Source organism: Nerophis ophidion, linkage group LG12 (genome assembly GCF_033978795.1).
Source record: "Nerophis ophidion isolate RoL-2023_Sa linkage group LG12, RoL_Noph_v1.0, whole genome shotgun sequence".
NCBI lineage: Eukaryota > Metazoa > Chordata > Actinopteri > Syngnathiformes > Syngnathidae > Nerophis > Nerophis ophidion.
This window is the reverse complement of record NC_084622.1, coordinates 10,210,985-10,438,484: the sequence shown is the minus strand read 5'-3', so window position 1 is coordinate 10,438,484 and position 227,500 is coordinate 10,210,985. Positions and strand designations below refer to the sequence as shown.

Sequence of the window (227,500 nt, the reverse complement as noted above, 5' to 3'; positions counted from 1 at the left end):
TGTAAATGTATATCTATATATATGTATATATATATATATATATATATATATATATATATATATATATATATATATATATATATATATATATATATATATATATATATATATATATATATATATATATATATGTATATATATATTTATATTGGCCGGGGGGCTAGTGGGTTGCCGAGCATGGAGCCGGCTCTCTTGGTTGCTTTTTGTGGAAAATGTATTATTTATTGCTATTTTTTTTTGTGTGTGTGTTTTACTTTGTAGTTGTATGTAGAAATGGCGCTGCTGGTTGCATCATATCTGTGCTCTTTTATTGTATTGTTTCCCTCTCGTTATCATGTGTGTTTTTTTACTCCATTTTTTGTTGACTTTTTGGTTATCTGCACATCATTGTGGGGTGGATGTAGTCCGTCGTAATTCAGCACATACTTCAAGCGGCCACAACAAGAGCCAAGTGTGTGCATCACGGCGTCAGGCTGCCGAGAGAGAACCTTGCTGGTGAATATTTGATGAGAGAATGGATCTCATGCAGGTTGCGTTCAGTCCGCAATCACACACAGATAACACACACATGTGCGTGCACACACACACACACACACACACACACACACACACACACACACACACACACACACACACACACGGCACAGTATCTCAGGGTCTCTTATATGCTACGCAGCTGCCATGCAAACCAGAGGCACACCTGTTAATTGTGGCTCATTCTCATGCATCTTCATTTTGACTTCAAATGTGTGTAAAGCACCCGTGTTTTTAAAACAAAACAGCTTCTCTTGCACTTTTTTTAAAAAACCCAAAACCATTGAAGGTGGCACGTTCTGTAAATCGTAAAAAAAAAAACAGAATACAATGATATGCAAATCCTTTTCAACCCATATTCAATTGAATAGACTCCAAAGACAAGATATTTAAAGTTCGAACTGGAAAATACATAAATATTTTTTGCAAGTGTTAACTCATTTGGACTTTGAGGCCTGCAACATGTTTCAAAAAAGCTGGCACTAGTGACAAAAAAGACTGACAAACATGATGAATACTCATCAAACACTTATTTGGAACATCTCACAGGTGAACAGGCTAATTGGGAACAGGTGGGTGCCATGATTGGGTATAAAAGCAGCTTCCATAAAATGCTCAGTCATTCGCAAACAAGGATGGGGCGAGGGTCACATCTTTGTCAACAGATGTGTGAGCAAAGTGATTACGAACAACATTTCTCAACCAGCTATTGCCAGGAATTTATGGTCCGTAATATCATCAAAAAGTTCACAGAATCTGGAGAAATCACTGCACGTAAGCGGCTAAACCTATGACCTTGGATCCCTCAGGCGGTACTGCATCCAAAAAACGACATCAGTGTGTAAAGGATTTCACCACATGGGCTCAAGAAAACTTCGGAAAAGTACTGTCAGTAACTACAGTTGGTCGCTACATCTGTAAGTGCGAGTTAAAACTCTACTATGCAAAGCTAAGGCCAATTATCAACAACACTCAGAATTGCCACCGGCTTCGCTGGGCCCGAGATCATCTAAGATGGACTGATACAAAGTGGAAAAGTGTTCTGTGGTCTGACGAGTCCACATTTCAAATTGTTTTTGGAAACTGTGGATGACGTGTCCTCCGGAACAAAGAGGACAATAACCACTCGGATTGTTCGAGGCGCAAAGTTGAAAAGCCAGCATCTGCGATATTATGGGGGTGTATTAGTGCCCAAGGCATGGGTAACTTACACATCTGTGAAGGCACCATTAATGCTGAATGGTACATACAGTTATCATGGACAGGGCAGAGGGGTTAGTGCGTCTGCCTCACAATACGAAGGTCCTGCAGTCCTGGGTTCAAATCCAGGCTCGGGATCTTTCTGTGTGGAGTTTGCATGTTCTCCCCGTGAATGCGTGGGCTCCCTCCGGGTACTCCGGCTTCCTCCCACTTCCAAAGACCTGCACCTGGGGATAGGTTGACTGGCAACACTAAATTGGCCCTAGTGTGTGAATGTGAGTGTGTTGGCCTTGCGATGAGGTGGCGACTTGTCCAGGGTGTACTCCGCCTTCCGCCCGATTGTAGCTGAGATAGGTGCCAGCACCCCCCGCGACCCCGAAAGGGAATAAGCGGTAGGAAATGGATGGATGGATATATATATATATATATATATATATATATATATATATATATATATATATATATATATATTCCTTTTACATTATATATAACTTTACAAAAAATATTTTAGTTACAGATAGGAATGGGTACCAATACAGTACTTTTATAGACACTGACCGGATCCCACCAGTAAACACTTGGCGAGGAAACAAGCACCCAGCAAACTCAGCCAAACTGCCTCTCGGTATCATTGCAATCATCAATGCCGACAAAGAAAGTATGCTCAATAAAAAAAAAGTTTAAATACTAAGTAAGGCTCCATTTTGCCTCAAATGCGGTAGCTTGATGCTAATTTTCATCGGCTTTGCCATGTACAGTGTATGCCAGCAATTTTACGTACGGGTTTCAAATTTGATGATGGAAACTAAAACAACGATACAATCAAATATAAAAAGTACAATACTTGGATTCAATTATTGAGGGTAATGATTTGTGTTAAAATTGATTCTAGATTCAAAATCCATACGTTTTAAAGACAGTTTTATGATTAACTACATTCCTCCATAAAATGGATAAACAATCAGTGATAAACTTTTATATTACTTAAAGGAAAACTGGTTTTGTTTATTACAATTGTACCTAAATATTTAATAGAGTCTAATACAATTAAGGCAACAAGAGAAGTATCCCACATTCCTCTTTTTTAATTATAAATAATAAATGAATACAAATGTTTTCATAGATTTTTGATTTTTTTAAAAATTGATTAAGAATCGTTAAATTTAAATAAAAACACAATTAATTTTCTTACACCCTGGAACTAGACTGGTACATTTAGCTTAATGGCGAAGACTACTTTCTGACTAAGCAACACAATGGCAAAGACTCTTTCTGACTCGTCAACAAAATGGCAAAGACTACTTTCTGATTATATAACACACCAGCAAAGACTACTTTCTGAACTCAGCAACACAATGGCAAAGACTACTATCTGACTAGGCAACACAATGGCAAAAACTATTTTCTGACTAGGCAACACAATGGCGAAGACTACTTTCTGACTCTGCAACACAATGGCAAAGACTATTATCTGACTAGGCAACACACTGGCAAAGACTATTTTCTGACTCAGCAACACACTGGCAAAGACTATTATCTGACTAGGCAACACACTGGCAAAGACTATTTTCTGACTCAGCAACACACTGACAAAGACTACTTTCTGACTCAGCAACACACTGGCAAAGACTACTTTCTGACTAGGCAACACAATGGCAAAAACTATTTTCTGACTAGGCAACACAATGGCAAAGACTACTTTCTGACTAGGCAACACAATGGCAAAGACTATTTTCTGACTCGGCAACACACTGTCAAAGACTACTTTCTGACTCTGCAACACACCGGCAAAGACTGCTTATTGACTGGGCAACACACTGGCAAAGACTACTTTCTGACTCGGCAACACACTAGCGAAGACTATTTTCTGACTCGTCAACACAATGGCAAAGACTATTTTCTGAATAGGCAACACAATGGCAAAGACTACTTTCTGACTCGGCAACACACTGGCAAAGACTACTTTCTGACAAGTCAACACAATGGCAAAGACTACTTTCTGACTCGTCAACACAATGGCAAAGACTACTTTCTGACTCGTCAACACAATGGCAAAGACTATTTTCTGAAAGGGCAACATAATGGCAAAGACTATTTTCTGAAAGGGCAACATAATGGCAAAGACTACTTTCTGACTCTGCAACACACTGGCAAAGACTACTTTCTGACCAGGCAACACACTAGCAAAGACTACTTTTGACTAGGCAACTCAATGGCAAAGACTATTTTCTGACTCAGCAACAAACTGGCAAACACTACTATCTGACTAGGCAACATGATGGCAAAGACTATTTTCAGACTAAGCAACACGATGGCAAATATTATTTTCTGACTAGGCAACACAATGCCAAAGACTACTTTCTGACTAGGCAACACAATGGCAAAGACTATTTTCTGACCAGGCAACACAATGGCAAAGACTACTTTCTGACACAGCAACACACTAGCACAGACTATTTTCAGACTAGGCCACACAAAAGCAGACTACTTTGTGACTAGACCACACAACAGCAAAGACTGCTTTATGACTAGTCAACACAATGGCAAAGACTACTTTCTGACTCGGCAAAACTATGGCAAAGACTACTTTCTGACTAGGCAACACACTTGCAAAGACTACTTTGCAAAGACCCGATCTCTGTCTCACCACTTCGCCCTCAGCTAGCTAGCTGCTAAGCTAACGAGGCTAGCGGAGAAAGGCAGCGCCGGTCTGAAGGAAGCTTCTCCCCCGCCACCGTGACCACCACTTCCCGAAGACAGCTGGCACTCCACTCGGCGACGGAAAGTTTCTGTGAGTATGGCTTCCTGCGCTTCGTGCACTTTACTCATGGATAGGTTGGCTTTGCTAGAGAGCCGTGTCCGCCAGTTAGAGCAGTGTAATTTCGTAACTTTAGATGTTGCGGACACATCTGCTAGCGTTAGCTGTAGCGAGCTAACTAGCCCAGCTTGTAGCAGCCCTAATCGGCCTACAAGCTACGGTGTACCGGTTGAGACGCATAATAGATTTAGCCCTTTAGCTAGTCCTACACCCCAGTCTACCGGGCACCACACTTTAGTTATAGGGGACTCCATCACCCGAAACATAAAGCTTAGCAAACCAGCCACAATTAAGTGTATTCCCGGGGGCAGAGCACCTGACATTGAAGCTAATCTTAGGGAGCTAACTCGCAACAGGTCTAGTAAGCACGTACGGCAGGCTAACCGCACCACTAGTTATGCGAATATAGTAATACACGTTGGCTCCAATGACGTTAGGATGAGACAATCAGAGATTACAAAGAGAAACATAGCCAGGGCTTGTAATCTCGCCAGAAAGATGTCCAGGCATCGAGTAATTGTCTCTGGCCCCCTGCCTGGGAGAGGCAATGATGAGAGATATAGCAGATTAGTCTCTCTTAACAGGTGGCTGGATAGCTTCTGCAGACAACAGGGATTTACGTTTATTGATAATTGGCCCTCTTTCTGGGGCAAACCTGGCTTGCTGAGGAGAGACGGCCTTCACCCTAACCAGGAAGGCGCTATCCTCTTGTCTCGGAACATAGACTTCGCATTGAGCCACATTTGACTAACTGCACTAGAGCAAGCCCGGTCACAGGCAATTACAGAGCCTGCTAGCCTGGGTATGGAGTCAGTTAAGTTAGAGCTAGCCAGCGCCAGGCTGGATGATCCCTGTACACATAGCAATTTTCGTAGAATAATACACAACTCACAAAATGTTTTTTCTACTGTGTCTATGACTTCGTCAGAGTTGGACATGCGTTCTACTGAGGTGGCAAATTATGATGCGTTCAGTTTATCGCAGCGCCAAGTAGACAATCTGAAAATTCCCGTCATATCAATTCCTAGATATGGTCGTAATTATTTTAAGTACACTGCGCATAATAAATGCAACATTATTAATATTGCTACTACGGATAATTTTATCAACAACTCCTTAAAACAGCCCACTACCTATAATATGGGCTTTCTAAACATCAGATCTTTGTCTCCCAAAACGTTATTAGTCAATGAGGTCATTAGAGACAACAACCTTAACGTCATCGGTCTTAGCGAAACCTGGCTTAAACCAGACGACTTTTTTGCGATAAATGAGGCATCCCCTCCTAACTATACGAATGCGCATATTGCCCGTCACCTCAAAAGGGGAGGGGGTGTCGCACTAATATACAACGAAAACTTTAACTTTAGTCCTAACTTAAATAATAAATATAAATCGTTTGAGGTGCTTTCTATGAAGTCTGCCACACCTCTGCCTCTGTGCCTGGCCGTTATCTACCGCCCCCCAGGGCCCTATTCGGACTTTATTAGTGAATTCTCAGAGTTTGTTGCTGATCTAGTGACGCACGCCGATAATATAATTATAATGGGGGACTTTAATATCCATATGAATACCCCATTGGACCCACCGTGCGTGGCGCTCCAGATTATAATTGATAGCTGTGGTCTTACACAAATAATAAATGAACCGACGCATCGCAGCGGTAATACGATAGACCTAGTGCTTGTCAGAGGTATCACCGTCTCCAAAGTTATGATACTCCCGTATACTAAAGTAATGTCCGATCATTACCTTATAAAATTCGAAGTTCAGACTCATGTTCGGCAAGCTAATAATAATAATAACTGCTATAGCAGCCGCAACATTAATGCTGCCACAACGACGACTCTTGCGGACCTACTGCCCTCGGTAATGGCACCGTTCCCAAAGTATGTGGGCTCTATTGATAACCTCACTAACAACTTTAACAACGCCCTGCGCGAAACCATTGATAGTATAGCACCGCTGAAGTTAAAAAAGGCTCCAAAAAGGCGTACGCCATGGTTTACTGAAGAAACTAGAGCTCAGAAATTATTATGTAGAAAGCTGGAACGCAAATGGCGCACGACTAAACTTGAGGTGCACCATCAAGCATGGAGTGATAGTTTAATAACTTATAAACGCATGCTTACCTTAGCTAAAACTAATTATTACTCAAATCTCATCCGCATTAATAAAAACGATCCAAAATTTTTGTTTAGTACAGTAGCATCGCTAACCCAACAAGGGACTCCTTCCAGTAGCTCCACCCATTCGGCAGATGACTTTATGAAGTTCTTTAATAAGAAAATTGAACTTATTAGAAAGGAGATTAAAGACAATGCGTCCCAGCTACAACGGGGTTATAGTAACACAGATACGATTGTATATACGGCGGATACTGCAAATATCCAAAATAGTTTCTCTCGTTTTGATGAAATAACATTAGAAGGATTGTTACAACGTGTAAATGGAATAAAACAAACAACATGTTTACTTGACCCACTTCCTGGGAAACTTATCAAGGAGCTTTTTGTATTATTAGGTCCATCAGTGCTAAATATTATAAACTTATCACTTTCCTCGGGCACTGTTCCCGTTGCATTCAAAAAAGCGGTTATTCATCCTCTCCTTAAAAGACCTAACCTCGATCCAGACCTCATGGTAAACTACCGACCGGTGTCTCACCTTCCCTTTATTTCGAAAATCCTCGAAAAAATTGTTGCAGAGCAGCTAAATGAGCACTTAGCGTTTAACAATCTATGTGAAACCTTTCAATCCGGTTTCAGGGCAAATCACTCGACTGAGACAGCCCTCGCAAAACTGACTAATGATCTATTGCTAACGATGGACTCTGATGCGTCATCTATGTTGCTGCTCCTCGATCTTAGCGCTGCTTTCGATACCGTCGATCATAATATTTTATTAGAGCGTATCAAAATACGAATTGGTATTTCAGACTCAGCCCTGTCATGGTTTAACTCTTATCTTACTGATAGGATGCAGTGCGTCTCCTATAACAGTGTGACCTCGGACTATGTTAAGGTAACGTGTGGAGTTCCCCAGGGTTCGGTCCTTGGCCCTGTACTCTTCAGCATCTACATGCTGCCGCTAGGTGACGTCATACGCAAATACGGTATTAGCTTTCACTGTTATGCTGATGACACCCAACTTTACATGCCCCTAAAGCTGACCAACACGCCGGACTGTAGTCAGTTGGAAGCGTGTCTTAATGAAATTAAACAATGGATGTCCGCTAACTTTTTGCAACTTAATGCCAAAAAAACGGAAATGCTGATTATCGGTCCTGCTAGACACCGACCTCTATTTAATAATACAACTTTAACATTTGACAACCAAATAATAAAACAAGGTGACTCTGTAAAAAATCTGGGTATTATCTTCGACCCAACTCTCTCCTTTGAGTCACACATTAAAAGCGTTACTAAAACGGCCTTCTTTCATCTCCGTAATATCGCTAAAATTCGCTCCATTTTGTCCACTAAAGACGCCGAGATCATTATCCATGCGTTTGTTACGTCTCGTCTCGATTACTGTAACGTATTATTTTCGGGTCTCCCAATGTCTAGCATTAAAAGATTACAGTTGGTACAAAATGCGGCTGCTAGACTTTTGACAAGAACAAGAAAGTTTGATCATATTACGCCTGTACTGGCTCACCTGCACTGGCTTCCTGTGCACTTAAGATGTGACTTTAAGGTTTTACTACTTACGTATAAAATACTACACGGTCTAGCTCCAGCCTATCTTGCCGATTGTATTGTACCGTATGTCCCGGCAAGAAATCTGCGTTCAAAAGACTCCGGCTTATTAGTGATTCCTAGAGCTCAAAAAAAGTCTGCGGGCTATAGAGCGTTTTCCGTTCGGGCTCCAGTACTCTGGAACGCCCTCCCGGTAACAGTTCGAGATGCTACCTCAGTAGAAGCATTTAAGTCTCATCTTAAAACTCATCTGTATACTCTAGCCTTTAAATAGACCTCCTTTTTAGACCAGTTGATCTGCCGCTTCTTTTCTTTCTCCTATGTCCCCCCCTCCCTTGTGGAGGGGGTCCGGTCCGATGACCATGGATGAAGTACTGACTGTCCAGAGTCGAGACCCAGGATGGACCGCTCGTCGGGACCCAGGATGGACCGCTCGCCTGTATCGGTTGGGGACATCTCTACGCTGCTGATCCGCTTGAGATGGTTTCCTGTGGACGGGACTCTCACTGCTGTCTTGGAGCCACTATGGATTGAACTTTCACAGTATCATGTTGGACCCGCTCGACATCCATTGCTTTCGGTCCCCTAGAGGGGGGGGGTTGCCCACATCTGAGGTCCTCTCCAAGGTTTCTCATAGTCAGCATTGTCGCTGGCGTCCCACTGAATGTGATTTCTCCCTGCCCACTGGGTGTGAGTTTTCCTTGCCCTTTTGTGGGTTCTTCCGAGGATGTTGTAGTCGTAATGATTTGTGCAGTCCTTTGAGACATTTGTGATTTGGGGCTATATAAATAAACATTGATTGACATTGATTGATTGACTTTCTGACTCAGCAACACACTGGCAAAGACTACTTTCTGACTCGGCAACACAATGGCAAAGACTAATCTCTGACTCTGCAATACAATGGCAAAGACTATTTTCTGACTCAGCAACACACTGGCAAAGACTACTATCTGACTAGGCAACAGACTCGCAAAGACTATTTTCTGACTCAGCAACACACTGGCAAAGACTACTATCTGACTAGGCAACACAATGGCAAAGACTACTGTCTGACTAGGCAACACAATGGCAAAGACTATTTTCTGACTAGGCAACACAATGGCAAAGACTACTTTCTGACTAGGCAACACACTTGCAAAGACTACTTTCTGACTCAGCAACACACTGGCAAAGACTACTTTCTGACTCGGCAACACAATGGCAAAGACTATTTTCTGACTCTGCAACACAATGGCAAAGACTACTATCTGACTAGGCAACACAATGGCAAAAACTATTTTCTGACTCGTCAACAAACTGGCAAAGACTACTTTCTGGCTCTGCAACACAATGGCAAAAATTGCTTTCTGACTGAGCAACACACTGGCAAAGACTACTATCTGACTAGGCAACAGACGGGCAAAGACTATTTTCTGACTAGGCAACACAATGGCAAAAACTATTTTCTGACTAGGCAACACAAAGGCAAAGACAATTTTCTGACTCGGCAAAACTATGGCAAATACTACTTTCGGACTCTGCAACACACAGGCAAAGACTACTTTCTGACTAGGCAACACAATGGCAAAAACTACTTTCTGACTCTGCAACACACTGGCAAAGACTATTATCTGACTAGGCAACACACTGACAAAGACTACTATCTGACTAGGCAACACAATGGCAAAAACTATTTTCTGACTAGGCAACACAATTGCAAAGACTACTTTCTGACTAGGCAACACAATGGCAAAGACTATTTTCTGACTCGGCAACACACTGGCAAAGACTACTTTGAGACGAGGCAACACAATGGCAAAGCCTATTTTCTGACTAGGCAACACAATGGCAAAGACTATTTTCTGACTAGGCAACACAATGGCAAAGACTACTTTCTGACTCAGCAACACAATGGCAAAGACTACTATCTGACTCGGCAACACACTGGCAAAGACTACTATCTGACTAGGCAACATAATGGCAAAGACTACTTTCTGACTAGTCAACACAATGGCAAAGACTACTTTCTGACTCGGCAAGACAATAGCAAAGACTACTTTCTGACTAGGCAACACAATGGCAAAGACTACTTTCTGACTAGGCAACACAAAGGCAAAGAATACTTTCTGACTCGGCAACACAATAGCAAAGACTACTTTCTGACTAGGCAACACAATGGCAAAGACTACTTTCTGACTAGGCAACACAATGGCAAAGAATACTTTCTGACTCGGCAACACAATAGCAAAGACTACTTTCTGACTAGGCAACACAATGGCAAAGACTACTTTCTGACTAGGCAACACAAAGGCAAAGACTACTTTCTGACTAGGCAACACGCTGGCAAAGACTACTTTCTGACTCAGCAACACACTGGCAAAGACTACTATCTGACTAGGCAACATAATGGCAAAGACTACTTTCTGACTAGGCAACACAATGGCAAAGACTATTCTCTGACTAGGCAACACAATGGCAAAGACTACTTTCTGATTCAGCAACACACTGGCAAAGACTACTTTCTTACTAGGCAACACACTGGCAAAGACTACTTTCTGACTAAGCAACACAATGGCAAAGACTACTTTCTGACTAAGCAACACAATGGCAAAGACTTCTATCCGACTCGGCAACACACTGGCAAAGACTACTTTCTGACTAGGCAACACACTGGCAAAGACTACTTTCTGACCAGGCAACACACTGGCAAAGACTATTTTCTGACTCGGCAACACACTGGCAAAGACTATTTTCTGACTCGTCAACACAATAGCAAAGACTACTATCTGACTCGTCAACACAATGGCAAAGACTACTTTCTGACTCTGCAACAGACTGGCAAAGACTACTTTATGACTAAGCAACACAATGGCAAAGACTACTTTCTGACTAAGCAACACAACAGCAAAGACTACTTTCTGACTAAGCAACACAATGGCAAAGACTGATTTCTGACTCGACAACACACTGGCAAAGACTACTCTCTGACTAGGCAACACACTGGCAACGACTACTTTCTGACTAGGCAACACACTGGCAAAGACTACTTTATGACTAAACAACACAATGGCAAAGACTACTTTCTGACTAAGCAACACACTGGCAAAGACTACTATCTGACTCGGCAACACACTGGCAACGACTACTTTCTGACTAGTCAACACAATGGCAAAGACTACTTTCTGACTCGGCAACACAATGGCAAAGACTACTCTCTGACTCGGCAACACATTGGCAAAGACTACTTTCTGACTAGTCAACACAATGGCAAAGACTACTTTCTGACTAGGCAACACAATGGCAAAGACTATTTTCTGACTCGGCAACACAATTGCAAAGACTACTATCTGACTCGTCAACACAATCAATGTTTACTTATATAGCCCTAAATCACTAGTGTCTCAAAGGGCTGCACAAACCACTACGACATCCTCGGTAGGCCCACATAAAGGCAAGGAAAACTCACACCCAGTGGGACGTCGGTAACAATGATGATTATGAGAACTTTGGAGAGGAGGAAAGCAATGGATGTCGAGCGGGTCTAACATGATACTGTGAAAGTTCAATCCATAATGGTTCCAACACAGTCGCAAGAGTCCACTCCAAAGCGGATCCAACACAGCAGCGAGAGTCCCGTTCACAGCGGAGCCAGCAGGAAAACATCCCAAGCGGAGGCGGATCAGCAGCGCAGAGATGTCCCCAGCCGATACACAGGCGAGCAGTACATGGCCACCGGGTCGGACCGGACCCCCTCCACAAGGGAGAGTGGGACATAGAAGAAAAAGAAAAGAAACGGCGGATCAACTGGTCTAAAAAGGGAGGCTATTTAAAGGCTAGAGTATACAAATGAGTTTTAAGGTGAAACTTAAATGCTTCTACTGAGGTGGCATCTCGAACTTTTACCGGGAGGGCATTCCAGAGTACTGGAGCCCGAAATGAAAAGGCTCTATAGCCCGCAGACTTTTTTTGGGCTCTGGGAATCACTAATAAGCCGGAGTCCTTTGAACGCAGATTTCTTGCCGGGACATATGGTACAATACAATCGGCAAGATAGGATGGAGCTAGACCGTGTAGTATTTTATACATAAGTAGTAAAACCTTAAAGTCACATCTTAAGTGCACAGGAAGCCAGTGCAGGTGAGCCAGTACAGGCGTAATGTGATCAAACTTTCTTGTTCTCGTCAAAAGTCTAGCAGCCGCATTTTGTACCAACTGTAATCTTTTAATGCTAGACATGGGGAGACCCGAAAATAATACGTTACAGTAGTCGAGGCGAGACGTAACAAACGCATGGATAATGATCTCAGCGTCTTTAGTGGACAGAATGGAGCGAATTTTAGCGATATTACGGAGATGAAAGAAGGCCATTTTAGTAATGCTTTTAATGTGTGACTCAAAGGAGAGAGTTGGGTCGAAGATAACACCCAGATTCTTTACCGTGTCGCCTTGTTTAATTGTTTGGTTGTCAAATGTTAGAGTTGTATTATTAAATAGAGGTCGGTGTCTAGCAGGACCGATAATCAGCATTTCCGTTTTTTTGGCGTTGAGTTGCAAAAAGTTAGCGGACATCCATTGTTTAATTTCATTAAGACACGCCTCCAGCTGACTACAATCCAGTGTGTTGGTCAGCTTTAGGGGCATGTAGAGTTGGGTGTCATCAGCATAACAGTGTAAGCTAACACCGTATTTGCGTATGATGTCACCTAGCGGCAGCATGTAGATGCTGAAGAGTGCAGGGCCAAGGACCGAACCCTGGGGAACTCCACACGTTACCTTAACATAGTCCGAGGTCACATTGTTATGGGAGACGTACTGCATCCTATCAGTAAGATAAGAGTTAAACCAAGACAGGGCTAAGTCTGACATACCAATTCGTGTTTTGATACGTTCTAATAAAATATTATGATCGACGGTATCGAAAGCAGCGCTAAGATCGAGGAGCAGCAACATAGATGACGCATCAGAATCCATCGTTAGCAATAGATCATTAGTCATTTTTGCGAGGGCTGTCTCCGTGGAGTGATTTGCCCTGAAACCGGATTGAAAGGTTTCACATAGATTGTTAGACGCTAAGTGTTCATTTAACTGCTCCGCAACAATTTTTTCGAGGATTTTTGAAATAAAGGGAAGGTGAGACACCGGTCGGTAGTTGACCATGAGGTCAGGATCGAGGTTAGGTCTTTTAAGAAGAGGATGAATAACCGCTTTTTTGAATGCTAAGGGAACAGTGCCCGAGGAAAGTGATAAGTTTATAATATTTAGCACTGATGGACCTAATAATACAAAGAGCTCCTTGATCAGTTTCCCAGGAAGTGGGTCAAGTAAACATGTTGTTTGTTTTATTCCATTTACACGTTGTAACAATTCCTCTAATGTTATTTCCTCAAAACGAGAGAAACTATTTTGGAGGGCAGTATCCGCCGTATATACAATCGTGTCAGTGTTAATAGAACCCCGTTGTAGCTGGGACGCATTGTCTTTAATCTCCTTTCTAATGACTTCAATTTTCTTACTAAAGAATTGCATAAAGTCATCTGCCAAATGGGTGGAGCTACTGGAAGGAGTCCCTTGTTGGGTAAGCGATGCTACCGTACTAAACAAAAATTTAGGATCGTTTTTATTACGGTGGATGAGATTTGAGTAATATTTAGCTTTAGCTAAGGTAAGCATGCATTTATAAGTTATTAAACTATCACTCCATGCTTGATGGTGCACCTCAAGTTTAGTCGTGCGCCATTTGCGTTCCAGCTTTCTACATAATAATTTCTGAGCTCTAGTTTCTTCTGTAAACCACGGGGTACACTTTTTTGGAGCCTTTTTTAACTTTAGCGGTGCTATGTTATCAATGGTTTCGCGCAGGGCGTCGTTAAAGTTGTTAGTGAGGTTATCAATAGAGCCCACATACTTTGAGAATGGTGCCATTACCAAGGACAGTAGGTCAGCAAGAGTTGTCGTTGTGGCCGTATTAATGTTGCGGCTGCTATAGCAGTTATTATTATTATTAGTTTGCCGAACATGCGACTGAACCTCGAATTTTATAAGGTAATGATCGGACAATACTTTGGTATACGGGAGTATCTTAACTTTGGAAACGGTGATACCCCTGACAAGCACTAGGTCTATCGTATTACCGTTGTGATGCGTGGGTTCATTTATTATTTGTGTGAGACCACAGCTATCAATTATAGTCTGGAGCGCTACGCACGGTGGGTCCGATGGGGTATTCATATGGATATTAAAGTCCCCCATTATGATTATATTATCGGCGTGTGTCACTAGATCAGCAACAAACTCTGAGAATTCATTGATAAAGTCCGAATAGGGCCCTGGGGGGCGGTAGATAACAGCCAGGTGTAGAGGCAGCGGTGTGACAGACCTCATAGTAAGCACCTCAAACGATTTATATTTATTATTTATGTTAGGACTAAGGTTAAAGTTTTCATTGTATATTAGTGCGACCCCCCCCCACCCCTTTTAAGAGGAAGGGCAATATGCGCATGTGTAAAGTTAGGAGGACATGCCTCGTTTAGCGCAAAAAAGTCGTTTGGTTTAAGCCAGGTTTCGCTGAGACCGATGACGTTAAGATTGTTGTCTCTGATGATATCATTAACTAACAAAGTTTTGGGAGACAATGATCTTATGTTTAAAAAACCTATATTATAGGTAGTGGGCTGTTTTAGGGAATTTTTGATCAAATTATCCGTAGTAGCAATATTAATAATGTTGTGTTTATTATGCCCAGTGCATTTAGTATAATTACGAGCATATCTAGGAATTGATACGACGGGAATTTTCCGATTGTTTGTTTGTTGCTTTGATAAACTGCACGCACAATAGTTAGCCAACTCAGTAAAACACATGTCCAACTCTGAAACACTCAAAGCAGAAAAAACTTCTTCTAATTTAACTGACTCCTCACCCAGACCAGTAGTCTCACATCTTCCATTTAAATCCGGCTTCAGGATGGAGGGAAGTGGTGTTCTGTGGGGATTCGCCTTCTGCTTTGTTTTTAGCCCCGCTCGGCATCCGCGTTTCCGATCACACCGCTGGCGTCTGCTCCGTAGACGGCCCCCGCTGCTACTATACTCCCCTGCTTCACAGGCCACTGGATGTAGCCGTTGAAATATTCCCGTGCTAGTTAGCAGGTCTAGCAAGCACGCGTCTATCAGTCCAAAACGGCCCGATATGTCCACATCCAGAAGTGTCTGGCGGTCGTACGTGATCACGGAGTGACCACGATGTGAGCCAGCCATAAAGTTTGTAATGGCAAAGACTACTTTCTGACTCGGCAACACAATGGCAAAGACTACTTTCTGACTCGTCAACACAATGGCAAAGACTATTTTCTGACTGGGCGACATAATGGCAAAGACTACTTTCTGACTAGGCAATATAATGGCAAAGACTACTTTCTGACTCTGCAACACACTGGCAAAGACTACTTTCTGACTAGGCAACACACTGGCAAAGACTACTTTCTGACTCGGCAACACGCTTGCAAAGACTACTTTCTGACCCGGCAACAACCTGGAAAAAGACTACTTTCTGACTCGGCAACACAATGGCAAAGACTACTTTCTGACTCAGCCACACACTGGCAAAGACTACTATCTGACTAGGCAATATAATGGCAAACACTATTTTCTGACTAGGCAACACAATGGCAAAGACTCACTTTCTGACAAGGCAAAACACTGGCAAAGACTACTTTCTGACTCGTCAACACACTGGCAAAGACTACTTTCAGACGAGGCAACACAATAGCACAGACTACTTTCTGACTCGGCAACACACTTGCAAAGACTACTTTCTGACCCGGCAACACACTGGCAAAGACTACTTTCTGACTAGGCAACATAATGGCAAAGACTATTTTCTGACTAGGCAACACAATGGCAAAGACTCACTTTCTGACTAGGCAACACAATGGCAAAGACTACTTTCTGACTCAGCAACACACTGGTAAACACTACTTTCTGACTCGGATTATCACTGGCAAAGACTACTTTCTTACTAGGCAACACAATGCCAAAGACTACTTTCTGACTAGGCAACATGATGGCAAAGACTACTTTCTGACTAAGCAACACAATGGCAAAGACTACTTTCTGACTAGGCAACACGATGGCAAAGACTACTTTCTGACTAAGCAACACAATGCCAAAGACTACTTTCTGACTAGGTAACACAATGGCAAGGACTACTTTCTGATTATATAACACACTGGCAAAGAATACTTTCTGACTAGGCAACACACTGGCAAAGACTACTATCTGACTAGGCAACACGCTGGCAAAGACTACTTTCTGACTAGGCAACACACTGGCAAAGACTACTTTCTTACTAGGCAACACACTGGCAAAGACTACTTTCTGACTCAACAACACACTGGCAAAGACTACTTTTCTGACTAAGTAACACAATGGCAAAGACTACTATCTGACTAGGCAACACAATGGCAAAGACTACTTTCTGACTAGGCAACACACCAGCAAAGACTACTTTCTGACTCAGCAACACACTGGCAAAGACTACTTTCTGACTAGGCAACACACTGGCAAAGACTACTTTCTGACTAGGCAACACACTGGCAAAGACTACTTTCTGACTAGGCAACACAATGGCAAAGACTACTTTCTGACTAGGCAACACACTGGCAAAGACTACTTTCTGACTAGGCAACACACTGGCAAAGACTACTTTCTGACTAGGCAACACACTGGCAAATACTACTTTCTGACTAGGCAACACACTGGCAAAGACTACTTTCTGACTAGGCAACACACTGGCAAAGACTACTTTCTGACTAGGCAACACACTGGCAAAGACTACTTTCTGACTAGGCAACACAATGGCAAAGACTACTTTCTGACTAGGCAACACAATGGCAAATTCTACTTTCTGACTCTGCAACACACCGGCAAAGAATGCTCATTGACTCGGCAACACAAGGGCAAAGACTATGTTCTGACTCGGCAACACACTTGCAAAGACTACTTTCTGACCCGGCAACAAACTGGAAAAAGACCACTTTCTGACTAAGTAACACACTGGAAAAGATTACTTTCTGACACAGCAACACACTGGCAAAGACTACTTTCTGACTCGGCAACACACAGGCAAAGACTATTTTCTGATTAGGCAAAACAATGGCAAAGACTACTTTCTGACTCTACAACACACCGGCAAAGACTGCTTATTGACTCGGCAACACAAGGGCAAAGACTACTTTCTGACTCGGCAACACACTGGAAAAGATTACTTTCTGACACAGCAACACACTGGCAAAGACTACTTTCTGACTCGGCAACACACAGGCAAAGACTATTTTCTGATTAGGCAAAACAATGGCAAAGACTACTTTCTGACTCTACAACACACCGGCAAAGACTGCTTATTGACTCGGCAACACAAGGGCAAAGACTACTTTCTGACTCGGCAACACACTTGCAAAGACTACTTTCTGACCCGGCAACAAACTGGAAAAAGACTACTTTCTGACTAAGTAACACACTGGCAAAGACTACTTTCAGACCAGGCAACACACTGGCAAAGACTACTTTCTGACTAGGCAACACACTGGCAAAGACTACTTTCTGACCCGGCAACAAACTGGAAAAAGACTACTTTCTGACTAGGCAACACAATGGCAAAGACTACTATCTGACTAGGCAACATAATGGCAAAGACTATTTTCTGACTAGGCAACACACTGGCAAAGACTACTTTCTGACTAGGCAAAACACTGGCAAAGACTACTTTCTGACTAGGCAACACACTGGCAAAGACTACTTTCTGACTAGGCAACACACTAGCAAAGACTACTTTCTGACAAGGCAACACACTTGCAAAGACTACTTTCTGACCCGGCAACAAACTGGAAAAAGACTACTTTCTGACTAGGCAACACAATGGCAAAGACTACTATCTGACTAGGCAACATAATGGCAAGGACTATTTTCTGACTAGGCAACACACTGGCAAAGACTACTTTCTGACTAGGCAACACAATGGCAAAGACTACTTTCTGACTAGGCAACATAATGGCAAAGACTATTTTCTGACTAGGCAACACACTGGCAAAGACTACTTTCTGACTAGGCAACACACTGGCAAAGACTACTTTCTGACTAGGCAACATGCTGGCAAAGACTACTTTCTGACTAGGCAACACACTGGCAAAGACTACTTTCAGACCAGGCAATACACCAGCAAAGACTACTTTCTGACTCAGCAACACACTGGCAAAGACTACTTTCTGACTCGGCAACACACTTGCAAAGACTACTTTCTGACTAGGCAACACACTGGCAAAGACTACTTTCTGACTCAGCGACACACTGGCAAAGACTACTTTCTGACCCGGCAACAAACTGGAAAAAGACTACTTTCTGACTAGCCAACACAATGACAAAGACTACGATCTGACTAGGCAACATAATGGCAAAGACTATTTTCTGACTAGGCAACACACTGGCAAAGACTACTTTCTGACTAGGCAACACAATGGCAAAGACTACTTTCTGACTAGGCAACATAATGGCAAAGACTATTTTCTGACTAGGCAACACACTGGCAAAGACTACTTTCTGACTAGGCAACACACTGGCAAAGACTACTTTCTGACTAGGCAACATGCTGGCAAAGACTACTTTCTGACTAGGCAACACACTGGCAAAGACTACTTTCAGACCAGGCAATACACCAGGAAAGACTACTTTCTGACTCAGCAACACACTGGCAAAGACTACTTTCTGACTCGGCAACACACTTGCAAAGACTACTTTCTGACCCGGCAACAAACTGGAAAAAGACTACTTTCTGACTAGGCAACACAATGGCAAAGACTACTATTTGACTAGGCAACATAATGGCAAAGACTATTTTCTGACTAGGCAACACACTGGCAAAGACTACTTTCTGACTAGGCAACACACTGGCAAAGACTACTTTCTGACTAGGCAACACACTGGCAAAGACTACTTTCTGACTAGGCAACACACTGGCAAAGACTACTTTCTGACAAGGCAACACAATGGCAAAGCCTTCTTTCTGACCCGGCAACGCACTGGCAAAGAATACTTTCTGACTAGGCAACACACTGGCAAAGACTACTTTCTGACTAGGCAAAACACTGGCAAAGTCCACTTTCAGACCAGGCAACACACTGGCAAAGACTACTTTCTGACTAGGCAACACACTGGCATAGACTACTTTCTGACCCGGCAACAAACTGGAAAAAGACTAGTTTCTGACTAGGCAACACAATGGCAAAGACTACTTTCTGACTCAGCCACACACTGGCAAAGACTACTATCTGACTAGGCAACATAATGGCAAAGACTATTTTCTGAATAGGCAACACACTGGCAAAGACTACTTTCTGACTAGGCAACACACTGGCAAAGACTACTTTCTGACCAGGCAACACACTGGGAAAGACTACTTTCTGACTAGGTAACACACTGGCAAAGACTACTATCTGACTAGGCAACACACTGGCAAAGACTACTTTCACACCAGGCAACACACTGGCAAAGACTACTTTCTGACTCGGTAACACACTGGCAAAGACTACTTTCAGACCAGGCAACACACTGTCAAAGACTACTTTCTGACTCGGTAACACACTGGCAAAGACTACTTTCAGACCAGGCAACACACTGGCAAAGACTACTTTCTGACTAGGCAACACACTGGCAAAGACTACTTTCTGACTAGGCAACACACTGGCAAAGACTACTTTCTGACTCAGCAACACACTGGCAAAGACTACTTTCTGACTCGGCAACACACTTGCAAAGACTACTTTCTGACCCGGCAACAAACTGGAAAAAGACTACTTCTGACTAGGAAACACAATGGCAAAGACTACTTTCTGACTCAGCCACACACTGGCAAAGACTACTATCTGACTAGGCAACATAATGGCAAAGACTACTTTCTGACAAGGCAACACACTGGCAAAGACTACTTTCTGACAAGGCAACACAATGGCAAAGCTTTCTTTCTGACTAGGCAACACACTGGCAAAGACTATTTTCCGACTAGGCAACACAAAGGCAAAGACTATTTTCTGACTAGGCAACACACTGGCAAAGACTACTTTCTGACACAGCAACACACTGGCAAAGACTACTTTCTGACTCGGTAACACACTGGCAAAGACTACTTTCTGATTAGGCAACACAATGGCAAAGACTACTTTTTGACTCTGCAACACACCGGCAAAGATTGCTCATTGACTCGGCAACACAAGGGCAAAGACTACGTTCTGACTCGGCAACACACTTGCAAAGACTACTTTCTGACCCGGCATCAAACTGGAAAAAGACTACTTTCTGACTAAGTAACACACTGGCAAAGATTACTTTCTGACTAGGCAACACACTGGCAAAGACTACTTTCTGACTAGGCAACACACTGGCAAAGACTACTTTCTGACTAGGCAACACACTGGCAAAGACTACTTTCTGACTAGGCAAGACACTGGCAAAGACTACTTTCTGACTAGGCAACACACTGGCAAAGACTATTTTCTGACTAGGCAACACACTGGCAAAGAATATTTTCTGACTAGGCAACACACTGGCAAAGATTACTTTCTGACTAGGCAACACACTGGCAAATCCTACTTTCTGACCCGGCAACACACTGGCAAAGACTACTTTTTGACTAAGCAACACAATGGCAAATACTATTTTCCGACTAGGCAACACAATGGCAAAGACTACTTTCTGACTAAGCAACACAATGGCAAAGACTATTTTCCGACTAGGCAACACAATAGCAAAGACTACTTTCTGACTAAGCAACACAATGGCAAAGACTATTTTCCGACTAGGCAACACAATGGCAAAGACTACTTTCTGACTAAGCAACACAATGGCAAAGACTATTTTCCGACTAGGCAACACAATAGCAAAGACTACTTTCTGACTAAGCAACACAATGGCAAAGACTATTTTCCGACTAGGCAACACAATGGCAAAGACTACCTTCTGACTCAATAACACACTGGCAAAGACTACTTTCTGACTAGGCAACACACTGGCAAAGACTACCCTTTGACTCAGCAACACAATGGCAAAGACTATTTTCCGATTAGGCAACACAATAGCAAAGACTACTTTCTGACTAGGCAACACAATGGCAAAGACTACTTTCTGACTAAGCAACACAATGGCAAAGACTACTTTCCGACTAGGCAACACAATGGCAAAGCCTACTTTCTGACCCGGCAACACACTGGCAAAGACTACCTTCTGACTCAGCAACACACTGACAAAGATTACTTTCTGACTAAGCGACACAATGGCAAAGACTACCTTCTGACTCATTAACACACTGGCAAAGACTACTTTCTGACTAGGCAACACACTGGCAAAGACTACCTTCTGACTCAGCAACACACTGGCAAAGATTACTTTCTGACTAAGCAACACAATGGCAAAGACTACTTTCTGACTCGGCAACACACTGGCAAAGACTACTTTCTGTTTAGGCAACACACCGGCAAAGACTACTTTCTGACTCGGCAACACACTGGCAAAGACTATTTTCTGACTAGGCAACACACTGGCAAAGACTACTTTCTGACTAGACAACACAATGGCAAAGACTACTTTCTGACTAGGCAACACAATGGCAAAGACTACTTTCTGACTCAGCAACACACTGGCAAAGACTATTTTATGTTTAGGCAACACACTGGCAAAGACTACTTTCTGACTCGGCAACACACTGGCAAAGACTACTTTCTGACTCAACAACACACTGGCAAAGACTACTTTCTGACTAGGTAACACAATGGCAAAGACTATTTTCTGACTCAGCAACACACTGGCAAAGACTACTTTCTGACTCAGCAACACACTGGCAAAGACTACTTTCTGACTAGGCAACACACTGGCAAAGACTACTTTCTGACTCAGCAACACACTGGCAAAGACCACTTTCTGACTAGGCCACACAATGACAAAGACTACTTTCTGACTCAGCAACACACTGGCAAAGACTACTTTCTGACTCAGCAACACACTGGCAAAGACTACTTTCTGACTAGGCAACACACTGGCAAAGACTACTTTCTGACTCAGCAACACAATGGCAAAGACTACTTTCTGACTCAGCAACACACTGGCAAAGACTACTTTCTGACTAGGCAACACACTGGCAAAGACTACTTTCTGACTCAGCAACACACTGGCAAAGACTACTTTCTGACTAGGCCACACAATGGCAAAGACTACTTTCTGACTCAGCAACACACTGGCAAAGACTACTTTCTGACTAGGCAACACACTGGCAAAGACTACTTTCTGACTCGGCAACACACTTGCAAAGACTACTTTATGACCCGGCAACAAACTGGAAAAAGACTACTTCTGACTAGGCAACAAAATGGCAAAGACTACTTTCTGACTCAGCCACACACTGGCAAAGACCACTATCTGACTAGGCAACATAATGGCAAAGACTACTTTCTGACAAGGCAACACAATGGCAAAGCCTTCTTTCTGACTATACAACACACTGGCAAAGAATACTTTCTGACTAGGCAACACACTGGCAAAGACTACTATCTGACTAGGCAACACGCTGGCAAAGACTACTTTCTGACTAGGCAACACACTGGCAAAGATTACTTTCTGACTAGGCAACACAATGGCAAAGACTATTTTCCGACTAGGCAACACAATGGCAAAGACTATTTTCTGACTAGGCAACACACTGGCAAAGACTACTTTCTGACACAGCAACACACTGGCAAAGACTACTTTCTGACTCGGTAACACACTGGCAAAGACTACTTTCTGATTAGGCAACACAATGGCAAAGACTACTTTTTGACTCTGCAACACACCGGCAAAGACTGCTCATTGACTCGGCAACACAAGGACAAAGACTATGTTCTGACTCGGCAACACACTTGCAAAGACTACTTTCTGACCCGGCAACACACTGGCAAAGACTACTTTCTGACTAGGCAACACACTGGCAAAGACTACTTTCTGACTAGGCAACACACTGGCAAAGACTACTTTCTGACTAGGCAAGACACTGGCAAAGACTACTTTCTGATTAGGCAACACACTGGTAAAGACTATTTTCTGACTAGGCAACATACTGGCAAAGACTATTTTCTGACTAGGCAACACACTGGCAAAGATTACTTTCTGACTAGGCAACATACTGGCAAATCCTACTTTCTGACCCGGCAACACACTGGCAAAGACTACTTTCTGATTAAGCAACACAATGGCAAAGACTACTTTCTGACCCGGCAACACACTGGCAAAGACTACTTTCTGACTCAGCAACACACTGGCAAAGACTACTTTCTGACTAAGCAACACAATGGCAAAGACTACTTTCTGACTAAGCAACACAATGGCAAAGACTATTTTCCGACTAGGCAACACAAATGCAAAGACTACTTTCTGACTAAGCAACACAATGGCAAAGACTATTTTCCGACTAGGCAACACAATAGCAAAGACTACTTTCTGACTAAGCAACACAATGGCAAAGACTATTTTCCGACTAGGCAACAAAATGGCAAAGACTACTTTCTGACTAAGCAACACAATGGCAAAGACTACTTTCTGACTAAGCAACACAATGGCAAAGCCTACTTTCTGACCCGGCAACACACTGGCAAAGACTACCTTCTGACTCATTAACACACTGGCAAAGACTACTTTCTGACTCGGCAACACACTGGCAAAGACTACCCTCTGACTCAGCAACACAATGGCAAAGATTATTTTCCGACTAGGCAACACAATAGCAAAGACTACTTTCTGACTAAGTAACACAATGGCAAAGACTACTTTCTGACTAAGTAACACAATGGCAAAGACTACTTTCCGACTAGGCAACACACTGGCAAAGATTACTTTCTGACTAAGCAACACACTGGCAAAGACTACCTTCTGACTCATTAACACACTGGCAAAGACTACTTTCTGACTAGGCAACACACTGGCAAAGATTACTTTCTGACTCAGCAACACACTCGCAAAGATTACTTTCTGACTAAGCAACACAATGGCAAAGACTACTTTCTGACTCGGCAACACACTGGCAAAGACTACTTTCTGTTTAGGCAACACACTGGCAAAGACTACCTTCTGACTCATTAAAACACTGGCAAAGACTACTTTCTGACTAGGCAACACACTGGCAAAGACTACCTTCTGACTCAGCAACACACTGGCAAAGATTACTTTCTGACTAAGCAACACAATGGAAAAGACTACTTTCTGACTCGGCAACACACTGGCAAAGACTACTTTCTGTTTAGGCAACACACTGGCAAAGACTACCTTCTGACTCATTAACACACTGGCAAAGACTACTTTCTGACTAGGCAACACACTGGCAAAGACTACCTTCTGACTCAGCAACACACTGGCAAAGATTACTTTCTGACTAAGCAACACAATGGCAAAGACTACTTTCTGACACGGCAACACACTGGCAAAGACTACTTTCTGTTTAGGCAACACACTGGCAAAGACTACTTTCTGACTCGGCAACACACTGGCAAAGACTATTTTCTGACTAGGCAACACACTGGCAAAGACTACTTTCTGACTAGGCAACACAATGGCAAAGACTACTTTCTGACTAGGCAACACAATGGCAAAGACTACTTTCTGACTCGGCAACACACTGGCAAAGACTATTTTCTGTTTAGGCAACACACTGGCAAAGACTACTTTCTGACTCGGCAACACACTGGCAAAGACTCTTTTCTGACTAGGCAACACACTGGCAAAGACTACTTTCTAACTAGGCAACACAATGGCAAAGACTACTTTCTGACTCAGCAACACAATGGCAAAGACTACTTTCTGACTCAGCAACACAATGGCAAAGACTATTTTCTGACTCAGCAACACACTGGCAAAGACTACTTTCTGACTCAGCAACACACTGGCAAAGACTACTTTCTGACTAGGCAACACACTGGCAAAGACTACTTTCTGACTCAGCAACACACTGGCAAAGACTACTTTCTGACTAGGCCACACAATGCCAAAGACTACTTTCTGACTCAGCAACACACTGGCAAAGACTACTTTCTGACTCAGCAACACACTGGCAAAGACTACTTTCTGACTAGGCAACACACTGGCGAAGACTACTTTCTGACTCAGCAACACAATGGCAAAGACTACTTTCTGACTCAGCAACACACTGGCAAATACTATTTTCTGACTAGGCAACACACTGGCAAAGACTACTTTCTAACTAGGCAACACAATGGCAAAGACTACTTTCTGACTCAGCAACACAATGGCAAAGACTACTTTCTGACTCAGCAACACACTGGCAAAGACTACTTTCTGACTAGGTAACACAATGGCAAAGACTATTTTCTGACCCAGCAACACACTGGCAAAGACTACTTTCTGACTCAGCAACACACTGGCAAAGACTACTTTCTGACTAGGCAACACACTGGCAAAGACTACTTTCTGACTCAGCAACACACTGGCAAAGACTACTTTCTGACTAGGCCACACAATGGCAAAGACTACTTTCTGACTCAGCAACACACTGGCAAAGACTACTTTCTGATTCAGCAACACACTGGCAAAGACTACTTTCTGACTAGGCAACACACTGGCAAAGACTACTTTCTGACTCAGCAACACAATGGCAAAGACAACTTTCTGACTCAGCAACACACTGGCAAAGACTACTTTCTGACTAGGCAACACACTGGCAAAGACTACTTTCTGACTCAGCAACACACTGGCAAAGACTACTTTCTGACTAGGCCACACAATGCCAAAGACTACTTTCTGGCTAGGCCACACAATGGCAAAGACTACTTTCTGGCTAGGTAACACAATGGCAAAGACTATTTTCTGACTAGGCCACACAATGGCAAAGACTACTTTCTGGCTAGGTAACACAATGGCAAAGACTATTTTCCGACTAGGCAACACAAATGCAAAGACTACTTTCTGACTAAGCAACACAATGGCAAAGACTATTTTCCGACTAGGCAACACAATAGCAAAGACTACTTTCTGACTAAGCAACACAATGGCAAAGACTATTTTCCGACTAGGCAACAAAATGGCAAAGACTACTTTCTGACTAAGCAACACAATGGCAAAGACTACTTTCTGACTAAGCAACACAATGGCAAAGCCTACTTTCTGACCCGGCAACACACTGGCAAAGACTACCTTCTGACTCATTAACACACTGGCAAAGACTACTTTCTGACTCGGCAACACACTGGCAAAGACTACCCTCTGACTCAGCAACACAATGGCAAAGATTATTTTCCGACTAGGCAACACAATAGCAAAGACTACTTTCTGACTAAGTAACACAATGGCAAAGACTACTTTCTGACTAAGCAACACAATGGCAAAGACTACTTTCCGACTAGGCAACACAATGGCAAAGCCTACTTTCTGACTAGGCAACACACTGGCAAAGATTACTTTCTGACTAAGCAACACACTGGCAAAGACTACCTTCTGACTCATTAACACACTGGCAAAGACTACTTTCTGACTAGGCAACACACTGGCAAAGATTACTTTCTGACTCAGCAACACACTGGCAAAGATTACTTTCTGACTAAGCAACACAATGGCAAAGACTACTTTCTGACTCGGCAACACACTGGCAAAGACTACTTTCTGTTTAGGCAACACACTGGCAAAGACTACCTTCTGACTCTTTAACACACTGGCAAAGACTACTTTCTGACTAGGCAACACACTGGCAAAGACTACCTTCTGACTCAGCAACACACTGGCAAAGATTACTTTCTGACTAAGCAACACAATGGAAAAGACTACTTTCTGACTCGGCAACACACTGGCAAAGACTACTTTCTGTTTAGGCAACACACTGGCAAAGACTACCTTCTGACTCATTAACACACTGGCAAAGACTACTTTCTGACTAGGCAACACACTGGCAAAGACTACCTTCTGACTCAGCAACACACTGGCAAAGATTACTTTCTGACTAAGCAACACAATGGCAAAGACTACTTTCTGACTCGGCAACACACTGGCAAAGACTACTTTCTGTTTAGGCAACACACTGGCAAAGACTACTTTCTGACTCGGCAACACACTGGCAAAGACTATTTTCTGACTAGGCAACACACTGGCAATGACTACTTTCTGACTAGGCAACACAATGGCAAAGACTACTTTCTGACTCGGCAACACACTGGCAAAGACTATTTTCTGTTTAGGCAACACACTGGCAAAGACTACTTTCTGACTCGGCAACACACTGGCAAAGACTATTTTCTGACTAGGCAACACACTGGCAAAGACTACTTTCTAACTAGGCAACACAATGGCAAAGACTACTTTCTGACTCAGCAACACAATGGCAAAGACTACTTTCTGACTCAGCAACACAATGGCAAAGACTGTTTTCTGACTCAGCAACACACTGGCAAAGACTACTTTCTGACTCAGCAACACACTGGCAAAGACTACTTTCTGACTAGGCAACACACTGGCAAAGACTACTTTCTGACTCAGCAACACACTGGCAAAGACTACTTTCTGACTAGGCCACACAATGCCAAAGACTACTTTCTGACTCAGCAACACACTGGCAAAGACTACTTTCTGACTCAGCAACACACTGGCAAAGACTACTTTCTGACTAGGCAACACACTGGCGAAGACTACTTTCTTACTCAGCAACACAATGGCAAAGACTACTTTCTGACTCAGCAACACACTGGCAAAGACTATTTTCTGATTAGGCAACACACTGGCAAAGACTACTTTCTAACTAGAAAACACAATGGCAAAGACTACTTTCTGACTCAGCAACACAATGGCAAAGACTACTTTCTGACTCAGCAACACACTGGCAAAGACTACTTTCTGACTAGGTAACACAATGGCAAAGACTATTTTCTGACCCAGCAACACACTGGCAAAGACTACTTTCTGACTCAGCAACACACTGGCAAAGACTACTTTCTGACTAGGCAACACACTGGCAAAGACTACTTTCTGACTCAGCAACACACTGGCAAAGACTACTTTCTGACTAGGCCACACAATGGCAAAGACTACTTTCTGACTCAGCAACACACTGGCAAAGACTACTTTCTGACTCAGCAACACACTGGCAAAGACTACTTTCTGACTAGGCAACACACTGGCAAAGACTACTTTCTGACTCAGCAACACAATGGCAAAGACTACTTTCTGACTCAGCAACACACTGGCAAAGACTACTTTCTGACTAGGCAACACACTGGCAAAGACTACTTTCTGACTAGGCCACACAATGCCAAAGACTACTTTCTGGCTAGGCCACACAATGGCAAAGACTACTTTCTGACTAGGCCACACAATGGCAAAGACTACTTTCTGACTCAGCAACACACTGGCAAAGACTACTTTCTGACTCAGCAACACACTGGCAAAGACTACTTTTTGACTAGGCAACACACTGGCAAAGACTACTTTCTGACTCAGCAACACAATGGCAAAGACTACTTTCTGACTCAGCAACACACTGGCAAAGACTACTTTCTGACTAGGCAACACACTGGCAAAGACTACTTTCTGACTCAGCAACACACTGGCAAAGACTACTTTCTGACTAGGCCACACAATGCCAAAGACTACTTTCTGGCTAGGCCACACAATGGCAAAGACTACTTTCTGGCTAGGTAACACAATGGCAAAGACTATTTTCTGACTAGGCCACACAATGGCAAAGACTACTTTCTGGCTAGGTAACACAATGGCAAAGACTATTTTCTGACTAGGCAACACACTGTAGTCTATTCACGACTGCCATCGAACATTTTGGAATTGCAACTGCATGCAGTTTACTATGAAATACTTGCAAATGAGATAGATAATAATAAGAAGAAATCTAAATACAAACTAACTGGACAACACATTAACATAATCAGCTCATTTTTAACAGAAACGCACAAACCGGTAAATTGGTTGTACTTGTACAGCCCTTTTTTTCCTTCAAGATACTCAAAGCGCTTTGACACAATTTCCACATTCACCCATTCACACCCACATTCACACACTGATGATGGGAGCTCCCACAGAACTTTCCTCCAGAAGGTCTTATCTTTGTCCATGTGATGTCAGATGAAACAAAAATTGAGCTGTTTAGCCACAATACCCAGCAATATGTTTGGAGGAGAAAAGGTGAGGCCTTTAATCCCAGGAACACTATTCCCATTGCCAAGCATGGTGGTGGTAGTATTACACTCTGGACCTGTTTTGCTTTCAATGGAACTGGTGCTTTACAGAGCGTAAATGTCACTGCGCGGACTCGAACCCGTTGCTGGCAGCACGGTCGAACACGCCCCTGCTCGCGCTGAGCGCAGCATGCCCACGCAGCGACAAGCCGACAGACAATCAGTAATCTGCACACCTGGGACTGATGAGGGCAAGCGGTATAAGGACCAGTGGACTCTAGGATTTTTGGGGGAACTTAGTTTCTCGACGGTGAACCATAAGCGTCAAGCTTTGTGCTCTCTCCGTGTTTCTTCTCCCTTGTGCCCGCAGTGTTTTCCTTCCATTGCCCTGGATATCGGCTGCCTCCCTCGATCCTTGACCCCCGCCTGGACACGGACTTTGTCGCCTCTCTCTCTACCCCACGGACCTCACTTGGATCACGGACCCCTCTGGCCTAGACCCTTTGGTTTTGTCTGCTTCCTCCTCCAACATAACAGAAATACACAACAGTTAATTACATACACCACACACACTCTTGGATTTTGGTCACACAACCCATTCCTGAGTTCAAGTATAGTTAGTTAGTATTGTTTATTATATACAAACGTATATTGATATATATAATAAATTATTGAGCATTACTGCCCCTTAGTGTCTGAGATGTCAACTCCCTTTCTACAAACATAACAGTAAATGGGACAATGAAAAAGGTGAATTACCTCCAAATTCTTCAGGACAAGCTACTATCATCAGCCCTGAGGTTGGGTCTTGGGTGCAGTTGGGTTTTCCAACAGGACAATGACCCCAAGCACACGTCAAAAGTGGTAAAGGAATGGCTAAATCCGGCTAGAATTAAAGTTTGAGAATTGCCTTCCAAAAGTCCTGAATTAAACATGTGGACAATGCTGAAGAAACAAGTCCATTTCAGAAAACCAACAAATTTAGCTGAACTGCACCAATTTTGTCAAGAGGAGTGGACAAAAATTCAAACAGCAACTTGTGGATGGCTACCAAAAGTGCCTTATTGCAGTGAAACTCGCCAATGGACATGTAAGCAAATATTTCTGTATGTATACTTTTTTGCGACGGCGTGGTGCAGTTGGGAGAGTGGTAGTGCCAACAACCTGAGGGTCCCTGCTTCTATCCCCACCTTCTACCAACCTAGTCACGTCCGTCGTGTCCTTGAGCAAGACACTTCACCCTTGTTCCTGATGGGTGGTGGTTATCTCGCCATCAGTGTGTGAATGTATGTGTGAATGGGTGTCACTGGCCAGCCCTTGTGGTGTGTAAGTCTTCTCCTGCCAGTACACAGCCTCTCCTTTCCAAAAGACTCATGTCAGGCCTCCATGTGGCCACACACGGTAACTAGGGTCCCGCGGTCCAAAGCAAACGTGGCAGGGGATCTCGGAGCTGCAGTGGTTCCCAGAGGCGTGATGCACAGGCTCCTTTTGTGGACATCACCCAACCACTGCCCAGCTGCCTTGTGGGTTAGTCTGGGAAGACAAAAGGCTTGGGGAGCACACCCTGAGAGAAAAGCAAGTGCTGGTAGGCGCACCATAGGCGGTCCTCCGACAGACCGGAGCTCCGGCAGCCTCCTGCAGTTGTGAGGAGGTGCCGGTCGTCCTGGGTCTCGCTTGCCACAGGATACAGCTCCCCACAGTGAGGAAGTGACGTTGGAATCTGCGTCGCCCTCTCGAAAAGGACCTCAACAGCGGAGTGGGCGGATGATGGTTGCAAGAAGCTCCACAACGGTCACGAAGGCGGAAGAAGACTGCAGCAACGATGGGCCCCCAATTGTCCTGGTCTCCATGCCATTGGACCCTGGCCTTCTCTTTGCTAAGGGCAGTGTGTAAATGTGTGTGTGAATGGCTGCCACTGGCTAGCCCTTGTGGTGAACGGAGAAGCAACATTGTGCGTCAGTCTTCTCCTGGCAGTACACAGCCTCTCCTTCACCAAGACTACTGTCAGGCTTCCACGTGGCCACACACGGTAACTAGGGCCTCTCGGCCTAAGGCATACGTGGCAGGGGATCTCAGAGTTGCAGTGATCCCCAGAGTCTGGTAAGACAAAAGGCTGGGGGAGCACACCCTGAAAGAAAAGCAAGAGCTGGTAGGCGCACCATAGGCAGTCCTCCGACAGACCTGAGCTCCGGCAGCCTCCTACAGCTGTGAGGAGGTGCCGGTTGTCCTGGGTTTCGCTTGCCACAGGATACAGCTCCCCACAGCGAGGAAGGGACGATGGAATCTGCGCGTCTCCGTCATCGAAAGAGACCTCAACGGCGGAGTGGGGGATGATGGTTGCATAGAAGCTCTACCACGGTCACAAAGGCGGAGGAAGGCTGCAGCAAAGATGGGCCCCCAATTGTCTTGGTCTCCATGCCATTGGAACCTGGCCTTCTCTTTGCCAAGGACAGTGTGGTGGCTGTCTGTGCACCAGTCTCCCTACTTTGAAAAATTCTACGCACAGGCGATATCCTGAAGGGAATCCCACCAACATCATACTTGTTTCGAGTGATCGTCGACGATGCTGATGATGAATGGGTGAATGTGGAAATAGTGTCAAAGTAGAGTACCTTGTAGGTAGAAAAGCGCTATTGTTAGAATAGTCATTTATATATTATCACTTAAAGTCTGTTGCTATAGTTATTAGCTATTGTGCTCGAATTAGAGTTTTGAATCTATGCAAGGACGAAACTTCTTGTCTGAGGGATGGCCTCAGCCGCAGAAGTTATCGTTGTTTTAGCCCACCAAGGACTTCAAGGACCTCAACGCAGATAAGACGACAGCACGCAGACGAAGCGGAGACAAGGCGAAATCACAAGGCCCCCAGCACATTCCGTCACGTACTGTGTGTACTGGACCTGCTTTGCATAATATATGTGACCACTCCTTTTAGAGGCGGCCTCAGTGATGTTGACTATGAAACTCCTGAAAAAATAGAGTGACGCGGGAGCTGAACCTTAGAGCGTAGGGCGAGACTGTGACAAAGTGTGCAGCTCCATGCGTTCTCCTCATGAGCTAAATTGAACTCTGTCTCTGCATGGTTCCTTGCTGCTGGTCTGTTTAATAGATGTCATCAGTGTTTGAACCTGACAGCTATACACGTATAACCCATTCACCATTTTGTACATGTCTTTAATAATATAGAGCTGCTCTGAAAATACTACGCCATTTTCTGTCGAATGTGTGACTATTAAAAGCCATTTCATCCAAGAGACGCGTCACAAGATGGCATTTTTTTTTTCTTTTTTAACGATGAGTTTAATTTTGGATTCAACTCCAGCCATTTTTTTTCTCTCTCTCTCGGCCCATTTCAGGGCCAGATGCATAATCTCCCCTTTATCTCTTCTCTCTACTCGCCAGTCTGGTCATGCACATCAGTGATTGCTCTCTGCCTCTTATTATAACTGGCTTACTGATTTGCAAGCTTGTGCAACACCAAGGCAGTGATGGGGGTAAAGGAGGGGGGGGGGGGGGGGCATGCACCAAGAACCTAATTGGAGATTAGGACGTGCCGATGTCCCTTTAAGGGTATTTTTAGCCACGGTGGTGGTCACCGGGTGACATGAGAGGCTGGCGGTGTGTTCTGGTGAGACGGTGCTGAGGGAGGGCAGCAAATGCTCATTTCTCTGGAGACCGGAGGACGGTGTCAAGGCGCTCGCATGGGGAAGCAGACTAACTCGTCGGATTTTGCAATGACACAATATCGAATAAGTATCCCCCCTTTTCATTTTCTTCCCTTTGTTTGAATAATTTATATATAAGTAATCACACAACTCTTATGCTGTAGAGGCCGTTGCTATAGTTATCTTCAATTCTGCTGAAGTTGAACTTTTCGATCTGTGCAAAGGGACAACCCGCAATCTTGGATTTGATTGCTGACTGCCAAGGGCGAACATCAGTACCGCGAAATCGCCGATATCATGAGTGTCAGCACATTTGAATTTCTGAATGATCGTATATTGTGTCCAACTGGAGCTGCTGAAAATACCCCCCTCCTTCAGAAGCAGCCTCAGTGATGTAACCAGGGACCTCCCAAATAAATAGAGGAGCATGTGGCACTGTACCTTAGAGCAGTGGTCCCCAATCACTCGATTGGTACCGGGCCACAGAACAATTTTTTATTATTATTATAACTTTTTTTTTTTTTTTTCATTAAATCAACATAAAAAAAACACAAAGTACACTTACAATTAGTGCACCAACCCAAAAATACACTTACAATTAGTGCACAAACCCAAAAAACCTCCCTTTTTTGTGACGAAAAAATATAAATAAAACAAGAAACACCTCCAACCGTCAACAAACTTCCACCACCCCTAACCCACCACCCCCTCCCCCCGCACCCCGTCCCGCCCCGCGGGACAAATTATCAAGGGTTGACCGGTCCCCAGCTACAAAAAGGTTGGGGACCACTGCCTTAGAGCGTAGGTTAGAACTGTAACTAAGTGTACAACCCAGAAAGGTCTCTCCTTATTGAGCAAATTTTAACTCTGTCTCTGCATGATTCCTTGCTTCTTGTCTGTTTAATAGATACCATGAATTGATTAACGTGGACCCCGACTTAAACAAGTTGAAAAACTTATTCGGGTGTTACCATTTAGTGGTCAATTGTACGGAATATGTACTGTACTGTGCAATCTACTAATAAAAGTATCAATCAATCAATCAATCAATGTCATCAGTGTTTGAACCGGACACCCTTACACAAAAAGCTGAAGTGTACAGGAAGTTTGCAAACTATCAGGAATTGCTGCGACTAGGGTTGTACGGTATACCAGGACTAGTATAATATCGTGGTACTAATGAATCAAAAACGGTACTATACTCTGTTTAATAAAGTACCATTTTTTTTTATTTTTTTTTTACAGACATGACGATGCGCCGTCACGTCATGACATTGCTGGTTTTGGGAGCAGAGGAGCATGTTCGGCAGCGCACAATCACAGAGTGCTTAGAAGCAGATACAGTGTGCAGACAGAAAAGGGAAAACGGACGCTATTTGGCTTAAAAACTAAAAATAAAGGTGAAGTAAATTCCTTGTCCCCATGGCGACAAATAAAGTAAGTTTCTTCCATGTAGCATTATCACTGGAAGACGAGGAATAGCATAACATGCTTCGCTACACACCGTAGGAGGATACAATAGCTCACCGGCGTCACCGCTAACAAATGCTAGCACCCCAGAAGGTAAACAAATGCCATGGGTGGATCTACACATGACATCCACTGTAATGATACCAAGTGCAATATCGTATCTAGTCAAAACTACCATGATAACATTATATATTTTTTTCCTTTTTTAAATTCATATTATGTTTAGAAACTCCGGAAATACGTCCCTGTGCACATGAGGACTTTGAGCATGACCAATGTATGATCCCTTATCTACTTGGTATCGAATCGATACCTAAATATGTGGTATCATCCAAAACTAATGTTAAGTACCAAGCAAAATAATAATAAATGATTGTTACATTTTAACAGAAGTGTAGATAGAACATGTTGAAACACAAAATAACTAGACATTAACAGTAGATTATTTTTTACAGTTTGTCCCTCATAATGTGTAAAAATAAATTACAATAAATAAATGACATAATATGTTACTGCGGCCACCAGAAATCAGATTTAAGGTCCAAGCTATTGAATACCGGTATTCTAATTAATATACCTGTGGAGCCGAAGGTCCGATAGACAGGCAGGGCACGCTGGAGCCCGGCCCAAGATGGCGGCGACGGCGAGCGAGCGGAGAGGAGGAGCGGAAGAGCGACCTGGACTGAGGTTGTATTGAAAAATAAACAAAGTCAAACTGCTCAAGCCATGTCCTTCCCTGGTGGTCCTGGGAACCTGCAAGATGACGGTTTGAGACCGTCACAATACCGTAGCTGCGTCCGTCAAATATGAGTCATTAAATGACTCCCGTCTCCTGGTGGTGGAGGGCGCTAGTGTTCCTTGTTGCGACTACTCGGCTGCAGAAGAAGTGAAATGAGTGACGTGATATGTGCTGGAGGAGGTCATAAAGGAAGATCTCCATCGAGACAGAGACTTTTAAAACTGAAAAAAGATAAGGAAGACTTTCTATAAACAAGTTATCGATGCTTTTGATCAGAAGGAGCTGGCATGGACTATATTTATAGGTAAAAGTAAGACCATAATAAAGTTTTTTTTATTTATTAAATGTGCTTTTCATGATGGTATCCTTACATAACACTCAAATTTTTACTGCATGCCTTTGGTAAGTGCCGGAGTGAGAAGAGGTTTTAAAATAATTAGCGCATGCTTACTTTTACCGCATGCCTTTGGTAAGCGTGGGGGGGAAGAGGTTTTAATTTAATTATGTATATATATTATTATATATTATGTATATATATATATATATATATATATATATATGTATATATATATATATATATTTATATATATATATATATATATATATATATATATATATATATATATGTATATATATATATATATATATATATATATATATATATATATATGCATATGTATGTATGTGTGGGAAAATCACAAGACTACTTCATCTCCACAGAACTGTTTCATGAGGGGTTCCATCAATCATCAGCAGATTTTAATGGACGGATTCACATTCAATGGTTTATATAGGACACAGAGTGGGTGGGTACAGGTAGGCGTAGGGTGTGGTGATTGGCTCATGTGTTACCTAGGAGGTGTTTCCGTCTCTGACGTCATGTTGAAATGATTTCACTGCGCTTGTTGAGGGATGACAGGTCTGGGTGATATATAATAAACAGTTTCTCTTTTTTTTATTAAATGTGCTTTTCATGATGGTATCCCTACATAACACTCAAATTTTTACTGCATGCCTTTGGTACGTGCCGGAGTAAAAAGAGGTTTTAAAATAATTAGCGCATGCTTACTTTTACCAAATGCCTTTGGTAAGCGTGGGGGGGCAATTAATTAGCGCCGTAGGGGCAATTCAAGGAAATACAGTATATATATATATATATATATATATGTATATATATATATATATATGTGTGTGTGTGTCTGTTGCTGTCACCTCCCCTGTTAAACCATAACAGGAACGGGTCAAAATATGCATTATTTAATAATAACACAGTACACCTAACCTGATCTTGAATGTCAATAAAGCATTTTGTTTACTTTACGTTCACTCCATCGTTTCTTTTTTTTTCCAGGCAGAGGAGTAGAGTTGAGACTTCCCCCTCTTACAGGGTAGATATGTAAATTTAATGACACCGGCAAAGTGTGCATGATCATGTTACGGTATAGATTACACGGTGACCCCCCCCACCTTACAAACACAGGCACACAGACCTTGAGACATTCACAGAGCTGGCTGCAAAAACAACAACAACAAAAAAAACATGCCGGGAAAAAACTGCTTTGCCTTCCTGAAGGGTCGACAGAGGTAAGTAGAAAATAATGATTGAGCCCACCAAATAAATCACGCTTTAAAAAAAAAAAGTTATTGGAGGCGACTGCAGCCTCCATGCGATATGAGAATTGCGTCCGGAAAAGGAAACTGCCATGCTGCATTACGCTCGGCTGTGTCGGCCTAATTAAAACGAGAGCGATAAGTAGTGCTCGTAAGCTGTGTTGGTTTGAGCGGGAGCCAGAGAGAAGGGACGCGTGGGTGCTGGCATGGAGGCTGGGCCGTGCGGTGCGGAATACCAATGCGGTGCCAACGTGTGAGCGAAGACTGATGTATCAGCAACATGGATGAATTTATTAGTTCTTGTGTTTTTTTTTGTTTGTTTCGGATTTGATTTGATCCTGCCTTGTCAAAACATAGGTACACACAATGTGGAGTAGAAAAAATCTCTAGTACTGTACACTAAGGTTGTCCCCATACCAATATTTTGGTACCGGAACCTAAATGTATTTCAATACTTTTCAAAATAAATTGGACCACCAATTTAACACCTTTGCCTTATTTGTAATGAATACTTAGGCCTACTATGCTATTGTATGTTAATGTTGTCATTATGGTGGTACTTAATGAATACTTAGGTCTACTACACTACTGTGTTTTAATGTTGGTCATTATGGTGGTACTTAATGAATAGTTAGGTCTACTACATTACTGTGTTTTAATGGTGCCATTATGGTGGTACTTAATGAATACACAGGCATACTACACTCTTGTATTTTAATGGTGCCATTATGGTGGTACTTAATGAATACTTAGGTCTACTACATTACTGTATTTTAAACTTGTCATTATGGTGGGACTTAATGAATACTTAAACCTACTACGCTACTGTATTTTAATGTTGGTCATTTTGGTGGTACTTAATGAATACGTAGGTCTACTACGCAACTGTATTTTATTTTTGTCATTATGGTGTTACTTAATGAATACTTAGACCTACTATGCTAATGTATGTTAATGTTTTCATTATGGTGGTACTTAATGAATCCTTAGGTCTACTACACTTCTGTATTTTAATGTTGGTCATTATACTGGTACTTAATGAATACTTAGGTCTACTACATTACTGTATTTATTGTTGTCATTTTGGTGGTTCCTAATGAATAATTAAGTCTACTACACTACTGTATTTTAATGTCATTACGGTGGTACTTAATGAATACTTAGATCTACTGCACTACTGTATTTCAATGTTGGTCATAATGGTGGTACTTAATGAATACTTAGGTCTACTACGCAACTGTATGTTATTGTTGTCATTAAGGTGGTATTTAATAAGTGCGTAGGTCTACTATTAATCAATCAATCAATCAATCAATCAAGGATTATTTATATAGCCCTAAATCAAAAGTGTCTCAAAGGGCTGCACAAACCACAACACAAACCACAACAACATCCTCGGTAGAGCCCACATTTCAAGATGCTACCTCAGTAGAAGCATTTAAGTCTCACCTTAAAACTCCTTTGTATACTCTAGCCTTTAAATAGACTCCCTTTTTAGACCAGTTGATCTGCCGTTTCTTTTTTTTCTCCTCTGTCCCACTGGAGGGGGTCCGGTCTTACACTTCTGTATTTTAATGGTGTCATTATGGTTGTACTTAATGAAGACTTAAGTCTACTACGCTACTGTATTTTAATGTTGGTCATTATGGTGGTACTTAATGAATACTTAAGTGTACTTCACTACTGTACTTTAATCTTGGCCATTATGGTGGTACTTAATGAATAATTAGGTCTACTACACTACTGTATTTTAATGTTGGTCATTATGGTGGTACTTAATGAATACTTAGGTCTACTACACTAGAGTATTTTAATGTTGGTCATTATGGTGGTACTTAATGAATACTTAGGTCTACTACACTACAGTATTTTAATGTTGGTCATTATGGTGGTACTTAATGAATACTTAGGTCTACTACACTACTGTATTTTAATGTTGGTCATTATGGTGGTACTTAATGAATACACAGGCCTACTACGCTACTCTATTATAATGTTGGTCATTATGGTGGTACTTGATGAATACTTAGGTCTACTACGCTACTGTACTTTATTGTTGTCATTATGGTGGTACTTAATGAATACTTAAGTCTACTACGCTACTGTATTTTAATGTTGTCATTATAGTGGTACTTAATGAATACTTAGGCCTACTACGCTACTGTATTTTAATGTTGGTCATTATGGTGGTACTTTATAATACTTAGGCCTACTATACAACTGTATTTTAATGTTGTCATTATAGTGGTATGTAATGAATACTTAGGCCTACTACACTACTGTATTTTAATGTTGGTCATTATGGTGGTACTTAATGAATACACAGGCATACTACGCTACTCTATTATAATGTTGGTCATTATGGTGGTACTTGATGAATACTTAGGTCTACTACGCTACTGTACTTTATTGTTGTCATTATGGTGGTACTTAATGAATACTTAAGTCCACTACGCTACTGTATTTTAATGATGTCATTATAGTGGTACTTAATGAATACTTAGGCCTACTACGCTACTGTATTTTAATGTTGGTCATTATGGTGGTACTTAATGAATACTTAGGCCTACTATACAACTGTATTTTAGTGTTGTCATTATAGTGGTATTTAATGAATACTTAGGCCTACTACACTACTGTATTTTAATGTTGTCATTGTGGTGGTACTTAATGACTACTTAGGCCTACTACACTACTGTATTTTAATGATGATATTATGATGGTACTTAATGAATACTTAGGCCTACTACACTACTGTATTTTAATGTTGTCATTGTGGTGGTACTTAATGAATACTTAGGCCTACTACGCTACTGTATTTTAATGTTGTCATTGTGGTGGTACTTAATGAATACTTAGGCCTACTACACTACTGTATTTTAATGTTGTCATTATGGTGGTACTTAATGAATACACAGACCTACTACGCTACTCTATTATAATGTTGGTCATTATGGTGGTACTTAATGAATACTTAGGTCTACTACGCTACTGTATTTTAATGTCGTCATCATAGTGGTATTTAATGAATACTTAGGCCTACTACTCTACTGTATTCTTATGTTGTCATTATGGTGGTACTTTATAATACTTAGGCCTACTATACAACTGTATTTTAATGTTGTCATTGTGGTGGTATTTAATGAATACTTAGGCCTACTACACTACTGTAGTCTTATGTTGTTTATTATGGTGGTACTTAATGAACACTTAGGCCTACTACACTACTGTATTCTAATGTTGTTCATTACAGTGGTACTTAGTGTCTTGTCAATTAACAGCCTTCTCTTTCTTTGAGTCAGCTTCTCTTAAAGACGATTAAACATTATCACCAGCAGTTTCCCTGCAGGGATGTTTCCTTACCAACAACCTGCTTTATTCTCTACATCACACTCGAGAGCATGCGATTCACTTTCGGCCTCTGCTGCTTCGAGCTGCGTGAGGCCAGGAATTTATCGGTAAGCGCGCCGCTCCAAAGGTTGCGTGGGAGGAAAAGTGGATAGCGAGAGTAGTCGATTGCCGTTGCGGCTTTCCCAAGGACGAGCGGAATTAACCCGCGCTTTTCATCATTTCTATGTTCGTCGCACATAAGCCAGGATAGCACAAACGCATAAAAATACATTTAAAATGGCAGATTGTGAGACTGAGATGAGAACATGATGGCCAGGGTGGGTGAGAGGATTTCTGACTGTTGCAATTGTGCGTGTGCACATCACACATCGTCACCTCCCACGCGACTCATTCACACTTCCAGTCATATTTCCCAGTGGTGAAGATTCATTTGTCTACCGCACACAATGGTGCAAAATTCACAATGCACCAAATGGTCCTTTACAAGTTGAATGCATCAATATTTCAAAACGTACAAGAGTCTCTTTCAGTAAAGTGTAACTGTAAATTTAGCATATATCATTCAAAGTAGAAACACACATTTTTACAATGGAGTTCAGGGTGAGCATCGTGCTGTCAGCCAGTTGCGAGCACTGCACGGAACTCGTACAAGAGCCTCTTTCAGCAAAGTGTAACAGTAAATCTGGCATATACGCCAGTGCCTTTTGCACAGAATTGAGCAAATGGGGGTTTTGCATATTGTTTCGGCGTCCTCTTTTTAAAGGTTTTTTCCCTCTAACGATTGTCTGAATAAAGCAAGGAGACACACACAAACACGTCTGCCTACACTCCATCTCGTAACCGGCACCTCTTGTCACCATCACAACCAGTCTGCTATGTGTGCTGTACGGTATACCGGTATTAGTATAGTACCGCGGTACAAATGTATGAGGGCCCGTTCGGCTGCAGCCCGACCGTTGTTGCATTGAAAGTGTTCCTATATTCTGCGCTGAAGCCCTCAAATTAAGAAGTGGTGCTCCCGCCTCGGTTAAGCTACTTGTCCACAGTTAGGCAGACATTTTGTTCAATAACAACTTGGAAAAAAAAAAATCTGAAAAGGAGCAGGGATTGTTGGTGACCGGAACTGGAAAGCAACCTCTCTCATACAATCTGGTGAAATGCTCTCATACACATAACTGAAATCCTCGCACACATACTACTGAAATTGTTGTCTCTCACATGCATATGTAGAAATCTCACACACGCACGCACGCACGCACGCACGCACGCACACACACACACAGGTGAAATACATTTATACATACTAGTGAAAAATAATTCCAGGCGTGTGTGTGTGTGTGTGTGTGTGTGTGTGTGTGTGTGTGTGTGTGCAAGAGAGAGAAAAACTATCAGTAGTGTTTATGAGAGTGTTTCTGTAGGGTGTGTGAGAGGAAAAATGTTTAGTTGTTTAGGTAAGAGCATTTCAGTAGTCTGCGACTTGTCCAGGGTGTACCCCGCCTTCCGCCCGATTGTAGCTGAGATAGGCGCCAGCGCCCCCCGCGACCCCGAAAGGGAATAAGCCGTAGAAAATGGATGGATGGATGTATAAGAGTGTTTCAGAGTGTGTATATGAGTGTTTCAGTAGTGCGTGTGAGAGAAAAAGATGTCAGTTGTTTATGTAAGAGCATTTCAGTAGTGTGTATAAGAGTGTTTCAGTAGTATGTATAAAAGTGTTTCAGTAGTGTATGTGAGAGAAAAATATTTCAGTCGTGTGTAAAAGAGTGTTTCAGTAGTGTGTATACGGTGTTTCAGTAGTGTGTGTATACGAGTGTTTCAGTAGTGTGTATACAGTGTTTCAGTAGTGTGTGTGTATAAGAATGTTTCAGTAGTGTGTATACGAGTGTTTCAGTAGGGCATGTGAAAGAAAAACCTTTTAGTTGTTTATGTGAGTGCATTTCAGTAGTGTTTCAGTAGTGTGTACAAGAGTGTTTTATTAGCGTATGTAAGAGCATTTCAGTGGTGTGTAGAGGAGTGTTTCAGTAGTGTGTGTGAGAGAAAATATTTCAGTTGTTTATGTGAGAGCATTTCAGTAGTGTGTATAATTGTGTTTCAGTCGTGTATAAAATAATTTCAGTAGTGTGTATAAGAGTGTTTCAGTAGTAGGTGTAAAGGAGAAAAACATTTCAGTTGTTTATTATGAGAGCAATATAGTAGTATGTATAAGAGTGTTTCAGTAGTGTTTACAAGAGTGTTTCAGTAGTATGTATAAGAGTGTTTCAGTAGTGTGTATAAGAGTGTTTCAGTAGTGTGTATAAGAGTGTTTCAGTAGTGAATGTAAAGTAGAAAAACATTTCAGTTGTTTATATGAGAGCATTGCAGTAGTATGTATAAGAGTGTTTCAGTAGTGTTTACAAGAGTGTTTCAGTAGTGTGTACAAGAGTGTTTTAGTAGTGTATGTAAGAGCATTTCAGTAGTATGTATAAGAGTGTTTCAGTAGTGCGTGTGAGAGAAAAACATTTCAGCTGTTTATGTGAGAGCAATACAGTCGTGCATGTAACAGGAAATTCTTAATAATGTCCCTAATGGCCCCTCATACTAATGAATCATTTTCGGTATGATACGGTCTCTGAAACTTACGGGTCACAGCATCCCCGCGTCGAAGTCACGTCGTGACATTGCTGTTTTTACGAGCGGAGGAGAATGTTGGGCGGCACACACACACGGAGGAGTACTTACAAGCAGATACAGTGTGTAGATAGAAAAGGGAGAACGGACGCATGTTGGCTTAAAAACTAACGATACAGGTGAAGTTATAACACTGAAAAGCCCTCGGCAAGAGGTGCTTTAAGACATGGCTAGCTGGCAGTGTTTCAGCAACTTCTAAATCACGAATCCTCGTCTCCATGGCGACAAATAATGTAAGTTTACTACAAGTATCATCCCTAGAGGATGAGGAATAGCTAAACATGTTTCACTACACACCGTAACTCACCGGCATCAAAATGGAAACAAACGCCATGGGTGTATCCACACCTGACATCCACTGTAAGGATACCATGTACATACTGTTATATTTAGGTACTTTATTATTTGTATCTTATCATCGGCTCCAGCACCGCCCGGGACCGCAAAAGGGACAAGGGGTAGAAAATGGATGGATGGCTGGATCATTATTGATGACCAACTACACAGCGACAGTACCTACTTATAATTATCATAATTATTATCATCTCACGTTTGCAGATTAACTCAATGTGTTGGCTTACGAGTGCTGGTCGTTTTATTATTAGTATATAGTATATAACACCCTTTTAACTGTATTGTATTCTTCACATTTTTTTGTTTAAACCTGTCTAACATTGATAGTATGAACCAATTACAGTTTGTTATTAGCAATATTCATCCATCCATCCATCCATTCATTGTCTTACGCTTAGCCGAGGTCGGGTCGCAGGGGCAGCATCCTAAGCAGGGAAGCCCAGACTTCCCTCTCCCAAGCCACTTTGTCCAGCTCTTCCCGGGGGATACCGAGACGTTCCCGGGAGACATAGTCTTCCCAACGTGTCCTGAGTCTTCCCCGTGGTCTACTATCAGTCGGACGTGCCCGTAACACCTCCCAAGGGAGGCGTTTGGGTGGCATCCTGACCAGATACCCGAACCACCTCATCTGGCTCCTCTCGATGTGGAGGAGCAGCGGCTTTACTTTGAGCTCCTCCTGGATGACAGAGCTTCTCACCCTATCTCTAAGGGAGAGCCTCGCCACCCGGCGGTGGAAACTCATTTGGGCCGCTTGTACCCGTGATCTTGTCCTTTCGGTCATAACCCAAAGCTCATGACCATAGGTGAGGATGGGAACGTAGATTGACCAGTAAATTGAGAGCTTTGCCTTCTGGCTCAGCTCTTTCTTCACCTCAACGGATCGATACAGCGTCCGCATTACTGAAGACGCTGCACCGATCCACTTTTCGATCTCACGATCCACTCTTCTCTCACTCCTGAACAAGACTTCTAGATACTTGAACTCTTCCACTTGGGGCAAGATCTCCTCCCCAACCCGGAGATGGAACCCCACCCTTTTCCGGGCGGGGTGCTGATTCCCATCCCAGTCGCTTTACACTCGGCTGGGAAGCGATCCAGTGAGAGCTGAAGATTCCGGCCAGATGAAGCCATCAGGACCACATCATCTGCAAAAAGCAGAGACCTAATCCTGAAGCCACCATACCGGATCCTCTCTACGCCTTGACTGCTCCTAGAAATTCTGTCCATAAAAGTTATGAACAGAATGGGTGACAAAGGAAACTGGAAACGGGTCCGACTTACAATGCGGACCAAGCTCCGACACTGATCGTGCAGGGAGCGGACCGCCACAGTCAGACAGTCCAATACCCCATACTCTCTGAGCACTTCCCGAGGTACACGGTCGAATGCCTTCTCCAAGTCCACAAAGCACATGTAGACTGGTTGGGCAAACTCCCATGCACCCTCAAGAACCCTGCCGAGAGTATTGATCTGGTCCACAGTTCCACGACCAGGACGAAAACCACACTGTTCCTCCTGAATCCGAGGTTCGACTATCCGGCGTAGCCTCCTCTCCAGTACACCAGATTAGACTTTAACCGGGAAGGCTGAGGAGTGTGATCCCACGATAGTTGGACCACACCTTCCGGTTCCCCGGATATATAATTATCATAATTATTATATTCTCACAAATTTGCAGATTAACTTAATGTGTTGGCTTACGAGTTCCAGTCGTTTTATTATTATTATATTGCATATAATAATAACTGTATTGTATTCTTCAAATGTTTTTGTGTAAACCTGTCTGATAGTGATAATAGGAGCAAATTACAGTTTATTATTAGCAATAGCGCTAATATACTAACTTCAATGTTGTTATCACAGCTACAGCATACATACAGTAAATGTATCATTTTAATATTTTACCATTATTAGCGGTGGACTTTACAGAACGCTACTTATTTACATAATTCAAGATGTTGCCTTGCAAGTTGAAATTGTATTTGAATCCATATTTGCTGTGCTCTCATTACTTATCGTTTTTTTAATGCTCATTGCCGTATAATAACTAGTTTAAAATCATATTGTATTTATTAATTGTTACACAATTGCTACCCAAAAAGTTTGGAGGTACTTTTGCCTCCCAAGACAAAAGAGTCTCTTGACTGGTGTGTGGGCGAGACAACACATATTTCATCGAAGTCCCTCACATCATCCATCAATGTCCAAATGCTTTGTGGGTAAGCCAACACATTTCTGAAATACGACAGAAACGTCAACGTCAGATGGATTGGTCGGGGAGTTTACAGCAAAATTGTTTGATATGCTTTCATCGTACATGTAATGTGAGCGAGTAGGGGGTGGACCGCTCGCCTGTGCATCGGTTGGGAACATATCTGCGCTGCTGACCTGTCTCCGCTTGGGATGGTCTACTGCTGGCCATACCATGGACTGGACTCTCAATATTATGTTAGATCCACTATGGACTGGACTTTCACAATATTATGTTGGACCCACTCGACGTCCATTGCATCCGGTCTCCCCTAGAGGGGGTGGGGGTCAACCACATCTGCGATCCTCTCCAAGGTTTCTCATAGTCATCCACATTGATGTCCCACTGGGTTGTGAGTTTTTCCTTGCCCCTTTTGTGGGCTCTGAACCGTGGATGTCGTTGTGGCTTGTGCAGCCCTTTGAGGCACTATATATATATATATATATATATATATATATATATATATATATATATATATATATATATATATATATAAATAATGATAAATGGGTTGTACTTGTATAGCGCTTTTCTACCTTCAAGGTACTCAAAGCGCTTTGACACTACTTCAACATTTACCCATTCACACACACATTCACACACTGATGGAGGGAGCTGCCATGCAAGGCGCCAACCAGCACCCATCAGGAGCAAGGGTGAAGTGTCTTGCTCAGGACACAACGGACGTGACGAGGTTGGTACTAGGTGGGATTTGAACCAGTGACCCTCGGGTTGCGCACGGTCACTCTTCCACTGCGCCACGCTGTCCCCATATATATATATATATATATATATATATATATATATATATATATATATATATATATATATATACATATGTCATATATATGTCATATATATATATATATATATATATGACACGTTGGGAAGACTATGTCTCCCGGCGGGCCTGGGAACGCCTCGGGATCCCCCGGGAAGAGCTAGACGAAGTGGCTGGGGAGAGGGAAGTCTGGGTTTCCCTGCTTGGGCTGTTGCCCCCGCGACCCGACCTCGGATAAGCGGAAGAAGATGGATGGATGGATGGATGAATATATATATATATATATATATATATATATATATATATATATATATGTATATAAATATATATATATATATATATATATATGTGTATATATATATATATATATATATATATATATATATATATATATATATATATATATATATATATATATATATATACATACATACATCATATATATATAGCTGAGATAGGCGCCAGCGCACCCCGCGACCCCGAAAGGGAATAAGCGGTAGGAAATGGATGGATGGATATATATATATATATATATATATATATGTAAAATACGTTCATGAATGAGTATATCCGTTTGGCCGCCGTGTTCAATGGAGAAGTCTGATCTACAAAATTTGCAGGCAGCTTACCCCTTTCCCTTCGAGCTGTCCTGGATGAACTGAAATTATTTTTTTCCAAACATTTTGAATGGGGAAAAAAAAATGTCCCGGAAAACCTGGAATTTCTGTGAAATGTGGGACTTTTTGGAAATTGTCGGGGGGAAAGCCTGCGATTCTTAATTAGGCTGAACACAAACTTGCCAAACTTCAGACCTCCGAATTTGGGAGATGTGGGCGGGGTTGGGGGGGCGGGGGTAGCGGGGGGTGTATATATTTTCAAGTATTTATACATATGTATATATGAATAATTCATTCAAGAATGACTATATCCGTTCGGCCACCGTGTTCAATGGAGAAGTCTGATCTACAAAATTTGTAGACAGCTTACCCTTCCCCTTCGAGCTGTCCTGAAATATTTTTTTCCCAATCATTTTGGAGCTTGCAAGCATACTTCTTCTTCTTATTCGTCGTCGCTATGTCTCTTCTATGTTCTCCTGCTTTGTCTCTGTTATCTTTTTGGACGTTACTACTTGCCTTAGTTTTGAAGCAATGCATGATACAGTAGGTATGGTGTTCTTGGGATGCAACTCAGTATTCTTCTCCCTCCAAACACGACGAGTTGAGTTTATACCAAAATGGATACATGGATAATACAGCAGAGGATTGAGCGAATGTCAGATGAAACCAAAACAGAACTTTTTGGTATAAACTCAACTTGTTGTGTTTGGAGGAAGAAGAAAACTGAGTTGCATCCCAAGAACACCATAACTACTGTAAAGCATGGGGGTGGAAACATCATGCTTTGGGGCTGTTTTTCTGCTAAGGGGACAGGACAATTGATCCGTGTTAAGGAAAGAATGAATGGGTCCATGTATCGTGAGATTTTGAGCCAAAACCTCCTTCCATCAGTGAGAGCTTTGAATGGTTGACCAAATACTTATTTTCCACCATAATTAACAAATACATTCTTTAAAATTCCTACAATGTGAATTCCTGGATTTTTTTTCACATTCTGTCTCACACAGTTGAAGTGTACCTATGATGAAAATTACAGACCTCTGTCATCATTTTAAGTGGGAGAACTTGCACAATCGGTGGCTGACTAAATACTTTTTTGCCCCACTGTATATAATAGTCTCCTTTTCAGGTGAGAGAGGTCGCTGAAGGCACGTCCCCAATATTGTTGTACGGGTGAAAATCGGGGGAAATTCGGGGCGACTTGCCCAGGGTGTACCCTGCCTTCCGCCCGATTGTAGCTGAGATAGGCACCAGCGCCCCCCGCACCCCAAAGGGTATAAGCGGTAGAAAATGGATGGATTTCCCCGGGAAATTTTTGGGAGGGGCACTGAAATTCGGGAGTCTCCCGGGAAAATCAGGAGGGTTTGGCAAGTATGGCTGAACAGCTTGACGTCAGAACGGTTTGAATCGGGTGAAAAATGTGGATGGTCGAGGGCGCCAAAATCTGCAGAAGAAGAATTAAAAATAAACAGATGCACGCCTCGGGATCCCCCAGGAAGAGCTGGACGAAGCGGCTGGGGAGAGGAAAGTCTGGGGTTCCCTGCTTAGGCTGCTGCCCCCACGACCCGACCACGAAGATGGATGGATGGATGCATTTTGTTGGAGGAAACCATATGTGTGAAATGTTATTTTCACAATAATGCTGAAAACGTGTGACGTAATGCTACACACGTCATGACTACTTCCTTGTCACTCCAAAACATAATTAAAAAAAAAGCAATGCAGGGGTCACCAACCTTTTTGAAACCAAGAGCTACTTCTTGGGTACTGATTAATGCGAAGGGCTACCAGTTTGATACACACTTAAATAAATTGCAAGAAATAGCCAATCTGCTCAATTTACCTTTACTATATTATTATATATATATATATATATATATATAAATGGGTATTTCTGTCTGTCATTCCGTCATACATTTTTTTTCCTTTTACGGAAGGTTTTTTTGTAGAGAATAAATGATGAAAAAAACACTTCATTGAACGGTTTAAAAAGAGGAGAAAACACGGAAGAAATTAAAATTAAATTTTGAAACATAGTTTATCTTCAATTTCGACTCTTTAAAATTCAAAATTCAACAGAAAAAAAATGAAGAGAAAAACGAGCTAATTTGAATCTTTTTGAAAAAAATAAATATATGATTTATGGAACATCATTAGTTATTTCTCCTGATTAAGATTAATTTTAAAATTTTGATGACATGTTTTAAATAGGTTAAAATCCAATCTGCACTTTGTTAGAATATATAACAAATTGGACCAAGTTATATTTCTAACAAAGACAAATCATAATTTTTTTCTAGATTTTCCAGAACAAAAAATGTAAAAGAAATTTAAAAGGCTTGAAATAAGATTTAAATTTGATTCTACAGATGTTCTAGATTTGACGGAATATTTTTTTTAAATTTTAGTCATAATTAGTCTGAAGAAATATTTCATAAATATTCTTTGTCGAAAAAAACGAAGATACAATGAAGAATTAAAATAAAATGTATTTATTATTATTTACAATTAAAAAAATACTTGAACATTGTTTTAAATTGTCAGGAAAGAAGAGGGAGGAATTTAAAAGGTAAAAATTTATATGTGTTTAAAAATCTTAAAATATTTTTTTAAGGTTGTATTTGTCAAGGGTATTTGTTGTTGACGAACCCCAAGATGCATAGAATATGAAAACATGATTTAATTAAAACTAAACAAGAACAAACAAAAGGCACGCACGTGGGCGGAAAAACAAACTAAGGGAGCTAGCACTGGAAGCTAGAAAACAAAAAGGAACTTTAGCATGGAAGCTAGTGGATAGCAAACAGAAAAACTGGAATATAACTAATGCTAACAGAAACAGCTTACCGCTACGACGACCAGGACAAAATGTAGCATGACAGGTAGTAGCTGTAGCAAAACGACACGACAGGTAGCACGACAAGAGTGATATGTGGCAACAACAATACAATACAATGATCCAGCTGACACAAGACAAAGCAGATATAAATAGGATCAGGCTGATTGGCAACAGGTGTGGCCAGGTGCCAATCAGCCGCAGCTGAGGAGGAACACAGCACTCAGGGAACAAGACAGGAAGCAGACAAAATAAGAGCACTAGACAGGAACTAAAGACAGGAGATACTAAACACAGAGGAAACAGACGAATGCAGAGGAAAAAACTAAAATATAGACGAACTGACAGTATTTTTTCTCTAAAAATGTCTTTCCGAAAGTTATAAGAAGCAAAGTAGAAATATAAATGAATTTATTTAAACAAGTGAAGAGCAAGTCTTTAAAATATTTTCTTGGATTTTCAAATTCTATTTGAGTTTTGTCTCTCTTAGAATTAAACATGTTGAGCAAAGCGGGACAAGCTTGCTAGTAAATAAATACAATTAAAACAATAGAGGCAGCTCACTGGTAAGTGCTGCTATTTGAGCTATTTTTACAACAGGCCAGCGGGCTACCTGGTGCTCGCGGGCACCGCGTTGGTGACCCCTGGTCCAGAGGCTTCGCTCTAGTCACGCGAGTCACGTGGAACTAAATCTCGCCGTCCCCTTTAATTTCCCTGCGTGGCCTACACGCCATGCATTGTGGGCACCTGTCAGCGGCGGGCGCATGCGCAGTCTGTGCGGGAGGCGGAGAGGACGCTGATGTGTGGGCTGCCGTGCCCTCCATCACGCACACGGCGGGGATTTATCTCACGTCTCCTTCTCCTTTTTCTTGTTTTTTTGGACCAAGATGGGGACAACGATGACATTTAAAGGTAGTATTGTCATCTTTGTGCCGGAATCAGAGCGACTTGCTGTTTGACATTGTGGCCGCGGAGGGTGAACGCTCGGCTGCGGGGAGGGAGGAGATGCGCGGGAAGTGTTTTTTTTTTTTCCACGCACACACACGCACAAACAAATTTCTTCTTTTTTTTTTTTTTTTAGACGATATGTAAATATCGATACAACGTGAAGTGGGTTGTGTTCAAGGGCAAATGCGGCGGTGGGGTTTTCCAATTCACGTCGTCACGCCACGAGTTTACACCATCCCAACATTCGATCGTGTTTCGGCTTGCAACATGCTAAATCTCGCCGAATGTAAATATCATTCATATTCATTCCTGTTAGGATATAAAGATTCTGTGGAGGGGTTTCCATTTTTCGAAAAAATTTTTTACATACACTATTGGCGCTAGGAATTTTCAAAATGGGGTCCCAGGGACCCCATCAAGTCATTAAAATGGGGTCCCACAGGTAATTTTATGGTGTCCCACGTTTTTGCCAAGCTCTTCTCTGATTTTATCAAGATACGTTTTACCAAACTAGGAGATTAAGATGTAGATTTTGGAAATTAGGCCTTTCTGATTTGTGGGAATATCTAAAATTAAAGCTGCAAGCAGCATTGGTCGGGTCCGCCTTTGGGTGCTGCCGCCGCTACTCAAGCCCTGGTCTAAGTCAGACCAACATAGAGGTTTTTATTTCATGTCTCTACGACATTTCTAACAGAAGTTACATGCAGTTTTGTCTGGGTTTTTTCCTAGGGGGCGCTAGAGCGCAATTTAAATTTAGGGTTTGTTTTTTTATTAGATGGCAGTTTTCGCCAGGCCTCATGTGTGTGTAAAATTTGGTGAGTTTTAAAGCATGTTAAGAGGGTCAAATTGCAGATTGGCGTTTCTGGATGTTCTTGATAAATGGCTTTCGCTTTGCATAGTAGAGCTTTAACTTGCACTTTGAAGCATTTTAAGGGGGTCAAATTACAGCTCAAAGAGGCAAGAATGGCATTTTTCAGGAAAATTTGCGCAGGGTTTTTTTGAAGGCGCGTAAAATCCAAACCGGAGAACTTATACGACAAACGGGCTCAGAGGAGATAACGTTTGAAAAAAGGTGACGGGTGTTTACAAAACTTTTATTTTGAAGGGGTAATTTTTAACTTCCTGTTGATTTTTGCTGAAGGATGTCAATTATTAAAATGTAGGTCTAAGTGAGACCTACATAGAAGTTTTTGTTTCATGTCTTTCCGACATTCTTACAGAAAGTTACAAGCAGTTTTGTCTTGGTTTTCTTCTTAGGAGTAGTTTTTTCTGTGTTTTAGTCAAAAATTGCGCTAGAGCGCATTTTTGAGTTTTGGGGTTTTTTTTTTTCATGAGCGTAAATTTTGCCAGTCCTGATGTGTGTGCCAAGTTTGGTGAGTTTTGAAGCATTTTAAGGGGGTCAAATTATAGCTCAAAGAGACAAAAATTGCATTTTTTGCGCAAATTTTGCTTTGAAGGGGTTTTTGCCAACTTCCTGTTGATTTTAGGTAAAGAAGTTTCTAATGGGGAATCTAGGTCTAAGTCAGACCTACATAGAGGTTTTTGTTTCATGTCTCTACGACATTCCTAACGGAAGTTACAAGCAGTCCGTTTTTTGTTTCTTCCTAGGGGGGGCTAGCGCGCAATTTTCGTTTTTGGGGTTCGGTTACTTAGCAAGTTGGGAAGGTTTGCCAGACCGACGTGTGTGTCAAATTTGGTGAGTTTTGAAGCATGTTAAGGGGGTCAAATTAGGGTGCGAAGGAACGCACCAGTTTCAATAGGGTCCTTGGCCCATGGCAAAGGACTCCTATGGAGTCTTTTGCCATGGGCAGGGCGGACCCTAATTAAATCGATTAGCGAATTTGGTGGGGTATTGGGGAAAGAGAGACTATTTGATTTAACAAAATTCCGAACCTGAGAGTATCGAAGTAGGTGTGATTTTGGTAGGTCAAATTTTTCCACACAGTTCACTGAAACTTGCGAAAACATCACCGATATATAAGTCCTTTAGCCTGAGAAAACGCTGCATCTGTGCTAGGAGGGAGGAAGAGATGGTTATTATGAACGGGGGCTGTGGTTGGATAAGCCCTGCAGGCCGAAAGTATTTCTAAACCGAGACCAGATTCTAAGGGTAGAAATGACAATTGGACTACAAGTAAATTGTGATTTTCGATAAAGGTAATTTTGATGTAAGCAGGTCCAAGAGTGAGGTAGAACAGGAACTAGCTTCAGACTTGCACCAGATTAATTCAGGCTGTTGAATCCAGAGAGTATGTTAGCTGCCCAGTAGTAGGGTTTTAGATTAGGGAGTGATAGACCACCTACGGACCTATGCCTTTGCAGGAACTCTCTCCTAATCCTGGGAGTCTTGCCTTTCCATATAAAGGATGAAATTAGTTTGTTCATTATGCAAAAAAAGGAATTGGTGCCCCAATTTTTTGAAAACCAATTATCCTGTTATAACTCACATTCTATATCAGTGGTTCTTAACCTGGGTTCGATCGAACCTTAGGGGTTTGGTGAGTCGGCCTCAGGGCTTCGGCGGAGGTCCAAACACTTTCGACTCATCGTGTAAATAAAAACTTTTCCCTATCGGCGTATTACGGTACGACAACAGCAGAAGTCACACTGATTTGCAGGTGTTTAATGTATGTGTTGGTTTTGTTCTTTGAACAAGGTGATGTTCATGCATGGTTCATTTTGTGCACCAGTAAAAAAAACATGGTAATACTTTAGTATGGGGAACATATTTACCATTAATTAGTTGCTTATTAACATGCAAATTACTAACATATTGTGTCATCTTCCGCTTATCTGAGGTCGGGTCACGGGGGCAGCAGCCTAAGCAGGGAAGCCCAGACTTTCCTCTGCCCAGTCACTTCGTCCAGCTCTTCCCGGGGGATCCCGAGGCGTTCCCAGGCCAGCCGGGAGACATTGGGTCTTAACTAGTCATTATTAAGTACTTATTAATGCCTTATTCGGCATGGCCTCATTATAACCCTAACCCTTTAACCCTGACCCTAACAAAATAACTCTAAATCAAGTCTTTGTTAGTTAGAATATATTCTCCATACTAAAGTGTTACCAAAAACATATAACTTTGTCTTGAATTTGAAAAGAAAACATTTTATTTTTCATTAAGAAGGGTTCGGTGAATGTGCATGTGAAACTAATGGGGTTCGGTACCTCCAACAAGGTTAAGAACCACTGTTCCATATTGTGTTTTGGAAAAAAAGGTTGTCATAAACGTTACTTAATTCTTTAAAAAATATGTACACAAATAAAAACATGTTTATGCATATGTAAATGTATTCACTTATGAACATTCATTCACTTTCTTCTTTCCTTCAGGGATCTAAACTGTACCGCTCATATATGCATATTTTACTAGAATAACCTTATGAGCATTACATATATCATAATCAAATATCTACTGTACTGTTTACTCGTTGAAATACCCTTTTTTGGAGCAAATATTTACCCAAACAACCACTTTGCTGCTGCTAACATTTTTTATTTCAGGTACTATGTTGATACTGATACATCTCATATCTGTATATTTTACTAGAATACCCTTATGGGCATTACATATATCGAAATCAAGTACCTACTGTACAATTTACTGGTTGAAATACCCTTTGTAGAACTAATATCTACTCAAACAACCACTTTGCTGCTGTCAAAAATAGATTTTAAGTAATATTTTGATTCTGACACATCTCATCTCTGCGTATTTTACTAAAATACCCTTGTGAGCATTACATATATTAAAATCAAGTATCTACTGTACTGTTTACTTGTTGAAATACCCTTTTTTCGAACAATTATCTACCCAAACGACCACTTTGCTGCTGCCAAAAATTGATGTCATGTAATATTTTGATATTGACACATCTGCATATTTTACTAGAATTCCCCTATGAGAATTACATATATCAAAATAAAGTACCTACTATACTGTTTACATGTTAAAATACCCTTTTTTAGAGCTAAAATCTACCCATACAACCACTTTGCTGCTGCCAACAATTGATTTCAAGTAATTTTTTGATACTGACACATCTCATATCTGCATATTTTACTAGAATACCTTTATGAGCATTACATATATCAAAATAAAGTACCTACTGTACAGTTTACTTGTTGAAATACCCTTTTTAGAGCAAATATCTACCCAAACAACCACTTTGCTGCTGCCAAAAATTGATTTTAAGAAATATTTTAATACTGAAACATCTCATATCTGCATATTTTACTAGAATACCTATATGGGAATTACATATATCAAAATCAAGTACCTACTATACTGTTTACTTATTGAAATACCCTTCTTTAGAGCTAAAATCCACCCAAATGACCACTTTACTGCTGCCAACAATGTATGTGAAGTAATATTTTGATACTGACACATCTCATCTCTGTATATTTTACTAGAATACCCTTATGGGCATTACATATATCGAAATCAAGTACCTACTGTACTATTTACTGGTTGAAATACCCTTTTTAGAACTAATATCTACTCAAACAACCACTTTGCTGCTGTCAAAAATAGATTTTAAGTAATATTTTGATTCTGACACAGCTCATCTCTGCGTATTTTACTAAAATACCCTTATGAGCATTACATATATTAAAATCAAGTATCTACTGTACTGTTTACTTGTTGACATACCCTTTTTTCGAGCAATTATCTACCCAAACGACCACTTTACTGCTGCCAACAATTGATGTCAAGTAATATTTTGATACTGACACATCTCATATCTGCATATTTTACTAGAATTCCCTTATGAGAATTACATATATCAAAATAAAGTACCTACTATACTGTTTACATGTTAAAATACCATTTTTTAGAGCTAAAATCTACCCATACAACCACTTTGTTGCTGCCAACAATTGATTTCAAGTAATTTTTTGATATTGACACATCTCATCTCTGCATATTTTACTAGAATACCCTTATGAGCATTACATATATCAAAATCAGGTATCTGCTGTACTGTTTACTTGTTGAAATACCCTTTTTTAGAGCTAAAATCCACCCAAACGACCACTTTACTGCTGCCAACAATTGATTTTAAGTAATATTTTGATACTGACACATCTCATCTCTGCATATTTTACTAGATTACCCTTATGGGCATTACATATATCGAAATCAAGAACCTACTGTACTATTTACTTGTTGAAATACCCTTTTTAGAACTAATATCTACCCAAACGACCACTTTGCTGCTGCCAACAATTGATGTCAAATAATCTTTTGATACTGACACTTCTCATATCTGCATATTTTACTAGAATACCCTTATGAAAATTACATATCTCAATATAAAGTACCTACTATACTGTTTAGATGTTATAATACCCTTTTTTTAGAGCTAAAATCTACCCATACAACCACTTTGCTGCTGCCAACAATTGATTTCAAGTAATTTTTTGATACTGACACATCTCATATCTGCATATTTTACTAGAATACCTTTATGAGCATTACATATATCAAAATAAAGTACCTCCTGTACAGTTTACTTGTTGAAATACCCTTTTTAGAGCAAATATCTACCCAAACAACCACTTTGCTGCTGCCAAAAATTGATTTCAAGAAATATTTTAATACTGAAACATCTCATATCTGCATATTTTACTAGAATACCCATATGGGCATTACATATATCAAAATCAAGTACCTACTGTACTGTTTACTTGTCGAAATACCCTTTTTTAGAGCTAAAATCCACCCAAACGACCACATTACTGCTGCCAACAATGTATGTCAAGTAATATTTTGATACTGTCACATCTCATCTCTGTATATTTTACTAGAATACCCTTATGGGCATTACATATATCGAAATCAAGTACCTACTGTACTATTTACTGGTTGAAATACCCTTTTTAGAACTAATATCTACCCAAACAACCACTTTGCTGCTGTCAAAAATAGATTTTAAGTAATATTTTGATTCTGACACATCTCATCTCTGCGTGTTTTACTAAAATACCCTTATGAGCATTACATATATTAAAATCAAGTATCTACTGTACTGTTTACTTGTTGACATACCCTTTTTTCGAGCAATTATCTACCCAAACGACCACTTTGCTGCTGCCAACAATTGATGTCAAGTAATATTTTGATGCTGACACATCTCATATCTGCATATTTTTCTAGAATTCCCCTATGAGAGTTACATATATCAAAATAAAGTACCTACTATACTGTTTACATGTTAAAATACCCTTTTTTAGAGCTAAAATCTACCCATACAACCACTTTGCTGCTGCCAACAGTTGATTTCAAGTAATTTTTTGATACTGACACATCTCATATCTGCATATTTTACTAGAATACCTGTATGAGCATTACATATATCAAAATAATGTACCTACTGTACAGTTTACTTGTTGAAATACCCTTTTTAGAGCAAATATCTACCCAAACAACCACTTTGCTGCTGCCAAAAATTGATTTTAAGAAATATTTTAATACTGAAACATCTCATATCTGCATATTTTACTAGAATAACTATATGGGAATTACATATATCAAAATCAAGTACCTACTATACTGTTTACTTATTGAAATACCCTTTTTTAGAGCTAAAATCCACCCAAACGACCACTTTACTGCTGCCAACAATGTATGTGAAGTAATATTTTGATACTGACACATCTCATCTCTGTATATTTTACTAGAATACCCTTATGGGCATTACATATATCGAAATCAAGTACCTACTGTACTATTTACTGGTTGAAATACCCTTTTTAGAACTAATATCTACTCAATTAACCACTTTGCTGCTGTCAAAAATAGATTTTAAGTAATATTTTGATTCTGACACATCTCATCTCTGCGTATTTTACTAAAATACCCTTATGAGCATTACATATATTAAAATCAAGTATCTACTGTACTGTTTACTTGTTGACATACCCTTTTTTAGAGCTAAAATCCAAACGACCACTTTACTGCTGCCAACAATTGATGTCAAGTAATATTTTGATACTGACACATCTCATATCTGCATATTTTACTAGAATTCCCTTATGAGAATTACATATATCAAAATAAAGTACCTACTATACTGTTTACATGTTAAAATACCCTTTTTTAGAGCTAAAATCTACCCATACAACCACTTTGTTGATGCCAACAATTGATTTCAAGTAATTTTTTGATATTGACACATCTCATCTCTGCATATTTTACTAGAATACCCTTATGAGCATTACATATATCAAAATCAGGTATCTGCTGTACTGTTTACTTGTTGAAATACCCTTTTTTAGAGCTAAAATCCACCCAAACGACCACTTTACTGCTGCCAACAATAGATTTCAAGTAATATTTTGATACTGACACATCTCATCTCTGTATATTTTACTAGAATACCCTTAAGAGCATTACATATATCGAAATCAAATACCTACTGTACTGTTTACTTGTTGAAATACCCTTTTTAGAACTAATATCTACCCAAACGACCACTTTGCTGCTGCCAACAATTGATTTCAAGTAATTTTTTGATATTGACACATCTCATCTCTGCATATTTTACTAGAATACCCTTAAGAGCATTACATATATCGAAATCAAATACCTACTGTACTGTTTACTTGTTGAAATACCCTTTTTAGAACTAATATCCACCCAAACGACCACTTTGCTGCTGCCAACAATTGATGTTAAGTAATATTTTGATACTGACACATCTCATATCTGCATATCTCACTCTTGCACCTTTTTACATACGTCACATACTGTCGCGTGTGCAGCGTCATAGGCTCTCGCGGAGCAGAGAGGTAGCAGCATGGGTAACGTTAGCCGTGGTGCGAGTGTTAATACAAGAGAAAGAAGGTGCCAATCTGGTAACAAATGAAGGGAAAAATAATTCCCAAGAAAAACAGCAGGGGGTCCATCGTTTGGCGGTGGTTTGGTTTCAAGCGGGAAGATGTTGAACAAACAATCGTGATTTGTCAAGTGTGGGGCAAAAGCATTGCTACAAAAAGTAGCATTACTGCTAATATGTAGCATCATTTGAGAAGTCGCCCGCTAGAGAATGACGAGTGCTTGAAACTCTGCAAGTAAACATCTCCGACCGGTGCCACACTCACAAAATGCCCAAGCAACTGTTTCCACATCAACACCGTATGAAAAACATAGTCAACAACAGAAGGAGATAACGTCCGCAGGAACCTACCACATAGCGAAGGCCATACACTATTTGATTTCCTATTACGCAGCTCATTTTTATTTGACAGTTATTGAAATATATTGTGTGACATCAGGCACAAAAGTGCACTTTATTTGTTTCAAAACATTGTAGGCGCGTTCTGTACAAAAAGTGCACTTTAATTTAGTGTTGTGATAAGTCCACTCAGTGACATCATGCACAAAAGTGTCTAGAATTTCCGTCGGGTCAAACTCGTTTCGCAAAATAATTAGCATATGCCTAGAATTTCCACTGGGTCAAACTCGTCACGTCACGAGTGACACTTCACCTGTCATCATTTTCAAAATGGAGGAAGCTGATTTCAATAAATTGAAATTGCAAAAAGGGAAGAAGATTAAGAGCTATTCAGTAGGATTTAAGGTCCAAGCTATTGAATATGCTAAAAAGAACAGTAAGCAGCTATGTTTTATTAATATACCGTAGCTGCGTGTGTCAAATATGAGTCATTAAATGACTCCCGCCTCCTGGTGGTAGAGGGCGCTAGTGATCCTTCTTGCGTTTACTCAGCTGCAGAAGAAGTGACAACAAGCAGCAAGAATGAGCAGCGATCGTTTATTTTTTCCTCTCGCTTGCACTTTTAACATGGAGGATTACATATCTAAAATAAAACAGTTTTCTAAACTGGACTTTCAATCGACGCAGGGGGTAATAAAGGAAGATCTCCATCGAGACAGAGAGACTTTTAAAACTGAAGAAAGATGAGGAAGACTTCTATAAGCAAGTTATGGATGCTTTTGATCAGAAGGAGCTGTGAATGGACTTAATTTATAAGTAAAGGTAAGACCATTAAATGTGCTTTTCATGATAGTATCCTTACATCAATCAATCAATCAATCAATGTTTATTTATATAGCCCCAAATCACAAATGTCTCAAAGGACTGCACAAATCATTACGACTACAACATCCTCGGAAGAACCCACAAAAGGGCAAGGAAAACTCACACCCAGTGGGCAGGGAGAATTCACATCCAGTGGGACGCCAGTGACAATGCTGACTATGAGAAACCTTGGAGAGGACCTCAGATGTGGGCAACCCCCCCCCTCTAGGGGACCGAAAGCAATGGATGTCGAGCGGGTCTAACATGATACTGTGAAAGTTCAATCCATAGTGGCTCCAACACAGCCGCGAGAGTTCAGTTCAAGCGGATCCAAGACAGCAGCGAGAGTCCCGTCCACAGGAAACCATCTCAAGTGGAGGCGGATCAGCAGCGTAGAGATGTCCCCAACCGATACAGGCGAGCGGTCCATCCTGGGTCTCGACTCTGGACAGCCAGTACTTCATCCATGGTCATCGGACCGGACCCACAAGGGAGGGGGGGACATAGGAGAAAGAAAAGAAGCGGCAGATCAACTGGTCTAAAAAGGAGGTCTATTTAAAGGCTAGAGTATACAGATGAGTTTTAAGGTGAGACTTAAATGTTTCTACTGAGGTAGCATCTCGAACTGTTACCGGGAGGGCATTCCAGAGTACTGGAGCCCGAACGGAAAACGCTTTATAGCCCGCAGACTTTTTTTGGGCTCTAGGAATCACTAATAAGCCGGAGTCTTTTGAACGCAGATTTCTTGCCGGGACATACGGTACAATACAATCGGCAAGATAGGCTGGAGCTAGACCGTGTAGCATTTTATACGTAAGTAGTAAAACCTTAAAGTCACATCTTAAGTAAACAGGAAGCCAGTGCAGATGAGCCAGTACAGGCGTAATGTGATCAAACTTTCTTGTTCTTGTCAAAAGTCTAGCAGCCGCATTTTGTACCAACTGTAATCTTTTAATGCTAGACATGGGGAGACCCGAAAATAATACGTTACAGTAATCAAGACGAGACGTAACAAACGCATGGATAATGATCTCGGCGTCTTTAGTGGACAAAATGGAGCGAATTTTAGCGATATTGCGGAGATGAAAGAAGGCCGTTTTAGTAACGCTTTTAATGTGTGACTCAAAGGAGAGAGTTGGGTCGAAGATAATACCCAGATTTTTTACAGAGTCACCTTGTTTTATTATTTGGTTGTCAAATGTTAAAGTTATATTATTAAATAGAGGTCGGTGTCTAGCAGGACCGATAATCATCACACTCAAATTTATAAGCGCAGGCCTAAATTTACCGCATGCCTTTGGTGAACGCCGGAGTTAGAAGAGGTTTTAAATTAATTAGCGCCCCGGCGGCAATTCAAGGAAATACGGTAGTCATTTTAGACGAACCCGATATCGATGTATCGCCCAGCCCTAATTTAGAATTCTATGAACTTGCAGTGAAATGGTCCAATACAACTAACAAAGCTCCACAAAAAGGACACGTGGTGTATATCAGTGTTTTTCAACCTTTTTTAAGGCAAGGCACATTTTTGTCCTAAAAAAAAATCCGGAAGCACACCACCAGCAGAAAACGTTAAAAAATGTACTTTGTGTTAGCAAACAAGGCTATCTACGTTATTGCTATCCTTCTTTGTGTGGACCTTGTTGATTATCGCGTCACGTACGAATGTACTTTGTGGACGCCGTAAGTTTTTGCCGTCGTCCAGCATTCTGTGTCTGTTTACTTTGTAGCCAGTTCAGTTTGACTTTCGTTTGGCGTAGCCTTTTCCTTTCCCTTCCGTTCATTTTGGGTTTAAGCATGACATTCCTTTTTTTACCTGCACCCTGCCTCCCGCTGTGGTCTGCATATCGAGTTGATTGAGACTTTTATTTGTAGATTACACAGTACTTTACATATTCCGTACAATTGAATACTAAATGGTAACACCTGAATAAGTTTTTCAATTTGTTAAGTGGAGGTCCACGTTCACAACAAACCATCCTTGTCTCACCCGACACATTCGGACTTTTGCAAAGCCATGCTGCCACCTCCTGACATGGAGTATTACGAGAGCTTTACACGGCACAGACACTAAGCAACGGCATATTATTGGCAGATTCTAATTATAGATTTGCAAAAAATATTTTTGGCATAAATTAGGTGCAGTTGCATAATTTCCCACGGCACACTAGTGGTTGAAAAACACTGGTGTATATGTTCTAATCACCATGCCATCATGTTGTCATTCAATGCTTTTTGTCCGAGACAAGACGTTAATTTGCTTCTCTCCCTCGTTATCCCTCCATCTTATCTTGTTCCCTGTCAACCCCGACCTCCCCCATCACCCCATCCTCCCTCTCTACCATTCAGGAGGTCCAATGTAGACGGCGAGCCAGAGGAGAGTCCAGGCAGCGGCAGCAGCGGCAGCAGCAGCACAGATAGCAGCACCAGCGGGGCTGTCGATGCTCTCGCCTCAGCACCGACTCCAGCTCCCCCTCAGGCCTCTGCAGGAGCGCCTGGCGAGGGAACAGACAGCAGCTCCTCCTCTGACTCAGACACCTCTGTAGACTCCAGCTCCTACGAGGAGGAGGAGGAGGAGGAGGAAGAGGAAAATAAGGAGGGCGAGATGTTTTCTTCTAAATTCCTCAGTGGGGGCAACCCGCTTAGTGCTGTGTCCTCTGCTGTTAACAAGTTTGGACTGTTTGGCGATGAAGGGGATAAGCAGCAGGGGGGCAAGCCCAGTGGAGACCTGAAGGCAGGTGTGGACCCGAACAAAAGCATGCCACAACAGAAGGGACCCCTAAAATCCAACCAGGGTGCTCCCGTGCAGAAGAGCCAGGGAGGACCCCTCAAACAACCCGAGGCTCAGCCAAAGGGCTCAGGTTCCCCCAAACCTGGAGTACGGGAGCAGAGTAAGAGCGAGGCACCACGACAAGGGAATGCTATCCCCGGCGCAGCACAGGTGGGACAAGAGCAGCAGCGGGGGTCGCCTAAACCTTCCCAGCAACAGCAGAGCGCCCCTAAAGTTGACCCAAAGCAGGCTGCATCCAAGGCCGTGGCACAGCAACAGTCCAGGCCTAAAGGACCCGGTACACCCGACCTTTCACAGAGGTCAGGGCCCCCATCGCCGGCCCGGAAGCAAGAAGCCCCGTCTCAAGCGAAGTTAGTCAACAAGCCACTTTGTCCAGTTTGCAAGACCACCAAACTAAACGTGCACACCAAGGACCCGCCCAACCATCAAAGGTGCACACAGTGTAAGACGCAAGTTTGCAGCTTGTGTGGCTTCAGCCCGCCAGACTCTGATGTAAGTCTGATTTAATTGGTCTAGTATGTACTCCAGTTAAAACGTGCATGTTGTACAGTGGAACCTCCAGTTGCCAAGTCAATTGGTTCTTGAACATGGCTCGCAAATCAAAAAGTCTGTGTTTCTCTTAAGAATCAATGTAAACATGACTAATTGGCAAATAATAATCAACAATATATATATATATATATATATATATATATATATATATATATATGTATATATACTTATATGTGTAAGCATATATATATGTATATATATATATACATATATATACGCACACACATATATACATATACTGTATGTATATATATATATATATACATATATATGTATATATGTACATATATATGTATATATATACACACATATACATATACTGTATGTATATATATATGTATATATATACATATATATGTATATATATACACACATATACATATACTGTATGCATATATATATATATATATATATATATATATATACATACACACACACATATATATATATATATATATATATATATATGTGAGTGTATGTATATATATATGTGTATATATATATATATATATATATATATATATATATATATATATATATATATACATACACACACACATATATATTATATATACATATATATGTGTATATATACATATATACACACATATATACATATACTGTATATATATATATATATATATATATATATATATATGTATATATATATATATATATATATATATATATATATATATATATATATATATATATATGAGATCAATATAACTTGGGGGTATTGGCTCAACAATCAATTTTTATCCAACAACACAACAACATTACAGCAATCTTAAATGTCAACACAAAAACATACACAAACATCTCATTGGTGCACTTCTAAACTAAAAACATACAAGAAAAATAACATGTTGCCTTGTGTCTGTGAATAATAGTGGCATTGTTGAACACTCTGGGAGTTTGGTAGTGATAAGCGAGCAGTGGCTTCACATAATCACAGCTGTCGTTAGCACAAAGTAGCAGTTTGAGGCAATCCTTCATTGGCTTGTGTCCCGGTAGTGCCTTCTGCTTCGGTCTGCAGTGGCATCTATTTCGGTCTCATTACATTAAAGACTTGCTGCAGAACAAAGCCCCTTGTGTTGATAAAATCCTCCAAAATCAGAAAGCTTAATAGCTAAAATGTTAGCCTTAAGCGGTTGTCTTGCAACTCGAAGCTACAGTCGTGGTCAAAAGTTTACATACACTTGTAAAGAACAGAATGTCATAGCTATTTTGAGTTTCCAATCATTTTTAAAACTCTTTATTTTGTGTGATAGAGTGATTGGAGCACATACTTGTTGGTCACAAAAAAAGATTCATGAAGTTTGCTTCTTTTATGAAATTACTATGGGTCTACTCAAAATGTGCTGCGTCAAAAGTTTACATCCAGCAATGTTAATGTTTCGTTACATGTCCCTTGGCAAGTTTCACTGCCATAAGGCGCTTTTGGTAGCCATCCACAAGTTTCTGCTTGAATTTTTGACCACTCCTCTTGACAAAATTAGTGCAGTTCAGCTAAATTTGTTGGTTTTCTGACTTGGACTTGTTTCTTCAGCATTGTCCACATGTTTAAGTAATGACTTTGGGAAGGCCATTCCAAAACCTTAAGTCTAGACTCATTTAGCAATTCCTTTACCACTTTTGATGTGTTTTTGGGTCATTGGAACACCCATCTGCGCCCAAGACCCAACCTCAGGGCTGATAATTTTACAAACCCTGTTTCCATATGAGTTGGGAAATTCTGTTAGATGTAAATTTAAACGGAATACAATGATTTGCAAATTATTTTCAACCCATATTTAGTTGAATGCTCTACAAACTATTCGATATTTGATGTTCAAACTCATAAACTTTATTTTTTATTTTTTTGCAAATAATAATTAACTCTAAAATTCATGGCTGCAACATGTGCCAAAGTAGTTGGGAAAGGGCATGTTCACCACTGTGTTACATCACCTTTTCTTTTAACAACACTCAAACGTTTGGGAACTGAGGAAACTAATTGTTGAAGCTTTGAAAGTGGAATTCTTTCCCATTCTTGTTTTATGTAGAGCTTCAGTCGTTCAACAGTCCGGGGTCTCCGCTGTTGTATTTTACGCTTCATAATGCGCCACACATTTTCGATGGGAGACAGGTCTGGACTGCAGGCATGCCAGGAAAGTACCCAAACTCTTTTACTACGAAACCACGCTGTTGTAACACGTGGCTTGGTATTTTCTTGCTGAAATAAGCAGGGGCGTCCATGATAACGTTGCTTGGATGACAACATATGTTGCTCCAAAACCCGTATGGACCTTTCAGCATTAATGGTTCCTTCACAGATGTGTAAGTTACCCATGCCTTGGGCACTAATACACCCCCATACCATCACAGATGCTGGCTTTTGAACTTTGCACCTATAACAATCTGGTTGGTTATTTTCCTCTTTGTTCCGGAGGACACCACATCCACAGTTTCCAAATATAATTTGAAATGTGGACTCGTCAGACCACAGAACTCTTTTCCACTTTGCATCAGTCCATCTTAGATGAGCTCGGGCCCAGCAAAGCCAGCGGCGTTCCTTGGTGTTGTTGATGAATGGGTTTGGCTTTGCATAGTAGTTTTAACTTGCACTTACAGATGTAGCGACCAACTGTAGTTACTGACAGTGGTTTTCTGAAGTGTTCCTGAGTCCATGTGGTGATATCCTTTACACACTGATGTCAGTTTTTGATGCAGTACCGCTTGAGGGATCAAATGTCCGTAATATCATCGCTTACGTGCAGTGATTTCTCCAGATTATGTGAACCTTTTGATGATTTTACGGACTGTAGATGGTAAAATCCCTAAATTCCTTGCAATAGCTTGTTAAGAAATGTTGTTCTAAAACTGTTCGACAATTCGCTTACAAATTGGTGACCCTTACCCCATCCTTGTTTGTGACATACTTAGCATTTCATGGAAGCTGCTTTTATACCCAATCGTGGCACCCACCTGTTCCCAATTAGCCTGCACACCTGTGGGATGTTCCAAATAAGTGTTTGATGAGCATTTCTCAACTTTATCAGTATTTATTGCCACATTTCCCAATTTCTTTGTCACGTGTTGCTGGCATCAAATTCTAAAGTTAATGATTATTTGCAAAAACACATTTTTTTCATCAGTTTGAACATCAAATATGTTGTCTTTGTAGCATATTCAACTGAATATGGGTTGAAAATGATTTGCAAATCATTGTATTCCGTTTATATTTACATTTAACACAATTTCCCAACTCATATGGAAACGGGGTTTTGTACTTTTTCCTGAAGTATTTGGAAGTAATTCTTCTTTTTTCATTGTCCCATTTACTTTCTGTAAAGCACCAGTTCCATTGGCAGCAAAACAGGCCCAAAGCATAATACTACCACCACCATACTTAACGGTAGGTGTGGTGTTCCTGGGATTAAAGGCCTCACCTTTTCTCCTCCAAACATATTGCTGGGTATTATGGCCGAATAGCTGAATATTAAGGCAAGGACGTTAATATATATTTTTGTTGAAACGTGATTACATGCATGTCCACTCTATTTTAAAGCAAGGTTTACAAACATGTGTGTGACAGATTCCTTGTTTAGAGGAATGCTGTTTTACTCATAGAACTTAAACCTTTTATTTTTTATTTTTTGGAGTCAGAAGTCCATGTGTGTGGCAGTGCTCGAGGAATTGGAACCGCACATTAAGTGCTTTGCACGCACGACAAACCAAGAGCTATCAAACAGCGCCAACCTCCGCGTCCCCTCCTTGTCGGCGCTCCATTTCCACAGCTTCGGTACTGTGTGTATGTCCAGGATCGTCTACAAACCTCGTTTCCATATGAGTTGGGAAATTGTGTTAGATGTAAATATAAACGGAATACAATGATTTGCAAATCATTTTCAACCCATATTCAGTTGAATATGCTACAAAGACAACATATTTGATGTTCAAACTGATAAACATTTTTTTTTTGTGCAAATAATCATTAACTTTAGTATTTGATGCCAGCAACACGCGACAAAGAAGTTGGGAAAGGTGGCAATTAATACTGATAAAGTTGAGGAATACTCATCAAACACTTATTTGGAACATCCCACAGGTGTGCAGGCTAATTGGGAACAGGTGAGTGCCATGATTGGGTATAAAAACAGCTTCCCAAAAATGCTCAGCCTTTCACAAGAAAGGATGGGGCGAGGTACACCCCTTTGTCCACAACTGCGTGAGCAAATAGTCAAACAGTTTAAGAACAACATTTCTCAAAATGCAATTGCAAGAAATTTAGTGATTTCAACATCTATAGTCCATAATATATTCAAAAGGTTTAGAGAATCTAGAGAAATCACTCCACGTAAGCGGCATGGCCGGAAACCAACATTGAATGACTGTGACCTTGGATCCCTCAGACGGCACTGTATCAAAAACCGACATCAATCTCTAAAGGATATCACCACATGGGCTCAGGAGCACTTCAGAAAACCACTGTCACTAAATGCAGTTGGTCGCTACATCTTTAAGTGCAAGTTAAAGCTCTACTATGCGAAGCGAAAGCCATTTATCAACAACATCCAGAAACGCCGCCGGCTTCTCTGGCCTCGAGATCATCTAAGATGGACTGATGCAAAGTGGAAAAGTGTTCTGTGGTCTGACGAGTCCACATTTAAAATTGTTTTTGGAAATATTCGACATCATGTCATCCGGACCAAAGGGGAAGCGAACCATCCAGACTGTTATCGACGCAAAGTTCAAAAGCCAGCATCTGTGATGGTATGGGGGTGGATTAGTGCCCAAAGCATGGGTCACTTACACATCTGTGAAGGCACCATTAATGCTGGAAGGTACATACAGCTTTTGGAACAACATATGCTGCCATCTTAAGCGACGTCTTTTCCATGGACGCCCCTGCTTATTTCAGCAAGACAATGCCAAGCCGCATTCAGCACGTGTTACAACAGTGTGGTTTTGTAAAAAAAAAAGAATGTAGGTACTTTCCTAGCCCTCCTGCGGTCCAGACCTGTCTCCCACCGAAAATGTGTGGCGCATTATGAAGCGTAAAATACGACAGAGGAGACCCCGGACTGTTGAACGACTGACACTCTACATAAAACAAGAATGAGAAATAATTTCACTTTCAAAGCTTCAACAATTAGTTTCCTCAGTTCCCAAACGTTTGAGTGCTGTTAAAAGACTAGGTGATGTAACACAGTAGTGAACATGCCCTTTCCCAACTACTTTGGCACGTGTTGCAGCCATGAAATTCTAAGTTAATTATTATTTGCCAAAAAAATTTAAGTTTATGAGTTTGAACATCAAATATCTTGTCTTTGTAGTGCTTTCAACTGAATATGGGTTGAAAAGGATTTGCAAATCATTGTATTCCGTTTATCTTTACATTTAACACAATTTCCCAACTCATATGGAAACGGGGTTTGTATATAGTTTAAAACATAAACTCATAAACTTGCAATAAAACATGCTTTTATTTCGTGGAAGTACACATTTGCGGCTGGATTTGATGCATTCTGCTGCTGCAATTCTACAAAATCTTGTTGACACATATGACTTAAGTGTTATTATGAGAATAAAAATTAAGGAATTGATTGATTAATTGATTGATTGAGCGTTTCGGGACCTGCAGGCTCTATAAGACACACCAGTGGGCGCAATAAACGTATACAAACATAAAATGCCATTTTGGGGCTTTGTGAGTTGTTCCTAACTTGAAATAACGTTAAAATAGTTTCTCATTCTCAGAACCTAATATCATGTATCGTCTAGTCCAGGGATGTCAAACTGGTTTTTCATTGAGGGCCACATGGCAGTTAAAGCTCCCATCCGAGGGCCGCTTGTAAAAATAAATAACATATGAATTTTCCTCTGGATTTCTATTTTAATTATATAAATAGTTTTAAGCAGTCTGTTGATTTTACAGTAAAAACTTTACATTAAGAAATTTTACTGCAAAAATTGTGTTTTTTTTTTTTCATTCATTTTTACAACATTTTACGGGAAATAGAAAAACACTACCAGTATTTTTTGGGGGAATTTTACGGAAAAAGCTGACAGCTTAGTTGCCAGAATTGTTGTGTTGGATTTACATAGTTTTTTTACAACATTATATTATTTCATGGAAAAACAGTGCATGTTTCTTTTTTATTCTGGCAACTTTGTGGCCAGTTTTTCTACCGTTAAAACAAATGTTAGCGTCTTTCCATTTACAGTAATACACCCTTGTAAACATCAACCGTAGATTTTACAGTCAACAGAACTTTAACGGAAAAAAAATGGTATTTTTTTTTTTCAATTTACAATAATATGCTGTAAAGCATGGGTGTCAAACTCTGGCCCGCGGGCCAAATTTGGCCCGCCATGTTATTTCATTTGGCCCTTGAGGCAATATCAAATTAACATTAGAGCTGGCCCGCCGCTGTAACAAACCCTCCCGATTTTCCCGGGAGACTCCCGAAGTTCAGTGCCCCTCTCGAATTTCTCCCGATTTCCACCCGGACAATAATATTGGGGGCGGGCCGTAAAAGCACTGCCTTCGGCGTTCTCTACATGCCGCCACGTCCGCTTTTCCTCCATACAAACAGCGTGCCGGCCCAATCACATAATATATGCGGCTCATACACACACACACAAGTGTATGCAAGTCATACTTGGTCAACAGCCATACAGGTCACACTGAGGGTGGCCGTATAAACAACTTTAACACTGTTACAAATATACGCCACACTGTGAACCCACAGCAAACAAGAATGACAAACACATTTCGGGAGAACATCCGCAACGTAACACCACATAAACAGAACCGAACAAATACCCAGAACCCCTTGCATCACTAACTCTTCCGGGACGCTACAATATACACCCCAGCTACCACCAAACCCCGACCCAACTCAAACCCGCCGCCGAAAAGAGGCATTCAGTTTGTGTTTTTATTTTATTTGATATGCCATTGATATTTTTTAATTATTATTATTTAAAACTCGATTTTGCATGTCACTATAAAGTTATATAAGCCTTGCTTGGTCAATATTCAATGCAAAACTTGTTTGGGTCCCTTTTAAAGGATTAATTTGTTCAACCTCGGCCCGCGGCTTCGTTCAGTTTTAAATTTTGGCCCACTCAGTATTTGAGTTTGACACCCCTGCTGTAAAGAGCATATCAAAATGTATTGTTATTTTTGATTAATTTGATGGGTAGTTTGTTGTAAAGTTAAGTATTTTAACGTATTTTTATTTAGACAAAACCATGTTTGGAAAGTATGATAATATATTGTAATATTTGTTGCAATATTGGATACTATTACAGTTAAAAAGGTATGCAATTTCAAGCAGTATGTATATTCTTTCTGTCAAAATGAAAACAATTAATTACATTTGGTAAGAAAATATGAAGTACTTTATTGAAACATATTTCAAGGTGTTTGCGGGCAAGATAAAATGATGTCGCGGGCCAGATCTGGCCCCCGGGCCTTGAGTTTGACACCTCTGGTCTAGTCGAGAGCTGAAACGATTCCTCGAGTAATTCAATTACAAAATATATCCGAGGAATTTTCGCTGCCGAGAGGCGTCGTTAAGTGTTTTTTACGGCATTTTGCCTCGTTCAGTAAACAGTAGTCAAAGCTCACGTTTAGGTATTGCACAGCGTGTTTACGTCAGATTATACGCCCACCCCTGCACCGCACAACACCGCTCTTTACTCTCTGTAAAGTACCAGTTCTATCGGCAGCAAAACAGGCCCAGAGCATAATACTGCCACCACCATGCTTGACGGTAGGTGTGGTGTTCCTGGGATTAAAGGCCTCACCTTTTCTCCTCCAAACATATTGCTGGATATTTTGGCCAAACTGCCCCATTTTTGTTTAAACTGACCACATTACTAAGATAAGACCTTCTAAGGGAAAGTTCTGTGGTCAGATGAGGCAAAAATGTAGCTGATTGGCCACAATACCCAGTTTGGAGGAGAAAAGGTGAGGCCTTTAACAGGTGTTTAGGAAATAAAAGACAATTAGGCCAAATGCAATAATTGAAGGCACATCTTAACATGTGTAATTAAACATTATTTAAAGGGGAACATTATCACCAGACCTATGTAAGCCTCAATATATACCTTGATGTTGCAGAAAAAAGACCATATGTTTTTTTAACCGATTTCCAAACTCTAAAAGGGCGAATTTGACGATTTAAACGCCTTTCAATTGAAGCAATCCGCCATTTTCTCAATCTTATTACACACACCAAGTCAAATCAGCTCTGTTATTTTCCGTTTTTTCGACTGTATTCCCGTACCTTGGAGACATCATGCCTCGTCGGTGTGTTGTCGGAGGGTGTAACAACACTAACAGAGACGGATTTAAGTTGCAACAGTGGCCAAAAGATGCGAAAGTCCCTCGTTTGTTCCGCACACTTTACCGACGGCAGCTATGCTACGACAGAGATGGCAAGAATGTGTGGATATCCTGCGACACTCAAAGCAGATGCATTTTTTTTTTCTGTCTCATTTTGCCCACCAAACTTATAACGCTGTGCATGAATGCACAAAGGTGAGTTTTGTTGATGTTATTGACTTATGTTGAGTGTGCTAATCAGACATATTTGGTCACGGCATGACTGCAAGCTAATTGATGCTAACATGCTATTTAGGCTAGCTGTATGTACATATTGCATCATTATGCCTCATTTGTAGCTATATTTGCATCCAGCTTTTCCCTCCACCCACATTTAATGCCAAACAAACACATACCAATTGTTGGTTAAAAGGCGATCGCCAAACTCGTCCTCGCTTCCTCCCATGTCGCTGTCTGTCGTGATATGGCTTCAGTTTCTTCTTCAATTTCGTTTTCGCTACCTGCCTCCACACTCCAACCATCCGTTTCAATACATGCGTAATCTGTTGAATCGCTTACGGCACTGAAATCCGAGTCTGAATCCGAGCTAATATCGCTATACCTTTCTGTGCTATCCGCCATGTTTGTTTCTGTGTGGTCACGCTGTGACGTCACAGGACAATAGACGGGTGGATATAACGACGGTTAAAATCAGGCACTTTGAAGCCGTTTTTTGGGATAATGCGTGATGGGTAAAATTTTGAGAAAAACTTCGAACAATAAAATAAGCCACTGAGAACTGATTTTTTATTGGTTTTAACCCTTCAGAAATTGTGATAATGTTCCCCTTCAAGCAAAAATGGGATTTATTCGATAACTCGATTAATCGCTCGGGATATTCGATAGAATACTCGATGACTAGAGATAATATTAGACTGACGATATTATCGGCCGATAAATGCTGTAAAATGTAATATCGGAAATTATCGGTATCGGTTTCCAAAAGTAAAATGTATGACTTTTTAAAACGCCGCTGTACGGCGTGGTACACGGACGTAGGGAGGAGTACAGCGCATTTGTTTCTCCCAGTCATACTTGCTAACCCCCCCAACACAGATAGACACACAACATTCACACACTAGGGCCAATTTAGTGTTGCCAATCAACCTATCCCCAGGTGCATGTCTTTGGAAGTGGGAGGAAGTCGGAGTACCCGGAGGGAACCCACGCATTCACGGGGAGAACATGCAAACTCTCAATACGAAGGTCCTGAATAGTCCTGAGTTCAATCCCGGGCTCGGGATCTTTCTGTGTTTAAAGGGGAACATTATCACAATTTCAGAAGGGTTAAAACCAATAAAAAACAGTTCCTAGTGGCTTATTCTTTTTTTCGTAGTTTTTTTCAAAATTTTACCCATCATAGAATATCCCGAAAAAAGGCTTTAAAGTGCCTGATTTTCGCTATCTGTGAAGCCACCATCCATTTTCCTGTGACGTCATCCAGTGATTATAAATGCTATCCAGGCGGATAGCACAGCAAGATATAGCGACATTAGCTTGGATTCAGACTCGGATTTCAGCGGCTTAAGCGATTCAACAGATTACGCATGTATTGAAACGGATGGTTGGAGTATGGAGGCAGATAGCGAAAATGAAATTGAAGAAGAAACTGAAGCTATTGAAGAGATAGCTATTGACGCTATTTGGCGATGTCTGCCTTAGCATCGCCGGTAAAATGTGCAGACCAAACGATCGGGGCTTTCGCATCATGTGACACTGGAGCAACTTAAATCCGTCGATTGGTAAATGTTTGTTTGGCATTAAATGTGGGTGGAGGGAAACGCTGGATGCAAATATAGCTACAAATGTACATACAGCTAGCCTAAATAGCATGTTAGCATCGATTAGCTGGCAGTCATACCGCGACCAAATATGTCTGATTAGCACAAAAATCATTAACGTCAACAAAACTCACCTTTGTGATTTTGTTGACTTTATCGTTGGAAATGCATCTGGAGGATATCCATATATCTCTGTGCCATGTCTGCCTTAGCATCGCCGGTAAAATGTGCATACCAAACGATCGGGGCTTTCGCATCTTGTGACACTGGAGCAACTTAAATCCGTCGATTGGTAAATGTTTGTTTGGCATTAAATGTGGGTGGAGGGAAACGTTGGATGCAAATATAGCTACAAATGTACATACAGCTAGCCTAAATAGCATGTTAGCATCGATTAGCTGGCAGTCATGCCGCGACCAAATATGTCTGATTAGCACAAAAATCATTAACGTCAACAAAACTCACCTTTGTGATTTTGTTGACTTTATCGTTGGAAATGCATCTGCAGGATATCCATACATCTCTGTGCCATGTCTGCCTTAGCATCGCCGGTAAAATGTGCATACCAAACGATCGGGGCTTTCGCATCTTGTGACACTGAGCAACTTAAATCTGTCGATTGGTAAGTGTTTGTTTGGCGTTAAATGTGGGTGGAGGGAAAGGCTGGATGCAAATATAGCTACAAATGTACATACAGCTAGCCTACATAGCATGTTAGCATCGATTAACTGGCAGTCATGCCGCAACCAAATATGTCTCATTAGCACATAAATCAATAACATCAACAAAACTCATCTTTGTGATTTCGTTGACTTTATCGTTGGAAATCCATCTGCAGGATAGCCATACATCTCTGTGCCATGTCTGCCTTAGCATCGCCGGTAAAATGTGCAGACCAAACGATCGGGGCTTTCACATCTTGTGACACTGAGCAACTTAAATCCGCCGATTGGTAAGTGTTTGTCTGGCATTAAATGTGGGTGGAGGGAAACGCTGGATGCAAATATAGCTACAAATGTATATACAGCTAGCCTAAATAGCATGTTAGCATCGAATAGCTGGCAGTCACGCCGCGACCGAATTTGTCTGATTAGCACAAAAATCAATAACATCAACAAAACTCACCTTTGTGATTTCGTTGACTTTATCGTTGGAAATGCATCTGCAGGATATCCATAAATCTCTGTGCCATGTCTGCCTTAGCATCGCCGGTAAAATGTGCATACCAAACGATCGGGGCTTTCGCATCTTGTGACACTGGAGCAACTTAAATCCGTCGATTGGTAAGTGTTTGTTTGGCATTAAAGGTGGGCAGGGAAACGCTGGATGCAAATATAGCTACAAATGTACATACAGCTAGCCTAAATAGCATGTTAGCATCGATTAGCATGCCGTGCTAATCGATGCACATTCTACGTAAATCAACTTGAATCCGTCCCTGATCGTGTTGTTACACCCTCCGACAACACACCAAAAAGGCATGATGTCTCCAAGGTACGAAAAACAGTCGAAAAAATGGAGAAAACAGTCGAAAAAACGGAAAATAACAGAGCTGATTTGACTCGATGTTTATAATGTGTTTAAGAAAATGGCGGTTGACTACCTAGGTGCTCCGAGAGCAAAGAATAGAAAGGCGTTTAATTCGCCACAATTTACCCATTTAGAGTTCGGAAATCGGTTAAAAAAATATATGGTCTTTTTTCTGCAACATCAAGGTATATATTGACGCTTACATAGGTCTGGTGATAATGTTCCCCTTTAACGCATATTATTCCAAAGCCTTCGAGGGCCATAATAAATTATGTACAGGCCAGATCTGGCCCCCGGGCCTTGAGTTTGACACATGGGTGATATCTACTTCTCTTTTGTACAGGGATCCGAGTGGCTTTGTCTCACCTGCCAGATAAAGAGAGCTGAAGCACCAATGAAAAAGCCAACAACATCCAAAATGCCATCATCCCCTGCTGCTCCGGTCAAAAAAGAGACGCCCGTATCAGGTTCACCCAGCAAGACCCCACATTCTTCCGAAAAAGTGCCAGCCAAAAGTGAAGTTAAAGTCCAAGGGAGTCCAAAACATACTGGTACAGACTCTACGCAAAAGACCCCTCAGGAGAACCAGAGAGTACCAGGTTCCCAGAAACCACATCCTTCAAGTACAAGAAGTGTGAGTCCTGCACCCCAGCAGGAGTCTGGGGGGTTGTTTGGCTTCAGTGCTTCTAAGCCAGCAGAGGAGTCGGTGACCGGGAAAATGTTCGGATTTGGTTCTTCCATATTCAGTTCTGCATCGACGCTGATGGCCTCCACGCCACTGGTCTCTCCTAAAATGCAACCCGCCAAGGAGAACAAACTACCGGAGCAGGAGAAAAAACTCCACCCCGAGCAGACCAAGGTTCCGTCAGCAGGACAGGCCAAAGTCGCAGAGGCAGCACCCTGCGACGTCCTGCAGAAAGGCCAATCTTTGTGTGCTATCTGTAAAACCGTCCTCAATGTGGGCTCCAAGGCCCCGCCCAACTACAGCAGTTGCACCGAGTGCAGAAGCACTGTGTGCAATCAATGTGGATTTAACCCTCTGCCAAATGTTAAAGAGGTAAGACACACGTTGGAGAACAATGCATTCAACATGCTGAAACATATACAGTATTTATATATATATATATATATATATATATATATATATATATATATATTAGGGTTGTCCCGATCCGATATTTGGATTGGATCGGCTGCCGATATTTGCCCAAAAATTGCGTATCGGCAAGGCATGGGTAAATGCCGATCCAGATCCGTTTTTTAAAGACAATCCGATTACAAAAAATACATTCCACTCTTCTGCTGCTCCCTACGCTCCGTTCCGCATTTTCCCGCACACCTTCAACACATCCACAGGTCTGTGTTCTAACCATTAAGACAGCCGTGTGAATTAAAAGTTACGGTAAAAATGTCAGTCAGCTGTGTGGGATTATTTTACCCTAAAAAACGAAAAAGATGAAGAGGTGGAGTGCAAAACATGCCACAATAAAGTCAAGCCTGGTGGTAAAGTTGTAAGACATTTTAATGACTCTTAAGAGTGAGAGGCTTTTTAGCACTCATCATAGATGAACACAGGTGCAGGCTGACACCTGAGCATCTTGAAGTGCTCGTCTTTGTTAGAAAGAATCTCCCCATTATGCTTGGACTTCAACTGTTTGTTCCCCCACCCCCTGAATGGGGCAAACAATTGTAAGGAATGTGTAGATAGTTTTTTTTTTGTGTGTGTTTTTTTTAAGTTTACACTTGTTCAAGAGCAAGTATTGATGCTGAGTTATAGACATTTTATCCCACTCAGGTTGTGTTTTGCTTTTTTTAATAATGTTTAAAGAAATTATTTGTACTTTATACTGTTCACTTTTTTACGGTTTAATACAATTTCTGTTTGTCATGTATAAGTTTTTCTACTTTGTGTTTATCCTTGAATACCAACCATTGTGCATTATTTAAACTCACCTAATCCAGCTGGCTAGTTGTTATCAAGAGTACTAAAACCATTTTAAACATGAAACTGACAACTAAGTAGGCTAAATAACCTCAAACTTTAATACATGCTCAGATAGGCCAGTATCAATATCGGATCGGAAGTGCAAAAAAAATATCGGTATCGGATCGGAAGTGAAAAACCTGGATCGGGTCATCCCTAATATATATATATATATATATACATATATGCATACTTGGTCAACAGCCATACAGGTCACACTGTGGGTGGCCGTAAAACAACTTTAACACTGTTACAAATATGCGCCACACTGTGAAGCCACACCAAACAAGAATGACAAAATCACCGATAATACTCATACTTGCCAACCCTCCCGATTTTCCCGGGAGACTCCCGAAGTTCAGTGCCCCTCCTGAAAATCTCTCGGGGGCAACCATTCTCCCGATTTCCACGATTGAAGTGTGGGGGGGGGGGATGGGTAGGAGGTAGTGTATATCAGTGGTCCCCAACCGATTGGTACCGGGCCGCAGAATAATTTTTTATTAATTTTTATTTCGAAAAAAATTAAATTAATAAAATAAAAAATGAAAATATTTTTAATTTTTTAAAATGTTGTATTAAATCAACATAAAAAACACAATATACACTTACAATTAGTGCACTAACCACAAAAACCTACCTTTTGCATGACAGAAATGTCCCTTTTTCATGACAAAGAAAGAAAAAAAAAGAAAAAAAAAAAAAAAAGGTTCCCCCCCACCCCTGGGACAAATTATTAAGCGTTGACCGGTCCGCGGATACAAAAAGGTTGGGGACCACTGGTATATATTGTAGCGTCCCGGAAGAATTAGTGCTGCAAGGGGTTCTGGGTATATGTTCCGTTGTGTTACGGTGCAGATGTTCTCCCCGAAATGTGTTTTGTCATTCGTGTTCGGTGTGGGTTCAAAATGTGCTGCATATTTGTAACAGTGTTAAAGTTGTTTATACAGCCACCCTCAGGGGAAAACATCTGCACCATAACACAACGGAACATATACCCAGAACCCCTTGCAGCACTAACTCTCTCGGGAAAATCGGGAGGGTTGGCAAGTATGAGTATTCGCGGTGAATGCGGTGTATAATACCGGCGGGCCAGCTCTAATGTTCATTTGATATCTTTTTCAAGGTTCAAATGAAATTACACGGCGGGCCAGAGTTTGAAACCTATCTACTAGGATGCTAAATATGTTGCTTTTCCGATGTATGAGACATCAATTAAGGCAGATTAATCACAAACAAATGTTACGTCTGTTCGGCATCGTGGTGCCGGGTTCGATTCCCTCGAGGATGCGTCGAAATAGAACACAGCAAAGGTACGGTTTAACTATTTATTTGAATAACAAAAGGTGCTAGAAAACAAAAATACTGGAGCTGAGGAAAGGCAAACAAAAGACGCTAGAATGAAAGCTAGGATAAACAAATAGTAAATTAAACTGGCACATAGGCACACAAAGGGGAAAACAAAACATTTAGCATGAGAGCTAAGAATGAATAAAATTGCACAGCGTGAGAGCTCGTGAGAATACTACAGGAATTGCATGTAAGCAAAAGTGCAAAGCAGACGTACCGTTGTGTGAAAACAAAATAGAGTCCCAGGCAGAAGAATGAAAAGAGGAAGGCTTATAAAGGGAAGGTGATTAACAGAGAACAGGTGTGCAGGAACCGGGAGTAACAGCTGAAACGAATAAGTAACCATGGTGATGGACCAAACGGGAAATAAACGGATCAAACGGAGAATAAGAACAAAGATGGAAAAATAAACAATAATATGTGAAGATCCGAGTCACGGATCGCAACACAAAAAGCATAATCATTATAATGTGATTAATCTGTGGATTTTTACAGAGTGCCAGCAATGAAATCCAATCTTTAAAATCAAACTTGACTGGCTTCTTAAGGTCCTGTGGAAAAAAAAAAAAAATGACAGCAGAAGTGCTAAAAATACACGTCCACGCCTCTCAGGCACTGGAGTAAATGGATCAGGCATCTTACTGGCAGTCCGAAGCACAAAGGGCCCGACACTCGGTTCTGCAGTTGAATGCACAATGTGCAGTTTGCAAGGGCCGCCTTGCCAACGACACCCCGAAGCTTTTGCTTTTACTGCCGTGAACTTTTATGCAGTGGTGAGAAATACTCAATGCAGCGTTGAAAATATTAAATGCCATTGGACTTGAATGAAGATGACATATCCAATAAGTTTCAACAGAGTTCAATATCAATTGCTCTTAGGGGTGTAACGGTACACAAACATTTCGGTTCGGTACGTACCTCTGTTTAGAGGTCACGGTTCGGTTCATTTTCGGTACAGTAAGAAAACAACAAAATATACATTTTTTGGTTATTTATTTACCAAATTCGCAAAATCTTTCACCAAAAATATTTTTTTTTGTGGAATATTTGATGTGAAGTAATGGGAGCTGTCACGCCAAACCCCCCCATTTACTTCCGGGGTCACGTTTCCTCTTACGTCATCCCATAGCAGGGGTCGGGAACCTTTTTGGCTGAGAGAGCCAAAAAGCCAAATATTTTAAAATGTATTTCCGTAAGAGCCATATAATATATATATATTTTTTTTTTAACACTGAACACAACTAAACGCGTGCATTTTTAAGTAAGACCAACATTTCTAGAGTATAATAGGTCTCTTATTCTTTGTAATAACGTTGTTATTCCGAAGCTAACTGTGGAGGGGGCGTGGCCTGTGGGCCTGCAGTGAACTGGGGTTTGCCAGGGCCGGCCTCTAAATCAGCGGCCCACCTGGGCCTTGTTATCTAATCACCTGTCGCTCTGTTATAAGCAGCAGCCAGGAGGAGAGACGGGGTTGGGGCTGGAGCCAGAGCCAGAGCGCGAGCGAAAATGAAAGAGAAAAATACAATTGCTGGAAAGCAACTGAGGGACTTATTGAAAAAAACAACAATATTGTAAGCCTGAAACAGGCTCTCATGTCGGTGCTTGGTGGTCTGAAGAACCCCCTGGAGGGCAAGCCCCACACTAACCAATAATAAATAAATAACTTCTTACCATTAACGCAACTTCTTGAACAGGTGCGGTAGGAACGGATGGATGGCTTAAAATGCATGAGAATGTTTTATATTTTGGACATTATTTTTAACATTTTGATTACAAGAGGAATTATTCATTACTTATCGTGTTAAGCGATGTCAGCTCAGATTTATCCGAGAGCCAGATGCAGTCATCAAAAGAGCCACATCTGGCTCCCGAGCCATAGGTTCCCTACCCCCTGGTTCGGTTGGTAGAGCGGCCGTGCCAGCAACTTGAGGGTTGCAGGTTCGATTCCAGCTTCCGCCATCCTAGTCACTGCCGTTGTGTCCTTGGGCAAGGCACTTTACCCACCTGCTCCCAGTGCCACCCACCCTGGTTTAAATGTAACTTAGATATTGGGTTTCACTATGTAAAGCGCTTTGAGTCACTAGAGAAAAGCGCTATATAAATATAATTTACTACTACTACTAGCTCCATCCTATCTTGCCGATTGTATTGTACCATATGTCCCGGCAAGAAATCTGCGTTCAAAAGACTCCGGCTTATTAGTGATTCCTAAAGCCCAAAAACAGTCTGCGGGCTATAGAGCATTTTCCGTTCGGGCTCCAGTACTCTGGAATGCTCTCCCGGTAACAGTTTGAGATGCTACATCAGTAGAAGCATTTAAGTCTCACCTTAAAACTCATTTGTATACTCTTGCCTTTAAATAGACCTTTTTAGACCAGTTGATCTGCCGCTTCTTTACTTTTTCTCCTCCTTGTGGAGGGGGTCCGGTCCAATCCGGTGGCCATGTACTGCTTGCCTGTGTATCGGCTGGGGACATCTCTGCGCTGCTGATCCGCCTCCGCTTGGGATGTTTTCCTGCTGGCTCCGCTGTGAACGGGACTCTCGCTGCTGTGTTGGATCCATTATGGATTGAACTTTCACAGTATCATGTTAGACCCGCTCGACATCCATTGCTTTCGTCCTCTCCAAGGTTCTCATAGTCATCATTGTCACCGACGTCCCACTGGGTGTGAGTTTTCCTTGCCCTTATGTGGGCCTACCGAGGATGTCGTAGTGGTTTGTGTTGTGGTTTGTGCAGCCCTTTGAGACACTAATGATTTAGGGCTATATAAGTAAACATTGATTGATTGATTGATTGATTGATTGATAGTGCCTCGGTGTGCATTGTTTACAAAACGTGCGCTACTTAAATATGTCCGTGTCGTTCAGTACACCTCCGAACCGAACCGAACCGAAACCCCCGTACCTAATCGGTTCGATACAAATACACGTACCGTTAACACCCCTAGCGTTAACACAACGTCTGTATTTTTATTATATAGCGTTATATTTTTACAATATAGCGTTAACAGAACGTCTGTATTAATCAGACAAATTAACTTGAGGATATGAAGGAATAGAGAATATTTTTATCGTGTTAATCGATTTCTTCAGATTCCAGCAGCGAAGTATCCTCCCAGCGACGGGCAGTCAAAGCCGAAGTGTGATGTAAAAGGAAACATGTGTGACGAAAGAGGAAACATGACCCCCGGAAGTAAATGGGGGGTTAGGTTTTTGTAGGGGGGAAGAAATTTGGCGTGACAGAACCTTGGATAGGTCAATAATTCATAATAACGTTGATTTTGATTCAATATTATAGAATAGAATAGAATAAAATAGAAAGTACTTTATTGAGCCCTGGGGGAAATTCAGCCGTGGCATTACTCAGCATTTGGGCCGCTTGTACCCGTGATTTTGTCCTTTCGGTCATAACCCAAAGCTCATGACCATAGGTGAGGATGGGAACGTAGATCGACCGGTAAATTGAGAGCTTTGCCTTCCGTCCACTTGGGGCAGCGTTTCCTCCCCAACCCGGAAATGGCACTCCACCATTTCCACAGGCTAAAAATAAGTAACTGAATGTGAAGAAAACACAAAAGTCCCATAAATTAGATGGAAGAACAATTGGAAGCCCTGAGTTTTTGCTTGAATGTCAGCAAACTGAACGTGAAGTCATATTCAATATATCTCAATGCACTTCTTGAACCATGCACTTAACGTTTCCTTACATACGGTTACATCAAATAATTTGGTAGCAGAGCTGTGATGTTGATAGGTTATAAAGGGGAACATTATCACAATTTCTGAAGGGTTAAAACCAATAAAAATCAGTTCCCACTGGCTTATTTTATTTTTCGAAGTTTTTTTCAAAATTTTACCCATCACGCAATATCGCGAAAAACGGCTTCAAGGTGCCTGATTTTAACCGTCGTTATATCCGCTATATATATGAACTAGCACTGAGCGCTGGGACGGAGAGGATTCGCAGTGTCTTGGCTGGGTGAGCAGGTGTCGGACACCTCAGTCACCTTGGACGTATCCTCGCTCATCCATTCGGACTGGACACTGGCCGAGAGTGGAGTCGGCTGTCTTGGTTGCTTTGTTGGGTCTGCTCCTGTATCTGGCCATGCTCCCTCCACCCCAGCGGACGATGGCGCGGAACACCGTAGAGGCCACCACAGTGGATATGTTTCTTTTACTTTTTATTCATAGCTGTATGTAGAAGTGTCTGGGTGTATCTGCTGCTTTAATGTCTTTAATGTGTTCTTTCATGTTTGATGTTTCCCTCTTACACACATGTAAGAGGGATGTGTACTATGGCTATGAGTTGTTTTTTCCCCCCCTTGGCCTCAGTCTGCACCCCCTCTCCAGGGCCCAGGCTAAAACCGATTTTTTTAATTTTATTTTAATCTTCTATTTTTTTTCTCCCATTCCCCCTCCTTCTTTACCTGTATCTCATCTTTTTGTAAGGGGCGCTGGAAGCCGGCAGACCCGTCAGCTATCCTGTTCTGTCTCCCTGTAATGTTTGTCTGATCTTGAATGGGATTGTGCTGAAAATTTAAATTTTCCTGAAGGAACTATCCTGACGGAATAAATAAAGTACTATCTAATCTATCCACCCGTCCATTATCCTGTGACGTCACAGCGTGACCACACAGAAACAAACAAGGCCGATAGCACAAAAAGGTATAGCGGTATTAGCTCGGATTCAGACTCGGATTTCAGCGCCGTAAGCGATTCAACAGATTACGCATGTATTGAAACGGATGGTTGGAGTGTGGAGGCAGGTAGCGAAAACAAAATTGAAGAAGAAACTGAAGCTATTGAGCCATATCACGACAGACAGCGACAGGGGGGGAAGCGAGGACGAATTCAGCGATCGCCTTCTAACCAACGATTGGCATGTGTTTGTTTGGCATTAAATGTGGGTGGAGGGAAAGGCTGGAGGCAAATATAGCTACAAATGAGGCATAATGATGCAATTTGTACATACAGCTAGCCTAAATAGCATGTTAGCATCGATTAGCTTGCAGTCATGCCGTGACCAAATATGTGTGATTAGCACTCCGCATAAGTCAATAACATCAAAAAAACTCACCTTTGTGCATTCATGCACAGCGTTATAAGTTTGGTGGACAAAATGAGACAGAAAAATAAATGCATCTGCTTTGAGTGTCACAGGATATCCACACATTCTTGCCATCTCTGTCGTAGCATAGCTGCCGTCGGTAAAGTGTGCGGAACAAACGAGGGACTTTCGCATCTTTTGGCCACTGGTGCAACTTGAATCCGTCTCTGTTGGTGTTGTTACACCCTCCGACAACACACCGACGAGGCATGATGTCTCCAAGGTACGGGAAAACAGTCGAAAAAACGGAAAATAACAGAGCTGATTTGACTTGGTGCGTGTAATAAGATTGAGAAAATGGCGTCACGGGTGAAAGGTCCTCGCTCGACAGGCTATCAATTGAAAGGCGTTTAAATAGCCAAATTCAACCTTTTATAGTTCGGAAATCGGTTAAAAAAACGTACGGTCTTTTTTCTGCAACATCAAGGTATATATTGACGCTTACATAGGTCTGGTGATAATTGTCTCCTTTAACTCTATTGAGTCCCACGAAATCGAGCAGTGGCTTTATTTACTATGACGTTCGTATCCTTAATTGTTGAAACGAAATCCGTAGTGACTAACAAGTTGACTTGATAGGGCAAAACTAGCATGTTACAAAACTTTGTACAACTGATCACCTCTATGCTGAGCAGATGCGCAGAGGAATTCATGAACTAACACAACTTTTTTTTATTGTGTCATTCAAGGGGAAGGAGTGGCTTTGTCTAAACTGTCAGGTAAAAAGGGCTACTAAAGGAATCGAACCCCCGAAAGACGCTCCATTGGCTACTTCGCCGTTCAAAAGGACTCCGACATCCCAAAAGACCTCTGCTCAAGGCTCTCCAAGGAGTGATGTACCTTCTCCAGAGACCCGGACATCCAAGGCTGAAGCTGTTAAAGCACAAGGCAGTCAACAACTGGCTTGCCCAGCCCCTGCCCAGAAAACACAGCAGGACAACAAAGCAGATCTGCAGAAGAAAGTAGAGCAGTCAAATTTAATTGCGCAAAAACCGGGAAATGCCACTGAAGTCCCGGGACAGCATGAGACAGGAGGATTCTTTGGTTTTGGAAGCCCTAAGAAGCAAACTGATCCTGCAAAACCTGCAGAGTCAGTAACAGGGAAAATGTTAGGATTTGGTTCTTCTATATTCAGTTCTGCATCCACTTTAATGTCCTCTACAGTCCAAGATGAAGCCAAACTGGCGGCATCGCCAGCTTCTCCCAAGATGACCGCTTCGAAGGACGCTCCATCTGCAAATAAATCAGATAAAAGCCAGCAGGGTCCAAAAGCAGACACCATCTTGTCAGAGCCTACAAAGGGAGCAGTTGTTTCCAAAACTGGTCCTTCGTCCTGCCCTGTATGTAAATCAGCCTTCAACGTTGGCTCTAAAGATCAACCCAACTACAACACATGTACAGAGTGTAAAAATGTTGTCTGCAATCAATGTGGATTCAACCCCATGCCAAATGTGAAGGAGGTAAGACCATTTATTTGTTGATTACTCGACTCATAGTATCTCAATAAACTCTAAACAAAGTCTTCCCTAGGTGAAGGAGTGGTTATGCCTCAACTGTCAAATGCAACGTGCCCTCGGAGTAGCCCAGCCTCCAGGAACCCCCATTATGAAAGCACAGGCCTCGCCAAACAAAGTTACTGCATTTTCTAATGTCCCCAAGAAAGAAACGAAAGACATCCCAAAAACTGCTGAGTCTAAAGTCAAGGAATTATCTGCTGCTTCAGCACCTGAGAAGGACGTTGCAAAGAAGGACACTGTGAAACGACCAGAGAACCAACAATCCCTCACTCCAACATTAGATTCGAAAGTTCCATCTAAAGATTTGAAAAAGGGTCCACAAAAGCTACCAGATAACGCTGCTTTAAATGCACAAGAAGACTCCCGTGGTCCAAAACTTGAACCTGGTACAGTGAAGCCAATTGAATCACTTGGTGGAAAAATGTTTAGTTTTGGTTCCTCTATCTTCAACTCTGCATCCACGTTAATACCCACAGCTGGCCAAGATGAATCCAAAATGACACCTCCACTGTCCCCCAAGATGCCTACCACCAAGGGCAACAAATCACCCCTTGCTCAGGGAAAAGAACAAAAGAAACAAGATCAAGCTCAACAAGCTAAAGCGCCATCAGATCAGTCAAAGGAAGCTGCAGTTTCCAAAGATGGCAAATCTACCTGTCCTCTGTGTAAGATGGAACTTAATTTAGGTTCCAAGGATCCTCCGAACTTCAGAAAATGCACAGACTGCAAAAACACCGTCTGTAACCAGTGTGGATTTAATCTGGTGCCCAATCTGGCAAAGGTAATAAAACAAATATTATCAATGGTTCCAATAATATGAATTTCTTAAATTATTAATCAATGATGGGCAAGTGACATTAGTTAGTTAGTTTTTTGTTTCATTTTGAACCGCTAATATTCTTGTTTTCTATTCTTATTATGTTATTCTCCAGGAAAATGAATGGCTGTGCTTGAACTGTCAGATGCAGAGAGCTCTGAATGCATCAGAACCCACGCAGCCTGCCATGAAGCTGTCCAATACAGTGAAAAAAACCCTTCCATCTTCTGTACATCAGAAGACAACTGTTACAAATGAAGATGAAACGATCAAGAAGGAATCATTGAAATCTGATGTACCCGCAAAAGTGCAGACTGCAGCACCTGACAAGAAAAAGGAAAGTTCTGCACCAAGTACCCCGCAGAAGAGTCATCCATCAACTGGAGAACCAGAAACTAAGATTTCTATTGTACAAACACAGAACAAACAGGGTGCCCCATTGTCTGATCAGGAACCTCAAAGGAACTCAGATCCCCAGAAACCACCTGATCAGACTACTCAGTCAGGACTAAAACAGAGCAAATTTACCTCGGATGGCTTGATTGGCTCTAAATCTAGTTCTGATGTTTCGAAGACAACAGACTCTATCACCGGAAAGATGTTTGGCTTTGGTTCTTCTATTTTCAGCTCAGCATCCACTCTTATATCATCAGCCGTTCAGGAAGAATCCCGCACTACACCGCCAAGCTCTCGTAAGATGTCTGCACCAGGGCACGTCTCGCCAAGGATGTCAGTTGGACCCAAAATTTCCCCAAAAGATACACCAATAGTCTCTCCCAGCAAAGTGCAACCAAAAACCTCTGAAAATCTCACTCGGGATCTCAAGAAACAAGAAGAGGCCCATCAGATCAAACAAGGTCCATCAAAGGCAGGCACAACTCCTCAGACCCAGTTTAAAGAAGGCCATGTAAACTGTCCACTATGCAATATCAAATTAAACATCGGCTCAAAGGAACCTCCAAATTTCAACACCTGCACTGAGTGTAGTACCAATGTGTGTGACAAATGTGGATTTAATCCAATGCCTATTGGAGAGGTAAATCAAAAGTACTATAACTGTTGATTAAATGTATTGGATTACTCATTTTTAAATCAAAGTAACAAATTGTTTCTGTTCTATTTCAGAAAAATGAATGGCTATGTCTTACCTGTCAGATGAAAAGAGCAGTTGGTGGTTCTGAGCAACTAGCTTCTCAAAAACAGGCTCAGACCGCCAGTAGTAAAGTCACTGCTGTGGTCAAGTCAATGGATACCGTTAAACCAGCTCCAACATCTCAAACAAAGGCAAATCCAAGCCATGCAGTACCCCCAGAGGAAAAATCACCTTCAGTTATGTCTGGCAAACCGGAAGCTTCCACAACACTAGCAAAGTTGGGTGCCCCGGCACCTGATGATAAAACACAACAGAAAAATGAGAGGAAGGTTCCTGAGAAAAAATCAGATCCGGCAAGCCAGATCCCTCCTGGACACGGGCAGAGCAATGCCACTGCAACAAAGCAGCAAGACTCTGTGGGATTTTTTGGTTTGGGGGCTACAAAATCTCAGCAGGATACAGAGAAGGCTCCAGATTCAGTGACTGGAAAGATGTTTGGTTTTGGTTCTTCAATATTCAGCTCTGCATCTACATTAATGACTTCTACTGCCCAGGATCAGCGTAGTAAAAAACCCCCTGCTTCACCCAAAAAAACCCCTGCAAAGGAAATTAAATCTGATATTTCTCAGAAATTAGAGCCGCCGAAGAAAGCGGAGTCAACGCAGCAGAACAAGACGCCTTCATCGAGTCCAGCTAAAGGACAAACAAAGGTCACAATTGAACCTCCAAAGGCTGCAGAAGCTACCAAATATGCTGTCAAACCGGGTTCTACCTGTCCACTCTGCAAGACTGAACTCAACACAGATTCTAAAGACCAAGCCAACTACAATAGCTGCACTGCATGCAAAATTATCGTGTGTAACCAGTGTGGATTTAACCCTATGCCAATTGGAGTGGTAAGTTTGTACTCTTTAAACACATTTTTCAAACTCAAGTACCTAATATCAAAGGCAACACACAACTAATTATTATTGCTTCATTTCAGAAAAACGAATGGCTATGTCTAACATGTCAAACCAAAAGAGCAGTGGAAGCATCTGAGCAACAGACCTCTCAAAAGCAGGCTCAAACATCAAATAGTAAAGTTCCTGTAACAGTCAAGTCGACAGACGACTCCAAACCAGCTGTTACTGAATCAAACACACATCCAAGCAATGCAGCAACCCCACAGGAAAAACTGTCAACAACTTTAGTTAGGTCAGCCAAACCAGAAGCCTCCACAACACCAGCAGAGTTGGGTACCCTGGCACCTGATGATACAACACAACACAAACATGCGAAGAAAGATCCAGTAAGCCAACCTGGACGCAGGCCAAGTAATGCCATTGCAACAAAGGTGCAAGTTACTGAAGGATCTTCTGGTTTGGGTGCTACAAAATCTCAGAAGGATCTAGAGAAATCCACAGACTCAGTGACTGGAAAGATGTTTGGTTTTGGCTCTTCAATATTCAGCTCGGCATCTACATTAATAACATCTGCTGTTCAGGATCAACCTAAAACCGATACACCAGCTTCTCTCAAAAAGTCCCCTGCAAAGGAACAAACACCACCATCGGGTCCAGCAAAAGGGGAACATAAGGTCACATCAGAACCTCTTAAGGCTGCAAAAGCTACCAAACCAGCTGTCATGCTAGAATCTACATGTCCACTCTGTAAGGTTGAACTCAACATGGGTTCCAAAGACAAAGCCAATTACAATACCTGTACTGAATGCAAAAGTATTGTGTGTAACCAGTGTGGATTTAACCCCATGCCTATTGGAGAGGTAAGTCAAGACTCAATACTTTTTCATGCATTTTATAGAATTAAAGTACTTATTATTGAAAGCAACACCCAACAAATTATTATTGCTTCATTTCAGAAAAACGGATGGCTATGTTTAACCTGTCAGACAAAAAGAGCAGTGGAAGCATCTGAGCAACCAGCCTCTCAAAAGCAAACTCAAACATCAAGTAGCAAAGTTCTTGATGCAGACAAGTCGACAAACTACTCCAAACCAGCTTCAGCAACTCAAGTAAACGCACATCAAAGCAATGCAATAACCCCACAGGAAAAACTGTCCACAACTTTAGTACGATCAGACAAATCAGAAGCTTCCATAACACCAGAGGAGTTGGCTAGACTCGCACCTGATGATACAGCACAACAACAAAATGAGAGAAAAAATCCTGAAAAACAATCAGATCCGGTAATCCAACCTGGTCGTAGGCCGAGTAATGCCACTGCGACAAAGATGCAAGACACTGGAGGATTTTTTGGTTTGGGTGCTACAAAATCTCAGAAGGATGCAGAGAAGTCTTCAGATTCAGTGACTGGAAAAATGTTTGGTTTTGGTTCTTCAATGTTCAGCTCTGCATCTACATTAATAACATCTGCTGTTCAGGACCAACCTAAGACCGATACACAAGCTTCTCCCAAAAAATCCCCTGCAAAGGACATTAAATCTGATGTTCCTAAAAAGCTGGAGCCAGCTCCTTCATCGGGTGAAGCTAAAGGGGAAAACAAGGTCACATTGGAACTTCTTAAGGTTGCAGAAGCTACCAAAACAGTGGTCAAACCAGGTTCTACCTGTCCACTCTGTAAGGTTGAACTCAACATGGGTTCCAAAGACCAAGCCAATTACAACACCTGTACTGAATGCACAAGTACTGTGTGTAACCAGTGTGGATTTAACCCCATGCCTATTGGAGAGGTAAGTCAAGACTCGATACTCTATACAATTTTTAGAATTAAAGTACATAATATCAAAAGCAACACACTACCAATTATTTTTGCTTCATTTCAGAAACATGAATGGCTATGTCTAACCTGTCAGACAAAAAGAGCAGTGGAAGCATCTGAGCAACCAGCCCCTCAAAAGCTGACTCAAGAGACAAACAGCAAAGTTTCTGTTGCAGTCAAGTCGAAGGACAATTCCAAACCATCTCCAACAACTCAAGCAAACACACATCCAAGCAATGCAGTACTCCCACAGTCTTCAACTTTAATTAGGTCGGGCAAACCAGAAGCTTCCGTCGCACCAGAAAAGTTAACTAGCCTGGCACATGATAATAAAACACCACAGACGAGTGAGAAGAAAGTTCCTGAAAAACAACCAGATCCGATAAGCCAACCAGAACGTAGGCCAAGCAATGCCACTGCAGCAAAGCAGCAAGATACAGCAGGATTTTTTGGCATGGGTGTTACAAAATCTCAGAAGGAGGCAGAGAAGTCCGCAGATTCAGTAACTGGAAAGATGTTTGGTTTCGGTTCTTCAATCTTCAGCTCTGCATCTACATTAATAACATCTGCTGTTCAGGATCAACCTAAGACCGATACACCAGCTTCTCCCAAAAAGTCCCCTGCAAAGGAACAAACACCTCCATGTGGTCCAGGAAAAGGGGATCAAGAGGCCACATCAGAACTTCCAAAGGCTTTAGAACCTGCCAAATCAGCTGTCAAACCAGGTTGTACCTGTCCACTCTGCAAGGTTGAACTCAACATTGGTTCAAAACACCAAGCCAATTACAATACCTGTACTGAATGCAAAAGCACTGTGTGTAACCAGTGTGGATTTAGCCCCATGCCTATTGGAGAGGTAAGTCAAAAATCAATAGACTATTTGTATTGTTTTATTTTTTATTGAAGTCCTATCAAAAGCCAAATAATCTATTATATTGTCTTCATTTCAGAAAAACGAATGGCTGTGCCTTACATGTCAGACCAAAAGAGCAGTTGAATCATCTGTGCATCTCGATTCTCAAAAACAGGCCCTGACATCAAATATTAAAGTTCCTGTTGCAGTCAAGTCAATGGATACGCCCAAACCAGTTACAACATCGCAAACAAAGGGGATTCCAAGCAATGCGCAACTCTCGCAGGAAAAACCTTCTTCAACCTCAGTTGAGTTGGCAAAACCTGAAACTTCAACAACATCATTGAAATCTGCTAGCCCAGAACCGGATTATAAAACAACAGAGAAAAATGTAAACAAAGTATCTGAGAAACCCCCAGATCCGGAAAGCCAAGCTGGACGTAGGCCGAGTAATGCTACTGCAGCAAAGCAGCCGGAGAGCGGCGGGTTTTTGGGATTTAGCCCTACAAAATCCCAGCAGAATTATAATAATTCAGTGACTGGAAAGATGTTTGGTTTTGGTTCTTCAATATTCAGTTCAGCATCTACATTGATAACATCTGCTGCTCAGAATCAACCTAAGACAACACCTCCAGCTTCTCCCAAAAAGTCCCCAGCAAAGGAAATGAAATCTGATGTTCATCAGAAGCTGGAGCCAACACAGCAGAGGAAGACACCTCAATCGGGTCCAGTTAAAAAGGATAATAAGGTCACATCAAAATCTCTGGCTGCAGAAGTTACAAAATCAGCGGTCAAACCAGGTTCTAACTGTCCACTCTGTAAGGTTGAACTCAACATAGGTTCGAAAGACCAAGCCAACTACGACACCTGCACTGAATGCAAAAACACTGTGTGTAATCAGTGTGGATTTAACCCCATGCCACATGAAACAAAGGTAAGACTGTATTTGTTTGTACTGTACGTGTACTGTATTTCTTTTTCAGTGGTGGTGGCTGCTCTTTCAAAGAGGCAAAGCCTACACCATAAAATGCGCCCTCCATTCTTTTCCAAGAAAATTATCTGGGACTCTGTCTCACAGCGGCACCGGCTAACTGCAGAGCGGCAGAAGTCAGTTTTTTCCAGACGCGAGTACATCTCCAATAACACCAGAAAAAGATGCAGATACCGAGCGGGTTTAAAAGTCTTCTGAACAACTCGAAACAACGGCATTCAATGGTCGTGGTTTATACTTCAAGATCACTGATTCGCTCATTTCACTGTCAGTCAGAAAGAGATTCTGCCTCAGACAAATCATCCAATCAAGCGCACTGCCGATAGAGTCCCAGAGACACCGAGCATTTGACGGTCTAGTTTCGCTGTAATGGAACAACCCCAGGTTTTATTTAGTCCATAAAATCTAAACCTAACAGTACATTTTTGACCACTAACTCTTATATTTTAGGGGATGCTGATCTTCCATTGCAGTCTCAGTTTAGTTTGGTTTAGTCTTTATTTGAAGGGACAATGCACAGAAACATTAAGCTCACAGACAGATATGTTCTGTACCAGATTAGAGCTAAATAGCTAATTTCCATCTGCAGTCCCTGGCTACCTAAATTGAAGGGATACAAAAATCATGCAAGAAAATTATTACAATAAAATCATACCATATCACGTAATCAAATTAAGAAAAGTCATAAAATGGCCTTTCATGGACACATACTTAATATACAATACAACCACACCTCATTTACATCATCACACAAAGACAATACATGCTCTTGTTCACATCCGTCATAATTTGTAAAAACAACCATGATTTTACATCATCACACAAAGACAATACATGCTCTTGTTCACATCCGTCATAATTTGTAAAAACAACCATGATTTTACATCACCACACAAAGACAATACATGCTCTTGTTCACATCCGTCGTAATTTGTAAAAACAACCATGATTTTACATCATCAGACAAAGACAATACATGCTCTTGTTCACCTCTGTCATAATTTGTAAAAACATCCATGATTTTACATCACCACACAAAGACAATACATGCTCTTGTTCACATCCGTCATAATTTGTAAAAACAACCATGATTTTATCACACACACCTCACAATTTACAACAAAAATGCTGTCATGGCTAAATATAATACACATTAAGTTGATCTGTCAAACCTAGTGCCCACCTTAGTGACCGTGTGAGCAGCTTTGATTGCTCCAAAGCCACTTTTTAACTTTAACTGTTAATGAAGAGTAATCTGTTGAACTTTTCAAGGTTGTTGTGAGGTCGTTCCATTCCTTTGTGGCTTTATATGAAAAGGCTGACTGGGCAAAAGGTGCTGATTCTCATTCCGGTCGCTTCACACTCGGCTGCGAACCGATCCAGTGAGAGCTGAAGATCCCGGCCAGATGAAGCCATCAGGACCACATCATCTGCAAAAAGCAGACCCAATCCCGCGGCCACCAAACCGGAACCCCTCAACGCCTTGACTGCGCCTAGAGATTCTGTCCATAAAAGTTATGAACAGAATCGGTGACAAAGGACAGCCTTGGCGAAGTCCAACCCTCACTGGAAACGTGTCCGACTTACTGCCAGCAATGCGGACCAAGCTCTGACACTGATCATACAGGGAGCGGACCGCCACAATAAGACAGTCCGGTACCCCATACTCTCTGAGCACTCCCCACAGGACTTCCCGAGGGACACGGTCGAATGCCTTCTCCAAGTCCACAAAGCACATGTAGACTGGTTGGGCAAACTCCCATGCACCCTCAAGAACCCTGCCGAGAGTAAAGAGCTGGTCCACAGTTCCACGACCAGGACGAAAACCACACTGTTCCTCCTGGATGCGAGGTTCAACTATCCGGCGTAGCCTCCTCTCCAGTACACCTGAATAAACCTTACCGGGAAGGCTGAGGAGTGTGATCCCACGATAGTTGGAACACACCCTCCGGTCCCCCTTCTTAAAGAGAGGGACCACCACCCCGGTCTGCCAATCCAGAGGTACCGCCACCGATGTCCACGCGATGCTGCAGAGTCTTGTCAACCAAGACAGCCCCACAGCATCCAGAGCCTTAAGGAACTCCGGGCGGATCTCATCTACCCCCGGGGCCTTGCCGCCGAGGAGCTTTTTGACTACCTCAGCAACCTCATCCCCAGAAATAGGAGAGTCCACCACAGATTCCCCGGGCACCGCTTCCTCAAAGGAAAACGTGTTGGTGGGATTGAGGAGATCTTCGAAGTATTCCTTCCACCGATCCACAACATTCGCAGTCGAAGTCAGCAGTACACCATCTGCACCATACACGGTGTTGATAGTGCACTGCTTCCCCTTCCTGAGGCGGCGTATGGTGGTCCAGAATCGCTTCGAAGCCATCCGGAAGTCGTTTTCCATGGCTTCCCCGAACTCTTCCCAAGTCCGAGTTTTTGCCTCCGCGACCGCTAAAGCTGCACACCGCTTGGCCCGTTGGTACCCGTCCACTGCCTCCGGAGTCTTATGAGCCAAAAGAACCCGATAGGACTCCTTCTTCAGCTTGACGGCATCCCTCACTGCTGGTGTCCACCAACGGGTTCTGGGATTACCGCCACGACAGGCACCAACTACCTTGCGGCCACAGCTCCAATCAGCTGCCTCGACAATAGAGGTTCTGAACATGGTCCACTTGGACTCAATGTCCCGCACCTCCCTCGTGACATGTTCAAAGTTCTCCCGGAGGTGTGAATTGAAACTCTCTCTGACAGGAGACTCTGCCAGACGTTCCCAGCAGACCCTCACAATGCGCTTGGGCCTGCCAGGTCTGTCCGGCATCCTCCCCCACCATCGCAGCCAACTCACCACCAAGTGGTGATCGGTAGAAAGCTCCGCCCCTCTCTTCACCCGAGTGTCCAAAACATGAGGCCGCAAATCCGATGACACGACTACAAAGTCGATCATGGAACTGCGGCCTAGGGTGTCCTGGTGCCAAGTGCACATATGGACACCCATATGTTTGAACATGGTGTTCGTTATGGACAATCCATGACGAGCACAAAAGTCCAATAACAAAACACCACTCGGGTTTAGATCCGGGCGACCATTCTTCCCAATCACGCCTCTCCAGGTTTCACTGTCGTTGCCAACATGGGCGTTGAAGTCCCCCAGTAGGACAAGGGAATCGCCCGGGGGAACACTTTCCAGTACTCTCCGTCGAGTGTACCCAAAAAGGGTGGGTACTCTGAACTGCTGTTTGGTGCGTAAGCACAAACAACAGTCAGGACCCGTACCCCCACCCGAAGGCGGAGGGAAGCTACCCTCTCGTCCACTGGGTTGAACTCCAACGTGCAGGCTTTGAGCCGGGGGGCAACGAGAATTGCCACCCCAGCCCGTCGCCTCTCACTGCCGGCAACGCCAGAGTGGAAGAGAGTCCAGTTCCTCTCGAGAGAACTGGTTCCAGAGCCCTTGCTGTGCGTCGAGGTGAGTCCGACTATATCCAGCCGAAACTTCTCTACCTCGTGCATTAGTTCAAGCTCTTTCCCCCCCAGTGAGGTGACATTCCACGTCCCAAGAGCTAGCTTATGTAGCCGAGGATCGGACCGCCAAGTGCCCTGCCTTCGGTTGTCGCCCAGCTCACAATGCACCCGACCTCTATGGCCCCTTCTATGAGTGGTGAGCCCATTGGAGGGGTGACCCACGTTGCCTCTTCGGGCTGTGCCCGGCCGGGCCCCATGGGAACAGGCCCGGCCACCAGGCGCTCGCCATCGTGCCCCAACTCCGGGCCTGGCTCCAGAGGGGTCCCCGGTGACCCACGTCCGGGCAAGGGAAATCTGAGTTAATTTTGTTGTAATTCCATAGAAGTCTTTGAGCTGCTCTTTGTCTGATCACTCACCGAGACATAATCATTGCATTAAAATTAGTTTGAGCTGCCTCCAGTGTTAACGAATTCCTGATACATTTGAACATTTTTATCTTGTGTTTAAGACTCTGGTACATCCGTTCAATATGTATTTTAAAGCCAAGTGTTGGGTCTAAAATGACACCCTAGTAACAATATTCACTAACATTTTGTATTATCTCTTACTTTCTGATGAATAAGCAGCTCTTGACCTAAAACATAAAATAATACTACATAAATGATGTAATATAGATTATGAATAAATTGTAATAACCCTGAAATTGGCACGCGATCAGTCCGATGCATACCGCCAATGTCTGGGATAGGCTCATGCTTCCCTATCACCCTAAGGCAGGGGTGTCCAAACTTTTTCCACTGAGGGCCGCACACTGAAAAATCAGAGCAAGCAGGGGTCCATTTTCATAAATATACATTTAGGCCTCCACCCAGTTATGATCCCGGGGACCCCAAAGGTTTTTGGTCAAAAAATATAAAAAAAATGTGTCATAATTCAGTATTATCATTTTCATTATTATGCAAGTTTTAAATCTCTAAAACAACATAAGAAAATAAGAATAAAGCAAAAAACACAAAATACGCAATATTTTCACCTAATAACTTTTTTAGGTGGAATATTTGAGATTATATAATAATTGGAGCCTTAATTTTGGATTTTGATTCATTATTTTTGGAGCAATACCACTTAAAAACAAATAACACTACAATAATTGGGGATCTAAAAGTGTCCTACTTATTAAAGTGTTAAAAAATAAATTATAAATTTTTTTTTACTGTTTACTTTTAGCACAATAATCTCGAGATCAACTTCAGATATATCAGTCAATTGTAAGTGTTATTGTTGTTTATGTTTTGTTTGTTTGTTCTTAGGACCTTCTTTGAAAAAAAAACTGTTCAATTTTTTATATGGCAAAACACAAAATATGCAACATTTTCCTCCAAAAATATCTCAAAGTGGAATATTTAATGTGACGTAATCGAAGCCTTGAATAGGTCAATAATTTGAATTGACAGTGATTTTGATTCATTATTATTTTTTAAATAAAGAAACAGCCTGCATGGCAGCTTTGTGTTATAAGAGTAAGCATTGCAACAATTTTGTGTTACATTTCACCTGTTTGCTTTTTTATACCAATTTTTATGTTTTTAATTTTTTTCAATTGTATTCTTAAAATGTGCCGTGGGGCCGTTAAAAAACGAACCGGGGGCCATTTGGACACCCCTGCCCTAAGGGCTGTAGAAAATGAAAAATAATATGAACTAATTTATTTTCTTAGGTGAAGCGGTGGCTGTGTCTCACCTGCCAGATGCAACAAGCTCTTGGTGCGAGCCATCCTTCAGGAGCTCTTTCTAACGACTACAGCGTTTCTGAAAAAGATGTCACCAGTAGAGCTGAACCTGAAAAGAAAGTGGCTTCAATGCCAATATCACCTAAGAAAGAGCCAGCAACAGCTCAGTCTGACAGTAATCGTGCTCTTACTAAAAATATACCACAAGACTCCCAAAAAACATCTGGCCCAAGCTCATCACCAGGACCTACGAGGCAAGCTGAACGCAAACAGAGTATTGCCGCTTTGGCACCCCAGCAAGAATCAGGAGGTTTCTTCGGCAGTAAAGCCCAACCTGAAGCTTCCAAACCAGCAGAATCAGCGACCAGGAAAATGTTTGGCTTTGGATCTTCTATTTTCAACAGTGCATCCACTTTGATTACTTCGGCGGTCCAGGACCAGCCCAAAACAACCCCATCGGTGTCTCCTAAGATGTCCCCAGCAATCCACAAAAAAGAGATAAAATCAGAACCAACTCAGCAGGGTCTACCAGAAGAGAACAAAATCAACCCAAATCTACTTAAAAAAGTTTCCCACGCCACGTGTCCTCTTTGTAAGGTTGACCTCAACATTGGATCCGAACAGCTACCTAATTATGACAAATGCACTAACTGCAAGAGTACGGTTTGCAAGCAGTGTGGATTCAACCCTATGCCAAATGTATCAGAGGTAAGTAAATCATTGATTGCCATAACCGATAATATAATCACAAATGAGACACTCAATATTTATTGCTTTTATCTTACGGAAAAAGGAGTGGCTGTGTCTGACGTGCCAGATGCAAAGAACTCTCTCAGCAGCAGAAGCAGCACAACCTCCATCTGTGAAGCCTCAGTCATCGCCCAACAAAGTGACTACACCCGCTGCTGTCACGGCCAAACAAAATAAAGATATGATACCAACACAAAAAAGAGAAGTGCTGGACAAAGAACAGAAGGACAAAACATTACCAGATAAACTAGAAAATAAGGAAATCCCAACAGCTGATATCAAACCTGGTTCACTACCTCCCAATCGAGTTTTAATCTCCACAGCAGTTCCAGTTGAAGAAAGAACACCTGCGAACGCTGATAAACCTTTGGTTGAGCAAGCGCCTCCTGTCAGCACAGATGTTCAATCTCCACCGAAGGAGGAGGATCAAACTTTAACACGCTCACCTGAAACAACAGACACATCGGAAAAGAAAGCAGAGGGAATGGAAGGCATTACAAAATCAGAGGATGAAGTAGTCATGACGGCTGATATAGAGCAGCCATCCAAGTCCACAAGTAAAGAGCCAAACCTTGCTGCCAAAACGCCTCCTTCTATGTCAAAGCCAACTAAAGACACAGGAAGTTTGGTTAGCATTAATGCTACAAAACCTCAGCAAGGGGTCTCCAAAACAGCTGAAGCCGTGACAGGGAAGATGATGGGATTTGGTTCAACACTCTTCAGCTCAGCATCTTCTTTAATAACATCCGCTGTCGGTGAAGAACCACGAACCACACCACCAAGTTCTCGTAAAATGTCTGCGCCGGCACAGAGTTATGATAAAACGGCGGCTCCTCAAATCCCGCCTGTCAAGTCAAGTCCGGCTCTATCTCAAATAAAATCCACCACAAAAGAAGTGAAGTCTGACAATGTTCGGAAACAATCAATGGAGAAGATGGCGGACCAAGTCAATGCTTCTCTACCAGGAACGAAGCATGTGGACCAAGGTCCGTCAGAAGCTTCAAGAGTAAAGGCTCCACAAACTGCTCCCAAAGAGATTGAGCTCAATTGTCCCCTTTGTAAGGTTGAATTCAACGTAGACGGAAAAGATCAAGCAAATTACAACACCTGCACCGGATGTAAAACAGCAGTCTGCAACAAATGTGGATTTAGTCCCATGCCGAATAAAGCACAGGTAATCCACCGATAGGCCTTGTCTAATGTATCACAAAACTAATGAAACTAATTATGTGTGTTTTGTTTTTTCAGGGGAAAGAATGGCTGTGTCTCAACTGTCAGATGCAGAGAGCACTTGGCGCCTCTGAACCTCTTGGGCTTCCCTTGATAAAATCTCAATCTTCACCAAGTAAAGACATGCCTCCCTCCACAACGAAGGGAGAGGCAGCTATACAAACTCCTCAGGAGGACACTAAAACGGCCAAACCTGACGAGACAGTCGGTATCGTCACTGCCAAAGAAAGCAAATCCCCAGCAATTGGGGAATCAACTTTGAAAGCAACAGCGGCAGTTGCCTCATTGCCTGAAAAAAGTGTTCGTCCTGAAATCATGAAGACTGTGGTTGCATCTGCTTCACCTGGAATTACCCCTAAAGGACAACCTGGAATACCGCAGAAACAGCCTCCAGAAAAGATAGTTCCCCCAACGGCACCAGAAGTAGGTAAAATCCTCCCCCAACAGCCTACAAAAGCTGGGGGATCTCCAGCCAAATCAATTCTGCCAACAGCTCCACCTGTAAAACAGGAATCAGTAGGCTTCTTTGGTTTTGGTGGTCCTAAAACGCAACCTGTTAAGCCTGCGGAATCAGTACCTGGCAAGATGTTTGGCTTTGGGTCATCTTTTTTTAATTCAGCTTCCAATTTGATAACCTCAGCTGTACAAGATGAAACGAAAAAGACAACTCCAACAACGCCAAGTAAAATTACTTTGCAGGCCTCTCCTAAAACAACGCCGCCTGTTTCTCCTAAAACAGTACCTGCAAAGGACATCAAACCACCTGCAGTCCAGAAAACTAATGAAACACAGGTAAAAACTACTTTTTCGGCAACACAAATGGATAAAGGTCCATCCGTTTCCCCCAAAGCACCACCAGCACCTCCAAAACCAGCTCAGTTAACCTGCCCACTCTGTAAGATGCTATTCAAGATGGATTCTAAAGATGCTCCCAAGTTCAACACCTGCACAGAATGCAAAACAACTGTCTGCAATCAGTGCGGATTCAATCCATTGCCTTCGGTCTCAGAGGTAAATTAGACGCGTTTCAATTAATCCGTCTACACAATCGATTGTTTGTATTTGTATTGCAAAATCAAATGTTGCTCACCAATTAGTCCTACATGCTGACCATTTGCTCTCTTTTTAAGGTAAATGAATGGCTATGTCTGAACTGTCAGATGCAGAGGGCTCTTGGCACATCTGAGACTACTGGACCGTCTGCAGTGAAACCTCAGGCCTCACCTACAAGGACTGGTCCTTTTCCTTCTGAACATAATAATGAAGAAGTCCAGCCAAAGAAGTCTACATCAGTCAGAGAAGAAGGTTCTGAATGCCTGGATGAGGACTCACGGACACTCACAATTAATAAGCCTGGTTTATTGCGAGATGCGGCTCCAAGGACGGACTTTCCTTCAGTTGGTGATCAAGCAAAGGCCCAAGATGTGACCAAGCAGCCTCCCACTGAAAACACCCCATCCAAGGAACACACTTCTCAAACTCCTAAAACAGAAGCCAAGGCTGGTGTTGCGAAACCGACAGATGGGAGACCCTCTCAGCAGCTTTCCAAATCTCCTGTCAAATCTACACCAGCAGCAGCTGCTGCGAAACAGGAGTCTGGCAGGTTCTTTGGATTCGGTGCGCCAAAAATGCAACCACAGGCTGCTGAGACTGTCACCGGTAAAATGTTTGGATTTAGTTCATCCATTTTTAGCTCTGCATCTACCTTGATAACATCTGCTGTCCAAGATGAGCCCAAAACCACTCCTCCGGCCCCTGCTAAAGAAAACAAAGTTCCTGTTGCGCAAACACAACAACTGACCAAACCTGCCCCCTTGGGTCAGGTTAAAGACCCAAAGACTTCACTCCCAGCGGCAAAAGTCACAGAAGGCACCAACGTGGCTATTCCCAAAGCGGATTCAAAGTCCACCTGTCCACTCTGTAAGGTGGAACTCGATATGGCCTCCAAGGAACCACCCAATTACAACACATGCACTGGATGCAAGAGTGTCGTCTGTAGTCTCTGTGGATTTAATCCCACACCTCAAACTGGAGGGGTAAGTGCAATACTTCTCTATCATTCACCCCTTTTTGTTGAGTGGGAATTCTCTGTGTGAAGCGACTGGGATGAGAATCAGCACCTCCAAGTCCGAGTCCATGGTTCTCGCCCGGAAAAGAGTGGAGTGCCATCTCCGGGTTAGGGAGGAGACCCTGCCCCAAGTGGAGGAGTTCAAGTACAAACCCCGTTTCCATATGAGTTGGGAAATTGTGTTAGATGTAAATATAAACAGAATACAATGATTTGCAAATCCTTTTCCACCCATATTCAGTTGAATGCACTAAAAAGACAAGATATTTTGATGTTCAAACTCAAAATGGTATTTTTTTTTTTTTTGCAAATACTAATCAGCTCAGAATTTCATAACTGCAAAACGTGCCAAAGTAGTTGGGAAAGGGCATGTTCACCACTGTGTTACATCACCTTTTCTTTTAACAACACTCAATAAACGTTTGGGAACTGAGGAAACTAATTGTTGAAGCTTTGAAAGTGGAATTCCTTCCCATTCTTGTTTTATGTAGAGCTTCAGTTTTTCAACAGTCCGGGGTCTCCACTGTCGTATTTTACGCTTCATAATGCGCCACATATTTACGATGAGAGACAGGTCTGGACTGCAGGCGGGCCAGGAAAGTACCCACACTCTTTTCTTACGAAACCACGCTGTTGTAACACATGCTGAATGTGGCTTGGCATGTCTTGCTGAAATAAGCAGGGGCGTCCATGAATAAGACGGCGCTTAAATGGCAGCATATGTTGTTCCAAAACCTGTATGTACCTTTCAGCATTAATGGTGCCTTCACAGATGTGTAAGTTACCCATGCCTTGGGCACTAATGCACCCCCATACCATCACAGATGCTGGCTTTCGAACTTTGCGTCGATAACAGTCTGGATGGTTCGCTTCCCCTTTGGTCCTGATGACACAATGTCGAATATTTCCAAAAACAATTTGAAATGTGGACTCGTCAGACCACAGAACACTTTTCCACTTTGCATCAGTCCAATTTTAGATGATCTCGGGCCTAGAGAAGCTGGCGGCGTTTCTGGATGTTGTTGATAAATGTCTTTCGCTTTGCATAGTAGAGCTTTAACTTGCACTCACAGATGTAGCGACGAACTGTATTTAGTGACAATGGTTTTCTGAAGTGTTGCTGAGCCCATGTGGTGATATCCTTTAGAGATTGATTTCGGTTTTTGATACAGTGCTGTCTGAGGGATCAAAGGTCACGGTCATTAAATGTTGGTTTCCGGCCGTGCTGCTTACGTGGATTGATTTCTCCATATTGTCTGAACTTTTTGATGATATTATGGATCATAGATGTTGAAATTCCTGAATTTCTTTCAATTGCACTTTGAGAAACGTTGTTCTTAAACTGTTTGACTGTTTGCTCACGCAGTTGTGAATAAAGGGGTGTACCTCGCCCCATCCTTTCTCGTTGAATACAGAGCATTTTTTGGGAAGCTGTTTTTATACCCAAGCATGGCACCCACCTGTTCCCAATTAGCCTGCACATCTGTGGGATGTTCCAAACAAGTGTTTGATGAGCATTCCTCAACTTTATCAGTATCTATTGCCACCTTTCCCGACTTCTTTGTCACGTTTTGCTGGCATCAAGTTCTAAATGTAATGATTATTTGCAAAAAAAATCAGTTTGAACATCAAAAATGTTGTCTTTGGAGCATATTCAACTGAATATGGGTTGAAAATGATTTGCTAATTATTGTATTTTGTTTATATTTACATCTAACACAATTTACCAACTCATATGGAAATGAGGTTTGAACATGTGTAATGTATACGACAGGGGAAATGTTGTCTTTTAAAGTTTTTTTTTCCATGTTGAGGCTTCATGACTGACAGCCATCTAAGTGCTGGGATGACATAACAGCAGTCTTCAGCAGACCTGCGACACACAAAATGTAAAAAGGCTGTTGTGCAACAGCATTAGCGAGATGGGATCTGATGTCGCAGCAGAGAATCAGGCATGCTGTTTGCCAGAACTCGTGCGGGAGATCTGAGATGGCAACGCTGTGTGATACGCTCAATAATAGGCAGAGGTGAAGCAGATTACGTCAAAGTCAACACTGTGCATTATGTTAGAGCAGGAGGTACTTCCTTCCTCTCGGGCCATCTGCTCTCAGTAGATCTGTGGCGCCATGCAATTCTTCAATTTCCCATTCGTTGTACGTAGGGTGGGAAGTACACAAATTGCATTTTGAGTCAGGATGCAAGGCTTCTTAGTGTAGGTCGTATTCCCTTGGCGAGGTTACATTGTATAAGGCTATAATATTTGTGTGAAATTACAAAAGGAACAAGGACTTTTGTTTATACAAACCCCGTTTCCATATGAGGTGGGAAATTGTGTTAGAAGTAAATATAAACGGAATACACATCCTTTTCAACCCATATTCAGTTGAATATGCTACAAAGACAACATATTTGATGTTCAAACTGATACAATTTTTGTTGTTGTTGCAAATAATCATTAACTTTAGAATTTGATGCCAGCAACACGTGGGAAAGGTGGCAATGAATACTGATAAAGTTGAGGAATGCTCATCAAACACTTATTTGGAACATCCCACAGGTGTGCAGGCTAATTGGGAACAGGTGGGTGCCATGATTGGGTTTAAAAACAGCTTCCCAAAAAAATGCTCAGTCTTTCACAAGAAAGGATGGGGCGAGGTACACCCCTTTGTCCACAACTGCATGAGCAAATAGTCAAACAGTTTAAGAACAACATTTCTCAAAGTGCAATTGCAAGAAATTTAGGGTTTTCAACATCTACGGTCCATAATATCATCAAAAGGTTCAGAGAATCTGGAGAAATCACGCTGCAAACTAACACTGAATGACCGTGACCTTCGATCCCTCAGACGGCACTGTATCAAAAACCGACATCAATCTCTAAAGGATATCACCACATGGGCTCAGGAACACTTCAGAAAACCACTGTCACTAAATACAGTTTGTCGCTGCATCTGTAAGTGCAAGTTAAATCAATCAATTTTTATTTATATAGCCCTAAATCACTAGTGTCTCAAAGGGCTGCACAAACCACAACACAAACCACAACGACATCCTCGGTAGAGCCCACATGAGGCCAAGGAAAACTCACCCCAGTGGGACGTCGGTGACAGTGACAATGATGAATATGAGAAACCCCCCCCCCCCACTATGCAAAGCGAAAGCCATTTATCAACAACATCCAGAAATTCCGCCGGCTTCCCTGGGCCCGATATCATCTAAGATGGACTGATGCAAAGTGGAAAAGTGTCCTGTGGTCTGACGAGTCCACATTTCAAATTGTTTTTGGAAATGTTCGACATCGTGTCATCCGGACTAAAGGGGAAGCAAACCATCCAGACTGTTAGACGCAAATCATTGTATTCCGTTTTATTTACATCTAACACAATTTCCCAACTCATATGGAAACAGGGTTTGTCCATATGTATATGTTTATATATATATATATATATATATATTTATATTTATATTTATATAAATATGTATATGTTTATATATATATATATATATATACATATATAAACATGTATATGTTTATATATATATATATATATATATATATATATATATATATATATATATATAATCGCGGTCAAAAGTTAACATACACTCGTAAAGAAAATAATGTCATGGCTGTCTTGAGTTTCCAATAATTTCTGCGACTCTTATTTTTTTGTGATAAAGTGATTGGAGCACATACTTCTTCATCACGAAAAACATTCATGAAGTTTGGTACAGCAATGTTAAAATTTGCTTACATGTCCCTTAGTAAGTTTCACTGCAATAAGGCGCGTTTGGTTGCCATCCACAATCTTCTGCTTGAATTTTGACCACTCCTCTTGACCCAATCGGTGCAGTTCAGCTAAATGTGTTGGTTTTCAGACATGGACTTGTTTCTCCAGCATTGTCCACACGTTTAAGTCAGAAATTTAGGAAGGCCATTCTAAAACCTTAAGTCTAGCCAGATTTAGCCATTCCTTTACCACTTTTGACGTGTGTTTGGGGGTCATTGTCCTGTTGGAACACCCAACTGCGCCCAAGACCCAACCTCCTGTCAGGCTTTCCCCTGACAGTTTGTCTATGTTTTTGTTTTTTCCTCTGCATTTGTCTGTTTCTTCTGTGTTTAGTATTTCCTGTCTTTAGTTCCTGTCTAGTGCTCTTATTTTGTCAGCTTCCTGTCTTGTTCCCTAAGTGCTGTGTTCCTACTCAGCTGCGGTTGATTGGAACCTGGCCACACCTGTTGCCAATCAGCCTGCTCCTATTTGTACCTGCTTTGTCTTGTCAGTCGCTGGATCATTGTATTGTCATTCGGGTTTGTCGTTGCCATATGTCGCTCTTGTCGTGTCTGTGATTCTTTTCCTGGTCGTCGTAGCGGTAAGCTGTTCTTGTTAGCCATTAGTTATTTCCAGTTTTTCTGTTTGCTATCCACTAGCTTCCATGCTAAAGTTCCTTTTTGTTTTCTAGTTTCCAGTGCTAGCTCCCTTAGTTTGTTATTCCGCCCACGTGCGCGCTTTTGGTTTGATCCCTTTGTTTGGTTTTGTCTTAGTATTTATATTGAAATCATGTTTGGTCACTCCATGCCTCCCTCCATCTCTGCATCTTGGGGTTCGTCAACAAATAACTCTGACACCTCCGTGCCGATGGTTTTAGGTTTTCCTGAACAATTTGGAGGTAATCCTCATTTTTCATTGTCCCATTTACTCTCTGTAAAGCACCAGTTCCATTGGCAGCAAAACAAGCCCAGAGCATAATACTACCACCACCATGCTTGACGGTAGGAATGGTGTTCCTGGGATTAAAGGCATCAACTTTTTCTCTTCCAAACATATTGCTGGGAATTGTGGCCAAACAGCTGAACTTGCGTTTCATCTGACATCACATGGACAAAGATAAGACCTTCTGGAGGAAAGTTATGTGGTCAGATGAGACAAAAATTTACTAAAACTGATATCGGGGTATTTTGAGGTTGTATTTTAAAAAACTGCATCACCACATTACACCAATTTTCCACCATTCTTCCAAAAGCGCATTGGTGAGGTCACACACTGATGTTGGCCTGGCTCTCAGTCTTTGTTCTAATTCATCCCAAAGGTGTTTTATAACGTTCAGGTCAGGACTCTGTGCAGGCCAGTCAAGTTCATCCACACCCGCCTCTGTCATTAACGTTTTTGAGGACCTTGCTTTGTGCACTGGGCGGTATAGCCGTGCCAGCAACTTGAGGGTTGCAGGTTCGATTCCCGCTTCCGCCATCCTAGTCACTGCCGTTGTGTCTTGAGCAAGACACTTTACCCACCTGTTCCCAGTGCCCCCCATACTGGTTTAAATGTAACATAGATATTGGGTTTCACTATGTAAAATGCTTTGAGTCACTAGAGAAAAGCGCTATATAAATAAATAAATGATAAATGGGTTGTACTTGTATAGCGCTTTTCTACCTTCAAGGTACTCAAAGCGCTTTGACACTACTTCCACATTTACCCATTCACACACTGATGGAGGGAGCTGCCATGCAAGGCGCTAACCAGCACCCATCAGGAGCAAGTGTGAAGTATCTTGCTCAGGACACAACGGACGTGACGAGGTTGGTACTAGGTGGGGATTGAACCAGGGACCCTCGGGTTGCGCACGGCCACTCTACCACTGCGCCACACCGTCCCTAATTCACTTCACTTCACTTCACTGGTGCTCAGTCATGTTGGAAGAGGAAGGAGCCCGCTCGAAACTGTTCCCACAAAGTTGGGACCGTGGAATTGTCCAGAATTTTTTGGTATCCTTGAGCATTCCAATTTCCTTTCACTGGAACTAAGAGGCCAAGCCCAACTCCTGAAAAACAACCCCACATCATAATTCCTCCCCCACCAAATGTCACACTCGACAATATACAGTCCGAAATGTAGCGTTCTCCTGGCTACCGCCAAACTGTCAGATTGCCAGATGGAAAAGCGTGATTCATCACTCCAGAGAACACGTCTCTACTGCTCTAGAGTCCAGTGCTCTGCATCACTGCATCTGACGCTTCACATTGGACTTGGTGATGTATGGCTTAGATACAGCTGCTCGGCCATGGAACCCATTTCCATGAAGCTCTCTGCGTACTGTACATGGGCTGATTGGAAGCTCACATGAAGTTTGGAGCTCTGTAGCAACTGACTTGTGGAGGAAGTCTTTGCACTATGTGCTTCAGCATCCACTGACCCCTCTCTGTCAGTGTACCTGGTGGCTGAGTTGCTGTTGTTCCCAAAACTCTTTATTTATCTTATATTAATGATGACTTTGGAATATTTAGGAGCGAGGGAATTTCACCACTGGATTTGTTGCTCAGGTGGCAATCTATTAGAGTGGCTTTTGGAATCAATACTTGAGTCTGAGACCTCTGCTGTAGACCCTGTCCGCTCTTGTTAGACCTGTTCTTTAGGAATAATCTGCTGTCTCATATTCTTGGTAATAATGGGCTTCCTAAAGCATTACAAGCTCTCTTGAACGGGCTGCAGAAATCGATACGGACTCTTGGCGCATCCCTCCTTTACGCTGACTCCTCTCGGCAATTAAGAATCTTGGACTTAAGGCTGGCACAGACATCTCGACTGATTATCACATCCACCGGATATTCCCCCTATTGATCTCATAATAAACACACAGTATCAGTCAATCAATCTATGTTTATTTACGTAGCCCTAAATCACCAGTGTCTCAAAGGGCTGCGCAAGCCACAACGATATCCTCGGTTCAGATCCCACATCAGGGCAAGGGAAAAACTCAACCCAATGGGACAATAAGAAACCTTGGAGAGCAGACCCCCCTACCCCTTAGGGCGACCGGTGCAATGGACGCCGAGTGGATCTAACATAATAGTGAGAGTTCAGTCCAAAGTGGATCCAACATAATAGTGAAAGTCCAGTCCATAGTGGATCTAACATAATAGTGTGAAAGTCCAGTCCATAGTGGATCTAACATAATAGTGAGAGTCCAGTCCATAGTGGATCTAACATAAGAGTGAGAGTCCAGTCAATAATGGATCTAACATAATAGTGTGAGAGTCCAGTCCCTAGTTGATCTAACATAATAGTGTGAGAGTCCAGTCCATAGTGGATCTAACATAATATTGAGAGTCCAGTCCATAGTGGATCTAACATAATAGTATGAGAGTCCAGTCCATAGAGGATCTAACATAATAGTGTGGGAGTCCAGTCCATAGTGGATCTAACATAATAGTGTGAGTCCAGTCAATAGTGGATCTAACATAATAGTGTGAGAGTCCAGTCCCTAGTTGATCTAACCTAATGTTGTGAGTCCAGTCCATAGTGGATCTAAAATAATATTGAGAGTCCAGTCCATAGTGGATCTAACATAATAGTATGAGAGTCCAGTCCATAGTGGATCTAACATAATAGTGAGAGTCCAGTCCATAGTGGATCTAACATAAGAGTGAGAGTCCAGTCAATAGTGGATCTAACATAATAGTGTGAGAGTCCAGTCCCTAGTTGATCTCACATAATAGTGTGAGAGTGCAGTCCATAGTGGATCTAACATAATAGTGTGAGAGTCCAGTCCCTAGTTGATCTAACCTAATGGTGTGAGAGTCCAGTCCATAGTGGATCTAAAATAATATTGAGAGTCCAGTCCATAGTGGATCTAACATAATAGTATGAAAGTCCAGTCCATAGTGGATATAACATAATAGTGAGAGTCCAGTCCATAGTGGATCTAACATAAGAGTGAGAGTCCAGTCAATAGTGGATCTAACATAATAGTGTGAGAGTCCAGTCCCTAGTTGATCTAACATAACAGTGTGAGAGTCCAGTCCATAGTGGATCTAACATAATAGTGTGAGAGTCCAGTCCATAGTGGATCTAAAATAATATTAAGAGTCAAGTCCATAGTGGATCTAACATAATAGTATGAGAGTCCAGTCCATAGTGGATCCAACATAATAGTGTGGGAGTCCAGTCCATAGTGGATCTAACATAATAGTGTGAGTTCAGTCCATAGTGGATCCAACATAATAGTGTGGGAGTCCAGTCCATAGTGGATCCAACATTATAGTGTGAGAGTCCAGTCCATAGTGGATCTAACATTATAGTGTGAGAGTCCAGTCCATAGTGGATCTAGCATAATAGTGTGAGAGTCCAGTCCATAGTGGATCTAACCTAATGGTGTGAGAGTCCAGTCCATAGTGGATCTAAAATAATATTGAGAGTCCAGTCCATAGTGGATCTAACATAATAGAATGAGAGTCCAGTCCATAGTGGATCTAACATAATAGTGTGGGAGTCCAGTCCATAGTGGATCTAACATAATAGTGTGAGTTCAGTCCATACTGGATCCAACATAATAGTGTGGGAGTCCAGTCCATAGTGGATCTAACATTATAGTGTGAGAGTCCAGTCCATAGTGGATCTAACATTATAGTGTGAGAGTCCAGTCCATAGTGGATCTAGCATAATAGTGTGAGAGTCCAGTCCATAGTGGATCTAGCATAATAGTGTTAGAGTCCAGTCCATAGTGGATCTAACATTATAGTGTGAGAGTCCAGTCCATAGTGGATCTAACATTATAGTGTGAGAGTCCAGTCCATAGTGGATCTAGCATAATAGTGTGAGAGTCCAGTCCATAGTGGATCTAACCTAATTGTGTGAGAGTAGCCCCTTTGTTCCAGTGAAAGGAACTTTGAATGCTCCAGGATACCAAAACATTTAGTATAATTCCATGCTACCAACCTTGTGGGAACAGTTTGGAGCGGGCCCCTTCCCCTTCCAACATGAATGTGCACCAGTGCCCAAAGCCAGGTCCACAATTACTTGGATGACAGAATCTGGTCTGGAGGAACTTGACTGGCCTGCACAGAGTCCTGACCTTAACCCGACAGTACGCCTTTGGGATGAATTAGAACGGAGACTGAGAGCCAGGCCTTCAGTGTGTGACCTCACCAATGCGCTTTTGGAAGAATGGTGGAAAATTCCTCTAAATACACTCCGCAACCTTGTGGACAGCCTTCCCAGAAGAGTTGAAACGGTAATAGCTGCAAAAGGTGGACCCGCATAATATTGAGCCCTATGGGTTAGGAATGGGATGGCACTTCAAGTTCAAATGCGAGTCAAGGCAGGTGACCACATACTTTTGGCAATATAGTGTATATTTACCAAATCAATGTAAAAAAAAAAAAACTAAAAATATGTGTATATACAGTATATATATATATATATGTATATACGTATATATATATATATGTATATGTGTATATATATATATATATATATATATATATATATATGTATATACGTATATATATATATATATATGTATATGTGTATATATATATATATATATATATATATATATATATATATATATATATATATATATATATATATATATACATTATATATATATATATATATATATATATATATTCTTTAAATGAATAGGCTCGTCGTCATCTGAGCTGCACGTGGTCAGGCCAAGCTGAGGCTGCTTTGATCAGCGTTAATGAGATGATTGATCATCCATGCTTAGTCCTTACCCCCCAATTGACCTCAACCCCGGGGGCTTTGCCATCTCTGGTGTCAGCAGCCAAATGAGACGTGTCAATTACATAAGAAGTGTATCATTTATTTTAGTGTCAGTCATCTATGACGACACCCATGAATAACCTTTACGTCTTAAAAGGAAGAATTGCTTGAAACAAATTACAATTGTTTTGTTAATCAGCAGAATTGCATATGGTGCATGGAAACTACCAATGTATCAATTAAATTGTACAAATACAATGATTTGCAAATCCTTTTCAAACCATATTCAATTGAATGCACTACAAAAACAAGATATTTGATGTTGAAACTCATAATCTTAACTTTTTTTTGCAAATAATAATTAACTTTAATGGCTGCAATACGTGCCAAAGTAGTTGGGAAAGGGCATGTTCACCACTGTGTTACATCACCTTTTCTTTTAACAAAACTCAATAAACGTTTGGGAACTGAGGAAACTAATTGTTGAAGCTTTGAAAGTGGAATTCTTTCCCATTCTTGTTTTATGTAGAGCTTCAGTCTTTCAACAGTCCGGGGTCTCCGCTGTCGTATTTTACGCTTCATAATGCGCCACACATTTTCCATGGGAGACAGGTCTGGACTGCAGGCGGGGCAGGAAAGTACCAGCACTCTTTTTTTTTACGAAGCCACGCTGTTGTAACACGTGCTGAATGTGGCTTGGCATTGTCTTGCTGAAATAAGCAGGGGTGTCCATGAAAAAGACGTCGCTTATATGGCAGCAAATGTTGTTATAAAACCTGTATGTACCTTTCAGCATTAATGGTGCCTTCACAGATGTGTAAGTTACCCATGCCTTGGGCACTAATGCCCTCTCATACCATCACAGATGTTAGCTTTTCAACTTTGCTTCGATAACAGTCTGGATGGTTCGCTTCCCCTTTGGTCCTGATGACACCATGTCGAATATTTCCAAAAACAATTTGAAATGTGGACTCGTCAGACCACAGAACACTTTTCCACTTTGCATCAGTCCATCTTAGATGATCTCGGGCCTAGAGAAGCCGGCGGCGTTTCTGGATGTTGTTGATAAATGGCTTTCGCCTTGCATAGTAGAGCTTTAACTTGCACTTACCGATGTAGCGACAAACTGAATTTAGTGACAGTGATTTTCTGAAGTGTTCCTGAGCCCATGTGGTGATATCCTTTAGCGATTGATGTCGGTTTCTGATAAAGTCCCGTCTGAGGGATCGAAAGTCACGGTCATTAAATGTTGATTTCCGGCCATGCTGCCTACGTGGAGTGATTTCTGCAGATTCTCTGAACTTTTTGATGATATTATGGACCGTAGATGTTGAAATCCCTAAATTTCTTGCATCCTTTCTTATAAAAGAATAAGTATTTTTTGGCAATCATGGCACCCACCTGTTCACAATTAGCCTGTGGGATGTTTCAAATAAGTGTTTGATGAGCATTCCTCAACTTTATCAGTATTTTTCAACATGTGTTGCTGGCATCAAATTCTAAAGTTAATGATTATTTGCAAAAATGTTTATGAGTTTGAACATCAAATATGTTGTCTTTATAGCATATTCAACTGAATATGGGTTGAAAAGGATTTGCAAATCATTGTATTCTGTTTATATTTACATCTAACACAATTTCCCAACTCATATGGAAACGGGGTTTGTACCCGGTAAGAGACATTACCATTTTCTGACTTTAATACTCACACAGTATTGATTAATTACTAGTGTCCCAGATATGGTTGTACGTAAGATTGTACCGCGATACTAATGAATCATGTTCGGTACTATACCGCCTCTAAACATTGCCGGTGCTTTAAGACACACAATTACGATTATTTCAGGTCTCAGCCCACTCCAGCCCAATGTAGCCATGATAATGGACGAATGAACAGTTGTCTATGGTTGACAAAGTCAAGACAAGATATCATTATGTCTAATCACTAACCATCGAGTTCACTATCGTAACTTTGAACCCACTCATCACATGTGCATGAAGGGCAGACTTAATCAACATACATGCAAGTCACACTCAGTCCGGCCGTATGAACACCAACACTTCCAGGATGCTACAATATAAACAAACGCCATTGGTGGATCTACACCTAACATCCACTGTGATGATACCAAGTAGTGGAGCGTATCAATTCAATAGTACTATTTTTCAGCATCACAAAATCGTCATTCTTTTTTTTAATTTTTTATATTTTTTTAATAAACTCGGGAAATATGTCCCTGGAAAACATGAGGACTTTGAATATGACCAAAGTATGATCCTGTAATTACTTGATACCCAAATGTGTGGTATCATCCAAAACCAATGTAAAGTATCAAAGAAGAGAAGAATAAGTGATTATTAGATTTCAACAGAAGTGTAGATAGAGCATGTTGAAACAGAAAATAAGCAGATATTAACAGTAAATGAACAAGTGGATTAATAATCCTTTTTTTACAGTTTGTCCCTCATAATGTTGGCAATATAATGGAATGAGAATGACACAATATGTTACCGTCTTTGTTTGTTTACGTACTACTAAAAGACAAATTGTCCAGTATGTTCACAATTTTATTTAGGACAAACTTACAATAATAGACATATGTTTAATGTACCGAACATTTTTTTTGTTAAAATAAGGCCATGACATTTTTTGTGGTCCCCTTTATTTAGAAAAATACCAAAGTTTTTTGGTACCAGTACCAAAATATCGGTATCGGGACAACATTCGGATTAGCTCTCTGCTTTTTGCAGATGATGTAGTCCTGATGGCTTGATATGGCCAGGATCTTCAGCTCTCACTGGATCGGTTCGCAGCCGAGCGTGAAACGTCCGAGTCCGAGTCCATGGTTCTTGCCCGGGAAAGGGTGGAGTGCCATCTCCGGGTTGGGGAGGAGACCCTGCCCCAAGTGGAGGAATTCAAGTACCTCGTAGTCTTGTTCACGAGTGACAGAAGACTGGATCGTGAGATCGACAAGTGGATCGGTGCGGCGTCTTCACTAATGCGGACGCTGGATCGATCCGTTGTGGTGAAGAAGGAGCTGAGCCGGAAGGCAAAGCTCTCAATTTACCGGTCGATCTACGTTCCCATCCTCACCTATGGTCATGAGCTTTGGGTCATGACCGAAAGGACAAGATCACGGGCACAGGCGTTTCATCCACCGGGTGGCAGGTTTCTCCCTTAGAGATAGGGTGACTTAGACTTAGAAAATATTTATTGTCCCGGAGGGGCAATTTGGTTTGCCGCAGTAGTCATTAAAAACAAGGTTCAACAGTAAAAACGAGGTACAACAATAAAAACAAGGTACAACAGTAAAAACGAGGTACAAGATTAAAAATGAGGTACAAGAGTAAAGACGAGGTACAAGAGTCCCACTGGGTGTGAGTTTTCCTTGCCCTTATGTGGGCCTACCGAGGATGTCGTGGTGGTTTTTGCAGCCCTTTGAGACACTAGTGATTTAGGGCTATATAAGTAAACATTGATTGATTGATTGATTGACAAGAGTAAAGACGAGGTACAAGAGTAATAACAAGGTACAAATACATAAAATACATACAACATACAAACCGTCATAAAGCTAAAAACTAAAAAACATTTGTAATACAATAAAAACTAATCACACGTCTCGTCCCACTAGAGCATGGGTGTCAAACTTTGGCCTGTGGGCCAAATCTGGCCCGCCGTGTACTTTAATTTGGCCCTTGAGGCAATATAAATTTAGCATTAGATCTGGCCCGCCGGTGTTATACAGCGATGGTGCCGCTGTAACACCGCATTCACCGCTAATACTCATACTTGCCAACTCTCCTAATTTTCCCAATAGACTCCCGAAGTTCAGTGACCCTCCTGAAAATCTCCCGAGCCAACCATTCTCCCGAATTTCTACCGATTTCCACCTGGACAACTATATTGGGGACATGCATTTAAGGCACTGCCTTTAGCGTTCTCTACAACCTGTCGTCACGTCCGCTTTTCCTCCATACTAACAGCGTGTCACATAATATTTGTGGCTTTTACACACACACGCACAAGTGACTGCAAGGCATACTTGGTCAACAACCATACAGGTCACACTGAGGGTGGCCGTATAAACAAATTTAGCACGGTTACAAATATGCGCCACACCGTGAACCCACACCAAACAAGAATGACAAACACATTTTGGGTGAACATCCGCACCGTAACACAACAGAACAAATACCCAGAAACCCTTTGCAGCACTAACTCTTCCGGGAAACTTCCAGCAAACTGACCAATAATTAACGTTTTATTCATGCATTTTCCCTGCTACTTCAAAGCTTGAATGTTTGGTTCATTTATTATTGTTATTTTATTTTCAAATGTATTATTAGCCTGTGGAAAAAATATGATATTTACCTCAGAAGATTGCAAATATAAAAAAAGACATACAATTTTTATTTAAATTTTATTTGATATGCCATTGATATTCTTTTAATTATTATTATTATTTGAAACTGGATTTTGCAAGTCACTAAAGTTATATAAGCCTTGCTTGTTCAATATTTAATGCAAAACTTGTTTGGGTCCCCACTAAAAGGTTAATTTGTTCAACCTTGGCCCGCGGCTTTGTTCCGTTTAAAATTTTGGCCCACTCTGTATTTGAGTTTGACACCCCTGGACTAAAGTGACTACATAGCAGCTAAGCTTGTTTAAGGAGCTCATTTATAAAAACAACAGCTGAAGGAACGAAGGATCTTAGGTATCGGTTGTTTTTGCCCTTTCTATTACTAGGGGCGTACCCACAACCTGAGGGCAAGAGTCTAAACTCTAAGAAGAGAGGGTGCTGAGGGTTGGCCAGAATGGCCTTTGCCTTCTTGAGAAGCTCTGCCATCCGGTCAAGATGCCACCAAGGTGGTTCGGGGATCTGGTCAAGATGCCACCCAAACGCCTCCCTAGGGAGGTGTTTTGGGCCACGGGGAAGACCCAGGACACATTGGAAAGACTATGTCTCCCAGCTGGAAAGCCTCGGGATCCCCCGGGAAGAGCTCGACGACAACACTAAACTCAGTGTACATCTTAGATCGAATCGCTAAAAAACGGTCTTCAGTTATTGCGCGCATCTGGTCTTTGTCTGAGTTGTGTCCTCCAACGAGACTTCTCCCCAAGGGGAAAACCCAGGACACATTGGAAAGACTATGTCTCCCGGCTGGAAAGCCTTTGGGATCCCCCGGGAAGAGCTGGACGACAACACTAGACCCAGTGTACATCTTAGATCGAATCGCTAAAAAACGGTCTTCAGTTATTGCGCGTATCTGGTCTTTGTCTGAGTTGTGTCCTCCAACGTGACCTCCCCCCAAACCACTGAGCTCTGGAGCATATGAAAGCTGCTGCTGTCACGGTTTTCCTGACATCTGCTCAAACTCAAGTTACTCCACTGGGGGTTTCTGACGGCCGGGATACAAAAATTGCCACTGACATCATTTTACAGACGGTAGAAAACCTTAGGAATGTTTTTAACGTTTCCATGAACTTAAAGCCTGTGTTGTTTACCAATCATGGTTGTCGAGTTAAGCGGGTTAATGGGCGTATTTACTGTATTTACTAATTCACTAAGAGAAATACTTTTACCTTTTATAGTAAATCTACGGACTGAGCCATTTAACGCACATCTTGAGATTTATTAATTTCTTTACTTTAACTTCAAAGGCTGATTTTTGCTGATTAGATAAAACAAGGCTGTATTTTCTTCATATGAGCGTGATGCACTCTTCTTATTGGGGATTAGTAGGTCGACAGTGTGTGAGCACAGCAGGCAAGAGTTTTAAAGAGTCGTAACTCTGTCTGGGCTGCTGAAAGCCAAGTATCTCAGCCGGCTCTGGCTTGTGCCAGAAAGGTGTCCGCCAAATCAATAACACACTTCCCACTCACATCAGCAGTTTCTGCCGGAAATTATTGAACAGAAGTTAAGGGGAAAACACTTTTCAAATGTTTGTATACATGCTTTCAAGTTAATTGTCAAGAATGTGCTTATTAGATGCAAATCAATAATAGGCATTAAGCTTATTATTGTTTTTCCTCATAATTTGTAATCATTATTGTACAGTGGAAATCTAAGACAATCCGTTCAGTTTCCCATTGCAGTTAATGGAATATGAATGAATTTATTTCAAGCTCTAAGCACATGGACTATCCAGGCGATGAGGCAATAAGTGAAAATAAAACAATGCTTCATTATCATACAAGTATAGAGACAACAAACATCTGTATAAGTAAATTAAACTAAATTAAAGCGAATATACTCAACCATGAAATATTCCTGGCTGGTAAAGAGGGAATTGTTTACACTGCTATACTATTATTTAGTGTTTTGTAGGTATTGCTAAAAATAACAAAGCTTTGCGATTCTTAATATTATCGCTCATTATTTAAAGTAGTTGTCACTAACGTTTTTGAGCCAGAAAAAAAATAAAATATATATATATATATATATATACAGTATATATACACATATATACATACATATATATATACAAATGTATATATATATATATATACAAATTTATATATATATACATATATATACAAATGTATACATATATATATACTAATGCGTATATATATATATATATATATATATATATATATATATATATAAAACCAATAATAAGTATGCAAAGCTTTGTCTTAAATATATATATATATATATATATATATATATATATATATATATATATATATATATATATATATATATAGTCAACTTTTCTGTGGTTTATCCATTATAGAGTGCTCATTACCGGGGGTAGAACAGAATATACGCTAACGTCTATATATATATATAATTATATATGTGTGTGTGTGTGTGTATATACTGTAGATAGATAGATATATGTATATTTATTTATTTATTTAAACATCTAGGTCATTTTATTTGATATATTTTTTATAGGTATTATTGGCTGTCTTTTTCTCATTGTGCTTCTTGCTGTCTTTCCAATTTTTGCTAGTGTTTTTGTTTTGTTTTATTGCAATGTGCTCAGGGCAAACGAGTCACGGGCCACTGACGGCCCCTGTGATGCACTTTGGGCTCATCCGCTGTAAAAGCTAACTTTTTATGTCCACAGTACTGTAGTATATTTGTTCATCCTATGCTTTCATATGGAACGCGTTTTACGTATGCCCCAGAAGTAGTTCAATCATTTATTACTGCCTTTGCACATGTCAGTGTTTACTCATGTATGCACAATAAATCAACACAAAATCCGTACTTTGGAGCAATGTTCACAGACTGTATTATTTGCCATTTTCAGCTTCCCATCGCAGGCGAGCGATGACGGTCGTGGTTGAGTTAAGAGTTGTTTGATGCTGGAAAACGGCCAAAGCGTTGCAACAATCCGCCTTAATGCATTGTTGCAGCTCGTTTATTCATGTGCACGTTATGCAAGACGAGCATGCGTCGGTGTTTGAGAACGGCGGGACGTGAGACTAAAGAGAGGCAAGGCGTGTTTAGGGGTTAAAATATGTGCCAGTTGGTGGGTCTGTTGTTCACTCTCCGGGTGGGGGTGTCCGAATAGTCAGACACTTTCCGATGTACGTTCCATTTCTGGTTGCATGGTTGTTATCACGCTTAATCAGAAAGTGAGAAAATGCCAACTGCTCAGATTGCCAAGTATTTATCTGGATAGGATTGTCATGATTTGTCGTGTGGAGTATCATCCGTAGTGATTATAATTACAAGATAGCATAATAGGAAGGCAAACTGAATGATGTATTTAGCTGTGGCGTTCAATTTTGGTGTAGTTCTATATGACATTTTGCCAGATTTGATCAATTGATCAATATAAAAATGGACAATTTGTTTTATTATCTGCTGGTCTGTACAATGAATTGTATTGTTAATTTATAATTGAGGCAAACAATATTAATCCCCTTGTCAAATGTACCCATGATTGTCAGACACTCAATAGGTGTGGCGAAATTATTCTCTGCATTTCACCCATCACCCTTGATCACCCCCTGGTAGGATGGGAACAGTGAGCAGCAGCGGTGGCCACGCCCGGGAATCATTTTTGGTGATTTAACCACCAATTCCAACCCTTGATGCTGAGTGTTAAGCAGGGAGGCAATGGGTCTCATTTTTATAGTCTTTTGTATGCCTTGGCTGGGGTTTGAACTAATGACCTACCGAGCTCAGGGCGGAAGCTCTAACCACAAAGCCACATAAAGTAGCAAAATACTATAAGACTTAGATAACCATAGCATACTGTATCAACATGATCTTCACCTGAGAAGAAAATAGTATTATCCCTGATTTTATCTGAACTTCTGAGAAAACAATTGTTTGCACCATTTTGATGCTTTTCTAATACTTTTAGCAATGTAGTGTTAATCATGGTGTGTTTGTTGTATTGCAGAAGGAATGGCTGTGTCTAAACTGCCACACACAAAAGGCTTTGGCCGGACATCTAGAAGACTCAGGAAATGTCCCTTTGCCTTCTCCAGTATCAGCTCTGCCAGAAACATCACACATAATCACAACCAAAAAATTGGACTCAAATTCTGCACCTGCAAAGGCTGAGCCGGCAGCTGAAGTTACAAAACAAGCAACAGAAACAACAATACCAACAACAAAGACATGCATCATAACAGAAAACCCAACTGCAACATCTTTCACAAAAGTGGAAATTGAACCAAAAACAGTGGAGGTGTCAACTGTCAAAGAAAAACAGCAATTATTTGAATTCACAACAGAACCAATTAAACCACTGGTGGCTCCTCAACGTAAATTGTCCACAACAGATGTAGGAGAGGAAATAACAAATTTAGAGAAGAAGGAACAGAGTGTGGAAGAAATTCCCAAAGCCGTTGAGAAAACTGACCCCTCAGAAGCCACATTTGAGTTGTCTACCGTTGGAATTGCTCCTGAAGAAAAAACGAGGCAACCTCCAACAAAAAAGGTTGAAGTCAAGACAACAAATCTTGAAGACCAGATCAAACTGAGCAAGCCTGAACCATCTGCTAAGAAGGCTGAAGTTCAGGTACAGTCACATGAGCCACTTACTGGGAGTAATCAAGTAGTTGAACAAATAGCTGATGCCATTCTTCCCCCAGAGCCACAACCAGAATCTACAAAGGAGCCAGATACAATGACAAATGAAACATATTTCCTTGCTGGTGGAACAGTTGAATTGGAGCACATAGTTGTATCCGAGACAGCTGCTAAAGCGAGATTGGAGGTAGAAAATGATGCTCAACCTCAGATTTTACCCTTTTCAGATAAACCAAAAGAGGATCAGGTGGTATGCAGCAGAATTAAAGATAATGTAGAAGAAGGACAAACACTGCAAATAAAGGAGACGGTTGAAAGTGGAAAAAAGCGCCTTAGTTTCCAAGCAATGGAAGAGAGCAGTGGGAGTGACTTCACGCTTTCACCGTCACCAGAGGTTCAGAGGAGGAGGCTCAAAGTGACTGATGTGACATCTATCAGTGAGGACATCAAAACTGAAAGTGCCGACTCGTCAATAGAAGATGAAGACTTTATCCGCAGTCAGATAATGGGTATGGGCGATGAAGAGGAAATGTCTCTATCTGAGGATGAGAAAGAAAAAACATTGTCCAATGAGGAAGTCGTTAAGAAGGCTGTGCTTGATAATTCCTCAATGAAATTGAAATCACTCTCTCGTGAAGGAAGTACAGATAATGAAGGAACCCTCGCATGGAGAAAGTCCCCTCTCATGACTAGTGCTGGAGCTTCTGAAGCATTTCCAAGTACGACTTTTAAGAAAGCTGTTCCAGTCATCAAACAAAGACAAAGCACTGATGAAGAGGTAGAGAGTATCACCGAATCCCTTTCAAAGGGTTCGTCCAGTCTTCAAGCATCTAGCTTTACTCCAGGGTCATCACCGACATCTGCATCGTCCCTGGAGGAGGACAGTGATAGCAGTCCAAGTCACAAAATAATTAGTGGGGACAGACAGTATCGCAAAGGTAAACACAGACAAGCAACCCAGCCACTACCCACAATTGAAGACTCCTCTGAGGACGAGAAATCTCGGAAAGAAAAGAATGAACTAAGTGTACAAGAGCTCTTCTCTCCCAGTGAAAGTGCTTCCTCAGTAGAGGATATGAGACAAGTCACTGGAAAGGATGACATTAGTAAAACATCTGGCTCTGAGTACTGGGCCAGTGTTGAATCAGAACCAGAAGCAAGCCAAGCCATACAGAGAGGGCGCAAACCTTCTCCAACAGTGATACCGTTTACCCCAGTCGAAGAAAAGGAGCCTGTTTCAACTATATTAAAGAGTGCAGAAGAAGCATATGAGCAAATTATCCAGAAGGCCAAAGCAATTCCAGGCGATAGTCCTCCTGATGTTGAGCCACTTTATGGAGGAATGTCAATAGAGGACTATCTCTATGAATCCTTGGTTGAGGAGCCAGAGATTTTAATGTGTGATTATGCAAACACTGAACCGAAAGAGGACTACAGTCCCGAACCTTTAAAGAAACTCAGGTCTCCGGAGGAGGTTTATGAAGAGATGATGGAAAAGAAGAGGGAATTGATGATGATAGAGCAAGAGTTTCAACAGGCCCAGAATGCCATGGAATCTATACCAACTTCACATGCTGAGACCTGTGTTGTAGTCATACCCACAGAAGCGATATCCCACATTGAAGAAAGTCAGCCTCCTATTGGGTTTGACAATTCTAGTGAGCTGCAAGTCAAAAAAGAAAACGACCAGCCCCACCACGCCCTTCAGAACCCCCAAAGAGGCCTGAGGTGACCATTGTTCCAGCCACACCTTGTGGTTCTATAGGTTTTGTTCGGCCAATGATTCAATTAGATCCTGCACTTACAAAGGCACTTTACCCCATACCTGACCTCAAAATTACACAGTGTTCATCAGGCGAAGAAGAGGATGACAGTCTTGCAGAAGAGTATGGTGTCGGTATTTCTTCTGACATTACCCCAAGTGATGATTCTGAAACCAAAGATGATCAATCCATAAGCCCACCTTTGTCTGACACGACTGAAATAGAACAGATTTCCGTAGTCTGTGAAATCCCAGAACCAAAACCTATTCCAACTCCGATATCAGCTCCAGAACTAACCACTACACCTTCTCCTTTATCGCCACTGTCCCCACCGACTTCACCAGCGACCCCAGATTCTAGCATGGCTTCTAATGCTACATCTTCACCCTCCTTTCAAGCTCAAACTCCTCTGTCATCAGATTCAACTCCTCTTTCTACACCTACCCGTTCCTTTGTCACTCAACCCTCCCGAGAGGGCTCACCATTGTTGCCCACTAAAAGTGAGACTTTTAAAGAAAGCTCTGCAGTTGTAGTAACTATACCTGATGTGGTGTCTGACCCTTTTAAAGGTGAAACAGCAGAATTTGTCCAAACCTCTATTCCCAAGGTCCCAATTCAAGTACCAGTGGAGACTTCACCAGTTGTTGAAATGCCAGACGTGGTTTCATCTCCGTCTCAAATGCCAATTGACATTTCTGTGCTAGGGGTGTCCACGCCAAGTCCAGAACCTGTTATTGTCAAAGCGAAGCCTCCAGTTCAATTTAGTGAATCATGCGGTACCAGCAAAATTCAAGTCTATAGTCAATCCTTAGATAATGTAGCTACTGCTCCTGTTGGTACAGTATCACTCCATGAACCAGTAATTGTCCAGATGCCTGACCTGGTTTCAACTGCGTCTCAAATCTCCTCACCAACACCTAGTCAAGGCTCAGCAATAACAACAACCCTGGCCCAGGCCAAACCAAATGTGGTAAACAAAGTCCCTGTTCAACCAGCTGTGATTCCTGTATCTATTCCATCAACTACTATAGTCAAAAAGAGAGTCCCACCGCCCCCTCCCCGAGATCTACTTCAGTTTCATTACCCGAGCTTGGCAAGGAGCATCTACCTACAAGCGAGGCTCAGTATGTCTCCACAACTATGGCGACCACCATCCCTACAGGAACCCCGGTTGTTGTCCAGGCAATGCAGTCCGTAGTTGTTGATATACAGCCAAGAATGGAGGAGATGAAACCAGATGATGTTGCTGTACCTCAAGTTGTGACCCCAACAAGACAAGGGCATGTGGTCATCATTGTGCCAAGTATGGAAAACTTGTCTCGTCTTAGCCACACTCCACAAAGTAGCACTATCTCTTCAACCGTGTCTCAGGAACCAAGTATACAGCCCGTTATTACCAGTATCAGCCCATCTAAGACAGCTGTGTCAGATACGTCCAATGCAGGTACAGCAATCCCTTCCACTACAGTGGCAGTAGTGCCACTAGTTTCAATTCCATCAGTTAGACATACACCACGTCCTTCCACTTTACCGAAGCCTACTATATATCCAAAACCACCAATTCCCACTGCAATGGAGCAGTTTTCTGTAACAATAACTGGCTCTAGTCCTTCGCCTAAGGCCCCTCCACCAATACCACCTAAGCCTGTAATTATTCCAGCTGGACTGGTTTTCAGTCACAAACCAGGAGAAAGTGTCAAACCACCGTACGTTACACAAAAAGCTGCAACACTGCCTCGGACCAAAGAACCTCCAAATGCCCTTTCGCTTACCCTGACGAGACCTGTGGAGAGTAAGTCAGGGGCAACATCTCCCAAGTCACCTCTATCTCCAAGACATGGCAAATGTTTGAAAACATATGTGGTGATAACGCTTCCATCTGAGCCTGGCTCACCAACAGAAGTAATAACAGTCCAGGCACCAATAAGACGAGGCTCCATTCCATCTACAAAAGGACCAGAAGTACGAACAACGCCTTTAGAGCAGAAATCCCTCGGTGAAACATTTTCAGCACAGGCCACAGTTCGGAGAGCTTCCGTCCCCATTGTTAGGCATCCACCCCCTATACCCTTAGCATCAACTTCTCCAATAAAACAAGTGACAGTGTTTTCTGAAGAGCAGGCTGGTAGAGATTCCGATCAGGAAACAATAATTCAGGTTCATAATGTACCGGATACAATAAAGAAGCCATACATACCTGTCATACTGAAGCAGCAACACACAGTCTATCAGCCCTTGCCACCATCTACACATATGCAACAACACACAACGAAGACCTCAGAAATAATGAGTGAAGTCACTGCAGGACCACATCCTGAAACATCAGTCACTCGACATCCAAAAATTGTCTCACAGGGTGTGGAACTTCCACAAGAGATTTCAGCTGAAGAACAAGTCTCAGCCGAAATTCAAACACTGCCAAGTCAACCCTTGACACAACATGTTGTTATTCCACTAGAGCCTGGGGTACCTTCTGATTTACAAATACCCCAAGAATGTACAGTTATTATGTACTCAACTGAAATAGAAAAACAACCAGAAAAGGCAGGTGGAACCATCTTCACTGATACAGTTCCAAGCTCAACTATGGCAGTGAGTCAGCAGCAACCGACGGGACTTACACAAATGGCTGACTCACATTTGACATTTACTAGTGAATTCCAGTCAGTTCAACAATCTATGCAGCAAATACCTGCACAGCATCCATACTCTGCAGGTGAAGTGAGGGCACTTGTAGCAGAGAGAGACTCACAATATGATTATGTTGTTACAATACCAGATGTACAAACATCGACTCATGTTTATCACAACATTGCCACAGCCCCCACACGCATGACTCAGTTAACAATGGAGACGATAGCTCCAAATGCTGAAGACATTTTCTCACCTGTAATAACGGAGGTGCAACATCGAACACCACAAACAGAGGAGCCTTCTATCACTTATATGCCTGATGTCTATGGAACTATTCCATCAACCACCATGCCATGTTTAACTCCTCCCCTTCAAGTTATTTCATTACAGCCGGAGCCTACACCGACTATAACAAAGGGGGCTCCTGCCAGACAAGAACCAATGTCATCATTGATACAGCCTCAGGTAGTTGCTTCATTGCCCTATAAGGTTATTCCAGCCGAACAACCTTCAAGGGAAAGGCGAACATCTATATCATCCATAGGAAATCAACCATACAGCACAGGTGAAATATTTACCTTTCCTACGGATTATGAAATGCCTGGCCAGGATGTCAGGAATGAAGACGTTGCTGCTGCTACAAGAAGGCAATCTTTAACCATACAACAACCATTGGTAATAAACATGCCAGCTGAAAAAGACATCCCTGTCAATGTGTATGATACCTATAGACAAAGTTCATATCCTTCAATCGAACAACCACAGTTAATAACATATTCATCAGAATATGATCCTCCCTTTGAAATAATAACTACTGAGGCATACAGAAGGAGAACCTCAATACCCGCTGTACAGGACATACCAACTGGGGCATCGGTTGCTCCAGTCACCATCACCAAAATTCAACAAGAGTCGATTGAAAGCCAAGAGATCCGGGGACGAGAGAAAGTTGTCTCGAGTATGAGTCACAAGTACTCTTCAGTTTCTACTACAGGCCAGCCTGCTGAAATATTGCCAAGCTTAGTGACTCAGGTAGTCACCACTGAGGTCCAGAGGACTACCGTGTCTGTCGTCCATGAAAGACTTCCACAGCATACTCCACCCATAAAACCTGATGAAAGTGAATACCAAGCTCAACCTAAACTAAATGGTAGGATAATATATCCTGGGGATGGGTTGGATCTACGGACCATGAAGGCTGGCATGAAAATGACTAACCAAGGCATGGACCTGACTCCGACTGAGTTGTTTAGACAGTCATCCAATGACAATGCTCGTCAAATTACGGCAGTACAACCTGAAATTGTAAATCTTAGCGCTGATGTTATCCAGTGACTACACTGTCTGTGGTAACTGATAGCATCACAATAGTCACATGCACAGCCACCATTGCTTCATATAGCAACCCTCCAGCAGAGAAACCTCTTGACTTGCAAGGGCCTGTTACATCATTGCCACTTCCTCTCACCACATACAAAGCATTTGAGCCACTGGCGCAGATTGTCTACAAACCTGTAAGCACTCTGCCTGTAGCCACAGCTGTAGCATCTACAGAGCAAGACATACCAATTAACCTTTCCTTTGGATCATTGGCCAGAGGAGGCACACCCATGACTTCTGCACTCGACATTAGGAGTGAGGCCTCTGTCCTGTCTTTGGAAGCAACAGGGGCCGTGGATCTGTCCAATTACAAGCCAGTGAGAGCGATGGTAGCTTTATCTGGAAAAAGTCCAGAAGTAATAACCACTGTTGTCGAGGATGATGGGATACCAGTTGATCTTACTGCTGGTAGAAGGAGTGTATGCTGTGATGTATTATACAAATTACCATTCACCGGGAGCTGCAGAACACAACCCCCTGTCACAACTCAGCCTGACAACCATTTAGACTTCAAAGATGATCAGCATAATAGTGCTGGACAGTATGGTATTAAAGGGATCAATGGTGAAAAGGCATCAATATCGAAGGCCAGCCTCAGAGAAGTAGGACTCTTTCCCTATGATCCCAATAAGGACTATGACTACCTCAATGGATCTGGAGATGGAGCTATAGACCTCACTGCCACCAAACTCCCTGCTGGTAAGTAAAATTCCAGTTCTGCTGCATGATCAAATATTAAATTATTTGGATTTGTGTACTTGTATTAAAAACTGTTTCTTCTTTTGCATGCCGTTGTACTTTTGGTTTTGTTATTTTTATTAACTTTTGTTTTTTTTGTCTTTAAACAGATGCATGCGTGTGCCTCCGTGTGCTTCCTCAATATTTTTGTTTCGCAACATGCTAGGCAAATATGCATGTGCATGGACATAATTAAAAATAAATTAGAATCAAAAAATGTGCGTAGCATACTTAGTAAAAACTATACCATTTACTTTTCGTGGCAGGTAAAGCTCTTGACTACACGAGTAAAGCTCCCACAACATTCCCTGGGATGACTGCCTCTCCATCTTCTCAGGATGCTCTTGCTGGTTTTGGTGTAAATAGTGCCCTAAAAACTTCAGATGGAATAGTTTACTCCTCTGTTGCTGCCCCAGTTCCATCAACATATGCAATTACCACACAACCTGGCTCCATTTTTAGCACTACCTTAGTCCCTGCATCAACAATCAAGAATCAATCTGTGCCCCAACAATATGATTTTGTACCTAACACAAACCAGGGGCAAGTCATTCCTTATGACACAGGTCTACCAAAAGAAATTCTACCAACAGCATTGTTTGACATCATAACAGGCTTTCCCGAAATGTATTCAGATACCACCCTGGAAGCATTAGCTGCTTCTCTGGATGCATTAGCTTTGTCTCCAATATTCCCTGGCTTAGACAGTACCAAAATGGCACAATATCAGATGGAGAGGGAGTTTCTAGAGCTGGAAAAGCTTAAACAGTTGTGTCTTGCAGAGGAGTTACAGTGGGAGAGACAAGAGATTCAGCGTTATCGTGAACAAGAACAGATAATGGTGCAACAAGAGCTGGAAGAGCTCCAATCTCTAAAACAACAGCTTCTGCTGCAACAAGAGGAAGAACACCATGCTCATATAATAGCCCAACAGGAAACGTATGCCCAGCAGAAAGAGCAGTTGCAGCAAATTCAGCAACTTCAGCTTCAACTACAGCGGCAGTTAGATGAACACTACGGTAACACAGGTTCTACGACAAACCTCCTTGAGGCTAAATATGCAGGAGTTGGAGACAGTGGACAGTACTGGCCTGTCAAAGATGAATCTAAAGGTCCATTTGTTAGTACACAGTTACAAGAACGTCAGGAAGACCAGCGTAACATAACAAAAAAGATTCAACATGGTCAGGACACAGGCAAAAAGATAATTGACAGTGGAGTGCAGACTGATGATGAAGACTCAACCGAAAAGCAGCACACCGGAAGAAGGAAGAAAAATAAGAGAAACATTGATAGCTCGGCTCAATCTGACGATGAGGACCAAGATGAATGGGATGCTCCCACAAAAGCTCGCAGACGGTCTCGCAAGCACAGCAGTGAAGGGAAACATAGTTCTAAGGTCTCTAGCATTGCAATCCAGACAGTCGCTGAGATATCTGTTCAGACGGACCACTCTGGAACCATCAAACGACCCAACGTCCAGATGGACACAAAGGTGGAAATAATCAAACACATCTCAGCTCCTGAAAATTCTCAGCGAGGTGGTAGTCTGAGCTGTCAGACAGATTCAGATAGAAAACCCGCACCCAATGAAATGGGCTACGGGACTCACATACCGACTGATGCTTCGGCTAGATCTAGAGGTTTCTATACCTCAGTGTCCCCCTTATCGCCTGATAAATCACTTGGTGGGCAGAGAATGCTGACAGCGGACCCGACAAGGTTTTACTCAGGCCCTCGATTGAAGCCCGGCCAGAAGTGTATGTCTGATCCTAAATCTCTGAGCCCCACAACAGAAAACAGGATGAGTGGATACTACGCAGAGAGTTATTCCGTAAGTTATACAGTTAACATTAATTGTAGGTTGTGTTTCAAATCCAGATTTAACCTTTTGTTGACCATGTGTTATAGGGGCGAGGCTGTCCCTCTGGAACAGGCAAGAAAGTCAAGCGTACGCTACCAGATCCACCTCCTGAGGATGACTCGTTAATGGGACGGTCAGGCTACAGCACCAACTCTGCACGTCGTCGTCTTGCCCGCAGTACTACAATGGCTCGAGCGAAGATCCTGCAGGATATTGACAAAGAGCTTGATCTGGTAGAGAGGGAATCTTCAAAACTACGCAAGAAACAGGCTGAACTTGACGAGGAGGAAAAGGAAATTGACGCCAAACTACGGTAAGATGCTGCAAACTTAGCATTAAACATAAGTCCGGAAATTATTTTGTGTGTCATAATCCAATAAACAATCGCCGCTATTAAAGTGCTTTAATACCATTGCTTTCGTCCCTGTTTTGGAATCATCCTCCCTAATTCATCTGCATGATGCCCACACTTATCTTGATAGCTTATGGGCTAAAAGGCTGCCTTGACACCCCTCAGTGAGACCACTCCAAACTCACACATTGTGAAAGGTATTATGGTGTGAGAAACCCGTTTTTATTTAAAACCTTAAAAGACATTTGACTGAGTATGTCTTCATCCCTCTAGGTACCTGGAGATGGGTATCAATCGCCGAAAGGATGCCTTATTGAAAGAGCGAGAGAAGAGAGAGAGGGCCTATCTCCAGGGGGTGGCAGAAGAAAGAGATTACATGTCAGACAGCGAGGTTAGCAACATTAGAGATGACCGTAGTGATCGCCTGGAGAGGCCGCGGACAGCGCCCCAATCTGAGTTTGATCAATTCATTCCCCCACAGACTGAAGCGGATTCCCAGTACAATACGCTAACAAGCCCCTACTCCCATTACGGCCAGTATGTTCCCCAGACTCAGACCACCAGCCATTACAGTCAACATAATCTATATGAGCAGCAGTCTGTTTACCACCAACAGGTGTCACCTTACTCAACCTTATCACTTTCGCGTGGTCAGGATCAGCCTAGCAGCTACCAACACGCTCTGCTCTTGCAACAAGGAAAGCAGCGTCAAAACAACCTGTCGGATTTAGAGCCTAAAATCTCCAGTAACTATGAGGTCATACGTAACCAACCTTTAATCATAGTGCCGACCTCCTCAGAGAGTGGCTATGGGGTGGCTCATCTTGGAGGCAAGTATGGCAGCTTGGACTTGAGGCTTGGGCTGGAGGAAAGAAGCATGGCCTCTAGTCCCATGTCAAGCATATCTGCAGATTCCTTCTATGCTGACATTGACCACCATAATGTCAGAAACTATGTGCTGATTGAAGACATTGGGGAACTCACCAAAGCCTCCACAGGGTTGGGTACCACTAGCTTGGGTTCAGGATTTACAATCCCTGATAAAGAGTTGTCCAAGGCAGACAGACTACTTAGGGCAGCAGAAGTCCGACGCACAGAGGTACACCCACTTATATTTTCTTCCTAATCAATTTTATGTATACTTAGGTTTTTTTCAGTTTGACATTAATTTAATAAAGATATTTTTTTTCCCTTAGGTAGCAGATTTTTTAGGACCGTCACAACTTCAAGGTTATGGTAAAGGAGAAGATGACACTATGGAGGAACCTTATGAGTTAAAACTACTGAAGCAACAGATCAAGCAGGAGTTCAGGCGAGGAACTGAGGGATTAGAGCATTTGGGCCTTCCCCAGTATCTTCCCAGTGACAGCAACTTTCGCCACTTTCCAAAAAGTGAAAAGTATAGCATTGGAAGGCTCACTCTGGAAAAACAGGCTGCAAAACAGCTCCCGGCTGCTGTGCTTTACCAGAAACAGATGAAGAACAAAAAGGCTTTGATTGACCCAAAAGCCATCACTAAATTCTCCCCAATTCAGGAGAGCAGGGATTTGGAACCAGACTTTGGTAGCTACATCGGATCTGGAGCTTCTTCTGTGACCAATCTGGCTGCTAGAGCAAGATTGCTTCAGGATGAGATCACATTTGGCCTCCGAAAGAACTTATCAGAGCAACAGAAATACTTGGGCTCCTCCCTGGGGGCTAATCTTGCTGGTTCTCATGGGCAGTCTCTTGGAATTGGGTCCACTATTAGGGCCACTGTCCAGGATGACGGCACCTATCCAAGCGGCAGCCGCTCCAGACCTTCATCTCGTCCATCTTCCCGGCCCTCCTCTGTCTATGGCTTGGATCTATCGATCAAACGGGATCTTTCCAGCTCCTCACTCAGACTCAAAACAGAGGGGGATGTGTTGGACGCAGCGTTTGCCCCCGGTGTGGCCAGAGCAAAGCCCACCAGTTTGCCTATCAGCCAAAGTCGGGGCCGTATCCCCATAGTGGCTCAAAACTCCGAAGAGGAGAGCCCTCTGAGCCCTGTGGGGCAGCCTATGGGCATGGCCAGGGCTTCAGCGGGACCACTTCCTCCAATCTCTGCCGACTCCAGGGACCAATTTGGATCTAGCCATTCTCTGCCGGAGGTTCAGCAACATATGAAGGAAGAATCTCGGACTCGTGGCTACGATCGAGATATCGCATTCATCATGGATGACTTGCAAGGTGCCATGTCGGACAGTGAAGGTAAATGGAACCTGGGACGATTGCAAGAACTCTACTGTGTGGACTTGCTTGTCATGCATGATACTGCTGAGTGATGTTCCTGGTCGTGTGCTCTTCAATCATCAGTACGCCGAACAATTGTCGATGGCTGCTGTATTTTCCTCTTTCCTGTTAAATATCTCCGTGGACTTGTGCATGCTTTTTTTAAATGTTTCCACTTAGCAATGCATACAACTCATAGCTTGAGTTTATGTACGGCACACATTTATTTTGTCATTTCAAGTGCATGCATTGTCATTTTATTTTTACATTGCTTTACTTTTTCCACAAATACATGTTATGTATACTTGATTATGTTTTGTTCTTTTAAAAGGAATAGTCAGTCATTTTTGGCAAACAAGCAGTAAAAACATGGTTTATTGTTAGCAAGTTTGCTTTGTCTTTCGAACAACGCAGCCAAACTACAATCATCAATCAGTGTTTACTTACATAGCCCTAAATCACGAGTGTCTCAAAGGGTTGCACAAGCCACAACGACATCCTCGGCTCAGATACCACATCAGGGCAAGGAAAAACTCAACCCAGTGGGACAATGAGAAACCTTGGAGGGGGCCGCGGATATGGGGATATAGCATAATATTGTAAGAGTCCAGTCCATAGTGGATCTAACATAATAGTGACAGTCCAGTCCATAGTGGATCTAACATAATAGTGAGAGTCCAGTCCATAGTGGGGCCAGCAGGAGACCATACCGAGCGGACACAGGTCAGCAGCGCAGAGACGTCCCCAACTGATGCACAACCCATCCCGGGTTCCGACTCCGGACAGCCAGCGCTTCATCCATTGCCACTGAGCCTGTACCCCACCCCCCTCCACGAAGGAGAGGGGGGAAGAGCAGAAAATAAACGGCAGATCAACTGGTCTAAAAGGGGGTGGGGGTCTATTTAAAGGCTAGAGTATACAAATGACTTTTAGTATGGGACTTAAATGCTTCTACTGAGGTAGCATCTCTAACTGTTACCGCTAGAACATCCCAGGGGACTGGAGCCCGAATGGAAAACGTTCTATAGCATGCAGACTTTTTTGGGGGCTCTGGGAAGCACTAATAAGCCGGAGTTGTTTTACACAGATTTTTTGCCGGGACATATGGTACAATACAATCGGCAAGACAGGATGGAGCTAGACCGTGTAGTATTTTAGTAAAACCTTAAAGTCGCATCTTAAGTGCACAGGAAGTCAGTGCAGGTAAGCCAGTATAGGTATATATTTATTTATATATGTATATAGGTATATAAAGTATAGGTGTTATATGATCAAACTTTATTGTTCTTGTCAAAGCTCTCAGAGTGAATACTTTTTACTATTTTTTTTTTAAATTTTTTTACAAAAAATAAAACTATTACAACTTTAAGCATTAGTGCATTTGTAGCTACATTATATGTTAATAATGTTCGCATTTTTTATTTTGCAATAAAAAAAAATCAATATTATGCTATTCATCACACTTTTTTAAATGTTATCTTTCAACACAACTTTTGCAGTAATTTATACTATTGTCACTTTTGGTCAGGTTAGGTGTCTCGATGTACTTTTTTGTTATCTGCATTTGATTTTGCATCCTTGCATGTTGATTTTTTTTTATTTGTGTGTGTGTGTGTGTATTAACTTGCAATCTGTGTTTTTTGAGTTTCCATCCTAATAAAGTCCAGGTCCTTCTGCATGTTCTCAGGAGGTCTCATTACCATTCCACGCAGCATTCTATCAGTACTGCAGCTGCGACTCACGCCCAAACACGCTTAGCTGAAACACCGACTAACATTAAGTACGCTTTTCAAAAACCAATGTGTCTGGATCGAGAGCTCATCCCCCTCACATTGGAATGGAGCTCGGACTGTTTTTGAAGGATCTTTCTATAGCTGATAAGATGGTTTTTTTGTGTGTGTGATTGCTCCACCTGTACGTGTCAATCTGCCTTGATTACAGGACTCAGTGAGTCCGTGCTGGTGTTGAACAGAGACGAAGCCAGAATCTTTCATGAAAGTATGAAACACGGTAGAGTATCTTAGTCAATGAACTCCTAGGCCCACTTGATTGATGGATGAGCATTTTTCCCTTAATTGTCTATCTCTCATAGTGCCTCCCCTTAAGTGTCGACCACTTAGTTGTGACTTCCAAGCATGCATCATACTGTACATCGACCCCCGCTTCTAGTGCATGTGCTGACATACCCCCTAACCCCCGCCCGGCCCCCAAGTAGATATCTGCTCTCAGCTTAGTCCCTGTAGCTTGACCTTGTAGGCTGCTGCACGCATTTCGTGAAACAAAACATATACATTTCTTTTAAAACGTGTCTATATACGATTTTTTACCCCAGCTGGAGGCCCAAACTGGAATATAGAAGGTGAGACGGCATTCTCCAATGTAGCCCCCATATCATTACCGTATTTTTCGGACCATAAGGCGCACTTAAAATTCTTGCATTTTCATGAAAAAATGGACGGTGCGCCTCATAACCCGGTGTGCCTAATGTACGGCATGATTCTGGTTGTGCCTACCGACCTCAAAGCAATTTTATTTTGTACATGGTGTAATGATAAGTGTGACCAGTAGATGGCAGTCACACATAGGTGTCGACTGCAATATGATGGCAGTAAACAACACCAAAACTTAAAATGTTCCATTTAGAATCTAGAACAGGGATCCCAAAACTACGGCCCAGAATCCGGCCCGCGGGAATTCCCAACTTAAAATATTTGAATTTGAATTTTATTTTTGTATTTTAAATTTGTTGAAATCTTCCATTTTCTACCGCTTATTCCCTCTTTTGGGGTCGCGGGTGGCACTGGCGCCTATGTCAGCTACAATCGGGCGGAAGGCGGGTCGAAATCTGTCCTTTCTAATCTGCGATGCGGTGGCGACTTGTCCAGGGTGTACGCCGCCTTCCGCCTGATTGTAGCTGAGATAGGCACTATCGACCCCAAAGGGAATAAGCGGTAGGAATGGATGGATGTCCTTTCTAATCCATTTTATCCTGCTTGTTACTCTCGGTGTCTCCTAGCCTCCGAATAGTATATATATATATATATATATATATATATATATATATATATATATATATATATACATACATATATAAAATCGAGGTTACTGTAGTTTATTCGTTATACATTGCTCAATACTGGGGTAGAACGGAATATACACGTTAGGTCAGGAAAAAAACACAGAGGCTATTTCATCCCTACAAGCCTGTTTTGCAGATTCTCCCTGCTCTTCAGGGGATTTTATTATATATGTTATTATAAAATCCCCTGTTTCGCAGGTTTCCCTGCTCTTCTGGGGATATTCTTATACATGCATCCAGTTTCTACCGCTTATCCCTTTCGGTGTGGCAGGTAGTGTTATTATAAAATCCCCTGAAGAGCAGGTAAACCTGGGAAACAGGCTTGCAGGAATGAATTAGCCTCTGTGTTATTTCCTGACCTGATACATATTTTAAAGCCCGTCCCCCGGCTAAATTTTTTTAACCCAATGCGGCCCCCCGAGTCATAAAGTTTGGGGACCCCTGATCTAGAACATTACACATGGCGCTCAAAAATCTGTCAAAATGTTTTAGGTCAGCTGTGAAGCCGCATCGCTTGATGGATTGTCGGCGCATTACACATACCAGTATTACTATGTTGTATACAAAAGGACCACACAATGGCACACCTATTAGTTAAACGAAAGTTAAAGTACCAATGATTGTCCCGGTGTGGCAAAATTATTCTCTGCATTTGACCCATCGTCCTTGAACACCCCCCCACAGGTGAAGGGAGCAGTGAAATTTTTCCTCTGCAGACCAGGCTTTCTGCACCGCCGCTCCCAGTCTGTTAAACGCTCTCCCTGACCACCTGTAGGCGCCACAGACTGTAAAAGCTTTTAAAAAAGGCTTTGTATGAATCTAGACCTGAATGGGCAGTGCGCCTTTCAACCCGGCGGCGCCCTATGGTCCGGAAAATACGGTACCCTTCTGAATGATTCACTTCTCTATGAGTTGCTCCTTTTAACATGCCGACCGGATTCATTCTGGAATGACCCCTGCATCTCAGTGGTGGAAAGCAACATCCATTTAGCACGACTTTAGTTGCTGACATATCCAGTTCATTTGAGAATGAAGCATCCCAAAAAGCGCATCTTGCTGCCCCCAAGACTCGGACTATGCATCATCGCGGAATGGCTGCACATCACAGTGATTCTTGCAAGCGATTCGGCTCCATTTCTGGTGTCTCATGTTCCTGTTTGTGTGCTCACAAAGACGTGTTGTTTTTCATCGGAATTGGAACGCTTTTTTTCGTGTCGCTTCTAGTTCCGAGAAGTGCCGATAGCTGCAGAAATAATACGATAAGACGTCGGCGTTGTTTCAAAAAACTACATTGCACAACCACAGGATAACGTTTCAAAATTTAAAAAAGTACACCTTTTTTCTAACAATGAATACTATTATCGCACCATTTTTTTTAATGCATTTCATGACAAAAAATTTCTAAACTAAAATGTAAAAAAAAAAAAAAAAATCTGCAGCTGAGACTGCAACCCCCAAAAAGGGACAATCAGTAGAAAATGGATGTATTTTTAATTTGTGAAAATTTCCTTCATTGATGTGCATTTTAAGTTAAAGTTAAGTTAAAGTACCAACGATTGTCACACAGACACGAGGTGTGGTGAGATGTGTCCTCTGCATTTGACCCATCCCCTTGTTCAGCCCCTGGGGGGTGAGGGGGAGCAGTGAGCAGCAGCGGTGCCCGCTGTGTTGAAATTTGCCCTCTGTAGACGGGGCTTTCTGCTCTGTCGCTCGCAGTCTGTGGAACGCTCTCCCTAACCACCTGAGGGCACCACAGACTGTGAATGCTTTTAAAAAGGCTTAAAACCCCTTCTTTAAAAAAAAACCTTTTCATAGATATAGGAATACTAGTTCTAGCTATAAAGCTGTTCCAGTTGTTAGTTTTATATTATTTTTATTATTATTATTTTTATTTTATTTTTAAATACACTGTTGCACTTTGAGATTGTATACTCAATGTAAAGTGAGCAAACTGAGCAATACTTACAGTTTAATTTATTCACTTTCTCTTGCTACTTCTAAGCTTTAATGTTTGATTCATTCATTATTGTTATTTTATTTTTCAAATGTACTATTAGCGGGTGGAAAAAAGTTTATTTTGATATTTACCTCAGAAGGCTGCAAATAGAAAAGAGGCATTCAATTGTTATTTACATTTTATTTGATATGCCATTGATATTTTTTATTATTATTTGAAACTGTATTTTGCATGTCACTATAAAGTTATATAAACCTTGCTTGTTCAATATTCAATGCAAAACTTGCTTGGGTCCCTATTAAAAGGTTAATTTTTGCAGTTTTAAAGAATGAATAATCCTTATAGCTCTTTTCTGGAGTTGATACTATGCCTTTATGTTCCTCCAATATGTGTTCCCCCGCACTTCCACACCTCTATTCCACCTCAAAATGTAGTGTATATTAGTGTAAATGGAAAGAAAAAACAGTACTGCTGTTTTTATGGATTAAAAAAAGGCAGCTCAGTTGCCAAAATTTTACTGTACATTTGTTTTTTTAGCGTAAATAAAAAAAACCTGCAATTTTACAGTAAAATTTGGGCACCTGTGCTGCCAGTTTGTTAGTTTTTTTGTTTTTTACCATGAATCAAGAACTGTAGATTTCTCGGTTTGTTACTGTAAATGCAAAAAAAAAAAAGAGAAGAAAAAAAAGTATGCAAAAACCACAGTCAATTTCTCAACTTTATCATGAAATCTACCGCTATTTTTACATTGCACAATTTGATGGATACCTTGCTTTGAAATCATTATTATTAGTATTTATTTATATTTATGGTTTGAATATTGATCAAATATAAACAAAAAATGGTTTGAATGTTTGATCAAATATTGAAAAAAATGGTTTGAATGTTTAAACAAATATTTTGAAAAAAATGGTTTGAATGTTTGATCAAATATTTTAAAAAAAGGTTTGAATGTTTGATCAAATATGAAAAAATGTTTTAATGTTTGATCAAATATTTAAAATAAAATGGTTTGAATGTTTGATAAAATATTTTTTAAATGGTTTGAATGTTTAATCAAATATTTAAAAAAAAATAGTAAGAATGGTTTGAATTTTTGATCAAATGTATTTTTTAAATTAATTGTTTGATCAAATATTCATTAAAATGGTTTGAATGTTTGTTCAAATATTTAAAAAAATGTTTTAATTGTTTGATCAAATATTGAAAAAAATAATTTGAATATTTGATCAAATATTTAAAAAATGATTTGAATGTTTGATAACATATTTAAAAAACGGTTTGAATGTTTGATAAATATTTTTTTAAAAAGGTTTGAATTTTTAAACTTTCTTTTAAAAATGGTTTTAATTTTTGATAAATATATTTTTTAAATGGTTTGAATGTTTGATCAAATATTTTTCTAAAAATTGATTGTTTGATCAAATATTCATTAAAATGGTTTGAATGTTTGTTCAAATATTTAAATTTTTTTTTTAATTGTTTGATCAAATATTGAAAAAAATAATTTGAATATTTGATCAAATATTTACAAAAATGATTTGAATGTTTGATAAAATATTTAAAAAACGGTTTGAATGTTTGATAAATATTTTTTTAAAAAAGGTTTGAATACTTAAACTTTTTTTTAAATGGTTTTAATTTTTGATAAATATATTTTTTAAATGGTTTGAATGTTTGATCACATTTTTTTTAAATAGTTCGAATGTTTTATAAAATATTTTTAAAAAAATGTTTTAATGTTTGATCAAATATTTTAAAAAAAAGTTTGAATGTTTGATCAAATATTTAAAATAAAATGGTTTGAATGTTTAATCAAATATTTAAAAACAATTGAATGTTTGATCAAATATTTAAAAAATGGTTTGAATGTTTGATCAAATATTTAAAAAAATATTTTAAATGTTTGATCAAATTTGAAAAAAAATAATTTGAATGTTTGATCAAAAAATATTGAAAAAAATAGTTTGAATGTTTGATCAAATATTAAGAAAAATGGATTGAATGATTGGTCAAATATTTAAAAAAATGGTTTGAATGTTTGATCAAATATTTAAAAAAAATAGTTTGAATGTTTGATCAAATATTAAAAACAATGGTTTGAATGTTTGATCAAATATTTAAAAAAATGGTTTGAATGTTTGATCAAATATTTAAAAAAATGGTTTGAATGTTTGATCAAATATTTAAAAAATGGTTTGAATGTTTGATCAAATATTTAAAAATAAAATAATTTGAATGTATGATCAAATATTTAAAAAAATAGTTTGAATATTTGATCAAATATTTAAAAAAATAGTTTGAATGTTGATCAAATATTTTAAAAAATGGTTTGAATGTTTGATCAAATATTTTAAAAAATGGTTTAAATGTTTGATCAAATATTTAAAAAAAATAATTTGAATGTTTGATCAAATATTTAAAAAAATTGTTTAAATGTTTGATCAAATGTTTAAAAAAATAGTTTGAATGTTGCTCAAATATTTTAAAAAAAGTTTTGAATGTTTGATCAAATATTTGAAAAAAATAGTTTGAATGTTTGATCAGATATAAAAAAAATTGTTTGAATGTTTGATCAAATATTTAAACAATGGTTTTAATGTTTATAAATATTTTTTAAAAATGGTTGAATGTTTGATCAAATATTTATTTTTAAAATGATTTTAATCTTTCATAAATATTTTAAAAATGGTTTGAATGTTTGATCAAACATTAAAAAAATATTTTGAATGTTTGATCAAATATTTAAAAACGATGGTTTGAATGTTTGATCAAATATTTAAAAAATGGTTTGAATATTTCATCAAATATTTTAATTTAGTTTTTTTATTTTTGATCAAATATTTTTTAAATGGTTTGAATGTTTGATCAAATATTTTTTTTTAATTATTTGAATGTCTGATCAAATATTTAAAAAAATGGTTTGAATGTTTGATCAAATATTTGAAAAAATAGTTTGAATGTTTGATCAAATATTAAAAGAAATATAATCATGTGTGCTTACGGACTGTATCCCTGCAGACTGTATTGATCTATATTGATTTATAATGTATATATTGTGTTTTTATGTTAATTTAATAATTTAAAAAAAAAAAAAATATATATATATATATATATATATATATATATATATATATATATATATATATATATATATATATATATATATATATTTATATTTTGTGCGGCCCGGTACCAATCGGTGGTTGGGGACCACTGTTCTAAGGCATAGTGTTTTAGCTCTTCTTTCCAAAATTGTGTACACTACTGAATTGGGGTCTTATGGCCACTTATGTGGACACTTACACTGCCATCTGGTGGTGTCAGAAGAGTATAACATACAATGGAATGGGGGGGGGGGGGGTGTAAAAATAAGAATTAGCATGTCACTAAACATGAAGTACACGTTTGTGTACATATGGACTAAGTACATCATATGAAAAGATGATTTTTTTGTTTTTGTTTTTCTAATTAGGTTTTAATAAACCCAAATAGCAAAGATAAATAAAAAAACAGCCTGGGCCTTAAGAGGTTAATGTTAAGCATGTTTAAAACAAATAAACCATACGGAACTTAGCGCGTCATTAGAATGTTAGGGGAAAAAAACCTGCAATGTAGGATTTTACATTCAATTTAATGCAAACTTTATTTATTTTGTCATTTCGATTTATTTTGTATTCCGCCCTAAGCTGACAAAAAACCTCCTTTGATTTTGCGAAATCTTATCAACTCCAATGTAAGAGCTGTTAAAAACTGATGGAGGGATCACAGACGTCTTCCCTTCACAAGGTCTTATGTATACCAGGGATTCTCAAGCTGTGGTACGCCAAAAAAACAACAACACTTGATTAAAATGCAATCTTTTTTTTCCCTAAATTTAAAATAGGTGTGGAAAAGTCTTATCACTCTTGTTGTGAGCAAAATTGTCAGGGTAATCATTATTATCCCGGTCATTTTAAATGTGTTAAAACGTTCAAAAAATTTTCCTGACACATCGCCTGCTGCATGCTAACTTCTCAGACACTCAGTCATCAAATATTTTCCCGCCTCAAACAGCATTGCGTTATTAATCGCCCATCAAAATTCCATGGAAGTAGAAGCGATCGGCTCCGATAGCTCAGAGGGAACATTTTCAAAGCAAAGTCCGTGTAGTCGCTGCCAAGTTTTCCCGAGCCTAACAGCGCTTCAGTTTTCTGGAAGTAAGCAGTGTTGCCTAAAATGCATTAATAACTACATATTTTTTTTGGTCACTAAAAATTCAAACGGTGTTACTAACTGTCTGAAATTTTACCGCGGTTTATCAATATACCGTTTACTGTTACAGGGCTAATTTAAACACAGTGTTACTGTTCAGACTATGTGTTATGTTCCACTGGCCAAAAAATATTTAAAATGCACTTGTTTTTAATGAATATGTTTGAGAACCACCGGTATAAACGCAAAGTAAAAGAAAAAATATATACATTCGATTACACAAATTTGATGTGTGACAGACTTTGTGATGCATATTGGGAACTCTGTTTCCAAAGCTTAATTGAAAAATTGAGCTCTGCTTTGCCCTTTCCAGACTCTTTTAAGTAGGTTTTTTCTATCATTTAATTTTTATTTTTATAGTTAATTAAGGGTGGGCTTGTTTTTAACTGCTGCTTGTCGTTGTCTAGCCTACCACTTACGAAGAGAGGACACTGACTGGTTCGATAAACCAAGGGAAGGACATCCTCAGAGTCAGCATGTGGTGGTGGACCGCAGACAGGTAAGATGAGCCTTCATTGCCGAAGTTTGTCATCAATTTGGGACTACAATGCTGGTTTATGTATTACAGTACAGTGTAATATAGAATAACGACATACCGGACAATCTAGGAAACACACCAGAGTGATCTAATTGGACAGTTAGCAAGGCCTATGTTTTTTATATCTACCAATCCTTCCATACATCGTCTTCAGTCTAAGCCGGAAAGCCCAGACTTCCCTCTCCCCAGCCACTTTGTCCAGCTCCTCCCGGGGGATCCCGAGGCATTCCCAGGCCAATCAGGAGACGTAGTTTTCCCAACGTGTCCTGGGTCTTCCCCGTGGTTTCCTACCGGTCGGACGTGCCTTGATTCAACTCCCTAGGGAGGCGTTCGGGTGGCATCCTGACCAGATGCCCGAACCACTTCATCTGGCTCCTCTCGAGCTTCTTGTCCTATCTCTAAAGGAGAGTCCCGTCACCCGGCGGAGGAAACTCATTTGGGCCGCTTGTACCCGTGATCTTGTCCTTTCGGTCATAACCCAAAGCTCATGACCATAGATGAGTATGGGAACTTAGATCGACTGGTAAATTGAGAGCTTTGCCTTCCGGCTCAGCTCCTTCTTCACCACAACGGATCGATACAGCGTCCGCATTACTGAAGATGCCACATCGATTCCCCGATCCACTCTTCCCTCACTCGTGAACAAGACTCTGAGGTACTTGAACTCCTCCACTTAGGGCAGGGTCTCCTTCCAAACCCAAAGATGGCACTCCACCCTTTTCCGGGCGAGAACCATGGACTCTGACTTTTGGAGGTGTTGATTCCCATACCAGTCGCTTCACACTCGGCTGCGAACCGATCCAATGAGAGCTAAAGATCCTGGCCGGATGAAGCCATCAGGACCACATCATCTGCAAAAAGCAGAGACCTAATCCTGCAGCCACCGATCCGGATCCGCTCAATGCCTTTACTGCGCCTAGAAATTCTGTCCATAAAAGTTATGAACAGAATGGGTGACAAAGGACAGCCTTGGCGGAGTCCTACCGTCACTGGAAAAGTGTCCGACTGGCTGCCGGCGATGCGGACCAAGCTCCGACACTGATCATACAGGGAATGGACCGCCACAATCAGACAGTCCGATACCCCATACTCTCTGAGCACTCCCCACAGGACTTCCCGAGGGACACGGTCGAATGCCTTCTCCAAGTCCACAAAGCACATGTAGACTGGTTGGGCAAACTCCCATGCACCCTCAAGGACCCTGCGGAGAGTATAGAGCTGGTCCACAGTTCCACGACCAGGACGAAAACCACACTTTTCCTCTTGAATGCGAGGTTCGACTCGGACTTGGAGGTGTTGATTCCAAGCCGAACCGAACCAATCCAATGAGAGCTGAAGATCCTGGCCAGATGAAGCCATCGGGACCACATCATCTGCCAATTTTTAGCACCCGAATTAATGTATACTGTACGATAGTTTGTAAAAATAACAATAGATACATAAATATCTGCTTGTCACCTTGACATACCATTTCAAAAGCAAGTTAGCCATCAATCTGTATGTACAAAAATCCAATAACCAAATACATAAGCAATGATTTAAATGAGGCGATTATACTTTTATATTCTGAGGGCAGCCGTGACTGCTGTGCCATGCTCTCTCGGTTGCTTAGTTGGGTCTACTTCTGTCTCTGGCCATGCTCACCCCCAACCCTGCAGACAATCGCATGGAACACCGCAGAGGCCACCACAGTGTACATGTTTTTTTTTTTTTTAACTAAATCATTCTTTATTTAATTTTTTTGTTTTGTTTTGTTTTTTGTAGCTGTATGTAGAAATGGCTGTTTGCATAAACTATGCTCTTTTAATGTCCTTTGTGTTCTTCCACACATGCTTATGTGTGCTATGACTATTAGTTTTTTTTTCTTGGCTTCAGTCTGGACCCCCTCCCCAGGGGCCAAGGCTTAGACAGATTTTTATTTTTATTTTTTGGCAGTCAAGATGTCCACTTAAAATTTAAGTCTTTCTCCTTTCTTGTTTTTCTGTTGAAATACCGAACAAACAAACAAACCCACAAAAAATGGCTGGAAATTATTATCAATCAAAGACCCAGTACAGTATCAAAAGAAAACAAAAACACAAATAAAGAAAAAAAAAATGTGGGCAACCTTTATAATACATTATTTGTATTGTTTTATTTAAAAACAAAATAAATAAATAAAGCAGTAAAAAAATGCATTATGTTTGTCCACACATTGTTTAAATTACTTAATGTATATATATATATATATATATATATATATATATTACATGTTATCATTTTATTACATTTTTTATTTATATTTTTATTAAAATACAATTAAAAAATAAAGCAATAAATATTTTTTATTATAATAGTTTCCCACACCCCACACGTTTTATTGCTTAATTTATATATATATATATATATATATATATATATATATATATATATATATATATATATATATATATATATATATATATATATATATATATATATATATATATATATATATATATGTGTATATATATGTATATATATATATATATATATATATATATATATTACATGTTATAATTTTATTACATTTTTTATTTATATTTTTATTAAAATACAATTAAAAAATAAAGCAATAAAGATTTTTTATTATAATAGTTTCCCACACCCCACACGTTTTATTGCTTAATTTATATATATATATATATATATATATATATATATATATATATATATATATATATATATATATATATATATATATATATATATATATATATATATATATATATATGTGTATATATATATGTATATATATATATATAAATTAGTTATGTTTTTAAATAAAATAAAAAATAAAGCATTAGATGTTTTATTATACTTGCCCACACATTTTTTATTATTTAATGTATTTCATTTATGTGTTTAATTTATGTATTTAAAAGATAAATAAAGCAATAAAAACATTTTATTATAATGAATGCCCACACATGTTTTTTTTCATTGCTTTATTTGTTATTAACAATCTTATTGGTGTTTATTGATGTACTATAACAAAGGAGTTACAATATACATCTTATAACAATCTTATTGGTGTGTTTATTCATGTACTATAACAAAGGAGTTTTAATATACATCTATTAACCATTTTATTGTGTGTTTATTAATGTACTATAACCAAGGAGTTGTAATATACATATTTATAACAATCTTATTGGTGTGTTTAGTCAAAAGGTGAAAGTTCAATTGGAGAAAATGCAGTAGTTTTTAAATTAATTATATTTTCAGTGTCAAATTGTTATTACAAGCGCTAACGCAGACAGATTATTTATAGCGGTAATGTGATCTTTAGCGTGTGCCCCTAAGTTTACACTATCGATTGGTCCGCTATTTCCTCGCTTCCCTGCTCCCTGGACATTTATTCTAGATCTTAAATATTGCATTTCCCCCGTACAGAAGACTTCTGACTTGGGACAATTTGACAGCCCTTTAGGGCCCCGAAAATGGCAAGGGCCCCGAAAATGGCAAGGGCCGACATGAAAACGTGAGGATTATGAGAATTTGTTTTGATCTAAATGAGAATATATGACGTGAGTTGGAACCCGAGTGATAGCAGACATTGTACAGTAAGTGACGTTTGCAGTAATAACCAGTCATAAAGAAAAAAAAAGCAAATATTGTGATGCGTTTTTTTATTAATGCACCGCGTATGCTTAAAATGATCAAAATAGGCAAATAATAAATATTATAAATGTTACATTACATATATACTTAGAACATGTACTGTATATAATAAATATTATTATAAATGATTCTACATTACATTTATACTTACATTATATATATATATAAAATGTTATTATACATTTTAGTACATTACATGTATACTTACATCATACATACATATATATATATATATATATATATATATATATATATATTGATGTATATATATATATATATATACATATATATATGTATGATGTAAGTATACATGTAATGTACTAGATTGGTAACACAGGTAACACGCAAGGACATTAGCACATCCGACAGGTACGTAGGATTAACCGAAGGAGCGTTTGAAGCCAGATGGAATAATCACAAGGCCTCCTTTAGAAACCAGACCTTGCGGAATTCTACAGAACTCAGCAAACACATTTGGAACCCCAAAGACAATAATGTTGAATATTCAATAACATGGCAAATTCTTGCATCCATCACACCTTACAACAGTGGTAATAAAAGATGCAACCTTTGCTTAGAAGAGAAACTGTTTATTACATATCATTCAGACCTGTCATCCCTCAACAAGCGCAGTGAAATCATTTCAACATGCCGCCACAGACGGAAACACCTCCTAGGTAACACATGATCCAATCACCACGCCGCTACGCCTGCCTGTACCCACCCACTCTGTGCCCTATACAAACCATTGTATGTGAATGCTTCCATTAAAATCTCCTGATGATTGAGGGAACCCCTCATGAAACAGTTCTGTAGAGATGAAGTAGTCTTGTGGTTTTTCCCAAATCTAATGTACTAACATTTTAATAAGATTTATTATACACATTATGTAAGTATATATGTTATATACTAACATTTATAATAACAATACATACATATATATATTATATATATATATGTATATATATATAATATGTATGTATGTATTGTTATATATATATATATATATATATATATATATATATATATATATATACTCCTCTCTGAGCTGCTACCTTACCGTGGTAGAGGAGTTTGCGTGTCCCAATGATCCTAGGAGCTATGTTGTCTGGGGGCTTTCATGCCCCCTGGTAGGGTCTCCCAAGACAAACAGGTCCTAGGTGAGTGATCAGACAAAGAGCAGCTCAAAGACTTCTATGGAATTACAACAAAATGAACCCAGATTTCCCTCGCCCGGAAGTGGGTCACCGGGGCCCCGCTCTGGAGCCAGGCCCGGAGTTGGGGCACGATGGCGAGCGCCTGGTGGTCGGGCCTGTCCCCATGGGGCCCGGCCGGGCACAGCCCGAAGAGGCAACGTGGGTCATCCCTCCAATGGGCTCACCACTCATAGGAGGGGCCATAGAGGTCGGGTGCATTGTGAGCTGGGCGGCAGCCGAAGGCAGGGCACTTGGCGGTCCGATCCTCGGCTACAGAAGCTAGCTCTTGGGACGTGGAACGTCACCTCACTGGGGGGAAGGAGCCTGAGCTAGTGCGCGAGGTAGAGAAGTTCCGGCTGGATATAGTCGGACTCACCTCGACGCAGAGCAAGGGCTCTGGAACCAGTTCTCTCGAGAGGGACTGGACCCTCTTCCACTCTGGCGTTGCCGGCAGTGAGAGGCGACGGGCTGGGGTGGCAATTCTCGTTGCCCCCCGGCTCAAAGCCTGCACGTTTGAGTTCAACCCAGTGGACGAGAGGGTAGCTTCCCTTCGCCTTCGGGTGGGGGTACGGGTCCTGACTGTTGTTTGTGCTTATGCACCAAACAGCAGTTCAGAATACCCACCCTTTTTGGGTACACTCGAGGGAGTACTGGAAAGTGCTCCTCCGGGTGATTCCCTTGTCCTACTGGGAGACTTCAACGCTCATGTTGGCAACGACAGTGAAACCTGGAGAGGCGTGATTGGGAAGAATGGTCGCCCGGATCTAAACCCGAGTGGTGTTTTGTTATTGGACTTTTGTGCTCGTCACAGTTTGTCCATAACAAACACCATGTTCAAACATAAGGGTGTCCATATGTGCACTTGGCACCAGGACACCCTAGGCCGCAGTACCATGATCGACTTTGTAGTTGTGTCATCGGATTTGCGGCCTTATGTTTTGGACACTCGGGTGAAGAGAGGGGCGGAGCTTTCTACCGATCACCACCTGGTGGTGAGTTGGCTGCGATGGTGGGGGAGAATGCCGGACAGACCTGGCAGGCCCAAGCGCATTGTGAGGGTCTGCTGGGAACGTCTGGCAGAGTCTCCTGTCAGAGAGAGTTTCAATTCACACCTCCGGGAGAACTTTGAACATGTCACGAGGGAGGTGCAGGACATTGAGTCCGAGTGGACCATGTTCCGAACCTCTATTGTAGAGGCGGCTGATTGGAGCTGTGGCCGCAAGGTTGTTGGTGCCTGTCGTGGCGGTAATCCCAGAACCCGTTGGTGGACACCAAAAGTGAGGGATGCCGTCAAGCTGAAGAAGGAGTCCTATCGGGTTCTTTTGGCTCATAGGACTCCGGAGGCAGTGGACGGGTACCGACGGGCCAAGCGGTGTGCAGCTTTAGCGGTCGCGGAGGCAAAAACTCGGACATGGGAAGAGTTCGGGGAAGCCATGGAAAACGACTTCCGGACGGCTTCGAAGCGATTCTGGACCACCATACAGCGCCTCAGGAAGGGGAAGCAGTGCACTATCAACACCGTGTATGGTGCGGATGGTGTTCTGCTGACTTCAACTGCGGATGTTGTGGATCGGTGGAGGGAATACTTCGAAGACCTCCTCAATCCCACCAACACGTCTTTCTTTGAGGAAGCGGTGCCTGGGGAATCTGTGGTGGACTCTCCTATTTCTGGGGCTGAGGTCGCTGAGGTAGTTAAAAAGCTCCTCGGCGGCAAGGCCCCGGGGGTGGATGAGATCCGCCCGGAGTTCCTTAAGGCTATGGATGCTGTGGGGCTGTCTTGGTTGACAAGACTCTGCAGCATCGCGTGGACATCGGGGGCGGTACCTCTGGATTGGCAGACCGGGGTGGTGGTCCCTCTCTTTAAGAAGGGGGACCGGAGGGTGTGTTCCAACTATCGTGGGATCACACTCCTCAGCCTTCCCGGTAAGGTTTATTCAGGTGTACTGGAGAGGAGGCTTCGCCGGATAGTCGAACCTCGGATTCAGGAGGAACAGTGTGGTTTTCGTCCTGGTCGTGGAACTGTGGACCAGCTCTATACTCTCGGCAGGGTTCTTGAGGGTGCATGGGAGTTTGCCCAACCAGTCTACATCTGCTTTGTGGATTCGGAGAAGGCATTCGACCGTGTCCCTCGGGAAGTCCTGTGGGGAGTGCTCAGAGAGTATGGGGTATCGGAATGTCTTATTGTGGCAGTCCGCTCCCTGTATGATCAGTGTCAGAGCTTGGTCCGCATTGCTGGCAGTAAGTCGGACACGTTTCCAGTGAGGGTTGGACTCCGCCAAGGCTGTCCTTTGTCACCGATTCTGTTCATAACTTTTATGGACAGAATTTCTAGGCGCAGCCAAGGCGTTGAGGGGTTCCGGTTTGGTGGCCACGGGATTAGGTCTCTGCTTTTTGCAGATGATGTAGTCCTGATGGCTTCATCTGGCCGGGATCTTCAGCTCTCACTGGATCGGTTCGCAGCCGAGTGTGAAGCGACCGGAATGAGAATCAGCACCTCCAAGTCCGAGTCCATGGTTCTCGCCCGGAAAAGGGTGGAGTGCCATCTCCGGGTTGGGGAGGAGACCCTGCCCCAAGTGGAGGAGTTCAAGTACCTAGGAGTCTTGTTCACGAGTGGGGGAAGAGTGGATCGTGAGATCGACAGGCGGATCGGTGCGGCGTCTTCAGTAATGCGGACGTTGTATCGATCCGTTGTGGTGAAGAAGGAGCTGAGCCGGAAGGCAAAGCTCTCAATTTACCGGTCGATCTACCTTCCCATCCTCACCTATGGTCATGAGCTTTGGGTCATGACCGAAAGGATAAGATCACGGGTACAAGCGGCCGAAATTAGTTTCCTCCGCCGGGTGGCGGGGCTCTCCCTTAGAGATAGGGTGAGAAGCTCTGCCATCCGGGAGGATCTCAACGTAAAGCCGCTGCTCCTCCACATCGAGAGGAGCCAGATGAAGTGGTTCGGGCATCTGGTCAGGATGCCACCCGAACGCCTCCCTAGGGATGTGTTTAGGGCACGTCCAGCTGGTAGGAGGCCACGGGGAAGACCCAGGACACGTTGGAAAGACTATGTCTCCCGGCTGGCCTGGGAACGCCTCGGGATCCCCCGGGAAGAGCTAGACGAAGTGGCTGGAGATAGGGAAGTCTGGGCTTCCCTGCTTAGGCTGCTGCCCCCGCGACCCGACCTCGGATAAGCGGAAGATGATATACATATATATATATAAAGTATTTAGTTAGCCACCGATTGTGCATGTTCTCCCACTTAAAATGATGACAGAGGTCTGTAATTTTCATCATAGGTACACTTCAACTGTGAGAGACAGAATGTGAAAAAAAAATCCAGGAATTCACATTGTAGGAATGTTAAAGAATTTATCTGTAAATTATGGTGGAAAATAAGTATTTGGTCAACCATTCAAAGCTCTCACTGATGGAAGGAGGTTTTGGCTCAAAATCTCACGATACATGGCCCCATTCATTCTTTCCTTAACACGGATCAATCGTCCTCAAAAACAGCCCCAAAGCATGATGTTTCCACCCCCATGCTTCACAGTAGGTCTGGTGTTCCTGGGATGCAACTCAGTATTCTTCTTCCTCCAAACACCACGAGTTGAGTTTATACCAAAAAGTTCTATTTTGGTTTCATCTGACCACATGACATTCTCCCAATCCTCTGCTGTATCATCCATGTATCCATTTTGGTATAAACTCAACTCGTGGAAGCGGCTTTGTAGCCTCCATTGTAAGTTCAATTTTGATCACATTTATTTAATATTTAGAATACAAAAGTATTTTGTAGTGATTGTGGACGATAAGCAAAAATCCAAAAAGAGTCCAGTTCCCCTTTAAGAGATGACTTACTTCAAAGAGACACTTGCTATTTGATGCAAAGTACCAAAACTAAAAAGTGTGTGACTCTCAGACCTCACGCAGTTCCAGTCAAATGTTGACTATTATGCTGAGTATGCATTTTTAACACCTTGTCACGTTTTCCTCAGATGAAACTGCTCCCTTACGTCTTCCCTCACACTCGGGTGAAGCTCCTGAGAGACCAGAGGGACTCCAGTGTGTCAGGTACTAACTCACACCGACCTTCATGATGTCCAATTCTAGGCTTCAGGGCTAATTGTTGCGTACTTTCTTTAGGCAACGGTCTTGGGATACGAGTGGTCGGTGGCAAACAGATTCCGGGGAGCCGCGGAGAGATCGGAGCCTACATTGCCAGAGTTGTTCCCGGTGGACTGGCAGAGGGCAAAGTCATTGAGGGTACAAGCAACTTGCAATTATTGCTTAAAGTCCAGACCGGTGCATTGGACGTCGAGTGAATTTAACATAATAGTGTGAGAGCCCAGTCCATAGTGGATCTAACATAATAGTGAGAGTCCAGTCCATAGTGGATCTAACATAATAGTGAGAGTCCAGTCCATAGTGGATCTAACATAATAGTGAGAGTCCAGTCCATAGTGGATCTAACATAATAGTGTGAGAGCCCAGTCCATAGTGGATCTAACATAATAGTGAGAGTCCAGTCCATAGTGGATCTAACATAATATTGAGAGTCCAGTCCATAGTGGATCTAACATAATAGTGAGAGTCCAGTCCATAGTGGATCTAAGATAATATTGAGAGTCCAGTCCATAGTGGATCTAACATAATAGTGAGAGTCCAGTCCATAGTGGATCTAACATAATATTGAGAGTCCAGTCCATAGTGGATTTAATATAATAGTTTGAGAGTCCAGTCCATAGTGGATCTTACATAATAAAGTCCTGATCTAATATAGTAATGTGACAGACTAGTCCATAGTGGATCTAACATAACAGTGTGAGAGTCCAGTCCATAGTGGATCTAACATATCAGTGAGAGTCCAGTCGATAGTGGATCTAACATAAAAGTGTGAGAGTCCAGTCCATAGTGGATCGAACATAATAGTGTGAAAGTCCAGTCCATAGTGGATTTACGATAATATTGTGAGAGTCCAGTCCATAGTGGATCTAACAAAATAGTGCGAGTCCAGTCCACAGAAGATCTAACATAATAGTGTGAGAGACCAGTCCATAGTGGTTCGAACATAATAGATTCCAGATCTAACATAATAATGTGAGAGTCCAGTCCATAGTGGATCTAGCATAATAGTGTGAGAGTCCAGTCCATAGTAGAGCTAACATAATATTGTGAGAGTCCAGTCCATAGTGGATCTAACATAATAGTGTGAGAGACCAGTCCATTGTGGATCTAACATAATAGTGTGAGAGTCCAGTCCATAGTGGAGCTAAGATAATATTGTGAGAGTCTAGTCCATAGTGGATCTAACATAATAGTGAGAGTCCAGTCCATAGTGGATATAATAGTGTGAGAGTCCAGTCCATAGTGGTTCTAACATAATAATGAGAATCCAGTCCATAGTGGATCTAATATAATAGTGAGAGTCCAGTCCATAGTGGATCTAGCCTAATAGTGTGAGAGTCCAGTCCATAGTGGATCTAGCCTAATAGTGTGAGAGTCCAGTCCATAGTGGATATAACATAATAGTGAGAGTTCAGTCCATACTGGAGCTAGCATAATATTCTCCACCAAGGAGAGGGGGGGGCAGAGCAGAAAAGAAACGGCAGATCAACTGGTCTAAAGGGGGGTTTATTTAAAGGCTAGAGTACACAAATTAGTTTTAAGATGGGACTTAAATGCTTCTACTGCGGTCACATCTCTAACTGTTACTGGTGTGACGGTTTGCTGGCATCGTGGTGCGGGTTTGTTCTCTCAATTATGCAGTCGGACTTGAACACAGCGTGAAGGTAAGAAATGATGATTTATTTATACTAAAAAATAGACTAAGAACAGAAAAACTGGTACTAGGCACAAAAGGCAAAACGAACAGAAGTAGCATGGGAGCTAGAAAGAACTAAAAGCGCTAGCAAGTGAGCTAGAGCACAAACAAGGACAAAGATAGTTTTACCACAGTCGAGAATCAGCGTCGTCACCTGTTGCATGGAACAGAAACTAGGAAGAAAGGACGAGTAACGGAAAAGGCAGGCTTAAATACAGACAGTGATCACAAACAGGTGAGAGGCGGGTGACACTAATGTGTGACTATGGCAACAGAACAAACAGGAACTAAGGAAGTCAAACACTAACAAGATTTGATACATAAACGGAACAAAACCAGATTATGACATGATCCGGGCAGCGGATCATAACAACTGGTAGAACATTCCAGAGTACCGGAGCCCCAATAGAAAACGCTTTATAGCCCGCAGACTTTTTTTGGGCTCTGGGAATCACTAATAAGCCGGAGTTCTTTGAACGCAGATTTCTTGCCGGGACATATGGTACACTAAACCTTTATCTTTTTTAAACCAAAATGCGTCCGTTCTCCCTTTTCTGTCCACACACTGTGTCTGCTCGTAAGTACTCTGTGAATTTGCGCTGCCGAACATGCTCCACGACGTGACCGGTACTTTTCAGAGGTGGTATAGTACTGAATATGACTCATTAGTAAAGCGGTATTGTACTGGTACGAGTAGGTACAACCTTATTACAGCACGATCCAAAAAAGTCATGCGTTTGTGCTTTGGTGTCGTTTCCTATTATAAGAGAATCCACCTTAGGGTGCAGTTAGTCATCAGGCTATATTTAGCATGCGGCTTGCAACCCGGGCACTGCAATCTGAAATCTGCACGTGCCGATTCTTCGAGTTAAATGTTGTTTTCTTAACACCACGCAATGTTTGATTTGGGAATGGACTCGTTTCATCTCAGAACTGTTTTGACGAGGCAAATCCTTTTCAACCCATATTCAATTGAATTCACTACAAAGACAACATATTTGATGTTCAAACTGATAAACATTTTTCATTTTTTGCAAATAATCATTAACTTTAGAATTTGATGCCAGCAACGCGTGACAAAGAAGTTGGGAAAGGTGGCAATAAGTACTGATAAAGTTGAGGAATGCTCGTCAACCAGGTGTGCAGGCTAATTGGGAACAGGTGGGTGCCACGATTGGCTATAAAAACAGCTTCCCAAAAAATGCTTTCACAAGAAATAATGGGGCGAGGTACACCCCTTTGTCCACAACTGCGTGAGCAAATAGTCAAACAGTTTAAGAACAACGTTTCTCAAAGTGCAATTGCAAGAAATTTAGGGATTTCAACAACTACGGTCCATAATATCATCAAAAGGTTCAGAGAATCTGGAGAAATCACTCCACGTAAGCGGCGTGTCTGGAAACCAACATTGAATGACCGTGACCTTCGATCCCTCAGACGTCATTGTATCAAAAACCGACATCAATCTCTAAAGGATATCACCACACAGGAACACTTCAGAAAACCACTGTTGCTAAATACAGTTTGTCGCTACATCTGTGAGTGCAAGTTAAAGCTCTACTATGTAAAGTGAAAGCCATTTATCAACAACATCCAGAGATCATCTAAGATGGACTGATGCAAAGTGGAAAAGTGCTCTGTGGTCTGACGACTCCGCATTTCAATTTTTTTTTACACATATTCGACATTGTGTCATCCCGACCAAAGGGGAAGCAACCATCCAGACCAGGGGTCGGGAACCTTTTTGAGTGAAAGAGCCATGAAAGCCAAATCTTAAAAAAATGTATTTCTTTGAGAGCCATGTAATATTTTTTAACACTGAATACATCTAAATGTGTCCATTTTTAAGTAAGACCAACATTTTTAGAGTCTCTTATTATTTTTATTGACATTGTTATTCTGACGCTAACCAATAATAAATAAAATATTTCATACCATTAATGTAACTTCTTGAACAGGTGAGGTAGAAAACGGATGGATTAAAATGCAGGAGAATGTTTTATACTTTGAATGTTATTTTTAACACTTTGATTCCCAGTGGAATTATTCATTACTTATCGTGGTAAGCAATGTCAGCTAAGATTTATCTGAGAGCCAGATGCAGTTATTAAAAGAGCCATAGGTTCCCTACCCCTGATCCAGACTGTTATCGACGCAAAGTTGAAAAGCCAGCATCTGTGATGGTATGGGGGTGTATTAGTGCCCAAGGCATGGGTAACTTACACATCTGTGAAGGCACCATTAATGCTGAAAGGTACATACAGGTTTTGGAACAACATATGTTGTCATCTAAGTGCCATCTTTTTCATGGACGCCCCTGCTTATTTCAGCGAGAAAATGCCAAGCCACATTCAGCTCGTGTTACAACAGCGTGGCTTTGTAAATAAAAGAGTGCGGGTATTTTCCTGGCCCGCCTGCAGTCCAGACCTGCCTCCCATTGAAAATGTGTGGCATATTATGAAGCGTAAAATATGACAGCAGAGACTGTTGAACGACTGAAGCTCTACATCAGGGGTGTCAAACTCAAATACAGAGTGGGCCAAAATTTTAAACGGAACAAAGCCGCGGGCCAAGGTTGAACAAATGAACCTTTTAATAGGGACCCAAACAAGTTTTGCATTAAATATTGAACAAGCAAGGCTTATATAACTTTAGTGACATGCAAAATCCAGTTTCAATTAATAATAATAATTGAAAAAATATCAAGGGCATATCAAATAAAATTTAAATAAAAATTGTATGCCTTTTTTTCCATTTGCAATTTTCTGAGGTAAATATCATTTTTTTTCCACAAGCTAATAATAAATAACAATAATGAATGAACCAAACATTCAAGCCTTGAAGTAGCAGGGAAAATGCATGAATAAAACGTTAATTATTGGTCAGTTTGCTGGAAGTTTCCCGGAAGACTTAGTGCTGCAAGGGGTTCTGGGTAATTGTTCTGTTGTGTTACGGTGCGGATGTTCACCCAACATGTGTTTGTCATTCTTGTTTGGTGTGGGTTCACAGTGTGGCGCATATTTGTGACAGTGCTAAAGTTGTTTATACGGCCACCCTCAGTGTGACCTGTATGGCTGTTGACCAAGTATGCATTGCATTCACTAGTGCGTGTGTGTGTGTGTGTAAAAGCCACAAATATTATGTGACACGCTGTTAGTATGCAGGAAAAGCGGCCGTGACGACCGGTTGTAGAGAACGCTAAAGGCAGTGCCTTAAATGCACGTCCCCAATATAGTTGTCCAGGTGGAAATCGGTAAAAATTCGGGAGAATGGTTGCCCCGGGAGATTTTCGGGGGGGGCACTGAACTTCGGGAGTCTACCGGGAAGATTAGGAGGGTTGGCAAGTATGAGTATTAGCGGTGAATGCGGTGTTACAGCGGCTCTAATGCTAAATTGATATTGCCTCAAGGCCCAAATTAAATTACACGGCGGGCCAGATTTGGCCTGCGGGCCAGAATTTGACACCCATGCTCTACATAAAACAAGAATGGGAAATAATTCCACTTCGAAAGCTTCAACAATTAGTTTCCTCAAATCTCCCAAACGTTTATTGAGTGTTGTTAGAAGAAAAGGTGATGTAACATAGTGGTGAACATGCCCTTTCCCAACTACTTTGGCACGTGTTGCAGCCATGAAATTCTAAGTTAATTATTATTTTTAAAGAAAACAAATCAAGTTTAAGAGTTTGAACATAAACTATCTTGTCTTTGTAGTGCATTCAACTAAATATGGGTTGTAAAGGATTTGCAAATCATTGTATTCTGTTTATATTTACATCAAACACAATGTCCCAACTCATATGGAAACAGGGTTTGTAGAACCGTGCAAGCGTGGCAACAACACGACGTGCCTTCAGGAGCCAGGAGAAATAGAGCATGGGGATGGGCAAAATGAATTTGTGTTGTACTGCCGCAGCCCAGGGAGTTTTCTGGAAAAGAAGCACATTAATCCCAGCAGCCGTTGAGGTTTTTTGAGCGTGAGCTGTGTAGGCTTATGATTGAAATACCGGGGCTTTAACTCTTTTTTGAGCAGCTGCAAACAAATCAATGATACGGCATTTCAACCTTAAAAAAATTATGCAAAACTCACTGAATGACACTCATGCTGTAAACAAATATGCGGCAATGAAGCCACGCTGGTCGTACGCTGGCGTGTTTGTGCAGGCAAGGAGATTATTGGCTTCAATAGGCGAGGAGGTGTAACACACACACTGCTGCTGGCTTCGCGCAAAGTGAAGACCTTGGGTGGCGACAACACCGACAAACAAACCGTCGTCTGCAGCGCACGGCGAACAATGGACGGGGAAAAACACCAGAATGTAAAGGACTTTGATCAATGACAGAAAAGCAGGTGCGGCCAAATCAGCCACCTGGCAACAAGAACTCAAAACCAAGCAAAAGGAGCATTGAAACACATACCTGGCCGCTAAACTAAGGAGAATAATCCACAGACTAGGGTTGTCGCCATACCTTTCACCTTTATCTTTAGTGTTTAAGCCAAAACGCATCCGTTCTCCCTTTTCTGTCTACACGCTGTGTCTGCTTGTAAGTACTCTGTGTGTGTGCACTGCCGAACATGCGCCTCTGCTCGTAAAACCAGCAATGTGACGACGTGACCGTTACAAAAAAAAGTACAGATATACATATACACATACATGTACATATACATTCACTGTACAAACATATATATACACATACATATAAATACACAGTATATTCACTGTACACATACATATACATGTACATATACATTCACTGTACAAACATACATATACGCATACATGTACATATACAGTATATTCACTGTGCAAACATACATATACACATACATGTATATATACATTCACTATACAAACATACATATACACATATAGATGCATTCACTTTACAAACATACATATACACATACATGTACGTATACATTCACTGTACAAACATACATATACACATACTGTACACATACATATACACATACATGTACATATACATTCACTTTACAAACATACATATACACATGCATGTACATAGACATTCACTATACAAACATACATATACACATACTCTACATATACATTCACTGTACAAACATACATATACACATACATGTACATATACATTCACTATACAAACATACATAAAACATACATGTACATACACATTCACTGTACAAACATACATATACACATACAAGTACATATACATTCACTGTACAAACATACATGTACACATACTGTACACATACATATACACATACATGTACAAATATATTCACTGAATAAACATACATATACACATACATGTACATATACATTGACTGTACAAACATACATATACACATAAATGTACATATACATTCACTATACAAACATACATATACACATACATGTACATTGACTGTACAAACATACATGTACACATACATGTACATGTATGTGTACATGTATGTACACTCATACACATACATGTACATATACATTCACTTTACAAGCATACATATACACATACATGTGCATATACATTGACTGTACAAACACACATATACACATAAATGTACATATACATTCACTATACAAACATACATATACACATACATGTACATTCACTGTACAAACACACATGTACACATACATGTACATGTATGTGTACATGTATGTACACTCATACACATACATGTACATATACATTCACTTTACAAGCATACATATACACATACATGTACATATACATTCACTGTACAAACATACATATACACATACATGTACATAAACATTCACTGTACAAACATACATACTGTATACCCATACATATACATGTACATTCACTATACAAACATACATATACTGTACATATACAAGTACATATACACTTATGCACATAATCACATTCCATCAAACATATATTAACGTTCTTGCCCTACAGAAAACTAAGTAACACACGGCACACTGACAAAGCTTAACCTATGGTTACTATAACAATCTACAAGGTTAATATAGTTGGCTTCTCTTTCTTCCCCTCAATTTATCTGCTTTCTTTTGTATCTCTTCATCAATACATATATGTATTGTTGCATTTGAACAACTGTATTGTTGATAAGAGAGGCACATTTTTGTTTTGATTATTTATTATCAATAGTGCTATTTTTTATTGGTATTTGTATTGCTCCATTTATAGTGGAAGAATGTTTTTTCCTCATTTCTGTATTATTATTTGTTTCACTAATTGCTTCTTTGCTATCACTTATTCTATCATATATGTGTACATTGTATTTGCTGATGTTGCTTTTTATTAGCGCATGTCTAGAATTTCCGTCGGGTCAAACTCGTTTCGCTAAATAATTAGCATATACCTACAATTTCAGCCGTTCAAACTCGTCATGTCACGAGTGACACTTCACCTGTCATCATTTTCAAAATGGAGGAAGTTGATTTCAATAATTTGAAATTGCATTAAGGGAAGAAGATTAAGAGCTATTCAGTAGGATTTAAGGTCCAAGCTATTGAATATGCTAAACAGAACAGTAAGCAGTTATGTTTTATTAATATACCGTAGCTGCGTGTGTCAAATATGAGTCGTTAAATGACTCCCGCCTCCTGGTAATAGAGGGCGCTAGTGATCCTTCGTGCGACTACTCGGCTGCAGAAGAACTGACAACAAGTAGCAAGAGTGAGCAGCGATCGTTTATTTTTTCCTCTCGCTTGCACTTTTAACATGGAGGATTACATATCTAAAATAAAACCGTTTTCTAAACTGCACTTTCAATCGAAGCAGGAGGTAATAAAGGAAGATCTCCATCGAGACAGAGAGACTTTTTAAACCGAAGAAAGATAAGGAAGACTTCTATAAACAAGTTATCAATGCTTTTGATCAGAAGGAGCTGCGCATGGACTTCATTTATAAGTAAAGGTAAGACCATAATAACGTTTTTTTTTTCATTAAATGTGCTTTTCATGATGGTATCCTTACATCACACTCAAATGTATGAGCGCAGGCTTAAATTTACCGCGTGCCTTTGGTAAGTGCCGGACTGAGAAGAGGTTTTAAAATAGTTAGCGCATGCTTGCCTTTACCGCATACCTTTGGTAAGTGCCGGACTGAGAAGAGGTTTTAAATCAATTAGCGCCTTGTCGGCAATTCAAGGAAATACGGTATATGATTAAATAAATAATAATAACAAAGCAATAAAATACATTTATTATAATGGTTGCCCACACATTTTTTTATTGCTTAATTTGTTATAATTATGTATTAAAAAATGTATTATAAAAAATCATGCAAAAGTGCAGATTCCAACTACTGAAATACTTTGTATAGTTCAAGACTTACGGTCATTGGAAAACATCACTGCAGCTACACTAAATCTGAAAGATCTAAAAAAAAATATGATTTGGGAATGTCCGGGGGGCCAGATTGAAAAGCTCAACCTTGGCTTGGATTTACTGTCGTAAATCCATGCATAACCTTTACTTTTGCCCCCACCAGGCATGCAGGTGCTGGAGTGGAACGGCATCCCGATGACAGGGAAGACCTACGAAGAAGTGCAAGGCGTCACGGCGCAGGCGTGTGCGGAGGCGGAGCTCTGTGTGCGGCTGTAAGTCCCGGCTGTCACCCACCGGCCCTCCCGTCCCACCCAAACACTTTGACATGTTTACATGCAATATGGCGACCCTCTCCTCCATCTGGACAAATAAACCTACCGGTTGATATACAGTGGGGCAAAAAAGTACTTAGTCAGCCACCGATTGTGCAAGTTCTCCCACTTAAAATGATGACAGAGGTCTGTAATTTTCATCATAGGTACACTTCAACTGTGAGAGACGGAATGTGAAAAAAAAATCAAGGAATTCACATTGTAGGAATTTTAAATATTTTTTTTGTAAATGTAAGTATTTGGTCAACCATTCAAAGCTCTCACTGATGCAAGGAGGTTTTGGCTGAAAATCTCACGATACATGGCCCCATTCATTCTTTCCTTAACACGGATCAATCGTCCTGTCCCCTTAGCAGAAAAAAAGCCCCAAAGCATGATGTTTCCACCCCCATGCTTTACAGTAGGTCTGGTGTTCTTGGGATGCAACTCAGTATTCTTCTTCCTCCAAACACGACGTGTTGAGTTTATACCAAAAAGTTATATTTTGGTTTCATCTGACCACATGACATTCTCCCAATCCTCTGCTGTATCATCCATGTATCCATTTTGGTATAAACTCAACTCAACAGAATACTGAGTTGCATCCCAAGAACACCACACCTACTGTGAAGCATGGGGGTGGAAACATCATGCTTTGGGGCTGTTTTTCTGCTAAGGGGACAGGACGATTGATCCGTGTTAAGGAAAGAATGAATGGGGCCATGTATCGTGAGATTTTCAGCCAAAACCTCCTTCCATCAGTGAGAGCTTTGAATGGTTGACCAAATACTTACATTTACAAAATAATTATTTAAAATTCCTAAAATGTGAATTACTGGATTTATTTTTCACATTCTGTCTCTCACAGTTGAAGTGTACCTATGATGAAAAATACAGACCTCTGTCATCATTTTAAGTGGGAGAACTTGCACAATAGGTGGCTGACTAAATACTTTTTTGCCCCACTATGGAACCAAACAGGGACCTGAACATGCTGTCTGACCCCGAGCACCCACAAGTCCTGGAGCACCACGTCCAGCTCAAGGCCGGTACGTACGTTGCACTTGCATTCCCATCGCCACACCCCCTTACCGTGTGGGTGTTTCTCGTCAGTCGGTGGGCAGCGTTCTCCCGGCGTGGATCCCAACCAGCTGGCGGCGGAGCTGCAGAAGGTGTCCCAGCAGCAGGCTCCGGGTGCGGGAGCCGGACCCGGAGGGTTGGGAGCTTTGTCGGCGTTGGAGCGCACCGCGCTCCTCCACTCGGGCCCCGGGTCGGCGGCTTCCAGTGGCGTGCCGAGCCCCGGCCAGCCCGCCTCCCCTGCTATCAACAAGAAGCAACGACACAAGGTAGGGGATTTTAATGACCGCTTGATGATGTTACGACGTCTTTGACTGACACAAAGAAATACTCGCAGAGTGGCGTTTTAAAATGAAAACAAAATGGTGAGGCATCAAAGGCTACACTCTCCCTGACCACCTGAGAGCACCACAGACTGAGGAAGCTTTAAAAAAAGGCTTAAAATCCCTTCTTTTTTTTTTAAAAAAAGAAGCCTTTTTATAGATATATACATACTAGTTCTAGCTATAAGGTTGATCTAGTTTTTATTTTTATTATCTTTTTATTATTATTATTATTATTTTTAAATGCATTGTTGCACTTTAAGATTGTTTGCAAAATGCAAAGTGCTTTTTACAGATAAAATCTATTATCATTTGACCCACCCCCTTATTCACCCCCTGGGAGGTGAGAGGGAGCAGTGATCAGCAGCGGTGTTCGCGCCCAGGAACCATTTTTGGTGATTAAACCCCCAATTCCAACTTTTAATGCTGAGTGTCAAGCAGGGAGGTAATAAATCCCATTTTGTATAGTCTTTATTTTAAGTTAACGTTAAGTTAAGTTAAAGTACCAATGATTGTCACACACACACACACACACACACACACACACACACACACACACACACACACACACACACACACACACTAGGTGTGGTGAAATGTGTACTCTGCATTTGAACCATCCCCTTGTTCACCCCCTGGGAGGTGAGGGGAGCAGTGAGCAGCAGTAGTGGCCACTGTTGTGAAATTTGTCCTCTGCAGACCGGGCTTTCTGCTACACGGTTCCCAGTCTGTGGAAAGCTCTCCCTTACCACCTGAGGGCACCACAGACTGTGAAAGCTTTTAAAAAAGGCTTAAAATCCCTTCTTTTTAAAAAAAAACAACTTTTTATAGATACATGCATAGTAGTTCTAGGGAATCATTTTTGGTGATTCAACCCCCATTTCCAAACTTTGATGCTGAGTGCCAAACAGGGAGGTAAGGGATCCCGTTTTTTATAGTCTTTCGTATGACGGGGTTCGAACTCACGACCTACCGATCTCAGGGCGGACACTCTAACCACTAGGCCACTGAGTAGGAAGAAGAAAATAGCATTATTGACTTTATTTTAACAAAAAAATTGTACAGTACATTAAACATATGTTTTTTATTGCAAGAACAATTTTTTCCTTATATACAAAACCCAAAACCAGTGAAGTTGTCACTGGAACTAATATGCATATATCTAAAAAAAAAAAAGCAATAAAAAAAAAAAGAAGGGTTTTTAAGCATTTTTTAAAAGCTTCCACAGTCTGTGGTGCCCTCGGGTGGTCAGGGAGAGTGTTCCACAGACTGGGAGCGGCGGAGCAGAAAGCGTTTGACATGCATACTGTATGTCATAGAAAAACTTCACTGAAGCAAGAAAAGAAGACAAATGTTTCCTATTGTACAAAACCCAAAACCGGTGAAGTTGTCACATTGTTTAAATGGTAAATAAAACCAGAATACAATGATTTGCAAATCTTTTTCAACCTATATTCAATTAGACTGCAAAAACAAGATACTTAACGTTTCAACTGGAAAATGTGTGGTTTTTTTTTGCAAATATTAGCTCATTTGGAATTTGATGCCTGCAACATGTTTCAAAAAAGCTGGCACGAGTGGCAAAAAGGACTGATAAAGTTGAAGAATGCTCATCCAACACTTATTTGAAACATCCCACAGGTGAACAGGCTGATTGGGAACAGGTGGGTGCCATGGTTGGGTATAAAAGCAAATTCCATGAGATGCTCAGTCATTCACAAACAAGGATGGGGCGAGGGTCACCACCTTATTAACAAATGCCTGAACAAATTGTCCAACAGGTTAAGAAACAACATTTCTCAATGAGCTTTTGCAAATAATCTAGGGATTTCACCATCTATGGTCCGTAATATCATCAAACGTTTCAGAGAATCTGGAGAAACCACTGCACATAAGTGATGATATTATGGACTTTCGATCCCTCAGGCGATACTGCATCAAAAAAACAACATCAGTGTGTAAAGGATATCACCACATGGGCTCAGGAACACTTAAGAAAACCTCCATCAGTAACTACAATTTGTCGCTACATCTGTAAGTGCAAGTTAAATCTCTACTATGCAAAGCCAAAGCCATTTATCAACAACACCCGGAAACTCCGCTGGCTTCGCTGGGCCGGAGCTCATCTAAGATGAACTGATGCAAAGTGGAAAAGTGTTCTGTGCTCTGACGAGTCCACATTTACATTGTTTTTGTGGAAACCGTGGACGTCGTGTCCTACGGAACACAGAGGAAAAGAACCATCCGGATTGTCCGAGGCGTGTAGAAGTCTCTATCTCACACGGGGACTGACTCAACAACAGCTTTTATTTTTCTCTCAAGCACTTGCATGACACACGACTTTCCAGTCCTCCTTTTGTCTCATGCTCTCCAAATCTCCCCCTTCCTCTGCTCCCGAGCGCTACGGTTAAAGACGACAGGTGATTAGATTAACACGTACCACCTGTGAAATCTGCCATCTGTGTCTCACCATCGATGGTGCCTGTCCTCAGCACCATGGACAGCGGCAGTGATCTTTTCTCCTGCAAGCGCGCTGGCCGCACCTCCACCCACACAAGGCGAAAAGTTGAACAGCCAGCATCTGTGATGGTATGGGGGTGTATAAGCGCCCCAGCCATGGGTAACTCACACATCTGTGAAGGCACCATTCATGCTGAAAGGTACATACAGGTTTTGGAGCAACATAGTCATAGTGGACGCCCCTGCTTATATCAGCAAAACGATGCCAAGCCACTTGTTACAACAGCGGGGCTTCATAGTAAAAGAGTGCGGGTACTAGACTGGCCTGCCTTTTTTGAAAATGTGTGGCACATTATGACGCGTGCCCGACTCCTAAAACCAGGTCAGACACCGACTTGTTTAACACGGCGGAGCTCGGCGTCGGTGCCCATCCTTCACACACGGCGGCGGTTCTGACTCCATTAGCGTTACATCACACAACACTTCAAAAGGGAGATCGCACGTGAAGGTCAAGCGGCGTTATGGCGTACATCAGGGAATGACAGGCCAATTATGATGGAACAAGTAAAAGGGGTCTTTCGGCACGTGAACCCCCCCCCCCCTTCCCAGGAGAGGTGTACAAGGACCATACGGTGATGAATGTGCTGCATGAAATATGAAACAGGCTGTGGCATACCAATTAGTTTTGGACATTAAATTTACTACGTTTAATATATTTATTCATTCATGTCAGCTTACCTGAAATATTTGATTCACCACTTCGAATATTGCACCTAAATCTCAAGTGTTTGCAATGATGCATCACTTTATTACACAACCCCAAAACCAGTGAAGTTGGCACGTTGTGTAAATGGTAAATAAAAACAGTATATAATAATTTACAAATAATTTTCAACTCACTTGATCATATCGCGATATTGCCATATTTTTTCTGAAAGGATTTAGTAAAGAAGATCAACGATAAAGTTCGCAACTTTTGGTCGCTAATAAAAAAGCCTTGCCTTTACCGGAAGTAGCAGACGATGTGCGCGTGACGTCACGGGCTGTATTCTCACATTGTTTACAATCATAGCCACCAGCAGCAGTGGCAACTTGAACGAGGATGAAAGATTCGTGGATGAGGAAAGTTAGAGTGACGCACTAGGAAAAAAAAAAAAAAAAGGCGACGGCAGTGGGAGCGATTCAGATGTTATTGTGGGGCGGTTTAGCTCGGTTGGTAGAGGCGGCCGTGCCAGCAACTGGAGGGTTGCAGGTTCGATTCCCGCGTCCGCCATCCTAGTCACTGCCGTTGTGTCCTTGGGCAAGACACTTTACCCACCTGCTCCCAGTGCCACCCACACTGGTTTGAATGCAACTTAGATATTGGGTTTCACTATGTAAAGCGCTTTGAGTCACTAGAGAAAAAGCGCTATATGAATATAATTCACTTCACTTCACTATTAGACACATTTACTAGGATATTCTGGAAAATCCCTTATCTGCTTATTGTGTTACTAGTGTTTTAGTGAGATTATAAAGTCATACCTGAAAGTCGGAGGGGTGCGGTGACCGCCAGTGTCTCTGATGGAAGCCATGGAGGAGCCAAAAAAATGGCAGCTGCCTCTTTGACAGCTGCAGGAGGATGCAAGCTCCGCTCATGTCTCCGGTAAGAGCCGACTTATTACCACAATTTTCTCACCGAAACCTGCCGGTTGACATGTGGTAGAGAAACATGTTGGCTTGACCGCTCTGTTTCATATTACCGGCTGTGTTTTGGTTGCTAAAGGCAGCTGCAATCCAACAGCATTCTTCTTTGATGTGTCCATTATTAATTGAACAAATTGCAAAAGTTTCAGCAACACAGATGTTCAAAATACTGTGTAATTATGCGATTAAAGCAGACGATTTTTAGCCGTGAGTGTGTGCTGGGATAAAATGTCCGCTCCAACCAATAATGTCACAAGCACGCATCAACATAAGCGTCATCATTCCGCGACGTTTTCAACAGGATACCTCGCAGGAAATTTAAAATTGCAATTTAGTAAACTAAAAAGGCCGTATTGGCATGTGTTGCAATGTTAATATTTCATCATTGATATATAAACTATCAGACTGCGTGGTGGGTAGTAGTGGGTTTCAGTAGGCCTTTAACATTCGAACTGAGAACCTTTTTTAAAAAATTTTTCAAATAATCGTTAACTTAGAATTTAAAAGTCGGCACAGGGGCATTGTCGTCTTGCTGAAATAAGCAGGGGCGTCCATGAAAAAGACGTCGCTTGGACTGTCTCAATGGGAGACCAGTCTGGACTACAGGCAGGCCAGTCTCGTTGCTGCACTCTTTACTATGAAGCCACGTTGTTGTAACACGTGGCTTGGCATCGTCTTGCTGAAATAAGCAGGGGCGTCCAAGATAACGTTGCTTGGATGGCAACCGGGCGGTATAGCTCGGTTGGTAGAGCGGCCGTGCCAGAAACTTGAGGGTTGCAGGTTCGATCCCCGCTTCCGCCATCCTAGTTACTGCCGTTGTGTCGTTGGGCAAGATACTTTACCCACCTGCTACCAGTGCCACCCACACTGGTTTAAATGTAACTTAGATATTGGGTTTCACTATGTAAAGTGAAACCCTAGAGAAAAAGCGCTATATACATATAATTCACAAATTCACAACATACAGTGGGGCAAAAAAGTATTTAGTCAGCCACAGATTGTGGGGCTCCACGCAAGATCTCATCCCGTGGGGTCTAAATGATCATGAGAACGGTGAGCACGGGGGGACCTGGGGAATGACCTGCAAAGAGCTGGGACCAAAGTAACAAAGGTTACCATCAGTAACACACTTCGCCGACATAGAATCAAATCCTGCAGTGCCAGACGTGTCCCCTGCTTAAGGCAGTGAATGTCCAGGCCCGTCTGAAGTTTGCCCGTGAGCACATGGATGATACAGAAAAGGATTGGGAGAATGTCATGTGGGTCAGATGAAACCAAAATAGAACTTTTTGGTATAAACTCAACTAGTCGTGTTTGGAGGAAGAAGAATACTGAGTTGCATCCCAAGAACACCACACCTACTGTGAAGCATGGGGGTGGAAACATCATGCTTTGGGGCTGTTTTTCTGCTAAAAAGACAGGACGATTGATCCGTGTTAAGGAAAGAATGAATGGGGCCATGTATCGTGAGATTTTGAGCCCAAACCTCCTTCCATCAGTGAGAGCTTTGAATGGTTGACCAAATAATTATTTCCCACTATAATTTCCAAATAAATTATTTAAAATTCCTACAATGTGAATGCCTGGATTTTTTTTTCACATTCTGTCTCTCACAGTACCTTCCAGAATTAATGGTGCCTTCACAGATGTGTAAGTTACCCATGCCTTGGGCACTAATACACCCCCATACCATCACAGATGCTAGCTTTTGAACTTTGAGCCTAGAACAGTCTGGATGATTATTTTCCTATTTGTTCCAGTTTCCAAAAAACAATTTGAAATGTGGACTTGTCAGACCACAGAACACTTTTCCACTTTGCGAACACTCAGTCCATCTTAGATGAGTTCGGCCCAAGCGAAGCCTTTCTGGGTGTTGTTGATAAATGGCTTTCGCTTTGCATATTTGTTGAGTATCAAACTTTTGACCGTTTTTTTTTGTTTTTACCAGATATTGACCACGTTGGGGTTCCGGTCAGATAACACATTGTCATCATTTGGACTCTTCCAACTTTATTGATGCATATTGGTTTAGGCTAGCTTCGGTTAGTATATCGTCGAAGACTAGATCACCGATTAAACGTAGCACACAAACAGGTTACCACAAATGTCAAAAGGGAAGCGGAAGTGACACCTATAGGAAGGAAGCAGAAGTGACACTGTCAAGAAATGCTTCAAAATAAAGTATCTAAAAATGTATATAAACATGAAGAATTCTTAACAATAGTAAACTTTAACTTGCACTTACAGATATAGCGACAAACTGTAGTTACTGACAGTGGTTTTCTGAAGTGTTCCTGAGCCCATGTGGTGATATCTTTTACACACTGATGTCGCTTTTTGATGCAGTACCGGCTGAGGGGTCGAACGTCACAGGTATTGCCGCTTACGTGCAGTGATTTCTCCAGATTCTCTGAACCTTCTGATGATATTACGAACCGTACGTAGATGGTGAAATACCTATATTCCTTGCAATAGCTGGTTGAGAAATGTAGTTCTTGAACTGTTGGACAAATTGCTCACCCATTTTTTGACAAAAGTGGTGACCTTCGCCCTGTCCTTGTTTTTGAATGACTGAGCATTTCATGGAAGCTGCTTTTGTACCCAATCATGGCACCCACCTGTTCCTCAATTAGCCTGTTCACCTGTGGAATGTTCCAAGTAAGTGTTTGACGAGCATTCCTCAACTCTCTCAGTGTTTTTTGCCATTTGTGCCAGCGTTTTTGAAACATGTTGCAGGCTCTAAATTCCAAATGAGCTAATATTTGCAAAAAATAACAACGTTTACCAGTTTGAACGTTAAGTATCTTGTCTTTGCAGTCCGTTCAACTGAACATAGGTTGAAAAGGCTTTGCAAATCATTTTATTCTGTTTTAATTTACTATTTACACAACTGCACTGGTTCTGAGTTTTGTACAATAGTAAACATGTATTTTCTGTTCTTTCTTTAGTGAAGTTTTACTTTGACATCCATTATGTATGTCAAACGCTTTCTGCTCCGCCGCTCCCAGTCTGTGGAACGCTCTCCCTGACCACCTGAGGGCACCTCAGACTGTGAAAGCTTTTAAAAAAGGCTTAAAAACCCTTCTTTAAAAAAAAAAAAAATCTTCTTTTTTTTTTTTAGATATATGCATACTAGTTCTAGCTATTAGGCTATTCTAGTTTTTATTTTTATTTATTTTTTATTATGTTTTTATTTTATTGTTTTTAATACACTAGCACTTTGAGGTTGTTTACCCAATGTAAAGTGCTTTTTACTAATAAAATCTATTATTATTATTATTATTATTATTATTTTGATATGCATATGGTGTAGTAACTGTAACATACCAAAATTAAATACAATTAATATGTCTAAATTGGAGATTGGCAATACGGCCTAAAATCTATATTGTGAGATCTATTGCAGTCTCCTGCAAGAAGATACTGTATTACAACGTAATATTTGGTGTCTAAATGATAATGGAAACATTTCAAAACAGATTTTAAAGGCTCCGAATTCGGCCGCTGGCATATGTACATAGTGTCATATCCGTTTGTTTTATTTTGTCAACATTATTATTAATCTGTTTGATGATTTAATGTTCATCTCTGGTTACATTGCTTGGTAAAATGTTTCTATCTACACTTCTGTTAAATTATCATAAGAACATATTCCTCAGTTGTTTGGATGCTGATCCAATGCTAAGTAGTTACAAAACAATGCTGATACTCATACTTGAAATGTTCAAAATCATTGAATGATACCATTTTCTGATCAAAATTATGTGCGAATATATTAAATAATTACTTGAATTTTTGGCTCTGATTTAAATCAGGCTTATATCCCGAGTTTATAAATAGTAATAATGACAATTTGTTCGATCAATTAAAAATAAATCGATCTAATGACTGTAGTATCCACCATATACCGACACTATATTTTGTATTATTACTATCCTTATTAGTATCGACTCGTCCATTTCTGTTTACATTCAAGAGTCGAGCTTAGCAGTTAACGGTTAGCATGTCTTCTTTGTAAAGTGTGTCGCGTGGCATGTTTAGCAAACCCTCCGCTGAAACGTAGTTCATTCACCGACACAGAGTCGAGGATTGCGGACTTGGAAGTGGCTTTGAAACGCTAGAACTTCAAGACCCGTTCGTTCTTTTGTCACTGTCAAAGTATGCGGGACATAACTAAAATGTGTATTCAACATACATTAAAAACCCAATCATCTGCCTTTTTATCTCATTTATATTGTGTACTGTCTATATTGTCTAACCCAAGACTGACTATATAAAGGATACTGTATGCTAACGCACATAGCTAACCAAAACACATAGGCTATGTGATTAGCCTAACTGCTAATAGACCACCATTGAGTTTTCAAACATATTCAAAGTAACTTTTTCATGAGTTTTTGTGTTTGGATCCATTGTACACCTCGATACTCGCAAAAACGAACCGTCTTGATGAGCTTTGTCAGACTTCCTTTTTACTTTAGCGCTAGCTGGTGGCTTTTTTGAGAGAAAAAAACATGCCAAAAATGTTGTATTTGCCAGAAGAGCACCAAACGAATATTCGTAGAGAAGATGTCTCACCTTTTTAAGCACTCTGTACCTTTTTGTTTTTGTTTTACTTTAAAAAAAATGTTGCATCCATTATAGACTGGAATTTCACACTATTATGTTAGATCCACTATGGAGTGAACTCTCACATTATTACGTTAGATCCACTATGGACTGGACTCTCACATTATTATGTTAGATCCACTATGGACTGGACTCTCACACTATTATTGTTGGATCCACTATGGACTGGACTCTCACATTATTATGTTAGATCCACTATGGACTGGACTCTCCCACTATTATATTAGATCCACAATGGACTGGACTCTCACACTATTATGTTAGATCCACTATGGACTGGACTCTCACAATATTATGTTAGATCCACTATGGACTGGACTCTCACACTATTATTGTTGGATCCACTATGGACTGGACTCTCACACTATTATTTTAGATCCACTATGGACTGGACTCTCACACTATAATGTTAGATCCACTATGGACTGTACTCTCACACTATTATGCTAGATCCACTATGGACTGGACTCTCACACTATTATGTTAGATCCACTATGGACTGGACTCTCACACTATTATGTTAGATCCACTATGGACTGGACTCTCACACTATTATGTAGGATCCACTATGGACTGGACTCTAATACTATTATGTTAGATCTACTATGGACTGTACTCTCACACTATTATGCTAAATCCACTATGGACTGGACTCTCCCACTATTATATAAGATCCACAATGGACTGGAATCTCACACTATTATGTTAAATCCACTATAGACAGGACTCTCACAATATTATATTAGATCCACTATGGACTGGACTGGTCCCCACATCTGCGGTCCCCTCCAAGGTTACTCATTCTCAACCCAATGGGTTGAGTTTTACCATGCCCTGATGTGGCATCTGAGCCGAGGATGTTGTTGTGGTTTGTGCAGCCCTTTGAGACACTTGTAATTTAGGGCTATATAAGTAAACTTTGATTGATTGATAGTTGATGATCTTCTTTGACCATTTGATCATTCTCCCTTTTTTCTCCTTTTTTTAGCCAACGGACACAATGAAGATTTCGCACCCCATAACTGGAGAAATTCAGGTAGAAAACACACTTTCTTCAAGCAAGAATACCTATAATCAAATAATACCGTTCGTCACCCACCCTTTATATCCAAACTGACTATGAACTCATGTTGTGTGAACTCATGTGCGATACGTGAGTTTAATCAAACGTGTTTGATCAAGCACAAAACGGGTAAGTTACAAAGTTTTCCGAGCAATAAAGTTTCCCGACAAGAACAAATTTTACTACGGATTCCATAATAAAATTTACTCTGTTACATGTGTACAGGGGAAGAAGATGGCACAGACAGCCGGGACGTCATTTTAGCTCTATTTTTTATTTACTTACAAGGGAAATGAGGCGTTTAATTAATCCAATCTAAGCGACTATGTGTGGAAATTAACTGAGGAGTCCTACCAGGAGTGTTGAGCGAGAGGCAGAAGTCCAAGAGGGGCGAGGCATGCTCGGAGGTCCGTGAGCTGGCATCAGGTCAAGGGCAGGAGAGAGGCGTCGAAGGTCTGTGTCCAGGCGGGAGGTGGAGATACAAGAAGCAGCCAGGGAACCAGAAGGGAATACGGGGAGACGAGACACACAGCTCGTGGCGCGGGAACGGAGGGACGCTGCTGGAGGACGACAAGGAAACACGAGACAAATGAACACAGAGGGGGAGAAAACACAGAGAGAAAGAGCGTAGAGCTTGATATGAGTCGCTTACTGTACGGGAACAGGTTTTCACTGGCTTAACCTCTTAAGGCCCAAGCTGTTTGTTTACATCCTTTTTTTAAATTTCTCTGTGCTATTTGAGCTTATTGGACCCTATTTAAAATAAAAACTAAAAATCATCTTTTAATATGATGTACTTAATCCATAAGTCCACAAACGTGTACTTCACGTATGGTGACATGCTAATTTTAATTTTTACACTTTTTTTCCCCCCAAATTCAATTGGATGTTATACTCTTCTGACACTACTAGATGGCAGTAGAAGTGTCCATATGTCGAAATAAGACCCCAATTCAGTAGTGTACACAATTTTGGAAATAAGAGCTAAAAGGTGCTGTCCACGCATGTGGCCACTAAGGCCTTTGTTACGAAGCCATGGAAGCTCATCAGCGACAAGTGTGTAGATTGCTGATTGAGCCGATGTCAGGTTCAAACACTGATGACATCTATTAAACAGACCAGAAGCAAGGAATCATGCAGAGACAGTTCAATTTGGCTCAATGAGGAGAGATTGTTTGGGCTGTACTCTTAGTTACAGGCATACTTGCTAACCTTGAGACCTCCGAATTTGGGAGATGGGGGGGTTCTTTGGTGGTAGCGAGGGGGTATAGTCTTGCATCTCGGAAGAGTTAGTGCTCCAAGGAGTTCTGGGTATTTGTTCTGTTGTGTTTGAATTGTGTTACGGTGCGGATGTTCTCCCGAAATGTGTTTGTGATTCTAGTTTGGTGTGGGTTGACTGTGTGGAGCATATTTGTAACAGTGTTATAGTTGTTTTTACGGCCACCCTCAGTGTGACCTGTATGGCTGTTGACCAAGTATGCCTTGCATTCACTTAAGTGTGTGTAAATGCCGTATATATTACGTGACTAGGCCGGCACGCTGTTAGTATGGAGAAAAAGCGGACGTGACGACAGGTTGTAGAGGACTCCAAAGGTACGCCCCCAATATTGCTGTCCGTGTGGAAATCGGGAGAAATTTGGGAAAATGGTTGCCCTGGAAGATTTTTGGGACGGGGGCTGAATTTCAGGAGACTCACGGGAAAAAACGGAGGGTTGACAAGTATGGTTACAGATCCAACCTACGCTCGAAGGTCCAGACCCACATGCTCCTCTATTTATTTGGGATTTCCCTGGTTACATCACTTAGGCTGCTTCTGAAGGAAGGGGGGATAATTTCAGCAGCCCCAGTTGGACACAATTAATTATTATTCAGAAATGCAAATGTGTTGACACTCGTGATATCGCCATGTCTCTGCTATGTCTGTGTCACGGTACTCGATGTTCTGGACACAAACACTGATACGAGACCACTCGCAATCTTGGATTTGCAAGTTGTTTCTTTTTGCACGGATAGAAAAGTACAACTTCAGCACAACTGATAATAACTATAGCAACAGCCTTTAACCCTTGTGTTATGTTCATATTGTTGTTACTTAGCCGTCGTGAACTAAACATCTGTTCAGTATTTTAACATAAAAGTGTTTGATTTTTAGTTATTAAAAGCCACAAAATGCAACGGGTCCATCAGACCCACAAACGCTGACAATATTAAAGTTAAACGGAAAATTTCTCTGCCAGTTTCTGCATCCCACATGGATTCTTCTTTTGAGTTTCTGCACCTGCGGTTCCCACACAAGGTTGCAACATTGTTTGTCAACACTGTCTGCTCTCATTTTCTCGCACATTTGACCCTCTGATGTTCTGTGTACCGACACTCCGTCCTTCTCCTGTCCAGCCTGCTGTGCTTGTGTGTGTGTGTGTGTGTGTGTGGTACACAGAACATCAATTTCCACACTTCTATTATGTCCAGTGGACCCGGACATCTTATATGTAATCAACATGGTCTGCTCCCATTTTCTCGCACATTTGACCCTCTGATGTTCTGTGTACCTACACTCTGTCCTTCTTATGTCTTGGTTTGCTGTGTGTGTGTGTGTGTGTGTGTGTGTGTGGGGTACACAGAACATCAATTTCCACACTCCTATTAGCCCCGGGTCCAGTGGACCCGGACATCTTACAGTATATGTAATAGAAATGTGTAGGGGGCGTGTATGATATGTGGTCATTAAATATGTACTCTGATATATGTTCTTCACAGAAAATAAGCCACACCCAGTGAGTCTCAGTTTGAAAAAATCATTAATTGTATAATTTTTCTTTTAATAAAAAATGAAAACGTGGCCCACAGACCCGAACACAAAACAAGGGTTAAGCTTAAGAATTGTGTGATAATTTACACATAATTATTCTAACAGCCGATTGAATGCAGCCGCCAGAGTGGCCCGGGCCGTGAAATAACCGTTAAACCATCCGTATGAATGCATTAGTTAAGAAAATAGCTCTTGGGAGAAACCAGACGATTGTTCACAGCTTTAAAACTGGCTTTTAAAACCAATAAAAAGGCATGATTGTTTCGCATTAAAAATCATTTCTCTTCCCACTCAGTTGCAGATCAACTATGACCGAAACGTGGGGAACCTGATAGTGCATGTGCTGCAGGCCCGGAACTTGGCCCAGAGGGACAACGACGGCTACTCGGACCCCTTCGTCAAGGTCTACCTGCTGCCCGGGAGAGGGTGAGCACCCGAGAGCGGCTCGTGACGTCTGGTCTGTGTCTGCCTTCCAGCTTTTTTGTGCTCGTCTTGATTTCTCTCCCTCTCCTGTTTGGTTCTGATGACTGTGCTGGATGTAATTATTAGAACTGACTTCATATGTTTGTATGCGAGAATGGGACAGGACATGATATGAGGCAGTCATTGGGATTGAACTGAATGTTTGAGTCGAATTACGCACGCTTTATTTAATGCGGTGTGCTTTTACTCTCGGAGTTATAGCATTGACCCGGATATAAGACAAACATGAATATAAGACAACCGCTCTTGGTGTTTGGGAAAACATTGTTTAACGTCTCGTAGTCTGCTGAAAGGATGTGAAGGGAAGTTGGCACATTGTGTAAATAAAAACAAAATACAATGATTTGAAAATCCTTTTCAACCTACATTCAATTGAATGGACTGCATAAAAAAGACACTTGACGTTCGAACTGGCAAATTTTGTTATTTTTTGCAAATATTAACTCATTTGGAATTTGATGCCTGCAGTAATGTTTAAAAAAAAGCTGGCACAGGTTGCAAAAAAGACCGAGAAAGTGGAGGAACGCTCATCAAACGCTAATGTGGAACATCCCACAGGTGAAGAGGCTAATTGGGAACAGGTGATATGTCATGATTGGGTTTAAAAGCTTCTTCCGTGAAATGCTCAGTCATTCACAAACAAGAATGGGGCGAGGGTCACCGCTTTATGAACAAATGCGAGAGCAAATTGTCCAAAAGTTTAAGATCATTTCTCCACTAGCTATAGCAAGGAATTTAGGTATTTCACCATCTACGGTCCGTAATATCATCAAAAGGTTCAGATAATCTGGGAAACTCATTGCACGTAAGCGGCAATGCCCGGGACCTTTGATCCCTTAGGTGGTACTCCATCAAAAAACGGCATCAGTGCATAATACTACCACCACCACTCAATGTTGGTGCGTTTGGGGTCATTGTCCTGTTGGAACACCCAACTGCGCCCAAGACCCAACCCCCGGGCTGATTATTTTAGGTTGTCCTGGATAATTTGGAGGTAATCTTCCTTTTACTCTCTGTAAAGCACCAGTTCCATACATCCATCCATCCATTTTCTACCGCTTATTCCCTTTTTGGGGTCGCTGGCGCCTATCTCAGCTACAATCAGGCGGAAGGCGGTGTACACGCTGGACAGTTTCGTTGGTTGCAAAACAGGCCCAGAGCATATTGCCACCACCATGCTTGACGGTAGGAAAGGTGCTCCTGGAATTAAAGGACCCTCCTTTTCTCCTCCAAACATATTGCTGGGTTTTGTTGCCAAACAACTACATTTTGTTTCATCTGACATCACATCGACAAAGATAAGACCTTCTTGAGGAAAGTTCTGTGGTCAGATGAAACTAAATTTGAGCTGTTTGGCCACAATACCCAGAAATATGTTTGGAGGAGAAAAGGTGAGGCCTTTAATCCCAGGAACACCAAACCTACCGTCAAGCATGGTGGTGGTAGTATTATGTTCTGGGCCTGTTTTTCTGCCAATGGAATTGGTGCTTTATAGAGAGTAAATAGGACAACTAAAATTGAGGATTATCTCCATATTCTTCAGGACAAGCTAATAGCATCAGCCCGGAGGTTGGGTTTGGGCACAGTTGGGTGTTCCAACAGGACAATGACCCCAAACACACGTCAAAAGTGGTAAAGGAATGGCTAAATCAGGCTAGAGTTAAGGTTTTAAAATTACCTTCCCAAAAGTCCTGACTTAAACGTGTGGACAATGCTGAAGAAACAAGTCCATGTCAGAAAACCAACAAATTTAGCTGAACTACACCAATTCTGTCAAGAGGAGTGGTCAAAAATTCAACCAGAAGCTTGAGGATGGCTACCAAAAGTGAAAATTGCCAAGGGACATGCAAGCAAATATTAACATTTATGTATGTATACTTTTGACCCAGCACATTTTCAGTAGACCCATAATAAATTCATAAAATAACCAAACTTCATGAATGTTTTTTGTGACAAACAAGTATGTGCACTAATCACTCTATCACCAAAAAAATAGAAGTTGTAGAAATTATAGGAAAGTCAACACAGCCATGACATGATGTTCTTTACAAGTGTATGTAAACTTTTGACCACAACTGTATACGCGCAATAAGTAAGCATGGAGATGACCTAAAAATAAATAAATACATTTACAACGGAGGCAAATAAGAATCGCGATTCGGATGTAAAAAACTATTTTTAAGAACCTCAAATGATCATAAATCGTATTACAAATAAGTGTTAATCACAAAGATTATTATTAAATTAACAAATAAGCCTTAGGCTTGGTTCAGGCTGATTAGAAAAATAAATTCAAATACAATATATATTATATTGTGCTAAAATAAACAAAATTAATAATAAATATGTTTCTTAAATAAATTGTCAATAAAATTAAAGTGCAAATGAAAATACAGCTTCACCACTGTAGTCATATTTTTGGCGCTTAAAAATGTCTCTTTGGCATTGGTGCCAGACTTCTGTTTGTTTTATATTGTCATTACTGTTAGGATCATGTTTTGTTCTGTAGGTTTGACTTCCTCCAGTTCTGGGTTCAGCACCCCTGAGTTTGTTTCAGTTGCCATGACTTACATTGTCACCTTGACTTATAAATTCAAAGCAACCCATCCATTCATTTGTAAGTACACAAATCAAACGCAAAGATAATTGTGTAATAATATAACGTGGTGATTATACATATACAAACCCCATTTCCACATGTGTTGGGAAATTGTGTTGGATATAAATATAAACGGAATGCAATCATTTTCAACCCATATCCAGTTGAATATGCTACAGACAACATATTTGATGTTCAAACTGATAAACAAAAAATTTGCAAATATTCATTAACTTTAGAATTTGATGTCAGCAACACGTGACAAAGAAGTTGGGAAAGGTGGCAATAAATACTGATAACCTTGAGGAATTCTCATCAAACACTTATTTGGAATATCCCACAGGTGTGCAGGCTAATTGGGAACAGGTGGGTACCATGATTGGGTATAAAAACAGCTTCCCAAAAAAAGCTCAGTCTATCACAAGAAAGGATGGGGCGAGGTACACCCCTTTGTCCACAACTGCGTGAGAAAATAGTCAAACAGTTTAAGAACAACGTTTCTCAAAGTGCAATTGCAAGACATTTAGGGTTTTCAACATCTACGGTCCATAATAACATCAAAAGGTTCAGAGAATCTGGAGAAATCACTCCACGTAAGCGGCATGGCCGGAAACCAACATTTAATGACTGTGACCTTCGATCCCTCAGATGGCACTGTATCAAAAAACGATATCAATCTCTAAAGGATATCACCACATGGGCTCAGAAACACTTAAAAAAAACACTGTCACTAAATACAGTTCGTCGCTACATCTGTAAGTGCAAGTTAAAACTCTACTATGCAAAGCGAAAGCCATTTATCAACAACATCCAGAAACGCCACCGGCTTCTCTGGGCCCGAGATCATCTAAGATGGACTGATGCAAAGTGGAAAAGTGTTCTGTGGTCTGACGAGTCCACATTTCAAATTGATTTTGGAAATATTCGACATCGTGTCATCCTGACCAAAGGGTAAGCAAACCATCCAGACTGTTATCGATGCAAAGTTGAAAAGCCAGCATCTGTGATGGTATGGGGGTGCATTAGTACCCAAGGTATGGGTAACTTACACATCTGTGAAGGCACCATTAATGCTGAAAGGTACATACAGGTTTTAAAACAACATATGCTGCTATCTAAGCGCCGTTTTTTCATCGACGCCCCTGCTTATTTCAGCAAGACAATGCCAAGCCACATTCAGCACGTGTTACAACAGCGTGGCTCCGTAAAAAAAAAAAAAGAGTGTGGGTACTTTCCTGGCCCGTCTGCAGTCCAGACCTGTCTCCCATCGAAAATGTGTGGCGCATTATGAAGCATAAAATACGACAGCGGACACCCCGGACGGTTGAACGACTGAAGCTCTAAATAAAACAAGAATAGGAAATAATTCCACTTTCAAAGCTTCAACAATCAGTTTCGTCAGTTCCCAAACGTTTATTGAGTGTTGTTAAAAGAAAAAGTGATTTAACACAGTGGTGAACATGCCCTTTCCCAACTACTTTGGCACGTGTTGCTGGCATCAAATTCAAAAATTAATGATTTTTTGCACAAAAAAATATGTTTATCTGTTTGAAGATCAAATATGTTGTTTTTGTAGCACATTCAACTGAATATGGGTTGAAAAGGATTTGAAAATCATTGTATTCCATTTATATTTACATCTAACACAATTTCCCAACTCATATGGAAACAGGGTTTTTGTATTCTAGTTTCTTCGAAATTGCTCTGATTACTGCTTCAGAATCAGAATCAGAAATACTGTATTAATCCCCGAAGGGAAATTAAGATTTTCAGCACAATCCCATTCAAGATCAGTCAAACATTACAGGGAGACAGAACGGGATCGCTGACGGGTCCAAACTGAGGCGAATGGGAAAAAAATCTTATAGCCATAGCACACATACACATGTGTGTAAGAGGGAAACTTCAAAGAACACAAAGGACATTCAATACATTAACAGAGCAGAGCTGATGCAACCATCCGTTTTTACAAACTGCCACAAAAGTAAAAAAAAAAAAAAAAAAAAAAAAAAGTGTCGCTGGGGTCGAGGCTGCATGGCCAGAGACAGGAGCAGACCCAACAAAGCAACCAAGAGACACGACTCCACTCTCTGCCGACCACCAACTCTCTGCCAGTTTCCAGTCCGTATGGATGAGCGAGGATGCGTCTAAAGCATGGGTGTCAAACTCTGGCCTGCGGGCCAAATTTGGCCCTCCCTGTAATTTCATTTGGCCCTTGAGGCAATGTCAAATTAACATTAGAGCTGACCCGCCGGTGTTATACAGCGGCGGTTTCGCTGTAACACCGCATTCACCGCTAATACTCATATTTGTCAACCCTCCCAATTTTCCCAGGAGACTCTCTCGAAGTTCAGTGCCCCTCCCGAAAATCTCCCGGGGCAACCGTTCTCCCGAATTTCTCCCAATTTCCACCCGGACAACAATATTGGGGCCATGCCTTAAAGGCACTGCCTTTAGCGTTCTCTGCAACCTGTGGTCACGTCTGCTTTTCCTCCATTCTAACAGCGTGCCGGCCCAGTCACATAATATATGCGGCTTTAGCACACACACAAGTGAATGCAAGTCATACTTGATCACCAACCATACAGGGCACACTGAGGGTGGCCGTGTTAACAATGCCAACACTGTTACAAATATGCGAACCCACACCAAATAATAATGACAAACAAATTTCGGGAGAACACCCGCACCGCAACGCAACAGAAGAAATAACCCGAACCCCTTGCAGCACTAACTCTTCCGGGACGATACAATATAACCCCCCCGCTACCACCAAACCCCGCTGGTCCCTATTAAAAGGTTAATTTGTTCAACCTTGGCCCGTAGCTTTGTTCAGTTTAAAATTTTGGCCCACTCTGTATTTGAGTTTGACACCCCTGGTCTAAAGAGACCAATTCTGTGAAGTTTGTCCAGCTCCGCAGCTCTGTCTCTTCACCCGCATCTCCTCCGGTCTCTCCAAACGGACTTTGGTGTGGCAGAGACCCAGCAGCTGGTGTCCATGGCCAAAAGGCTCCCGGTAGGCAGAGCCAGATACAAATGTTTGCACACTCTCGGCATTCTCTCGATGAGCTTCAACAGATAGTCACCTGAAATGGTTTCCACTTCCCAGGTGTGCCTTATCAGGGTTGATTAGTGGAATTTCTTGCTTTATCAATGGTTTTGGGACCATCGGTTGTGTTGTGAATGAGAAGGTGTGTCCAAGGTGTGTGATCCATCTTTTTTTAGAGTTTATTTACAGACACGGAATCTTGTATTTGGGTCAAAGTCATACCAAACCAAATGAGTCATCCGATTAAAACCTGTTTTATAACAGTTTGCCAGTCCTAGCTTGTTTCTCGTATTTCCAACCCCCTCTAGTCTCGTTCATAGAGCTTGAAAATAGCATCGAGATCAATAGAGCCAGTATCGTCTCTGTAACCGTATCTGTTCCAAAGAAAGCCCACTCTAGAGCATCATTTCTTCAACGTTGCGTACGTGTCTGACGTTGATGTCTGGGGTTGCATAGCAATTTGGCCGGTGGCCCTCATGTGATGATGCCTGTTTACATGCATTTCTTGATGGGGAGAGTATTGATTGCCTCAGCTCACTATCCTTTTACTGCACTTTCTTTCAAGCTCCTTGGGCTTCTCTGACTGTTTTGTTTTTGTTTGTTTTTTGGTTTTTGGGCTTTCTTGTTTGTGAAAATCTGCCCTCCTCTTCCTCTTCTGGACTCCCTCAGACAAGTCATGGTTGTCCAGAATGCAAGGTAGTGTGGTGCCGATCTTTGCTTTCAGTTGGTGTTTGACTTTTCTTTCCCGCAAAATGTAGTCCATTTTTTTTACCCCATCCCCTTTGTTGTGGTGTTTTTGTTTGTGTCTGCTCTGATTTCATGGCGTTAAGATCACTTGTACCATAGCTTTTACTCTCTGTGCCTCCTGCATTGCCTTGCCTCTATTCAAAGTACAGTACATCAGTGACTTTGCAACATTAAAATTGTGTTTGAAATCAATACCTTTGTTTGTATTGCCAGTGAAAGCGCATATTTAAAACATCTTTTCAGTTCATGTGCAGGTGGTGCTCGGGTTACGAACGAGTTTTGTCCTTGCGACGCGTTGCAAGCCGAGTTTTAGTGCGAGTCGGAAATGATCACATCAGTCATTCACTCTGTACACAGAACACACAAAGGACCTAACATGCAGTCATAAAATGAAGAAAATTAATGCGTATTTCTGGTCTTGTAATCCTCGTCCGTACTAAAGGATGATCAAAAGAGACGTCGTAGACGCTGTACTGAACTAAAAGTTGCTTTATTACAAGAGAATGTCCTTATACAGGACTGCAGTTCCTGAAGGAGGTCAGGTCAGAAAATTGAGGGACTCCTAACTTGGAGAAGCCAAACCATCAGTTTTTATATTTCTCCTCTCGGCATACTTGCTAACCCTCCGAAAATTTTTCCGGGAGACTCCCGAATTCCATTGCCCCTCCCGAAAATCCCCCGGGGCAACCATTCTCCCGAATTTCTCCCAAATTTCTCCCGACTTTCACCTGGACAACAATATTAAGGGCTTGCCGTGATGGCACTGCCTTTAGCGTCTTCTAGATTAGATTAGATTATATTACATTAGATAGTACTTTATTTATTCCGTAAGGAGCGTTCCTTCAGGAAAATTTAAATTTTCAGCACAATCCCATTCAAGATCAGACAAACATTACAGGGAGACAGAACAGGATCGCTGACGGGTCTGCCGGCTTCCAGCGCCCCTTACAAAAAAGATGAGATACAGGTAAACAAGGGGGGGGGAATAGAAGATTAAAATAAAATAATAAAAGCGGTCTTAGCCTGGGCCCTGGAGAGGGGGTGCAGACTGAGGCCAAGGGAACAAAACAACTACAACCTGTCGTCGCGTCCGCTTATTCACAATACAAACAGGTTGTATGTGGATTTTGCAGACACACATAAGTGAATGTAAGACATACTTGATCAACAGCCATACAAGTCACACTGAGGGTGGCCGTATAAACAACTTTAACACTGTTAAAAATATGCGCCACACTGTCAACCCACACCAAACTAGAATGACAAACACATTTTGGGAGAACATCCGCACCGTAACACAACATAAACACAACTGAACAATTACCCAGAATCCCTTGCAGCCCTAACTCTTCCGGGCTCCCATATACACAACCGCTACCACCAAACCCGGCCCTTCCCAAAACTTCCCCCCTCAACCCCAAACCCCCACCCTCTAATCTCCCGAATTTGGGGGTCCCAAGGTTGGCAAGTATACCTCTCGGTCTCTGATTGTGTTCCAAGTCAGGACAGCACACCTCGACCATAAAGGAGATGTTCATCTGTAAGAATCTGGAAAGACCACAGATCCAGGTCATACCTTAAATGTTGGTATTAAGCTATAGAGGTAGTCTTTTCTCAATGATAGGGCTATTACCTTTGCATTTCGAAGTCCCAATTAGGGCCTCTTTCCTTTCCTCCTTCCAATCCACCTGCGAATGTCAAACTAAGGAACCTTATCTTATTATGTGCTCAAAATGAAATATCAGTATTAACTTAAAGTTGGTGGTTTGCCTTCTCCAAGTTGAATACAAACCTTCACCATAAGCAAAACATAATACCCATCCATCCATTTTCCTCCGCTTATCTGAAGTCAGGTGACAGGGGAAGCAGCCTAAGCAGAGAAGACTTCCCTCTCCCCAGCCTGTTCATCCAGCTCCTTCCCGGAGATCCACCGGCATTCGCAGGCCAGCCAGGAGACATAGTATTCCCCGTGGCCTCCTATCGGTCGGACATGCCCAAAACAGCTCCCTAGAGAGGTTTTAGGGTGGCATCCTGACCAGATGCTCGAACCACCTCCTCTGGCTACTCTCGATGTGGAGGGGCAGCGGCTTTACTTTGAGCTCCTCCCGGATGACTGAGTTTCTCACCCTCTCTCTAAGGGAGAGCCTCCCGGATGACTGAGTTTCTCACCCTCTCTCTAAGGGAGAGCCCCGCCACCCGGCTAGAGGAAACTCATTTTGGCCACCTGTACCCGTGATCTTGTCCTTTCGGTCACAACCCAAAGCTTATGGCCAAAGATGAGGATGGGAACGTAGATCGACAGGAAAATTGAGAGCTATGCCTTTCGACTCATCTCCTTCTTCACCACAACGGTTCGATACAGCGTCCGCATTACTGAAGATGCCGAACTTATCCGCCTGTCACGATCCACTCCTACCCCACTCGTGAACAAGACTCCTAGGTACTTGAACTCCTCCCCTTGGGGGAAGATCTCTTCCCCAACACGGAGATGGCACTCCACCCTTTTCCGGGCGAGAACTATGGACTCTGACTTGGAGGTGCTGATTCTCATCCCCGTCGCTTCACACTCGGCTGCAAACTGATCCAGTGAGAGCTGAAAATCCTGGCCAGATGAAGCCATCAGGGCCACATCATCTGCAAAAAGCAGAGAGGTTATCTTGCAGCCACCAATCACTTCAGAGGCTTTCCAGCCAAATCACAAGCACATTTTCCTCACAGATAACGAGACAACTACACTGCTTACAGGAGTAGCATGTATTTAAAAATGCTCAAATATACTGTAGCAACACGGCAGTCAGGTAGTGTAAACAGTCTGGCATATCTGACTGCCTGTAAGGCAGTGAAAGTGATAGGCTGAGTCCTGGATTGTGTGACTGCCATCTGATCGTAGCCTGTTTTATTGTTCATTGATTACCTCTTTGTCATCCTGTCAATGTCCGGGGAGACGTTACAATACGGTCTTTATTCCCAATGATGGTCGCGACAGTTGGGCTCACAAGTGCGGGCAATAAAAATGGGCATTTCACCTTTTTGAATTTTATTGATGTTAAGGATCAAATCTGAGGCCATGGTTCTCAGTCGGAAAAGGGTGGACTGCACTCCTCGGGTCAAGAGTGAAGTATTGCCTCAAGTGGAGGACTGACTTCATGTATATCGCGTTCTTGTTCACGGGAAGAATAGAATGCGATATTGACAGACAGATTGGTGCGGCGTCTGCAGTGATGCAGTCACTGTACCGGTCTGTTGCGGTGAAGAAGGAGCTGAGCCAGAAGGCAAATCTCTTGATTTACAGTTCAGTCGACGTCCTTACTCTCACCTATGGCTTTGGGTAATGACCTAAAGGACAAGGTAGCAAATGCAAGCGGCAAAAATTTGTTTCCTCCGCAGGATGTCTGGGATCACCCTCAGAGAGAAGCTCGGTCATCCGAGAGAGACTCAGAGTAGAGCCGCTGCTCCTTCACGTCGAGAGGAGCAAGATGAGATGGCTCGGGCATCTACTACGGATACCTCATGGATGACTCCCTGCTGAGGTGTTCTTGGCATTTCCAGCCAGGAGGCGGTGACAGGGCAGACTTAGGACATGTTGGAGGGACTATGTCTCACAACTGGCCTGGGAATGCCTCCGTATCCCCCCTGTAGAACTAGAGGAGGACAGGGAAGTCTGGACAACTCTGCATAGACTGCTGCCCCTGGGACCCGGACTCGGATAAGCGGGCGAGAAAATGGATGGATGGATGGTCGATGTTAATTTGTATTTCCATGGTGATGGCTTTCCTTATCTCCGATGACGTTTGAGAGCATAATGAAGTGGAAAAAGTGAACTAATTAGTAATGTTATCCTTCCTCAGTTCCGATGCTGCATGAGTTGAACATCATGTATTCTTTCACCGCAATCGCCGTAAATAGTTCTTGAGTCACATTCTTATTTACGGACAACAAAACAAAGTTTGTAACTGATGTATGGGATTTTGTTCGTAAGCACAAAACGTCATAACCACGGAACGTTATAACACGGAACGTCGCAACACGGAACGTCGTAAACCGAGGACCACCAGGATGTTAAGTAAAAGTAAGTAGACGTTTCTAGGTTTAAGTTGTCGTCAATGTTTCAGCGTTGACAACAAGAGGAGGACCAAGTATGCACAGAAGACCATGAATCCAGAATGGAACCAGACGGTTATCTACAAGAACATCCATCTGGAACAGGTGAGGTACACACCAAGAAACTTATTATAAACTTAAATTATTATGGAGGATTATGGCCCAAATGAAGGAAGCACCTTTTATTTACTTGATGTTAACTGGTCAAAATGGTCGAACAAAAAAAATTATCTGACAAAAAAGTTTGTGTGTCATGTACCACTACTGGACATCACAAAGACCGCAAGAAATGTGCAAAAATCTGCAGATTCTGATATTTCTACTTGCGGGACTATTTTAGACAAAGTGGATGTTAAATTCCTCCGGGAATTGCGTACTAACTTTCGATATCCCTGTGCAACCTTGTATCTGCTACAACAGGGGCGCTCACACTTTGTCTGCAGGCGAGCTACTTTTCAATTGACCAAGTCGAGGAGATCTACCTCATTCCTATTTATAATTTATATTTATTTATTTATGAAAGAGACATTTTTGTTAACAAGTTAATGGTGTTTAATGATAATACAAGCATGTTTAACACACATAGATTCCTTTCTTTCATGAAGACAAGAATATAAGTTGGTGTATTTGATTCTGATGACTTGCATTGATTGGAATTAGACAGTGGTGCTGATAACGTCCGCATTTTCAAATGGAGGAAAAAAAAAGTCCTCCTTTCTGTCCAATACCACATGAAAGTGGTTGGATTTGGCATCTCATTTGTCCAACTTGCATACTCGTTTTTAAACATTTTGTTATGAGAGTAGCATATGTGTGTGGCCCTTTAATGTCTGGCAGCAGGTGAGTGACGTCAGTGAGAGTGCGGGTGGGCAAGCAAGTGAGAAAGCGGTCGCTGAGGGCGGGGGCGAAATACATTGGCATCAAACTCCGTTGCTTGCTAGCTTGTGCACGCTAGCTTTCTGAGACTCTTGTTTTGTTAGCACAGGCAGGATGAAACAGGTCTTTTATGGTGAAGACAGGAACTGTGCAGTCCGTCTTTAGAGTTTTGACAGTAGGTACGGAGTCTCTCGAAATAAAATGTGTTTCTCTGCGTCCGCCCTGTTAGTGATTTTTTTCTTAAATATGAGCTCGCAGCAGCCAGCGTCATCTCACAAGATCCTCGGGTGCCGAAAATGTCAAACAACTGATGAAAGTGAAGTCTTGGTATGATTGATGATTGCTCATTTTTATGTATATTTTTTAATGCCTGGCTTGAGATCGACTGATGCACCCTCCGAGATCGACCAGTCGATCGCGATCGACGTAATGCCCACCCCTGTGCTACACCATAACTCATCACTTTAGTCTCATGTCGTTCAAGAGCTTGTTGTCACCCACAAGTACCAACCATTATTTAGTGTTTTAGGTTTTGCACAATAAAGCTGTGGTGGTTTAGCATGTTGGTCTCACAGTCAGGAGATCGAGGACTCAAATCTTTATTTGGGCATCTTTGTGTGGCGGTTCCACGTTCCCTGTTTTTTCTCTGGGTGCTGTGGCTTATTTCCATATACCCCAAAAAATGCATGTTAAGGGATTTGGATACTATCAATTGTCTATGGGCGTTCATGTGAGTGTGGATAGTTGTGTGAACCTATGGCCTGGGATCGGCTGGCAACCAGTCAAGGGTGAACCCCGCCTCACCCAAAGTTCGTGCCCCTCTGAGGACAGAGGGTATCGAAAATAAATGGATTATTAAGCTTTTTTTGGTAACAATTTTTATTTATCCTATGCTAAACCCTGATTGCTGAGAAAAGCATGACTATAATCATCATGTAGGCTTCATGCCGACATAAAACCTCTATATCCCCACAAGAGTCAATTTGGGGATATTTGGTGGTCTCTCAGTCTGTAGAAATTTGGCTTTACAATGCAACATTGAGAAATGCTTACGAAAACAGGCTATTCTGAGTCCTAAGCACTGTCAAGGGGCCCATAAACAAGACCATTAAGTTGTCTAGCTGTTTGGTCTCATGTGATTTAACATGTTCTATGCATTCAGTCGTCCACCACTTTTGTGGAATATGTCGCTTCAGGTCTCACCGTAGCTGTTGGTCTGTGTGTGTGTTTATATAAAATTTATGGAGTGCATGTTGGTGACAAAAAAACAAACTACCTACGCCTACGAGGGTCTGGGCCTGTTTTAGTCACCTCTCATATCCTCCTAAAAACACTTATCAAGTCCAAAACAAACGTAGATCAAAGAGTTCTATTGTTTATAGATAAGAAAACGCGGGACCTTATTCACTAAGATCCCAAATAACAAGTTTTCAATAGCGTGGGCAAACTATACAATTGTTTGTGCTATTTGTGGGCGTGTTGCAAACGATCTACTAAAACTGCCTACGCAATAATATGTGCCTCATTTTCTGGCCAGTATAAAAGTGAGATCTTGACAACAGGACCTATTTTCTAGGAGAGGCTAGAATGATCTGGACCCGAGAAAACGCATGTTGCAAGAAGTTGAAAAAAACGAACATCACTAAAAAAATAATGCTATCAGACGCCATAGTTTTGGTACTTGCTTTTAACGTGGACCCCGACTTAAACAAGTTGGAAAATTAATTTGGGTGTTACCATTTAGTGGTCAATTGTACGGAATACCTACCGTACTGTGCAATATACTAATAAACGTCTCAATCAATCAATCAATCAAAACCCTTAAAGGGGAACGTTATCACAATTTCAAAAGGGTTAAAAACAATAATAGTGGTGAATTGTACGGAATATCTACCGTACTGTGCAATATACTAAGAAAAGTCTCAATCAATCATTCAATCAATCAAAACCCTTAAAGGTGAACATTATCACAATTTCAAAAGGGTTGAAAACAATAAAAATCAGTTCCCAGTGGCTTGTTGTATTTTTTGAATTTTTTTTTCGAAATTTTACTGGTCTCGGAATATCCCTAAAAAAAAATTTAAAGTGCTTGATTTTCGCTATTTGCGATGCGACTATCCATTTCCCTGTGACGTCACACAGTGCTCCCAATGTAAACAAACAATTGCGAATACCACAGCAAGATATAGCGACATTAGCTTGGATTCAGACTCGGATTTCAGCGGCTTAAGCGATTCAACAGATTACGCATGTATTGAAACGGATGGTTGGAGTATGAAAGTATTGAAGAAGAAACTGAAGCTATTGAGTGAATAGCTATTGACGCTATTCATACCCATAGCATGGCCAAATAGCTGCGTTAGCATCGCCGGTAAAATGTGCGGACCAAACGATCAGGACTTTCGCATCTTGTGACACTGGAGCAACTTAAATCCGTCGATTGGTAAGTGTCTTTTTCGCATTAAATGTGGGTGGAAGGAAACGTAATATAGTTGCAAATGCATCAGCAGGTTATCCATACATCTCTGTGCCATGTCTGCTTTAGCACCGCCGGTAAATAGCATGTTAGCATCGATTAGCTGGCAGTCAACATCAACAAAACTCACCTTTGTGATTTCGTTGACTTTATCGTTGCAAATGCATCTGCAGGTTATCCATACATCTCTGTGCCATGTCTGCTTTAGCACCGCCGGTAAATAGCATGTTAGCGTCGATTAGCGTAGCATGTTAGCATCGATTAGCTGGCAGTCACGCCGCGACTAAATATGACTGATTAGCACATAAGTCAACATCAACAAAACTCACCTTTGTGATTTAGTTGACTTTATCATTGCAAATGCATCTGCAGGTTATCCATACATCTCTGTGCCATGTCTGTCATCGCCGGTAAAATGTGGAGCCACTTTGGTACATTCAATGGGGGTCTGTCGGCAGACACTTTCGCATCTTCGGGCCAGTGGTGCAGCTTGAATCCCTCCCTGTTAGTGTTGTTACACCCTCCGACAACACACCGTCGAGGCATGATGTCTCCAAGGTTCCAAAAAATAGTCGAAAAAGCAGAAAATAACAGAGCTGAGACCCAATGTTTACAATGTGTTGAAAATGAAAATGGCGGCTGTATTACCTCGGCGACGTCACGTAATGACGTCATCCCCTCCAGAGAGATAAACAGAAAGGCATTTAATACGTCAAAATTCACCCATTTAGAGTTCGGAAATTGGTTAAAAAAACGTACGGTCTTTTTTCTGCACCACCCAGGTGTATATTGACGCTTACATAGGTCTGGTGATAATGTTCCCCTTTAAGTCAGTCATCGGTATCAAAGATGAACTTGAACGACGGACACACAAATATGCATAGTTTTTGCCCGGGTAAGGTTGCATTTTATGATTTATCTTTGCGTCTACCGTCATGTTTGTTGTTGCACGGGCTGTTTACGAGTGTGCGTGCTTTTTCCCCGTCTTTCGCAAAATATAACTTTCGATGTCGTTGTGTATTGAAAGCCTCATATATGATTGCTGCCTTTGGTAAAAGCTTAAAGGGGAACATTATCACAATTTCAGAGGGGTTAAAACCGATAAAAATCAGTTCCCGGTGGCTTATTTTATTTTTCAAAGTTTTTTTCTAAATTTTACACATCACGCAATATGCCGAAAAACTGCTTCAAAGTGCCTGATTTTCACCATCGCTATATCCACCCGTCCATTTTCCTGTGACGTCACTGCGTGATGCCAATATAAACAAACATGGCGGATAGAACAGAAAGATATAACGACATTAGCTCGGATTCAGACTCGGATTTCAGCGGCTTCAGCGATTCAACAGATTACGCATGTGTTGAAACGGATGGTTGGAGTGTGGAGGCAGATAGCGAAAACAAAGTTGAAGAAAAAACTGAAGCTATTGAGCCATATCACGACAGACAACGGCAACGAGGACGAATTCGGCGATCGCCCTCTAACCAACGATTGCATCTTTTGACAACTGGTGCAACTTGAATCCGTCGATTGGTATGTGTTTGTTTGGCATTAAATATGGGTGGAGGGAAAGGCTGGATGCAAATATAGCTACAAATGAGACATAATGATGCAATATGTACATACAGATAGCCTAAATAGCATGTTAGCATCGATTAGCTTGTAGTCATGCAGTGCACAAATATGTCTGATTAGCACATAAGTCAATAACATCAACAAAACTCACTTTTGTGATTTTGGTGACTTTATCATTGGAAATGCATCTGCTTTGAGTGTCGCAGGATATCAACACATCTCTGTGTTATGTTAGCATCGATTAGCATGCCGTGACCATTGATATGGCTGACTTGAATCCGTCCCTGTTCGTGTTGTTACACCCTCCGACAACACACCGACGAGGCATGAAGTCTCCAAGGTACGGAAAACAGTCGAAAAAACTGAAAATAACAGAGCTGATTTGACTTGGTGTGTGTAAAGTGTTTGAGAAAATGGCGGATTGCTTCCTGTCGTGACGTCACGGGTGAACGGTCATTGCTCCGACAGTGAACAATTGAAAGGCGTTTCAATTGCCAAATTCACCCTTTTAGAGCTCGGAAATCGGTTAAAAAAACATATGGTCTTTTTTCTGCAACATCAAGGTATATATTGACGCTTACATAGGTCTGGTGATAATGTTCCTCTTTAACTCTGTTAGGTTTCACTCACCTCTGCTTTCTTTTATTTGGTGGTTTACCAAACACCCGAAGCAAAAACGTTAGACAATTTCAACATAACATTAAAATGTTGTTTCAACTTCTTGCCAAGTGGTGTGAACCCTAAGGATAGTCTACATTGGGCTATGTTATTAAACAATGCATTATCAAAGGTCTAATTGTTTTAATAATCACATGGAAGGCAGCAACAACAGTACATGGACCATGGATGAAATTTAAAGGCAGATGTGGACATTTTCATTATTTTCTGTTTGGAAACATGACTTGGAGGCAAAGGTCTGCACTCTGTGAATACCATTTCTAACTTTTAGCCAGCCCCTATGGGACGTCCTCCTTTTTAATCACACCTCACTGCTTTCTCACAAAGACCGCACGGACTCTAAAGTGCTCCTTTCATCACGTTCTGCACACACTCACACAGATGCAGGCATGTATTGACATCATGCAAATCTTCTGTACATCCTTGCGTATTGCATTAGCGCCCTGCCGTTTGCATTTATTGACGCATGACCCACAGAGGACTTCTCTACCATGCTCACACAAGCCTACAAACATAATTTATACACTTATGGAAAAACACTGTGGTAAATTATATCGTGTACACTTTTCTTATACAATTTTTAACTAGCATGCATTTGTATTTGGTCACAGAATATTTTACGGGATTATTCTATTAAGGAATCATGCACATAGATAGCTTCAGTTGCAGATGTCGGTCACAGCTCATCCAAAGACTGGTGGCACCTGCCCCCAGGGCATTGGGGAACTTAGAGGATAGCAGCAGTTGGATTTTCGGAAGAAGTATAAACACAATAACGACATCTGATAAGAGCCCCCACCGGTAGGAGTAGAGATCAGGGGTTCGAGGTGAACAGACTCCATTTAGCAAAGTGACAATGCCATGGTGTTGTCTGCATTTGTACAAACAAACTGGCTGTTGTCCAAACTGGCCGGTCCCAAGGCTAGAACTACAAAGAGTACCGTATTTTTCGGATTATATGTCGCTCCGGAGTATACGTCGCACTGGCCGAAAATGCATAATAAAGAAGGAAAAAAACACATATACGTCGCACTGGACTATAAGTCGCATTTTGGGGGGAAATGTATTTGATAAAATCCAACACCAAGAATAGACATTTGAAAGGCAATTTAAAATAAATAAAGAATAGTGAACAACAGGCTGAATAAGTGTACGTTATATGAGGCATAAATAACCAAGGGAGAAGGTGCCTGGTATGTTAACGTAACATATTATGGTAAGAGTCATTCAAATAACTATAACAAATAGAACATGGTATACGTTTACTAGGGGTGTAACGGTACACAAACATTTCGGTTCGGTACGTACCTCGGTTTAGAGGTCACAGTTCGGTTAATTTTCGGTACAGTAAGAAAACAAACAAATATAATTTTTGGGGGTATTTATGTACCAAATTTGTAAACAATGGTTTTATCCCTTAAACATTGGGAACACTATAATAATTCTGCCCACGTTAATCCACATTAAACTGCCTCAATTTGTTGCTTTGATTAAATAAAATGACAAAACTTTTCTTCTACATATAAAACGTGCAACATTAAACAGTTTCAAGTCAACTCATCATGCTTAATTGATTACAGCATTTGGGAAGCCTATAATTTACATGTATTATGTAAATGTTATATTTTTGTCAACATGTGATAGCAGGGACCCTGCCTTTCAAAACTAGGCTGCTACATTACTAATGATTCATGTAACTATAGCTGAAAAATAGTACAATAGCAATAAGAGAGACTATTCATCCCAGAAATCTATGGAGTTCATGTTAGTTCATGTGAAATAACAGACAGACAGGGCTTTGATGCCCATAACACACGCACACACACACGCACGCACGCACACACACGCACACACAGTAAAATGAGCTAACATAACGCTAAAAGCTAGTTAGCCTTCACATCACCTCAAGCCAGAACTGTGAACGAGCTGAACTGCAGTTTAAGTTTCTAAAATGTCAACGGGCTCATACTGATGTTTGTAATAGTTGTGACTGGAAAGTGTTTTTTTTTATAATTTGGGGAGTGTACAATGTCAACTGCTAAACACATGTCTGCTCGACAATAAAGCATTTACAACATGCATTCTGAATACGGACTGCTGATTGGCTGTTACATCGCTCTGAATACGCACTGCTGATTGGCTTTGTATGTAACCAATCAGATGGTTGTGTGGGCGGGACAATGCTGGGTGCTCACTGCTCGGACAGAGGCAGAAAGCAGAGCAGCTTGTTAAGATTTTAGAATACAAACTCGTTCGATACACCCTCGTACCGAACCGAAACCCCCGTACCGAAGCGGTTCAATACAAATACACGTACCGTTACACCCCTAACGTTTACCAAATAATCTGTCACTCCTAATCGATAAATCCCCTGAAATCTTCTTCCTCAATGTCGCTTCTAAACAACTCTGCCAACTCCAAAGGTATGCGCCGCTTCCTCTTGTCATTTTCTGCTGCATATTTTACTACGTCGAGCTTGTAATCTGCAGTACATGATTTCCTTTTCGGTGCCATTTTTGTTCAGCCGTTTTCAGTTTTTATAAGTTACCGTTTTAATAGCTCAGGCAGTAGCATATAGTATATAGCAGTTGGCATCCCATTACCCACAATACACTTCTGCCATGACCCTCCCCCGCCAAACTCTTATTGGTTGACGTGTGTGTGACGATTGCTGACATTTCTTCGTCTCTTCCGCAAATTTGATAAATAATGTTATTTGATATTTTATGTTAATGTGTTAATAATTTCACACATATGTCGCTCCGGAGTATATGTCGCACCCCCGGCCAAACTATGAAAAAAACTGCGACTTAAAATCCGATAAATACGGTCTGTGTCTTCGTGTAAAAGGTATTTAAGGACAGCCGGGAGAGAGGACATGAGGAGAGTAATCAGGCCCATACACTTTCTCCTGGAAGCTGCAGTTCCAGTCTAAGGCTGACTGAAACAAATAAGGCTTTTTGTTCGATGATTCCTTGTTGGCGTATTCTTGGCTCATCACCCATCACACAGTCACTCTGTCCTGGGGCGAGGGACACCATCAGAAATATACCAGAACACAAAGGCAATCATTTCTCCAATTGTCGTCTTTCTCTTCATTTCAGCTGAAGAAAAAGACCCTGGAGGTGACCGTGTGGGATTACGACAGATCGTCATCCAACGACTTTCTTGGAGAAGTGAGTGCTCTTGGAGTCAAGGCCTCATGTCGACAGTTTTTTTTCCAGCCTCATGCTGCCTGTTTTCTCGCGTCTCAGGTGTTGATTGACTTGTCAAACACGGCCCAGTTAGACAACACGCCTCGCTGGCTGCCATTGAAGGAGCAGAGCGAGAGCATTGAGCACAGCAGGGTCCACCATGGAGCTCAAGGACCACCTGGGTCTGGATCCACTCAGGGACACGGTCAAGGACACTCCCCGGGCCAGGGCCATCTATCAGGGCCCGGGATGGGGCCGGGGCAAGGAGCAGAACAGGGAGAAGGGAGTTACGATTCGCCTAAAAACTCTGTAATCAAGAGCAGAAGCCATGGAATCTTCCCTGATCCATCCAAAGGTAGGAGAACGGGTATGCTAGCTCTAACTGCATTGGGACAATGTTGAATCGAATGAATCAAGCTGGGATAATATTAACCACATTTATTTTCATTCATTCATTTACAAAATACCAGTAATATTTTCCTATTCTTGGACTGGAAGTTCCACTTGTAATTTCACTTATCTTTGATTCCGGATGGCTAAACCAGTGATCCTCAAACTGTGATTGTTCCATCAATTAATGTTTAATCTTTTAGTTACACATATTCAAACACAGTGTTACTGTTCGAACTGTGTTTAATGTTACAGTAGCCAACAATTTTAAATGTACTTGAAATATAAAACCACTGCCTTTTTTTAAATGCATACTTAGTGTGAATGTTGGTCGTTATGCTACTTGGAGAGCCAAGGTTTTTTTTAGGTGAAAACAGTTTGAGAACTGTTACTTTTGGCCAGGGTATGCCAGACTACAAGTTGGGACCGAAAATACAATTCTGTTGGTTCACAACATTTTGAAGCGAAATACAAATTCCAGTCGAAGTACATAAAAATGAGTTCTCTTAAACGATTACATTTTTCAAAGAGGTTAATCACACATTTTGCATTAAGATTATATCATGATTCATTGCAGAAAAATATGTAAATTTCAATTAGAAAAAGACACCAATATTTGGACACAAAAACAATTTTAGTGTCAGATTGTCAAACAGGAACCATTTGTTAATATTTCAATTGAATGCACGTAATTTATTTGCTCAAAACTTTCTAACAGTTTTATCTAAAGTTCCCATCTTGTTGTATTTTGAAGTGAAATGTATCTTACCAGTCAGTGTATTCTCACTCATCTTTGCACTGATCCGATCACTGACCATATAACAAACTGCGTCGCCTTTCAGGTAACCGTAAACTAAATGGTGTGATTAATCTGCAAATAAACCGTATTTTCCGGACCATAGACCATTTGGTTAAAATGTTGCATAGATGATGTTTTGCAGATCATCTTTAAGTCAATTTCTGACAGTCGCTTCAGGATGCGCCGTTTGTGGGCGGTCTTATTTACATGCCTCACTTTCGACAGCGTCTTCTCCCCGTCTTCTTTGTTGTAGCGGTGTAGCGTGCAAGGACGTGAGTGTAAGATGTGTGAAAATATGGATCCAACTGTTTTAATAACATTCAGACTTTACTTAAATCGTGAAAAACCGTTTCACCGGAACTCTCTAATAACTAAAGTTCCTTGGGTGAAAAATGTAAACTCACTACACCGGTATGTTTTAGCGCTTCCATGGCGAGTTTCCTGACAGATATAAGTAAGAACACACTACTTACACTACTTTATAGTGTAAAGGAGGATGAATGTCCCATAACAAGAAGATAAAGAAGAAGAATAAGCTTATCAAATACCGGGCTGCCAAAAACTACAAAGGTGGAGGGAGGCGAGCACATTTTCATAACTCATGCAGATCCATAACACAGATCAGCCGGTACCAGGCGTTAAGAAAAGTTGCTTTTGCATAATATTGCCAAACAGAACGCCAGATAATGTCTTACCTCATACACACCATAATAATACTTGAATATTGAAGCACAGTACAATCCATTAAGCGGTAAGGATTCATAGCTTACCAAAGTCATACGAAAACGTTCTAATAGATTTTTGAGCGCCGTGTGTAATGTGAAGTGAAGTGAATTATATTTACATAGCGCTTTTCTCTAGTGACTCAAAGCGCTTTACATAGTGAAACCCAATATCTAAATTACATTTAAACCAGTGTGGGTGGCACTGGGAGCAGGTGGGTAAAGTGTCTTGCCCAAGGACACAACGGCATTGACTAGAATGGCGGAAGTGGGGATCGAACCTGCAACCCTCAAGTTGCTGGCACGGCCGCTCTACCAACCGAGCTATACCGCTCTATATTATCAATGGAACATATACAATTGTGGTGTTGTTTACTTGAGTCATATTGCAGAACACACATACAGTATCTCTTATGTGTGAATGCCATCATATTAACCTACTCAGTGGCCTGGTAGGTTGTGAGTTCAAACCCCAGCCGAGTCATACCAAAGACTATAAACATGGGACCCACGACCTCCCTGCTGAGCACTGAGCATCAAGGGTTGGAATTGGGGGTTAAATCACAGCTGCTGCTCACTGCTCCCCTCACCTCCCAGGGGGTTAACAAGGGGATGGGTCAAATGCAGAGAAAATTTTCGCCACACCTGGTGTGTGTGTGACTATCATTGGTACTTTAAAATGTAACTTTATATTGCAGTCAACACGTATCTCTTATGTGTGACTGCCATCTACTGGTCACCCTTATCATTACACCATGTACCAAATAAAATAGCTCGTAGGTCGGTAAGCAAAACCAAAATGATTCCGTGCATTAGGCACGCCGGGTTTTATGGCGCACTGTGAAGTTTTGAGAAAATGAATGGATATTAAGTGCGCCTTTTAGTCCAAAAAACGTAATGTTTTGTGATCAATCACGGGAGTTAACTCGTTGGTTTTGACGGTCCCAATTATCCATAGGTTTTCTCTATCTTGTTTACAAACGGCCACCGATGCATTTACAAGGTGTTCCCTGATGCAACTTTTCCCACAGACTGCCAGACGTTGCCTCTGGAAAAATCCCACAGCAGCCCAAGCAGCTCCAAGTCCTCCTCAGACGGCCAGCTACGCTCCCACGGGCCGTCTCGAAGCCAAAGCAAAAGCAGCGTCACCCAGGCCCACCTGGAGGACGCCGGGATAGCCATTGCCGCCGCCGAGGCTGCCGTGCAACAGTCCCGCCTGCAACCAAGTAAATCCCTGCCCGATCCTTCGATGCACTAACCTCCCACTTGCTTCCCTGATCTACTCTTCCCTGTGCATGCCATCTTGCTATTTCTGAGATGGAACCGTAAAAGTGCAACTTTAATATCCCCTTTATTAGTTAATTCAATTAGGATGTAAAACACTTTAACTTTAAATAGTAGTATAACAAAAAACATTTGCTTTGTCTACATCTTTTATGTGGAATGAAGCTGGAATCTAAGTAACAGTAGTACCTCAACTTACGAGCTTAATTGGTACTGTGACGAAGCTGTAAACTCAAAACACCCAAAATCTCACTTCTAACATGTGACATGCCTTTTAAACACCTTTAAGTAAGAAGTAAACACGACAAATACAATATACCGTACTACTACAGTAGATATTACAGTAAGTAATGCAATAATAGTTGGGAAGCCATCTAGAAAGCCAGCGGTGTTTCTGGATGTTGTTGATATATGGCTTTCACTTTGCATAGTAGAGATTTAACTTGCACTTACAGATGTAGCGACCCACTGTATTTAGTGACAGTGGTTTTCTGAGCCCATGTGGTGATATCCTTTAGAGATTGATGTCGGTTTTTGATACAGTGCCGTCTGTGGGATCGAAGGTCACGGTCATTCAATGTTGGTTTCCAGCCATGCCGCTTACGTGGAGTGATTTCTCCAAATTCTCCGAACCTTTTGATGATATTATGGACCGTAAATGTTGAAATCCCTAAATTTCTTGCAATTGCACTTTCAGAAACGCTGTTCTTAAACTGTTTGACTATTTGCTCACGCAGTTGTGGACATCCTTTCTTGTGAAAGACTGAGCATTTTTTGGGAAGCTGTTTTTATACTCAATCACGGCAGCCACCTGTTCCCAATCAGCCTGCACGCCTGCACACCTGTGGGGTGGTCCAAATAAGTGTTTGATGAGCATTCCTCAACTTTATCAGTATTTATTGCCACCTTTCCCAACTTCTTTTTGTCATATTTTTATATACATATATATATATATATATTAGTTTGAACATCAAATATGTTGTCTTTGTAGCATATTTAATTGAATATGGGTTGAAAATGATTTGCAAATCATTGTATTCCGTTTATATTTACATCTAACACAATTTCCCAACTCATATGGAAACGAGGTTTGTACCTCAAAGAGAATACTTTTACAACATATCCGTCCGGCAGCTTCTCCATATTTTCATGGATAAATGGATCTCTGGTGGCTGCTTTTGGATGCCGCAGACTATTTAAATCAACTTCTTTTTCTTGGCAAGGTCCTTCACTCTCATTTATTCCTTTCCCAATGTCATGGCGCTTTCGGGCTACAAGCTAATGCTCGCGAATAAGACGGGATGTGTTGACCTCACGGGGTTGACATTGACATTTGCTACGCCAACTAACGTCCAGGACGCTTGTAGCCCGCAACTTAAAGCACAACAATTATGTATTTATTTATTTAACCAGGAAATAAAATCCCATTGAGATAAAAGTTAAAAAAAACTCTTTTTCAAGGGAGTCCTGGCCAAAAGGCAGCAAAGTTACAAGTAAAATAACATTCACGTTACACATTAAAATGACGAGATAAGTGAAACCGTTAACTGAAGCTCCTTCAAATGCTCTGTTGAGATTTAAAAGTGTTTAAGTATAACCATTCAGTCAGCTTCAGCCAATAGACAACTCTTATCTTTAGACACTCTTTAAATCATTTAAATTTGACCAGAACACAATGTTGGGAGTTTGCCCAACCAGTCTACATGTGCTTTGTGGACTTGGAGAAGGCATTCAACCGTGTCCCTTGGGAAGTCCTGTGGGGAGTGCTCAGAGAGTATGGGGTATCGGACTGTCTGATTGTGGCGGTCCGCTCCCTGTACAATCAGTGTCAGACCTTGGTCCGCATGCCGGCAGTAAGTTGGACACGTTTCCTGTGAGGGTTGGACTCCGCCAAGGCTGTCCCTTGTCACCGATTATGTTCATAATTTTTATGGACCGAATTTCTCGGCGCAGTCAAGACGTTGAGGGGATCCGGTTTGGTGGATGCAGAATTAGGTTTCTGCTTTTTGCAGATGTTGTGGTTCTGATAGTTTTGTCCAACCAGGATCTTCAGCTCTCACTGGATCGGATCGCAGCCGAGTGTGAAGCGACTGCGATGACAATCAGCACCTCCAAGTCCGAGTCCATGGTTCTTGCCCGGAAAAGGGTGGAGTGCCATCTCCGGGTTGGAGAGGAGATCTTTCCCCAAGTGGAGGAGTTCATGTAGCTCGGAGTCTTGTTCACGAGTGAGGGAAGAGTGGATCGTGAGGTCGACAGACGGATCGGTGTGGCGTCTTCAGTAATGCGGACGCTGTATCGATCCGTTATGGTGAAGAAGGAGCTGAGCCGGGAGGCAAAGCTCTCAATTTACCGGTCGATCTACGTTCCCATCCTCACCTATGGTCATGAGCTTTGGGATATGACCGAAAGGACAAGATCACGGGTACAAGCGGCCGAAATGAGCTTCCTCTGCCGGGTGGCGGTGCTCTCCCTTAGAGAAGTTCTGGCATCCGGGAGGAGCTCAAAATAAAGCCGCTGCTCCTCCACATCGAGAGGAGCCAGATGAGGTGGTTTGGGCATCTGCTCAGGATGCCACCCGAGTGCCTCCCGAGGGAGGTGTTTAGGGCACATCCGACCAGTAGGAAGCCAAGATGGATGGATGGATGAATCTAGTCCAATGAAACAAATAGATGTTGTTTGAAGGAAACCTTGAGAGGTTGTGTGAGTTCATGGACAGAAGGTGTGACGTATAAACAAATGTACGATCCGATAGCCTTGTGAGACTGAACAATAGAACCTAATGACTATGTAGATGTGGTAAAAAAACAACAACAGCAATTACAACAAGGGGTGTTACAGGGTTAAGTTGAGGTACCACCGTATAAATACTAAACCTCTCATAAAAATGTGCATGTGCCGATCCTAAGAAAATGGTTTCTTCTTCAAAAACAACATAAACCACCCCCGTGGTGACCCCCTGACTTCAGAACAGAAACCAATCTAGGATGGCAACTCCTTACGTTCTTAGGATTATTACAAAACAAACTAACCATGACTAATTTGTGGGGCTTGGCTATTCAACTAAGTCGTTCCTGGGGCCATTTTCATAAAGCTAATTACATTGATATATAGTCATAAATGAAATAATAAACTGTATGTATATTAAAATAGAAGCTACTCAAAGATTGTCGATATGACAGAATGTTCTGCTGTGTTTAGGAGTCCGAGGTTGAATAGCCCTGTTCTATAGCGTCTTGTCCGCTCTTTCTAAAGCATGATGTAGCAGCGTCCCTGGCTTCTACTGCAGTGTGTGCTTGCATGCAATCACTGGACTGAAACATTAGCAAGAAACACACACACACACACACACACACACACACACACACAGACATGGAACACACTCCCCACCCAACCCAGCCCTTCCCCTGGTCCATTATTCCCACTGCCTCATAGCAAAAGGGGACAATTGGCAGAGAATGAAGCGGTCAAAGAGACAGCGCATGAGTGGACCTGTGAATCCACCAATGAGAGCAAAGCGAGAAGAGCGGTGGCCAGGGAAGGTGAGGCAACATAGTTAAAGAATATAAATCTACATAATGCCCAAATTAAATGAATTTGAATGAATACCTGTAACATGTCAGTAACCGGGATAATAACATAGGTGCATGTGTACCATAGTCCATAGCAGTGTTTTTCAACCTCTGTGCCCTTAGGTATGTAAAAGGCATGTAATGCTTAACCAAAGAAATGAACAAAAGGCAGGTCTCACTAGGAAAAGGCACTGACACATAGGGATGGCTTGCAAAACAAAATTAAAACTGAACTGGCTACAAAGTAAACAAAAAACTGAATGCTGGACAACAGCAAAAACTTACAGCGTGTGGAGCGGAGACGGCATCCACAAAGTACGTCCGTACATGACATGACAATCAACAGTGTCCCCACAAAGAAAGATAGCGTACGCGCAAATTCAATAGTCTTGATTGCGAAAACCAAGCAGGTGCGGGCAATGGAACTCAAAAGGAGGCATGACACTGCTAAGGGAGAACACCAACAAAACAGGAAGGGTCACCAAATTCACAGCGCAAGACAAACTAAAGCACGACACACCGGAAACAACAACAAACTCAAAATAAGGCATGACAACTTGGTGGAGTTTCATTTTGTTTTTCAACCTTTTTGGTATGTAAAATGTACGTAACGCTTAAACCCAAAAAAATGAACAAAAGGCATGTAAAGCTGGGAAAAAGAACTGACACATAGGGATGGCTTTGCAAAATAAAAGTAAAACTGAAGTGGCTACAAATAAAACTAAAAACAGAATGCTGGACGACAGCAAAAACTTACAGCGTGTGGAGTGGAGACGGCGTCCACAAAGTACGTCCGTACATGACATTGTCCCTACAAAGAAGGACAGCGTACGCACAACTTCAATAGTCTTGGTTGCGAAAACAAAGCAGGTGCGGGCAATGGAACTCAAAGGGAGGAAAGACGCTGCTACAGGAGAACCACCAACAAAACAGAAAGGGACACCAAATTCACGGCGCAAGACATAAACTAAAGAACGACACACAACAACAAACTCAAAATAAGGCAAGACAATTTGGTGGAGTTTCATTTTGTTTTCCAAACTTTTTGGTATGTAAAAGGTACGTAACGCTTAAACCAAAAAAAGAATGAACAAAAGGCATGTCCCGCTCGGAAAAGGCACTGACGCATAGGGACGGTTATGCAAAATAAAAGTAAAATTGAACTGGTTACAAAGAAAACAAAAAACAGAATGCTGGACGACAGCAAAAACTTACAGCGTGTGGAGCAGGGAGACGGCGTCCACAAAGTACGTCCGTACATAACATTGTCCCTACAAAGAAGGGGGTCTTGGGGCACTCCGTGGTTAACCCCTTTACTACTGTTACCCCAGGTGGCCCTAGGCAAAGGCCTAGTACCTGACTTCCCCCTATCCAGGGATACGGCGGAGACCTCAATGGCGGAGGACGGTAGATTTAAGAACTACCACAACAGCAGAAAAGGGTCCCCGGTTGTCCTGGACTCCATGCAACTGGACCCTGACCCGATTCTGTCAAGAATCGGGTACCCCAGGTGGCACTTGGTAAAAGCCTAGCACCTGACTGTGCCCTAGCCAGGGATACGGTGAATACCTCAACAGCGAAGCAGGCAGAAGACAGTAGATTTAAGAACTACCACAACAGCTGCAGAAGAAAACGGTCCCCAGTCGTCTTGGACTCCATGCCACCGTAACCTGACCCTATTCTGTCAAGGATCAGGTGCTCCAGTTGGCCCTTGGCAAAGGCCTAGTACCTGACTTCCCCCTATCCAGGGATACGGCGTAGACCTCAATGGCGGAGCAGGTGGAGGACGGTAGATTTAAGAACTTCCACAACAGCTGCAGCAGAAAAGGGTCCCCAGTTGTCCTGGACTCCATGCCACTGGACCCTGACCCGATTATGTCAAGAATCGTGTAACCCAGGTGGCCCTTGGCAAAGCCTAGTACCTGACTGCCCCCTAGCCAGGGATACGGTGAAGACCTCAACGGCGGAGCAGGCAGAAGACGGTAGGTTTAAAAACTACCACAACGACTGCAGCAGAAAAGCGTCCCCAGTCGTCTTGGACTCAATGCCACTGTATCCTGACCCGATTCTGTCAAGGATCGTGTATCCCAGGTGGCCCTTGGCAAAGGCCTAGTACCTGACTGCCCCCTAGCCAGGGGTACGGTGATGACCTCAATGGCGGAGCAGGCGTAAGGCGGTGGATTTAAGAACTACCACAATGACTGCAGCAAAAAAGGGTTCCCAGTCGTCTTGGACTCCATGCCACTGTACCCTGACCCGATTCTGTCCAGGATCGTGTGGTGACTGTCTGTGCACCAGTCTCTTTACGTTAAATTAAGTCATCTACAAAAGGATACACCTCTACCAGGAAGATTGTCATACACGTTCGAGTAACTGCCGATGATTATGGTTGCCATCTGCCGGCTAACGTGGATAGTGCATCCCCCTAATTTCTCGCGTTTCATGTGTCTAGTAAGCTGTGACAAACGGGGCCATTTGAACCGCCTTTGTACTGTAGGATAAAGTACAATTCTGCAACATAGCATTCTTGAATGAATACTTTGTTACAACTCAGCATAGTTCATGACGCAGCTCTTGCTTATTAAATTGTGTGGATGTACCCAATGTTGTGGACATTAGCACGTAATGTCCAAAACACTTAAAAGTAACAATAAACCAAAAACCAACTAAAATGGTTAAAAATCTACACACAGTAAAAGCTCCGAATGGATAGAAATAAAATAGATGCCTTTTTCTTGTCGTGTCCTCAGGACCAGGACACAGGCTGGGTGATGTCTCAGGGTCCGTGGTCCTGTCAGCCCCCAGCCTGGTGGGGGACGCCTACGGAGGGCTAGACGCGAGTGAAGGAGGAGGGACCGGGGTGGACAGCGCCATTTTTCAAGTGCCACGGATGTAAGAAATCGCTTCGATATTATTTTTTTTTCGTGTGTGTGTGCTCAAACGTATTGTGAGTAAAATGTCCTGTTTGACACAGTGGAACTACAATTCCCAATGGAACTGACCAAAACCACCTAGGGACTCCCGAGAATGAAGGTGAGTGACAACACTGTTATCCGTCCATTTTTCTGGGGAGCCTATCCCAGCTGCACTCGGGGTGGAATGCAGATTGTTACCCGATCATACCAAAATTGCCATTCTACTCTGTTCTACGTCACCACCTGCTGGCCACTCCACATAAAGACACTGTCGGTGCATGGAGTAGTTGAGGACATGACTCAGGACGCAAGAGTATCACAGTGTTGTCGGCCATAACTACTCTGCATCTCAGGTGTCACGGTTCTGAAGCCCTTCCCCAATCTCTAATTTCAACGTGTAACAGAGTCCAAAGTGACCAAAGCCTACAGCTGTGAACCACATGACCTCACAGGCGTCAACAGTACTAACAACAATCCACCAATGGGCTGTTATATATCTCGTCGTTGTAGTAAAGTCACACCTGAACCCACAAATGGATGTGATTTTTTTTTACATGTAAGTGCATTATTTAACTTTGTATTTTTGTATCAAATGTGCTTTTGCACTTTCTGTAAATATATATATATATATATATATATATATATATATATATATATATATATATACATACAGTGGGGCAAAAAAGTATTTAGTCAGCCACCGATTGTGCAAGTTCTCCCACTTAAAATGATGACAGAGGTCTGTAATTTTCATCATAGGTACACTTCAACTGTGAGAGACAGAATGTGAAAAAAAAAAATCTTATTGTAGGAATTTTAAAGAATTTATTTGTCAATTATGGTGGAAAATAAGTATTTGGTCAACCATTCAAAGCTCTCACTGATGGAAGGAGGTTTTGGCTCAAAATCTCACGATACATGGCTCCATTCATTCTTTCCTTAACACGGTTTAATCGTCCTGTCCCCTTAGCAGAAAAACAGCCCCAAAGCATGATGTTTCCACCCCCATGCTTCACAGTAGGTATGGTGTTCTTGGGATGCAACTCAGTATTCTTCTCCCTCCAAACACGACGAGTTGAGTTTATACAAAATGGATACATGGATGATACAGCAGAGGATTGGGAGAATATCATGTGGTCAGATGAAACCAAAATAGAACTTTTTGGTGAAAACTCAACTCGTCGTGTTTGGAGGAAGAAGAATACTGAGTTGCATCCCAAGAACACCATACGTACTGCGAAGCATGGTGGTGGAAACATTATGCTTTGGGGCTGTTTTTCTGGTAAGGGGACAGGACGATTGATCCGTGTTAAGGAAAGAATGAATGGGGCCATGTATCGTGAGATTTTGAGCCAAAACCTCCTTCCATCAGTGAGAGCTTTGAATGGTTGACCAAATACTTATTTTCCACCATAATTAACAAATAAATTATTTGAAATTCCTACATTGTGAATTCCTGGATTTTTTTTTCCACATTCTGTCTCTCACAGTTGAAGTGTACCTATGATGAAAATTACAGACCTCGGTCATTATTTTAAGTGGGAGAACTTGCACAATTGGTAGCTGACTAAATACTTTTTGCCTCACTGTATATATATATATACATATATATACATATATACATATATATATATACATATATACATATATATATATATATATATATATATATACATATATACATATATATATATATATATATATATATATATATATATATATATATATATATATATATACATATATACATATATATATATATATATATATATATATATATATATATATATATATATATGTATATATATATATATATATATATATATATATATATATATATATATATATATATATATATATATATATATATATATACACATATATATATATATATATATATATATATATATATATATATATATATATATATATATATATATATACACACACATGCATTAGACAACAGACCCCATTCAACAACATTTCTATCTATGAACCCCCACGTACAATATCAATGTTAATGTAACAGAGTGTACAAATGGACACAATAACAACTACCTCAAAGGGTCCCTCACAGCACTTTCCTCCTGAAGGTCTCATCTTTGTCCATGTGATGTCAGATGAAACAAAAATGGAGCTGTTTGGCCACAATACCCAGCAATATGTTTGGAGGAAAAAAGGTGAGGCCTTTAATCACAGGAACACCACACCTACCGTCATGCATGGTGGTGGTAGTATTATGCTCTGGGCTTGTTTTTCTGCCAGTGGAACTGGTGCTTTACAGAGAGTAAATGGGACAACTAAAATTGAGGATTACCTCCAAATTCTTCAGGACAAGCTAATATCATCACCCCCATAGGGTTGGGTCTTGGGCGCAATTGGGTGTTCCAACAGGACAATGACCCCAAGCACACGTCTTGTTTTTCTGCCAATGGAACTGGTGCTTTACACAATGAAAAATAAGTTTTACCTCCAATAATTTCAGGACAGTTGGTGCAGTTCAGCTAAATGTGTTGGTTTTCTGACTATGACTTGTTTCTTCGGCATTGTCCACACGTTTAAGTCAAGACTCTGGGAAGGCCATTCTAAAACCTTCATTTTAGCCTGATTTAGCCATTCCCTTGCCACTTTTGAAGTGTGTTTGGGAGTCACTGTCCTGTTGGAACACCCAACTGTGCCCAAGACCCAACCTACGGGCTGATAATTTTAGCTTGTCCTGAATAATTTGGAGGTAATCCTCCTTTTTCATCATCCCATTTACTCTCTGTAAAACACCAGTTCCATTTGCAGCAAAGCAGGCCCAGAGCATAATACTACCACCACCATGCTCGACGGTAGGCTTGGTGCTCCTGGGATTAAAGGACTCGCCTTTTCTCTTCCAAACATATTGCTGGGTATTGTGGCCAAACAGCTCAATTTTTTGTTTCATCTGACATCACATGGACAGAGATAAAACCTTCTGGGGCAAGGTTCTGTGGTCATGAATATTTTTTTGTGACCAACAAGTATGTGCTCAAATCACTCCATCCGAAAAAAATAAGAGTTGTAGAAATGATTGGAACCTCAAGACAGCCATGACATTCTTTACAAGTGTATGTACACTTTTGACCATGTCTGTATGTAAAACATTAAATAGATTTATATTTTTAGGACATTGTTTCAACTTTAATTCTGTAGCAATTTAGTAAAAGCCGACAAATACATTCGGTCCGTACACAAGTTTTAGGAACTGACAGCTGAAAAACTGTTCATTTTAAAAATGTCAATGTGTGGCTCCTCACCAACAAGTAATGGATATAATCTTGGATGACGACCAACGCGTCAAACAAATCTCGTTTGATAAATCAAAAGTTGCGCTGCTTTCCGAACTTTTTTTTTTTAACTTGTCAAAACTCTGTGCCTGCGTGACGATCAATACAATAGACGTCTGGTGAACTAAACACCAGGTGAGGCATACATTCTTTTTTTTTTTTTAACTTAAATTCATATGTGCAGCTCTAGTCGTTGTCGATTTAGGTTGCACATTAGAGTTACAAAAAAAAAAGGGAGTGTTTCGCTTTCATAAAAACGTTATCATAATGATATTATGATATGATAAATGGGTCCAAAAACTATTTGATAAAGTTGTTATTAAATACTTTTTGGTCCCATTTGCTTTTAACAAAATAAATCAAGTATTGTGAGTGTATATTACCTTTCTGTATTTTTATCTGAAGCAGCAATAGCTATCCTCCATGAAAACCTACTTTGTATGACCGCATTCATTTTGTCTTAAAGTCCAGTTTAGAGAAGTATTTCATCTTGGATACAGTATAAAATCCTCCATATTGGCAGAAATATTCATTTCATTCAATTTCATTCCAAGAAATGAAACAATATTTTTGCATCTGACAAAAAAAAAACACGCAAACGCTGGCTTACTCTAATAAAAATGCAATGTTTGTTATAAATACAGTAAAAAAAAAAAAAAAATGCTGGTTTCCGCTGGAGAGACCTTGTGTCTGCTAGCTTGAGCGCCCCCACTTCTCCCAGTACTGCTGAGGCATTGAACTGCAAGTTGACAATATATCGCCCCCTACCTTGAGGCAGAGGTACTTGATGCCTCAAAACCTGCTTCTTCCACGTGGCAACAAGCATGATTTACAAATGTCTGCACAACTATTTTATTGTTAATGTGTCAGGTTCAAACACCAAACTATTTATTACACGAGACAAGAAGAAAGGAATCAGGCAGAGACAGAGTTGAATTTCGCTGATGAGGAGAAACGTTTGGGGCTGCACACTTAGGTACAGTCTCCCACCACGCTCTAAGGTACAGCCCCACGCGCGCCTCTATTTATTCGGGAGGTCCCTTGTTAACATCACTGAGGCTGCCTCTAAAGGGAGTGGTCACACATATCGTGCAAAGTAGCTCCAGTACGCACAATACGTGACGGAATGTGCTGGGGGCTTTGAGATTGCCTTGTCTCTGCTTCTTTGCGGGCTGTCGTCTTATCTTCGATGAGGTACTTGAAGTCCTTGGCTGTTAGCGGGCTAAAACAAAGAAAACATCTGCGGCGAGGCCACCCCTCATATGCCGTGGAAGATAACAAGTTGTGTGCCCCTGCACGAAGCAGAAAATAGATAGATAATAACTGTAACAACGGCATTTAAGCATAAAAGTTGTGTGATAACGTATACATAATTGTTGTAACATAAAGAAACCTTGACCTAATATTGTGAATGCTCCAAAACATTCAAACATGGTTTTCTACACCAAAATTCATGTTTTTATTATTCAACTTCTTCTTTTTCTCCGGATTTTGGCACGTTCTACCTTCCACATTTATCACCCGATTCAAACCGTTCCAACTTCAAACAGTTCAGCCTATTCGAGAATCGCGGGCTTTCCCTTGATACATTACAAACATTTCCAGATTTCCCAGAATCCCGGGTTTTCTGGGACATTTTTCCCATTCAAAATGAATTGGTCATTTTTCAAACTTCCACCATTTCCACATTTTTCAACCGATTCAAACCATTCCACGTTCAACAGATTTCACCATCCTGGAAATTCTAACTATTCTCTTTCCAAGTTCCAAAAATTCCATGATTTTCCAGAATTCCTGGTTTTCCAAAGCCCGATTTCCAACCTTTTTTCTGCCGACTACTCCTTCCACGTTTTTCAACACATTTCAACGGTTTCACCATCAAAAATTTTTTCTTAACGAAGACAAAAAATGAAGTGTAAAAATTCCCTGTTTTCCCAAAATTCCAGGAATTCCGTAATGCCATTTCTCAATAAAAATGTTTACTACTGTAGCATTTCTTGACTGATTTTAAAAATTCCAACACCAACCCCAACTCATTCAGAACATTCAAGTGAAATACCATTTTCAAAATTTCACGTTTTTCCCGAAATTCCCAATTATGGGGGGAAATTTCCATTGAAATCAATAGGACATTCTTCAAAGTTCCACAAATCCCACATTTTTCATCTGATTCGAACTGTTCCGATTTAAAAAATATTCAGCCCGTTTTAGAATTGTGGGCTTTCCTTTGTGAAATTCCCAAAAATTCCCGATTTCCCAGATGTCCAGGTTTTCCGGGACACTTTTCCCATTCAAAATGAATTTTCCATTGTTCAAACTTCTGCCATTTCCACATTTTTCAACCGATTCAAACCATTCAATGTTCAACACATTTCACCATCCTGGAAATTCAAAGTAATTTTTTTTAAGTTGAAAAATAATTCCAGGATTTTCCAGAATTCCTGTTTTTTCAAAGCCCTAATTCCACCCTTTTTTCTGGCGACTACTCCTTCCATGTTTTTCAACACATTTCAACTGTTCCACCATCAAAACATCCCTCTTAATTAGGACAAAAAGTGAAGTGGAAAAATTTCCGGTTTTCCCGAAATTCTGGAATGCCTTTACTCAACTCAACATGTTCCTACTTTAACATTTCTTGACTGATTTAAAAAATTCCAACATCAACCCCAACTCATTCTGAACATTCAATATTTTTTTTTACATTTTCAAAAGTTCCCGTTTTTCCTGAAATTCCCAATTTTGGGAGAAATTCCCATTGAAATCAATGGGAAATTCTTCAAACTACCACAAATCCCACATTTTTCATCTGATTTGAACTGTTCCAAATTAAAAAAATATTCAGCCTGGTTGGAAATTGTGGGCTTTCTCTTGACAAATTCCAAAAATGTTCAGATTACCCAGAAGTTCAGGTTTTTCGGGACACTTTTCCCATTCAAAATTAATTTTCCATTGTTCAAACTTCCACCATTTCCACATTTTTCAACCGATTCAAACCATTCAATGTTCAACACATTTCACCATCCTGGAAATTCAAATTAATTTTTTTTTAAGTTAAAAAATAATTCCAGGATTTTTCAGAATTCCTGGTTTTTCAAAGCCCTATTTCCACCCTTCTTTCTGGTGACTACTTTTTCAACGCATTTCAACCGTTTCACCATCAAAACATTCCTCCTAATTAGGACAAAAAGTGAAGTGGAAGAATTCCCGGTCTTCCCGAAATTCCGTGATGCCATTTCTCAATTCAACATGTTCCTACTTTAACATTTCTTGACCGGTTTTAAAAATTCCAACACCAACCCCAACTCATTCAGAACATTCAAGTTTTTTTTAACATTTTCAAAAGTTCCCGTTTTTCCTGAAATTCCGAATTTTGGGAGAATTTCCCATTGAAATAAATGGGAAATTCTTCAAACTCCCACAAATCCCACATTTTTCATCTGATTTGAACTGTTCCAAATTAAAAAATATTCAGCCTGGTTGGAAATTGTGGGCTTTCTCTTGACAAATTCCCAAAAAATTCGGATTTCCTAGAAGTCCAGGATTTCCGGGATATTTTTCCCATTCAAAATGAACTTGCCATTGTTCAAACTTCCACCATTTCCACATTTTCCAACCGATTCAAACCATTCAATGTTCAACACATTTCACTATCCTGGAAATTCAAAGTAATTTTTTTTAAGTTAAAAAATAATTCCAGGATTTTCCAGAATTCCTGGTTTTCCAAAGCCCTATTTCCCTAATTTTTGGCGACTACTCCTTCCACGTTTTTCAACGCATTTCAACCATTTCACCATCAAAACATTCCTCCTAATTAGGACAAAAAGTGAAGTGGAAAAATTTCCGGTTTTCCCGAAATTCCGTGATGCCATTTCTCAATTCAACATGTTCCTACTTTAACTTTTTTTGACCGGTTATAAAAATTCCAAACACCAACCCCAACTCATTCAGAACATTCAAGTTTTTTTTTAACATTTTCAAAAGTTCCTGCTTTTCCTGAAATTCCCAATTTTGGGAGAAATTCCCATTGAAATCAATGGGAAATTCTTCAAACTCCCACAAATCCTACATTTTTCATCTGATTCGAACTGTTCCAACTTAAAAAATATTCAGCCTGTTTGGAAATTGTGGGCTTTCTCTTGACAAAGTCCAAATATGTTCAGATTTCCCAGAAGGCCAGGTTTTCCGGGATATTTTTACCATTCAAAATGAACTTGCCATTGTTCAAACTTCCACCATTTCCACATTTTTCAACTGATTCAAAACCATTCAATGTTCAACACATTTCACCATCCTGGAAATTCAAAGTGATTTTTTTTAAGTTAAAAAAAAAATTCCAGGATTTTCCAGGATTTCTGGTTTTCCAAAGCCTTATTTCCACCCTTTTTCTGGCGACAACTCCTTCCACGTTTTTCAACGCATTTCAACCGTTCCACCATCAAAACATTCCTCCTAATTAGGACAAAAAGGGAAGTGGAAAAATTCCCAGTTTTCCCGAAATTCCGTAATGCCATTTCTCAACTCAACATGTTCCTACTTTAACATTTCTTGACCGGTTTTAAAAATTCCAACACCAACCCCAACTCATGCAGAACAGTCAAGTTTTTTTTAACATTTTCAAAAGTTCCTGCTTTTCCTGAAATTCCCAATTTTGGGAGAAATTCCCATTGAAATCAATGGGAAATTCTTCAAACTCCCACAAATCCTACATTTTTCATCTGATTCGAACTGTTCCAACTTAAAAAATATTCAGCCTGTTTGGAAATTGTGGGCTTTCTCTTGACAAATTCCAAATATGTTCAGATTTCCCAGAAGTCCAGGTTTTCCGGGATATTTTTACCATTCAAAATGAACTTGCCATTGTTCAAACTTCCACCATTTTCACATTTTTCAACTGATTCAAAACCATTCAATGTTCAACACATTTCACCATCCTGGAAATTCAAAGTAATTTTTTTTAAGTTAAAAAAAAATTTCCAGGGTTTTCCAGGATTTCTGGTTTTCCAAAGCCTTATTTCCACCCTTTTTCTGGCGACAACTCCTTCCACGTTTTTCAACGCATTTCAACCGTTCCACCATCAAAACATTCCTCCTAATTAGGACAAAAAGGGAAGTGGAAAAATTCCCAGTTTTCCCGAAATTCCGTAATGCCATTTCTCAACTCAACATGTTCCTACTTTAACATTTCTTGACCGGTTTTAAAAATTCCAACACCAACCCCAACTCATGCAGAACAGTCAAGTTTTTTTTAACATTTTCAAAAGTTCCCGTTTTTCCTGAAATTCCCAATTTTGGGAGAAATTCCCATTGAAATCAATGGGAAATCCTTCAAACTCCAACAAATCCTACATTTTTCACCTGATTCGAACTGTTCCAACTTAAAAAATATTCAGCTTGGTTGGAAATTGTGAGCTTTCTCTTGACACATTCCAAAAATTTTCAGATTTCCCAGAAGTCCAGGTTTTCCGGGATATTTTTACCATTCAAAATGAACTTACCATTGTTCAAACTTCCACAATTTCCACATTTTTCAACTGATTCAAAACCATTCAATGTTCAACACATTTCACCATCCTGGAAATTCAAAGTAATTTTTTTTAAGTTAAAAAAAAATTCCAGGGTTTTCTAGGATTTCTGGTTTTCCAAAGCCTTATTTCCACCCTTTTTCTGGCAACAACTCCTTCCACGTTTTTCAACGCATTTCAACCGTTCCACCATCAAAACATTCCTCCTAATTAGGACAAAAAGGGAAGTGGAAAAATTCCCAGTTTTCCCGAAATTCCGTAATGCCATTTCTCAACTCAACATGTTCCTACTTTAACATTTCTTGACCGTTTTTAAAAATTCCAACACCAACCCCAACTCATGCAGAACAGTCAAGTTTTTTTTAACATTTTCAAAAGTTCCCGTTTTTCCTGAAATTCCCAATTTTGGGAGAAATTCCCATTGAAATCAATGGGAAATCCTTCAAACTCCAACAAATCCTACATTTTTCACCTGATTCGAACTGTTCCAACTTAAAAAATATTCAGCTTGGTTGGAAATTGTGAGCTTTCTCTTGACACATTCCAAAAATTTTCAGATTACCCAGATGTCCAGATTTTCCGGGATATTTTTCCCATTGTTCAAACTTCCACCCTTTCCACATTTGTTCAACCGATTCAAACCATTCCATGTTCAACACAATTCACCCTCCTGAGAATTCAAACTACTCTTTTTCCAAGTTTAAAAATATTCCAGGATTTTTCAGAACTCCTGGTTTTCCAAAGCCCTATTTCCATCATTTTTTCTGGCGACTACTCCTTCCACGTTTTTCAACGCATTTCAACCGTTCCACCATCAAAACATTCCTCTTAATTGGGACAAAAATAAAAAGGAAAAATTCCCAGTTTTCCCTAAATTCCAGGAATTCCGTAATGCCATTTCTCAATTCAACATATTACTACGTTAAAGGCCTACTGAAATGCGATTTTGTTATACAAACAGGGATACCAGCTCGATTCTATGTGTCATACTTGATTATTTCGCGATATTGCCATATTTTTGCTGAAAGGATTTAGTAGAGAACATCGACGATAAAGTTCGCAACTTTTGGACGCTGAAAAAAAAGCCTTGCCTGAACCGGAAGTAGAAGAAAATATGCGCGTGTCGTCACCGGTTGTGGAGCTCCTCACATCTGAACATTGTTTACAATAATGGCCACCAGCAGCAACGATTTCTCCATTAAATTGAGCGAGGATGAAAGATTTGTGGATGAGGAAAGTGAGAGTGAAGGACTAGAGGGCAGTGGGAGTTAATGCGGAATGGTTTGAATCAATTGAAAAATGTGGAAATGGTGGAAGTTTGAAAAATGGCCAATTCATTTACAATGGCAAAAATGTCCGGGAAAACCTGGACTTCTGGGAAATCATGAAATGTTGGGAATGTGTCAAGGAAAAGCCCACAATTCCCAAACAGGCTGAATATTTTTTAAGTTGGAACAGTTCAAATCAGGTGAAAAATTAAGGATTTGTGGAAAAGGGGGAACTTTTCAAAATGGTAAAAAAAAAAAACTTGAATGATCTGAATGAGTTGGTGTTGGAATTTTTAAAATCAGTCACGAAATGTTCAAGTAGTAAACATGTTGAATTGAGAAATTACAATACAGAATTCCTGAAATTTCGGGAAAACCAAGAATTTGTTTTACTTGATTTTTTTTTTGTCCTAATTAATATACACAGTGTATTGTCCTCCTTGCAGGTAAAACCCAAGTGATGGGAGAGATCAAAGTGGCCCTCAAGAAGGAGGTGAAGACGGACGGCGACCAGTTGGTCCTGGAGATCCTTCAGTGCCGAAACATCACTTACAAGTTCAAAAGCCCGGACCACCTGCCAGGTGCGAAACAGACGCCGCTTTTGTGTGTGGATTTGTGGGTTTTTGTGCAAGCATGAGCGCCGGGACGCGGGTGAGCTGCTCTTTACGGGCTGCACTCTCGCTCACCCATGACGTCCACTTTGATGCCCTCCCTCCAGACCTGTACGTGAAGTTGTACGTGGTCAACGTGGCCACTCAGAAGAGGATCATCAAGAAGAAAACCAGAGTGTGTCGTCATGACAGGGAGCCTTCTTTCAACGAGACCTTCCGATTCCCCCTCAACCCTACCGGGCACTCCCTACAGGTACGCACCCACCAATCACATACTTATGGCTTTTTTGGATACCGTATTTCCTTGAATTGCCCCCGGCTATAAAGTATGCGCCTGACTAGAATTACTGCTGGGTCAAACTCGTTTCGCAAAATATTATTTTTATCAGCACATGTCTAGAATTTCCGCCGGGTCGAACTCGTTTCGCAAAATAATTAGCATATGCCTAGAATTTCTACCGGGTCAAACTCGTCACGTCGCGAGTGACACTTCACCTGTCATCATTTTCAAAAGGCTGATTTCAATAATTTGAAATCGCACAAAGGGAAGAAGATTAAGAGCTATTCAGTAGGATTTAAGGTCCAAGCTATTGAATATGCTAAAAAGAACAGTAAGCAGCTATGTTTTATTAATATACTGTAGCTGCGTGTGTCAAATAGGAGTCATTAAATGACTCCCGCCTCCTGGTGGTAGAGGGTGCTAGTGATCCTTCTTGCGACTACTCAGCTGCAGAAGAAGTGACAACAAGCAGCAAGAGTGAGCAGCGATCGTTTATTTTTTCCTCTCGCTTGCACTTTTAACACGGAGGATTACATATCTTAAAATAAAACAGTTTTCTAAACTGGACTTTTAATTGAAGCAGTAGGTAATAAATGAAGATCTCCATCAAGACAGAGAGACTTTTAAAACTGAAGAAAGATAAGGAAGACTTCTATAAACAAGTTATCGATGCGTTTGATCAGGAGGAGCTGCGCATGGACTTCATTTATAAGTAAAGGTAAGACCATAATAACGTGTTTTTTACTAAATGTATTTTTCATGATGGTATCCTTACATCACACTCACATTTTTAAGCGCAGGCCTAAATTTACCGCGTGCCTTTGGTAAGTGCCGGAGTGAGGTTTTAAAATAATTAGCGCATGCTTGCCTTTACCGCATGCCTTTGGTAAGCGCCGGAGTGAGAAGAGGTTTTAAATTAATTAGCGCCCCGGCGGCATTTCGAGGAAATACGGTAATATTTTTTTTTTCCCCCACCAAAACAACATGCATTAAAATGACCTCTGACCACCAGGATCAATAACTAAAAAAAATACTTATTTTCAAAACCTATTTTGGGTGATAAACTGTTGCATGTTTGAGGCCCCTGAAATTAGACCCACCCTAATAACCGGGCTATAAAGCACACCTAATTATAAGCTACAACCTCTTAATATTTTGACACATTTTATTCTGTACTGTTGACCTACTTTGGGGTCAGCAACCCCCGGCTCTTTAGTGCCGCCCTAGTGGCTCCCTGGAGCATTTTTAAAAAGTAATTGATTTGTCTTAGTTTGTTTTTAATTTGAGGACAAACATGACACAAACCTTCCCATTTGTTAGAACTACCACTGTTTACTATGTTTGTTTTGTCCTACTAATTTCGGCGGTTCTTGAACTCACCATAGTGTGGACTGTGACGCAACAGTTTGTTTACATGTAAAATCTTCCACTCCTTTGTCTCATTTTGTCCACCAAACGTTTTATGCTGTGTGCGAATGCACAACGGTACGCTTTGTTGATGTTGTTTAGTTTTCGGAGTGATAATCAGGCATGTTTGGTCACTGCATAACTGCAAGCTAGTCAATGCTAACATGCTATTTATTCATTATGCCTCATTTATCGGTATGTTTGAGCACATTTCATATCCTTCAATTGTATCCTCTTTGTATGTAATTTAGTTTTGCATGTCTCATTACACATTATCTGTATGTAATATTGGCTGCATTTCAGACGTTTGGGTGTCATGTTGTTCCAGACCACAGCAAATATTATTCTGCTTGCCAAAGATTTTAATACATTGTTTCCTTTAACTTGGACAGAAGTATGACACACCTTTGGCCATTAAAAGCCAGTAATTTCCAGGAGTTATCTCACCTTCTTAGTAGCCTCTGATTTACTAATGGTTTTTCTAATGTAAAAATGTGTAGAATAAATATAATATTTTAACATTTTCGTCAACGAAGATTTGCTTCAGCCTGCGACACATAGTCGTTTTTATAGTAGACTAATATAGCTAATATAGACACTTACGTCATGTGTTGTCTTCATTATAAGACTTAAATACGGCTTTTAATGTGTTTTGATGAGAGCGATACCTGCTGATCTGTATTTGGGATCTGCATAAGTCTTGAAAATGTGCACGCGTCCGCCTTTGTAATCTGTGGTTGTAGTCTATGAGCTTCTTCTTTTTCTCTATCTTCTTATTATGGGACATTCATCCTCCTCTGTTGCCATTTCTTATATACATTAGTGTAAAGTTCTTACTTATATCTGTCAGTAAACTCGCCATGAAAGCACTAAAACATACCGGTGTAGTGAGTTTACATTGTTCACCCAAGGAACTTTAGTTATTAGAACAGTTTTCCAAGTGAAGTCTGAATGTCATTGAAACAGTTAGCTCCAACTTTTGACGCTTCTTCCACTCCTGTCCTTGCACGCTACACCGCTGCAACAATGATGACGGGGAGAATACGCTGTCGAAGAGGAAGCAAATAAAAAAGACCGCCCACAAAACGGCGCATTCTGAAGAAACTGTCAGAAAGCGGCTTGAAGATGATCTGTGAAACATCATCTATGCAACATTTTGAAGAATGAAAGAACCACCATCACATTATGTAGACCAGTGTTTTTCAACCAGTCTGGTGTGCCGTGGGAGATGATCTAATTTCACCTATTTGGGTTAAAACATTTTTTTGCAAACCAGTAATTATAGTTCGCAAATGATTTGTTGTTGTTGAGTGTCGGTGCTGTTTAGAGCTCGGCAGAGTAACCGTGTAATGCTCTTCCATATCAGTAGGTGGCAGCCAGTGGCTAATTGCTTTGTAGATATCGGAAACAGCGGGAGGCAGGGTGCAGGTAAAAAAAGGTGTCTAATGCTTAAACCAAAAAAAAAACAAAAGGTGAGTGCTCATAAGAAAAGGCATTGAAGCTTGCAAAACGAGACTAAAAATGAACTGGCTGCAAAGTACACAAAAACAGAATGCTGGACGACAGCAAATACTTACTTTGGGACGAAGACGGAGTCCACAATGTATATCCGAACATGACATGACAACCAACAAAGTCCCCACAAAGAAGGACAAAAGCAACTGAAATATCCTTGAATGCTAAAACAAAGGGAAGACATGAAACTGCTACAGGAAAATACCAAAAAAAAAAGAGAAAAAAAACACCAAAATAGGAGCCCAAGACGAGAACTAAAACTCTACACACAGGAAAACAGCAAAAAACTCACAAGTCAGTACACCTACTTTGAGACAAGAGCTATATTGATGCATGCTTGGTTATGCTTTAAAGTCATACCCAACAATTGCGACGACTTTCTAGTTTCATTATCGGCTGCTGAGTTTCATTTTTAATGATTTCTGCTGGTGGTGTGCCTCTGCATTTTTTTTTAAGAAAAAAAAAACCTTGAAAAACACAGATGTTGACCACAAGGAAAGTATTTTACATTTAGAAAAAAAATATATATATGACCCCTTTAATGCGCCTTTTGTATGATAATAAGCAGTGCGCCTCATAATCCGGTGCGCCCTACGGTCCGGAAAATACGGAAATATTCTACTAAAAGCCCATTTGATTAAAAACACGACCAAGTCCTGTCATGATTTGTGGTCACGTTCCGTTTGGTTTTGGACTCATTGTGCACTCTTGTTTGTTTTGTCAACATGACAACTCATTAGTTTCACCTAATATGTGTTCACGACTCACGCAACTGTCAATCACTGCACCACTATTTAAGCCTGTAGTTGCCAGTCAGTCAGCCTGCCGACATCACCCTCGACACACTCCAGACACTTCTGATTGCTCACTTCTTGCCATAGTGTCATGCTTTACACGTCACAGTAAGTGTGTTTCCTGTCCAGAGTCTGTTTATGTGTTCGTTTTGTTCCTGCGTTAAGTTTTTCCCCCCTTGTGCACGCCCTTTGTTTTTTTAGCACTATTGAGTGTTAAAATTAAAATATGTCATTACCTTCACGTCGCGTCTGGTCCAGTCGCTTTGCACCACGGGAAAACAAACCTCACCAAAGTCCACGTCACAACAAATCCAACACAAAAGGCATCCTTTTGACCGCGGCAATTACTCATGACGGAGCAGACAACAAAATAGCCCTAATAATTCCAGTTTGTCTTTTCCTTGCAGCTTTTCCTGGTGTCCAACGGAGGGAAATTTGTAAAGAAGACCCTCATCGGGGAAGCCTACATCTGGCTGGACAAGGTGGACATGAGGAAGCGGGTGGTGAGCTGGCACAAGCTGCTCGTCAGCTCCACGCCCACCAACCTCTGAAACGACTTCTGCCGCTTGCAGATGTCCCAAAAAAACAACAAAAAAATAGGACTATTATTTTAAATTTACAGCCATCCACCTTTCACACCCAAAGTGAAGCCCGCCTTCCGCCCGAATGCAGCTGAGATAGGCTCCAGTACCCCAAAAGGGACAAGCGGTAGGAAACGGATGGATGGATGTGAAGGCGTCCCGCCCCCTGCTGATGGGCGCCACCACTCGCCACCTTCACGCGGCGACTGTGCGAAACAGCCGTGACGAAAGATCGGGCGTTTCTACACACCGAATACAGCCGTGATGCGTTCAAATACACGACAACAGCAGCAATCGCTTCCAACACAACAAGGCAGGAGAGATAAACGACACAGCCCTGAAAGCATGAACAAGATCAATCATTCATTTATCAATAATAAGTTAATAGTGTTCATTTTTTTTACCCATTTTATCATTATTTATTCTTTATTTAAAGTGTTCTGTACTTTTTGCCGCAGTTGTTTGCTACACAATCCCAATTGTAGGAAGTGGCGACACCTAAACGCAGGAAGTGAAAAAACACGGAAAAGGGGGTAGGATTAAAATAAGGTCCGATTTTTCTTCCTGTTCCTTTTCCGACATGTCCCAGCTGGCACAGGACGTTGAAACAACGTTGAGGACTTGTTGGATTCGGTCCTGACTTTGAATGACTCAAACGTAACGTTGGAACAACGTGCTTTTCAATGTTGGGTTCTGACGTTGATTGGACCATTGAAATATGGTCGTTTCCTAACCAATATTCTACAACACGAATACAACGTTGAAACAACATGCTTTCTGACGTTTAATCAATGTCAGGTTGTGACGTTAATTTGACCATTGAAATTTGGTTATTTTCCAACCAATATTCCACAACACAAACACAACGTTGAAACAACGTACTTTTAGACAACGTTTAATCAATGTTGAGTTTTGAAGTTGATTTAATTTGACCATTAAAATGTGGTCATTTCCTAACCAGTATTCCACTTCACAAATACAACGTTGAAACAACATGCTTTTTGACAACGTTAATTAAATGTTGGGTTCCGACGTTAATTTGACCATTAAATTGTAGTCGTTTCCCAACCCATATTCTACAAAACAAATACAATGTTGAAACAATATACTATTTGACGTTTGTTAAATGTTGGGTTCTGACGTTGATTCGACCATTGAACTTTGGTCATTTCCCAAACAATAATCTAGGAGACAAATACAACGTTGAAACAACATGCTTATTGACACCGTTAATTAAATGTTGGGTTTCGACGTTATTTTGATCATTGAAATCCGGTAATTTCCCAACCAATATTCTGCAACACAAATACAACGTTGAAACAACATGCTTTTTGACAACATTTAATCAATGTTGGGTTCTAACCTTGTTTTTGGTCATTTTCAACCAATAATCCACAACACAAATACAACGTTGAAACAACATGCTTTTTGACAACATTTAATCAATGTTGGGTTCTAACCTTGTTTTTGGTCATTTTCAACCAATAATCCACAACACAAATACAACGTTGAAACAACATGCTTTTTGACAACGTTTAATCAATATCAGGTTGTGACGTTGATTTCAATATTGAAAGTTGGTCATTGTTCAACCAATATTCCACAACACAAATACAATGTTGAAACAACATGCTTTTTGACAACATTTAATCAATTTTTGGTTCTGATGTGGATTTGACCATTGAATTTTGGTCATTTCCCAACCAATAATCTACCACACCAATACAACATTGAAACAACATGCTTTTTGACATCGTTAATTAAATGTTGGGTTCCGACGTTAATTTGACCATTGAAATTTGGTCGTTTCCCAATCAATATTCTACAACACAAATAAAACGTTGAAACAACATGCTTTTTGACAACATTTAAACAATGTTGGGTTCTAACCTTGATTTGACCATTGAATTTTGGTTATTTTCAACCAATAATCCACAACACAAATACAACGTTGAAACAACATGCTTTTTGACAACGTTGAATCAATGTCAGGTTGTGACGTTGATTTAAATATTGAAATTTGGTCATTGTTCAACCAATATTCCACAACAAAAATACAATGTTGAAACAACATGCTTTTTGACAACATTTAATCAATGTTGGGTTCTGATGTGGATTTGACCATTGAATTTTGGTCATTTTCCAACCAATATTCCACAACGCAAATACAATGTTGAAACAATATGCTTTTTGACAACATTTAATCAATGTTGGGTTCTGATGTGGATTTGACCATTGAATTTTGGTTATTTTCAACCAATAATCCACAACACAAATACAACGTTGAAACAACATGCTTTTTGACAACGTTGAATCAATGTCAGGTTGTGAAGTTGATTTAAATATTGAAATTTGGTCATTGTTCAACCAATATTCCACAACAAAAATACAATGTTGAAACAACATGCTTTTTGACAACATTTGATCAATGTTGGGTTCTGATGTGGATTTGACCATTGAATTTTGGTCAGTTCCCAAACAATATTCCACAACACAAATACAATGTTGAAACAATATGCTTTTTGACAACATTTAATCAATGTAGGCTTCTGATGTGGATTTGACCATTGAATTTTGGTCAGTTCCCAAACAATATTCCACAACACAAACACAATGTTGAAACAATATGCTTTTTGACAACATTTAATCAATGTAGGCTTCTGATGTGGATTCGACCATTGAATTTTGGTCATTTTCCAACCAATATTCTGCAACACAATTACAACATTGGAAAAACATGCTTTTTGATGACATTAAATCAATGTCAGGTCGAAACGTTGATTTGACCATTGAATTGTGGTCGTTTTCCAACCAACAAAGTTGTCTCAATGTACAAACACAAATACAACGTTGAAACAATGTGCTTTTTGACGTTTATTAAATGTTGGGTTCTGACGTTGATTTGACCTATGACAGTTGGTCATTTCCCAAACAATATTCCAAAACACAATTACAACGTTGAAAAAACATGCTTTTTGACGACGTTTAATCAATGTTGAGTTTTGATGTTGATTTAATTTGACCATTGAAATTTGGTCGTTTCCCAACCGATATTCTACAACACAAATACAACGTTGAAACAATGTACTATTTGACGTTGGTTAAATGTTGCGTTCTGACGTTGATTTGACCATTGAAATTTGGTCATTTCTCAACCAATATTCTACAATACAAATACAATGTTGAAACATGTTTTTTGACAACTTTTGATCAACGTTGGGTTCTGATGTGGATTTGACGATTGAATTTTGGTCATTTCCCAACCAATAATCTACAACACAAATACAACGTTGAAACAACAAGCTTTTTGACAGTTTTAATAAAATGTTGGCTTTCGACGGTAATTTGACCATTGAAATTTGGTAATTTCCTAACCAATATTCTACAACACAAATACAACGTTGAAACAACATGATTTTTGACAACATTTAGTCAATGTCTGATTGTGACGTTTATTGACCATTGAAGTTTGGTCATTTCCCAACCAATATTCTGCAGCACAAATACACCGTTGAAACAACATGCTTTTTGAGAACGTTTAATCAACATCAGGTTGTGACGTTGATTTCAATATTGAAAGTTGGTCATTGTTCAACCAATATTCCACAACACAAATACAATGTTGAAACAACATGCTTTTTGACAACATTTAATCAATGTTTGGTTCTGATGTGGATTTGACCATTGAATTTTGGTCATTTCCCAACCAATAATCTACCACACCAATACAACATTGAAACAACATGCTTTTTGACATCGTTAATTAAATGTTGGGTTCCGACGTTAATTTGACCATTGAAATTTGGTCGTTTCCCAATCAATATTCTACAACACAAATAAAACGTTGAAACAACATGCTTTTTGACAACATTTAAACAATGTTGGGTTCCAACCTTGATTTGACCATTGAATTTTGGTTATTTTCAACCAATAATCCACAACACAAATACAACGTTGAAACAACATGCTTTTTGACAACGTTGAATCAATGTCAGGTTGTGACGTTGATTTAAATATTGAAATTTGGTCATTGTTCAACCAATATTCCACAACAAAAATACAATGTTGAAACAACATGCTTTTTGACAACATTTAATCAATGTTGGGTTCTGATGTGGATTTGCCCATTGAATTTTGGTCATTTTCCAACCAATATTCCACAACACAAATACAATGTTGAAACAATATGCTTTTTGACAACATTTAATCAATGTTGGGTTCTGATGTGGATTTGACCATTGAATTTTGGTTATTTTCAACCAATAATCCACAACACAAATACAATGTTGAAACAACATGCTTTTTGACAACGTTGAATCAATGTCAGGTTGTGACGTTGATTTAAATATTGAAATTTGGTCATTGTTCAACCAATATTCCACAACAAAAATACAATGTTGAAACAACATGCTTTTTGACAACATTTAATCAATGTAGGCTTCTGATGTGGATTTGACCATTGAATTTTGGTCAGTTCCCAAACAATATTCTGCAACACAAATACAACGTTGGAAAAACATGCTTTTTGATGACATTAAATCAATGTCAGGTCGAAACGTTGATTTGACCATTGAATTGTGGTCGTTTTCCAACCAACAAAGTTGTCTCAATGTACAAACACAAATACAACGTTGAAACAATGTGCTTTTTGACGTTTATTAAATGTTGGGTTCTGACGTTGATTTGACCTATGACTGTTGGTCATTTCCCAAACAATATTCCACAACACAAATACAACGTTGAAAAAACATGCTTTTTGACGACGTTTAATCAATGTTGAGTTTTGATGTTGATTTAATTTGACCATTGAAATTTGGTCGTTTCCCAACCGATATTCTACAACACAAATACAACGTTGAAACAATGTACTATTTGACGTTGGTTAAATGTTGCGTTCTGACGTTGATTTGACCATTGAAATTTGGTCATTTCTCAACCAATATTCTACAATACAAATACAATGTTGAAACATGTTTTTTGACAACTTTTAATCAACGTTGGGTTCTGATGTGGATTTGACGATTGAATTTTGGTCATTTCCCAACCAATAATCTACAACACAAATACAACGTTGAAACAACAAGCTTTTTGACAGTTTTAATAAAATGTTGGCTTTCGACGGTAATTTGACCATTGAAATTTGGTAATTTCCTAACCAATATTCTACAACACAAATACAATGTTGAAACAACATGATTTTTGACAACATTTAGTCAATGTCTGGTTGTGACGTTTATTGACCATTGAAGTTTGGTCATTTCCCAACCAATATTCTGCAGCACAAATACACCGTTGAAACAACATGCTTTTTGAGAACGTTAATTAAACGTTGGGTTCCCAAAATAATTTGATCATTGGAAATTGGTCATATCCCAACCAATATTCCACAACACAAATACAACGTTGAAACAACATTCTTTTTGACACTGTTAATTAAATGTTGGGTTCCGACGTTAATTTGACCATTGAATTTTAGTCATTTTCCAACCAATATTCTACAAGACAAACACAACGTTAAAACAAAATGCTTATTAACAACGTTTAATCAATTTCAGGTTATGACGTTGACTTGACCATTGAATTTTGGTCGTTTCCCAACCAATATTCCACAACAAAAATACAACGTTGAAACAACATGCTTTTGATAACATTTAATCAACGTCAGGTTGGGATGTTAAATTGACCATTGAAATTTGGTCATTTCCCAACCAATATTCCACAACACAAATACGTTGAAACAACATGCTTTTTGATGTTAATTAAATGTTGGGTTCTGATATTGATAGGACCATTGAAATATTTTTTTTTTCCCAACCAATATTCTACAACACTACTACAACATTGAAACAACATGCTTTTTGACAACATTTAATCCTTGTTGGGTTCAGACGTTGATAGGACCATTGAATTTTGGTCATTTTCTAACCAATATCCTACAACACAAATACAACGTTGTAACAACATGTTTGTTGACAACGTTTAATCAACGTCAGGTTGGGGATGTTGAATTGACCATTGAATTTTGGCCATTTCCCAAACAACAATGTCGTCCCAATGTACAAACACAACTATTTTGTAACGTTGTTTCAAAGTCCCTCTTAAAGGGACATGCACGCATAATCAACGTTGTATCAACGTCTGGTGCCTGCCGGGGTTGAACTGAGCAAATATCTAACACACCGATTCCGATCAATACAAATGAAACCATTAATTCTACCTCATGTCACCTATACAGCTGAGGGATGCCATTGCCGTGCATTAATTCAGTTTTTTTTAGGTAAGGAAAGTCTTAAAAAAACACAGATTAAAGATAAATAAAAAAATATATATGACATAAAAAAAATGGGTATTTTCTGGCCTGCAGGTGGCGTCCTGACAATCTGCTAGACATTTCCGTGCTATTTACGAATACGAAGATGCATCGTACAAATAGGGCATTCATTTCTCGTACATGCGAAACCAACGCTCTTCTGCACACGCTCAAGAGTATTTGTGAAGCCCCGCCCCCTACGTGTTGTGTGTGTGACTGGCGGTGCAACACGGTGAACCAGCCTTCTTCCCACTGCCTGTGACCAAAACACTCCCTCGGCCCGAGACGGGGGGTCAAATGTCGGCACCGCATTTGAAAAAAGGTCAATATCGTCTTCAATGAGGTGAAACAAAACACAATCAACAGAGCAACCGTCTTTAAGCATTTTTTTTTGTCTTTAAATGTTTAAAAGATGTCACTAACAGCAAAAAAAAGACAACAAAAATATGAAAATATCATTGACACAAAAAGAAAGAAACGTGTTTTATCGTGCCATTTTTTTGTTTGTTTCTTCTCGAGGCCCATCGGTTCTTTTGAGGTACTTCTATGCAACATGTTTTTATTTCTATTTTAATGACATGTATATGAAAGTATTTATTTTCTAACTGATTTTAATCTATGGTTGACATCCATGTGGGGGTCCTGCACTTTATCACCATGTTCATGTGTTTTTATTTTATTTATTTTTTTGTTCTGCATTGGAATGAAATGAAAAAAACGTTTATGTGAGTTTGTTGGTGTCTATGTAGCACATTTTTAAGGGTGAAAAAAAAAAAAAAAGGGGGGGGGGGATTCCTATAAGGCAATGCAGATTAGAGGAGGGATTACTTAACATAAAAAAAAGGGGATTAACCTCTAAAGGCCTTAGCTCTTATTTCCAAAATTGTGTGCTCTACTGAATTTGGGGTCTTATGGCCACATATGTGTACAGCACATTTTAGCTCTTCTTTCCAAAATTCTGTACTCTACTGAATTGGGGTCTTATGGCCACATATGTGGACACTTAATACTGCCATCTGGTATAACATACAATGAAAAAATGTGTAAAAATAAGAATTAGCATGTCACTAAACATGAAGTACACGTTTATTACTTCGGAAATCAGATCAGAAATACTTTATCAAAAGGAGAAATTAAAATTTTCAGCACAACACTGATTTAAGATCAGACAAACACTACAGGGAGACGGAACAGGATCAAACATTGCAGGGAGACGGAACAGGATCAAACATTTCAGGGAGACAGAACAGGATCAAAAAATTACAAGGAGAGAGAACAGGATCAAAAAAAATTACAAGGAGAGAGAACAGGATCAAACATTACAGGGAGACAGAACAGGATCAAACATGACAGGGAGACAGAAAAGGATCAAACACTACAGGGAGACAGAACAGGATCAAACATTACAGGGAGACAGAACAGGATCAAACATTACAGGGAGACAGAACAGGATCAAACATTATAGGGAGACAAAACAGGATCAAAAAATTACAGGGAGAGAGAACATGATCAAACAATACAGGGAGACAAAACAGGATCAAACACTACAGGGAGACAGAACAGGATCAAACATTACAGGGAGACAGAACAGGATCAAACATGACAGGGAGACAGAACAGGATCAAACATGACAGGGAGACAGAACAGGATCAAACACTACAGGGAGACAGAACAGGATCAAACACTACAGGGAGACAGAACAGGATCAAACATTACAGGGAGACAGAACAGGATCAAATATTACCGGGAGACAGAACAGGATCACTGACAGGTCCACCAACTTCCGGCGCCCTTATGTACTTATGGACTAAAGTACATCATATCAAAAGATAATTTTTAGTTTTTATTTTAATTAGGGTCCAATAAGCCCAAATAGCAAATATAAATACAAAGAAATAAAATGTAAACAAACAGCTTGGGCCTTAAGAGGCTAATATCCATCATGTCCAGCAGTTTGCTGAAAATGACGGAAAGCGCCTCTCTACATAGCAACTGTTCAAAGTCGGAATTGCCACAAAAATTTGAAGACATTCAACACTTCACTGCCATCAAATTTGTCACGTTTCATGTGTCAGGGGAACCCCGCGACGGAATCCCCCCCCTTCTGCAAATTCCGGCAAATGCAAAATGCTCGCTGACGACTGTTTTCCCTACGAGGCTCCCCTCACTACTGTTTGTCCCGTTGCCTGTTGACGTGCAATCATTCATTTTCTTGTCGTCGTCCCGCCGGGCTTGAATGTTGTTCGACGTTGTACATAAAGTCTTTATTTTCTACAGAGTGAATGTTTATTTTGTCCAAAAAAAACGTCAGCATGCACGAGTGCTGGGAGAGCGGAGAATAGACAGAAAAAAAAAAGACTTATAAATGTACAGAAATAAATGTCTAGAGTTGAAAAGACAAAAAAAAAAAAAAGTTCCTGAGACATTTTTTTGGATGTTGCATGTGCCTCAGAGATTATCCGTTTGAAAAAGAGAGATGTATAGATTTATCTGTATGCCGACTGTAAAGAAATATGCTTGTACAATTGTCTTGTTTTTCACGCCGTGTTCCAAAAAAAAAAAAAAAAAAAGACATGGAGAAACAAAAAAAATGATGTAACGGTTTTGTGGTTGTACACAGGATGTGTTGAGATATTATGCAAATTGTGCTGTAAAAAATAAATACAAATATCCCCCCTGCCCTCCCGTGGATCAAAAGAATAAAGAATAGGAAGAGACTATATTAAAAATGCAGTTGTCGCTTTCATTTGATGATTCAAGGATATATTCTTAATACTTCAACATTTAACTAAAGCAGATTTCATTTAAAGTGTAACTCCTATTTAGAACACAAGATGGTGCTGCTACTCGGATAGTTTTATTGGAAATATTAATCATAATATACTTACTTGGACAAATTTGTTTTTAAATAAAAAAAAAACTAATAACACCACCGATTGAGCTAAACTCAGTGTGAACTTAAATTAGATCAAGTTGTCTACCCATTAAGAGGGACACTTGGGTCAAAAGTGTAAACAATTATTAAAATGCTGCCTGGTAATTGAGGGCAGTTTTCAGTAAAACTGTAATTCTTTTTCCCACCACAAAGTGGGGCCAATGTTAAATGAAGTATTTTTGGGTATGAAACAACAGCTTGTATTTTACATCAATGGTATGTTAAGGCGCCAGCGCCCCCCGCGACCCCGAAAGGGAATAAGCGGTAGAAATGGATGGATGGTATGTTACTATAAAGGTGTTATTAATCAAGGATTGAAGGAATTTTTAAAATAATAATAATAAGAACAAAAATAGAACAGATATTTTAATAGAATAGGTTATGGATAGCATAGGTTGATAGGAATATATTATAAATAGAATAAAATAAAGGGAAAACAGAAGACATTGTGATCCTGTAGTCTAAATAAAATGAAAAGCAATGACAAACCCAACCAAATAAAATCCCAGTTATTAATATTTTTATTAGTAGTAGTATCAATGAGGATAACATCAGAATAATAAAATACATTACCAATAATAATAGTAATAAAATAATAATAAGATAATACTGCTTTCATATATTATTAATAGTGTTATTATTATACTATTAGTAGTAGTAATACTATTGTATATGATTTCAATGTAACAATACATATATATATATATATATATATATATATATATATATATATATATATATATATATATATATATATATATATATATATATATATATATATATATATATATATATATATATATATATATAAAGCCCAAAGTCAAACTATTGAATTATATATAACAATAAAGACGTGTTAAATCAAAGTGGAGAACATGGTTGTATATAAAGCATATAATAATAATAATACTATTTCAATATATTATTAATAATGTTATTATTATACTATTAGTAGTAGTAATACTAGTTTATATAATCATAGTAATAATATAGCAATAATCATAGTATTATTATAACAATAAATATGATATTTTATTATTGTTCTTATAAAGATATACATATTATATATTAAATCCCATATTCAAACTATTATATTATATATAAAAATACGGACGTGTTAAATCAAAGTGGAAGATATGGTTATATATAAAGCATGTAATAACAATACTAATAATAATGTATTATTTAAATACATTATCAATAGTGTCATTATTATACTATTAATAGTAGTAATACTATGTTATATAATGATAGTAATAATACAACAATAATTATTATATATTATCATTATTATTTTAATTACAAACACCACACGCACACACACACACACGCGTGTCCATCCATTTCCTACTGCTTATTTCCTTTGGGGTCGCCCCCCATCTCAGCTACATTTGGGTGGAAGGCGGGTACAC

General features: G+C 41.0%; 1 protein-coding gene across 1 annotated transcript; it reads left to right on the top strand.

Annotated features, from left to right (window-relative positions):
• Positions 1-61,961: 61,961 nt before the first annotated feature.
• On the top strand, positions 61,962-220,549 carry pclob (piccolo presynaptic cytomatrix protein b). The gene is given in 43 exon segments (XM_061918039.1): positions 61,962-63,042; positions 75,140-75,853; positions 83,924-84,694; positions 84,765-85,532; positions 85,684-86,604; positions 86,694-87,557; positions 87,647-88,426; positions 88,523-89,353; positions 89,447-90,238; positions 90,333-91,169; positions 96,391-97,110; positions 97,196-98,326; positions 98,401-99,393; positions 99,513-100,418; positions 118,330-120,692; positions 120,810-120,861; positions 121,649-124,690; positions 124,693-125,440; positions 125,746-127,313; positions 127,391-127,656; positions 127,969-128,794; positions 128,892-129,927; positions 131,890-131,958; positions 132,281-132,307; positions 139,646-139,737; positions 148,598-148,673; positions 148,746-148,865; positions 157,902-158,010; positions 159,031-159,098; positions 159,163-159,395; positions 169,213-169,260; positions 172,392-172,522; positions 178,897-178,923; positions 183,087-183,180; positions 191,786-191,857; positions 191,936-192,230; positions 194,818-195,012; positions 198,394-198,609; positions 201,390-201,531; positions 201,614-201,672; positions 212,102-212,236; positions 212,374-212,519; positions 216,670-220,549. Coding segments are annotated over 43 exon segments (24,495 nt in total). The 5' UTR covers positions 61,962-61,974; the 3' UTR covers positions 216,814-220,549.
• The last annotated feature ends 6,951 nt before the right edge of the window (positions 220,550-227,500 follow it).